The sequence below is a fragment of the Ambystoma mexicanum genome, chromosome 3p, assembly GCF_040938575.1.
Source record: "Ambystoma mexicanum isolate Mex_15411 chromosome 3p, UKY_AmexF1_1, whole genome shotgun sequence".
In the NCBI taxonomy this organism is placed as follows: domain Eukaryota; kingdom Metazoa; phylum Chordata; class Amphibia; order Caudata; family Ambystomatidae; genus Ambystoma; species Ambystoma mexicanum.
In genome coordinates this window covers 802473796-802755292 of record NC_090925.1, presented here as the reverse complement: position 1 = coordinate 802755292, position 281497 = coordinate 802473796, and the positions used below count along the sequence as shown (strand labels likewise).

General features: G+C 48.0%; 1 protein-coding gene across 1 annotated transcript; it reads right to left on the bottom strand.

The window, feature by feature from the left end:
* Positions 1-52614: 52614 nt before the first annotated feature.
* On the bottom strand, positions 52615-176329 carry LOC138580904 (zinc-binding protein A33-like). Its single transcript, XM_069651822.1, has 6 exons — positions 175816-176329; positions 169444-169539; positions 145842-146057; positions 82868-82890; positions 82666-82775; positions 52615-54592 (listed from the first exon to the last, which is right to left on the bottom strand). The coding sequence occupies exons 1-6, from the start codon at positions 176218-176220 to the stop codon at positions 54057-54059; spliced, it is 1386 nt and encodes a 461-aa protein (XP_069507923.1). The 5' UTR covers positions 176221-176329; the 3' UTR covers positions 52615-54056.
* Between the last annotated feature and the right edge of the window lie 105168 nt (positions 176330-281497).

Below are 281497 nucleotides of genomic sequence, written 5' to 3'. Positions count from 1 at the left end.
GGATGGAGTCGATGGAACCGCCGAGTCAACCTAGGTGCATGAACATGGGACTCGGGTTCCCAAGGCTCCTCAGAATGAGGATACCCCTTCCAGGCCACTAAGTATTCAAGTCGCCCTCTCAGATACCTGGAATCCAGAATACTCGAAACTTTGTACTCCTCGGGGAGAGTCGGTTGGCCCACAGAAATGGTTCCCCTCTGTTTGTAAGGAGTATCTGGATCAACAGGTTGGAGAAGGGAGGAGTGAAATACAGGGTGAATCCGATGCATGCGTTTAGGGAGTTGTAACCTAAAGGCCACAGGATTTATCTGTTTGACAATCTTGAAGGGACCCAGAAATCGGGGAGCGAGTTTGGTCGGGTGAACCGATCGAGGTAGATACTTGGTGGAAAGCCAGACTCGGTCGCCCACCTTCCAATCGGGACAGGGTAGACGTGATCGGTCAGATTGCTCCTTATACCTCCTACTAGATAAACAAACTCTGCTGAGCAGACTTGGGAGCGGAGGCTATCTCGGCTAGATGGGATTCAAGCGTAGGGATTTTGGAGAAGGATTTAAACATGGGAAGTAATCCCTGTGGGTGTTTCCCATAGGTGCAGAAGAAAGGACTGAGACCTGTAGCTGAGTGTTTAGAGTTATTATATGCAAATTCTGCAGTGGGTAGGAGGGTCACCCAATTGTCTTGCATACTGTTAATGTAGCACCTAAGATATTGCTCAAGAGAGGCATTAAGCCGCTCCGTCTGACCATTAGTCTGTGGATGAAACCCTGAAGAAAGGGCACGTTCAATCCCCAAACGCTGACACAGCGCTGCCCAAAATCGGGAGGTGTATTGACTACCCCGATCGCTGATAATTTTCTCGGGCAACCCATGTAGCCTGAAGATATCCTTTAGAAAAACCTCTGCCATTGCTGAAGCGGATGGCACTCCTGGTAGTGGGGAAAAGTGAGCAAGTTTGGTAAAGGAATCCACAGTAACCATCAGACAAGTACAGCCCTGAGAGGGAGGTAAATCTACAATAAAGTCTGTTGAAATATGGGACCATGGCTGAATAGGCGTCTCAGGTTGTTCAAGAAGGCCATAAGGTTTATGGGTCGGGTTCTTATTCCTGGCACAGGTCTGACAAGATCTACAATGTCTTGACATCCTGCGTAAGAGTGGGCCAAAAAAAAAAGAACGAGAGATGAGATCTAACGTACCTCGTACCCCTCTATGACCAGCTGTCATATGGTCGTGACCCCAACCTAGGATCTTCAATTGTAGGGTTCGAGTGGGGATGAACAATCTTGGTCCAACTAACAATACGTCAGACCATTGGACCTGGTGTTTGTTCCGAGGTAGTCTTGCTTCTGATTCGGGCGTAGTGACCATTCTGACCTCTTGGAGAAAGGAGGAAATCAAGCCCACAATACGGTTCCTAGGAAACATATACGGAGGTGCGGGTACTGTCAGCACTTCGGGGACATCACACCTAGATAAGGCATCTGCCAGACTGTTTAGGGTACCAGGAATATAGGTAATGGTGAAGTCGTATTGACTGAAGAAATGTGCCCAGCGTGCTTGTCGTGAATTAACGCATTCCATATTCCTGAGGATCTGTAGGTTCTTATGATCTGTGCGTAGGGTAAACGGATGCGAGCTTCCTTGTAGTAGGTGTCTCCATTCCTCGCAGGCGCCTTCAATGCCAGTAATTCCTTCTCTATCACAGAATAATTTCTCTGGCTGGTAGTGAGGGTCTTGGAGAGATAAGCTACTGGATGTTCCTTCCCGTTTCTGACCTGAAGAAGAACCGCTCCTAAGGCCCTAGCCAATGCATCTGCTTCTACAATGAAGGGCTTGTTTTGGTCTGGCTGGCTCAAGACCGGAGCTGTACAGAACTTCTCTTTAAGCGTTAGAAAGGCTTGGTTGGCTTGTTCCGTCCAGAGATAGGGTTTTGACTCTTTCTTGAGAAGGGCAGTAATCGGTAAGACTATTTGGGAGAACTGACCTATAAACTTCCTATAGAAGTTCGCCAACCCCAGGAAACGCTGAACCTCTTTAAGGGAAGCAGGAGCAGGCCACTCCAGGATGGCCGAAACCTTCCTTGGATCCAATGTGATGCCTTCAGAAGAAAGGATATACCCCAAATATGGAACAGATGTAGCATTAAAGAGACATTTCTCTGGTTTAACCTTCAAGTGTTGGGATTGAAGACGGTTAAGTACTGTCCTCAGGTGCTGGGCGTTTTCTTGTTGTGTGGATCAAAACACCAGAATGTCGTCAAGGTAGACTATGGTATTCAAAAAGAGTAAATCTGAAAAAAGACGGTCCATGAGGCGCTGTAATATGGCCGATGCGTTGACTAATCCAAAGGGCATAACCCTATACTCGAACAGGCCGTTCTAAATGCCGTCCTCCATTCATCCCCTTCTCTGATACGGAGGAGATGGTAAGCGCTCCGCAAATCTAATTTAGAGAAGACTGAGGCGCCTTGTACTGCCTCTAGGATGTCGGAGATGAGTGGCATAGGGTAGCGATCCCGAATAGTGACCTTATTAAGGCCTCGATAGTCAATACACGGTCTCGATTCCGAAGAATCCCGTTTGGGTATAAAAAATAATGAGGCTCCTGCTGGGGATCGTGAAGGTTGTATGAGCCCATTAGTCAGATGAGAGTCCAGATAGGCGCGGAGGACCTTCTTCTCTACCAGAGATAATGAAAACATGCGCCCAAAGGGCACCAGAGCTTCCGGTAGCAGCTCAATGGTGCAGTCTTCCGGACGGTGTGGAGGCAGATCCAGAACAGGAGTTTCCTTGAATACTTCTTGGTATTCTGACAGTTCCGGAGGAATACAACAAACTTCGCAGACATTCTTATGTTCAGAAGTAAGGATTTGTACTGATTCAACTTGTGGTTGTGTAAGACAGTTTTGTTTACAAAAATCCGATTTGAATGCCATAGTGTTGCGGGTACAGTCTATGGTTGGATTGTTCTTCCTAAACCATGTAATTCCGGGGATAATCGGGAAATGAGCAGCTCTGATAAGATCGAACTGCATCTGTTCAGAATGTTGAAGGATGGTCGCTGTAAGAATCTCTGTAGACTGGGTAATAGGTCCAGAGGAAAGTGGGGTACCATCAACTCCTTCTACCTTCTGAGCATCTTCACGTTGCAAAAGGGTGAGACCTTGTTTGTGGGCCCATACAGTGTCAATAAACACCCTGCTGCCCAACAATTAAGCAGCGCCATGGTGGTTAGTTCTGCATGTCTTGTCCTCAGCTGGATGGCCACTATCATGAGGCGTGCATCCATCGTTGCGACTTGAGACGAAACAGTCACTGTAACATAGGGACTAAGAGTTAGACCTCGGATGCCTTTCCCATTAGGTCCGAGGTCGGTCGTTTTCCGCCTGCCTAGGAGGTACATCTGGCCAGTTTCGTAGGAGATGGGAATTTGATCCGCAATACATGCACAGTCCAGAATCTCTCCTTCGTTTTCTCTCCTCAGATGTCAAAGGGAGCCGAGCGGTCCCAATCTGCATAGGTTCTTCCTTATGACTCAAGGATGGTATAGGAGGTCCCAGGGAGATGGGTGACTGGGGACTTATGCTTCCTCCTTTCAGCTTTTCGTTCTGAAAGCCGATGTTCTATCTGAAGTACTATCGACATCAGATCCGATAAGGTTGTGGGTCGAGCGATGCGAGCAAGCTCGTCCTTAAGTTCCTCCCTTAGACCTCGGCGAAAGAGGGTATACTGGACCTGTTCCGGCCACCCTGCTTCCGTAGCCAGTCGCTTGAAAGAAGAAATGTAGGATAGTAGATAGCTGGATCCTTGCTGTACCTCGAGAAGCTCTTCAGCCGCTACATGTGTGATGTCGGGTTGTTCAAAAGTCTGTTTTAGCAAAGACAGGAAGGCACCATGGTCTCAGATGACCGGGTTGTTGGAAGTCACCAAAGGCGTAGCCCAAACCAGCGCATTACCGGTCATATTAGACACCATAAATCCCACCTTAGAGTGGTCTGTGGAATAGGTCTGCGGGCGAAAGGCGAAATGGACAGAACATGCTTCCAGAAACTCCTTCAACCGTTTGAGCTCCGTCGAACTTGCCCGAGGACAAGGCCATGGGTGGCAAATCAGATTCACGAGATTCTCGGTTGGCAACCAGTTGCCTCAGGGTGGCATTCTCGGCTTTAACGTTCTGCAGTTCAACATTCATAGCCTGCACTGCGGCTACCAACTCAGGAGTAGCCATTGACGTTTCTTGGCGTTGCAAACTGTCAGGTTCAGGTGTCTCTTACCAATTCCGAGCCACACCAATCCCCCTCCTCACCTGTGAGTTCTGATTCCAAAGTTCCACCGAACCTTTTCTTCCACTGTTCTTCTTTCTTTTTTCCTTTTTTTTTTGAGGATGGGGTCTGCCCCAAAGGGAAGCCACCCTGACCCCAGAATTGAAGGTCTGGGGGGCCCCACCTCCGGTTCAGACCAAAGGGGTAAAAGCCGTAGGCACAGAAAAACCCTTTCAGATGGTATCTGGTGGTCTCCACAAATGCAGAAGGGATGATCCAGAAGTGCAGGGAAGAGATGCCGGTATGGTATGCAGCAAAGGAAGGCATTGGAGGAGTCAGGTCAAGGGTCCGGGGGCGAACCAAAAAGGCAGACAAAGAACGGCCCGTAACTAAGGACGAGAGGAGAAAGAAAGAGGAAAGGGAAGAAAAAGAGGGGAGGAGACCTAGAAATCTAGGGGGAGCCCGCCAGAGCCAGGAGAGCCAGAATAGGCAGACTAGAGAGCCCGCAGCAGGGAAGAGCAAGCCGGAACAGAGGGAGAGCGAGAGGCCGCAAGGTCCAAGAGAGAACACTTATGAGCGCTCCAACCCGAAAGCCTGACGTGAGTAGGTTGCAACGCGGAGACTTCCGGGTTGGAGCTGCTGAAAAAAAAAACCTTCCCCGGCGGTCGTCGGAAGACTAGACCGCGGCTGAGAGTGTGGGGGGAGGAGACGTGGCGGAGCGGTTAATGGCCGCTCCAGCGCCATCGGCTCCATACGCGCCGGCTACGGCGGCGTGTGACAAAACCACATAATACATTGGGCCAGATGCCTTTTCTAAATGATGGTTTACTAATGTTTTTGTGTCGTGTGATATTCTTAGTGGGTTAATGCACCCGATGGAGAGGCCTTAAATTTGTAAAATCTAAGTATCTCAGGTTTGAACCATAACGGGTAAAACAACCATACATCTGCCTGAAGTTCTTAAAATATATCCGAATAACCCCTGCAATACACTGCGGCTTGAGTCATGTAGTGCCTGTAGCAAACGTCTTGGCATTTAGTATATTCGGCACCTGCACCATAAACTCGTTTTTCCGTCTTATCAAAAAGCACAACCAGTGTTACTTTTAAAACCTTACCCTATTTCTTCATCTAAAAAGTGAAGGCATAAGCTAGGGTAGATATAGGGTGCAGTGCCAGGCGAGAGAACATAGTGATAGCAGAGAAAGAGGCAGTAGCATAAAGAAATGTGTCAGTGAGGGAAATGCAAAGGCAACAGCTGTAGCAACAGAAACAGTGTTCTAGTGACAGCTATGGGTGACAGTCATGGGTGTAGCGTCAGACATGAATAATGACTGTGTGAGGACGCAATTTAGAGACAAATAGGGAGGCTGGTTTAAGAATAAATAAAAGGGAAATCAATATGAAACTGCATTGCAGAAGATGATAATAAAAAGACACAGTCGGTACCAGAGTGCAAGACGGAGCATGTTGGGGTGCTTGTCACAGATTCGAAATAAAAGCAAGTTCAAATATTTGTCAGGCATTCTAGAGTGAATACAAAGTGGCATCCTATATCTTTGAGGCTTTTTGTCTGAGAATCTTTTGATCTTTTTTTTCCCCCAACTAGTTTTTTATGCGTACACTATCCTAAGAAAACTTTTGAGACTTTAACAGCTCCTGCTTCTTGAATGTCGACCCCTGAAGGAGATTTGTGGCTCAGAGTAAGGAGGAGGCCGATTGGCTGCAACAGAAGTGGCGAACTATAAAAAGGCCAAAAGCCTCTGTTACAAGGTTACACCTTTTGCCTTACAGGACGTGTTACTGCTGGAGGAGAACCCAGAGGAGTGGTGGGCATATCAGGAGTAACAGGAGAAAGCCAAGAAGCCCATATGCAGAATAGATCACTAGAAGTAAGACTGCTGAACTAGGAAGACACCCCACCTATGCTTTATTTTGACTGTTCCTGCTGAATACGGCAATAAACCTTAAGTTGTACCCCGATTCCCTTGTCCGTGTTATCGGTCAATCCTACAGAACACTATTAAAGAAACTGGACAATTAACATGATGCAGACAGGTCCATCAAGTAGAAGGCCATGCAGGCAATAGTGAACAAAGGAGAATGCAAAGTGACAGAGTTGGCTGCTGAGTTGCAGTCTGTGGCAGTCACTCCAAACTTTTCTCCAGAGACAGGAGTCTCTCTACTGTGTCTACTTGCATACGTGGGAGGTCCCATAAAACCCCCACCCAGCCGCGGAGCGGCCGCGGAGTTGGCTGCTGAGTTGCAGTCTGTGGCAGTCACTCCAAACTTTTCTCCAGAGACAGGAGTCTCTCTACTGTGTCTACTTGCATACGTGGGAGGACCCATAAAACCCCCACCCAGCCGCGGAGCGGCCGCGGAGTTGGCTGCTGAGTTGCAGTCTGTGGCAGTCTGTGCACGTCTGAAACAACGGAAATGGCGGCACCATCAGGAAACGCCACCTCCACAGCCATAACCACGGACCGAGACCCTAAGGACACACAGGAGGGTCGCCTGCTTCGAAGCGCGTATTCACGCCCCGCTGTAGAAAAAAACCTACAACAACACAGCGTACAATCCCATTCTATGCCGGGCCCACCTCATAAACATTCAAAAATCTTTTCAGGCTCAACCGCAATTGCCCGTTGGAAACAGGACTCCCTAGAAAAACCTGGGCCTAGCATTTCAAAACCAGAAACAACTCACCAAAAGTCAGGTTCAGGGGAGACAGAGGACCCGAACCGGCGGACATCAGAGGTTGTGCCTCCGGCGCCAGACCCGTCGAACATGGACCTTGAGGGCGACCTGTCGGCGCACCAGTGCCTGCGCCAACGAGCTCCTGCCCCGGCCACGGCGGACACTAGCGGCTGCCTACCGCGGTCTCGCCTGCGACTCCCACCCCCACAGCCCCGGGACCCGATGGCCTCCGGAGGGAGGATCAAGGATCGAGAGCGGGGGGAGGGGCCCGCTTTGGTAGGGACCGCGGGTCGTGCGCCGCGAAGCGACCTGGAGGACGAGCGAAGCTCGGCTCCCTCAGCAACGGCCTCCCCGGAAATGGCCCTAAGCGAGGCTGAGCACCCGCGGGTCTTTCTGGGGGAGGGGCCGACTTCCAGCGCCCACCCCACGGCAGGATGTGACACAGTGGGGAGGGCACGACGGCCAAAAGACCACATCCATCGCCGAAGAGGACGCCCAATCATCTTGGCCAACACGAAATGGCCTAATAGACTCCTCAGTAGAGCCTAGAAGCTCTGAAAGCCATGCAGATAAAATTAAGGAAAAACAAGTCACTAATGCATCAACACAAAAAAAACCCAAGTGTTCCCAAGCAAGTCACCGAAAACCTTACCTCACCACCCAGCAGACGAGCACAGAGACTCAGGGAATATAGGAAATGAAGGGCAGGCCCCAGCCCTGGAAGAGTCTCCGCCATCACCGCCCGCGCCCTTGGCGGGCTCGAAAAACAAAAAAAAACCACTAGGAAAGAGACGGAGTCTTCTGATATAGGAAACGTAAGATCCACCTGGAAGAAAGTTCCCCCAAAAACTACAAAAAAAACACAAAAAAGTACAACCAGATCTCATACGTTAAAAAATCAAAAAAACGGCCCAGTAACAAAAAATCACTGGGGCCTGAAACCAACAAAACCATCTGTCGCCACCCTCGTAACTGACTTCTTCCATGCTTTTGCGCCAGAGCCTCACTCTAGGCAAGCGGACCTTACCGACGAGGAAATACTGGAGGCAATAAAAACGTGCCAAGAAAAAGCGAGAAAAATATTCGTCCCGACAAACACGTGTGTTCAACATCTCAACCTCGCAAACGATATTCAACCTGCTTCTCCCTTGAAACAGGCCCTACAGGCGAAACCAGCAAAGCAAATAGACCCGACTTTACATCAAATATCGGGTACCCTATGTACACCTAAGAGGAAAGTTACGCCGAAACAAACCACAGACTTCATCCAAGCCATCGTTCACACAGAAAAGCTCGTTGGCACGACGAAATCAGCCCTACCTAAGGAAAATCCGGCTACGGCATTTAGCAAAGCCTTACAGCCAGCGAAGATCTCTTACAGTCAAATCAACCTAAACCAAACACCCTATCCGAAATTTTAGAACAGACAGGGCCTCAGCCTCCGCAAGACCCACCCTCCGAATCACGAAAGCAAACCCCCCCCGCAATCTGACCATGAGTATGAAACGCCCTCAAACAAAGCAGTAGCGACCAGCCAAACCAAGGAATGGCCGACTCGCATTAGGCAAGACGGAGTTCTCCCCGCCTTCCCCTCAAAATCACACCTACCTGGGCGACTCAGTGGTGGCCTTCCTGATCTTCCTCCATCGCCCATATTAAGACGGATCTTAAACGAGTCTAGTATACTCTCGCCTGCTCCTAAACAAGGCCCCCCACCCCAGGGTCCGCCAACGGAGCCTGCTTCGCAACAAAAGAGAGACCTTCTTCCAATAATGTCAGCTAACACCATCGCAATGAATCCGTTCACCAAATTATACGAAGGCATCAACGAAAATCTGAAAGACAACTCAGCTATCCAAGCTACAATGCTCTCGAAACTAACTTTTCTGGAAGGTTACATCAGAAACGGGCCATAAAGGCACGGCAAACCTGCCCATCCCATCTTGCGCGGGGGAAAAACTGAGTCCAAATTTCCCCAGCCCAACATTCATTTCCACCCCCCGGTACTCTCCCCAACAATCAACTGGCCGCCGGTCTTCCAATTCCTGAACCACAAGAGGTGATTGGCATCACAGAAGAAACAGTAAACGCTTTGCCCCCTTCGAATAAGACAGCGAGCGAGCCAGATCTCTCATACCCTTTGTTTACAGGCACGAGATGGGAAAAAAAAAACCAATCCCTGTGGAGGGAAACCCGAAACCCAGAATCAAACCTCAGCAACGCGATTAAACTCATGGTCAGCAAAACAGAAAGAAAAAACAAGACCCTTGGCCCGGAGTCCGGCCGCAATCCAACCAACCCAAAAAGCCTCTCCTAGATCATTAGAAGACTTCTTAGAAGATTAGGTTCTGATGAATATTTCTCAACACCTCGAAGACATTGAAGACCCACCACCTGAAAAAAATGAGAAAACGCCTAAACTACTAAAGCTGCAGTCTATTTCAACTAAAGTAGACCAAATCGCAAAAAAAGAAAACCCAAAAGAATTGTCAGAAGACGACTCTCCATACTACTTTACCACCTTGGAAGAGCGCAGGAAACTCCTCCATTGTCGGAAACCTGCTACCTCTCGCAGCCCAACGAGCTCTAGAGTGGTGTCATTCACTTATCCTCCAGTTCGCGAGGGGTTAACTCGTAAAAAGCTAGCCTCTAGCAATCAACTCAGTCCACAGGAAGCACGACAATTTCAGGACCTCTATCAAAAGTCCAAAGAAAATATACATTCAGAATCAAGAAAATCTGACAAGAGGGGGCAACATTTGCGGTCCCACTTTACTTCAAGGACTGAACAATACCGGATAAGACATGACTCCACAGGGGAGTCCCCGATCAAGCTTGAACAACATGCTGAAAACGACGACGACATCATACTGAATAGAAGAGGGATCCTCACGCTATTCAGCCTGATACCGACCCTCCGGAAGATCAAGTCCACCGATCTAAAAATCATTGACCCATACCATTCGAACGAAAGAGCGAAAGCCTATATTTACCCAACCTCGAAGCACATAAGGTCGAAAATTGTGGACGCAACAAGCGACCTGGCCGCGTTGGGCTATATAGTGCAAAGAGATCCTCAAAAGGGGCACAACAGGGAAAAAACCAACTCAGATAAAAAAAAAAAAATCGGCCCGAAAGTTCAAAATCTCTGGGAAAGAGCCAAAAGTGGAGCCACAAAGACTCTCAGGGCTAACTCGAACAGTGGTAAATTTATCCCCAAAGCTACCTGAGAGACATCGAGAACTTACACTCGCCACCCCTAGGAGCGACAAGCCGAATGAGTCCACAGAAGCGACGTCCTCGAAGCCTCAACAACCAAAAGTAGATTGACCTAACTTGACTAAGACTGTGTCTATGGCAGAAAAAAATAGGTCGAACACCAGAGCCTAAACAGAAAGTGCCTCTACAGTCTCAAAATCAACCGCAAAACTACAGGTGCTGTGGGCCTGGCTCCCTAAGGCCCTATCACAAGGGTCTAAATCCAAATAGCAATTTGCAGGCCACCCTGCAGAGCCCCAGGGAAAACGGAACGTCAACCGGCTCATATCACTAAATTTCTGCTCATGGAACACGAGAGGTCACTTACATCTCACCACAACGGGCGATGCAAACTTAGCCTCATTTGACATCATCTGTCTTCAAGAGACCTGGCTTAGAAAAAACCCAGCAATGGATGGGTACGACATAATTCTGGCCCCTGCCAACAAAGGAGCCTTAGGTCGGCCAACTTCAGGTCTTCTTCTGGCCTGCCGACAGGGAATTGGGTTGACCCTCAAGTCAACCCTTCAAGCAAATCTGTCATTCCTAGCAGTACTTTGCGAATGGTCTGAAAAACCCCTCTCCAATCCATCGCAAATAGTGGTGATTAACACCTACTGGAACCCGGCGGCAATAAACCACCAGTCTTACCTCTTAATGATGGAAAACCTGATCGATGAAATCCAAGCAACACGTCAGGTCTCCTCAATCATCATCTGTGGCGACCTGAACGCCAATTGTTCTAGAGAATTGCGAACACTGGATGCATCCTCGCAAACTACTACAGCATTGAAAAGAGGTATCCTATGGTCCTCCTTGATGTCATCTAGAAAATTCGAAAAATCTGAATTTCGCCTTCCCAAATAAAAACCGTCTGCCAACTTGGGAACAAGGCCCACTAAAAGCGACCATTGATTACATCTATGTATCCAGACCTCTTTTGAACAAAGTCCAATCCTTCGAAGTCCGACAGACTACAGCCAGCGACCATAATCAGCTGACAATGTCGTTGGTAAACCATCACAAGGCGCCCGAACAGTATAGCATGGAAGTAGAAGCAAACGCCCGTGGAAACCGATTAAACCTGACAACCCGAGCGGTTAAAACTCTGCTGGCAAATTACACCGGGGAAGATAGACCCAAGGGCGTAAAGAGTCTTGATTACGTACCTCTGCTGTTAAAACACCGAACGAACGCAAAACAGAAAATCTCTGTCCACGCACCCCCAAAGCACGCTTATGATTCCACTCTGGTGGCCAAACGAAGGGAGCTGCGAAAACTCAAAAGACAATTAGGAAACGACTTGTCAAATAAAGAAAAATTAAAAGCGGCAACCGCAACCTATAAATCATGGGTGAAAGAACATTGTTACCGTCTATACCAACAAGACGCTGAAAATATGTTAAAAGCCATCAATGGCAACAAAGCCAAAGAATTTTGGTCTTTGTTGAAATCCACAGTGCCTCCAACGAACAACACCACAATCAACGCCTTGCCGGAGCACAAATGGATCACGCATTTCTCCTCGGTCTTCCGAGCCCCAGCTCAAATCACCCGTCGGGATCCCACACCCCAGAAGCCAGCCTGGATCCAACTGAATGACCGACAAGAAATTAGCAATCATATAAAAAAACTGAAGATCTCCAGAGCTGTGGGCCCAGATGGGATCTCAAACATCGATCTGAAAAACAACTGCCAGGAATGGGCAACACTGTTAGCCTCCATCTTTCAGAAATGTGCTGAGCAGCAATCTCTGCCGCCGTCCTGGACAAAAGCTATCATCGTCCCAATCTACAAAAAGGGGGACATCTCCGACCCCCGAAACTATCGCCCTATCGCGCTGTTGGATTGCATCGGCAAAGTCTTTGGAAGCTTACTCTTGAACCGTCTTCAATCCTGGGCTGTAACAGCCCCGTGCAATGACAACTACCAATCGGGCTTCAAGAAAAATACGGGCACGATGGCGAACATCCTAGCGATCAGCACCCTAAAAAGCAAAGTCTGGGAAAAAAAATCACGAATTTTCATCGCCTTCATCGATCTAACGCAGGCGTTTGACCTCGTCGACAGACACCGCTTATGGGAAAAACTGGAGAGATGGAGTTGCCCACAAGAAATACTCCAACCAATTAAAGCTCTCCACACGGATACTTCCCTCAGGGTTCGACTTTCCCAAAGAGGTGATCTGTCAGACGAAATCCAGACCGGGCGAGGGGTAAAACAGGGATGCCCGCTAGCACCTGCCTTGTTTCTTGCATACCTCGGAGACTACGGCGACTCAGTAGATCTGGAGCATACGTTTCCACCGTCTCTCGCATCCTCAAAAATAAGCTACCTTTTGTATGCTGACGATCTAATCCTCCTGGACCAGACCCAGATAGGTCTCCAGAGACAACTAACAAATCTCCTGAGCTACACAGCCGAAAACAACTTAAAAATCAACCAAGAAAAAACAAAAATAATGATTCTGGAAGGAGGACGGAAGAAAAATAAATCCTCTGAAAAATTCAAATGGTACCTAGAGGGTAAAGAGATTGAGTCGGTCCCAGACTATAAATACCTAGGCGTCCAGATCGACTCCTCAAAAAACGAAACATCTATGCAGTTTGCTTTGGAAGTAAAGTTGGGGAAATTAGCCTCACAAGCAAAGGCAATCGATACAAAATTTGGTAAATTCTCGTGTATCCCTGTAATAGACTTTTATAAGAAAAAAGTTGTTCCTTCAATTACCTATGGAGCAGAGGCCATGCCAACAATTCCGGAAAGAACTTGGCAAAAACTGGAGAGCAAGTTCTGGAAATCAGTCCTGAGTCTACCAAAGTCTACATCTATTGCTGCAATCCGCCAGGAATTAAGTCTATTGTCACTAATAGCAATAGTAAACCTAAACTCACTTAGGCTATTCAGGAAATGCATTACGGCCGATACCGAGCAAATCTTTGGCCTATTAAACAAAGAACTACAAAACGACAAAGTCAAAATGCTAAAAACCTGGAAAAATAAAATTACGTCCATCTTAGAATCAGTGACGTGCACGGAAGCTGACCTCATCACAAACCCTCTGAGAGTTTATAAGAAACTCAAAGAACTAGACTGGATCCAGACCCAAGACCTAGTCACCAAAAACAAACTCCTTCTCCATCTTCCCCCCTTGCTCTCTAAATTAAACGAGCCGATGCAATACCTCCGAAAATTCCCAAATAGGAGAGCAAGAAACTACATGTTAAGAATCCGGCTAAATTTGCTGGAAACAAACGAGATCCTGAATATCCGAGGCCTCTCTGACTCTAACATATGCCGTCTGTGCAACATCGAAACTGAATCCATCAGGCATCTACTGACCTCATGCCCAGAAACCTTAGTCTTAAAATCAGCCTACATAAAGCACTTTAGCCCAGAAGAATACGGGTGGGATGAAGTCACCTGCTGGAATAGACTGATAGGTGGGGACCGAAACTGCTGGTTACTGGCTTCAATCAAAATACTGCAATTCACCATGCAGAGGATCGAGTGCAAACGGCCCCATCCTCCGTAAAACCAAAACCATTGGACTCTTTCTGGGCTACCCCTGTGCAAGTCACCCTTTCGCCTCTTCCCTTCTTTTCTTTTGTAAAGTTCTAAATGAACACACACAAATAAAAAAAAAAAATAAATAAAATAAAGTGACAGAAGCACAAGACAAACAGACATTACAGGCAACAGGCGCTAAGAGTGAGAATGCTATGGATGCGGCAGCAGTAGGTGCACCATGCATGACAGACACTGCCCTACAAAAGACAAAAGTGCTCAGACAGAGGACACAATTTAAAAAAAATGTATTGCGTGTAGAACTCAAATATCCACACCATATTAAGGAACCTCACAAGGGCCTGCATCTGGGAGAAAATGTACTAAGGTAACTCAAAAGTATGAGTTATTATTGGAAAAGGTGAGTTTCAAATTTTTTGCAAAACAACCAGAGGGAATCAATATTTTGAATGATTCCATAATGTTGGGCCCATTACTGAAAAGCTTCTGTCTACACTTCAGTAAGAACGAGACCGTGGGATCACCTTGTTCTCTAAACGTACAGTTCCAGTAGGACAGTAAAGCGAAATGTGGCGAACCAGGAGGACTCCGACAACAATGGGTCATGGTATATACGTGTTTATTCAAAATGAAAGGAAAATGCCTAACTGGCCCTAGTACTATGAGGGCAATTCCCTGTCTTCTAAAACAAAAACTAGGGGTGCTCATCACAATCCAAAATAAAGTCCAGAGTCTAAATTCCTAAGATACTAACTGGCCCTACCAATTTACAAAAAACTATCTAAAAAGAAAAGGAGGCTTGCAGAAAAACCTCAGCATGTGTTTCTGCCTGGGTTGGCTCTTAAAGGACCAATTATCAGTTTCAAAGTTCCATTGGAATGTCTTTATACAGTACCCATACTTGCTATCCTTTTACCCTCATGCGAGCAATGCCTGTGTGGACAACAGGTTTTCCAGGTGCAGACAACCGACTAGCAGACTGGCCTGTGGCTCAGAGAGTCCAAGTTATTTTACCCCTATCCACTATTTTAGATTTAATCCATGGATCTCTGGTGCTGCTACTACCTGTGCTTGCCGGCATCTCAGTAAATGCACAGCTGTGCAAGATTTCAGGTTGTTGACACATGCAGTACCCCAAAGAGGAAACAAGTTGACACCATGATTTATTGTGCAAGCAGTACGTGAAAACCTTTGTCATTTACTAAACCAGTCTTCCTCATATGTACAGTGTAGTTCACAGACGCCGGTGGTAATGGGTCCACACATGGCATGATATGTTATGGATCCTAGATCCTGTCATCATAGCCTTACCTAGTGCCCCCCAGGGCCAGTCGCATTCTTCCCAGCCGGCTCTGGCAACCATGCTGAGACCTAGGTATGGGTGTGCTGTGGCGTGGGGGTCCTGTACTACAGATGTCTGGGACAGACCTCCAATATTCCACTACTAGGGTGGTGTCCATGATTCCAGATTCTGGCACGCCTGGAGGCATACAGAGCCAGCCCTATCCCCAGAAGCCATGGTCTCCAGGAGCAGTCTGCAAGGCATTACTCGAGCCACCCTATCCTTACAAAACCTGACCGCAGAAGATCAGCATCTTTGTAAGCCATTGTTTTGACCAGCCTAAGTTCAAGCTGGACCTTTGGCGTTAAGATGGTCTTTTGTTCGCTTTGTATGGCCTTGCTACCAGAGATACTTATCCAGGACTGTGTAGCGGTCTGTGTGCTGGAGGATCCCAGTGTTGTGATCTCTATGGCCAATGAGGGTGAGTCGGCTCATAACCACCAACAACCGCAGACCGAAGACAGAAGACAGAAAAACCTTTCTCCCAAGAGCGCGGCCTGCAGGGTAGAAATGGTACCTGCCAACCCAGTGGCTTGAGCTTAAAGTCAGAGAGCAGCAACAGTGCTGCTGAATCAGAAGAAGATACGAAGAACCTACGTTTCTTGTGTGAAGGAGTAGCAGAAAAAGAAGAACCAGGTCCCAAGAAAGACTTGATCCATGTGCAAATGTCCCAACAACCTAACCTGAACGGCACGAGGGCACGTCTAAGAAGTCCCAACACATCCAAGTAGAGCAGAAGCCAGGTAATCCAGGTGAGCTGCTGGTGGGTGACCCAAGAGGTGAGAACAGCAGAGCGTCCAGGGGTCACAAAGGTATCTTAATGCAGCAGGTGGGTAACCAAAGTAGAATACAGCAGAGCGTCCAGCGGTTACCTAATAATGATTGTGCAGCGGTTGAATGGCCGAGGTGGAATCCAGCAGAGCGTCCAATGGTCGTAAGAAGATGGAGGGAAGTAGCAGGAAGGCACACTGCAGGTAAGTGTAAGGAGGAACTATCTGTCGGAAGCAACAGCAGTCCCTATACAGGTGCCGGGGAATATAATAGCAGTGGAAGGAGAAAACAGGACAGCGCACCAAGCGAGGAAGAAACCAAAGTACCGCGTTAGCAGGTGTGAAGAAAGTTAGTGCACAGGCGATAAGTAAGGCTGGTACTAATATTTCCGGATGCAGCGAACAAATCCAAGGGCAAGAGGAGGAGCGGCGTTGGGAGGAAATCTGGAGGTTCGATAGCCAAGGAAGTCAGCAATTGGGGAAAAGGGCACCATGCGTCAGAGACCAGATAGGGAACAGACAAAAGCAGTCCTTAAGCAAACCAAAATAAATCAGGATACCAGGAAGTCAAGAATACGGATGCGACTTAACGTGACAAGAGCAACACAGTTAAGTAGCACCTGAGGAACGTTTCTCACTGCTACTAGTAGTGTTCCCTAATGGAAGCCGGGAGGTACGTCGCTTCCGCATCACGTGACCGTGTTTAGACCGGGAATGCTGGATGATGTAGTCCTTTTGCGCTTTCAGCTGTAACAAGCGCCACAGCAACCTCCAATTGTTTTTGATCCCACAGCTATACAGGGGAATCGAACACCGGGGCATGACACCCAGTCCCCATGGAAGGGACAAACCAGAGAGCCTGTTAGAGACTGGATACCAAACTCATGCCTCCTTTTGGAGAAACAAGGTTCATGTTGAAGACCTCTCTGGCTCACACACCCCTCTGTGAATGAACAGTGATTTTACAGAAACTTTTAAAGTGCAGCACTTCTGATTGCAGGATGTTCTAAATCTAGCACAGTGAGCCTTGAATTGGGAGACAGTTGTGTGGACTGGGTAGAAGGTTTGGTGTCTAGGGGCTTGGTTTCCATTCTGTTTTGTCCCTCGTCTGGAGTTGCTATCCATGCTCTTGGGGTCCTTCCTTCAAAAGCTTTTATTCAGCACCTCTGCCCCCTCGTGCTGTAGTTCTAAGAGGGAAACCGGTAACATCCAGGTCAAGGTCTATATTTAAAATGTGCTTCTGGAGAAATCTCACAATTACATAGGTAAGCCTGGGAGGATCTTTTTCCAATTCTTACTTGGGTTTCAATGGGGAGACAACTTTGCAGCTTGCAAACGAGTTTCAGGGAAGCAGGGTTGGTTACACAAACAAGGCTATAGAAGGATTGGGAAGTGTCACACAGGTGAGTGGGTTTCAACAATATCCATAGACTAAAGTGGCAATTTATAAGGTCTCCATGCAGACAATAAAACAAGTGAAAGGGCTCAAGTCAAATAACAGGATGGCTTCCACTGAAAACAGCTAAACCAAGTCAGTTTCACGGATCAGCAGTCTCAATTTCTGGGGCTCCCATCCCTGCAGTATAGAGTGAATGATAATCACTCATAGTCTGAGGGGTTTTAAGTGCCCTCAAAACAGCTTTCTGCAAGTCTGGATAGTTGTTATACTCTTTTTCACTTGTTCTGTAGAGCCTTAGTCCAGGGTCCTGTGAGAAGCCTGAAGGTGTCTCACCCGCTAATCCCTGGGGATCTGTCATCTAGGTGGCCCGGACACGGCCATCCGTTTTGGATACAGTTCCTGGGGGTGGACCAGTGCGGGAGCATCACCTGGGTAAGGGTTCTTCAGGAAGTGGGGCACCGGATGGCACGACGCAGGATCCCCTTCCCTTGTAACACCTTTACCCCATCCTACCAAGGTAGGATATGTAGGAACTCAACCCCTCCCTCCCCTTTTCACAACACAAACACTTTCTCACGGACAACTTGCTACGATAGAAAACGGACTAACAACCGAGCCGTATACCGGACATGTCCCAATACAATGGTCGGGCAATTACTGACCATCACACACACACTTCTCCACACGGATAAAAGGCAGAACACGAAAGCATACTCTGAGCGAGGCAAAGCACACAAGGAAGCTGCAGTTCCAAGATGGCAGTTTAACACAAGGAGAAAAACGGCAAAACAGAAGTGGATCGCAAGAAGGGAAGTGCCCTTGCCCTTTTCGACGAGGAACCATTACTTCCATGAAACCTCGAGAATAGAAAGCGCAAGATCAGGAAACCAGGCTGAAGAATCCTGCATTGTTTGTCTAGGGTACCGATAATCAAGGAGGGCAGACTCGCCTGGTGCCGTGGTACTGTCCTTGGCTCCAACAACAAAGCAGCGCCAGTGAAATGAACACAGCCAGTGAGTTGGGGGAGACCAATACCAGACTGGTCTATGTTGAAGAAAAGGTTGCAAGCAGCAACATTGTATGGTGAGCGCTGAAAACAACAGTGTATGAAACGCATGTGATAACCAACGTGAGTAAAATTGAACAGATGAGTAATTGAACTTTGACACCAAGATATGATACCTTTGACAGAGTGATTCGGCACAGCGTGCATGCTCATCCGAAGGTCTCTGTAAGGTATCCAACTGAGAGTTGACAAAGGTGAAAGAGTGGCAACGAAGTGGTCCTGCAACGGGTCAAGCAAAATCCTGTGCACAATCAAAAGTCTTTGAAGTTGCCAAGAAAGTTGATGACAAAGTACATAAAGTTGGTCCAAGCATTGTGTTAAAGGGGATCTGAGGTGAATAGTGAATCACCTGAAAAATGGAGTACGTGTGAAATCCTGAGAGAAAAATAAGGTATTGTTGGTTTGTCACATCAGGCCCCCTGCAAGAAGAGACTTGGGCACGGAAGTCCCTGCTGCTAATGTTTGAACTGTAACCTTGTGTTAGGGAAGCCAGAGACTGTGCTAAGCTCAAGTGTGCCGCCTTGTACTGTGCTGAAAACGTGGGGAAGGGAGGTCAACAGCCTGAATATCTTGACATATCATTTCTTGAACACTTCCTTCTTTTACATGGACTTACTTCCCACACTATTTGTATTTAGGATTGGCAATGGGTTTTTTAGTATAGGCTCTTTTGTTTTGACAACCACCACTAGGACTGATTATTTTTTCAATACATTTTTATTAGCGATTTTCAATACAACAGGCAATGAAAATGTAGATCCAACGGAAACCCCTTCCCTCCCTTCCCAGATCCTATAGGTTTGCTGACAGCTCATCTTCAAGAAACAAATTAGATACATTATTCATGTTAATACGACCCAGCAGCCCGGGTAGAGCATTGAGCAGTGGCTCTAAACGTCAACAGCACACACGACTTCACAGGTCCGATTCATCCTGAGGGCAAACTATGCCCAATAGCTCCATAGCCTTGGGACACCAGGCGTGGTGAGCTCCCGCTTTTAAATATGACAACAGATTGGCTCAGTCCGAAATGAAGCGCATGTGAAACCCCTGGATCGAGTAAGTGAGCCACTCCTTTGCCACCAATGACCACAGTTCGCAACCCACTCGTGTTCCTGCAGAGGGTCCCTTGACTTCCACTTTCTAGCCACAACCAGTGCAGCCGACGACATTATCACATACAGTTTGCGGTCCGCTCTGGTGGGCAGGGTTGTCAGCATTCTATTAAGGCCTAGTAAGTCCCGCCCTCTAGCATGGCTCTGCTGGACCCCCCCAACACCTGGGCAACCGCCCGCTGGACTAGAGACCAAAAGGGATCGAGTTTCGGGCACTCCCACCAAATGTGAGCCCAGGAGCCCACTCCGCCGCACTCCCTCCAACAATAGCATGATACCGTGGGGTATATTCTATTTAAACATAGTGGGGTTAGGTGCCATCTCAATATCAGCTTCAGCCAGATCTCGCGGATTTGGATAGATCTTGCCAGTTTCGGGACTTGGGACCACAGATTGACCCATTCCTGTTCCTCTATGTCCGCCCCAACATCCTGCGCCCATTTGACCATATAGCTCCTGGAATGTACAGTTTCTTCCAGTTTTATAAGTTTGTAAATGGACAAAACCACCCCCTTGTCCGTGTCTAAATATTTTTCAAACTGGGTAAGGGAACGAGAAGCTGCCTGCCTTATTGAGGGATGGGAGATCCAGTGCCTGATCTGAATATACGAAAACCTCTGCTTCTTCCCCACACCGAAGTCTTTTTTACACTGCTCACATTTTTTCACCTCACCCCCTACCATCATATCCCGGAGCATCCGACAGCCCCCATGGAACCAGGGGTCAAAGTTCTGCGGATTCGTAGCCGCTGGGGAGAATTGCGGGTTACCACACAAGGGCGTGTACGGAGAAGGGAAGGAGGTGATTTGGGCTCTCATGATGGCTTGATCCCAGGCATCCCCTATTGTCGACGTTATTGCACTACAATACATTCTAGTCGGCCTATCGTGCTTCGGCATCCACAGTACCGCCTCCAGATCTTTACCCACTACCGCCCTATCCATCTGCCTCCACACCTTACCGCTATTGTTCCTTTGCCAGTCCCTAATGACTCAAATCTGTGCCGCTGTATAAGGACTGCATTATTATTATTTGATGGTCGTAGCTTACTCCCATCTTTAGATTTAGATAGGCGTTTTCCAAAACCTTTTTGCAGTTCAATAAACACCCTTGAACTGTAGTCACTTGTGTCCGTCTTACTGTTGATACCATGCCTTCCTTACAGTCCCCACCCTACCGGAATCCAAGGATAGTCAATCACTAGGAGGAGGATAAGGGTTACCAACTGTAGTCCCCAGAGTTCTCTGCCCAGTCTTTAATAGATTAGCTGCGGCTGTAGAGGGAGGGACTCCTAGCCTGATATCAAGGTTTGCCGGCTTTCCCCCCCGATTTACCCCCTTGGTTGTCCTCCTTACGCCTCAGTGATGATCCTATTCCTAGAAGTTTCTTCCTCTTTCTTCCATTGCCTTCACTTTTCACTCCTTTCTCACTCGGATCTCCATTCTCTACCTCTTCGCAGTGTCACATGCTCCAACCTCCTCCCAGCCCTACTGCTCCACCAGATGTATGCTGCATAGCTGCAGCACCTTACCTTTCATCCTGGTCTCCTTCACTATTCTCACTACTTCCTGTCCCTACATTACTGCTCCCTTTCCAGAGTACCACTACTCACACACTCTCCACCACCTCCTTTCCTCCAGCCACCTCTTTCTGGTATTAATGTAGCCCTCTTTTCTTTTCCACCTTTTTTTTACCACCTCTGTCCTTTGCCTTCCACCTCTTCACTGTCCTGTTTTCTACTTTCTTCTCTCTCCATGCCATGCTCTTGAACAGCCTCAGATTTCTGCTTGCTGTCACTTCCTGGGTGCTTCTCTATCTGCTGTCTTGGGCCTCCTTTTCTCTGCCTCCTGTGATTATCTCTTTCCCTTCTAACCTCTTGATACTCTCTCCCTAGCCTCCTACAGTTCCCTCTGCTCCCATCATCTTTATCCTGATGTGACAAACAGCCGTCACACAGGAAGACACTTCCCATTGACTGTTGATTGGCACCTTCCTGCTCCCAAACCAACCTCTCTGCTTTTCTCCAAATGATCTCCTATATGGTGAACCAGAAGAAGGACTCAGACAAGTAGAGCTCATTCTCAAGATGTTTTGTTAAAATAAAAGAATCAAAAATGCCTAACTAGCCCCATCACTATCGGGGGGGGGGGGATGTTCCCTACCTAACAAACCAATAGCTAAGGGTGTGTTTTAAAGTAAAAAATAAAGTTCTTCAGTCTGAATCATATCCAATTAACTGGCCCTACCACTTTAGAACATGAAATCCAACTAAAAGAGAAACGGGAGCCTTTGTATAATAGCCTCAACAGGGTGTCTGCCTGGCCCAATGTATAGGAGCCTTGTTCTTGGTTTTCAAAGTTCATTGTTTCACCACAGGACATGCTTCCCAGCCAGTCGTTATATCAAGTAAGGGTTCTACGTTCTCTTAACAATGAAAACAAAGACAACTTTCTCTTGTAGTGGAAATTTGCATTCCTCCAAGATTTCTAGTAAACAAACAAAAAATATCACGTCCTCCTTCGAGGCATTGGGATCTCCTTAAAGTTCGGTGATCCTCATACAGGTTATTTTCTTTTACCGAAGTTGTTTGAGATAGGGCAGTGGTCAACCCTATCCTATCAGAGTTCCTTACCTTCTATTGCTTTCTCAGCCTGCATTGAAAGTGTTCACATTTCTTTCTCAATCCCCCTTTCATGGGGTAGTTGCACACTCAGTTTCTCAGGCTCCCATAACCTCGATAGCTTTCCCAGGTGTTATTCACAATGTTCATAGTTTTCTCAATCCCCCTCCAGAGGGTATTTGAACACTCCGGTTTTCAGGATCCTGTAACGTGGGTTGCTTCATTTTTATAAAATATTATCGATCATTTATAAGACGTTTTATACAACAGAAATGTGTTTCAAAGCACCACAAGGCTAAATTGGAACAGGGGAAATATTAACGGCAAGAGACAAAAAAACTAATATATTTACAGACTTGGTCTTACAAGGTCTTGGCCGTGTAAGTGCATTGATGAAGTGCAGGGGCGGGAGATCAAAAGGGGAGCATAGAGTGGACAAGTGCTGGAGGGGGGGCCAAGAGGGAAGTGCTAAAGGGAGCCAGGATGAGCACCTCAGGCTAAATGCTAGTACAGGCGGCTCTTAAGGGTGGTATGCAGGGCAGCAGAGTGGAGGGGGCTGGTAATGACAGGGAGGAAGGGCCGGAGAGCCCGTGAGGTTCATGAGGATCAGACCACCGGTTGCAGCGGCATGGGGAGATTAGCAAGGAAGGTAAAGTGGTAGAGAAGAGCAGAGTTTTGAGCAGTTTCTTGAACTTAAGGCGGTCCATCTCAAATCTGAGAGGGGCATGGAGGCTGTTCCAAAGAGAGGCACCAGCCAAAGCGAGAGATCTGCCCCACACTCTCTGCTTAGAGAAGCGTTTGACAGTCAGGGAGTTGGAATTAGAGGAGCGTAGGGCTCGAACAGGGGAGTATTTAGGGAGGGAAAGTTGGAGATAGCGTGGTCCCAGGCCCCAGAAGGCCTTGTGGATGATGCAGAGGGTCTTGAATTTGATCCTTGCAGCCACCGGGAGCCAGTGGAGAGATTGTAAGGCTGTAGAGATACAGTCCCTGGGCTTGAGGCCAAGAATAAGTTTAGCAGCCCTAGTTTGGATTAGCGGGAGGGGTCGACGAGAGGATAGAGGCAGAATGAGAAAGAGGCTATTGCAATAGTCCATCCTGGAAAGGACCACAGATATTGAGCTTCTGGGGGGAGGTGGAGCTGGAAGTGGGACTTTTTTTTTAGTAAGGTCCATGATGTGGGAGGCGGGGTGGAAGCAGAGGGCAGAGTCAAAGATGACTCCAAGGTTTTTGGCCTCACAAGATGGCGAGGTTAGAGGATCCAGGCAGGGTGGCCAAAGGGTAGGAGGCAAAAAGAGCACAGGTGTTCCGATGAGGAGGATCTCAGTCTTACTGGCATTGAGACAGATAATTCGCTGAACACCATGCCTGAATGGGAAACAGACAGTTGGGGATGATAGAGGAAGAAGAGGAGGAAGTAGAGGGAAGTTTGAAGGAAAGCTGTGTGTCATCCGCATAACACTGGCAATGGGGATAGAAGGAGGAGATCAGATGAGCAAGAAGTGCGAGATAGATATTGAAGAGCCAAGGCAATAGGATCTGATATGGTATGGTATTTGTAACGCGCCTATACACATGTGTTTCAAGGCGCGAAAAAGGATAGAGCGCTGGGGCACAACACTGGTAGAGAGGGTTGAGGAGGAGGAGGAGGAGGAGGAGGAGGAGGAGGAGGAGGAGAAAAGGCCCAATTCCAGCTGGGAAGGGTGGTTTGTGAGGAAGGTCGTCAGCCAGTCCAGTGCCCGGACAGTGATGCCGAGGGTGTCTCAGTCGTTTTAGGAGGATGGAATGGTTGACCGTGTCAAAGGCGGAGGAGAGATCGAGGAGAATGAGAACAGCAGGAGAGTTAGAGTCAAGATTTGCTAGCAAGGTTTCACAGGTGTTACAGAGAGCAGTTTCCGTGCCTCTGGAAGCCCGGAATCCAGATTGGTGGTCACAAAGGCAGCCAACAAGACCAGTGTAGAGGGTCAGTTTCGGAAAGGACCAACTTTTCCAAAACTAAACCCACGAAGGGGGTAATAGAGATAGGGCAATAGTTAGCCAGGCAGGAGGGGTCAGGAGGTGGCTTTTTTAAGAGAGGGTGCACAAGGGTGTGCTTGAGGGGTTGAGGGAAAGAGCCAGGGGTGAAGGAGTGGTTAGAGAGGTCTACAAGGGTCGGCAGGAGAGGGCAGAAGTTGTCCTTAACAGTTTTGGAGGAGCAGGGGAGCACCTGTTTGGAGGAGGCCTTCATAGAGTGGACCACTTCAGAGACCTTGTCCAGTGTTATGGACAGGAGGGAGGCGAGAGAAGGGTGGGGGGTAGAGGGGGGCAAGGGAGGCAGGGGAGTAGGAGAGGAGGTGGAGGAGAGTGAGGACAGGATGTCCTGAATTTTGGATGTGAAGTGGGAGCTAAGGCAGTGCAGAGGGCCTGGGAAGGAAGGAGAGAGGTGGAGACTCAAAAGTGGATTGGCAAGTTCCTTGCAGATTCTGAAAAGTTCAGCCATGTTAGAGGTTCCAGTGATGCGGGCTTGGATGCAGGTCTTTTTTGGGAGCGGATCGAGAGGCGATATTGCCTTTGTAAAAGGTGGCAGAGCAGTTTGTCAGAGCATGAGCCCAAGGTCTGCCACTTGCTTTCAGCAACTCTGCACTTGCGTTTCAGAGATGCTAGATCGGAACGGTACCAGCTGTTATTCTTGGTGGCAAGTTTTAGATGGATCCTCATGGCAGGAACAAGGATGTCAAGAGTGTTGGATATGCAAAGATGCAGATTAGCAAGGGCAGAGTCAGGAAGTGTCAGGAGCGGTGGAGGCTGAATCAGCAGCCGACACTCGCTTCATCAGTCGAATGATGGTGAAAAAGGCTGGCAATGTAGGGGGTGGCTTCTATAGAGGGCCAAGGAGTCCCAGATAGGAGGAAAGGAGAAAGTGGTCAGACCAAGAGAGGGGGGTGGTGACCGGAGAGATAGGCATGTCACCAGCAATGAGGGCATCAAGCGTGTGGCATAGCAGAGTGAGTCGGGCCGGAAGGAAGAAAAGTGAGAGACAGGGAGTAATAGAGGACCAGAAACTAAGAGGTGGATGATTCAAGAGAGTCGAGCAGGGGGAGTTTGGCAGAAGAAGTTGAAAGAGATGAGGCAAGGTCAGCCCATTCAGAGAGGAGGATGCTGATAGGGCCAAAGGGTCTATACATAGTGGTGAGTGTGATAAAGAAAGTGGGGGGGGGGGAGAGACCTACAGCCTACAGATGAAGCATTCAAAAGAGGAGTAAGATTGAGCAGGAATGATGGCGGTACCCACTCAGGGAAGATCAAGGCCACTCCACCTCCAGTCCTGTTGGGTCTGGGTTTGGAGAGGATTTTCTAACCCTCAGAAAGATGTGTGTCAAGGGCACGGACAGAGCTGGCATGAACCACGTCTCAGAGCGAGGACATCTAAGTCAAGGTCTTCGAGAAGGAGACAGATGTCTGAGGAGTGTTTTTTTTTTTTAAACATGTGTTTATTGGTTTTACATAACAAAATTTTAACAGATTAATCAACTAACCCCTCCCTCCCCTCCCTGGGGCGTTAATGACCAGTTTTCCGGGGACTTATTCAAGCATTGAAGATGTCCGATACTTTAACGTTCTGGGGACACCACTGTTCCATGAAATCCGACTATAGGTAGTCCAGGGCCCCCTCCCATTCCTTTGTGAACTTGTCCCTCGTGCCTTGAAGTGTGTGGGTGATCTTTTCCATAGTTATTTGGGCCCACACTTTTTGAAGCCATGTGAAGGTAGGTGGGGTGTCCTTGTTTTTCCAATTCTGGGCGATGGTTGCCCATGCTGCTATGAGAAGCCCCATGAATCCTCTCCACTGGTTTTATTGATTTTTTTGCTGTCTGGTCTCTCAATCCGCACAGCCAAACTCCTTCTCCTAGTTCCCTCACTTCTGGAAACATCTTTCCCATCTCTCTAATTTCTTCCCAAAATGGTTTTATCCCTATACACTCCCACCATATATGCCTCCACGTTCCTACTTCTTCACAACCTCTCCAGCACTTGTTTGGAGTGTTGGGAAACATGGTGTGTAGTCTCTCTGGGGTGAAGTGCCATTGAGTCACTATTTTGGTCCACATTTCTCTGGTCTGTGCGGAGTGTGTCATTTTGGGGATTAATTTTCATAAGTCTTCCCATTGGGCTTTCGACAGTTCTTCCCCCAGTGTTTTGCCCCACTTGATCATGTATGACCATTTGATTTCCTCGTCTTGTGTGTTTATGAATGAGTACAGCGTCGTCACCCATTTCTTTGACCCAGTGTTGGAGATGACAGTTTTCAAATGGGGTAAGGTTCCTTGTAGCCGCTTTAGTAATTTTCGGTGTTCTCAGCCAGTGTTTGAGTTGTTCATATTTGTATTTATCTTGATTGGAGCTTGATGTTGTTAAAAGGCATGAGTCAAGTGATCTGATTTGATTGTCAACGAACATTTCCCCTATCTTCGTTATTCCCGCATCTTCCCATTTTTCATATGCCCCTTGTTCCATGCCTGGTGGGAATTGGGGATTTCGGCAAATAGGTGTAAAGGGGCCCAACGCCGTGGACAGTTTGCCTTTCCGTATTTGGGTGTCCCATGCTTCTAATGTGGTTTTTATTATTTCGCTTATCCCTAGATTAGGGTGTCTATGTTGTTTTTGCTTCCAAAGTAATTCCACTAAGGGGGTCCTTGCTACTGCCCTGTCTTGTTGTGCCCATATCGGTTGTGGGTTTTCCCCCATCCATTCCCTCAGTACCTTTAATTGCGCAGCTTGGTAATACTTCTTAAAATGAGGAAGCGCCACCCCCCCCTTCCCTGATTGGCGCTGTGAGGGTGGCCCTAGCTATTCTCGGGGCCTTTCCTTTCCATATAAAGGTGGAGGTAGCCTTGGAGAGCGATTTGAAGAAGGTGTGTGGGACGCCCAACGGGAGAGCCTGAAAGAAGTATAATATCTTTGGGAGAGTGGTCATCTTGACCGATTGTATCCTGCCCCACCATGATATATGCAGGGGGTTCCATCTTTCTAGATCCCTGCGTATATCTGCCAGGAGTTGCGGGTAATTTTCCCCATGTTTGTGCTCTATCTTTTGTGTTATTCTGATTCCCAGGTATTTTATGCTTTTCCCGCACACTTTTAGATCTAATAGGTTAGCTGCCCTTACTATCTTCTCCTCGTCTCCCGCCATGATCAGAATTTCTGACTTTTTCTGTTAATTTTCAGTCCTGAGATACTCCCAAATGCTTCTAATTCCTTCACCACTGCCTGTAAAGTAACCTCCGGATCTTCCATGGCTATCAGCATGTCATCTGCATATGCTATTACTTTATGCTGTGTTCCTGCCATTGCTATCCCTTTAATGTGTGCAGTCTCCCTTATTTTTATTAAGAATGGTTCCAGGAATATAGCATACAACAGTGGGGATAGTGGGCAGCCCTGTTTCGTGCCCCTAGATATTAGAATCCTATCCGTAACCTCTCCATTGATAGCTACCCTACTGGATGGGGAGTTGTAGTTCGCCCTTATCATAGCTATATATTGTTCCCCAAATCCCATGTGGGTTAGAACTCTGAATAGCATTGACCATTCTACCCGGTCAAACGCCTTCTCGGCATCTACAGCAAGTAATAAAGCTGGGGTATGTGTTATGCCTGTTTTTTCCACTAGGTGGATTAGTCTCCTGAGGTTATCATGAGTTTGTCTTCCCGGGATGAAGCCTGATTGATCTGGATTAATTAGCTTCGGGAGGAGGGGGGATAGTCTTGCTGCTAGGATCTTTGTGTATATTTTTGCGTCTATGTTTATCAGGGAGATCGGCCTATAGGACTCGGGGAGTCTCAGATCTATCCCTGGTTTATGGAAGACTAGCACCTTCGCCTCATTCATTGTGGGGGTCACACATTGGCGCTATCTTTGAATGTGTTTAGGAGCTTAGTGAGAATTGGGGATATCTGTTCCACATACTTTTTATAAAAAGGGGCTGAGAATCCGTCTGGACCCGGTGCTTTATTTACTGGGAGATCTGCTATTGCTTTTATTACTTCCTCTTCCCTGATTGGACTCTCCAGGGATTGTCTATCCTCTTTTGTGATTCGCTGGATGGGTAAGTCTTTCAAATATGTGTCTTGTGCCTCTGCATCTGGGAAGTCTGAGGAGTATAATTTCTGATAGTATTCTGTAAAAGCCCCTCCTATATCTTGCGTTCTAGTCTGTAGTTCCCCTTTGGAATTTCGTATGGCTTTAATCGTTATTTCTTTCTGCTTTGTGCAGAGTTGTCTTGCCAAGAGTCTATCTGCTTTATTAGCTTTTATATAGTATCTCTGTCTCAGGTACAATAGGTTCTTTTCTGCTCCTTTTGAGCGCAGTTGTTCCAATTGACCCTGTATGTGTTTCAGTGCTTTCTTGTTGGCCTTAGTGGGGTGGGTCAGGATTTCCTCTTGCAGCTCTGCGATGGACTTTTCCAGTTCCTTTTCCCACATATATCTTTGCTTGTCTTTCTTACTTTTCAGGGCTATGATCCTCCCTCTCAGTACTGCTTTAAACGCATCCCAGATTGTGGCCATGGAGACCTCCCCTGTGACATTTTGTGCAAAGTATTCTTCGATCATTTCTTTTATTGATTCCCCTGTTATCGGATCTTGGATTATGTCTAGGGGTAGTCTCCACCTCCAACGGCCATTCGATTTCCCTGGTAGGTTTATGTCTCGCCACAGCGGGGCATGATCCGAAAGTGCTATCACTCCGAGTTCTATCCCTTGTATCATTCCCAGTAAGCCCGTCGAGACCCAGAAATAGTCGATTCTTGACATGGAATTGTGAACATGCGAAAAGTATGTGTACCCCTTTCGTTCCCCCTTCAGTTCCCTCCACACATCCTTTAGGGCCAAGTGGTCCATCTGCTGTTTGAGGCGTTTTGATGGTGCTCCCTGGCCTTGGGCATTGCCTGCACTTCTATCTATTGAGGGATTCCATGCCATGTTGAGATCACCTCTCCCCTTGCAAATCCTTCTAGTTTTCCCAGTACTTCTCTAAGGAAGCCATCTTGCCCCTGGTTTGGAGCGTATATCGATACTAGGGTAATGCGAAAACCATTTATATCCACATTAGCCAGAATATATCTCCCTTCTTTATCTACGAGAGAATCTACCAGAGTAGCCCCTATCCCTTCCCTTATCGCAATTAGCACCCCCACTTTTTTCTCTGTTGTTGCCTGCGCCCATATTTTATACCCTCTGATGCGAGTTTTCTGCTTATCCCTTGTCCTGACATGGGTCTCCTGGAGTTGTAAAACGTCTGCCTTCTCCCTTTTTAGCTGTTTCTCCAGCTTCACCCTTTTCGTTGGATGGTTTATGCCTCTCACATTATAGCTTAAAATGCGTAGTTTCCCCATTATCTACGTGTTCATGCCAGTTTTTCTAGTCCCCTTGCGTGCCCAGAGTGGTTTATGCCCGCCCCATTTCCCCCCTCCCATCCCCATTAACTGTCCCCCCCAACAATAAACAAAAAACCAAACTTTTTGCCCCCCCGAGTTGGGCGAGGGTTCCTAATGACACTAGGGCGGTGCCCCCATCGCTCCCTGCCCATCTTAACCTCGGGGGTCCAATTCGTGGGGAATTCTAAACCCCACAATTCCATCTTCACCAGTACGATTCCAAGCCCGTAGGTCCTTCCCAGACCACCAAACCATACTGAAAGTGGCTATTCATATCATATCTCCTCGCTCACCCCCTGCGTGAGCCCAGATTTAGCTATTCCCCTTATTCTAGGTCTCAGTGTACAGTGTCATCTCTTTCACGTCCGTTATTTCCTACGATTCTCTCTTCCAGGGTTCGTTCATCTCTGCTTGACCGTTTCCCAGCCTCTCGGCTTTGAGTTTCTTCCCCCTGACGTGGCTTCCTCCGAGTCTGCCTCCTCTTCCTGCAGACCCATCATGCTAAGGCCTTCTTCCCATGTGGTAGCTCGCCTTTGCTTCCCTTCCCAGGTGAATAGCAAGCCAAAAGGGAAAGTCCACTTGTAGCGGATTTGTTTCGCTACCAACGCCTTGACAAGGGGGCCCGTAGCTCTCCTCTTTTGTAGTGTCACCAGGGCGAGGTCCTGATATAATTGCATTTCCTGCCCATTCATTCTGATGTGTTCCATTTCTCTCGCCCTCCTCAATATCTGTTCCTTCTGTGGGTATGATGAGAGAGCCGCCAGGACGTCCCTTGGTCTTTCTCCGGGAGCCCCCCAACCTCTTTGGCCCTACCCCTTCCATCACTGCGAGCTTCAGGTCCTTATCTAAAACGGTCTCCGCCATATATTTGATGCGAATATTAGATCAACAAGATCGATTTTCTAAATCTTCGCACTGGATTTCCAAGTTGTGGGTAAGTCTTACTGGGTGTTCCTGAGTTTCGCTGAGTTGTGTCGTTTCTTCCTCCACCTGTTGGACTGATCCCTCCATTATGTCCGTTCTCTCCTCTAGTTTGGCCATGTCTATTTTCAGGTCTTGCACCGCCTGCTTCATGTCATCCTTCATTGTGCTAAATTGTTCCTGCACCGTGGACATACATTTTTCTTGCAAGTCCTGGAACCATGTTCTCATGTCCTCTCTCGTGGGTGGCTGTTGTTCCCCCCCCTTTCTAGGAGTCCTCTTGTGGGTGATTTCTGTTTTGTGTCATCCCTTCTGTCGACCACATTTGTAAAATGGTTGCGTCTTGCTCGGAGGGTTGCAGCGTTTGTTGCGAGGCGTTTCCTTTCCCCTTGGCTCTTGACATAGTACCCTGCTTTTCTGGGCTTATCAGCTCTTCCCACGGGCCTGGGGAACTTGTTTACCTGTTTCACCTTCCTTTGGTCCCACTGGATTGTAACTCTTTCCTATCTCCTAAGAAGCAGGGACAGTCTTGTCTGGTCTTGCTGGAGCCGCCGTCTTGCGCATATGGTGAATTGGGTGCTCTTGATCCGCTCCTTAGTAGGATGCGTCTGCTTTCTCTGTGGGATTGGGGGGGGGGGGGGGAGCCCCTCTTTATCTCCTCCACTCGAGTGTCATATTCCCCCCTCTCGCAGTGATGGTTCTGGCCCCTTTAATGAGCCTCTCACAAGTATCCAACCTGCTTTTGGTGAGCTTTTGTTGTTGTGTTGCACCCACCGCCAGCCTTGTTTACCGTCTGGTAATGGAAGTCCTTATAAGGGTCTCACCCTCCCAGGGTGTCCCCGCAGTGTGTGGGTATGCAGAGTCTCTCCTGGGGGTTCACCTCCACCCCCTGCGTTCACCCTCCTCCTCTCATCATGGAGTCGGCACCAGAGTCCCTCCCATCCGGGCTCACCTTGTGGGCCTGTGGAGCCTTTGTATTTGCAGGACGGCCCCCGCTCTGGGATCTTAGTGGTCCGCCCCGCGTGTCGGCTTCTGGAGTCTCCCTCCTGTGCTCCCCACCTTCCGCCAAAGTCGGCCCTCCGAGGGCGCCGTCCCCCACTCCTGTGTATTCGCGCCCACCCCGCCTGCCGGCTTCGTCCAGCAGCGGCAATCCGGGGCGGTCCTGTCCTTCGTGGTGAGGGGGGGGGGGTGGGGGAAAGAGTCCGTGGGTCCCTCCGCTCCGGGTAAGATTCTCTGCGGCCTTCGGCTTCTCCAGCGCACGCCTCCGAGTTCTGCTGTGGGGGAGGGGGAGGTTGCGATGTCTCTCCCGCTTTGATTTTAAGAGCACCTCCGTTCTCGTCGGGTGCCGATTCCTCCCGGGGGCGGGGGGGGGGGATCCGATGTCGCAGGGGCGATCAGCGGGTCTGGCCACTTCAAAACGGCTTAATCCGTGCTATATTGCATGGCGGTCCGGGCGGAGTGCAGTTCACATGTGACTCCTCACCACGGCGGCCATCTTGGAATCGTCTGAGGAGCGTTTGACAGCAGAGCAAGCATTCAGAGTAGCTAAGTGATGCTGGTTACCACTTTTGAATGTTTTCCGATGGGCTGTACAGGGGCGTGGTACTCCCATTGATGGTGCTGGTGGAGAAGTGAGGGAAAGGGAAGAAGGGGTGGCAGGAGAAAGGAGGAAATGGGAGAAGGCAGGCACAGGTCAAGAGGGAGAAGAGCAGGTTGAGGACCTTGGGCCATGATGGCGCTATTGTGATAGACATTAATGCTGCACCTAGAGGATGAGAAGTAAGCAAGGAGGACTTCCCACCTAGTGCCACCATTGATGGGTGAGGAGGAGAAAGAGTGGAGACCAGATGTCGGGTCCATAGATCAGGAGAGGTGACAGTGAATAGGATGTTCCTGAAAGTGTCAGCGATGGGAAGGCCCGAATTGGAGTCCAGGAGAGCTTTTTTCAGCATTTTCCTTCCAGACATCGCGGGAGAGGGAGCATAGGTGATAGAATAGCAATTGGAATAGATAGGAGAGAAGGAGGGTCATGGGAGTAGCGGGGGGGGGGCATAGGTGAGAGAGATAGGAAAGGGAGGTGCACAGTGGACAGGAGCTCACCATACCAGTGAGGCACAGTGGAGGGGGTGTGCAGGAAGACATTCTGTGCACAGTCTGAAAAACCCTCCTAGATTTGAATTTGCCAAAGAGCACTAGTACAGCACAAAATGGAGGATGCAACAATTTAAAAAGCACACCTATATTTGAATTTGGCAAAGAGTACTAATAGAGCACAAAATGGAGGATGCAACATTTTAAAAAAGCACATTAGATTTGAACTTGTATAAGATCAATAATACAGCACAAAATGGAGGGTAAGATGTTTGAGGTGCTCTTAAGGAGGAAATAAGGGTGAGCACTACTAGGCAGCAGAAAGCAGAAATGTACAGTAGATCACATGTCAAGTGGGAGGAAGATACAGTGTGCAGTCAGGCTGAGAGACAAGGGAGGCAGGAGGCAACCAGATAGAGGGTTGTGGTTAAGGGGGCAGGTGGTCCGGTATGCTTACCGGTGCAGAGTAGATGCACATTTTTCATAGGTCTGAAAAGCAGGGGAACAGAACGTTTGATCTGAATGCAGCATGGTATGGGGCTCCCTCCAGCGCCAGACAGGGCCAGAACGGGGTCTAGTTGGTGGACCTTTGTGTCGGGTGCCAGCTTTCGCCTGCCGGCTCCCGATTGGCCTGAAGTACAGCTGGAATGCCAATCAGATCAAAGGTTGGGCAGATAGCTGAGCACTCGGTACTCTAGGAGAGACAGCGGCCATGATGGAGGTGCAAGTTCACAAAAAGCACTGCATGGCCCACTGGGCAAAAGCAAAGCCACACCAGACACTCGATCTTGGGGAGGCACAAAAGTAAGACCCACCAGGGCAAGAATAAAGAATGACTGCGCACGCCTCATCACATGCTCCAAATGCGAGAGATGAGCCCCGAATCCCTTCAGGGCTTATCTTCATGGCGGGGTGAGGATTCCTCTCCCTCTGCTGCCTGCACAATACAGCATGTCGTTTCCTCAGATGGTGGTGATTAATGTCCCAGCTCTTGTTCACAATGTTCGTATTTTTTTTTTAATCTATCCCACTTTCATAGGGTATTTGCACATCCAAGTTTTCACGCTCCCATAACCTTGATAAACTTCTACAGCCACTACTCCTATTTGTACCGTCCGGTTGCTCAGGTTCCCATAACCTCTTTAGTTTTCCCCGTGGCTACTCGTCTCTCTGTAGCTACGGTCCAACGTGTGCAGAGCTCAGGGACTCAGACACAGAGTTCAGATCGAAAAAAGGAGCCAGTTATCAGCCTACCAGCCCACCACAGCTTGTTTGTGGTTGTGCCACCAGATGAGACGCGGGTATTCCCGTCCCTGCCCCCCCACCAACCCCTAACTTCGGTCCTCAGGCATTCGGCTTGTGGCTTGTTTACCCTCCTCACTGCCACTGGTCCTGCAGCCTAGCGTTGCTCTGCCCCTCCAGAGCATCAACAATGCAGAGGCTGATGTAGCAGCTCTCTTTTCTTCGTAGGAGTTACTTCTCTTATGCACATCAGAGGAGTAAACAGAACAGTGTCTTTCTTCGCTGACCATGGGGTTTAGGCTGTGTTCAGCATTGCCTGTAGCCATTACATGAAAAGAAGGATCTTCGTGGAGGATGGTCATTGCAGAAGATATCAAGGTATTTTTCACATCCTTGTATGCAGACACAGTGGTTTGGACTTGGAGTTACGCTCTGGAATGGGAGTCCTTGTCTCCAAGAGGGCAATCACTCCCAGTGAGGTCCAGACCCCTACAGAGGGTATTGCCTAGCAGCTCACCTCCCTAGCTTCAAAGGAGATGCCCCCCCCCCCCTCTGGGGAGCGGAGAAGGTACAAACTGTCCAGATTCATCACACCTCCTTGTTAACAGCCACTTCCTCTCCTCCAGTAATCTCCAAAGAAATCTGCTCTTCGTCTCAAGAATGCTCCTCCCGTTCACCTCCTTTTTCTCTTCCTCAACTCCAAGACGATTCTGTCCAACCTGGCTTCATTTATAGCATCCCCCCCCTCTATTGCCCTCGGGTGTTTTGGATCATTAGTGGCCGTTTGTACAGGATTTGTGTCTTTTAATATGCCAGCCTTCTAGTCTTCTCTCCCTGCTTCAGCTGCTCATTGGAGCGAGACAATAGGAGGACCAGGTCTTGCCTGTTCACGTGAAGCAAGTAATCGTAGAGGAGGATGGCACACTTCATAGGGTTATCTGGTGTGAGGTAGGCATGGTGACAAGAGTGACACAGACAGAAGCTTACAATTTTCCAAACCTTTATTGAAATACTTGGGTTGGGATAAATACCCATTTTGCCCTATCTCTACTTTGTGTATTCCCTCAACTGATGTTTCTAAGGATAGGCGATGTCAGTAAGTCCCCAAACAAAATCTGTCTGTGCCAAACCTATGTTTGCCCTCACACTTTAAACAAAAGGTTGTGCAGAGATTTTCTCAAAAGAAAATAGTGTTGCAAAAAGAAACATAAGACAAGGCTGGAGTCAAGTGGCCTTATCTTCAGGTATTGCTTTGCCCATTCAATAGACGTCAATTCAAAAGGAGTGCGCTTGGCTCTTCAATACACTGCTCAAAACAAATCAGTTCACAGAAGTTTGTAGGAGTCTCTTGTGGGTCCCTTCCCCAAGCCTTTTAAATGTTACAAGTCCTTTAGGCCTCTCATAGTTCCCTCCCCCAAGCTTAAGCCTCTCTAATTTGTTTCACAAAGGTTCAGCTTTTCGGGATTCACTCTTACAAGATACAGCTTTCTTTCTTGAGTTTAAACAGTCTTTCAAAATACTTTGGGGATTTTGCTCCCACTTAATTTTCAGCATAGCTCCCCCTTTTTCCATCTTCTCTAAAGTGGTGCTGTTTGTATCTTCCTTTTAACACGGAGTCAATAGTAGAGACTTTCGAGAACAGACAGCTTTACTTTCCCCTATGTGTGACCTCTGATACTTTAGGCCCTTCTCTTTCCTTGCATTTGTGCCACTCACACATTTCAGTATCTCTCCTTTACGTTCATGCAGCTTGCACACTTTTAAATTTCCCTTTTAGCCTCACACGCGTACCGGGTTTCTTGGCATTCAGAATCTCACTGGTTGACGCAATGCTGTCAAGAAGGCTTGCCGGCTTCAGGGACTGGGGCCCTCCCAACTCCAAACACCCCATGTCCAGAGTAGGATCAGCCCTGGCACATGCTGTGGTAGGCCACCTACCACAGATTAGGTGTCCCTGTCCTCCCTTAACAGGAGGAAGCCCCTGACTATGTTGCATACGTCCACCCTTTCCTACAACCCCTCCTCTTCCCCAGGATTGCTAGATACATGAGGGATGAAAACAAAATCTCAGTATCGTTCTATTCTCCAGCCCTTTGTTCGACAGAGAAAGTATATGATTGTTAGGCTAGGACCCACCTCAGGATGTTAGGGTTTGCATCTTTGTTGCAGGCGATCCATATTATGGGTGCATGGGTAGTAATCAATTTGAACTTTGCCATTCAGATAGAGGCCTAGGCTGTGTACGTCTCATTTCACTGCCATACATTTCAGCTGTACTATAGTGTAGTTCCTTTCCCAGGGAAAAAATTCTGCTAATATAAAGGATAGGATTTGCTTCTCCTTTTTTAACTTGTGATCAGGAGACACCTAGACTTATTAAAGAAGGATCCGTCTCTGTAATTAACTCCTTAGCGAAATTTGGCATAGTACCTACTGAGATACTATACAACCAGACATTCAGACGATCAAAGGCTTTTTTGACTTCATAGTCACAACAGATAGGTATGTAGCCTTCCCTGGCTTTTTGACAAGCAATAGTGGGGGTGTTGTATGGGCTAGTGGTAGGGGGCAATTATACCTTGCTTCACGAGGGATTCAATAATAGTGGAGATTCCCTGCTCAGCTTCTGGCTTCAATGGATATTGAGGAATGAAGGGGATGCGTCTTAAAAGGGTTCAACTTTATTATAACTGGTTTGGCATTGTGTATATAGCCTACCTCATTGTCGCGAGTTGGCCATAGAGAAGCAGGTATAGAGTTACACAATCCTTTCCAATCCTCTGGCCACTTCACCTTGCTTACGGATGCCTCCTCTGGGTTGACCTGGAGGGTTACAAAAACAGTCTCTGCTTTGTTGTGGCAAAGTTCCAAACTATCCAGTTTGGGGTGCAATATATAGTCCACCTAAACTTGCATAAATCTCTATATAATAGGTAAAGTGGAGGCGTTGGGCTTAGGGGTATCTGTTATTCATCCCAACAGGATCAGCTGTTCGGTAACCAAGTGCAAAACTGGGGTATTAGATATTTGTATTCCCCTCACTGTGTCTGGCAATAAAAGCTGTCTGGCAAACAATACATTTACAAGACTGACTTCTTAGCCCAGGTGTCCACTAAACAAGTTACAGATGTCCTTCCTATGCTACACTGTACATGCAAGCCTTTCTGCTCAATCTGTACTAAATGATCCATCTGGACCCACTCTCTTCGATTTAGTGAGAACGGATCGTGATCATCCTGAGGAACGTAGTCATCCTGAGAAACAATGTGAACTGGAGTTTTCAGATTTTCATCCCGAAAAGGGGCAGAGCATCCTGCATGGGGGCTCCGGATGGCTTTCTGTGCCAATTGCTCTGAAAGAGCCAAAGCGGTCGATATGGGCCCTCACTCTTCCATTGCCCAACCTGTTTACAATAGTTGCACACTAGCACGCTTGTTTGTATTCCCTGTGGACCCCTCTGTCACAACCCTGGCATTCCCACCATTCCCTCGATATGTCTTACTTGCCCCCCCCTATCTGGCCGGGATGTGGCACTTCCCCCTTCCTCTGCCCAACCTCCCCTCTGAGCACTATTCTGCATTTGATGGGTCATCAGTTTACTCTCAAAACTATCCTTCTGTTCTTTGGCACACTACACAATGGTTCGCACAATGGTTTGCCACCGAAACTAGCTTAGTATCGGAAGGGCTTCTGCCTAAGTTCACTGCCCATGTTGCCGTCTCTCCTTTTAGCTCTAGGCACCCCATAATTACTCTCCCCATAACATGCACCCACAACTCCACTCCTATTAGGTCCTTAGAAGGGAGGGGTATTCATCACAGAGTCCTTGGAATCGTCCTGAAAGGCACGCAACCTACAAGCATCCACCTTTCCAGATTTAAATTTCACGGTTTATTAACTCCGCCAGATCCTCTTTCTTCATTTTTTTTTTTACCAATTCCCCAGCTAAAACAAAAATATCCATAACAAAACAGACCTCTTTTCAGGCACCCTAGACCAGAATCCGAATGCATTCAGACCAAACCATAGGTAGATATATTCATGAGCCCTACAGGCGTATTACCAGATCACCCTAGCAAAATTACCACTCCCAGTATTTGAGCACATCTATTTCAAGGTAGAAATAATCTGCCAAAACCACCACAATAAAACCAGCAAAAAAAAAAAAAAGTATTAGGTTGACCTACCCAGACCGGAATTTCCAACTGTTATTTGCATACCCCCTAAAGAAATTCTCCAGTTGCTGATCATTAAGATGAAACTTGCTCCCCTGAGTGGCTCATGCGTGCACTGCACTAACAGGCATCTTCCTAACAATAAAGACCTGGATTTTCTTAATTGGGACTCCTTACCATCTCTGCATGTGCACGTGGGGCCTTTGTAAGGAAGTAATCTGCAAGTGCAGTGTGCTTCTCCACTTTGCACAACAGATCTGAATCACAGCACCAACTGTTAAAATCAATTCAAACTGGTCTTAAATCTGGTGACGGCCACATGACCATTGAAAACGTACACCAGGACATTATGCACACTATTCCACCCACCCACCGACCTAGTTCTTCCACAGAGCAAGCTGTTGAAAACACCTTTCGATTTTTAGAAAATTATCTCGGCTACGCAATGTATCTTTTGCCATGTTTCCGTTTTGTGCTGGTTAATCACTGTAACCTGCAATTTGGCCACTACTAGAAACGCTCCTAATCGAGATGGATGTTGCTAAAATATGTAACGTGCCATCCCGTTGGGCAGTTGAAAACGAAGCACCGACTGGAACAGGAAAATGGCTAATTTCAGACACCCAAGATAATATTCGTTTTTCACAGCTTCTCCCAGACCTGCACGAACATACAACGCCCCCATTCCATCCCACCCTATGTCCACTCCCCAGTAAAATAAGCTTTCAAGCCCTACTTCAAGGTGCACTCTTTTCTCACACCCGGAATCCCATGTTCCACCTTGCACCCTTTTTCTCTCCACCACACAATCCTTCAAAAAAAAAATCCCCCTCTTCACCGACCCCTGCGTTTTTTCTGTCCGTTATGAAGACTGGCTTGGGCCAAAGGGAATTATCATAAATCTGCATGGCAGTCTCTAGGGCTGTGCTCCCTCGACAGGTGCAGATTTGTTTAATATGCAACGCTCGAGGCAGCACAGCCTTAGAAAGTGCCATGCAGACTTGTGAGAATTCCTTTGACCCAAGCCAGACTTCATAACGGACACCAAAAACGGAGTGGTTAGTGGTGAGGGAAAATGTGCACATATGTGGAATTTTACCCATTTGCTCACCCACATTGTTAGCGGTTTCCTTTGAGGTGGAATAATGTAGTCTACAGTGTGTTGACGGTCTTCTCAACCTCCCCCCCCCCAGGCGATACCAAACGAGAACTAGATGCAAATGGAGTACATGCAAGGAGCAGGAGGGGGCTGGGTGCGGGGGAGAGCAATCACTTTAATGCATGTAATACCAGCTATATGATAGATGCAGGCATGAACACCATCTTGGCAAGCAGCAGCTATCTTAGAAGTTAGGCCCAAGCATGGCAAACAGTATTAGCCCCCTTGGATTAGCGCAAACACCACCCCCACTCTGGCCATGTCAGAGATCCACAACCTCCTCCATTGGTCAGAAAGTTAGACCCTCACGCCCGGAAAGAATGCACCCTGCAAGGTCATGAGAAGGTAGCAGAGCGACTCTTTGCAGTACCATCCCACAGAACAGATAGCAAGGGCCTCCTTCCCCAACAATCCCCACCTCAGGAATAGAAGCGTTTGTTATTATAGCTTGTTTTTGTGTCTTTATTGTGCAGGGTGGAGGCCCAAGGAAGGGCATTGTGTACATACATAGTACTGTGTTTTGGGTGCGAGAGTGGGTGCAGGGGAGGGGAAGTAACAAGGGCTGACAGGCAGGGGTGGGAGGACGAGAAACAGATTTTTTTGGTTGTGATTTTTGCAGCGTATGCAGCACGAGTTTAGAAGCGTAGGGGCGATTTACAGTGTATAAATCGCTGCAATGGGAGGGGAAGACACCTTTAGAATACATGTACAAGACCTTGCCCTTGTACCGGGAAGATTGAGAGGTATCACAAACAGTAGGTGACAAACGCGAGAGGGGCTGAGGGGTTAAGGAGGAGGATGCCACACTCCTGCCCAGAACAAGGGACCCTTAATAAAGGAATACTGGAACACATGACTACATACATTTATAGCAGCGAAAAACAAGGGGAAACAGTTGAAGAACAGGAAGGAAATTCTAGACTTCTGGAAGAGGATTGAGGATCTGGCGGACTCCGATGAGGGAGTGGCACAGAATACCGATGAGGGGGTCAAGCAAGCAGAGGTGGGTGGGACACGGAAAGAGCACAAAGGGGTATATCAATTGGCAGCACTCCCAGCTACTGGGTACAGTAACCCGACATGTGTCCACCCAGGCAACAGTCCCACCGCCCCCACATATACCCACTCCAGCGAACGCTCCAATGCAAGAGTGCGCAGGACAGAGAATTAGAAGAGGCGCTAGAGGCAGCACAGGCAGAACTAAAATTACTGCCAACAGCACAGAGAAAGGGAGCATCCTAGACAAGTGGCGAGCGGGGACATTTTTTTTTTAGACTAGACAGCACAGCAATAAAGTATGTGCATATAGGGAAGAAAGGACGAAACTAGACCGTAGCACGGGGTACGGAACTGTAAGGTCCGGCAGAGGATTAGGTGGAGACCAGGGAGAGGATGGGTGGCGTACAGTGGATGAGTTTGAGGATGGTGAGGAGGAAGCACTACAGGAACCACCAATAAAACCTTGAGTGGAAAGTTTGTGGGACAAGAGGGCAAGGAGATTTGGGTAAATGTCAGTAGCGAGGCAAAAGGGAAGTTTTGAGAGGAAAGGGGAAAAGGGGAGCTTCCAGATGCCATGATACATAAGGGGATGGGTAGAGCACAGTATGTACCCTGGGCACAGATGGACAAGAACAATTTGATCAAAGCACTCCCGCCGTTAACGGCAGGGAAATGGATACACACATTTGAAAAACAGACCACGGGTGTACACCTTGCCATGGGTGATATGAATAATGTATTAGTGCCAATAGTGGGGGGAGCAGGCTGGAAATGTGTGGATTAAAGCAGGGTAAGAGTAAGGTTGGACAACAATGCAGATGATGGCGCTACGTTCAATAACAGAGTGCAGATGTGGGGCACGCTTTGGCACACATATCCAAACGCCCCAGACTTGCAGTCGATTATGCAAAACATTATGGGCCATGTTGAAGACCCCACGCAGTTCATTAAGGTTCAGGAGATGTAGAGACGGGGGACCAGTGGGACCGCTCAGTTCCTCTTTTCTATGTCGTTACCAAAAGAGGTGCAGAAGGCACTAGACATGGGCATTGAAGTAAAGGGATAGGTGGAAATTCAGAGTATAATAATACACCACTGCAAACGAATAAAGGAAAGGGAAACATAGGTGCTGCAGGCAAAGTTGGTGCAGAGGAAGCTAGCAAAGATAGCTGTGGAAGGGAAGGTGTCCACACCAGCATAGACAGATGTAACAAGGCGCACACAGTGGTAAGCGGATGTCCGAATAGCAGTGTTCTGGCTAGAAGGCTGACAAGGGCAGTGGGGAGGCAGACAGCAGTACCCCACACAGGAGTGGCAGCAAGGCAGTCAGCAGCGCAGGAGGGACAGATTTAAGGGGGGCTTTGGAGGTATAGGACCTAGAGGGCAGAGCATGGGGTCCTCAAACTGCTGGAACTGCAAGAAGTGGGGACATTTTTCAAGAGAATACAGACGCAGGCGAGGGCACAGGTATAACACATACAACACCTATCACCCGCCGCCCCAGAAGACACAGCAGATGCAGACACTAAGAATGACCTCCATAGCCTATGAAATACACCAAGCGTATACACAGCCCCAAGGAGCATACCCTCAGCAACCACAACAGTGCACACAGCAGCAGCCCCCAGAATGGAATTGGAAACATGCACATGCAGCGCAGTGCCCAATGGCACCATACCGAGGGGTGAGCGTGATCGGAAACAACCCTGTCACGTTCCCTGGGTCGAACAGGTACCCAGATTAGGACAGGTCACAGAGAGCACTTGCATACCCAGTCCCATCTATGACAGTTCACCCGATGAGGAACCCTTGGTGGGCCCAGAGATAGGAAACACTTCATTTTTATAGTCAACACGGGTGTTAGGAAAGATTTCGTAATTGTGGGTAATTTTCCTTCCATGTGGCAACCCCTAAACTTTTTGCTGTTGTTTTCACCATGATCTAGACTTTGCCAGAGAAGTGCAGCCTTCTGCCGCACTCCTCTGGGCTTTCGCTCCATTCTTACGGGGAAACCGACATGCCCTTAAGACAGTCAGTACCGGGAAACGCTGTTTTCCGTAGTTTATCATGTTGCGGCTTTCGTGCGACATGACACAAGAGGGCACTGTAAGCTAAGTTACTGCTCTCTTGGGTCTCTAGCCTTCTACAGGCCCTAGATACTCTTTTTGGATTGTAACTGATCGGTGCAAGTGAATCACGGACGGGAATTTTGGCAGCAATCGTTTGTGTTTTGAGCTCCTTTTGGCGTTTTAAGCGCGTTTCTCGCGCTTAGCCCAAAATGGTGGCCTGGCTCCCAAAATGGCCAGACCACGAGGCTCCTTTGTCCTGTCCGCTGACCGTCTTGCTCCCTTCACCTTCCCCAGGTCGAGCCGACCCGGGGCCTTCCTTATTTGTGCATGTACTTTCCCGCGAAACACAGATGCTTTTGTGGGCTTCTACAGGCCTTGTGTGCGCCTCCAGGATGTGGGCTGGGATGTCTGCTCCCAATACACATCCTGGGTGCCAGAGAGTCTAGGGTGGTGTGAATACCTGGGCCCACCGGAAACACCACTACCATGTCAATCTCCTGAGTTCTCACGAACAAAGGAATACAGGAGCCAAGTATCCTGCAACCACGAGGCTGAACCGAGGAATCGCTGGTGACCCGCTGAAGGACTGCTCCTCTGCACTGCTGTCGCCTTGTGAAACCCTTTTTACCTCTGATCGAACAAGAAGGCCTGTACTGGTACTTCGACCCTTGGAATAGCAGGGACAGCTATTCTCGGCATCTTCACCATCTCCTGCACGTAAGCCTTCGGAAGTCTCTGGGCCATCCAGCAGACTGACCAGCCTACCCAGGAGTCTTGCTCTGTAACCGCCGCCAGGTTGTGTTGTATTTCTAGTCCTTGTCACTCTCACACGATTCGTACACTTGGCGTTCCCAGGTCTGAAGTGAGTAGTGTACATTTGGCTGAGATACACAAGGCCACTACGTTGCCCTGCTGTGGTAAACTGTGCAGGTTCACTTCGTTTGGGACATATTTAACTCAACTCTGCTGCTGCAGAATCTACACGACGATGAGACGTCCCCTGCTCTCCTGAACCTGCCAGCACTGAATCTGCCGCGGAGAAGCCTGGGTCTGCTTGCATCGGGGACCGGTGAGTAGCATAGCTAGGAACTGGTCGCCCTCCTGCAGGAGCCCATAGCTTTTCCCCGCTGTGTCAAAACAGCACGCCTTTCCGTACTCACGCTCTGCTTCTGCCCACAGTGGAGGCTGCACTTGAGTCGCGGAACTCTGTTCTTCATTTGTGCACTAAACTGAACTGCCTGATTCCCTCGAAGAGACTCCCCTTTTTGCCCGTTGGCACTAGCGTGTGAAGGTACTTTTGAGCACAAGGCTCCACTCTTCGTAGGGCTCGGACTTCCTTTTAGTTAGGTGCCTCTCAAGGCGGACTGGGTCTAAGCATTATTTCGCACTGCCCGTTTTCCTTCCCTTCTAGGTGGACTACACATTTTGTGCATCTAACGCTTTAGACTTGTTTGTATTTGTATATATATTGTATTGATTTGGTATGTGTTGGTTTACTAGAGTTGTATTTTGATTTCTCGCTACGGTCATTGTTTTAAAAGCCTTGGAATAAATGTGTATATATTTTTAATATAACACCTGTTTGGAGTAGTTTGTAAGTGTCCTTGCTTTGTGTGCTCATTGCAGGCTTTCAGTCACCCTCACCCCTTTTGAGACCTAGTCTTGACCGCCGCGATTGCTACCCTGATTGGTCTGGCTTGTCCAGAGGTTACCCTGTTCCAAGTAATTAGGTTGGCCTTCTGAACTTCTGCGCCGCCAGGACAGAGTTCAGAAATCCGTCTTAACAACGGGTGCCACAAAATCATGCATTAGTGAGGGACACTTCCTGCTATCGGGCCACACTCTTGACACGCAGGGCTTCTCTGGGGGGCTGGTTCCATACACTGAAAATTGACATCAAAATAAGGGGAAGGTAGGTGGTGCAGGCCCCACTACTATATCTGAAAAGCTTGCCAGTTAACTTGTTGGGCAGGTATCTGCTCAGCAAGCTCAACATGACAATATCATTCACAGACAGTGGTATAGTGTGCGCAATGCCAAGGATGTGCACCATCAGAGCAATGTTGATTATTCATGCAATGGGAGGAGAGGTGGTGGTTTGTGTTATCCCCATAGGTCCAGACATTTTTGTGTATGGAATCACAGTGCTTGTAGAGGCAGTGCCTCAGATTGGCAAAGGGTTTTGGCGCGTGCACACAGACTTTATTTTCCATCCTGTTGTGTCCCCTAAAATGGCAGCATGTACAAGATTGTTATAGGGACTGACCAGCATGGGTGCAAGTGGCACACAGTACTTTGAATTGACCCAACAATACCATTGAAGGAAGTGACTGATGCAGAATTGACAGGCCAGATGATTAAGCAATTGTGCTAGCAATATGTCTACCCTGCGAGATTATGGTGCAATATAAACAACTTCAGTGTCTCAATCATGATGGCCCTTGTGGCCCCACCTCAGTTTGTTGAGGCAGATTTGGAGCAATTGCCTGATAAACTATGGACAACAAACCCCCATGATGTACGGCTCCTACAGGGAGTGACCCCAGTACACTAAAACCAGGGGCAGTACTACCCCAGAATGAAGCAATACCCACTTTCTATGGAGGCAGAGGAGGGAATTAAGGACACCATCAATGCACTACCTGACCAAGGGATAATTGTACCATTTACCTCCCTGTGCAAAACAACCATCTACTGTATAAAAAAGGCAACGGGGGTGGGGTGGCCAATTGGAGAATGATTCAGTATTTGCACCTCTTAAAGGATATTGTACAGCAAGAATTTCCTGTAGTTCCCAACTCAGCCACAATCCAGTGTAGCATCCCCAAGGAAGCTACACATTTTTCAGTGGTTGATCTCAAGAACGCCTTCTTTTCCATACCATTGCACCCAGACTCACAGTACCTCGCCGCCTTTACTCATGGGGGAAATGAGGTTCGAACATACAAGATTACCTCAGGGGTACTGTGAGAGTCCCATTATTTTTAACAGAATATGGCACACAGATCTAGGGAACATTCAAGTATCCGGTACGATAAAGCAGTACATGGACGATCTGATGGTATGCAGAGACAATGCAGACAAGACTCAATTGCACTCTTACAGATTCTGGCTCGCAAGGAGTACAAGGTTGACAAGGCTAACCTGCAATACGGCCTACAAGAGGTTTATATCCAGGGCAGTTGATTACTGCAAATGAATAATACCCAATCACGCTGATTCTGTGCACACCTCCCACAGCCCACGACAGTGAAAGAAATGCAGAAGTTCCTTAGGTTGTGTAATTAATGCAGGGCATGGATTCACGATTACGCTGCAAACACAAAGCCACCCTTACAGGGCCTCAGAGAAGCACAAAAGACTGGCAACAAAATTGCATGGATTAGAGAGAGCGAGTGAGTCAAAAGCTACCCTAACCAAAGGCGTGACATAGGGTCACCAGAATTTGCAGTGGAGCTAGGTAAATACTAGCTCAAAAAAGGACAAATAAAACCCAAGGGTACGGAGAATATCACAGAGAAGGGTTTTCTTTATTTAACATTAACAAAGAACAGAGAACATTTTAACACATTGGGCCTTGATGCTGAAAAAAATGTATTGCTGAACACAAAATAATTCTCAATATTTGTGGGTTAGTAAACATAGTGACCAAAGGTGTCAGGTTTTTGTATTGTTTTAAATTACAATATGTTCCACATAGTTTAACATGGTCTTTCACATGTATTGTTAGGAATGGCAATACATTTATCATTGTCTAGCATCGTCGACACACGAATTTTGTGTTTCTGGTTCGGTATTTAATTCCTGGAGGCAGTGGCTGTATGAGATGGGACAGCACTGCTGAGATGTTACCGAACAGTCATCAGGACAGGTGGTTAAAGTCGGGGCGATGTAGAGACGTGGGTGTCCACCTATGGGTGATAAGGGGCTGTGTTAGTTCTAAGAATGGTGTCCAGGAATAGAATTTAAAAACTGCAAAAAGGGCGACCTACCATGAGCAAGTGAGTTGGCGCCTTGGTCTTCGAAATAGTTTGTCCAGTCACTGAATTAGCTGGAGAGGCGGTCTGTGAACATCAGAGGTCGGGGGCTGCATAACTGAAATATTTCGGATATTAAAAACGGCGGCTAGAGGCCGTGGAGGTAAAGCACGAGTGTAAATATGTGCTGGTGCCAGGGTAGGGTAATGGCGGTGCCGGGTGGTATTTAAGCAAAAGGGTGTATCTACAGGGGGTAGGAAGGCAGTTGGTGGGCAAGTCCTATCGGCCAGGTGAATAGAACTCTGCATACCAATATTAGGCTGTAGTGTCAAAAATGCGAGTGAACTACAAAAACTCACTGAATGGAGATGTGCAGCAGGGTGACCCGCAAGCTTGGGGTGCAGACGCATTGCTAAATGAATTAATCTGACAGTAGGAGGACCGGACTTACCTATTCAATGCACGCGACAGGAGGACCGAAGAGAACAGCTACTCCGGTCGTGGGAGCTGTGTCACTAAGGGATTCAGCTTGCATGCGCTATAAGAGGAACGTGTGTCAAAACAGGAAGCTCATGCCCGTCAAGGAGAGAGGATGGTGCGCATGTGTGAGAGAGAGTAGTATCTCGAAGCACGTCTACATAATGAGCTTTCACCAGGCTATGCGATTTGACATGCTTGTTCCTCTATACGGACTTCTGCCTACGTGACACCGTCCCTGCAACTAATGGTTGCCTTCTGACAGGTTCATCACCTCCCCTGCTCCGCTAGTCGGGACACTATACGTTCTTTTAGCCCGACGTGCCAGTTCCGATGGAGACGCGCTTCGAGATACCTTTGCCCAACTAATTTTCTCTCTGCCTTCCCTTTGCTATCCTTCCCTTCCTCCTGTTCAGTTATGTGTCTGGCTGCTTGGTGCTCCCGCTGAGTCATAAAGGACATGTGCACCCCTCCCCCATGGCCCAGTCACAAGCACTTGCCGTTGGGCCCACCTGCACTGCACCTGGTCTTCCTTGCACTTCCAAACATCTTCTCCTTTGAGGCCCTGCCCTCCTTGCACTTAACCCAAGGAACGGTTTCACTGGGTGCACTTCTCCCCCTACCTCTCCCGTGCACTTCATCTCTGTGAACTTGCAATCTAAATGTTACGAAGCATAGTAAAATAAATTGTCTTGTTCTCCCCGATTTTCCCCTGGTTGCGCCTTAAAAAACACTTGTGTATAGGCGCATTATAAATAACCTATCAATCACCTGTGTTGGCAACCCCAGACTATACACAGGAATTTTACTTATTCTCACACCAATAGCCAGCTCATGACTGCTGCGCTGACACAGCAAAGATGGGCCACAAGCCACTAGCCTATTACAGTGGCAGTTAGATTCAGTAACGCAAGGGCAGTTCACTTGCGAACAGGCTCTTGAAGCAGCGGCGTTTGCCATTGAAAAAAGTTCCACAATTGTAATGGGCTGTTCAATCACACTCTACGTGGAACATGCTTTTTTTGCCATTTTAGAAAGGTCCAAATCAACCCTGACTACTTAGAGCATCTACTTACAAAATCATTTTGTCCTGCCCAAACATATACATTATACGATGCAAAACAGTGAACTCTGCGACATTCATTACAGAAATGTGCACTAGGCCAGAAACGACTAACATACGAGGGAGAGGAGGATGACATTCTGTAAGCAAAAGATATCCCACTAGAGGGGACGGGGAGGGGTCCTTTTAGTTGATGGGTCAGCGACAATCCACCAGGACACAAGTCTGAGGCATACTGGTGCAGCGGTGGTGCGCCTAGTGGACAGTGAATACAAGACAATCTTACAAAGACTACCTATGCATTATACACCACAGGCAGCAGAACTCATTGAAGGGCTGCAGTCAAAGGGGTGCCACGTGACCATTTGTTCAGACGCGCATAAGTCACTACAACAGTGCATGCCGGTCGATCGCAATGGAAAAGTAGGGCAGATGGGTCTACAGTACAGCATGCAGCGTTATCAGACAAGCTAATTTTCGCACTTTATAGCCTACTGTAGTGGCAGTTATTAAATGTGCCACCCATAATAACACTGGCGAGGTGTCACTCGGAAACACCACTGCAGACAGTGGCCAAAATTGCAGCATATCTTCCGGTGCCAACAGTGGTGGAAAATATTGTCACAACCCCCGCTGCGGACCAGCCACCTGTCCCATTCAATGCCCTGCCCAGAGCACAAGTCATTGAGTTACAGGGAAGGGCCCCAGAAAAAGAAAAACTGTTGTAGATAAAAATGGGATGCACGCAGTCCCCTACAGACTTATTGTGGAGGCAGGAATGTACAGGAAAAGCATTAATGCCACACAAATTGATAACAGCGTTCAATTAGCTCCACCACATCTGCAAACATCACATTGCTGCCAACATACAAGGACTGGTTCATTCCTAACATTCAGGAACATTTAACAAGCATGGTTATTAGATGCACCACGTGTCAGAGCTTCAGCACAGGCATGACATCGAGGGGAAAGTTGCCCCACCCTACTGGACCATTACACAAAATGCACATGGACTACCCCGATATGGGTGAGAGGTGCAGCGGGTCCCAGTGTCATAGTTGTCTGCCCCTTCTCATGATGGGTGGCAGCTGGTCTTTGTGCACATCCTGGTGCCAAATGGGCAGCCAAATTCCTGTTCCGCTATGTGTTCCCCAATGGGGCATCTAATGTGTTAAGGTAAGATAATGGCACACACTTTTTCAATGAGTGGTTTAAGGAGATTACTGCACTACTTGGCATTAAACACCGGATGTGTACTATTTATCACCCCCAGGCCAACATGGTTGTGGAGAGGATCAATTGACTCCTTAAAGTAAGCTGTCCAAGCTTTGCACCTCATTGAAGAAAAACTGGGTGCATTGCACGCCATTGGCACCGTTTAGTGTGAACACAGCCCAGCAAGGACCACCACTTGTCACCACATGAGATTGTAACTGACCATCGCCTGCACATACCATATCAGCTATTAGGAGAACATCAGACGTGCATAAGGCAGCAGGTGTTTGAGGAGACTAATTCAGAGGTTTAACAACACTAACATGCACATTTCAATCTATTTCCTGGTGACAGATCTGACAGATTGCACCAGCCCGACCAGAAGACGTGCCACAACTAACTCCACAACCATTTCCTCACCCACCCAGCCACTTCTGCCAGGAGAATTTGTCTGCGTGTGGTCCTTTGTCCACAGGTGGAAGGGCTCCAGATTCAGTGGACCTTTCGGGGTGATTTGTTCAACTCCCCTTGCAGTCAAAGTAAAGGGACTAGTTATTGGATTCACCTCTGATGTTCGGAAAGCACATTCGGTCGCTGTCCCAGCAGTTAACACTGGCGGTGGGCATCTACCTCATTTCCCTTTGCACTGCCAGCTGTTACCCCCGCCCCCACACCATACCCGTGCACAAGCACAGCTGTTAAAGAGCCTCTCCCTCACATTGGTCTCTCTTTTTGTGTGCATACATTTTGTCTTTCAGGTTGTCAAGAAGATGGAACCAGCGCTCTCAAATCACTTCTATGCTAGAAATCAATTGTAATTATAGTATTATGCCTAGGTTTTCATACTCCTATTTGCAATGCAATTTATGGCAGGTATATTTGCCATTTCAACGTTTGTTTTAGGGATATATTTAGAGGCGTCTTATATTAAAAGGACATAGAGGAGGACATTTCAATTTCACAGTTAACAGGTCAAATGTCTGTTCAAACAAAACTGAGCACCACTAAAAAGGAATCAAGCAGGCATGGTTTACAATGTCAAACTTAATGCATCAACACAAAAAGAATGTACCCCCCTCGCACTGGATTATTAGAATATATTGCTAGGTCCCCATAGTTTCCCCAAACATTACACTGCCTTTAACACCACAACTCCTACTGATGTAAATAATACTGATGCGATTAATGGATCTATAGGTGCACCTAAATGCACAAAGAGACAAGCACAAAGGGCAAAGTGTGATGTTTATCATGGGCTTCATCTTGACGCCATAGAAGATGTGTGTCACCCAAAAATGTCCAACAGTTTGTATACACACACATGCTCAGCGGGGAGAAATAAAGTGAATGGTAGCTGGTAAGTGTTTGTTGATACTGCATGCGTCAGGGGCACCGAAGGTCCTAGTGCCACAGGAAGTAGCAATTCTAGAGACGCAATGCCTAGTACATCTTGTGCTATGTAGGCTCAAGAGCAGTTTCCATGCAGACAACCTGAGGCTTGAACCTGTTGATCCAGATGGGAGTGCACATGACGAAAACAGCTCGGATACAAGATTAAGTGGTTTGAACTCACCTTTTCTTGGACTCCATCCTGGCTGGGAACAATTGTAAAGATGCTGGTACCCGTCATCTTTATTTTGGTCATTTTTTGCATGTGCCAAATAGGACTCCAATGTTGAGCCAAAGCAGTGCCAAGGAGCGCAATGATAATTGTCTAAATTTGGAGGGAGGGGCACCCAAAGCACTTTGCGGTACCAAAGAGAACAGTGCCCAAACAGACGACCCAAACAAACACTGCATGGTAGAGATCTACCACCCCTTAGAACCATGCGGCACAGTTACCACACCCACACCCCAAAAATTACAGAGCATTGGATAAATTCAGCAGGGGATGCGGGTTGTATTTACATGACATGTTCCCCAAAGGAATATGCCAAATTCGGGGCAAGTTTACAAGCGGTTTGCAGAGAGTGGGTTCCAAAATACAGGTCATCACCATACCTGGAAGCTGAAAGGTTGGATAGGGTGCAGGGGGCGGGGGAACATGCCATAGACACTGCAGGGGGAGTTTTTTTATTTTGGGATCAACAAAAGGAGGGAATGTTGGGAAGGAGAGAGGGTCTTCCCACCCCTCCTAGGCAATACCAAACAAGAACTAGATGCTAATAGAGCACATCCAAGGACCAGGGGGGGGGGAATGCACGTAGAGGAGAATGTGCAATCACCCTAGTGCATGCAGTCCAAGCTATATGTTAGATGCAGGTGGAAACGCCAACTTGGCAAGTGGCAGCCATCTTAGAAGGTAGGCTCGAGCGTGGCAAACAGTATTAGGCCGCTTGCATTAGAGCGAACAGCACCCCCAAACCTGGCCATGTCAGAGATCCACAACCTTCTCCATTGTTCAGAGATCCACAACCTTCTCCATTGTTCAGAAGGTTAAAGGCCCTTGTGCCTGGGAAGAATGCGCCCTGCAAGGTCGTGAGAAGGGTGCAGAGCGCCTCTTGGCAGTACCATCGCACAGATCAGGTAGCAAGGCCCTCCTGCCCCCAACAATCCCCACCTGAGAAATACAGCTTTGCCACACGTTCATTCTGTGGCACACACATGCCACGGTACCATCCAAACCATAATAACTTTTACACCCCTCGATCGATCATTAAGCTCAGAGGGCCAGGCTATCGTGCCTTAAGTAATGGGTCGCATGATTTGTGCAGCGAGGTGCAGGGTGACATCAGAATTATAGCTCAAAACTGAGGTGCAGGACCTTGGGGGTTGCTGATCTGTCTGGGAACGGGTGAAGTGCGTGAGTTAGTGTGACCTCGCTCTCCCTCGAGCCCATCCCTGTATCCGCCAGGTGCATGGTTACAATTAGAAGAATAACATTGTGTGTTAAAGTAGCTAATTGATTGTTACGTCAACTCACAGTGGAAGACAAGACCAGCTGCACCCACGTGAACAAGGATTAACAGATGAAGACGAACCAATGGCCTGGCATCCTATATGGAGCCGGCCCTACTGCTATAGGCCTCTGTCAATCCGTATTGTATAATTGCACTATATATGATGACGTTATTAGTGACACGGTTTGTGCTTATAATGTACGGCACATGCCAACAGACCTCAGAACGTTCTGTGGCAGCGAAGTTCTTTGCTGATGCATTCCTATTTTTGTAGAAATAAATGCGGCTTAACCTTGCAAGAGTGTCTTGGGCCTTATTTCCCAGTGGGCTGTATTTTTTCCTGGTGTAAGCGTGCCGGGGTGTACCTTCAAGTTAAATACGTTTTGCAATGGATGTCGAAGTTGTAGTGCTTGTGTGTGAAGATGGGCCAACCTGGGCAAAAAACTATTTTGGCTCTCAATCTTAATGCATTTTACTTTTGAACCTCGCCATGTACCAGGGCACGAAACAATTTGGACCAGCAGAAATCACAAAAGGCAGGCCTTTCAGCGATTGCACTAACTGTGCAGCTTCTTTTAGAAGGACAAGGTAAGGGGGAAAACCACTTTTCTAGGAAACCATGAACCAAAATAAATAAAAAATGGTTATTTGGCAGACATGTATAATGCAAGCAATATCCAAGTCAAAACTGAGAAGTTGCATTCCGCTCTTCACTCCCCACTGTAAATACACCCTTGTAACCACAGAAGCTAGTACTGAAATGAGAAGGTTGAAACCTGGTGACAATCAACCGTTTGATGGTGTTTGCAATTCCAGCACTTTGCATTAAATCCATGAAATAAAAAGTCTAACTTCATTTGTGCAAATAAATACTCTTTAATTAGCAAACCACTTAAATATTAAAATAAATACCACACAAGGCAGAGACAAGACATACAACAAAAATATAAACTTAAATAAATAAAATGCTAGTGTTACCCGCATTCGATCAACTTGCAGGTTGGTCAACATTCTGTCAATAGTTCGCTTAATGGTATTTTCCCTAGGAGATCCACCAAATACTAAAGAACACTGGAGGGTGGATTTACAGAGAAACTTGTTATATCCACCACTGAGGGGTGTCAAAGATCCCAGAAGCCAACAAGCTTGATGGTTCGACAGCGCCCAGAGAATATCAAGGTCAACCTGATCTAAATATTTTTAAATGTAAATGTGTTGTACAAAACTCGTGTCTTTGTTGCTGCAGCATAATTATTAAAGGAGATGGGGAGCGTCCCAAGCATGGCCAGTTTAGTTAAGGATTCACCTAGTAAGGTCACCAGAGGGGACTTTGCTTTTGAAAGAAATCCTCCTCAGATGGATATGTGCACTTTACTAAACCACAACCATCAAAAAAGAGCAAAATTGTGAGGCACTGAAATGAGTTAGCGATAAACTTTTCAGTTTTAAATATTGTCCGATTGTGTGAATTAAAATAGAAACTCCCAGGCAAATCTAACCTTCTCAAAAACATGCTTCGTGCAAGAAGCATATTCACCAAAACAAGTGAATCAAAGTTTTATTACATGCTACATAAGTGAAGGGGTCTCTCCAAGTAAATGTAATTGTACTACAGCAACAAGTGGCTTTTTTTTTTAAAACAAAAAAAAAAGGAATTTCTACGTTCTTATCTCACTGGCTGCCATTTTTATATAGCCTCGACTCCGAAAACATGGGCAGACTAAATCTAGAAAGGGACACCACACAAGCAAGCACAACCTGTCCATTGGTTAATTCATAGAAAATAATTCATAGAAAATAAATTAATTTAAATATCACGTTTGGTTTCATCATCAAGAGAATCCACACATCTTCAAAAATGTACAGCCATGCATAGGTGTTCTCCCATATGAAATGCCATTTTAAAAATATATGGTCACAAAAAGGCACCAACAGTAATCCCTCAAATCAGGGATAACTCGAAACAACGTGCAAAAGAACAGTGAGGAGTGTTTATGAAATTCGAGAAAACTGAAGTTTTCTATGACCGGATCCTTATAAAAGTACCTGCCAATTTGGCGCTTTGAGGAAGAAAAGAAAAAACAAGTTCAATTAAAAATAAATGCAGATTTCAAATTTACAGAGAAACTATTTTAGCATACACAAGTACCTTTTTCCACTCATTAAACGTGAGTAAATAAGAACAACATTTGAAGTAATCAACCTATGAAAGAACTTTGAACAGTGCAGTCATATTTTGCTCTGCCTTGGGTGTTCTCTTGTGGATACAGTACACTGCAGAAGCGGCCTTTGCAAATATTAATAGCAGATGGTGAGTATCGCAGGTTTTTCTTTAGAAGTATTAGCGCAATGGCAGAAATAAGGAAAGAGTTCCACAGAACGGAAGAAGTGAAAAGTGTGCATATGGCACATGTCATCGGCGTTGTAAAAGGAAATTTGTTTCTCCTTCGTGTCAACGTACACTCCAATCCTCTGTGGCATGGATGTTAGAGAAAGAGTCCTGGGTTTCCTTTCTAGTGCTTCATACGTGTCTCCTCCTTTGCGCTGTATGGCCCAAACCCCGTTCCAAGGTATCAGTTCTACATTGCCTTGCCTACTTATGGACTCTTCAGCCACACCAAGAACCCATGCAGACGCTTTCCCCACATCCACCTCCCAGTAGTGTCTGCCAGAGGTGAAGCCTTCGGATCCAAGGACAGCCAGAGACTTCAGAAACCGCTTGGGGTGGGGAGGCAACCGCCGGTCTACGCTACTGCACTGTACACTGGTGCGGTCTTCAGAGAGGACGAGGGCAGAGTGCGCAGTTTCAGGGTCAAGAGTCAAGCGGCAAGGTGCTGAAGGAAAAATATACACATAGAAATTTAGAAGCATAAGCAGTCTCAATTCTCATTTTAAGAAGATACCCGTTACCCAATAGCACAGAAGGCAGACAATGACACTATGGTCAAAGGCTAAAATAGAAGCTCAAGCACTGCGTCCAGAACAAGCTAGATCAATAGACAAGAAAGCAAAACGTCTCGGTAATTTCATCCGAGTAGCAGTGTTTTTGGTGGCATAGTATAGTAAAACAAGCAGTGCCAAAGCTAAATTGGGGTAGATACCATTTTGCTTTTTTACAATAAATATCCTTTTCTGATCAGTATAATCTCCCTGTACTGATCATTAAATGTCGTAAGGTTCAGACCTTTACATTAAAATTGTGAGTAACGCTTGCTCAAAAATGTGTACACAAATGCACATTTTTAAAACCCCACCTCCAATGGCTAATGTGACTTTACCATGACAAAAATATTCCATTAAGGCTAAGGTATGGCTACCCGCACATCAAACTAGTTCCTAATTAAACCCATAACCTTAACCAAAATAGGATTCATTAGAACATCTAAAAGAAAAATGAAAAGCTTAATCAGAAAATAAAAACAGATGAGCTAAATGTAAAAAAACAAAAAATAAACCTGAATAACCAGATGAGAATACAAATTACACAACATGTGAATAATGAAGACTGAAATGGTACAATACCCTTCACCACGCGTCTCCCCCAGGCCCCCCACCCAATCCACCAGTAGACCGTTCGTGCATGGACCGCATTAGTAGGCTGAAACCAGGAGCGGGCCTGGTAGGCTTCAATTAGGACTGCAGACAAAAAGCTATATGGGGGTTGGGAACAAAGACCAAAGTACTTCTGCGATACAGCTTCTATCCCCAAGAAAGCAAACATTGGCTTCTACTCCTGAATAATGGCCAAATGCACACGTGGTTTTCACAAATCTACTAGGCCAGCATCTGAGGTTTTCTGTCAAAACTATTGGTAAATGCATTGGTAAGAACTCCTTACTCTAACGTCTGCTCGGTTTTTTCATCTAATTGAAAAATATTAAGGGCAGCCGCCACCTTCTGCTAATGGAGGCCCAATGCCATTCCGTAGGACAGAGTACATCTGTATGGATATGTATGCCAACCTTCTTGCCATTTCATGACAGATTGATCCTGAATGTTTTATATGGTTGAAGACATTCTGGTCTTCCAAAGCAAACTGGAAAAGTCAAAACCTCAAACTTTTTTTAATCAGTGTCAACTTCCTGTCGCTGGGACACCAACTATACCAGTTTGTGGGAGAGAGAAACGAGACTCCTCCTGGACGCAAGAAATCAAATAAAACATTTATTGAAGAGTTACCTGTACCTAAGAGCTAGGCACTACTTGTCAAATCAGGATCTTGTCATTTTTCCTGTGACGCCAAGTCATGATTATTGGGTAACCAATCTTTCATAAAAATATCCTCTAGACCAATGTCCAACCTAGTAATATTAGATAACCCCTGCGTACCAAGAGCATCGAGTATCCCATCTGCAGCTTCATTGGGTTTCTTTGAACTTGGTGTGATGATGGACATCTCCGACCACTAGGACACCTTCAAACATCTATTCTAGTAACAATTTGCAAATTGTGAGTGCGTAGGCATCTTTCGGTTATTGAATAGAACATGGCACTTCTGTTCTTGGAAGCGAACTACATACAGAGGGAGTTGCATTCCAGACCTTGCTATCTATCAGGTGCTATTCGTGTCCTGGGAGCCGACATGCTCTTAGCGGGCTCAGCGAAGGGGGGCCGTTAGAAAAGCATAATTCAAGCCTTTAGCGGTATTATTCTAACATATTCTACCATATAACGAGACTGGCTGGCAGCTGTGAAATGATTAAATGCTCTGCGGCTCTGCTTCAAGGCTACATTAAGGAGGGAGCCGGGCATTCTTCCTGGCGCTGCCTACGTTTGTGTTTCAGCGGAACTCGTTATCCTCTCAGCCCTGTGGCCTTGTCCTCTTCATATACAGACAACAATGTTCCACAGTCGAACAGTCTAAGCGGAAAATATACTGCGAAGCAATAGGAACAGAAAGCAATGAGCAATAATTAGAAAACAAAATGGCGATTCTTGTTACATCAAAATGGCCGTTAATTGGAAAACTCAAAAACCTATATTCTGTCGTATCGTGCATGAGACGGTTGGCCCACGGCCACCAAAATGCGTTTGGGGTCTCAAATTAGATTTCTAGACTGACAAACCCTCCTTTGGCCATATGCCAAACGTCTCATCTATTTATTGAAACCTCCTCTAGTGATGATGAATCTGAAGTACTTATGTCTGAGTCTCGCATGCTATCGTAGTCATCATTGTCTTCATTAATATCTATTGCCATCAACTCTTTCATTACTCATCTCATCTGGGTCTGGGCTAGTTCGATCATGAGGTTCTTTTTTCTTTGTTATCATTTGCATGCATTCTTCCGTACATCCCTCTGTTACCTCTGCACAAACTATGGGTAAACAATGTATACAGGCAGAGATGCACTGACGCATCTGCACTCGTCTCCTCCGAAGGGCGCCGTCAGCGGGACCTGAGCCCCCCCCAGACCCTCAGGAGTGAAGTGCCGAACCTCACCGCAGCCTTCTGACGACTCGGGGCACCCGAGCGCCCCCACTCCGGTCTCCCGACGGGGAGTTTTGGCCGAGTTCTGGTCCTCTGGAGCCAGAAGGGAGAGAGTCCCACCTCCCCCAGCGCCGCGGCTCCGCAGGAAGTAACGGAGAGCCACGGCTCAGGTGGGGCCCACGGGAGCGGCCCCCCGCCACACCGAACTTCACTGCGGCAGATCACTCATCCCCTGGAACCCGAGCGGGACCACACAGCGCCTCCGGCGGTTAGCTGCTCTGTACCGGGAGTGAGAGTGAGCACCGCCTCTTCCAGCGCCGCTGCCCCGCATGAAGCACTGGCGAGCCGCGGCCTATGTGAGACCCACAACACCGCCGGACGGCGCGGAGGTGCACCCCCCCCCCCCTGGACTTCGCTGTGGGGGTTTCCGAGCCCATCTGAGCCCGGGCGAGGCCACACAGTGCTCCGGGCTGTTTTCCCCTCCTGGAGCCCTTCTGTGGCTGCGTGCCGGCGGACCGTGGAGCTCGCGCAGGAGCGCACACAGGAGGCGCGGTCTGCCCCATCAAGATCTTTGGCCCCCTTACCACCTGCGGGGCCAGTCTTCATCGGGGGCCTCCAAGAGCAGAGGCCCCCACCGGTGGAGCGAGAGAGCTGGCGCCCCCCCCCCTCGCAGAGGTGCCCACAACAGTCCCTCCACCCCCCCCTCCCAATCGGGCCTTCCCTGGATCCCACAAAGCTTAGGAGACGTGCGACAAGAGCTCTGTGGCCCCCACGGGTGAGGGTGCCCCAAATCAACAAACAGCATCATGGGCAAAGGGATCCTCCCCTGGGCTAACTGCAGCATTTATTGTCTGACCCCAACAGTGACCACAACGACCGCTTGTGCAGAGGCGACCCGATTTACAACTGGGCCTGGCGATTCGGCTGGGGCAACCCCCCGCCCTAACAGTGAGTACAACGTTGGGGCTGCATGCAGGGAAGTCCCCTCGCTGCCCTCCCTTTAGTGTTGTTTGGTGACCCGGCGGCGCTGCCCACTAGACCAGGGGCATTCAGGTGGAGATCTCGTGGAGATGGTCTGTGGGGGCCTATGAACTGGAAGGAATCCCTGCAAAGATTTCGACGCTTGCCCCCAGGCTCACCAACTCGCCCTGTGATGGCGGCCCCGACGTATCAGGAACTATCTGATACTAGCACAGTCACCAAAGGCATGGCTGCCCTCCTGGAGGAAATCAGGGGCTTCAGAGCGGACATAGCGGTACGGCTGGACACCCTGGACAAAAAGGTGGATAATATAGAGGACAGGGTCCAAACGCTCAAAAACAGGGCCTCGAATGACATTTTTGAGACGCAATTCGACATGCGCCTATCGGAGCTCGAGAGGAGGGAAGAGAAATGCTCCCTAAAGCTCGACTTAGAGAATAGGGAACGCCGCTGTAACCTGCGTTTTTTGGGCTTCCCCGAGCGTGAGGGTGAAACACAAACAGACATTATCAAAGCTGTTAATGCTGTGGTGGGATCACTTTTCGAAGACGCAAACACGACTGAACCAACTATTGACAGAGCTCATATAGCGGGTGCAGCCAACAGAGGCCCCAGATCCATTCTCGTACGATTCCACTATTTCACAGAGAAAAGCAAAATCCTTGAACTAGCATGCAAAAGGGGTCCGGTTGATTGGGAGGGGGCCCGGATCTCGGTGTATCAAGATCTGTCCGCCTTTACCCTGGCAAGACGTCGACTCTGCTCACCGCTGACGAAAATGCTCCAGGCCAAGGGGATCCAATACAGGTGGGGATACCCATTTTCACTCTCCGAGCTGGAAGGATACAAGTACGCCCTGGTCACGGAGGATGATATTCGTAGGGTGTCGGGGGAATTTATGGATGAACCAAACATGGAGGTGGGAGAGCAAGAGCGCGAGAGAGCTCCGGTTGGCCCCGGGGGGACAAAAGGCTCCACAGAAGAGGCGTAAAGTTCGAGGCCACAGGAAATTTAGAAGAGTGGCTCCGATATCCCCTGGCCAGCCTAACACTTGAGGTGCCCCAGGAAGCTTCATGACCAAGTTTGTACATGACTCCGAATGGGGAAGCACTGTAAATGTTCATTATCTGAAGGCGACAGGGGGGTCGGGGGGGGTCAGGTTGTTGTTTTTGAAGAGTTCAAGAGCCCGGAGGCGGGAGACAATGGTGGCCTGGCTCAGCGACAGGATGAAGCCGCTGGATTACCAGGCGTTCAGGGGGGAGGGTGGAGGGAAAAGTGGGGGTTTGTTCTTTGGGGATTTAGTTGCGACAAGCCAAGTTTTCTGGTTTATTCTGTAACTTTAGAATTGTTTTTTGTCTGCAGCAGGGTGCAGAAGTATTGCGGGAGCACTGTAATTTGTTGCTCCACGGAGGGAGCCATGAGCCTTTACCATCGCTATGATGGATGATCCATTCCAATTTTTGACAGTGGGGTCGTTAAACGTACGGGGGCTCAACTCTCCTACTAAGAGGTCGTTGTTGGTGAGAGAATTTAAGGCTCCGGCTCAATTTCCTATTCGTACAAGAAACACATTGGGTCCGGGGCAAAGAACCAAAGCTAAGGGATAAAAACATTGACCAGGTGTATGTAGCATCCTTTCATGCAAAGAAACGCTGAGTTTCCGGAGTCTCCCGGGGCCCATTTTGTGTTCAAAGCTCAGAGGTCTGACCCGGAACGACGATATATCATGGTCAAGGGGGAGGTGAGGGGCCGGTTGTTTACCTTGGTTTGTGTATATGCCCCAAATGAGGCGCAGGATGGCTTCTGGGAAGGGATGAAAGAGAAAATCATAGCATTTTCCGAGGGCACTCTATTGGTGGGTGGGGATTTCAACATGGTTCTCTGCCCCGAACGAGATAGGTCGGTCAATCCATGTCCTAACCTGCGACTCCATAAGAAATTGGCTGAAGTCTTCCAAGAAGTTAACGGGGAACTGGGCTTGAGCGACACTCCACTAAGCAAGGCCGTGATCCTGACTTCACCTTTTTCTCAAAGCCACATGCTACATTTTCCCGTATTGATTATATCCTGGTTGACTCCACGCTTCGGGGAGAGGTCACAGACTCGGGGGTGGAGGTTGTTCCATGGACGGACCACGACTTGGTTAGAATAAAAATGGGCATTCCCCCCCGCCCCTGTATCCGGGTCCCTGTGGAGGTGCAATGACCTCCTTCTGAACGATAAGGAAGTACGCCAATCTCTCCTAACGGCCATAGAAGAGTACTTCACCATAAATGACAATGGGGAGGTCGGTGTCATGGGAGTCTGGGAGGCATTCAAGGCAACCACCAGGGGCATTCTTATCGAGACAGGTTCGAGGAAAAAGAGGGAGAGAGGCCATGAGGAGAAAGCATTGAGGGAAAAAATAGATGCTATCCAACCAGGGGGGAAATTGAAAACGCAGATGTTCCCCGGAAAGTGGGAGGAGCTCCAAAGGCTGCACTCAAAGTTGGCAGACCTCCAGGTGGGACAAACGGAAAGGAAGCTCTCCTTCCTGAAACAAAAATACATGGAAAAAGCAGATAAGATATTGGCTTGGAAGCTTCGCGAGCTCAGAAATAGTAGGAGGGTGAATTCCATCCATTCCCCTGAAGGGGAATCGACGGTAAGAGACAGTAAAATAGCTGAACAATTCCGGCAATACTATGAGCACCTGTATTGCTCAGAATACGCAGGGGACGGAACATAGATTGACAACTTCCTGGACTCCCTCCCGATTCCCGGCCTCTCACCCGAGAAAGCAAATATACTAGAACTCCCCGTAACCCCGCAGGAGATAATAGCCACCACATGCTCTTTGAAGAGTGGAACAGCCCCAGGGGATGATGGGTATACAGTCAAGTTTTACAAGACCCATCAGTCAACACTAGCCCCGTTTATGGCCAAGATGTTCAACTCAGCACTGGAACAGGGCTCCCTCCCACCCTCAATGATGTCCGCGCTGATAGTAGTACTCCCCAAAGAGGGGAAGGATCCCTCCCAGTGTCAATCATATCGCCCTATATCCCTTCTCAACGTTGACGTTAAGATCTTGGCCAAACTTTTAGCAAATAGACTGGCGAAACTCCTCCCCTCCCTAGTACATGGAGATCAGGTAGGCTTTATTCCAGGACGCCAGGGTTCGGACAATATACGGAAGACCCTGGACCTCATGTACGAGGCTTCGAGGCAGGGGGTGGAGGGCTATTTGCTTTCGTTAGACTCTGAAAAGGCCTTTGACCGTCACCCCTCTTATATGCTTTGGCAATGGAACCCCTGGCCACAGCAATCAGGGCTGACCAAGAAATCACAGGGATAAGCTGTGACGAGTGCGACTTCAAACTTTCCCTGTTTGCAGATGATATCTTGGGCTACCTGACCAACCTCCAGGTCTCTCTACCCAGATTGTTTGATCTTATAAACTACTATGGTGCCTTTTCGGGGGTTAAAGTAAACACGTCCAAGTCTAGTATTATGCCTATGGGTCCCGGGGACCACGATATTGGGGGTAACTATGAAATACTGGGAGTAAGAATAGAGTGAGTATCCACTAAGTACCTGGGCACTTGCATTCCTAGGGACCTTTCACAGCTCTACCAGTGCAACTTCCCGGGGATTTTGGCTAAGATTAGCAGCGACCTCAAACGATGGGCGCCTCTTACACTCTCTTGGTTCGGGCGTATGGTTACGGTTAAAATGTACCCCGCCTACTGCACCTCTTTGCAGCCCTCCCCGTGGAGATCCCCGATGCTTTCTTCAAAGTTTTGCAGTCCCGAGTCCTTCAGTTTATATGGGACGGAAAAAGAGCAAGAGTCAAGTTCTCTACCCTGAACCTTCCAAAGTCTCACGGCGGATTCGGCCTCCCAGACTTTAGACTATACCACAAAGCAGCCCAACTCCGGGTGATGCTGGAGCACATGAGAGATGACATGAGGACCTACTGGACATACATTGAGGACACCCACACCTACCCGAAAAAAGTTAGAGACCTATTATGGGCCCCACCTAAAGCTCTCCCCTCCCAACTCAGAACGCACCCTACTTTAGCGGTCCTCTGGGCATCCTGGAAACCGAATAAAGATAACAAAATGCTGTCATCTTGGCCGTCCCCTTTAACATCACTGCGGGGCCCCCCGTCAACCTAGACACCAGAGGCTTCCGAGATACCCAAGCATGGTCAGACATGGGTTTGGAGAGGATTGCCCAACTCTCTCGCGAAGAGGGCTTCATAGAATACGATCAACTGACTGAGGCACTGGGCGACAATCCACCCTCAATCTTCGAATATTTGCGCTTGAAGGGATGGACTGACAACTTTAAACGTCCCCTCACCCCTTTTGAAAATGTCCTAGCCAAAAGCATCTCCCGGAAGGGCTCCCTATCTAAGTTTTATAGCACATTGATATAACGGCTAACTTGGAGGGTAGACAACCCTTTAAACGAATATGGGAAGAAAGGCTGGGTATGACGCTGGATGACCAAACATGGAGGGCAATTTTCAAATCTATATTCACGGGTTCACTGTATCCCGCTGCCATGGAACATAGCTTCAAGATACTCCATTCATGGCACCGCCCCCCGTCCACCCTGTCCAAAATGTTTGAAGAGGTATCCCCCTTCTGCCCTAGGAAGTGTCAACAAAGGGGCACATGGTTCCATATGTGGTGGGGTTGTCCGGTCATTCAGGTGTACTGGTCGGAACTGCTCAGGTGGATTAAGGATATACAAGGGTATTGCCCGTCTCAACTCCCACTGGAAATCCTCCTGGGTACTCCCATGCCGGAGACTGAACAGAACACATTCCCGAGGGTCATAGAAGGCCATGTTGAGGGCGGGGAAGTTAGCACTGGCCCAAAAGTGGAAAAGCGCTCTAGCGCCGTTCAAGGAGGAGTGGCTTTGCAAATTAAGGTAGATTTTCACCTATGAAAAGCTTACAGCAATAAAAAATGATACTGTGTCGGAATTTGCGCAAGAATGAACAGCAGTTCTCCTTCATGATGACTGCATTTCGATGAGTCTGTAAAACACAACCTATTACATATCCATTTTACTCATCCCACCACCGGCCCCAGGCACCAAGTTCGGCCTTCAGACTGCTTGGAACCAATCCGACCCCATTATGTCAACGTGTATGACAAATAACACAATGATGTTTGAACGTTCTCTCTGCAGCTTCTATAACCTGCAAAACCTTAAAACTTGTTATGTTGAAAAGTTGGGGAAGGGGTGGGGGAGGAGGGAGGAAGGAGGAGAATAAAATATAAAAATACTGACATTTATGTTTGCTTATTGTATTGTTGGCAGGGACTGCTCGTGCACCCTCCCTTATCTGTACAATGTCAATAAAAACAAAGTAAAAAAAAAAAAAAATGTATACAACAACAAACCGTTAGGAATATTCCAAAGACCACTACTAATATTGAGATCAGCTTCCATCCCCAAGATCGTAATATTCCCCAAAACCAAGATCCTATTCCCCAGCTCCCTTCTCCCGTGGGGAGTTCAGAGCTTAGAACGTGCATTTTCTTTATTGCTTCAAAGATCGTGGGGGAATAGTCGACATAAACGCAACATGCTGATCCCACTATTTTGCAAATTCCCCCACGATCAACCAGGATTACATCGAGAGCCATTCTATTTTGCAGCGTCATTAACCCGATTCCTCTTTCTTCCAACGTCATGTTAAATAATATATCTGTTGTGTTTATTGTAGCTTTTAGGATTCTGGACAGTTGCCTTATATTATAGGAGTTCACTATCTGTCCTAAAAATGGAATGAATGATTTCGCTACATGAGTTGCTATTAAAACACCTTCATCAGTCCTTTTGACTCTAGTTCTGGATAATTTGGCCATGGCTGCTGTTTCCAAGAGGAATACTCCTGGGAACAATAGCCCGAGATAACATGTACCTCCCCAGTTTCTGGGCAACCAAGGGTATGCTTTCTCTCCACATATAAAATAATCTGGATCACCTACGTATACTGGTTCTATTTCCCATTTTAGTACCACTGTATTCATACAACCAGTATATGTTCCGACTGAAAAAGATCCTTTTTGCCTAAAAAAGAAAGGGACAGTTCTTGGGCTATAATTCACAGTGTAAGATGGGGGAAATCGCATCTTTGTTCCCTTCTGTTCTTACACGAAACGTCATTACAGATGTTTTTTCTGGCGGGGACAATCTATCTCGTCTATTTTGTCGTGTTATCTTTCGTGTGCTTATCCTCGTGGGCTCTGGGGCTATTACTTGTGCTTTATGGAAAACAGAACCACCCACAGTTTTCATTATTATCTCCTCAAACTCATTCATGTTGGTTCTGTCCAATTGACCCGTATTACTCTTATTCCACTTCCCATAGAACATTTCACCTAAAGATGCACATGCAGAACTTAATTGTAATGGCTGCACATACCACCCTATTCCTTTCCCAGCATGCTGTGGTAAATGGGCACATACCCAGCAGTTTGTTTTCTTCAGGATTGCATGTGTCATGTTCATTATCAGTAGTAAGGTGTTATTCGTAAAACCTTCCCTGTGTTTTTCTTCCATTGGGGGTAGGGTATAAGTGATCACCTGAACCGGGCTTTCAGTAGTGGATATATTAATTATTGGTATAAACATTTCTAATGGGTGTATTGTTTCTACCCACCATAATATTAGGGCTGTCGATATTGGTGCTACCACGCTCATAAAGCACATTATTATCGTTAGTGTCAGCATACAATTTGTTTTACCATGCGTTTTTCTTAAACTTATAGTCTTTATAACTGACTCATTTTCAGCAGTGGTGGTGCAGTAGGAGGCTGGAACCGGTCCCGGCATGTTTCTCATCGTCCTCCTTCCTTATCACAGTTCATTGTGGATCTCTCTCTTCGTCGCGTTTGCTCTGATGTCTATAAGTTCAATGGATTTCTCACAATTCAGTTTTGCCTGTCTTTTTTTTTTAGCCTGGATTCGATTATTCGTTTTTAGGCGAGGTCACTTGTCCCTTCTTATACTGCTCAGAGGACCTTGGATCAGTTTTCGCCTCAGTATCATGTGCGCCCAGCTTGTCCGCTCTGGTTCCAGACACATGTACTTTTATGATCGCACTGAGGAGCCGCGAGTCTTGAATTGTCCAACTTGCACAATTCTCACGCTTCTCTCCTCTACACCCCTGGTTCCTTCTCCGTCCATGAGCTGAACCAGAGGTTGACAAACACCAAAAGAAAAAGAATGCGGATCACTTTGTCTTCCGAGGCCGCAGGTTGTATCGCCTTGCTCCTGGTATCGTATGATCCGTGAACAGTGCCGGTGCACTTTCAGATTCAGGCTTGAAGTCAGCCTGTGGCGCTTCTGCAAGTGCTGGTGTGCGCTGCGCCAATGATGCAGATTCGGTCTTTGGCGTGCTGGCAAGTGCTGGTGGGAGAAAAAGGGGTACACGATTTGGTTTTGCTGGTATCTGCAAAGCAGATTTCAACTCGGTCAGCAGTGATGTCGATTCTGCTGGGCAACGTTGGGGCACTCTTTGCCCTTCCCCCTTTTTGGCAATCGTCTCAGACTTTGTTTCGAGTTTCACTTCACGTTTTGGCAGATCAGGTGGCTGCACACTGGCAACAGTTTCTTTTGTTTCTGCGACCGCTGTCTTTCCGGTCATCAGTGTCAGGCAAGACTTTCAGTGCAGTTGGAATCTTTTTGGCATGGGTGGCATGGATCCACGACTTCCTTCCATCCACCCGTATTGCCGTCTGCGTCGCCAAAAGTACTTGATGGGTCCCGCGTCACCTGGGTGCTAATGATGACTTTCGAAGTTTTTTAGCAGCACCCAGTCTCCTGGCTCCAGCGCGTGCCCCGGACCGGTATACTGCACGGGTAATGCCTCCTGCACCTGATGATGAATCAAACGCAATTTCTGCATTAAAAGACCACAATAAGTACTAAGCACAGGATGTTCTATCTCACCGAGTCATTTTGGCTGAGGTGCGCACCATACATTTGCCGGCCTCCCCATTATGATCTCGTACGGGGAGAGCCCAGTTTTAGCCTGTACAAACGTACGCATGCATAATAGTGCTATTGGTAATGCATCCACCCAATTCAACTTGCTTCCCGCACAAATCTTGCTAATCTTTGATTTAAGAATCCGTTGTGCCTCTCCACAAGACCAGCAGAACTCGGATGCCTTGAACTATGGAATCTCTTATCAATCTGGAGACCTGCACATATCTGTAACACCACTGCACCCACAAAATGTGGTCCATTATCGGACCATAGGACACGGGGCAAGCCAAATCTGGAAAAATACTCCTTCAAGATTACTTTTGCCGTAGTCATCGCTGTGCAGTCTTTTAAAGGATATGCCTCCACCCACTTACTGAATGCACAGATTACCACCAAGACGTATTTTAAGTTTTGGCACCTTTCCATCTCTATGAAATCAAAATGAACTACCTCAAACGGCATGGAGGGCAGGCCAAAACTGCCTGTTGGTGTCACTGTTCCCTTTCCTACATTGTGTTGTAAACACGTGATACAGTTCTGCACCAACCTCTTTGCATTCTTTTTTATGTTTGCATTCTGCCATACTGTAGAAAGGTGCTGTATCATTTTCTTGGCACAGATGTGCGTAGGGCTGTGGGCCATTGTGACCATTGCAGTCACATATGAATTTGGCAACATCCAGTTTCTAGTTCCCTTGTCCACCCAACAACCCTCCAAATCCAACTCAGCAGCTCCCTCTGCCCATCACTGTATTTCATCGGCCGTAGCCTCGGCCTGCATTTCTTTGACAGTCGCAACTCCATCTTCTATCATACAGGGTACTTCCTCTGTCTGAACCATCATCATCTTGGTATTCAAATCAGTGGTAGGTTGTTTCGCAATCCTGTCTGCAAACGCGTTTCCCTCTCCTATTTTGCAGGTTACCTTTTTATGTGCCATGCATTTCACCATTGCTAGAATCAAAGGGCCATGTTGAATTCTGGCACCATGTGATGTCAGAAACCCTCTCTCAGCCCAAAGTCGTCCAAAGTTATGAACCACTCCAAACGTGTACTGACTATCAGTATATATATATATTCACATTCAAATTTTCAGACATCTCGCAAGCTCTGGTTACTGCTATTTTTTCTGCAGTTTGTGCTGAATTATAGGGGATTCTTTTACTTTCTACAACACTCTCTAGGGTAGTGATAGCGTATGCGGCAGTTAAAACATGAGCCGTCACAAAATAACTCTCCATCCGGCTCTTTCTGTGGAATATCACTTAAATCAACTCTCCCCTTGGTTTCTTCATCAGTGACCATTAAGCAATCGTGGGGGGGAATCATTCTTCCCAATTTCTTTTATGGTTAATGGCATTAATTCTGCAGGATTCAAAGCGCTATACCTCATAATTTGGATATGGGGAGCGAACAAGATAATTTCATATCTTGTCAATCTAGCAGAGGTGAGGTTGCGTCTGTGTCCTTAATAGAACTTCTATGGCATGTGGCACCATCAGAATTAAAGTGTGCCCCAATACCATCCCTTCCGTTTGTTTCACTGACGCCGCAGCCGCCGCGACAGTTCGCAAACATCGTGGTAGTGCACGCGCTACAGGGTCCAGCACAGAAGAAAAATAGCCGCACGGCCTATTTCTTCCACCTTGTTCCTGTGTCAAAACCGCCAATGCACATCCTTCACTTTCACACACAAATAGTCTGAAAATGTTCTTATAGTTCGGCGTACCCAAAACTGGAGCCAAGCATAATGCAGTTTTCAATCCATCAAATGCTCTGACATTCCTCATCCCACTGCAAAGGCACAACCGCATCTTTTCTAGTCAAATTCACTAATGGTTTCACAATCAACGCAAAATTACCAATCCATTGTCGGCAATATGAAGCCATGCCCATTATGGCTCTGACTCCTTTTTGTGTCTTTGGAATAGGCATACAAGAAATACTTTCTATGCGTTCTGGCGTTAGTCTTCTCCCTCCTTTCGAAAGTAGGTAGCCCAAGTAAACTACCTCCTTTCGATTATACTGAAATTTCTTCAAACTAGCTTTATGGCCATGTGCCGCTAGGTGTGACAGTAGTAATACAGTGCTTTCTTTACAAATCTCCTCTGTGTCTGCAGCTAGCAATAAATCGTCTATGTATTGCAAAAGCACACAACCCACGGGTAATTCCAGCATGTCTAGTTGTCCTTTTAATGCTCTACTGTAAATACTTGGACTTTCCGTATAACCTTGCAGAATCCGTGTAAATGTAAATGATCGTCCTCCTAATGTGAACGCGAACAAGTATCTACTGTCCTTGTCCACTGGAATACTAAAGAATGCGTTCTTTAAATCTATTACACTAAAATATTCTGCTGAAACAGGTATCATTGTCAATATTGTAGTGACATCTGGCACTAGAGGAAATTGCGGCTGTACTACTTTATTCAATGCGCGTAGATCAATTATGAAACAGTATGGTACCTCATTACCTCCTTTTTTATAAACCGGAAGGATCGGGCTGTTACATGTACTGCCTGTGATTTCCTCTATTACCCCTAATTTCACCAAATCAGTAACAATACTCTTCAATCCTTTCTCACCTTCAACAGAAATTTTGTATTGGGGTATTCGCGGTAGGGTAACACCTTCTTTTAAAATAATCTTTAAACATCCCACATCGTTGTCATGCATTGCTCATATACAGGTTGGTACTTTACTTAGTTCCCCTGGTAACGCTTCGGACTTGAATTCTGACACAGGGGCATCGTGTGGCCATATCGTTAGAAACACTCAGTCTGCCGTGCAATGTATAACAGAACCTAGTTTTTTCAACAAATTTAATCCCAACAAATTTTCTCCACAATTTTCTGTTAGAAGGAAACAGCAATGTTCGGTAAATGGTCCTATGGTAACTGGGACTGGTTTGGACACTGGGTTTATGACTGGTGTACCTGCAAACCCTACGGAAATATTCTTTTGCCCTGACAGCAGTATATTTGGAACCAAGTGATGGTCTATTGAACAATTCTGTGCTCCTGTATCTACAAGAAAGTGGTGTTCCTCATTCCCGACTCATTTCTACGTAGGGTCCTCTCCGATTCACGGGAATAGACACTGGTTCCGACCCCTGTCCTGGGCTGTCCTATTGGGGGAAAAAATCACACATCGTCCGATGTGTAATCATTACTATTACTGTAATACGTGTTTGGCTGTGTATCGAAAACATTTCCACTCTTTCCTCTATTTCCCCCACTCTGATTTCCATATTGTTGATTTTGCTGTCCCCGACTCTGGTTTGGGGCATTTTGGTTTTGGCCTTGGTTTTGATTACCTCCATTATTATGATGCTGCTGCATACTATTCCTATTTGGTCCATTCGCTCCTGGGTGTCCTCTATGCTGTCTCCTCTGACCAGACCCATGTCTATTCTGTAGATGCGGACCTTGCGCTTGCCAATGTCCTTCCTCTTTACAATATGCACACTGATTCGGCCCCACTGTTCCCCCATGCATATTCGAACTACTCCTTACTTGTGCGTTCCCTCGCCCTCTATTATGTCCTGCTTCTTGCTGCATTAATACCAGTGTTCTAATTAGACATTCCTTCAAGTCTGCCCCCACCTGTTTTAGCAACGGTAATTTGTTCATCATCTCCTTCTGCCCCGGCGATGGTAACTGCCGTCGTTTATTATGCGACCCCTTTTCCCCCCTCTCCAGGTCTCCCGATATCCCTACTCCTGTACGTAGGTGTAGTAAATATTTTGGCAGGTGCAGTAAACATTTCAACATAATCATTATCCAATTCATATCTAAACTCAAGAAGTCTATACACATGTTCTCTCACTTCTTCATCCCTCTCCCTACAGCGTGCTAATGCATTCAAATCTAAATCGCTGCAGTGGTAATTTCCCAATTAGCTGTTTCCATCTCTCTACCAAATATTCACCCATGCATTCCAACACTACCTGTCTTTCATTGCTTCTACGAAAGTCATATATCGAAGCCAATGTTGCCGTCCCATCATTCCAGTCTATGTACATCTCTGCCTGTTGCTGCAATTCCACCTTCCTTTCCTTGCTGATTGCGCTGCGGGTTACCCTCGTGCACTGCCGTTGGTGAGTCCTGCCTCTTGCCCCCGTGGTTTCAACTTCAACCCCGGGAGGAACGGACGGTACCGAGTCTGTGTCTAAGGCGGGAGGTGCGGATGGGACAATGGGAACAGCGAGTGTCTGTTGTGGGCCTGGTTGGTTAGTTAGTAGGAAGTGTTACGTGCACGGTCTGTGGCTGTGGGAGGGCTTGAGCTAACCGGAGGGGGGAGCTTGAGCTACGGGCAGGGTCTCGGCAATAGCTTCTGACATATCTGGTCTTACTTCCGATCTTGGGCCTTGTTTTGTATGGATCAATATATTTTCTATCAATTCATCTGTCATGTGTAATTCTCGTTGTGGGTATATCTTTTCTATATTCAACTGGTCATGCCTGCCTGCCTGCCTGCCCTTCTTAGACTCTCAGTCCACTCCTCTTTTTCTTCCGCTACCTCACCTTTTGATTTATGCCTGCGCGCATGCTTTGCTCTGCTTTTAAATCGGAGCATTGCTTCATTTCTCCAGTCTAATAGTTTCAAATGCTGCAGGACGCGCTCTTTCTTTCTTATCAACACCCTTTCTTAGTCATCTATCCTCACCATCTCAAAACTACCATTAAATCGGCCACTGATGGTCTTGTTGCTTTCTGGTTTGCCTATGCCAAGTCTCAGAATATTATCGCACCCACTCCATACTTCACATACATCTCATACGCCGGCGTTCCCCCAGGTGGTACAATTTGCCCATTTTCCAAAGATTGTCTACCACAGGGGAAAAACCCTGCTAAGGTGGATAATACCCCAGGCATGTTTCAACCTTCCCCTTGGTTAATCAACCTTACCTAGGGCGTTTGATTTTGCAAAGTCACCTCTCAACCAATATCAGGTTTGAATCAGGGAATGTCTCACCTGATAAATCAAGTCGTCTGTATACTGACGCACCAAAGGACGTTGTGTCTGCGTTTCTTGGCTTCCGCCTCGTTTCGGGACCCTCGCCTCCTTGTTCTATAGCCAGGCACGTCGATCAGGGATCAGATGTGTGCAGATCTGCAATTGAGTCTCATCACTTTTACAGGGCGCCCAGAACACCTCTTGATCCCGGCTCGATCGTCCGGTCCTCGCCGTTCTCTGCCTTTCTCAATTACAACGTTACGCGAAGGAACAAGTGGGGGAGGGTCCCTATTTGGGCGCCATCTTGAAAGGGGCCCCTAGGGGACCCTGACGTCTATGGAAACAAGGCGGGTCACCATACACGATAGAGACGCCAGACACGAGGTTGTATTCCCAAAGCTAGGGTTTTACTGCAAAGCAAAAGTCTCAGTTGGCCAACTCGTTCTCACGCCCCGCGACGTGCATCTCTAGACCTCGAAGGACGCAAGAGAGTGAATTACGTACATCAGTTACATCTATACAAAATGCATATCAAACAATCAGCTATGACATGTAGAACACCCCTCTTCATTGGGTTTCTTTGAACTTGGTGTGATGATGGACATCTCCGACCACTATGACACCTTCAAACATCTATTCTAGTAACAATTTGCGAGTGCGTAGGCATCTTTCGGTTATTGAATAGAACATGGCGCTTCTGTTCTTGGAAGCAAACTACATACAGAGGGAGTTGCATTCCAGACCTTGCTATCTATCAGGTGCTATTCGTGTCCTGGGAGCCGACATGTTCTTAGCGGGATCAGCAAAAGGGGCCGTTAGAAAAGCATAATTCAAGCCTTAAGTGGTATTATTCGAACATATTCTACCATATAACGAGACTGGCTGGCAGCTATGAAATGATTAAATGCCCTGCGGCTGTGCTTCAAGGCTACATTAAGGAGGGAGCCGGGCATTCTTCCTGGCGCTGCCTACGTTTGTGTTTCAGCAAAACTCTTGTTATCCTCTCGGCCCTGTGGACTTGTCATGAGCAATGGTTAGAAAACAAAATGGCGATTCTTGTTACATCAAAATGGCCGTTCATTGGAAAACTCGAAAAAACTATATTCTGTCGTATCGTGCATGAGACGGTTGGCCCACGGCCACCAAAATGCGTTTGCAGTCTCAAATTAGATTTCTAGGCTGACAGTATGGTCCCCAGACCCAGAAAACCTTCTGGATGATGGAAAGGGTCTTGAACTTATATAGGCTGCCAAGGAGATCGCATTGACTTGGCGCGTGAGGAAGAGGGAAGAGTCAAGGTACACCCCCAAAGGTTTTTATTGCCTGGAAGACAGGGATGTTAATGGTGTCGATGGGAAAGGAGGAGTAGAGCTTGCGGAGGTTGTTGTCACTATGGGCAGGCCAATGAGGAGTAACTCCGTTTGTCATCGCTGAGGAAGTTGGTGGCCATCCAAGTTTGAATGGTTCGAGTTGAATGTCTGTCTTGTCGGAAGGTGCCTGAGAGGGGGAGTAGAATATGGGTATCATTGGTTTAGTTAGCGTATGAGATCTCCATAGAGTCAGGGAGGTCGAACAGTGGTTTGATGAAGATGTAAAGTGTGAGGGGGACACAGAAACCTTGGGGACGCTGCAGGCAGTTGGTGAGGGCGAGCACTAGCATGGTCATCAAATACTTTGACTAGTCTGTCTTTCGGAAATAAGGCGAACCAGCTGGATGCTTCTGGTGAAAGGTTGGCCGAAGAGGTCAGGTGATGACCAAGTATTTTGTTGTCCACTAGGTCGAACACTGCAGAGAGGTCCAGTAGTAGCCGGAGGGCAGATTTCCCTGAGTCTTTTGATTTCTTCTTTTATGAATTCAAAAAGGGTGGATGCTGTCCCGTGCGGAACCCCGATTGACTGGTTCCTAATGTGTAATTAGACTCCAGGTAGTGCTGAATTTGGATGTAGGCTCCACTATCCAAGATCTTCAGAAGGAAGGTGACAGTTGTGATAGGTTGGTAGTTTGTAGGGCTGGGGGGGAGGGGGGGGGTCGAGAAATGGTTTATTTAGCAGAGGAAGTACCCAGGTTTCCTTCTGGCTGGTGGGGACTTGGCATGATGCAAAGGATGAGTTGATAAAAGTGGTGATGAAGTGGGTTAGGGCATCTGCACAGTCCTTAATAATGGGGGCAAGGCAAGCATCACCTTTGCATCTAGTGTGCTTCAGGCCTTTAAGTAAGGAGGGGACTTCATCCTCCAAGACGGTGTTACAACTGAGGTTGGGGCTGTCACGGGAGGCTGTTGGGATGAGGCGCAGAATGACGTGGCTATTAGGGACTTGATTCTGTAGGATTGTTGTGTAGCAGGGCAATTTTGTCCATCAGGGCATTTTGGACCTTGGTACACCAGGTCTCGTCTTTGGAAAAGTCCAGAGTAGGGGAGGCGAGTGTTTAAAGTTCTGAGAATTGTGAAAATCTCCTGTTTGACTTCACATTTGTGATTAAGTTATACGTGTGGGATTGTGCTTGTAGGATGGTTGTCCGATGGTTTATGTTGCAGTTGGGAATGTTGATTTGAGTAAGCTAGAGGGGGCATCTCCATTTGGCCTCATCCCCCCCCCGTTTCTTCGCACAGAGTGCCATGAGATCAGGCATGAGCCAGGAATTGAGATGTGTGGTAGGTTTGGATTTGCGAGGTGCAATATGTCCACTGCATGGAGCAGCGTGTTGGAGTCTAGGGTGAGCATGTCAAAGTGAGTCAGGTGTGCCAGTTGTAACTTGTTGGGTTGGGGCAGGATGCGGCCTTTGGTGAGTTTATGTGAACTGTGAGCGATGGTGGGAGGCAATGGTTTAGTGCTACGGGCAGGTGGGGTGTCAAGGGCGATGGTGAAGGAAATGATGTAGTGGTTGGTCCATGGACAAGGAAGGTTGGATAAGACAGATTTGGTAGTTTGCCAGAGTAGGGTATGACCTTTTTTGTGGGTCGGAGCTAAGACACAGTTTAAAACCTAGGGCCATAACGGTGCTCGCTACTGTGGCAGTGCTGGGGTTATTGAGGCCTAGCTTGAGTTCACCAAGGAGAATAGTTATGGAGGTGTGCTTGATATTGGTGTTCCGGATATAGAGGTTCAAGGGACCTGGGGGCAATAGAGGACATGCAATTTAATGGTACTAATGTGGGAAAAGGGTATTTTGCAGAAGAGAATGTTGCAATGTTCCATTGCTATAGAGCTAAATTGTCCAATGGACAGGGTGTCTCTTGCAATCAAAGCTACACCCCTCCCATCCCCTGCGGCGTCCGTTGTGTGAAAAATGGTGTAGTCAATAGACAAGGGCCACAGGTGGTGCTAAAACAGGTTTCAGTAACAGCTAGCAGGTTAGTGTTGTTGACCGTGATTCGGTCGAAGATGTCACATGGATGGGCTTGAATAGATCTGGCGCTAACTAATGTTGCTTCAGAGGTGGGCGATCAGTCCTAGGGACAGGGATGGTGCTACTGATACAAGGTGTAGTAATGTCCTTTGGCAGGCATGGCCGAATCAGTGTCATTCTTTGTATTATCAGGTAGCATCTGAGACTAGTGGGTAGGATGATGGGTCAGGTGTAACGTGTTAAAGGATCAGAGAGGGTACAGGTGTTGGGGTGCTATTTTCAGGGGCTCTGGCAGACCGTGAAGCCATGTGGTGCTGATGGAAGCACTTGGCTTCGGAGGAGGCAGGAGGATGGCGGTGCGACTACGGCTTGCCTTCTAGTGGGCAGTGTAAATCTTGCAATGCTTGGTATGGGGGGAGGAATTAGGCACTAGGGTGCTTTGCCAAGGAGCTTTGCAGCTGTGAGGAGTGCAGACTTGTTTCAGGTCTTATCCCACTTGGATCAGGCTTCTCCACACCTTACTGGGACATGGGAACTTTGGAGTTGTGCTTCTGAATAATAGTATGCCATGCTGCCCCAGCTGTGGTTAACAATTCAATTTGTTTCCAACTTCCTGCATGGCTTCTTTTTTCCCCATATCTTGTGTCTCTTCATCCAACTCAATACCCTGATTTACCTCCACTTCTGATATTTTTTCTCTTGGCATTTCTGGCTTGTCCCCCCTGGAACCTCCCCACCTCCATGCTCTGGCCTTGCTTTATGGTTCTTGCTCCCTTGCACTAAGGCTTTCTACGGGCCTCTCCAGTCTGCGTACCCTAGAATAGCTCTCCCTCTTTTGGAATTATGCTTCAGTTTCCTAGTACTCTAACGTGGCTCTCAAATACTTTCCTCTCTGCCACTCTAAGGCCATCTGTATCTTTGATGCCCCACCACCTACTTTAAAGGTTTCCTTCTTGCCGACTCCCCTGTCTTATTCTTACACCAACAGTCCTCCAGACCCCTTCACCATTACATGGACAACACCTGATTTCTTTTACGTTAAGCCATTGCCCAATACTGGGCTGCCATGAACAGCGAGTCCCTGCAGTCAAGGATCCCTCCACGGGTCCTGCTTTAACAATTCCATTCTCTAGTGCAGGTGCATGCAGATTTCCAGTGTTAAACAAGTGAAGCAGTAATACATGCGCTAGGGTTGCTAGTCTTGGGCATGATTAACCTTGTAACTTGTCAGCGGCCCACCTCGCCTGGGGATGGATCCAGGTTCTAGAAACAAAGATCGGGTCCGTCCCATGGAGACCCCACTTCTTTGCCTCGAAGAAACACAAGAATGACAACACTGCAGAGGAAAAACCTTGTGCGGAAAAATTCTGCTCAGTTAACAAGGTTGCTTGCTGACTGGAGCACAGAAACTGTTGTTAAGGAGAACCAGGAGCGAAGAGGAAAAACTGAATGGAAATGGAGTAGATTCCAGGAAAGGCAGATAAATGGCAGGACCAGGTAGGCTTACATAAAAAGGGTAGCGGGGAAGAGGCATCGGAGTAAGCAGACCAGTGATGGCGGCAGCTGTGCCAAGCGAGGAAATCACTAGCACTGGGCACCACAGGTAGAGCTTCACAAAGATGGAATGAACAGGAAAAATCCAACAGGCTGGGAGAAAACTTACCAGGCAGTTGCGACGCACGGAATGCTGCCTTTAGGTCCTAGAAATGGTGGCGAGTGCTTCCGGAAGACCACCATCTTAATCAGGTTGTGAGCAATGCAAGATTTACAAGATAAGCCACCTTCGGTTGGCCCAGCGGCGACTCAAGCACCATGCACCAATACAGCCAGAATGAACAGCTTGCTGGAGTGTCAGACGGGCTACTGACGCTTCTGTCCATCACGGTGAGCTTTGAAGGATGGATAGTATGGTTGTAGGGCAATTCCCCAGGGAAGGCTCAAAGTAACAGGGTAAACCAGATCTTTTCGGCCCCATGGGTTGATCTAAGGAACAGAAAGCCTGCTTACGTAAAATTCCTGGGTTAGAATCTTCTTTGGCTAGGATAATAGGTCAGTCAAGTATCGTCTAAGATTGCATGCCCGAAAGGGCTCTTCCATGGTCTTTGAGCCTAATCAGGGTTTCCCCTTTCATAGGCCTGGACTGCCCTAGGTCAGGGTTGTTGTCTTTTCTGTCTAGGCTATTCGCTATCCTGCCTCCTCAGTTTTGAGCCTTTCGGACTCAGCCTTGAAAGCCACCAATTCTTTCCCTGGCTGCTGAGGCGCCTCAGGTTTTCCACCCTTTTCCTCCTCCAGGGCCCACATCACTTAACAGGTGGTGGCACCTGGCAAACAAGGCTCCTCCAACCCCGTCATTAAACCTAAAAACATGCAACTGACACAGTATCCTGTCGGATGAGGTCTGCTAGGCTCCTTGTAGAGCTCACTCCACTGAACAGTTAAAAGTGTCTTTTTCAAATGGAACAAGTTACCAGGTTCTGAAACAATTTCCTTGCAACAATGTCTTTGAATGGCAGAGAGCCGGCAGTGTTGAGGAACTCCTCATAGCAGAAGTCTGTTCTTGGGGGCCTGAATCAAAGGAGCGTCAGATGGAGCAGCCCGGCCAAAGATGCTGTGAGCCAAGGCACTTAAGACCACTTATGAGGATCCATATCAGAACTATAGAGGAAATCCCCAGGGTTCAGCTTCCACAGGGATCATTATGCTTCAATGAACCAACTTAAATAGATGCCGAGAGGACGAATCCTCCCCACCAACGCTTTTAAAGACTGAACCCCACAGAATTAGAAGAGATGCATTTAATTAAAAAAAATAATAACTCTGCAAGCGGGATCTCATCTAGTCCAGTAAAGAGCTGAGATGTTGAATACAGACCATGCAATGCGCGCAGTGATGGAACACCTATGCACAATCCTCCACTGCTTTTTTTTTTTACAACAAATGTTTGTTCTTGCTACAAACGACATGGGAGAGTTTGCAGGCAGGAACAACAGGACAAAAAAGTATATAATATTTAACAAAGATATTCAAATATGCTGATGATACAATACAGTATATTCAGAGAAACGTACAATTAGACACACTCAATAAAAAAATAAAAAATAAATCAATATACGGGATGCCAGAAAAACGTTCCCATGAGATGTAATAAACTAGGTTAATACGCTGTCTCACTACCACCATGATTCACCCACTCCATCAAATACACTGGCTGGTCCACCTTTCACTATCCTATGGAGTTAAAAGGCCACTGGCTTTGATCCTTAATTATTATCGAGCATCTATTTTATTGCTGACCAAAGGCCCTATTGCTCTCTCTCGTATGCGGGTGGGGGGCAGTTCTTCAGCCTCCTTTGAATCTCATCCCGACAATTAGAACCTCACTGGACACACCCTACACACATACCAAAGGACACTTAACCTCCTCTTTCCTCCTCGTTAATGTCATCCATCTGTACTATTGATCCCTCATCTGACTGCCATAATTCGATCAACATTTGTGCACCCGTACCGCCCCCCTCCTCGTAAGACGTCAGAGGTCACATCCTTCCTTATGTCCATCTCCACCCCAAACTACCCATCAAACAGCCCTACTAGGACTACACCCAGGCTCGGAATGGGCCATACAAATTGGCTCAGGCACCAATAAAAAAAGTGGCCAAAGTTGCAAATAGAAATGTGTCCCTTTATTTTACTTTGCTGTGCTGAAGTTTATACAAACGTTGTACAGAATAATTACAATATTCGGTGACATTTTCCTCAACCAAAATAATAATCACATACCCTAGAATTTGCAGAGCATTAAGTCCCACTCAATTCCCAATCAATCAATTCCCTTGAAAAAGAGAAAGGAGTCTATGGCACCATGCAGTGATAAGAGAAGAGATATCACTCCTAACTGCACATAGACTAAACAGGAGATAGCTTCCAATCATGACATAAAAGCCAGGAGTATCAGTCCATCCTACCCATTCTAGCACAAGAGAAGAAAAACGCGCCCCCTGGTTGCCAGATAATCAAGTCAAAAAATGATTAACAGTTAGCTGTTCATTACTGAAGTAAAAAAAACAGGCACTTCACCTGTGCCTTGAAGATTGCACAGTCTGGCTCATCTGTGGCCACAGGCATCCTAGGCAACCAAATAGAGGCAGTGGCCTCACGTAAGGGGAATTTTTATCTTGGGCATTAATTTAGCTCTGGACCGCAGTGCTTCCCAAATATGGGACTGCAATGTGTTCTTAGATGCAACAGCTAGTTTCTGGTATGTTATGAGACAGCTGGATTTTAATCTCTCAGCAATTGGCTGGCAGACTATTGTATTCAAGATAGACCGTCTCAATTGATGCCCAGGCAGTTAACCTCAATTTCTTGAGTAGGGTCAGTTCGAGTTTGCACACTTTTTCCAAATGGCCCATATGGCCGCTCCATGAATGATGACTGAGGAGATCTTGGTCTGATATAACTGTAGGATGCTGGCTACAGAGTACCGAGTGAATGTGTTCCTTTTGGGACTATTTCAGTAGTAACCAAGGGGAGTTTGGGGTCAAAAGTGTTGAACATTGTGAGTTTTAAAGAATATCTGTCGAGTAACACTATCAAAACTACTAACTGCACAGTGAAATAACACGTGAAACTGGGTCACTTTGATGAAGAAAGTGGCCCACTTTGGCCAAAAACAACTGTCCCACACTAACATGTGGGGTTTATCATTCGGCATTGCCCTATAGTCCACTCTGATCCCAACTTCACCTGGCTCTTAGCTGTCCATTTGACCACTACTAGACCCTTGTATGGCCGCCTTCCCAACACTGAAACCTTAACACAGAAGTGAGCCTTCACTTTCACTTCCCAATGGTTCTGGGCTCTGCCAATGCCTACCAATTCACGAATCCAGCCTCCTCCCTCTGCTTTCACCCCAGCAAATTCTTGTACTCACCAAGCCATGTTGCCTAATCACCCACTAATAAGATAGGTCATTGCAGCCCCTTGAGCAGAGGGCCTACACTCGGTCCTCTACTTGTCGACTAAAATCCGTGACATAACCACCAACTCGTTTGCACTCGGTATTTAAAAGAGGAGAGGCACTGTCAAGCATATTCTTGAGGCTAGGCTGGAGCAGACTGTACTGTACCATAACATACCGGCACAAGGGTGCAGGCTTTGGGGCATTCTTAGCAGCCACTGTTCGCCCCACAGGTATGAATGGCTATCGATTTCTCCCAGGTAGGCTTACCACCCCTGGCAGCAAGCAGTTCCCATCCCTTCGACAAGTCCAGTTTACTGGTTTGGTCACATGATACGAAAGCATGTGCTTCATCTAACCACTCCTTCCTGTTTCAGCATCACTTACCATGGTGACAAAGGGGCTTTCATTAGGCTTCAGTCTTATCAGTAGGTACGAGACAACTGCATATGCTGTAGGCATGTGCAGTGAGATATTACACCAGAAGAGTGGCGTTCACAAAATGCTTCTGCATTTACTCCGTTCTCCGTTCTACTGAACAGCTGTGTCCATCTCTGGCACCAAGGACACGACTTGATATTGACGTCAGAGTTGGTGTCCCCTACCTGCTTGGAGAGTGTTTATTTTTAACAGACACAAAAGGCCCGTACGGGTAATGTGGATCGGTCATATAAAAGAAGGTGTATTTCGATATAATAAAGGGTATCCTAGCAGACAGCAAGGCTACATGGCATTCGACGTAAGATAGCATTTCCAAACTAGAATGGGTGGAAGCCCCATGAACGCAGCCTATCACCATACACCACATTAAACTCTCAATGAAGCAACTTAGGGGACATACCTCAAGCCCTGATGGATTGCAGCTGCTCTACCCACTCCGCCTCCAGACCCCTACTCCCTCCAGCAGGGCAGAGACCTGAGAGATGTTGAATCAAGAGCCAAATCTACTTTCAACAGCTGAAGCTGTCTTTCATTGTGAAAGACTGTGCCAGACCCTCCACCCTCATAACACAATGAAGGTCAAACGGGTGGACTAGAAAACACTACCTTGTTCAATGGGACACGAAATCACAAACACGTCCTTGGGCGCTGCTGACAGTCTTGCTCCTGCGAGGAGCAGATACTGAATGAACACAGGAATATCGAGGGCTGCACTGTCCTGCCCCATTCAGTGGATGACATGGGGCAGTATCGAAATTGACACTGTGCCAAAGGGTAGCGGAACACAGAAGTCTTTGGATGAGAAGTCCTCTCAAAGAGGTCAGAAATAAGTTTGGGTAGAAAATCCTAGCTCCAACCAGCAGATGCGCTTACACCAAATGTTGACAGCAAAACATGAAGATTAATCTCTAAAGGTTAGAGGGAACTAAAGGAAGACAATGGACAGGTCCTAGGTATGCTGCTAGGACAGTCAAGCTCACTTGCAAAGAATGGACTAAATTGAATGGTCCAGTGTTACAGGAGAGCCTCCTCAGTAACGCAAACTACACCATTTCCGCTGAGCGGTGCATGAGCTTGCGGTTCAGAACAGATTACACGATGGACGAGTTGGCAAACTGACACAGAACCCTTGGTTTGGAGCCTTCTCTTTGTGAACCAATTTGCTAAATAAAATGGTGAAAATAGTCAACAAACCCAGCAGAAGGAGCTCCCAGCAGCCAGGCCTACAACTCTGACCCCAAAGTAGCAGAGAATCTACCAGCTACAGGAACAAGCGCTGCGATCCAGCTAGAAATCGACAAACTGCATTTCCAGATGTCTGATCTCATAAGGATCCGCTGTGCCCGTGAATAGTGGGTAATCCTGAAAGCAAAAGTGAGGGACCTTTTAAGGAACGGCACAATTGTGTGCTTTGTTCTGCATTTCAGGTATTAATTAAACCTTCTCTTGCTAAAAAAGAAATGGGAAACTTCCAAACAACCAGAGGAGCTTCAACAAGTGGGCAAGCGTATTGCCAATTAGCAGTGCGGCACTGTGCTTGCACAAGTTGGATTTCGAGGCCTGAAATACCAGGGCTGTACATATGTCCTTAGATTCATTAATATGCGGGTTTGCTAGTCTCTTTTATGGTTTCACATTAACAGAAACAGAACTCACCAGTTCCAAGCAAGGGATCCAGGAAACTAACCTGTAATTAGGCACCACTGTGGCTTGCCGAAAGAGGTAAAGTTGGGCAACTACAAACCCTGCCAAATTGATTAGAAGTATTCTCCATTGCCATGTCCACCACAGGTTGGTCTGTTTTTATGAAGCAGTGCATTGTCACTGAAGGCCCAGTGGCCCACCTCCCATTCTTCCACCATGCACCTGCAGTGCAAAAAGGCCAGCCTACATAGTGCCAATCAGTTGAACTGGCAGGTTGACTCCAAGATAAGCCCAACAACCCTTGTACCAGCAGTGGCCGAGATGGCTAGCTCGGAGTCAAATCTTGACAAATTTGAATATTTAAGCTGCTTAAATATAGGCGCTTTTAAAAAAAAAAAACATGTTACTACTAAGCCTTGGCATTCATTTTTCTTAAACGCAAGGTGGTTGCATTTACTTGGTTTATGATTTGTAAAGGATTCAGTTGCTTCCGAAGCTAGGTCCGTGCTCAATAAATACCTTAATAAAAAAAACTCTAATTGACTTTTATTTTATGTTTTTATCTTCAACCTGTTTTACTCTGTGTGTGCAAGATGCAGTTCTATTTGAGCAGGTTTTTAAAACTGATTTTTTTTTTAATTAAAAGTCAGGGAGAAGGAAGTTTTATGAAGAAATTAAAACATAGAAAATGCATGCATATCCTTACTCGTTCACTGTACAAAACGAGTGCCTTGGAGATCACAAAGGCAAACACAAAAGGAAGCAATTGAGGAAAGTTGAGTAAACGTATTCTAGCTTTACAACGCAATTCCCAGGCAGCACAAAATCCTCACATCCACCAATGCTTTTTATAGGAGACTGAAAACCCACTGCCCTGTCCCTAACCTCCTGGTAATTAAAACACTGTTGTGGACTCATTTGGGAAAGAAATACTCTGCTCGTCCATCATGGCCTTTTATACAAATGAGGTCTTGAAAATACAGGAATCTCGGTTTGTTCCTTCACTAGTGGTTACCCAAAGACACTGCATGGAAAGTTGTGGATCATGCAAGATTTCCCTTATTTCAGTCTGACGGCCAGATGAGACTGCAGGACACCTTCCCCACAACCCAGACTGCTGTCTCCATAAAGCAGAATTCTTACTTGGGCCAATGGCACACTTCAGCTGCTTCCAAATTGTGTATTCAACTGGACCGCTGGATGTTCGCTGATGTCGATCTATGGATACCACTGGAGCAATCAGTGTAGATATCCTTGGGGGGAGCAGAGGAAAGAGCATCATGTTTTTATCAGACAATAGACCAAAAAAATGAAAGCATGAACTAAAAACTTGACTTGAACTTACTTTTTTAAACGGGAGTGGATGTCCTGCAAGAAAACAAAGGACAATGATTAAGAAGCAAGAACTAGCCTCATGAATTCATAAAATTTAGCTACTATGGAAAATTGCCAAGTAGTTTTTCAGGTCCAAGGTCTTAATCCAAGTGATCTATGCACATTGCCCCCCATAGAAAACAATGGCTACACTGTTCCAAAGAACATTGTGGATAGCCTTTGTAATGTATCAAATTCATTTGTGCAACGCCTTCAAATGATGTCAGAAATATATTGCCTACCGAAATGGCAATCGTTTAAACTTGGTAATAAAAATCTTCCCTTTCCTCTATAGTAAAAAAAAAATACTGCTTACAGTGATCAAAGTACAAGGTTTGATTTTCCACACATGAAATACAAGATGTATTGATTCTGTACATGCATCGGTATCCAGTGATGTTACCGGAAAAAAAAGAAAAAATGAACTTACCAAAAGAATACAGAAAAATAATCATAGATATGGGGTGGGGCCGAGATGTTAAGGGGGGCTTAGATATGTTGGGAAACCGGGGTTTGGGGTGGACCCCCACCCCACAATTCTTTTAAAAAAATATTAAACGATGAAGATAATTTCACAGTAAACAGAAACATGAGGGTGCCTCTTCACAATGTGCAAGATTAGCTAGCAGTACACGAGTCAACATGGCCGGTCACTTACTCACGTATATGTCCTGCCCCCTGTGATAAAGTCACATTGCACAGAGACATTGGTGGGGTCCAGAAGACTGAGGACCATGCGAACCCGGCTGCTATGCAATGCAACCCCTGGAGGAGGTATACAGAAGTTACCACAGACTCAGTGTGCCAGACAGATTGCGGGGAGAATCCTTTCCCCACAACCCCAACATCAACCCACCATATTGATTTTAATACACCCCTGCACCCAAAATACCGTTCCCGAGAACAGGGTGGCACAATATAACCCAATGGGGGTCTGGAGTCAGGATAGCCACCATAAGGCTGCAGGAAACGATCCCTCAACCACAAATTAGATATGGGAGTTATGGTCACTTTAAAACAAACCATTGGCAAAGGAGAAGTGAACTAGACCGGGTGAACGCAGGGGGAGGATGAGGTGCGGGGGGTTAACTCATGCCAACCCTCTCTATGCACAAGTAATACCTCCCCTACCCCGAATCAGAGCAGCACAGAAGATATCCTCCTCGTTCAGCAGCAGGGCTTGAACAGAAAGCAGTCCGCCTCCCCTGACCCCTCCCCCCCTTAAAGCTACGCTGGAAACAAACTCTGAAAGAATTTGGGAGCAAGGCACAGAGAGGCATGCTCCAAAAACATGCACATCTATGGCTGACTGCCCTCCAGCAGAACTGCCAACCCCCCAATTGTCTACAGCCCTAGTGTAAACTCAATCAGGTGAAGGGGCGGGGCGTGCAGGAGGTGAAGGGGCGGGCTGGTTACAAGCTTTGCACCATCATGTATGTCAGGATCCTGTGGAAGTCCAACAGCAAACCTTTGGCCATCTCCACTAGTTAAAAGCCTTTATGAACCAGATAAACACCTTTAAAGATGCTTTCAAATCTATCTAGAGAATCTCACCTCGATGTAGAACCAGAGAAGACTCCCTAGCTGAAGAACAGGCGAGAAGTGATGTACCTTCAAAATCTCTAATTAGGGAGTAGGCATCACCCAAAGTCTGTTTCCAATTTGGGAGGCATGCACACCCTATGATGCTGAAAGTCCTCCACAGTCCATTGACACAGCAGAAGCTTGAGAGGTTGGACCCAGGGCTACAGTCAGGTGTCTGCTTGAAGAGATCCAGCATGACTGCCATGAAGACCTACCATTCGATTGGGTGGAAGCAGCAATGAGACCTCCTTTCCTAAGAGTATTTTTTAAATACTGTCCTCTAAACAGACTAGAAGTTCAACTTTCTGGAAGAGGATGAGGATTCTCTACAAGAGCTGGAGCTTCTCTTTGGGGCAACCTGCCAGCTGCAGTATCACAGTGCTGGTGTAGTGTAGTCGAATGGTGCTGGGGTTCATACAGCTTTTAGGGGACTGAAGACCGTTGCAGCGCATTATTTAAACACAGGTTTCAATTTTCAGTAGTGCAGTCATCCCTTTGGGGACATGGGCCAATGCACCCGACAGCACTGGTGATGATCAGACGCTGAAATCTTCCACTTCTAGCCATGGCAAGGATTAAAACCCAGTATTTTTGCGGGTGGGTAGTGGAAGGACCAGGCAGTTTTGTTTTAGTGAGTGTGCCCGGAAAACAAAACAGAATAACTCATGAGGCTTGTGCTGCTCCATGAACGTATGAAGGACATCTACGGTGCCAAGGGGCAATGCAAAGGCAGCAAGAAGCTTTGCTGGTCCCTGGTGGGTGGGGTCGGGGGGTCGGGAAAGAGTGTCACAAACACACACAACCTCAAAAATTGAATCATGCAACCCCCTGTTCCAACGCAGAATCACTAAACAGGAGTGGTAGTAAACACTAAGCCACATCTATGCAGCCTCAAACCAGTCTTTGCCTTATTGGGCCCAATATCTATGGTGTACTTAGTTTCCTGGCACAATAAGGAGCCAAACAAAAAAGGTGATGGGTGGAAGGTTTAGAATTATTCTCAACCTTTGGCATTGTTCCGGGCAACCCTGCAGACCACGTTTGTCGCCTGCCAAACCATTACACAAGGGGAAATACCCTATGCAAATGAGGCTTGGTCCCACCCCAAAGGGGCAGTCCAGCCTGAACTGCTTGGTCACATCCCTTATGCCCGAGACCAGAAGCATCCTCAGATATGCTTTGGCCTGATTGGGCGTCATCAGTAAGGAGTGTATAGTAGTCTGCTGGTCAGAGTGCATGCTGTTAGAACTTTTGTGCAGCTAGTGGAATGTAAGGCATGGTTGGAATGTTCTGGGTGCCTGGCTCTCAGTGTTCCACTTACTGGCAGCTGAATGGAGCTGGCTGGGGGTGCTGGATGCCAGTGATCTATTGTCCTATATTGTCTTATACTGGTAATAAAAGGCACTTTCCTTACACCACACGGTACTGCTACTTTCTTGTAGCATCTTGGTTTTTCCACCAAACTGGTCTACTGTTTGGTTTGGTGTGGCCTGGAAGCTGTAAGGGGTAGCAGCAGTTGGGACTATCACTGTCCACCCCACCTCCTGCAGGAAGGTCCATCCATGCCCCTGTATGTGCAAGCGGAAGATCTGGGCCCCAAGGTAAACATTGGGGAGACGGGGGGCCACCAGTAAGAGCTCAATGGCCCCCAGGAACTTGCATGCTAGGTGTTGCAAGGGTGCCGGAACTGGTGGGAAGGAGGCGGTCAGGCAGGACGGCCTTTTGGCGCAAATCCAACACCATCACTGGGCCCTTTTGGCGGACGGGTGGCGGACCAGAGTAGGGAAGGACTATCCCTGCGGAGGGTTGCCCACCCTCAAGACAAGTAGGAGAGTTCCTGGCGACACTAGTGGCACCTTCAAGGGACTTTGTGTGTAGAGGCACCCAGTACCGGATGGTACCCACAGCAGCAGGACCGGCAGGAACTGGTGCCGGCAGATACTGTTCACAATAGGAGCGGGAGCTCCAACTCCTTTAGCCGTCATTGGAAGGCGTGTGGACACTATCCTGGTAAGCACCAGGGGGCACGCTGGGTATCCTGATGGTGGCGCGTTTGTGGCAGCATCAAGAGTACAATTCTCAGCTGCTGGAATTTTTGTGCGAGCTGAAGAGGAGGGCGCTTCAGGACGACTAAAGGTCGTCTGGTATGGATTAGGGGTAGGTGTTGTTGAGTGCTCAAACACAAATGGCAGAAATGTGGTCTCCTATTTTCAGGGGGTGGTTGAATTTTTCCTCCAGGGGTGCAGGGGGTTTAGGTTAGGTTTTGGAGGCCCCTTTTGTTGCATGTGTGGGTGTGAGTGAGGTGTTAAACGTTGTGGCCTCATGTTCAACAGAGATTCACGTTCCATTCTTTTTTTTGGGCTGTTCTTTTTGGGACACTTTGGGCCTCCATGTTCTCCTTTGAACATTCTGGTTACTTATGGATTTAAACAGCATTTATGGGGCGAGTTTTCATTTTTGGACATGTGTATATGTGGGGGGGGGGGATGAGTTATGATTGTTTTTGGGTAACCTGGGATGTTTTTATCGTCATCTTTGCCTGGGACAATGTGGTGGGGGTTACCTGTGTTTTGCTTCATTTGTTCCATGTGGTTTTGTTTTATGCACGGTATGGTGCAGTAAGGTGCTGCAGGGATTAGGGTGCAGTTAGGTGCTGGCAAAGGTTTGCAGGAGTGTGGTGCTGTGCTCTCGTCTGTGGTAGGTTTTGCAGGCAGGTGGTGCATTATTTGGGTGTTGATGGTTGTGCAGAGGTTTGGTTTTTCGGAGTAGGGTCTTGTGTAGTATGTATTGCTTTGTGTGGTATCCTGCTGGATTTGGGGACGTTTTCTTCAGTTTTGCTCATAGGACAGCATTTGGTTTGTGATCAGGAGTGGCAGGTCTGAGGCTCCGACAGTGGCAGTCTCGAGCGGAAGGCTGGGGTAGCAGCCTGGGGCAAAAGGAGTTGGTTTCTTCGTTTGCTTATTTATCTGGTGGGATAGCAGTGGCAGTTGTAGTCTTTGACCTTCGGTCAATTCGGCCGGCGCTATGCTGCCATTCTTGCTGTGTTTTGGGTAGGCTGTGCAGAAGGGAGCAGGTTGGAATTTCTGTCATTGGTGGTCTGCACATGCGTGTGCTTTTGCCTATGGAACATTGCAGTTTGCTAGGATGTGTTTTGGGTTTGGGGTCTCCTGTTCCATTCAGTGGCCATGGATGGTTCTGGAGGTGTGCCCGTTAGTAGAGGGGAATGATACCCTTTCTCCCCATGTTAAATGGGACAGGTGGGAACGGGTCTTTACCCTGGAAGACTTGCACTACCAGAAGTCCTTCCCCAAAAGTGGCATCATGCGGGTCACCCAGAAGTCCCGCCCTGCCGTATGTCCTATCCCGGATGTGACATCATATGGGTCACCTGCAAGTCGCACCCTGTAGGTTGTGGTTAAGTGCCATTGTCATTTTGACCTAGTAGTAATCTGTGTGAATATTATGCGTAAATTATCCACAGGTATGCCCCCCAAAATCCAGAAGCGCGTCATAGTATGCCAGGGCACTGGAAGATGATGCAGGCATTAACCAGTGAGGTTTTGGGGCAGGTGTGATGTAGGTAGTGCACTTTTGACCCTGAAAATGTGCCATGGTGCGCTTGGGGGGGGGGGGGCTGTGCAGATTATGTAGGTGTGGTGCAGTAATGGGAATATATATATAATTTAAAAAAAAAAACACCATTCATGAATTGTAACACTGCAAAAGAAAAGAAAAAAAATTGAATGTGTACAAAAAATTACCCAAGCACACAAAACCTTACTGATTATGGATAAAAACGGACAGTCTTTGAGCATTTTAGTGCAACACACATCTTTGTAGGTAAGCACAGATATTGCGCTCACCTGCATGACAGACAAGTTAAGAAGTCACTCATCCCTCCAGGGTGAACTTTGCGCCATATGTTCCGTGCAGACATCTCCAAAAATCTGGTACGGTTGGTGATTTTGGGGTGTAAAAGAGGCTAGTCAGTATCTAGCTGTACTAAGGTTTGTGTTTCCTTGTAATAAGTGTAATATACATACACATTTATACCATGTGTTTGTTTTTTTTAGCAGCCCTGTTTAATAATTTAAAAAGTAAGGTTTAAGCTCCTTACCTGTAACTAATGTTCCCCAGCATGGGTCTGGCATGGATTCACATGCTCATGAATATTCTTCGTTGTCATCGCCTAGGGCACCGAATTCCAACCCCCCCCCCCCCCGATATCAAGACATGGTCACCACAGACGCTTCCATGGAGCGCTGGGGAGCCCACACCGGACATCTACACGCCAGAGTCCTGTGGCTGCCGGAGAAGGATTGCCATATCAACATCCTGAAACTACAGGCAGTACCTTCCATCTCTGAAGGGCAAGGTAGTGAGGATCTTCAGGGACAATACTACCACCATGTTTGACATCAGGAAACGGGGGCACTCGATCCCTGGCGCTCTCAAAGAAAGCCCAAGATTTGTGGCACTGGGCCATCGAAAAGGGGATGTTCCTCGTCCCTCTTCACCTAGCGGGAGTCATGAACACCATCGCAGACTCCTCAGCAGGGAGCTGCACTCCTGCCATGAGTTGGAACTTCAGCAGGATCGGGTGGACTGCCTCTTCTTCAAAGTGGGGCAGGCCCCAGATCGATCGATTTACGATGGCAGTGAACTCCAAATGCCAGAAGTTTGCCAGCAGATTCCACCAACCGAGGAGCCTGGGGGACATGTTCTCCTTCCCATGGTAAGGGCTGTTTCTGTGCAAGTTTCCTCTGTTCCCTCTTCTGCTACGAGTCATCAACACACTTAGCGTCAATGCAGGATGATACAGTGTGCAGTCAAAATATTGAGAAAAAAAAAAAGTCTAATAATTTATTTTTTGGCTCTTGTATGCAAACAAAAAAAAAAAGGTAAAAACCAAAAAAAAAAAAATTTAAAAAAAAAAGGGGGTTTGGGGAAACCACCCCCATTTCGAATAAAAAATGTTATAAAAATAAATTCGACTTTTTTTTCGATATTTTGACTATGAACTGGATGATACTCATTGCCCCGGCGTGGCAGAGGCCGATTTGGTACCCAGGCCGTCTCTGCGTTGTCTCTGGTCAAGTTGCCAGTGGTTCTGGATCTTCTCACCAGAGAAGGAGGCACAATCCTGCCACAACCCAGGATCGCTGAGCCTGAGGTATTGGCTCCTGCAGCCCTAATGTTTGGAAGGTATGAGTTGCAGGGGACTGCAAGGAGATCCTCACCAAAGCCGGGGCATAATCGACTTTGAAGTGCTACGGGCACAAGAGGAAGCGTTTCGCTATGTCGTGCCGGTCACAGAAGATTACCCCTTTGAGGGTCACTGCCCCACAGATCCTGCTGTACTTGCTATCATTGGCCAAGGCCAGACTGGCACACGCCTCCATCAAGGTACATGATATGATACGTTATTTATAACGCACTTAATACCCGGAGATTTCTAGGATTTCTGTAATGTGGTGAAAATTAGCTAGGCCCGGATTCAGCTGTATGAACCCCACACATGTTCTTTCATAAGGCCTTACTCGCAGCATTGTTGCAAAGTATGGCCTTGCTGCAGTTCTATGAGCCACTTACAGCTCCTATTTATGCCAGCACAAGCTGTGTCAGGCGACCAGCTGTTATATATGGGGCTGACGTAATGCTTCAAAGTTTTAGTTGAATTATTTTTTATTTCAGACTTGCATCAGCCTGCAGCAGAAGCATCTGGTGGCCTGGCTCTGAAAAGGAAAAACCCAAATGACAGGTTGCACTGTACGTTTTCATGGTTTCTCAACTAACAAAAAATGCATTTTTATTTTTAAAAAATGTTTGTGTCTGGGACAGGTCACAAGGCTCCAGGCTATGCTTTACGCACAGCTGTCTGCATATATCTCTATGACTTACATAAATCATTGTTTTTTAAACGTATTTTAGGGTCTTGGAGTGGGCCCTCTGTGGCCCTACCAACGGACAAGCCAAAGACTGCAGGTCAAACAGACCTGCATACGGCAACCGCCACGTTATCAAGAATGCATCGGGCTCCAAACTATTCTGAAAGTAAAATAAACTGTTTCGTAACAAGCTCAGGCGGACCAAAGTGTTGCAAACTTGTACCAACACCCCGAGCGCTCAAACTGTCAAAGCCCGTGACATACAAAAACCCCACCTGTATCGTCCCTCTACACCTTTGTAAAGTAATACCGTATTAGCCCCCATGGTTGTCAGCACTAGGCCGGGTTCTCAGAGCCGTGGTAAAATTAAACTACCCATCATTTATTCAACCGATAGTTCCAGAACTTTTTTAGGCCCAGCAGTTGCCATCCCTTGGCCATGGCGATATTACACTGCCCCATGTGTTTTCACCCACGATCCCCAGCCGCGAGCGGTAGAACATTCCGAAAGTTTTAGAACACCCCTAGGAGGACATCGTTGCACCTGAAGCCCCATATTCGAGACTTCCCCTTAAAAATAAATCCCAAATAATGTGTAGATGCCACCATCATTTACGGATTGCAAAGGACCAAATGGTGTAAACAAATAGCAACGTACAACAGTAATTTCCTACTTAGACCATAATAAGCAGGCGCTTAAGCTACAGACGTCTGACCAGGGTCATTTGCCCAACGCTGGGGTAAATACACCAGTTTATAAACTGAGTGCAACAGCTAAATATGTTATTTGCAGGACACGAGCCAAAACATGAAAAATATAAATGTTTTATTAGACATAGAGGACACCTCGGCGATGGATTGTTCAGGACCGCAAAGAGTTTTAGAAGAACTGTGGCCCAACAAGGGCATCGAGTCGTCAAAGTCTTTGTGGCCTTCAGGTGGCGGGAAACCCACCAGCGGATTCTCCTCGGCGCGTTGGTCGTCCTCGACTTTCTCCGGCGGGACAAAGCGGTCAACGTTGCGGACAAGGGAGTCCTTCGATTCAAATGTACTTAGGCAAAGGAGCGGGTGGCTCCGGTCGTCGGTGACACAGCGTCAAGTGGTCCCCACGGCTGGACAACATAACTTCGACGGGCCTCCAGCGGTTACACAAACCTGCGAACCCTGGTCGACGGCAATGGACTTCGACAGCGGCAAAGTCCGGGTGCTTTGCTTCGTTCTCCTCAGTGGTCCCGTCTCGGCAGCCTTTCGAGGATCTGACTTCCAGGGAGCTTCTGCAAAGGTTAGCGGTTCTCGATGGTCCCTCGGAGCAGGGGAAGAGGGCGCATTACCAGGTCCTCTCTCGGATCAGTCCTTGACGAATTCGGCAGCTTTCAGATCAGGTCGAAGCAAATGCAACAGCAATTCTTCGTCTTCCAGCTGGGCGTCGAGGATCAGCAGTTCCAGTTACTCTTCAAGTGTAGACACAGCTTCTGAACGCTTCTGAACAATTTCCAGTGGTGAGAGGTCCCCAGATATACTATCTTGTCTCTCATCCACACTGCTGGGTCACTCAGCAGCCAATCATATAGAAGGGCATTCATACAGTCAGTCAGCCAATCAGGCACACAGTGCATTCAGGCCAACCTCCTCCCTCTCAGACACTCACAACAAGGAATGTGGATTGGGACAAGTACTCAGCCATTAAACACTACACACTGCATTCAGGCCAGTTTTGGGCAGGGCTGTCTCAGTCTGTCTCTCATACCAGAAACCAGACAGCCACAACAAGAAGTGCATATTGGTCACACACTCCATTCACCCAGGTCCCACCCACAGGAGGTACCCACAACATACAGTCACTGGGAAGGCTCCAGTCAGTCTGGACTGGACTTCACAACAACACCATATATGGAACTTCCACCTAACAGCCAGTCAGGGGGAAGGGACAGAGTCAGGGCTTCCCAGGACTTTGGGACAACAAGGTAATAGGTATAGGTAATAGAAAGCAAGAGGCCACAGGGGCCATCTTGTTTTCCATCAGGAATCAACTGATTCCAATGGCAGGGCCCAGGGATGCCCAAAAGTGGAGGATACTCAGCGCACTTGTCAAAGTCAACATGAAGCTGCCACCAGCCTATACCCTGCTCTGCGGGCCACCCACAGGTGCCCAAAAACTTACACTAGGGCACAGGGTTGTACCCACAACCACGGGTGCCGTAAGGGTATCCCACGGGTCTGTTCACCAAACCAAAAGAGAGCTGCACCGCCAGGAGTCCCACATGAACTCCTGCACGGAAAATATGACAGAACACACGATAAAAAGGCAGTAAAGGACAAGGATACGGAGGCCCCGTCCCTCCGATGCATTTCCAGCATCACACTTACCAACTAACCTTTGGACTGGATGCTCCTCCCACGTATTCCTCATCTATGATAAGAGTATCTCCAGCTTCTCTGTTTTGGAATTTTTCTTTTGGCAGAGGGCGCTATACACAAGGTCGAGGCGTCGATGTCCCTCGGAGGTCGCCGTAGGATGTCGACGTCACTCTGCATAAATAGCTCATGCCGCGTCCGTTGGCTTCAGTTCTGTTTTTTCGTTTGTTACATTGAGGAACCAGATAGGAGTGCTCCAGACGGAAAGCTCTTCTCAAAAATGCAAGTGTAAACCCATAAATAGTACTGCGGGGTAGGATGGGTGGGGTGATGAGGAATACGTGGGAGGAACATCCAGTCGAAAGAACATTACAGTTGGTAAGTAACTTGTTCTTCAAATGGATTTTGTCCTCCCACGTATTCCTCATCTATGATAGACTCCCAAAGCAGTAGGAGAATTGGAGGTGGGAGTACTATTTTAACTCCCTTCATGAACATAATGGAGTACCGCCTTTGCGAATAGACCCTCCTGGGAGGATGAAGAGTCTAAGTAGTAATGCTTAACAAATGTGTGGATCGAGGTCCAGGTTGCAGCTGAACAGATGTCAGTCACTAGGACTCCCTCCAAAGAGCCGGGGAAGTAGACATGCCCCTCGTGGAATGAGCTCGAAGCCCTTCCGGCGGATCTTTCCCCGCCAGTCTGTAACACTCCATGATGGCTAAAGTAAGACAACGGGATATAGTTTGCTTTGCGACTGCTAATCCCAAATTGGGACCTGTATAACTAACAAAAAGCAGGTCATCTTGAGGCAATTTTGAAAATTCAGAGCCCTTTTTGGATCGAGTCTGCGTAGTCTCTCCTCTTCTTTACCCAAATGAGGAGGCGGGTAGAAAGTATAATTTTCTGCGACAGGTGAAAGTCAGAAACTACTTTCGGCAAGAAAGATGGTTTAACTTTAAGTATGACTTTGTCTTTATGTAAAACAGTATGGGGCGGTTTACATGAAAGATAAAATACCCCTTTATTGTACCAACCTGCAGCCCCAGATTTGCCAGATGTAAAAGGAAAGAGCACCACAGGAGTGCCACATTGCAAAGGGTCCACATTCTTATCCTTGCACGAGTTGCTGAACTCGTGCTGAACCAGTACAAAGATTTGGTTGCTGGCCTTCTGGTCGAAAGCAAAATCTCCATTACGTCATCCGGAAGGTCCCAATCCTTATAGCACAGCCTCTCAGAAACCATGGGTGATGGTTGAGCGTTTTGACCTCTGGATGGAGACCGTGACCTTCCTCTTTCGAGAGAAGATCCTCTCTTTGTTGAAGACTTATTGGAGGGCAGATGGACATGCCCAGAAGGTCCGGGTACCACGCTCTCCTGGCCCAATCTGGAGCAATTAGGATCATTGATTTCCCAAACTTCCTCAACCTCCCGATTACATGAGGAATCATGGGGACTGGAGGAACCACGTACAGGAGAGGAAAATCCCAGTCCACTACAAAAGCATCCCCTAGAGCTCCACTCGGGGGAAATTCCCTTGAGCAATACTGTTCGCACTTCCGATTCACCTCGGTCACGAACAGATGCAGTTGGGTTCCCCAAAGGGCGAAGATCTCTTGAAGGACTTCCTGAGCTAGCTCCCACTCGTGAGAGCCTGCTCAGAGCATCCGCTGCTGTGTTCTGCTCTCCGGCTAGGTGAGCTGCCGACAGATTCCTTCTTGTATTGCCCAGAACCAGAGCTGCATTGCCTCTCTGCACAGTGGTAGTGACACTACACCACCTCTTTTGTTGATGTAGTACATGGCCACCGTGTTGTCCATCATTTTCAGGACATTCTTTTCCCATACAGAGGGCAGGAAGGCCTTCAGCGCTAGCCTGGTTGCCCTCAGCTCCAAAAGGTTGATGTGCAGTTTGGACTCCGATGGAGACCAACGCCCACCGATTGTCAGACTGTTTGTGTGGGCTCCCCACCCTGTGAATGAGGCGTCCGTCACTACGGTCAAGGTTGCCAATAAGATTCTGCTCAGAGGATATTGTCATTGCAAGCCCACCATAAAAGGTCCTGAGCAACGGTACTTGGAACTTGCAGAAGATCCGGCATATTCCCAGAGAATTGGGACCGCTGTGTCCTGAGGGCCCATTGAAGAGATCTCATTCTCAGTCGGGCCTCTGGCACCAGAAAAATGCAGGATGCCATGAGACAGAGCAACCTCAGAAAATCTTAGGCTGGCAGATGTTGGGCATTTTGGAATTTTGTTACCATCTGTAGAATGTGAAGAGCTCTCACATCGGGAGGCGAGGCTTTCCTCGAGGAAGTATCCAGGACTGCTCCGATAAATTGGGGTCTTTGGAATGGGATCATATAGGACTTCTTGAAATTGAGGGAGAAGCCCAGTCTGTGAAGGGAGTGGCAGGTGATTAAGATGTTCCTGGGCTTGCACGGGGGAAGGAGCCCTGATCAACCAATTGTTCAGGTAGGTGGTAGACGTGAATCCCCCCCCTCTCCTGAAACTTGCTGCCACCACTGCCATCCACTTGGTGAAAACGCTCGGGCAGAGGTTAGCCTAAATGGCAAAAATCGAAACGGATAGTGAGAACCGCCAACTACGAACCTCAGGCACTCTGTGCTTTAGATGGATTGGCAAATGTAAGTAAGCCAATCCTCGTCCACCTTGAGGAATCTTTCATTGTCCTTTCTGCATGGCCGGTCCTCTTCCTCTGCCAGATGAGGGATAGTATCAAAAAGAACGAACTCTCCAGGAAGATGATGGAGTAGAAGTGCGGAGGTTGCTGAATGGAGGTGCTAAGAGACTAAACCGCCGCCCTGGAGGTTTGCAGCTTCTCCAAACTTTCATCCACCTTGCTGCCCAACAACATCGAGCCGTCGAAAGGCATGTTAAGAAGTTTGGCATGCATGTCTGGTGCAAAGCCTGACTTTTAGCCACGCAAATCTGCGTAGAACCGTGCTCGCATCCATGGATCTGCTGACACCGTCAGCTGTATCCATCCCTGACCAAAGACACTCTCCCATCGCCTCCTTGCAGTACTTCACAATATTCAGAAAGCCTTCCCTTTCCTCGCCTTCTGGAATATGTTCAGCCGCCCCTTTAATGCAGTCCCACGGGGTATGCGTAAACCTGGCCAGGGTACAAGTGACGTTTGTGGACTTTAAGGCCATACTGCCAGAGGTAAAAACCTTCTGGGCCCAGGGGTCCACTCTTATCCTCCCTATCAGGGTGGATAGAGGGATACGCGACTGCCTAGACGCAGTCGCAGCTTGGATCACCAAACTTTCAGGTGTGGGGTGTTTCCTGAGGTAATCAGGATCTGAAGATGATGGTCTGTATTTTGTGGTGAGATTTCCATCCATCGCAGAACTAGATTCAGGTGTTTCCCAGTTTGCCTCTACCTTTCTCTGCAGAGCCCTGTGGAAAGGCAGAACTAGATCTTTCTGTTGTCCCTGAACCAGAATATCGGTCATATCGTCTTGTTCAAAAGTAGATGAAGACCTACTCCACCCCATAAAACTCATCACTTATGAGGTTTCTGTACCCAGAATCACATGATCCATCGGGTCAGGTTTAGAGAACTCCAACTCAGGTAATGTGTCAATACCACTGGCAGAGTGGAGGGAGTTGCAGAGATCTCTCAATTTTGATTCTGGATCAACTAATTGCTCAGGTGCATCCCTAGAGCCATACCCGACTCCTAAAGGGGAAATATCTTCTTCTGAGGCACGCTCTTCCTCAAAAATGGAGGACATGGACTAAAAGAAGTCAGTTCTCGGGATAGGTCTATATACCTTTTCTTGCTCTGCTAAAGTCGTCGGAAGAACTAGACAGAATCGTCGAATGTGTTGACGGTTTACCCGATGATGCAGTAGTCATTGAGGTCTTCGGCGTTTAAGTTATTGGCGCTAATGGAACTTTGAGGCCTTCGACGTCTTTGATGGAATCGGAGATGTACTCTATTCCAGGACAGAAATCTGCAATGCCTTTGTGTTGGGTAGATGATGTCGAGACTCTAAACGTACTACTTGCCAAAGTAGTTTGACTTGCCTGCGTCATCCATCGGAGAGACCAGGATCTTGCGAAGCTCTTTTGGGGGGCTGGGGGTGTCGAGGCCGCATTCTCAGAGATTCGCATCATTTGTGATCGAAATTCATCCCATTTTCTGGGAGAATCCGATTTGGTCGGACAACGAATCAGCGCTGTGGAGGTGTCTGAAGAAGACCTATGGCGATTCTTTTTTGATCTCTTAGAGGAGTTCGAAGAATGTTCTGAACGACTCCTCGATCAGGACCTCTTCCCGTGTATGTCGAGCGGAATCCTTTGATTCCTCTGATCTTTTCACCTTCTTCGAAGAGCCCTTCGAAGCATCCCGACCCACTGCAAGCTTACCCTTACGTTTGCAAAGAGCTTTCTCCGTCATCGACTGGCAGGAGCCGCAGTTGCCGGTCTGGTGGTCGGGACCTAGTCACCAAAGAAACTCGGTGGGGATCTGTGATGGCCATCTTTGCCCCACAGTCCTTACACTTCTTAAACCCCGATTTAGGGGTCAAATGAGTGGATGAAGATAACATTTTCTCTGGTGAAAAAAAGAAAGTGCGCTGTGTTCCTGAAGCAAAGCTCGGAAAAACAGAACTGTAGCCAGTGGGCGCGGCACAAGCTATTTATGCCGAGAGTGACGTCGACATCCTACGGCGACCTCCGAGGAACATCGACGCCTCGACCTCATGCACAGCGCCCTCTGCCGAAATTCTTTTTCCGAAGCAGCGAAGCTGGAGATAAGAATTATCAGATGAAATACGTGGGAGGACACAATCTATTCGAAGTATAGATTAAGACATACCACGGTTGAGAAGAACAAGTTACTTACCAACTAGTAACGTTCTTTCAACTGGATGTTCCTCCAACTTATTCCACATCTTTGACATGTAATGTCCACAGCTGTGCTACTTCGGAAATTTCGGCAGAGGGTGTCCTCCGGCGATGGCTTCGGGTCGACGTCCATCGAAGGCCTCTGTCGAGGGCAACGTCACTGGATGTTATAAATAGGACGCACGGCGCCCATTGCCTCAGTTTATGTTTTTTCCTCCATAACATGTGACCTGGTCATACACAATGCCTGATTGACTGCACATGCAGAAAACACATTGCATGCCCAACCATCGAAGCAATTGTCGCCCCTATCAGGAGGGATGGTAGGGTACGCCGCCTGCCTCGAGGTGGCCGTAGCTGCCTGAACCACCAAACTCTCAGGAGTGGTGCGAGTGGATAGGTAGCTGGGGTCACAACTGGAAGGGCAGTATTTTTTTAGTTAATGACTTGTTAACCGCCAGGACTCTGGGGTCTGCCAAGCAGCCACCCCCCTTTTTTGCAAAGTCAAATGAAAAGGCAACACTGGGTCAGTGGACAGACTATCAGGATGACTTGACTATAAGTCAAGTCATCCTGAACAAGTGCATCCGGAGGACTAGACCAACCAAGATACTCAGTAACCCTAGCCATCAGTCTCCTATAAGAGGACTCAGCATGGCCCCGAGGCTCAGGCCTGCCAAACTCCACCTCAGGAGAAGTGCCTAAGCCACTGGCATCATGTAGTGATTGACGCAACTCTTCCAACTGACTGTCCCCGGAAAAGACAGGAGCCACACCAGGGTCAAATTCCACATCCGACTTTTCATCCTCAGATATCATCCAGACGAAGAAAGAACTCCTGCCTAGGGACGGAAGTGGGTCTGGATTCCCAAACAGGCTTCACAGACTTGGAATTAGCCTTCCTTGGAGGATCCACAGTACCAGGGACCTCCATCGGCAAATTCCAGCCAAATGGCCCCGACGGCGTTGAGGGAGCAGACTGCTTCGGCGTCAACAATGACGCTGAGGGCTGGTGTGAAGGCAAAGGATTGACCTTCGTATCCGACGGACACGGTGCCGACCTTGAGCCCTTATCAGATTTTGGCGGTTTCGCTGGGAACGAAGACCTAGACCTGGATCTAGCACGTCTCGGGCGATCAACCTGAACCTTGTCCAAACGGGACCTCGGCGGTTCCCGATGAGTATTGCGCCTGTGAGAGGGGCCTCAACGACCGGTGGGGGGTGTCTGTACTTCTGCTCCCTATATGGTAGAGGACAGGCACAGAGGACCCCAGCCAAGATTCTCTATTACGGTAGCAATGGTCGAGCAATCAAGGCCTAGCTTCTCAGGAGGTGATGCAGGCTGGTTCTTAAGTACAGTGTAGTCCCCAAGCCCCCACAAAGGAATGTCCACACTCTGTATTGGTTAAAACAGTCTTTATATAATCAATATTGAAGGTTATGTACACTTATCATAATAACTCACTTTGTACTCCGGAAAAAACAACAATGGCAAATATATACAATTCTAAAAGGGTACCACCCTTTGTATTAGATCTCATTAAAGTGCATGAACAATACTGTAACAATGTCACACAGGCCAATAGAGTGCAACCAGCAATAGAGAGAGGAGAGAAAATAAGATGGTTGAGCAACAGGCAGAATACTGGCCCCTACCACTAGGCACAGTTCGGTGTGGAGATCCCCCCCACCTGGGCAACCTGTAAAACAAAGATGTAGCGCACGCCCAGTCCATATATTGCTCTGCAAGTCTTATTCCCTACTATAATGTTTTTACCCCCCCCCAATGTACCTGGTGGAGTCGAGTTCCTTGAAGAGGCGTCGACAAACGTCGAGGAACTCGCTGTTCGGCGACAGGGAATCGACGGCCCTTCTTGAATGCCTTCCCTTTCAAGCGGGAGGCACGGGGCGTCGAACGTCCGTCGACAAACAAGGTAGAACGGCGTCGATGAGGCGGCAGCTTCGTCCGAGCGGTGCTCGTCGGAGCGTCGGCATCCTGCAAGGCAGAGGCATGCGGGGCACCTCGGTGACAATAGTTCTGGACCGCAAAGATTGTGGAGACGGAGTCCCAGCAAGGGCGTCGAGTCGTTCGAGTCTTTGGGGTCTTCGGGTGGCGGGAAACCCACCGGCAGGTTTCTCCTCGGCGCGTTGGTCGTCCTCGACTTTCTCCGGCAGGATAAGCGGTCGACGATGCGGTCGAGAGAGTCCTTCGATTGAATGTTCTTAGGCAAAGGAGCGGACGGCTCCGGTCGTCGGCGGCACGGCGTCAAGTGGTTCCCACGGCTGGGCAACACAACTTCGACGGGCCTCCAGCGGTTACACAAACCTGCGAACCCTGGTCGACGGCAATGGACTTCGACGGTGTCGATGTCCGGGTGCTTCACTTCGATCTCCTCGGCGGTCCAGTCTCGGGTCGACAGCCTTTCGAGGGTCTGTCTTCCAGGGCGCTTCGGCGAAGATGGAGCGGTGCTCGATGGTCCCTCGGAGCACGGGAAGAGGGCGCCTTACCAGGTCCTCTCTCGGGTCAGTCTTCGACGATTTCGTCAGCCTTCGGATCGGTCGAAGCAAATGCCAAAGCAAGTCTTCTTCCAGCTGGACGTCGAGGATCAGCAGTTCCAGTTACTCTTAGAGTGGAGACTCAGCTCCAGGATGCTTCTGAACGTTCCTGAACGTTCCTGAACCTCTGGCTGCTTCTGAACCAATTACCAGTGGTGAGAGGTCCCCAGACATACTATCCTGCCTCTCATCCACACTGCTGGTACACATTCAGCAGCCAATCATACAGAAGGGCATTCATGCAGTCAGTCAGCCAATCAGGCACACAGTGCATTCAGGCCACACTCCTCCCTTTCAGACACTCACAAGGAATGTGGATTGGGACAAGTACCCAGCCATTCAACACTACACACTGCATTCAGGCCAGTTTCGGGCAGGGCTGTCTCAGTCTTTGTCTCTCATGCCAGAAACCAGACAACCACAACAAGGAGTGTATATTGGTCACACACTCCATTCACCCAGGTCCCACCCACAGGAGGTACCCACAACATACAGTCACTGGGAAGGCTCCAGTCAGTCTAGCTGGGCCTTCACAACACCACCATATATGGAACTTCAGCCCAACAGCCAGTCAGGGGGAAGGGACAGAGACAGGGCTTCCCAGGACTTTGGGAAAACAAGATAACAGGCAATAGAAAGCAAGAGGCCACAGGGGCCATCTTGTTTTCTATCAGGAATCAACTGATCCCAATGGCAGGGCCTGGGTATCCCAAAATGGAGGACACCCAGAGCACCTGTCGAATTCAGCATGGAGCTGCCACCAGCCCATACCCTGCTCTGGGGCCACCCACAGGTGCCCAAAAACATACACTAGGGGCACAGGGTTGTACCCCTACCCATGGGTGCCATAAGGGTATCCCATGGGTCTGTTCACCAAACCAAAAGAGAGCTGCACTGCCAGGAGTCCCACATGGACTCCGGGGCAGAAAACATGACAGAACACACGGTAAAAAGCAGTAAAAGGACAAGGATTCAGAGGCCCTGTCCCTCAGATGCATTTCCAGCATCACAGCGCCAAGGACACGGACCCGAAAGCATGCATCGGACCGAGACCATCCCCTGCCGTCTTTTTCCAAAATCGCGGACCTGGGATTGAAAAATCCCAGCATGTGCTCCCTGAAGGCCTCCCATTCCTCCGGAGTCGAGTACTTAGTGGGACAAGCCACTTTCCTCGCAGTGCCATCATCCGATGAGGAAGGCGACCAGTGACGCCACTTCTGGGAGTGCCTAGCCGAGGAGGACGAGTGGCAGGACCCACTCTGGGATTGAGATCCCCGGGACTCATGCCAACAAGGAGAGTCACCCCTCGAATCGTCGGTGGACATTCACTTTGCAGATTTTCGGGACATACTGGGTTTAATACCCAGACCTACCTGTAACTCCCACTTATGCTCCCGCAAGGCCTTAGCAGTCAGCGACTGGCATTTCGAACAGTCTACGGTGTCATGACACACGCCCAGACACCACAAATGCGGTGCAGGTCCATAATCGACATCTTAGACTTGCAGTCCCGGCAAGTCTTCAAAGCCAGATTGCGTAGTCGGAGGGGTAGATGAAGAAGACATTCACAAAGAATACACGAGGCGCGCCGAGTTCTCAAAGCAAACACGTTTGCAGGAAAAACTGAACTGAGGCTACAGACGCCGTGCGTCCTATTTATAGCATCCAGTGACGTCGCCCTCGACGGAGGTCTTTGAGGGACATCGACCCGACACCAGCAACGGAGGACGCCCTCTACCGAAAGATTTACGAAGTAGCACAACTGTGGACATTACATGTCAAAGATGTGGAATACGTTGGAGAACATAATCCATTCAAATTCTTTAATTGATCTGCGTAAGCGTGTTTCCAAAGCCAAACACATCCTGTACAGCATGAAACCGATCCCAAACCATCGCAAAAACAAAAAAAGCCTGCACTTAATCTGAAAAGGACACTCAGAAAAATAAAGGTCTGTTAAAAAGCCTTGTAGAAGCTACGTGTTGTTTTGCAGGACCCCCAACTTCAAGACATAGGCCAATGCTCTGGCAGCACACACAACCTACAGAGCTAAATGCCTGTCGCAAGTCCCCTTTGTCTGGGTTGGAGGATCCGATGACACAGCCTTGTCATGTTGAAGACCGCGTTTACCCATAAAAGGTTAAGCTGATGGGGGTTTAAAGTGGCTTCAGTCCAGAAGGCAAAAGAAGATGTTCTTGAAACGCTTGAAAAAAGCAAAACCTTATTAGCCAGCGTGCAAGAAAATATTTAGCACCCTGGCCCTCAAACACACCACAACCTCCGAAGACAGACACTGTTTTTCTACAGAGCATGGGAACATCTACCAAAATATTTTAAAAAGTGTCGATTACTACAACATTTTTCGCTTTGTAAATCTTGATCCGATAACCACAGGCCAAAGCCTATTAATACTAACAGAAGCATTGTAACAGTAGGCCCCAATGACTTTGTGCAGATTTGTTTAGACAGTTGTACTTAAACTGGCCTCTTTTCGCTAGGCATTCATTTCGTCAAACCTTTGATGTCTTGGAGTTCTTAGAAAATATCGAACGACTGATAGAAAGTTAGGTGCAGCTCACCGTAACAGAGTCTTTGAGGACTGTGTCCATGGTTGTGAGATCGAGAGGGTGGAATGTATATGCTGCTAAAGAAAACACTTTACAGCATGGTTGTGGCAAAGAAGAGGCGTTGGCTCTAACTATGGGCCATTAAACATCTGTATGGCTGCAAGCATTATAGATCTGTTGTTACAGACGGTTACATATAGACAAAGGCTTTGAAGCTCCACACTGTTCTGGGTATACCCACGGATATCATGGTCGATTTCAATGAGTTAAGTTTATATGAAGATTACTTCAGAGTACGGATCAAAATTCTATAGAACGAAGACCGGCTGTGGAAAAAGTTTCCGCTATGGGACACAGTGTACATTCTACATCATGATCAGCACTATTACGTTACCTTAAACCTCCAGGGTTGGCTAGGATTGTATACCCTTATTGCTGCCACATATACAGCGACCATATGGCTCACAGGTGTAACTTCCATTGTCACATGTGCCAGAGAGATGGCTGCGAGGTGCTTGTTGAGTCGATGTTTAAATGTCCAAAGTGCAAGACATTTGCCAGATCTAAAGAAGGTCTCGAAAAAAATCTCAGGAAAGCATTGCGGGGTTTAGCAGACTCATCTCAAAATGGATTGAATCTCATTTAGCCGCTTTATAAGGGCAGTTCTTGAATGTAAAGGACACATCTGCCCCTATGAGGGACTACATGTGATATATGACTCACCCAAAAGATGTGCCCAAAACAGAGAAATGCATGGTCTTTGATATGGCGTGCATGCAAGAGAGCGGCATTCACACTCCAAACTATATTTATGCCAGGCATTTAACAGGGGATAGGATCTGGGAATTTGAAGGCCCAGACTACATCGGCCTTTTTGTCAAAACCCTTGTGGCTCAGAAATTCAGGATCTATAGACTTCTGGCTCACAGCAGTCAAGGCTATGATGTTTTGTTCTAATACAGCAGTTGACTACAGAAGTAGCCATCAAGCTCATAACATAGGGTGCAAAACTGAAGCACCTAGAGTTATCCGACCTTAAAATCTGCTTTATCAACAGTTTATATTTGTTATGACTTGATGGTCGTGAAGATTATGGGGCCTCAGTCCACAAGTTCCGCTCAGAAAGATACAAATAACTTCCTGAGCAATCCTTGAGGCCACAGGTTTGAGTGCCGAAGAACGCCAGGAACACCGGTGACCCCTCGACCGCTGTAAAGCAAGCAATGGGTCAGTACAATGGCAAACAATATACTGAATAACGAAGTAACAATATCAAGGGGCTTACCAAGGGTCTGGGGACATGAAGAACAGAGATGAAAATGGAGGTGTTCCGTGGGGCTGCAGAGTGTAGCAAGCAGCAGTGGATAGGCGTAGATTGTTGTAGAATAGACACTGCAAGACCTGTATGGAAAAGGTACTCCAGCAGGTAACAGAAGAGGAAATCCGAAAACAGTCCGTTAAGAGTTCCAAGGTCAAGAGCCAGCCAAGTTCATCGTAACCAGAGGATAATCCAAAGGAGTCCAGAATACAGTTCAAAGGTCCTGAAACAGCAGAGCAAAACAATATCCAAGGGCTTGACAGAGGAATCCAAGAAGAACAGTCCGTAGTCCAGGTTCAAGATGTGGAGACAAGACGAACAGTGCCTGATTGGGTCAGCTGTGAAGCACTGAATGAGCGTTCCCTCTCGGGTTTCAAAGGGGCCTATGAATGTCACATTACCCATCACGTGACTGATGATGTAGCACGTTTCCTTGTCACATGACCCAAGTTTTCAAAACGCTGCCGGGTCTTCCTGAGGGCGGGACGAAGCAAAGGAAAAAGCTGGCATCTGTCGACTGTCTCCAAGACACCAGGGCAACTCCCAACGTTGCAATGGGTGGATATGACCATAGCGCGTTAGATGTCCTCATGTGCGCTGCTGGCGTGCTGCTTGAGGGAGTGAGGACATGAGGTCAGAAGAGGAAGGCAGATCAGAACCTGAGATGGAGGGCTTGGTGACTGCACGGGTGTTCATGTGCGTAAGGTGACCAGTGGATGGTGTAACAATATTCCTTGCCCATGTAGTTGTGAGCTGCCTAAATCTTTTGCATTCCCAGGTTAGAAAAGTTATTTTCCATATTTTTTGAACACTGAACAGAATCAAAATGACGTGGGACCTATTCCCACTGTGGAATGTTATGGTTCCGAATTCATGATGGCTGAAGAGAGGAAGAATTTCTCAAATGGTATTCAGAGGTCTGCAAGTGTGTTTTTGATTTTAAGTGGGAGGTAAAAACCCAATGCTGTGAAGGTATACATATTTTGAGAAGAGCCTGTACAATTTTTAGAGACCATCATCGAGCTGACCTGCAAGTGGCACCTATTGAACCCGGGTCCACCAGAGATGGTGAAATGATAGCCATGTAGACCCCTTCACCTTTATTACATTAGCTACCATGTTTATGAATATATACAAACCATTATTTGTAGAGCCAGAAACGCTAACCCTTACTTCCAGACCTGTACCACGGCAAACAAAAACGATTCTCCACACCTTCCATACAGCGGTTGATGTATGTGTCCAATCAGGACAATGTACCTATACAACACGCCTTGCGCGAAGGGGAGAAAGGATTTGCCCCCATTTTCTAGATGGTTATGCATCTTTAAATGGGGAGTCCCTCGCCTACGAATTTAACGGATGCTCTTTTCACGGGAGCCCAGATTGCTATAATAAAAAAGAAAACAAGGACTATAATACCCTGACGGACTGTACCAACGACCATTTACATAGAACGTTTTAACAAAGATTTTTGAGAACCGAGGTTTGCGCGTTCTCACGCTTGGGAGCAGGGGTGGACGGAGAGGTTTAAAAACTATGAGTGGTTAAACATTTCTCTCAAACAGAAAAATGTACTGGAACCACCAGAACCGTGCAAAGCGCTTTTTTTGGCATGCAGATTAATGTGGTCAAGCTCTACCACGAAACAGTGCCAGATGAAAAGGTACATTACTATGACTTGACCAGTATCTACCCCTTTGTCAACCATTCAAAACCCTAACGTCTAGGGCATCTCCGTATCATCTATGAAAATTTGAGATATTAAACAGTATTTTGGCATGATCAAATGCCAAGTTTACCAGCCTAAGAACATTTTTTTTTTCGGTGCTCCCACAGCAGGTTTCTGGAAAGTTAATGTTCCCTCTATGTATGACCTGTGCAAAGTCAAAACAAACTGGAAAAATACACACAGTAGCCAATTATCTGGGTGATTTAACAAGCAAATCAGCTCCAGGTGAACACATTGTAGAATTCGTTTCTGTAGGTCTCAAAACCTATTCGTATTGCACATCCTCAGGGGCGGTCTGCACAAAGGTAAAGGCATCACTCTGAATGTTAACATTTAAATCAATTTTGATAGCTTAAAGGAGTTGGTGCAGGAGTACACTTTTATTATTTTTTTTAAAGTACCAAGACTATTGCGGTCCAGCAGCCCTCCATAATGCATGAGAAGAAACGATGGGAGATTAGCACCTAAATGCTACATTCTACGTGTGCTGGCAACCACTGTATAATTCGTTGTCTGCTAAACTACCTCCTCTGAAATGTGTGGAGGGTTTACCAGATACCCTGAATGACAATTGTTTGCTACCCGCTGACCTTGTAAATATGTTCATCGTAGATGATTTGATGATGTAGAGTGGGCATAGTACGGAGTTGGAAAAAGCATTCACCCAGTATTTGCACCTTCATTAACCTGAGCATCTGTTACATTGTTCAAAATGTATTCTACAGGGGAAGGGGCAACCGCTCCATAACATTAAATGCCAGTTACATAGTGCTGTTTAAGAACACTAGAGATAAATAACAGCTTTCTGTCCTAGCAAGACAGATGTACCCGGGTAACAAACAATTCAGAGGACTAAAGACTATGTGCCGGTCTTTACCCACCTGATCTACATGTGGTTTACATACAAAAAGACTTCTAGAAAATCCCAGCAAATAAATAAACATTTTTTAAAAAAACACTTTCCTCATTAGTACCACCAACCAGCCAGTAGGACGGCACGTATACGTAGGAACTTTGCTCTCCTTAAAATGCTACTAACACCACCACCCAAACAACAAAAGGCCATTCTGTGCTCAGCTTCTGATCTAGCATCGGCTATAGCGGAGATGGCCTTCAACACCATAAATTGGAACGTTCCACTATCCACTCTTCACTTAGGAGCCTTAAAGAAAAAGCGCATCCTCAACAAACTAGGTAACAAGAGGGTATCCCTAAAAGCTAAAAGAAAATATTGAAAACAATCCAGGGGTTTCATAATATCAGTGCTAGGTTTTGCTTTGCCTCTGATCAGTAGACTTTTAGGGGATGCTTGATGGAGTACAGCCAGAAGATGTATTTGGTTGACAAACGCCAGCTGGATGGTTTCAGTACCCAGAACAGTGAAGAACCTGATATTTGAAAATCAGCCACCCTAAGGTTCGACTCTGAAATGCAAGAGATCCTAAGACATCATGATTTATCAAACTACAACAAGATGATCCACTATTCAACGATTCTTCAAAAATACTCTGCATACTTTAGACAGGCTGAAAATGAGAAGAATAAACTATCACTGTGCAACCCCCCTGAAGATCCTGCAAGTCTCGCCAAGCCACCCACATCGGCCCCTGCTTTAGATGCCGCTCTGGTAGATGTTCTGCATACCATTAACCCCCAATTATTGTAAAAATGCAGAACTCTTGCTGAACAAACAAGAAAGCGGAGAGGGCATGGCAAAATGGAACGATAGGGGGGAATTTGTTTATATACGAACGGTCATCGAAAGGTTCAAACGTCCATGATCTAGTTTGCAGCATTACCAATCCTCAGGCCTTTGGAAGACACAAAAAACCTAGAGGATGGAATTTGTTTGTGCAGGCAGCTGCCAATTTAAACACATCAGTCACCTTGGTGGGACATATGGGTCATTGTGAGCTGCTCCAAACCTTAAAAGACTGATGTTAAAACCCTGACTGATGTCGATTCTCTAGATAATGCATTTAACAAAAGAAAAAAGAAAACCAGCAAACAGTCTTGTTTTTTTTGTTTAAGTAAATGTTTATAGCTTAGATTTGTAATGCTTTTTTCCCTCACAAAGACAGCTATCCATTCTGTAAAAGAAAGGGCTCTGGTTGTAGTAAATACATTGATTATGTATACCTACCAAGCATTTTACGTTTAATCGTTTCAAACATGTCTAGACATGGAGGACCGTTAAAATACATATTAAATAATAAATAAGAAAAAAGGGCTTTTCTTTAAAAAACAAATCACAGAATGTTATTTGCACATGTACACAGCTCTAGGGGTTGGCTGCATTTCTGACAAGAATCAAAGTCATTTCACAGGGGGTCTGTAATATCTGTCCTGGTTCACAAAAGCATCTACCATCAGATCGTTTTGACTGCGATCAAATAAATAGGTCTGCATAACCCCTCCTCCCCAACAGGGAATGTTTCTCAGACATTTTAGATACAAAGTAGCAGGAGTGCTGCCCACACGTCGCAGCTTCAGGATGTTGTACTTGTGTTCTATTATAACGAATTGCAGGTGCAATATGATAGTTCAATATTGCGCCTCTGTATATTGGGTGGCTAGGGAAGTACACAAGGCAATCAAAAACCGTTCTTGCACTGTTGACTATAAACAAAGCTACCCAGTGGGTGCCTTCCTGATCCAGAGGGATGGCGGGGAGGGATCCGTGTTCACCATAAGGCTGAGGGGTTGCTTGCTCGGTATACCTCTTGGAAGGTAATCACATGACTACACAGCGCAGAATGTTTTCTCAGCATATTTGTCTTTACTCAGGAAAAGTTTGATCTGGTCACATCATACTGCACCTGGCATCGATTGTTGAGTTCCACGACAGTCAAATAGAGGTATAAGACGATCTTACCATAAACAAAATGGTTGCAATGACCAAAAGTTCTAAAAATGCTACCACCAAAGGTTTGAACACCAAATGTTCGAACCTTTGGTGGTAGCATTGAAAAAATAAAACTGGGGCTGCGAGGGTATCCAAAAACTTTAAAAAAGGGACCTGCAGCACAGGTTCCCGATCACAGAAGTGAAAGGGAACTGGCGTTGCAGGAACCCAGTGTGAAGATGAAGGTAAGTGGGGTTTGTTTATGTTGGGGGTGTGGGTGGGGGTGTGTTATCGGTGTGTTGTGGGAGTATGCATGTGTGTTCACATGAGAAAGGTGCAAACTTTTGGTAGTTCGCACCTTTCTCATGCAAACGTTTTGCCCGCGGTAGTTTCAGCCGCAGGCAAATCACTTGGATTACAAATAGAGCCATAATAATAAGATTCACAGCGTTTGGTAAATTTGGAGCAAAGCGTACCTCGATGCATAGATTACCATTCCTAATAAAATTAGGATTGGCTGGATGATGCATTATAGGGTCTCAAATCAAAGGCCAACAGCGCTTAAACCCGATCATATGGGTCACCCAGCATCATAAAGCCTTTATCACGTAAGGGTTTAGCACAGATGGAGACAAAATCCAAATACTTCATATTTTTGTGTTCAGAACTGGGGCTGTAGGGTTTGGACGGTACAACGACCCGGTCCCTAAAAAGAGCGGCATAGCTGATGTTGTAATGTTTAACATTAAAAAGGACTGCTAATGTAATCCGCAGAAAAAGCAGTGTTGTCCACAAAACCAATGATAATTATTTTATTTTAGGTAGCTGCCCCAAGAATAAGTTATCTTGACTGGCAACATGGCTACCAGCCCGTACACTGAAGATTTTCAATGATATCCTCTTCACAGGGTATTTTAAGTTAGATACTTGTAGAGCATCAGCGTGAGCCAATCTGACTGTGGGGGACACATTGGCCTTCTTAATGAACTTGCTGATACTATTACGAGCTTATAGGCTTCTGTGTCATTGCTGTTTCAGATCAACGCAGTTTACCATAAGTTTCTTCTCGAAGATAGTTCGAAGTGTAGCCGTCCTAGTAAATCAAAAATTCTGCTCCCTCTCGCACACATTGCTCTCTTTATAAACTTTGTGTTACACCCATCTGGAGCATTATCCTCCATATGCCCTGCTGTGGCCTTATAAAAAAAAATCCCTGCTGTGAGCCCAGTGTCAAAGGAGTCATTTCTGTAGTTCAGAATGCTTTCTATGTATGCTCTATAGATGTACATGTCACTCTGCGTAATAGGACGGTCAACTAGTGATGTCAACCTGATTAAAAAGGGTGGTCAAGGGATAGGCAATCTTGGCTACTTAAGCAGCGGCTGTAATAGCTGTCCACTCTGCTTGTGTCATTTTACATGTCAGGTAAAGTAGAGTCATTCAGATCCAGGTACGTTTCCGTTGACCGATCTGAAAAACTATATGGGCACTAGAGGAGACGGTTTTCAATGTTTGTTGGGTCTATGCCAAACGGGTCTAGTTTGACACATTGACACATTCCCAAGGCACAAAGGAAGAACGCCATCTTTTAAAATATTGATTTCCGAGCAGTTTTCATTTCTCTTGTTCAGTCTGTTCTTTCGAGTGCCTTCTCTTCTGAGCAGCTCTCAATGCTGATCTTTGTTTATGTGGCTAAGGAGGCCCCCACCTATGGGTTGCTCTCCTTTTTCCTGGAGCTTTTCCCCTGTAAATCAGGCCCAAACCCTTCTGCGTTGGTTTGTTGAAACCATTTGCAATGGCAGTTGTTCTAGTGACCACATCTTTAGTGATTTTAGTAGCTGCATTTTTCACATGCGGTTTGGCTAGTTCAAACCCTTTTCACAGGAAGGGCATAGCCCTCCGAAAGACTACTGAAAATACTCCCTAAACCCATGCCATATATAACAGGTACTCCTTGCAAGTAAGGTGGATTGCCATAACCGGCCTGCCTGCTGTAATAATCCCCACAGACGTACGGCTCCCATAGTTCTTCATGGATACCATGTTTTAGTAGTCTTCTCTCTCCTTGGGCGCACATGTAGTTTCACTGGGGCCTTTCCGTGTTTAAATGAGACCATGTCTCCCAGATCGTTCCTTATCTGTATATTGATGGTGTCAAAATGACACTTAGAAATGGGCATATAATCAGGCTTAATGTATTGTATATTAACAATATTGTTATTTTCACCTCAGACTTTGGCGGTTCTCATTAGGCGGGCCTATGGGTTAGCAACCCTTTGATATTCTACTTTATCACTGTCGATCATGAGCCTGTAGAAACCACCACTAATATCAATGCATGCTCCCAAAGCTTTACTTTTCACATGTTGAACGGTTCCCAACAACTTAGAGAGTTTCCCAGTACATATAAACTGTGTGGTAAGATCAGTTCATCCTAGAAATACTTTCCTCCAAGTATTATCCAGAAACAGCTATATATCAGAATAGCTCTCGATGTTTGCGAGTGACCCGTTTATAGCATCTAGTAGCGCTTGTATGCTGGGGTAAAACCTGTGAGGAAAACCCATGTGTAGGTTTAGACCCCTTACCTTTACTTTGAATAATCTTCTTAACCCTATAAAGATGTTGTGGATCATTTGTAACCCGGTATAGCAATTATCGCTTACAACTTGCCCAGCATAATCAACCAGTTGGTAGACATATATCCCCTCTTTCACAGGCTTCAATCACTATAAAAATTGCATCAGTAAATGATTGGTGACACCCCTTTGTAAAGACACCTTTTAACTTGTAAGCTGACGTACTCTCCCACTCACAAGGGTGTTTATTTGATCTTCTCCGATAACCTTTTCGCATACAAGTTTTTCCACAGTATTAATGAATTTTCAGGCGTTAAGACTTTGGAGTCAATTCAATAGTACAATATTTTAATACAAGATTTTAAAACTCATTTTAATACACAAGTTCAGCGGGCTGCTGGAGAGGAGCCCGAGACTGGGGACAAACCACGGAGCCGCATTAAGGTGGTCAGAGGACCAGCCGGAGAGCCATGGGGCCCTCGTCCGTGCTCCCCGCAGCTGCCAGCTGTGCTGGGAAGGTCAGAGTACCAAGGCGAAGAGTAAGCTGCAGCAGGGTGCCGAGACCCGGAGCCGCGGCATCAGGAGGCAGCTCTGTTAGATGGCAGGACTGGTGTGGGTGGACGCCGGCAGCCCCAACGCCTAAGAAACAGATTTTAACAGCTGATTCCTGCGGTGGATGCAGACTAGTAAAGGCACTGTAGATCGGCGTGAGGTTCTCTCCAAGGGGATGAACTTCGTGGACCCCACAGGATCAGCAGTGTGCTGCCCTTGGAGGGGCAGTCAGAGAGGAGACTGCACTGCAGGTGCCTGGCGCCTAATAAGGAGCTAGGAGTGTCACTGCTCTTTTGCACTGGTGAATGGCTTCCTGCACCCGGAGGATTACCTACAGGTGTGCACCCGGAGGATTACCTACAGGTGTGTGTCCTTGGAACACTTGAAACGACTACCTGTTGAGATTGTGCATTTTTGGAAAACCAGTGTGATTACGCAGAACTCCACTGCTTAATTGCAATGTGGGAGGTAACATTTGTAAAAAGTGCAGGCAATTTGTGCACTTACTGAGTAGCGTCAGAGGAGGGTGGAATGCTCAAAGTCCCCCAGAAGCTCCTATATTCCCAATCTGTGTGGCTCTTGGCAAGGCTCGGCAAAGGAGGAGTGTCAGATGTGCAGCATTCCGTTGGTGCTGCCTGGAAACCAAGCAGAAGACAAGCACTGAGAAGTGGCGACTTGCTGCGGTGAACAGGATTCAACTGACTTGGGCAATCAATCAGCAGAGTGAGCTGCCCAAAATCACAGCGGCTTTTGTGCACAGGAGTCAGAGAAACAGCTCACAATCTGGTACACAAAGTAACTCCCGAAGGGTGTGGAGTAAGAAAGCGACGTGCCCCAGCGAAGTGTCCCTGGGCAATTAAGCCATACACAGTGCATTACACGCTAATCCGGTTCCCCTGCCTAGATCACACAGCATGCATGACAACCTCCCCAGAATTCCTCAATTTTTCACTACCAGAAACCACCGACTCCAAACCCACACCAGAAGACCCACCTTTGCCATCACCAGCCTTCCTCCATCACCACCATCACCAACTATCGTCCCCAAACCCGCACCAGGAGACCCTCCAGACCCATACCCCCTCCCTCATCCACAGCTTCACTCCATCAGCCACAACTCCACTCATCATCCATACCAGAAACAAGGAACAAGTTACTTACTTGTAACTGTTCTCCAGTATGGGTCTGGCATGGATTCAGATGCTCATGAATATTCCCCATCGTCAGGCTGGGAATCCTCGGTAAAGAAAAAAAAAATCAGTTTCAGTTTTGTTTCTGAACTGTCTCTCTACTAGTAACCAATCACTGCTCTCTGGGTCATACTGCCCCTAGCCAATGACTGCCCTCTCCCCAAGCCCCTCCTCTGGCATCCATCTTAAGATTTGGTAGCACGTAAAGTGGCAGTAGGACCAAGAGAAGAGCCGCAGAGGGGTAGGAGGGAGGGTTTGCATGTGAATCCATGCCAGACCCATGCTGGAGAACAACAGTTGCAGGTAAGTAACGTGTTCCTTCACCAGCATGGGGTCTGGCATGGATTCACATGCTCATGAATACAAGAATACATAGCAGTACACACATGCCCAACCACGGGAGGTGGCAAGGCTCAACTCTGGACTCCTCCCTGGAATCCCGGTCGACGCAGTAGAATCTCGGTGTGTCGACCTCCACGTAGCAGCCCTGCAGATGTCCAGCAGGGGCACACCAGACAGGAACGCTGTGGTAGCAGCGATCACTATGGTCAAATGGGCTCTCGGATGGCCGGGCAAGGGTCGGTTTGCCAACCGGTGACAGTGCATAATGTAGCTGGATAGCCATCTGGCAATGGAAGCCTTCGAGAGGGCCTTCCCTTGATTCACAGGTCCAAAGTTCACAAACAGCTGTGATGTCTTCCGCAGGCTCTTCGTGCAGTCCACGTAGAACTTCAGCGCTCTAGCCACATCTAGCAAGTGCAAAGTCCTCTCGGCCGGCAACGAAGGAGACAGGAAGAAAACAGGTAACACCAAGGGCTCATTGAGATGGAAGTCCGACGGCACCTTGGGCATGAAGGAGGGGTGCGTCTTCAGCACCACCCTCGTCTCGTGGAATGTCAGGTATGGAGGTTTACAGGAAAGGGCCTGGATCTCTCCCACTCGTCGTGCGGAGGTGATGGCCACAAGAAACGCCGTCTTCCACGACAGGAACTTCAACAGTGCTGAATGCAGCGGCTCGAATGGCGCCCCGTGAGTCTAGTCAGCACCACGTTGAGTTCCCATGCCAGGGCCGTCACCGGCGGGAACGATCTGAACAGTCCTTTCATAAACTCCTTCACCAGGCGATGGGACCACAGAGATGATCGCCCCAGAGTTCTGGTGTAGCAGGAGATAGCCGCCAGATAGATCTTGGAGGCATGCGCCACGCCCACCTTGGCCAGTGACAGCAAGTACGGCAGCACTTGAGGGGTCGAAATCCGCAGAGGGTGAATCTTCTGTGCGCAGCACCAGACAGAGAACCTCTTCCATTTGTGTCCATAGCACTTGAGTCCAGGACGGCCTGGCCTTTGCAAGCACCTCCTTGCAGTCCGCCAGGATATCGTACCCTCCAAACTCTAATGCTGCAGGAGCCAGGCCTGCAGGTTCAGCGACCGCGGGTCGTGGGGGAGGATGGCGCCTCCTTCTCTGGCAAGAAGATCCACGTCCGTCGGCAGTTTGACTGGCATGTCTAGAAGGTCTGGGAACCAAATCTTCCTCGACCACTCTGGTGCGACGAGGATCATCCTGCATCGGGACCGTCTGAGTTGACTGATGAGTCACAGTAGCAACGGCAACAGTGGGAACACATACAGGAAAAGGCCGTCCCACGAGTATGACAAGGCATCACCTATGCTCCCCGGCTGGCAAACGTTCCGCACTTGGGTTTCATCGCTGTCGCGAATAGGTCGATCTGGGGATTGCCCAATCGTCGGAATAGGAGATCCACTTGATCCTGCCGCAGCTCCCACTCGTGGCACGAACGCAGCTCCCTGCTGAGGGAGTCGGCGATGGTGTTCTTTATTCCTGCAAGAGGGAAGGGTACCAGAAACATCCCATGGGCGATGGCCCGGTGCCACAGATCCTGCGCTTCCTTGGATATGGCTAGGGATCTGGTGCCCACCTGCTTCCAGATGTAGAATATCGTGGTGGTGTTGTCGGTGAAGACCCTCACCACCTTGTCCTTGAGGGACGGAAGGAACAACCTGGAGGTCCCAGAACACGACTCGGAGCTCCAGGACATTGATGTGTAGTGACCTCTCCTCCGGGAGCCAAAGGCCTTTTGCGTGGAGCTTTCCGGTGTGCGCTCCCCATCCCTCCAGGGAGGCGTCCGTCGTCACCGTTTCCTGATGTGCCGGAGTCTGCAAGTCCATGCCCGCCGCAAGATGCGCACGGCTACCCCACCACTGGATCGCTTGGCGGAAAGTCTCGTTGAGTTGGATCCGGTCTTCGAAACTGCCTGCCGCTTGCATCAAACGGGCGTCGAGGAACTCTTGCAGTAGTCGCATCCACAGCCTGCACAGGTGCACGAGGTAGATGCACAATGACATCATGCCGAGTAGGGACTTGATGGACCTCACTCTGGCCGCGTCCATGGTCAACAGCCGTTGTACCTTGCCCAGGATGGCCTTCGTCCTTTCCTCAGACGGTGAAGCCAATCGCACCACTGTGTCAAGTCTGGCTTCCAGGAACAGGGCATTTGCGACAGTACCAAGTGGGATTTCGCGAAGTTGATCGAGAATCCCAGATCCGTGAGCAGTTGGACGGTCTCCACTGTGTGATCGACGGCGAGTTCCCTTGACTTTGCTCGGATGAGCCAATCGTCCAGGTAGGGGTAGACGTGGATCCCCTGCAGGCGCAGCCGCACCGCCACTGGTGCCAGGCACTTGGTGAACACCCTGGGCGCTGACTTCAATCCAAAGGAAAGGGCCTTGAACTGATAGTGCCGCACCTGGACTACGAATCGTAGGAATTTGCAATGTCCCTTTAGAATGGGGATGTGGAAGTAGGCATCCTCCAAGCCCAGCGACGATAGGAAATCGCCTTCCTCCAGCTGTCCCAGAACGTGCTGGAGGGGGACCATCCGGAATTTCTGAGACTTGATGTACTGGTTTAGACAACAAAGGTCCAGGATGGGTCGCCAACCGCTGGTCTTCTTCCGGACGAGGAAGAACTGCGAGTACACTCGGAGCCACAGAGCCTTTTTGGGACGAGTTCTATGGCTCCCTTTCTTAGCATTGCTCGTACCTCCAGAAGTAGTTGTGGGACGTGTTTTTCCTTCCTGGCCACGGGTGGTATGCGGGGGCACCTTCTCTGAAATTCTAGGGTGTGCCCGCAGGCCAGGGCATCCAGCACCCAACGGTCGGTGGAGATGGACTCCCACACGCTGATGAATTTCGCCAGCCGGCCTCCCACCGGCGTGCTCGGGTGGGGGCCCGACGCCACGGCCGGGTCAGTCCTGTTTCGTCGTGGCCTTGCTGCCTTGGCGACAACGAAATCCTCCTGTCTTGCTGTGTCCTCTGTAGGCTTCCTGCGACAAGGAGCGGGCCGCTTGGCGGCACGAGGAACCGCAGCCGAATCCTTTGGAGGCCCCTTGCTTGCCTCCAGAGTTCTGAAAGGACGGCTGTCGTTGTTGAACACCACCCAAGGCCCGAGCCGTCTCGGTGTCCGCCTTGATGGCCTGCAGTCACTCGTCCACTGTCTTAGCGAACAGGTTGTTTCCATCGAAGGGCATGTCCAGAATCCTGGTCTGCATGTCCTGGCGGAAGTCGGTGGCCTTAAGACAACCGCACCGGCGAAGGCAAACGCTGTTGCCCATCTGACGAAAGCCGGTGTCAGCGATGTCCGTGTCCACCGTAATGGCGTGTCCGAAGCCACCTCGCCTTCCTGTAGGATTTCTAGGGCCTCAGCCCTCTTGTCGTCTGAGTGGAAGTCCAGCAGGGGAGCGATCTTGAACCACAGCTCTGTCGTAGTGTGCCACGATCGTGAGGGCGTTGGCCGCCTTAATAGTCGTCGCCACCGACGCATTCCATGGCGTCCAGCTTCTTCCCCTTGCCGTCCGACGGGGATGTTGAAGTCGAAGCCATCGCCCCTGCCAATTTCTTCTTGGCCGCCGCAGAGACCACTGAATCCGGGGACGGCTGTGCCCCAAGGCAAATAGGGGCGGAGTCCAGGACCCAGTACTTCTCATACCGGTCTCTTAGCAGGAGCCGTGGACGGGTTCTTCAGGAGCACCAGCCCCTCATCCCAGATGTCATCCGGAGGACAGTCTTCCTCTTGGCCTCCCACCGTTGGTAGAAGAAACCTTCCTTCTTCCTTTCTTTGGGGCAGAGCTGGAAGAGCTCAGATGCCCTGGCGATCATGTTGTGGAAAGAGCCAATCTCATCGTCTGTCCCCATCGTCGCCGTCTGTTTCTGTCTCATCTGTCGGTGGAGGGAAGGAGGTGAAGGCTGAGAAGGCTGGAAAGGAGGAGGGGGATGGATTCGCCTCTGCTTACTCAGTGGGCTTCCTGGCAGTACAGGCTCCACTGGATCGTCCGCTGAGGGTAAGGGCAACCTTGTCCTTACCTCCGTACACAAGGCCTGAATAGCCATCAAGATCGCTATCTTCGTCCGCCTCATCGGGATCCCTCCCGTAGGACCGAACCTCCTCGAACTTCTTGTCCAGGATCTTTGCGACGCCAGCCAGCTTGTCTTGAGAGGTGGTATCTGTGTCCGTAATGTCTACCATGCCCCCCCCCTCTTTCTCCACCGGGGGTTTCACAGGGGTCTTATCGATAGGCTGAAAAGAGGATTCCCTCCGTGGTGGCAGGGAAACTCTAGGCCCGGAGGTCATCTCCACAGGGATATCCTCTGCAGGCTTCACCAGGACCCCCTCGATTGAGGCCTTAGCTGGGTGAATCAGGGCCTTCGCGACTTAGGGTGTGCCTGAGGCCTTCACCTGGGGGCGGGAGGGGTAGGGTCGCTGCCTCACTCCCCATCGACTACCGCCGTCAGGATTGACTGGGACTTCTCCCCAAGCTTACCCGCGTTCTCCCACTTCCTTTCTCCCCCCGCGCCAGAGCGTTGGCTCATGGTTGATGGCATCTGTGACATCGCGCCCTGTCTGGCAGCCAAAAGAGCCTGACCCATCGGCGCTCCCGGTGCCTGCGGACTCGCAGTGCTTTGCCTTCTGTTCGGTCCCCGTCGCTGGACTGGGACTTCTTCTCACCTGCTGCTGGGCTCTTCCCCTCCAGACAGTTGGGGAGTCGAGTAAGACGATCCCTCATTGTCCGTTCGGACATATTCTTACAAAATGCACAGTCCTTTTCCGATTTGTCATCGTGAAGGCAGTAGAGGCACCGAGAGTGCTCATCTTCGTTTAAGACATTTTGTAATCTGCATCCAGGGCAGCTCCTGAAAAGCTTGGATCCGGGTGTTGCGTTTCCTTTGTCCTGGGCCATGTCCACGCAGGGTAGGCCTCAAGGATCGTCTGGAATCCTCCAAGAAGTGAAACTCTACGAAAACTCGCCCTTGAAGGGCATAGGAAAATCCAAAATGGGTCCCCGTTGATCAGAAGTAGAAACGGTGGAGCTTGAGGCTCGATTGACCGAAAAAAAATTAGAGTAAACTCCTTGAAAAAATAAATGTTTTTTTAAAAAAATGTAAAAAATAAAAAAAAATGTTTTAAAAAAAAGCAAAACACAGTAAAAGCTCGAGAGCTATAGCACAAGGGCTCCCAACACTTGAACGTGCGGTAAAAATCTGAAGATGGCTGCCAGAGGAGGGGCTTAGGTAGAGGGCAGTCATTGGCGAGGGGCAGTATGACCCATAGGCCAGTGATTGGTTACAAGTAGAAAGACTGTTCAGAAACAAAACAAACTGATTTTTTTCTTTACCGATGATTCCCAGACTGACGACTGGGAATATTCATGAGCATGTGAATCCAAGCCAGACCCCATGCTGGAGAAGTTCCTCGGTATGCGCACATGGCCAACCCTCCATAAACATAGCACATCCACAAATAAAGAAAAATGAACTCACCGCCCCTACCAATACCATTCCTCTGAAATGTGCCTTAATCAACACCAGGTCAGTCCCAGCTCATGCCCCCGAGATCCACAACCTCCTGACCTCCAACGACCCCGACATGCTTGCCATATCTGGAAAATGGCTCCATCCCGCCGCTGGCCTTGCATTATCCATTGCCATCCCTGCTGGCTATGCCATCTTACGGAACGACAAAATCCTGAACAGAGGTGGCGGAGTCACACTCCTCTTCCAAAACACCCTTGCCATCAGAACCACTAACTCGAGCCCCATCCCTAACTGCAAATCACTCGCCACCAATCTCTTCATTTCACCAACATGCACCATCAAGCCCCTTCTCATCTACCGACCCCATCGCCTCTTTCGAGGAAGATCTCTTACAAGTCATCAATCCCTAAAACCAAGCTCCAAACTCATTTTAGTGACCTGAACCTGGGCCTCAACAACCCCTCTGACATGCACACCAAAAGTGTAGCCATGTCTCTCGATCATGCGGGCTTCCTTCAGCGAATCACTGACCACACGCACATCCATGGCACAACTCTTGATTGGATTGCGGATCTCAACTGTAACATCTCCTGCCCAACCATCTCGATATGCCCATGGTCAGATCACCGCACCACCACTTTTCACATCCCGATGGGCAAACAGCCCTCTTCCTGCCACACAATGAAACCTAATGGCCTAGCCCGCTGCATCAAGAACCTAACCTACCATTCCTCTCAGATTTCAAGAACCCAACAGCACAACCAACCCTGTGGCCGGTTGTGGCCCTAGTGGATCTCTTCAACCCCACGATTGTTCAGGCAGTTGTCATAGTCACCCCGCTCAAACAGTGCAAAGCCAAACCTGCTCTAAAGAAAAATTCATGGTCCAGTCCGGAGCTCCTTGCTTTACACACTCTAACGTGCTGCAGAAACGAATTGGAGGACAACCCCTTCTTTAGCTAATTAAGTCCCATTCACTTTTCTCACCAAAGAGTACAGAAAGTCCATACACACCGCCAAAGCCAACATCTACAACAAAAGAATAGAAAGCACCATTTCCAATTCTCGTGAACTCGAGTCGCCAGTCACCCTTCCCATCGTTCACACAGTAGTCGACTGGTGCACCAAGGTGCAAGAAGCCCTTACAGGAAAAATCTGCACACCCAGAAAAGAAAAATCTGCTCCAAGCAACAAGCCATCCGAGCCAAACCGCCACCCTCCCCTCACTCTGCGGCACCACACTACCCATCCTCCACGCCTTTTGACTTCACCCAGTCTCAGACTGGAAGTAGCCAACATAATCAAAAGCCTCAAGCCACCCTGATGCAAAGGTGTCATTTGCCCGCCTCCCCCATCATCAAAGACTACAGAGTCACTCACACTATTCATCACAGCCATAATCAATGCCTCCTTCTCCACAAAAACTGTTCCAGCATCCTTGAAAGAAGCATGGATCCTCCCACTACTAAAAAAAAACCTCCCTCAACGTCTTCATCCCTACCAACTACCGTCCCATCACAACAGTGCCCTTCATCCTAAAGATCCTCGACCGTGCAGCCCATATCAAAGTACAACATTACCTTGAAGCCAACCACACCCTCAGCACCAGTCAATCAGGCTTCTGCAGAAGGCATGGTACAGAAACCGTCCTGGTTGATCTGAGAAATCAACTAAACTTCAAAGACATGGGTAAACCTGCCTTGCTCCTCATGCTGGATTCCTCAGCTGTGTTTGATCTTGTCGACCATCAGTTTCTCTGCGATCACCTGACCACCACAGCAAACTTCTCTCCTGCAGCCACTGACTGGATCAAACCCTTACTACCTGACAGATCCCCCCCAGGTCTTCATAGACGATCAAGCCTCCTCACTCACGCCAGTTACCTGCGCCATCCCCCAAGATTCTTGCCTCTCCCCAACTCTGTATAACATCAATACAAAACCACTCTTCGATCACCAGGATGTCCTCGGCATCTCGTACACAAACTACGCCAATGACACCCAAATTCTCCTCCCCCTCTCAGGCTCTTACCAAGACACTGCTACCATCAACTTGATCTACAACATCAATGGATGGCAACACACATGCTATGTCTAAACTAAGATAAAACCGAGACTTATTGTTGGCTCCCCCACCACTGTCCGCAACTTGGATCCGGTGTACAATTCCTTCAATGGCAACCTAATCCCCATCTCATCTGCTGCCAAAACTCTGGGTGTCTATCTAGACCCCTCCAGTAACGCCATCTCCTCTGCTGCCGCCTACACAGCCAAACTAATCAATGCCAATAAGCCTTTCCTCTCCATACCCAATTGCCTCCCAATTGCCAGAGCCATCACCAGGGCTAAGTTGGACTACTGAAACACCCCCCTGCTGGCAATTCACAACACAACCTGAAAAGGTTAAAAATCATCCAAAACAATGCCCTCCGAGCTGCCCTCGGACTTTCAAAAACCCCCAGGTCTCAGAAGCCAGAAAAGATGTCCATCGGCTGCTGATCCGAGAGCAGATGAACTTCAAGATCCTCTCCATTGTTCACAAGTGCCTCTCCGAAACTACACCTGCCTACCTTTCTAAGCGCGTGGAAAAATACACCTAGTCTCACCCACCAAGATCCTCCCACAACCACTTGCTCAAAGTGCCCAGCTTCAATCGCCAATCTGCAGGAGGCTCAAGCTTCCCTGTCATAGTCGCCAAACTGTGGAACAATCTCCCCTTGTTCTTCAGAATAGAACCCTCCTGTTGGCCCTTTAGGAGAAACTTGAAAACCTGGCTTTTCGCCTAACCTCCTCAGAGCCAAGACACTATATTACTGCTGAACGGCCTGAACATACGCTTCCTACTTTCCCAGTTTACCTGTACCTGTACACCCCTTCCCCTTCCCTAATGTAACTAGCGCCTAGATAATTGAGGGTCCAGCATGCTACTACAAATGCAAAAATAAATCAATTAGACCGGTGTTGGCGGTTATACACATCTATAAAAGGCTGTAGTATGTCCACATAACGATGTGCATTGCTAGCTGTGAAAAATCTCCAGAGTTTCGATTTCAAGGTTCTATAAAAGCGCGAATACCCGCCTTAACCTCATTGTGAGTTATAAAATGATGCACGCAGTGTTCCTTTACAGGATTTTGAAGGGGGTCTATTTTCTCCTTCCCAGTATCAGTTTGTAATTTTGCAGGCACCCGTCCCTTACTGAAGGCATGCTTGAAAGCAGCTGTCATTCTTGAACCAGTCTTATCCCTCAGGACCTCGGCAAAAACATATTTTGATAAAATACCTATCACAGTCAAGATGTAACGTGCACCATCGTTCTGCTTTTCAAAAGGACTGAAATCCACTAAACTGTCAGTCACGGTCAGATACCACAGGCATTCTTTTAAAACGTTTTCTAGCATTTTTATTTAAGGTATATGCCTCTTGACCAGATAGCTATTCGTTGACAACTCCATGTGCAACAGGTTGTTTGTCAAGTTGGAGCATAACCACTACAAATTCCACTTTTATCATAATAGCTTTTATGCATTCTTAAATGAGAGTGGTTATCCACTGAAGCACTTGAAATAAAAAGAGGCATAGCTGGTGAAAGACATTTATTTTTATTATGGATATTGTACATGTAGGTCTGATAGTGTTACCAATTGCGATGGTGTTTCTGCAGCATTATAAATGCTGTTATACATACCCACCCGTTCCCCCTATGTAGAACTCTGAAAGCAGAAGCATTTAAAAGTTCATAAAACTCCCGGACCTGTAGGAAGTATCCTTTAATGCTGAAGTAGTGTTCATACAGGTCATCCAGGAACTGCTGTGATGCCGCTCTCGGGTGTAGGTACAGAGAGTTCACATCGAATTCGTACAAATGCCAGTATTCCTTCAATACCGGCAGCCATGTGTTGGTACATATGTTACCTATACACATTACACTTTCACAAGAACAATTGCACTGTGGTGTAGGGACCCGTAGATATTTCAAGGTATTTGGGGCGTTTCATATATAACAGTTTTTACACACATTGTCATCTTGGCTTCAGTTTACGCTCCCAATGCATTGTTTGACCTTCTGAAGTTCTATCCTAGAAACAAATGTATACATACAAGGTGCAAGTTCATTTGATTTTTTTCTCTTCAAAACAGTTTCCCGGGTATCGTGCACTCCTGTGGGTCTTCCTAAAAATGTATAGGTCACAAAAATCTTTTTGCATTAATCAGGCTATCCGATTTCTGAAAACCACAGGGCCAGCCACCTGTAAAGATCTCATTTTTTATTATTGAATATGTGTTTTTAACAAGTGTTCACAGACACACACTATTGTTACATACCAGATTGCACAAGTCAGGACCATTCGCTTCCATCTCCATAGCATTAACAGCGTCCATAAACAGTGTGTCTTCTTCGGTACATGCTTCTAGTTCTGGGGACATGGCAGACTCTGGAAACAGCTCATCCAGAACGCCCAGGTCCTCATACAATGGCGCTTTAAGAGTCTTCGCAGACACCTCCATATCAATGTAGTCTCCATCGGTATAGTCTGCATCAGTTATAACCGCATCTACACCATCACAACATTTAGGTACAGCTTTGATAGGGGAATACAGGCGACGTCATATCACTGAGCTTCATCATAACAAGGCGTAGACACAGATCACCCTCACACTCCATAGCACTAGCATCAGGGTGTTGCAATTCCTCATCAGCTACAGGGGTTCTTTCTTGTTGTCTGACTTTTCGGGCTGTAGTAGTTTTCAAGTCATCTGTCCCTCAGGTATTCTGAAAGGAGTATCTGTAGCACTTCATGATTCAGGGTATCAAGGGCGTTGTGCAAGCAGGTTTTTTAAGTCTTCAGGAGCGTTATATATACCCCTCTCCCGCCCTATAATATATATATATATATCTACATAGCTATATTCATCCTTTACTCCTCCCCTAGGGGCTGCACCGTGCCAGCATCTCCAAAGCACCCTGGCGGACCATGGCATATTTACAGGGGCAAAAGTGCACTATGTGCATCGCACCTACCCCGAAACATCGCAGGTTAATGTGTGTATCATCTCCCCAGTCCCCTGGAGCACTATAACCCCTATGACACGCTTCCGGATCTTTGGGAGGGGGGGGGGGGGGGGTCATACCTGTGGGGAGGATGGGGGGGGTCAATAACATGTATATAATTTCCATATTTTATTATCACCCCACAAATCAGTGCAAGGGGTACACAAAAGGGCTTTAAGAGATTACTAACCGGCAAATGGCACACACTTTGCAGGGTGTGACTTTCACGTGACCAACATGTCACATCTAGGATAGGACATCCAGTATGGCAGGACTTCCGAGTGACCCACATGATGCCACTTCCGGGGTGGGTCTTCGGGTTAAAGGGGCATTCCCATCAGTCAAATTTAATATGGGGGCAAAAGGGATCATTTCCCTCTACTTACGTTGGTCCTATGCATTTGGCATTTTTGGAAATAAACAAAGGGAGAGGTGTAGCAGTCTGCTTGTCACAGTGCATGCTGTTAGAATGTATGGTGCAGCTTGAGGAATGTAATGCATGGGTGGAATGTTCTGTGTACCTGGCTCTGGGTGTTTCACTTACTGGCAGTTGGAAGGAGCTCGCTGGGGTGGGGTGCAGGATGCCAGTGATCTATTGCCCTATACCTGCATTTATCCTGTACACTGGTAATAAAAAGGCACTTACCTTACTGTAGACTGTCCTGGTACTCGTCCCATTCGTGGTGACAATAGCAAAACAAAAGAGGTGATGGCTGGAAGGTTTAGAATATCTCTCTGGCATTGCTCTGGCTAACTGGCCAGACCATCGTTCTTTGCCGGCCAAGCCATTAGAAAAGGGGAAAGGCCATATGCAAAGCAGGCTTGGTCCCAAACGCAAGACTGGTGCATTAAATGGTCTCCGGCACCAGCAAAAGTGGCCCACGGTCACAAATGGCAGTTTACTCCTTTAGTGACAGGCTGTTCAAGTAGTACAAATGGGAGAGTTTAATTAAAAAAAAGTGTTGCAAGTTGTGCATTTAAAAAAACATTTGTTCAGCAACACTGGACAAAACAACTAGCGGCACAGTAGGGTAACTCAAACTGGCCCGCTTTGATAAAATAAATGTGCATGTTGGGCCTGCCATTCGGGGCCAATCTGAGCCTGCACACCTTACAGATCTTAATGTGGATCTTTATTTCTGACAAATCCACATTTGCTATGCTGGCATTTCTCCTATTCCTCTATCCCAGAAAGTGTGTGAGGAACAGAATAAGAGCACATTTTTCAGATGTAACAAACAGTATGTAGGTGCAGTTGGCATGGAGTGTGCCTGATCCATCGATTTTAAGATTTAACATTGGTTTTCTCTGGGGAAGCTCTCCCATGGGCGATATATAAACATGGCTCTCAGACAACAAGAGTACAAAAGAAAATGTTTTCAAATGTTGAGCAAACTAAATGTTTGGGGAGCAGTTCTGGATTTTTTCAATCTGGTGATCGCATGACACTTTTAGCCACCAATGCCGTGGTTTATGCCAAGGTATTCCTTGTTGGCATTTTTTTCCTTGGCTATTCAACTTACTTTAATATACAAACTCAAGGAGCAGCGGCTGCAGCATGTGTGACAAACGCAAGCGAATATCCTGCCTGGAGTGCGTTGCCCCTTTAACTGGGGGCGCGTTTGTTCATGGCCGGAAACGAGTCATGACCTCGTCATATATGTTAATGAAAGTGACCCCAGCCTGTGTTGCAGCCCCGGCCTGTGGGTCTACAGAGCCGAGGCAGAGGTCTGCTGGTTGCCCTCAGCACGAACATGCAGACTGGCGAACCAGCCTCTGCACAGTTGCCCCCCATGGTCCGGTCTGCTGCGTGCTCGCAGTTGGACCCTGGAACTGGCGATCTGGATAACTGTGTCCCGCTCCGGTGACACAGGAGAGAGACATCACACTGGCAACGAGGTTGTCGGGGGGGCCCCCGTGCCTGTGTGTGTACGGGCTGCCGGAGGCGGCTTGGTACCTAGTGGTGAGGCGGCGTTGGCCGTGATTCAGGTGGCCGTGGCACAAGAACGATTAGGCCCACAGCGGTGAAAGCGTGGAGCGCTGCGGCCCGACTGGCTCCCCAGAGTGAGGGACAATGGGCCGCGTGGAAAGGAGCAAGAAGGGGACGCGTGTCCTCACACCCGCGCCATCAGCAAGGTGAGGAGTGGCTGTGTGGGTGCGCGTTGGAATCAGCAGCCCCGGAGTTTGGGACAGAGACTCCCACGTGTGCGTGCCCCGTCCCACTGAGGGACGTGCAAAGGAGCCGCACTGCCCAGTGCCCCCATCACATCAGGGCAGTGGGCAAGGGCACCTCCCAACCCCCCAAAGCGAACGGGCATATTGAAGCTGGTGCAGGTGTGGCCAGCAGTCCCCGGAGAGAAGATAAAAAACCTGTTGGTGCACACGGTGCAGGGCCTTTGTTTGGACGCATTCAGGCAGCGCATCAAGCCCTGCCGTGATCAGTTGATGTGCAAGGGACCCTGCACAGTCTTTCAGCTACTTCCCACCACCCAAGTGGAGTTACTAGGAGAAAGACATACCGTGGTAGCGGATCGGAGTCACTGGTGGGGAAACCAAGGGACCTGGAAGGTTAGCGGCTCCGCAAGGGGTGCTTGTGCGCCCTTCCTGGTCGACAAGCCAAGCCACAAGAGGCATGGTACCCCTCACTAGCTGGTTAAAAGAGCAAGCAAACGTAAGGAACTAAGGAGATCTTGTGCGGGCGCCATTTCTGTTCGACTACTCAAGCAGCGCCAGGTGCCTGCCTGTGGTGAGGACAGACTGTGCTACGTTAAGGGCCCAGCATGGGCGACAAGGACAATGACACCCAAGGGGCATACCGGCAGAATGGCCAGCTGGCACCCCTGCATATCTTGTGGTGGGAGCACCTGCCAGTTTAGGACCTTGTTGTATGGCGTGGGTAGAGAACCTTGAGCTGTACTTTGAGGTGGTGGAGATAAAAGGAAAGGGTAAAACGGCCAACCCTCCTGATTCGGCCGTCCATCCTTCCAGAGGCTGTTCAAGAATTTGCGGCCTAGAGACCAGACATATGCCGCTGCCATTGCCGCACTGATTGAGTACTTTATGCCCATGAACAGTCAGGACCATGAACGGTTCAGGATGCAGTGCAAGAGGCAAGAGAAAGGGGAGAGCCTGGACACGTTTCATGGCAAGCTTCGCAACATCCGACTGCCCTGTGCTCTGGGCTATTTCGAGGAAGACTAGGTCAGAACCCAGATAATATATGGCTGTAGTTCTACCAAGCTGCACAAGCAGGTTCTTAGGGAGCCATGGCTAAGTCTGGACAGAATCCTAGAACTGGGCCATGCCCAGGCACTGGCGGAAGTGTGAGCGTCGGTCATGGACAGCTCTATGCAGTACCTCAAGCTGGAAGAGCCCTTACAACGGGTGAAGCTGGAGGAAGTGTGTGCTGTGGCCAAATGGAAAGGAAGTAGACCAGCCAGAAGAGGGGAAGGGCCATAGAAAGACTGGCACCATGTGTCTTCAGTGCGGAGGGGACTCGCTGCACCCAAATTAGTGCCCAGCCAAAGGGCACACATGCGGGAGGTACGGAAAAGAGGGTCATTTCGCAAGGGTATGCCAAGCCCTGGGGTCGGCCAACACAGTGAGGGCAGCATACAAGGAGGAAGGGAGACAAACTATGGGGAGGAAACTGTCCGGAGCATGACCAGCAGCGGCAGTATGAGCATGCGGAGGATGAGAGAGGATGTATTCCTCCTGTCCTGTGGCAGTACAAGTGGCCAGGGGCGGCCCCAGCGAAGGATGGACGAACAGAACGCGACCTCCCAGGCTGGACAGTTTGACCCAGGAATATAGAACACGGCTGCTGGACCTCGAGCAGGCGCTCAGCCTGGGAAGTACTCATGTTTGCTGTGCCAAAAGTGTGTTTTGGGTTGCTGTGGTTTAGTACGGGTGCGTGGACTGGAATGCACCCAAGTTGCAGGCTCGGTCACAGGGCCATTGTTAATGTTTTTTTTGGTTTTATTATAATAAAAGAAGCGTAGTGTGTTGCCCCTTTAACTGGGGGTGTGTTTGTTCATGGACGGAAACGAGTCAGGACTGCGTCACACATGTTAATAAAAGGGGCCACTGCAGGCACGTGAGGCGTGAGGGCACTGCAGTGGAGACCCAGTTAGCGACAACTCCTGTCTCTGAGTCCTTCTTGTGTGAATGTTTGCCGTGTGACCACGGCCTGTGTTGCAGCCCCCGGCCTGTGGGTCAGAGCCGAGGCGGAGGTCTGCTGGGTGCTCCCAGCACAAACATGCAGTCTGGTGAGCCAGCCTCTGTTTCCTGCCCCCCCCCCGACCTCACATGGTCCGGGGTCTGCTGCATGCTCGCAGTTGGACACTGGGAACTGGTGATCCAGATAACTGTCCCGCTTCGGTGACCCGGGAGCGGGACATCACACTGCCCACTCATTAGTGAGTATTTGATTCCATAAACCCAACGTTTTTTTGGGTGCCTAAACACCCAGACCCTCTAATACCAAGTACAGGATTGGGGAAGAGGGGAGGGACATGTATTAACTAGCAAGTGCCTCAGAACGAAAGGGGTAACCGAATAAATGTACTCTACCTCGAATCAGTGCAGATGGGATGGCTACTGTGCAAACCTCATCAATGGGGACGCTTGCAGGGTAAAAAGTAGAGGGAGTCCTTGGTGCAAAACTGGTGATGAAATGGGCAATGTAGAAACAATGCAAAATAGCATTAGCGCCTTGGACAGGGGTGCTAGCCAATCCGGGAGCTAGTACCGCGGGTTGTATTCTCCGCTATAAACCCGTGTTCCGAACTCCCCGACGGCCATGCGCCCCTCACCCTGTGCCTCACTGGTTTCCCGTGCTTCCCCCCCATACGGCCTCTAGCGCCCATGATTAACCACACGCAGGTGCTGAAGGCCAAGACATTTTTAAAAAAAAGAGAAAAAAAATAACTGAAGTGAGTGACATGGTCTCTCAACAGGCGTATGCTTTACATGTGGATTACGTCATCATAATTAACACTGTAAACAGACGCCTGTTGCAGACGCAGCGGCGGGGACAGACAGGAATAAGGCACGTTTTTCCTTCTTTTTTTTTTTTTACATGATCCATTAGCACGTGCACGGTCACTCACAGATGCCAGTGGGCGATGTACACTGGTCAACCATGCAAGTAATGGCACTGCTGCCTGTGTTAAAGGACCCTTGAGTCGCTCAGCCCTTTAATTTGGGCAGCAGGCCGTTTTTGGCAGGGCTGGCCCATGGCTGTTGTATCCTCACCCCGGAGGGTCGGGTGAGGGACCCGCACTCACTCATGCATGCAAGCACGCACACCTGACACACATGCAAGGACGACGCAGGACGCGTTGTTGCCTGGTCCGCATCCCGGCGGGAACTGCCGCACGGGCGCCGTTTATTCCTCCACGCATGCGCGGCCGGGAAAGAGACTCGTGCATGCGCTGCACACTATGGGGTCGTCACATCCCTTCTTTTTTTTGTAACAACAAACAGCAGTGTAGTACGAACAAATTGTACTCACGTGATCAAACGTAACAGTAATACAAACATTGCACACCAAGTGTAGGCTCCGGGACTACCTCGGTCAATCACCCGAGTCCATAACATAGTCTTTGAAATGAGCCGGAAGTCTCCTTCCCCCTCGAACTGGATATCTTGGCACAACCGTGGGCACGAGACAGTCAGCGCCACAGGTAGGGTCCGGATCTCTCGACGGCTCGCTCTCCTGGATCTCTGGGCTTGATGCCCGCATTGAGGACTCCCCTGAGGTCCGAGCTTCAGGCACAACGTCCACTTTCTTGAACGATCGATTGCGGGTGACGGTGCCGCGTTCACTGGCTGCAGTCACCATAGTGCCTTTCACATGGGTCACCTTCCAGGGGCGTGGTTCAAATGGCAAGGACAGTTTCCCTTCCGGGTGCCGATTCTTGACGAGCACGGAGTCTTCGACTTGTACCTCCTTTTCTTGCAAACCTCTCCGTTCGCTCTCCTTTTCGTTGCGTTCCGCCCGTTCCTCTCGGACTTTCTAGTCGTCTATAACTCCGGGTCTTCGGTTATCCACTTCCGGTATCATCCCTCTCGGGCAGCGCCCCGAAGAGTGCCTCGGCTGGGGCAACCCCAGTGGACTGGTGAGGGGTTGTGCGGTACACTCGAAGGAACTCCACAATTCTCTTTTTGAGGGGTTCTCCCTTGCTGGCTGAGATTCGCATCACCTTATTGAGCGTACGCATCATTCTTTCGGCCTCACCATTTTCCCGCGGCCATAGCGGGGACACTCTCCGATGTTTAATACCCCTCTCACTCAGATACTGGGCAAATTGGCGACCGGTAAAAGGTGGTCTGTTGTCTGAGCACACGATGTCGGGAAACCCATGCGTTGCGAACTTTCTGTCCAACGCCGCCGTGGTGTACTCAGTAGCCGTCGACTCGACCACCTCCACCTCCGGGTACCTCGACCATTGATCCACTGCCACCAGAAAATACATTCCCCGCCCCGTCGCACCAAAGTCCATGTGTACCGTACTCCACGGCTTTGTGCTGCGCTCCATCGAGCTGATTGGTGGTGCTTTGTCCCCTAGCGTGGCAGCTTGGCAGACCAGACATCTCTTTACAAAGCGCTCCACCCTTTCTTCCAGGCCTGGAAACCATACTTTTGGCCTCAACCTCGCCTTTATCTTCACGACCCCCTGGTGACCAATGTGCGCCAGCTCCAGTATCCTCAGCCTGAGCTCTCGCGGGATGACGATCTGTCGGCCCCTGAGTAACAGCCCATCATCGGAGATCGATAACTCATCTCTCACCCTCCAGAGTGCCTGTAGATCTTTCTGGGCCTCCTCCTGGCGTCGCGAATTATTGCGCAGGACTTCCCTCCAATCTCCACTTCTCACCGCAGCCTTGATGATGTCGAAGACCTCATCTTTGGATGACTCCGTGGTGATCGCCAGTCTCGACAGTGCCTTGGGGAGCGCACCTTCCACTATCTGGCAGAGTAGACCGTTGCATTCCATTTCACTGCCGTCTCCTTCTGCACTTGCTTTGTTGGGATGCCTCGACAAATAGTCAGCGGGATTATTGGTCCCGGGTCGGTATACCAGCTTCACCCCGTACTCCATTAAGGCCAGCATCCATCTCTCAATGCGGGGTGGGGGTTTTGATGATGCACCCGCGAGTATTGGTAGCAGCAGCTTGTGGTCGGTGACCACCACTACAGGTTTGCCCAATATGTATAGGCGAAAATGGCGACATCCCCATAGGATGGCCAGGGTTTCCCTTTCTATCTGGGAGTATCTCATCTCTGTGCTGGATAGTGCTTTGCTTGCGTAGGCAATCGGTCTCATATCTCCACGCTCATCGGGTTGTAACAGCACTGCCCCGACACCGACTGGGCTCGCATCCACCACTACCTCCGACTCCACCGCTGGGTTAAAATATGCCATAGTGTCACCATCCGACAAGGCGTTCTTTAGGGCCTGGAATGTTTCTTGTTCTCGTGTCTCCCATTTCCACACAACCTCATTTTTTGTTAGTGCCCTGAGAGGTTCCGCCATCGACGCCAGTCCTTTTATAAAACGCCCACAGTACGTCACCATCCCTAAGAAGCTCCTCACTTCCGTAGGGGACTGTGGTGCCGCTGCTTCCCTAATGTCTCTGACTTTTTCCGGATCTGGCGATATTCCTGCGGCCTGGAAGATGAAGCTGAAAAACCCAATCCAGTCCTTGAAGAACTCGCACTTTTGGCGGTGTAACGTGAGTTCCAGGTCTTTCAATCTCTTCAGAGTACTTTCTAGACGTTTTAGGTGCTCTGCAAATACCAAAATGTCATCACTCATATTTAGGACACCTGTCAGCCCCGCCAATGCTCCTCTAATTGTGTTCTGGAACACCTCAGCCGCAGATGATATCCCGAAACTCAAACGTTTGAATTGGTACAGGCCCTCGTGTGTTGTGAAGGTTGTAATGAATCTTGAGTCGGGGTGGAGCTCCAGTTGGTGGTATCCCGCTCGTAGGTCCAGCTTGGAGAACACACGTGCCCCTTGAAGCTCACCTACAATGTCGTCGAGGGTTGGTGTTATATGTCTCTCCCTCTTAATCGCCGCATTGGGGAGGCGCATGTCTACGCAGATCCTCACTGCTCCCGGCTGCTTAGGTTTGGGGGCGACTACTATCGGTGAAACCCAGGGTGTGGGCGCTTCCACCCTCTCAATGATATCCATATTAACAAGCGATTGCAGCTCTTCTACTTTTTCCCTGAGATGGAACGGAATTCGTCTGTTTCAGAGCGGTCGGTCTGATGGTGTCGTCGATGTGCAGCCTTATCGGGGCGCCTTCAGTTTCCCTACTCCTTTGAAAATGCCAGCATATTTGTCCAGCAGGCACTCGACGTCCATTTGATGCACTTCCAGTGCGAAATGCACCAATCCAAGAGCCTGAGATGCTGCACAGCTGAGTAATGAATGAAGACTCACGTCTCTGACAAAAAAGCGTGCTTTGATTGCTTTGTCACCCTTGGTGACCGGCGTGACGAACACACCCTTGATGGGTATCGGGGTGTCGCCTCCAAACGTGAATATTTTCACCGCGGAGCTGTCTAGCGCGGGAGGTCCCGGAAGTTTTTGGTATTGTTCTTCGGCCAATACACATACAGAGGCTCCAGTGTCAATTAAAACCTGTGTCGGCACCCCTTGTATGTCCACCATGCATTTGGGTTGCCTCTTCTTCCTGGTTCCTGACGCTAAGTTAGATATGAAGAACACTTCTTCATCTTCCTCCTCCTCTACCTCAGCTAGCTGCAGCCTTTGTATTTCCTGTTCGAGAGCGGCAATGCATCGTAGTCTTCTGGATCCGCCGCCGCAACTTCTTGCTGGGCCTCTCTGTTCAGATACGGGGGCTGGGGCACGGCACATACGGGCATAGTGCCCTGGTTTATCGCACCGCCACACGATCTTGAGTTGGCCGGGCATTCCTCTGAATGTGGCAGGTCATAGCCGCAGTATTGACATATGGACTCCGACCCTGGAGGATTGCGAGTTTCTAGCCTGTTCTGGCCCCACTTTTCTTGTGTCCCCACGTCTGCTAATGGCATACGCCTCGTCCGCCATACCTGGGCGCCTGGCTGCGTCCATCTTTGCGCCTCTCGACTCCGCCAGTTCAAACGTCCTGCCACTGTCCAGTATTTGTGCCAGCGTCCATCCCGGTTCTCGCAATACTTGTCTCCTTAGCTTACTCGAGCTACAGCCCCTGTATTACCTGGTCCGGATCATAGACTCATCATTGTCCCTGCGGCATGCCGTGGCCATCATTCTCAACCTGGCGCAAAACTGATCAAGAGGTTCTTCATCTTTTTGCTTCTCCCCACAGAACAGGAATCTCTCATATTCCATATTCGACTGAGGTATGAAGTGGTTTTCCAAAGCCGTCTTGACCGTAGCATATGTGACTACCTGCAGATTGCATGCCTCAAAAATGCGAATGACGTCCAGCCCTGCCGAATACAGCAAAGTTGCCCTTTTCGCGGCATCCTCGGTGATGCCGGTCGCTGCAAAGTACATTTCAAGTCTTTTAATCCAGAGCAACCATCTTGGCCCCAGTTTGGATGGGGGTCCCGACACGTCAAACTCCTGCATCGGTAACAGAGACCCTTGTTGTGGCCCCGTTGTGCCACGTGCAGTCTCCGCTTCCCCATCGCTGTCTGCCATTGTTGCAGGTCGCACAGGCACCTCTAGGTGTCACAGAGGCCGCAAACCTGATATGTGGGGCCCCAACGCCGTGTCTTGGCCACTCCTTTCTGTGTCAAAGTAGAGGGTCGTACCCAGGTGGGTGGGAATGTCCAGGGTTCCAAAAATTGCCGCGTGGCGGAAGCGCAACAGCGCACAAGCACCTGTGCAGGCCGCTACTGTTGCTTAATCGTGGCGTTCGTGCCGGGTCCGTGTCATGCCACGATACGCAGCACCGCTGATCCGACGTTCGTTGTACGTCGGGGCGAGCGTAATCGTGGCGCTCCCCCTCGTCGCCAGTTGTTGTATCCTCACCCCAGAGGGTCGGGTGAGGGACCCGCACTCACTCATGCATGCAAGCACGCACACCTGACACACATGCAAGGACGCGGGACGCGTTGTTGCCTGGTCCGCATCCCGGCGGGAACTGCCGCACAGGTGCAGTTTATTCCTCCGCGCATGCGCGGCCGGGAACGAGGCTCGCGCATGCGCTGCACACTACGGGGACGTCACAATGGCCATGTATGTGTATCACCTTAGCAGCAAATTAAACACCTCCACAATGAAGCAGGATAATGGGACACTGCCCAAGAATGACTGCCGATCTAACGTAATGATTACTAACACCAGGGAAGCCAGTCAAAACTTGTTTTACTAAAACAATTTGGCAGAATGATAAGCAAGGTAAATGCAAATGATATAGAGCAAGGCAGAATAATACAATAGCAGCTTACTCCGACACGCACAGAGGGCATTAAAGTAGTGGATGTCAAGTTGGTTGAGGCACTTTGTGCTGAACACCAAACCAACTTAATTAAAATGTACAACAAGAAGCTTGGTGAGCAGGTTGGCCTTTGTAAAATTGACAGAAGGAAACCCTGAAAGATGGTTGGCTGCAGCTGTGTCGTTGTCAAAGTAAGCACCTATATTTATGACAAACTATTGTGGATATGAATTTGGTCAGTAATATTAATCCTAAAAAAAAAAGAAAAAAAAAAATTAAAAAAAAATAAAAACACCTTCTGTTGTGCCCTTCTTTATAATCAAAGGAAAGTGTATTCTGAGCTAAGTAAGCAGCATTGTGTGTGCATTTCCTTCTTGATGCATGCCCTTTTGCCATCCCTTGGAAACAGTTGCCTTGGTGTTGGCGACAGCTCAAGTTTCTAGTCTACCCCAGGACCATTTCAAAAGGTGCAAATAGGGCAGTATCATAACAACGTGAAGCATGTCAGACCATATCAGATTTAATCCAATAATAGCACAGAATCGAATAAGAGGCCAAGCAACCAAAAAACAATTTGGCTCTGAACGGGCAGCCCTAGAGAGTCAACTGGTTACAAAGGCAGATCCATTACTAGGTCCTTTTCTTGAGCAACAAAGGGACCTCAGATTGGGGAGGTAAATTGTTCCACAGACTCGCGAAGAATACGACCCCCATTTCCCCATCTGGGATTTCCTACAGCTTCACACCTCGCAAATGTGATATCTCCCCCCCCCCCCCCCCCCCATCACCTGCAACAATCTTCACCGCCGCATGGTGAACTGCATGGCTCAAATGTGAAGGGGCAAGTTTGGAATTAATGCACAGCAAATGCTAGCAATTTTAGAAAAAGTCACATGCTGTCAACTTCTGACTCCTGTCAGTCACATGTAGAACGGCATTAAGGAGAGCAAGAGTGGAGGGAAGCAGATAACCAACCCCAGGTATTACCTTACCAATAGTGTGCCTGTACACTGGAGTGCAGACCCCCTCCCGCTACCCCGCCTGTAATATGGGCTTAATTGGCCTATGGAAGTTGAAGGCCATAACAATCATATTCACTTGGGCGTACTGGGAGTTGCCCCACAGAAACCCTAGACACTTTGCCGAAGAGCAGAAATTGTACTACCAGCAAAAAAGTGGTTGAGAGACCTACTAATGTACTGCCAAGAGCAGGATGGAAGGTATGCAACACAATGACTGCCAACCAGCAGTCCAAAAGATATATGGGCTAGCCAGAGAACCGGTCTAGCTGCAGTCGCATCTTTGAGGGGAGGCGTTACATGAAGTAACCCCGCTGCCAGTTCATTAGTGAAATTATTTTAGAGCAGAGAGCCCCTGGAACCCCGCAATTTGGTGAGAAATATAACTTGATATGGCAATCGGAGAAAAGGAACTGTTGCCTATATTTCTGTGGTGTTAAAAGCAAAGGAGTGCATTGGACTGTTGCTATGCTAACCTATTGGTTTGGATGCTCCGTTTGCAATGTTATTGCTATATTTTTTGAAAAAATAATAATTTTAAAAGCATGAATTAAAGTAACATCCTCACCTGACCACAGCAACCGGCTGAAATGGAACGCTTTCAGTGCTATAACCCAATTCCCACTATGGTCTCCGATGAGTGTGCTTGGGAATGCACACTTTTAATGAACTTCCTGTGATTTCTGGCATGCAACCACACATTTGTGGATGTTTCTGCAGCTTGGTTAATCCCTAGGTTCAATCCATCAATAGTACACCTTTAATCTAACTCACTTTTTTTCTAACTTTATTTAGTCCAGAGCCCTTTGTTAAAAGGCCCAGCATTCATGTAACCCCATATCAGCTAGGAGAGTGTATTTTTGTCCAGAAATATCTTTTTTAAAAAGGGATGGTCCATAGCCCATCAACATTGGCAATCCGGGCCCTAGACAAATTCTGATCGAGGATATAAACTCAGGCTTCATGGTCTAATCTGCTCAGAGAACTGCATCAGGCCTTTCTACGCATGAAAATCTTGTAAATACGACAGCAAGTTCAGAGCAGAGCAAAGGTCAGGTTACTTGACAGAAACCAGAACTCTTCTTTTGATTTGCATCTACATGGATGTAATGCAAGCCAAGGAAAAAAGCCTCTGAAACAATGTATTTCTCTGTAACCTTTCAAAAAAGAAACTGCACACTATGTTAATGTTAAAGGTTATTTGTACCACTCCTATCACCACGGGAGTGGTCCCCTGGCGCTCCTGAAAGAAAGGAGGGGTGGGGAGGGAGTTAGTGGGGATGAGCTGGAGAAGTGCAAGAGAGCAGTGATGTGCTGTTGGCGGCCTCAGCCTGGAATTCCGTTGCCTGGGCTAGGATGTTATGCTGTCGGAAGACGTTGTGTGCCATTGTGCGGGTATGTGTGTGCTTTGTTTTGTTGTTGCAGTATAGTGAAGTTTGTGCGGACAGTTGTGTTGCAAGGTTGTGGTTGTGTTTGGTTAGAATTTGAGAGGTGCATGGAGAGGGTGAAGTTGTTAGTGGATTGGTTAGTTAGCATAATTTGTGTGGCAAGTGCTAATGTTCACCCAACTTTATACAGGTATGATCTATAGTAGCATTTATTGAGAGGGTGAGAGTTGTTTGCTGGGAGTTGGCTATGGATGCTTTTTTACTATGATAAAAGTAATCATTTTTCCATTCAGCTTCTGCTGTGTGGTTTGTTTCGATGCTTGTGGAGCAAACAGAAGCACTGTGCATATTTATTTTCCTAGCATTTTAGGATTGTATAATGAATACAATGGTAAACTAAGTTGCAATTGAGAATTCATCTTTTGTAACAAATTATGCTTTTTTTCCTCCAGTGAAAGCAAACCAGTATTGCACAATCCTATTTTTCACAGTTCCTGTGCATAATCATGCAGAGGCAGATCCTTTTTACACCTATTTAATTTACACTACAATGCACAGTCTAGTTTACATCCATTCAACCTTGCAGTCAATGAAGTACATTACAATAAATGGTCAGTGGCAGCAGAGTCTTTGCTCAAGGGCGAGTGATCGTCATTACACCAATCACAGTTGTAGCCTCTCAAATCTTCAAGCCTACAATTGAACTTGCAAAGCCTCACTCTCCAGGAGTGCAAGTGCTTTTCAAAAACAAACAAATGAAAGTTACACTTGTAATTTAAATAGAAATTCAGCAAAATCTGCCCCAATGATAATCCAGATCAGTATTTAACTTTATGTAGCGCTTCATACATGGTTCGTCCAACATCTAGGCACTGATTATTATACCTCAGTCGATACTCAGTTTACCGACCTCTGAAGGATGTCGAACAATAAGATAGTTCGGCCGGTTGAGTGCTCGTTGCTGTGATCAGTGCACAATATGTAGGTTGCAGGTTCTAATCCCGGCAAGGCCAATTTAGCCTTTCATCCTTTTGCGATCGATACTTATCACCAAACCGAAGTTTGTACTCTGTGATAAATGTGTTCCATGTACAGCGCTTTGCCAAAAGCGCTATATAAATAACCATTTGACCATGAGATTAGATCTAGAATTTAGCAAGGAGTCCTTGCCTCTGCACTTTTGGATCATAACATTGGCATACCATTCGGTAGTAATAGCTACAAGAAATTAGGCCTTTCATTAAACATCAAAAGACAATTCTGCTATCGAACCTCAAACACACAATACTAGTTTGTTTTACTATGTGATGGTCTATGTTTTTGTGTTATGAACATTTAAATATATACAGGAGAGATCAAATGGCCAGATCTTAGAAATAATGAGAGGTGTATTCTGTCAGTGCAGAAAGCTTCTGCATGGTAATGATTTCCATACAGTTTTTGCACACAATGGGCCTCATCACGAGTTGGGCTGTAGCCCTTAAATGCAGTGGTAACGGTATTACAGCCGCATTTAAGGGCTGGCCCTATCACGAGTTGGGCGCTAAATGGGCTGTTTTACCTCCAGCCTTTCTCTGGAGGTGAAAATCCCCTGTTTTCAGCTGTATTACCGCCGGCTGCATTAGCCCACATAATTAGCGCTGAAAATACCCCATTGAATCCAATGGACCCAATGGGGGATGGGGATTTAAAGTTAACACCCAACTCGTGATCCGGCGGTAATACAGCCGGACCGGTCGGTGCTAGGGCTATTACAGTCGGCGGTATTACAGCTGGGAATACAGCCCAACTCATGATGAGGCCCAATGGCTGGATATCACATACATTTTACTCTTGCAAAGAAGAAAATTATTTTACGCTCTTGAAATCACATTTAATCTCAAAGTTTAACAGTAAGGAGTAAAATATACCCCCCTCAAAATCATCTCGAGCACTGGTCAACTAGTTTGAATAGATGAAATCTGAAAACCGCCCCTCCCCCCAGCTATGGTGAAACTCCCATCTAATCATCTGATCTTCCGGAAAGCCTTAAAGACTTTTCCGTTTTCATTCAGCTCTGTGTGGCCTTCTCTGTGCCTGGCTCTATGGACTCCTCTCCTCATGCCGCCTTCGGGCGACCGTGCGCTGTACAAAATTCCATAATATAACATACTTCCACACATCTAGTGAGCTTTTGTCACCACACATCTAGTGAGCTTTTGTCACCAGAAGCGCTTTGTTTTCTTGGACTCCTCATTGGCAATTTCCCTTTTCCAGTGTGTAATTGTACAGCCTGCTTAAATCTGGAAACCGTATAGTTGGCTCTTGCTTGGGTAGGCTTCTTTAACCAAAAGCCCACAAAAGTCTTTTGAAATGGCCATTGAATAAGCCATTGACCCAGCTGCAAAGCATATGTGGAAAAACAGTATTGCATGCAAGGGTAGCGTGTCTAAGACCTTCTGGCATGAATGCTGCTCCTGTTTATTGGCGCTCCTGATTTCTAACATGACTAAGCAGAAAGTGTCATGCAGAACACTAGATATGCTTTTATACTACTCCCAATCTCCCTAGGAATATTGGAGCGCCTCGACGTGGCTGTGGAGCGGTGTATTGTGCCTCAAAAATGAGCATGAGGGGGGGGAAGATCATCAAGAAATTAATGCGATGAACACTTGTAGGGAGGAGTGCGGTGTAGGAAGAATGTTTTTGTAAAAGCATGGGTCATGTCAGTCCTGTTTGCAAACTATTGTTTTTACAAAAAGGGAGTGGGCAGATATTACCTAAAGCAGCATTAGATAATTGGGTCGTTTCCGAGGGAGAAGCTGACCTTCGAGAAACCCACCCAATAGCCATCACTGGAAGGTAATTTTGGTTGAGCATGGTCACAAACTGAAATGTCCGGTTTTGCATGGACGTGTACCCATTGAAGGCATAGCCATCGCATGCACTTTAGAGTTCTCGTTAGCCATGCAGGCCTTCGTGAAGCTGCTAAAAAGCGGGTTTTTCTTTTAACCAAGCACCAGAATGTAAACCTAAAGATGCCCACTATGTTTTTGACCTAAGGTAGCCAGTCATACGAACATAGTACAAATACGTGCTTGCAATTCATCAGCAAAGAGCTATTGGAGAACAAACGAATTTGGGGCGAGCCGCACAAAATGTAATGGTAGCAACACCACAAAATGTGCTCCCCTATACATGTAGCCTAATGGATATTCTCCCGTCTTCCTACTAAGTGCTCTAAAACCTTCCACTTAAACACAGCAACCACATGCCCCCGGTTAAAACAGCAACATTAATCAAATTCTAACAAAGCTCACTCACACAACCCGACAATACCACTTATATGTGCAGCACAGTAATCTGCTCTGGAGCTCTCCCAAACAAACAAACCCATGCCCAAATGTCATGGTTGTACCCGTAGAACCAGATCAGCACTCGTGGTTTGGAGGCTTCTAACTTCCACTCAACAATGCCCCAGGTTTCACAACTGCTAATGTTATCCTGTTAACCACCCTTCCCTTCCCTCCTCTCCTCTCACCAGGCCACTAGAGCGATCTACAAGACCCACTCATCTGTACGTTATCACTCCAATTTGCAAACAAAAACTTTTTGAAGGTGTTTTGCATTTAAAAGTGAAAATTTGAATTTTCTGTAGCCAATTCCTAAATGTTGCACTGACTTATTTCGTTTTCAATGTTGTTTTGAATGAAAACTTAAAAACAAGTATCAAGGTCTTCAGAAAACTATGCAGACACACAGGTTTTCAAAAGTATTTAACATCAATTGATCTTTCATGTATTTATTGTGTTCAAGCTTGCTTTAACTCCCTTAGTCTGCATCCTTTTGGGGTTAGGCAATTGGTCCTCCAGGTATGAAAGCAGTACATGCAAGGCCCTAGATGACAAGAGGATTCCAGTCGACCTTACCTTCTCCCTCTACGGCCTTGTATGCCCATTTCCCCATGGGTTGCTGGTGGAAAAGCAGAGCTTTGGCTTTCCGGTTACCCCATAGTTGAGGGGGGGGTGTTGCCATTCTGGTCAGATTTTCTTCTCCCAAGTTTCAGCGGCTCTCCTAGGTTTGCCTAGTTTAATACCTTTAGTACTCTCCCCTTGTATCAACTAGTTAGGTGGTTTTCCTCAGGGTAAAAGACACTGATGAGCAGTCCCCAGCCTCTTTTATACTCGCAATACGTTCTTGCCCAGGCTACTGTTCTCCCCTTGGATTGGTTCTCCTCATCTTCTCTTATTAGTCACCCAAACACTTGATTATGTCCTTCAGACTTCATGCTGGGCTGCGAGGTGCCTATGGCTTCTTTGGTGTGCAGTGGGGGTTTGGCAATCCCTCACTGCTTCCCGGCAGCATCTGTATACTACCTTACATGCGTTCCAGCTAGCAGGTGGTGTCTGCCGCCGGGTATAGCTTCGCCCACGGTCTGAACGCAGGAGCCTCACTGCATATTTCTCCATCCTGGTCCACTCCCTTGTGTATTCTGGGAAAATTGAACCGCTTGGTGCGAGCCTGCACATGGTGGTTCTTGCGGCAAAGCTACCATGTCTGACTCAATGGGTACACAATCCTGTGTCCTATGCTCTAGGTCAGCAAAACAACATTTCCCCCCACCCCCCAGTCAGGGCTCTTGCTGGCCAATGTAGTTAACGGCAGTGCTGGCTGCCCGAATTAGCACTGTGGACTCCAGAAACATACAGAGCCATGTAATGGGGGGGGGGGGGAGACTAGTGAGACTCTGCAAACATATGTTTATAGAGTGTCCAGTTTCTCTAGATTTGTGCTCTGCATTAGTTGGTTTAGGGAGCCAATAGTAGCTCCTGGTAGCTGTCTGTGTCAAGCTAACTAGTCTCTTCTAGGCTACAGGCAGGAGCTAAATGACTCCCACTACCCCTCCATTTCGAACACTACCTTCCTCTTTGAGAGACTTCAACAGGTTGGTATGACCCATGAAGTGCTCTCTGGGTACAGGCAAAGTTTCGGGCAGTGAGCTGGAAAGGAGTGCATGCAACAGTTGCTGCCCCAAATGCAGATCTGGTAACAACTCTGGCCTTGTAAAAGTAGAGGGTTCAAGACTCAACACTGGTTTGTCCCACGAGTCCAGAGGAGCAAGGCCCCCTGATTGAGGACTTCCTTTGATTTGAAGGCAGAAGTGTAATATGCTTTGGTTTCTTGGCCAGTTCTGGTCGCAGCAGTAGTCATTCGACAGTCCAAGTACTTGGGTAAATTTGTCCACTGTCATGAATGACTACGAGGTGCTCCCTTTTATCTAGAATGATAGGGGCTGAATCCTTTAAATGGCGGGGTTGGGGGTGGGAGGACGGAGGGCTGTCTAATCTGGAAAAGGGCACTCTGCCCAGCAACCGGACAAGTTGTGGCTGAAGTGTGGATTGGGACCAGACCTTTCCAAGGCCCAGTTGTCAGTCAGTTTGCTCCAACCACTCACTGCGGGTCCTTTCTAATAGGACCACAATTGTCCATGACCTTAAATAGCAATTTTTGATCTGAAGAGAATGCAATACTGGAAACAAGAGGGCATATAGAACAGAGGTTGTACCAAAATAATCAAAGTCAAATAGATGGTACCGTGTGGGGGAACTGCCACCAGCCTGTTCACACCACTACTTTTGGAGAAGTTGGTGGCAGTGCTCCTTTAGAACCACACTGAAGCGGACTTGTGCTACACTGTAAAATGGGTCAAAGCACATTTCCTGCACTGGTATAGGAATGGACTGAAAAGTGCATCCCAAATGAAATCGACTGGGGTGTAATGGCCTCCTTCACTGTAGAAATCTGCTGCGATCCTAGCTAAACCGATTTAAGCAGCACCTCGAAAGCAATGTTTCACAGCTGCATGTAGGCTTCGATTCTGTGGCCACATGTTTGTGATTGAAGCGTATTTATCGCGTTGGTTGTTTCTCATGACTGAATAAAGGCTCAGTCCAACTTAGACCAACTGTTGCAAAGATATGGGCAATGGAGTTTAGATTTACAATTCTTTTTAGATAGAATTGTGAAGATTAGCCATGCATCACTTTGAGATAGAATGTTGAACATAGGCTTGCCGACACTTAGATAGAATTGTAAAGATTACACACCTTGAAGAACCTCGAGTACCCAATGTACTAACCACCCCACTCCTAGTCTCCAACAACACACCTCCCAAGTACTATAAGTAGCCACGGAGCCAGACAACTACACACATTCCAAACATGCCCGAACTTTGCCCTTACGGATACAACAAGCCAGTGCCCACCCACAACCTTAAATACCTGCCTGTATACACATAAAATACACCAACACACACCCAATATAATAAACCATCATGCAAGTGACCCAGGCTCTGGGGCCTCATCCTTACGGATACAAGCCATTGCACACATTGAACCCACCTGCAAGCCAACACACAGACGCTAGTTTCTCCTGGTTTTGGACCGATTATATCACTCTACCCTCCACCATGCCCTCTTTCTTGCAGAGCCACGTGAGCGCCTGGAGACTGCCTCTGCGGTGGTAGCGGTGCGTGGTATAAATCAACATAACATACGAGTAAATTAAATCATGTTTAATATTTCACGGTTAGAATAAACTCAGGTAGTTCAAAATATGCAAACCATATTCTGTTTGCCAAGGTAAACTGTTCAAATGAAATGCTGGACACCAATAAAACGCTGACAATTAGTTATGGTCAAGCCTCAAGAGGAGTGTCAATTTTATACACCAGATAATTATTAGAGAAGCACACTTTCTCCAAAATGGTCACTAGGTGTCACCGTTAACTAGAACTGCTTCATAGATTTCACACAAAATACAGCGTACAAATATATGTACTAAACTAGCTATGCTGGGATCGGATTAACTCCATACAATTGTAAAACAAGCAGGGAACAAGTAAACCTCGCCCTCCCACCCCATCAAATAACCTCCTATTCACCTAAAAACTGAACATTGTTGCTCAGCATGTGGGTTTACTTTGAATAACTTTTTTTTTTACACTGTTTTAGAGACATAAGGAAATTATCCAAACAGTACTTCAGGGGTGGCCAGGTGAAGGGGTATATATTTACACAAAAAGAAGGTATACTAACAGATGTCTAAACCCAAACAGTACAATGGCAGTGGGTATATCCAGTACCCGGAATTCACACATGAAAGTTAAAACTGTTTTTATTAAACATGTAGATATTGATACTCATAAAATGATCACATTACATAAAACTCCATAAAGACAATATAAAACATATTTCACGAAACACAAGAAGTACAAACAATGTTGGTTGGTTTTTCCAATAACTAGTTCAACCCCATGTGAAATTACACATTGGAGTTGTAACTCCAGAGTGCTGTTATTGTACACTAAACCCGTATACTAAACTCAATACAGATTGGGTCAAGGGCTCAGGTGCTCTGGGCAAGTCTGACTGTGGGTTAACTCCTCGGTGTACAACAGGCAGGAGCTAAGCTTTGCCACATTTCATCCCTGGGTTTACTAGACCCTCAGCGGTCAGGAAACCCTTTCCCTTCTCCTCTGGTCTTCGACACTGCACCAACCTTCTCCTTACAGTTACTGGGGCAAGAGCGCTCCGCTTCACAGGTCAGGCAGCAGTAGTGTCAGTGTTACGAATGTTGTCCCTCACTCCACTCCGATTCTTGGGCTTTGGGTTTGGAGCAGTTCTGAGCCCAAGGGGGGCAGCATTTCTTCAGGGTACACAGCTATATCAGCAGAATCCCCACAACAGCAATCAAGTCTGGGTGTGGTAGAGGACAGGACACTGGGCAAACCCCCCCTGCTCCCCGCCCTCCCACCCCCCCCCCCCCCCAAGACCAACAGGGTAGGACCTAGTTCAGGGCACAAGTGGATGCAGGAACAAGCTCCACTTAAGAGGTTCTGGATAGCACAGCGCGACACAGTAACAGGTGCCTTATGAATGGGGCAAGATAGGCATGCCAAACCAGGCATCTCTCAGGTTTACGGGTTTGGGGACATACCAAGCCCAAGTATAAGGAGGTGGGTAGGGGGTTCAGAAAGGATGTACTTAGTTCTAACGATTAGATACGGGTGAATAACAATATTGACACAAAGTATGTGACTGGAAAGCTACTGAAAAAGAGAGAACAGAATTAAAATATAAATTCGAACATGGGCAACAGTTGCACAACGTTTGACTTCAAACATCCAGGTGCACCTCCAGGACAGCATCCGATGACAGATCACAGGAAGTTTGCACAACAACTCGATGTGAGGTATAGGTTAATAACAGCAACTCAATGTGAAGTAAAGGGTAATAACCGGTGGCAGAAGAATGGATAGCAACATGAGGCTGCCATCAGAAGTTACACGCACAGGGCAAAGAAATCTTGGTGTTCCCAATGGGTTTCAGAATTCTGACCTGAGGAGCGTTCAAGCTCACGAGTCACTGAACACAGAGCAATGTACATTTAAAAAGTACACTTTCTCCTTCTTCCTATGTGAAAAAAAACAGCTATTACGGCCCAAACAAATGCTTCCGTTGTCAACGGCCCTTGAGGCAGGTCTTCCTTGTCTGCAGTTCCAGGCGGTCTATTGACACTCTCCGGTATAACAAGCCTGTTCGGTTCTGAGGCTCTCCAGAGAGCCACTGTTGTAGACTACTGTTCGTACATCTATTTCGCGGGGGGCTGCATATGTGCAATCTGTTATACAAAAAGGGGACCACCAGTTGTAAAAGTGCAGCCTTCGCTGGGGTGCTTGGAGAAAACAAAATGTCCCTCCCCCACTGCTAGTTAATGGAAAGAAACAGCCAATTTGTAGCAAACAAAGAAACATGTGACTGTCTATGTATTATCCTGCCGTGAGGCGTGGCATCAGCAGGTAAAAAACAGGTAGGACTCCACCGGATACAAAAACACATTCTACATTACACGGCCAGCCTTCCGCTAGCCCGTAGCATATATGCCACGCACAGCTCAATACATCAGTGCCTGAAATGACCAATTAAAATAATGAATAAAAAATGTTTTACTAAAGCCAATTGGTAACCAATTTTATAGTACAAAAACACAATAGTTTAGGGGATTAAATTCCTCTTTGTCCTGTACCCAAAAGCCTATGCAGTGCCCCAACAGAAGCGATGGTTAGTTCTGCTCACTGGTTGACATCTACCCGAACGAAAAAGAGTATTTGAACGAGGCAGAGATCACCCAACACTTACCTGTAGGAAGTCCAGGGGGTCCTGCTCCTGAAGCAGTGTATTCAGAATCAGTTGACAGTCTTCACGTTGCCTGGTGAGACGTTCGCTTGCCTCCCTCCGTGCCTTCTCCTCTTGAGCCAGCACTTCCTTCACCATCTCCATCTCCTGGGCCTTTAAGGTCTGGTGGAGCCTCTCAAACAAGGAGGAGATGCTGCTCTTGGCGTCCAACGTCTCCCACTGAAACAAATCGGTAGTTGGGCGTCAGTTTAAATCTTCACACCTCTACTCCCCCATTTGGTATGAAAGGTGTGGTGTGGTTACTGCATGTTGCATGCCAAGTGCTCAAAAAGGGAAAAAGCCCAGCAACCTCTTGGTAGCCCCAATCACTCGCTTAGAAGCGTTGGCTTCAGCAGCCCAGATACTAGGACTTATCAGCCTTAACCTATTCACAACCCACGTTCCTTCATACGCACGCAAGGCCATGCCATTATATCGGACACAATCCTGTGCATTCATAGCAATACTACGCAGCCTGGATTTGTTTGGAACCTTTGCCAATAGAGCCCGACTTACAATACAGTAGTAGGTTCAGAGGTTACCACCACTGTGCATGGTGTATGCCCAATAACCGGTCGCAAAATAGACTCATTGTGGAGCAATTCAGATCACACGTGTGGCCATTGATGGCAATTGTTGGAATTCATGACAATGTCGGACACCAATAGTTTTGATTTTGTGGATGAATTTCAAATGCATATCGGCAATTTATAAAGCTGAGAGTTCATGAGAGAACTAGAAGACATTACAAGGCATTTTTGGGGGAAATAACTTTAATGCCAAGTAATTTAATGGGCCGGAGACATGTATTGGAGGGATTGTGAGTGAGGTGAAGGAGCAACTCACTAGACCCTTCATACTACTTTGTAAGCAAGCTTTGATAAAACTGATAACTTTAGGTTTTTAATGTAAAAATAACTAGCCATAAAGAATTAGTGTCCATTTTTCAATACTTCCACTTGAAGAGGGGTCAAATGTAGAGTCAAAATATGGCAGTGAGGGTTGACAGGTCGCTGGAAAACTGTAGCTGCATTAGAAAATGCGGTCAAAAAGTGTGAAAATACCCCAAAGTACTGGAAATGAGTCTCGCCCCCAGCTAGCCCAGGTCAGCTGAAATTGCAGCTGCCAAGTAGAACTGGTATTTGAATGCATGCTTTCCTTATAGACTGAAGCTGCCCAAGAGAGCTTGGCTCTAGTTTTGTTGCACCAAGCTTAAATCCACCATTGGTTTCAGCCTAGACTCGACAGAATGCCACCTTAGCTGCTCAGAGACAGCATCAATGACGCAGAGGGCAAGAGTAGCCATGACCTTGTGTATCCAGGACTCCGTGTATGGACAAGCAGAAAACGAAAAACCTGTATAAGTGAGCACTTTAAAACCTAAGTAGGAAGGTGAAGCATCACAGCCAATATGTACAAAATAAGCAAGATCACGAGTGTGCAGGTTTACTGCAGTCACAAACTCCAACACAGTTGTCCACCATAGCTTTTTTTTTATATCCACCTAACCAACATTTCCCCTCCCCCAGTTTGCAAATACTAGTTTGCCAACCTGCTTAATGCTAAAACATCTTTGCTCAGGTAGTGCCCCACTTTCCATCTGTGGGAAGCAGCATCTAGCTCCCACCCTTTCATGGCTCCTACAGCCATCAATTGCCTGCAACCCCCACTTGTTCTTCCAATTTGTCCTAGAAGAGCCATGAAAAAAGAAAAATAATTTTTTTATAAATAAATATAAAAAACGTTTACACATTTTTTCTCAAAAACTTGCTGGTTGGATCTGGATTTGTCAAATGATATTGTATTGCTCGGTCATATCGTGATCACTCCACCACATATTACTACTTTGTAGGTAAAGCCGCTGCAACCCAAAAGGTGAACCAGACCGAATGGGAGAATTCTTTTGTAAAGGTTAGCTGCAACCTTTGCGGGCTAGAAGGTCCCACCATTTTCTACAGTTAAGAGAAATGCCTTGACGCTTGGCAGCCAGAAGTAAGCATTGTCTGGAAGACCGGAACAGACAAACTTGAGGGTTTGAAAAAGAGGAACTAAAATCAAGCAGAGGGTGTCAACTAAATCGGTCACTTCTAGGCGAACAAGCCTTTTCTGACGCCAAAGCCAACTAGTGCCATACAACCAAACTTCCGTGACATTAACAATGTTTGGTAATGCCTATAAAAAGGAGCTTTGCGACACATCCAGAAGTTTAATGAAACATCGGTCACAGAATGGTCAAGGTGAAACTAAGACATTAACCCTGCTTGGATTGAAGTATCCTCCATGGGTCGGCCTCAACTCAGTACTTTCACCACGCCAGATCCTAAATGATCCTGCCAGCCAGGCCCGGCCTTGTTGGGAGGGGGGGGACGGGGACGAGCTGGGCGACCGCCCAGGGCGCCGCACCCCTAAGGTCGCCATTAGCCCCCGCCACGCCAGTTGGGTGAGTCTTTCAAGGACTCCCCCGAGCTGGCATAGTGGCGGCAGGGACCTCATTGCTAGTCAATGCGCCCGCGGCAACAGAGCACAGTTAGGAACAAAAGGGTGCTGATGATGCACCCTATTCATAGAATTACCTCCTCACCCGAGCGAGGAGGTTTAAAAAAAAAGAAAAAAGAAAAAAATGTAAAAAAACCCAAAAAAAAATAAGTCTCGGGCGCGAGGGAAGGTGTGCCAAAATCGCCCAGGGCACTACTGCCAGCAATTAGTGCACATCAGGTCAGCCCTATCGATGAAGCAGGTTAAAAAGGCAAAACACATTGCAGTATGTCCAGGACTAAGAGGCCCAGAGAGCTGGGGGAAAGGCCCTCAGAAAGAACAGCACCAAATACAAACGGGAACATTAGTACAAGGACAGGAAAAGGTAGCCCACTAGCTCGAAATCCTCAGGCTCGACTTCTAAAGCCGAAACCTCCACAACTCAAGTGGTCACCATTTCATCTCAGTCCCCAGATTGAATGCGCCCAATGATCCAAATAACGACCGGGCAGATCAGGATATCCTGGTTTGGATTGGGCAGGGGTTGAATTAGCATACCAGATCAGGGGCCAGAAGAGGGGGAGTTACTATAGCCCAAGTAAAACCCCTGCACAAGATGCTAAAGCAATAACGGCGGAGGCTGGGCCAAGGCCCACATAGTATGAATTGGTAAAAGCAGTTCTACGCGATCTTGGAAGTGCTCCTGTATAGTACAAAGACAGTGCATAAGGTCTTGAACACCACTGAATGTGGCACCAGACGGATTGGGGCAAACGAAGTGGAAACACACCAACTACTGGATTTTCCATGTAAAACACCTTTGGGCACCGTTTTCCGGAATTGCGCAAGCTGCAATGGATTCCGCTTTGGCAGGCGTCTATAAGATGATATGATAGGTTATTTATAAGCGCTTAATACCCAGAGGTTTCTAAGCACGAAATCAAACCTGTGTTGCTTCTTGTCGTCTTGCTTCCAAGGCGATCATGTTGCACCTGAGCTATCCTCCAGAGACCGTAACTGCTGGCCTTCGAGCTATCCAGGCAGACACCAAACAGTGGCGCCGAAAGAACCAGAGGTTTCAGTTCTAGCAGAGAAGCTATAAAGAGGAGCAAGCATCAAACCCTTTTGCTTCGGAGGAGCTACAATCACAATCTAACAGAAGCGCCACACAAGGTATCCTCAGTGCTGTTCTATGATTTTACATATTTATGTCGAATCGCATTTAAACTCACAATGAATTAGATTCCATCACGTTTTCACCGCATAACCTACACAAGCGCTCCGATCGGACTAGTCCCGTTCTTGTGCCCTTCATCTCAGGGACATTACAAACATGAAACTTTAGCATCAAGTATTGTCGAATGATTCGGCTATCTGGGTAGCGGATAATATATTCGGGGATAAATCTACACGACATTCTATGTTGAACAAAAGGACAACTATTTAGGTTTGTGCTTGATATAACGAGAGGGCCTGTGCCTTCAGACACTCCGGCCCCACTTGCCCCCACCCTCTTCTGTCCCTCGCCTCCACCAGTCTCGCCTTGCTCTTTCTGACCTTTAGTCCATCCCTCAGGTTACCCTCAGTACTACCTACCTCCACCGATCTTACTCCTCACTACTCCCACAGTCTACCACTATCACTCCACCCAAAGCGTCGCTCGCATTCCCTCCATCTTCCACTAACCCCCATCACCTTTTTTGTTCACTCCCTACTCCCCCTCTAATAATCTCACTCACTTATCTTGTGCGTGCACACAAACTCAAGTACCACTCTCTCTCACCAACCAATCCTTAATCTTGCAGAGTTTCAGCAATTCCGCCTTCATTTTGCTTAACATAGCACTGAAAATCATTCATTCAATGCTATGGTAAGCAAAATGAAGGCGGTGCCGCAGCAGAAATAATCCTGCTTTCAATCGAAGACACGATTGAAAGCAGCATTATTTCAGCTGCGGCGCCGACTTCATTTTGCTTACCATAGCATTGAATGAATGATTTTCAGTGCTGCTATGCAGTGGCAGATTTAAGGCAAAGGGCCCCGTGGGCAGCACCTGACACAGGGCCCTAGGTGGGCGGGTCATGGAGGCGGAGCTTTGGGTGGGCAGAGTTAATTGTGGTAACAAGTGCACAATGGCAAACTTTAGGGACAAAAGCTATTTTTTATGAAGTGGTCTTTATTACAGTTACCTAGGGGTCAGTTACGCTCCAGTCGAGCTTTACCTTTCAGAACTTTGATTCTCTCTCGGACCCCTCCTGAAGCTCAAATTAAATGACTTTCAACTTTGACCACAGACAGTAACATTTGAAAAAAGACAAAAGCAGATTTCTCTTTAGTTTATCAGTGTCCCGATTATGCTTCATTGGGGGGGTGAGGGGTTGACAAGCAGCAACCCAGGGTAGCAACTGCTGCACCATGCGCATGAGGCCCTTGTACACCCATTGAATCTCAACAACAAGTTAGGGTGGCGAGTCACGTGTTTGATCCCTAAATAGTCACGTTTCACAGAGGCCCATCTAGCCCCACAAGTCCACCCTTTCAGACACGGGTGTTGCTAGATTTGGAAAAGATCTGGGCTATGCTAATGTCGGGACTGTCTGGACTCGAGGCTAGCTAGCCTTTTGGTTGTAGCCTCTGAGCTTCTAGCTCTTTGCAACAGATATATACGTGACATGTGTTCTAGTTATCTCAGGTATGGCATTGCTTGTTTTGTGCCAATCATTTCAAACCAGATTGGTGCAAGATCCATGGGGGAAGAAAGGGGAGGGGGCTGTGGAGTGAGGAGTGAAAGAGAGCAAGCTAGGTGGAAAGAAAAAGAAAAACAAAGGGGGACAAAGTGCTCTTGAGGCGGATGTGAGGGGGGGACGAGGGGAATACGATGAAAGTCGAGAGAGGTAATGCTGGGTGCTAGAGAAGGGCGATGAGAAAGAGGAACAAGAGGGGTAAGTGAGAAGTGGGATGGAGGGATGAGAACGAAGCAGAAAGGAATAAGGAAAAACACAGAGTCTAGGAGAGGGAGTGAGAAAGATTATATAAAGTGAGTTAGGAGAAAGAAAGACAGAACATAGGATGGAAGAGGAAGTCGTGGGTAAAAGGGAAGGGCTATGGGGTGAGATAAGAATGCAGGTGAGAGGATTGCAGAGAAACAGATGAACGAGATGGAGGAGAAGGCGGACAGGACGAGAAAGAAAGACAGAGAAACAAACACAGATAGAGAGACACAGAGGCAACGAGGTGGGCCCCTGGTGGCATCGCACTACTGCAGTCCATGAACTCCCCCTCTGAGCTGGGCCCAGAGCCTCTGACTCACTGTGCCAGGGATGGTCCCTGTGCCTTTGAATCAGGGCCGCAATAACCATAAGACAACTCTATGGAGTACTCTTCCCCAGCCAATGCCGGGCCACGCAGCATATCAAACGGGCAGCCGTCACTACATCCAGCCCAGGGTACGCATTACAAATTAGACAACTAGAGTTCACCACACCAGGGGAGAGGCACCGAGAGGCCAAGCAGCGAATGGGTGGGAGGCCCTATGGCCAAGCACTGAGTGAGCAGAGAGGATAGACGTCTCCCAGCGCCCTCAGAGAAGAAAGAACAATCACTTGATGGGCACTGACTGCACTGCTTTTAACACCTGGGCAAGCCCCATAGCTAAGCATCACCCACTGAAATCCGCTAATTCCGAAATTCCCCCACACAAAGAGGCCAAGTACGGAATGCGCGCGGTGGCTGCAGCTGCACACTTCCGTCAATAAAGAGGCCAACCACCTACGTGTCCCATCTGATCCCCCCAGCAGTAGCTATGTCGAGGCCCAGCAAAGACAAACAGTCAAGGAGGCGGCCAGTTCAGGACACATCAGCCTAAACTCTACAATGAATTTAAAACGAAACGAAAACACAGTTACACAAAACCCTTAGTTTCGGAAGCACTGACGGCATAAAAAAATAGTAATTCTGCCATATCTCTCCTCCCTCTCAACCTGTCTCCCCTTCCACTCCTCACCCCTCCCTCCAGCGCCATGAAGTGGCTTACAGTGGCATAGCGCGGATTACACACCCCCTTTAAATAAATACATCCATTTCCACGCAAAGACCTGCAGACAAATGCTTAGAACTTTATACTGGAAATAAAAAAACACTAGAAATAAAAAAAAAACACCACCCAGCCCCCAACCCCACAATAGCCAAGCTTATCTGTTTTAGAAGGACAGCAGCAGCAGACCGCAAACACTGCTGGACGACAGCCTCCCTCGACTCGAGCAGCAGCACCTTCTCTTCTGCAGCTAGGCCCGGGCAATGGCGACTGGCGACTCCTTCCTCGTGGCACCACCACAGCGGCACACAACACGGAGTCACCTGGCAGAGGCGGATATAACCGTCTCCTTTCTTTCTCCCTTCCAATCCTGGGCCAGTGTAGGGACGTCACGAGACGTGTCTACGTCACGGTCATCTCTCAGGTACCACTACCTACACTGGCCCAGGATTGGAAGGGAGAAAGAAAGGAGATTGGACTCTGGAGTGACGTCCAAGACGTCCAACAGAGAGGGCCCTGTGCTGCAAAGGGCCCTGTGCTGCGTGAAAGGGGTGGGGCCTGGCACAGGGGCCCGGTCGCCAGGCAAACCAATGGCGACCGTTAGATCCGCCTCTGCTGCTATGGTAAGCAAAATGAACATGGCACCGCCGCCGTAATAATAGTGCTTTCAATCCAATGATATGGATTGAAGGCACTATTATTATAGTGGTGCAGGCAGTGGGCACGAACATTTTGCGCCGTTTCCGGTCCCGTCATATTCTCCACCTGATTGGCTGCCGCCAGTAGCCAATCAGGTGGAGAATATGACGGGACCTGGAAAGCATCTCAAAATTCCTGAGATTCTAGGAACTTTTCCGGAGACCCGGAGAAATGCTTGAAATTCCAGAGTCTCTGGAAAAATTCCAGAGGTTAGGCAGGTATGGTGAGACAGGGCACGGGTCGCAGGCTAATGCGCCTCGCTGTCTGAGCGAGCGGACCCGATTGAGTGCTCTTCTCTCCGACTCGCTGTTATCTTCCAGCTGATGAAGATCGCATAAGGCTTGTTTCGTCCCAGTACACACTACCACTTTAACGCTGAGCCTCGAGACTCTGGCGGTCTCATTAAGGCTGCCTATATTGGAGATCCAACAAGACAAAGATAGAATAAAGCTTTACGTGGGGTCAGAAACAGAGGGTTGGGGGGCTCATTTGGGGGCGTGGCTTCCATTGGCGCACATGGCCTGAAAAGTGTACAAAACACAGTAAGGTGCACAAACAAATATATAAAATGTATGGAAGAATGTGCGTATCTTACTATGATTTGTACTTTATAAAAGATGGCTTGAAAGGTACACAATTCAAGCCATCTGTTGTAACGGGCATGTGTGTGGGTGCAAAAGGGTGTGTTGTCACATGGAGCCTGGAGTGTTGGTGTGACTGGGTTCTTAAAGTGACAGGGTTGCTGTGCTGGCTGGGATGGATGTTCCAGTACTCTGCCCATGTATCCTACCTGTGCTCACAGTCAGGGAATAAACGTACCCAACAACTTACCTCCTGATACCAGCATGATGTGCGAGCCCAAGAACCCCATTACTTCATTGGCGACAAGGTGGTCTTGGCTGCTGAGGAGGGGGCAGCAGGGGTACGAGATGCTGCCCTCCTGAAGAGACATCCATCCAGGAATTTGCCAGCTGCCCCTTGGGACCAGAAGGACCGGATGGTGCAGGAGCTCAGGTGGCTGCGGTGAATCCAGCCCCTGGAAGGCGGTAGGGAGCTACAGTTCCAGGGCGTATTGCGGGCCTGTCACTAGTGCTTAGGATGGGCACTGTCTGCAGGCCTGGTTGTGAGGAGAATGTTTAGTGCCGGGGAAGGTGCCAGCTGCCCTTGGGAACACAAGAAGCTAGTCCTGTGCAATCCTGCAGTCCCTGTGGTGCAGGCGGTGTAGGTGCTGCAGTGGATCCTGTTCCAGGAGGAAGGTCTGGGTCCAGGGTCCAGTGCAGGCCGGTGTGTAAAGGCCTAGGGCGGACGCAGTGTCAGCAGGCCTGCAAGGGGTTGAGGTGCTGGGCGTCGGAGTCGGTCCATCGGTGCTGTCCGGGCAGACAACAGCAGAAGTTGACAGGACCGGTCATGCAGCTGGAGGTGATCCAGGTCGTAGAGCAGACGCAGTGCCTGCTGTAGGTCCAGGCCAAGTGGTGCAGTTTTGCCTAGTGTAGCGGTCTCTTCGCTGGTGACACTGGTTGGAGGAGGCTGTGGTTGGTAACTATGGCAAATTGCTACCTTTGGTGGAGGCTAGGAACTCTGCTCACGGCCGCAGGCTGCAACCGAGTGATGACATCAGCGCTAAGGAGCGTCGGCGTGGCAGCGTGCACCTCACGTGAGCAACAGGAGTGCGTTGGGGACATGAAAACAGCGTGCTGCCATGGAGACCTGCCGTATGTCGGCCCCACAGACGGGTGCGCAGCATGTCTGAACGTTTCGGAGGACCAGCTCCATGTGGAGCAGTTTCACAGAAAAGCAGCTCTCTGTTGAATGCTACGGCGCGCAGTGGGAGTCATTGCGTTCTGAGCCAGGAGGCTGGTAGGAACTGTTAAGATGGATTTCTGAACTCTGACCTGGTAGGACGAGGTTCAGAAGGCAAGCCTAGTTTCTTGGAACAGGGTAACCTTCTGGACAAGCCAGATCAACCAAGGTAGCATTGGTGGTGGTCAAGACCAGGTCTTAGGAGGGGTGAGGGTGACTGAAAGACCTCAACGAGCACACAGAGTAAAGGACACTTACAAATCACTCCCAGTCAGGTGTATATATATATTAAAAATACAAATACATTTATTCAAGGCCTTTGAGTTTCAACACAGTAATAATCAACAGTAATACTTCCAACACAACCAATATATAAATAATCAACTACAAAACACAAACTTATAAAAATACATATACAATTCCAATTGGCTTAACGGGTTAAATGCACAGAATGGGTCCACAACCTACAAGTCAAGGAAGCAAGCAGTGGGAAATATCTTTAGGCAGTTCTGCAATGTTCAATACCTTGACTTTTACTTTAATAAATGTATATAGCGCGGCCACTGACCCAGAGACTTATGGGCGCTAGACATCGAGGACAAAATACAGATACCCAGGGGCCATATAAAACACATGATAGGAGTGGAATTAACAACCAAAGAAGTGTTTAATTAAACAAAACGGTTTTTAATCCTTTTCTGAAGAACATGGTGGAGAACATTTCTCAAAGGTTGTGGGGCAGACCGTTCCTGGATGCTGGCGCTACAGCATAGAAGGCTCCAGTTTTCACCTGTGATACCCTGCAAGCAGGAACTTTAAGTAGTGAGCGATTGTTAGATCTTATTTTGTAACTACAGAAAGGCAGACCAGTCCCTACGTTGTGGGGAGCCTAGTGCTCAAATGTACTTTCAGGTGCTGGTGCACGCGATAGTGCGGAAGGGCGAAACCGGGATCTCTTGTAGGGTCTGTAGCAGCTCAGGAAGGCGGGTGAGGTGATGCAGAATAAGTTCCCACTATTCGTGGAGGGTCTCCCCAAAAGGGCAGAACAGGTTCCAGGAGTTGAGAATGGTTCCATAGCTCAGGTTATCTGTGGAAAGGAGAGTAGCCCTCAGAGGACACTACTGTGTAAAAGTAGGTGGATGCGCACGGGGCCACCGCTAAGGATTGCAAGTACTCACTGCCCCCCTTTGCGCACTCTAGACCAAACTTGGTCAGTCAAGTCCACTTCGGTTGCAGATTCAAATGAGGCAGTTGTGCGGCTCTGTGGCTTTTATTTTGGGGAAATAGCAGCAAGGCACTTGCAAAGTTAGTCACCACAGCTGTGCGACACGGTGTCAGAGCAAAAAGGTCCTGCGCAAGCTGATCAGCCCAGGGACACTTCCCGAGAAAGCTTACTTTCAGGGTTTGATGAAGGTGCCGAGAATAGTCGGTCCCACTATTCTAATGGGTCGAAGCGTCTTTGCAGACCTTCTAGTTCGATCAGATGCAGAGGGGTCCAGCGGGCTCATTGTGACAAACCTTCTAGCGGGTCACCAGCGGTTCCTCAACTCTGCTCCTTAATTTCAGGATGCTTGGATCCTATACTAGGTTCAGTGAGAACTCAAGAGATAGACATGGGAGCCTTCTCTTCTCCAGTATCTCCTTCGTGATAAAATGAAGAGGACCCAACGGAGATCTGGTCACATACAGGCACACCATACGTGTACCAATCACGGACCACAGTGGTCCCAATCATCCACAGCACACCAGACTCTCCGGCACCCAGGATGTGGATTGCAAATAGATAGTCCAGCCCACATCTTGGGGGGCACACACACAGAAGGCATGCAGAAGCCCACGAAAGCTTGGCATTTTGCAGGCGAATGCATACCCAAATAATGACCGATTCGGGTCGGCTTGACCTGGGGAAGGTGAAGGGGCAAGATGGCGAAAGGACAGGACAGAGAACCTTGTGGCATGGCCATTTTGGAGCCAGGCCACCTTTCTGTGCCAAACGCGGTTTGCATGGCAGGAAAGGGTTAAAACTATATGACAAGATAAGCTGCCACCGGCCCCATCCAAGGCACATCAAAACTTCTACTAAAAAAACCTTTGAGGGTGTCTAGGGCCTTTGGAAATTACAGGAAGACCCAAGTGCACTGTACGGTACATTGTGCACTTGCAACATGTTGCAGAAAATGTGTAACATTGGAAAGGACTAAGGGAAACAAAGTCTCCCAGTACTGACTTGTTTTAAGGGCATGTCAGTTTCCCCATAATGAAGTAAGCGAAAAGACAAGGGGAGTGCAGCTGAAGGCTGGCAAAGTCAGACTAAGGTGTAAAAACAGCAGCAAAAAGTTAGGGGGTAAACAACTGGGGGGAAAACTTCACATGAATGGGAATCTTCCCTAACAGGAACTAACACTGTGGTTCTGATGTGGCAGGGTCAACTTCCTCCAGCGGCGTTATGGATGAGGTGCAGCGTTTTGGGGTGCATGGACACCAAGGTTGGCATTTCTGTTTCAGCCAGGAGAAGCGAGAACTTTTGCCGAGGTGGATGGGATCCAAAGAGTGCTACTGTTCGGATGGGCATGTTGACATTTTTCAAGTGTGTGTTGTCTACGAAGCTTGCGGGGGCGGGGAGACAGGGAGGGGTTATAAATACCCATCATGCAAGAGATTTGACTGTGGACCCAACTTCTGGGATTTTATTACATGAGTATTAAGGATCTCAGCATTTAAGAGGAGGAGACAGTGTTGGGGGGCCTGTGCTTTGTTGCCGTTTCTGATATATGTTGTGGCCTCAGGGTAGTGGTGTTTTATAGTGGCGTTGGTCACGGATAAATGTGTTCTGGGGCCTGCTGGACAAAGTGGTGACTGTTTATGTTGTGGCCACTGGGTAGCCCGTTGGTAAATGTGCCTATTGCATTATGATCAACTGTTCTTTGCAGGCGGGCAGAGTGGACATGTGGGAGCGGGGGTGTTTCTTTACTTCCGATTATTTAATTGACACTTTCTGCTGCAGTCGTTTTTGGTTTTATGGGGGGGATTGGACATGCCATGGACAAGTGGGTGCAGGGAACCGATTATGGTTAGCTGCATTACATGAAGTATTGTTTTATCATTCTTTTTCTTTCAGCTCTTGGTATATGCTGGTTTTTTGCTCACAATTGTGTGTTTTGTCCACGTGTTTGCATGTGTGTATGGAGTGTTTTGGGTGGCATACAGAATGGCGGGTGGTTTCTGTAGGTTTGCAGTGGCTGTTTAACATAGCCATGTGTAAGAGTTCCACTGTCGATTACAGTGCATGGTATTACAGGATGTTCGGTGGTCCTGTACGGTGTGTGGTTCGTTTTTCTGACCCTGTTGGTTACTGTGCGCAGTATTGCAGGATGCCAGGTGGGTTACGGTGGTGTTGGTATTTTGTGACTGTTCGTTAAAGTGTTTGGTTATTTGGCGTAGCCATTGGTACCCAGTTGTGGCCATGTTCACAGAATGGCTGGGTGGATTCTGTGCATGGCGATTGTGTGTGTGGTAATGCCAGATGGGATCTATGGGTTTTGTTGGTTGCTGTAGGTCGTGATGGTTGTCGTTTACAGTTGTTGGTGCCACTGTTGGTTACAGTGTGCGGTGACCTACTTTTGGTGTGGTACGTGCTCTGGTGTTCGCTGCATGTAGTTCCAACTAGGTGTTGTGGTGTAAGGAGGGAGTGGAGCTGGTGTTGAGTTCCAGCTGGTGTTGGAATTCCAATAGGTTGGAGCTGGAGTTTGGGTTTCATTTGCCGTTGGACTTTTCCATTGGAATTGGCGTTTTAATATTTAGACATAGCAGTTTCAGTTTTCCATTTTCTATGGAGCTTGTGCGTTTCAGGTTTGCTTCGCCATTCGGGTTAACAGGTTTTGCAGTTGTTGTCATCAAGGCATGTTCCAGTTTTTCCTTTGCAGGAACGTGTGCACTTTAAAAGGCAGTCACAGTATGCAATGCTTTTCATAAGGTCATATCAACGCGTGTGAGACTCTACAGTGTGTTGGTGTTGTGGTGGTGCTCTCCAGTATGGCTCTGCTGTATTTCTGTTGCTTGGCATGCATATTTCAGGGAGTTTTGTTGGTGGTCTTAATTGGTCTGTGTGCTGTCCACCCAGGTATTGTGTGAGAATGGATTGGTAGCCTTGTGGATTTCCCCCTTTTTGTCGACTTTTCAGGGTGTGGGGGGAGGGAGGGGAGTTTTGTAATGGGCGTGTGGGTGCAGAAGGGTGTGATGTCACATGGAGCCTGGAGTGTTGGTGTGACTGGGTTCTATGGGTTTTTAGTGACTGTTAGAGTTGCTGTGCTGGCTGGGATGGATGTTCCAATATTCTGTCCATGTATCTTAACTTACCCAACAACGTACCGCCTGACTCCAGCATGGTGTATGATCCCGAGAACCCCATTACTTAATCTTTTATAAAGCTTTGACAGACAAAACCCGAGGTGTCTTTGTCCGTCCACAAAGCTTTATGAAAGATGGCTTGAAACATACACAATTCAAGCCATCTTTTACAAAGCTTTGCCAACGGAAAAAGACGCCTCAGGCTCAGTGATCTGTGCTCTGCAGAGCAGATAGATCCCTGAGCCATCACAGAGTCCGAAGGGTCTTTGACCCTTGGCGAACCTTGGGGCTCTGTGATCTAATCTGGGGGAACCACAGAGTTTCAGTGACCTGGGGAGGGGAAACAAAGGGACCATAACTTCCTCTTGTGACCCCCTCACACAAGGAAGTTACACTGACGGACAGAAGTACCAGCCAGCCACAGCAATGCTGGAACTGCAGCCTCAAGCACCAACATTCACTGAGCACTCACTTGCCTATAATGAACCCAAAAAAGTCTTAAAAAAGGCCACCATCCCTCAAATGTAAAAAACAGTCTTCTGCGCACCCAAATGTGCCAGCATCAAGAAGATCTTTATTGATCAAAAACTGGAGAAATTAGCCAAGCAAGTACTTCGGTTATACAGTGAATCCAGAAGTCCACTAGATGTAGATCTGGTATCTGACTCCAACAGCACCAAAAAACCTTGGCATTGCATGAAGAAAGTATTTAATCAACATTGGACGATACAATTAAATGTGTTTGGATGAATCTGTAGGTTTAGAAGTCACAAAAGTAGAACCTAGGAACAATGCGCAGCAACCCATGGTTGACCTCGGACATTGGAGGCAAACTACTGACCAGTTTGTCGCCTTCCTCTGTATTACTAAGCTTCCAAAAGTTCATTCTTTGATCGCATCACTGTGAACCTTGTGGCAAATGGACTCATTGCCCCTCCCTCCAATTTGTGTTCTGTAGCAAACATCCCTCATAGACGAAGCACTCACGTCTACAAGCCCCCCCTCAAAGGTTCACCTTAGAATTGTTTGTATACCTGCATTTATCTTTGCTGCTTTTGAAACATTTGATCATCCTGCTCTACTTCAGACTCCCATCTTGATTTTCAGGTTAGAGAAGACACAAGCCAGGTAGGGCCACCCAACAGAAGAGTATTTCCTGGTACACTGGGACTGCCGGCAACAACCATAGTAGGGATCAGGAAGGGTTGGTCCTTGATCGCTCTGCCCCACCTCTTCACAGAGCATACCTCCTTCCTCAGCAAGCTCACCTCCTACTTGGCTAGTCAGAGAATATACTTGCTGATATGCCAAGATGTCCCACCTGCATCCCTCACTATAGTCCCGTCCCTAGACAGAGTTGTGCATCGGGTAACAGCATGCAAACAAAAGTGATTTTTCTCCCATCCTTCAGAACCACGCCACTTCAACCGTCTTGCATCCTTTCCCGGAGTCTCCGCCTTATCCCTATTGATATCCAGTGAAGGACGGGATACCCCCCCACAACTGCCTGAACATAGTCAGCTGCATTGCTATAGCTGCCAGACAATCTCTTCACCATCCTTTCCTCCATCAAGCCTTCCACTATACCAAACAACCACCACCAACCTGGTGCAGAACAGAGTGGATTTATGCTCCATGGACTTCACCTCTAGTACTTTTCTACTTTAGCCACGTAACTTCACTTTACTATCCAGACCCTCTACCGCCTCCCACAAGCTACGGCTATAGTATGGGAGTAGCCATCTATGCACAATTGGGCCCCATTAAAATTCCTTATTGTGTCTAAATCCATGCATAGGCTAGCCCGGTCACACCCACCTGGCTGAATCCATCTTGCCAGTCACCCCTGTGCACTCCACGCTCCCTCAAACTGCCTGTCCCTGGTCCACCTGTTGCTGCCGACAGCCTTCTGGCTCCCCATCACAGAAACTCCCTACACCCTATGAAATGAAGGAGATTCCAACAGTGGGCGCTTCAAGATGGCCCGAAGGTGCATCATTTTCAAGAGAGCTTTCCACTGCTCCTTTCACCCAGCCAGCCGCCAAATATACCAAACCACAATACCTGCTGCATTGCAGATCTGTAAACACCTATTTCAGGAGACAACAGTCTTGTGCTGGCCAAATTTACTGATTCCAGCTTCTTCCCCAACTAGCATACTCTATTAACTGCCATATCTTGGATTTGCAAAGCACAGATGTCCAACAGGAGGGAAGACAAACTTCCATACGATGGGGTTAAGAAGCAGAGGGGGCGACAAGGAGAGTGCACTTCCACTTTCCACATGGTCACAGAGTGGGTGGATGACAGACCGACAAGGAGAGAGGCCAAACTCAGAATGGAAAATTCCCATGCAGTAAAGTACTGAGCGTGCAAGACAGAAGGAACAAATGAAAACGGTAGGGTGCGCATCAGTCTATGGCTCTGGTTCCAACTCAGTGCAGGAAATGGGCCGGAACAAGACTGAGCAGCCTTCTGACAATAAATGTCTTGCCAGAGCCCTGCTCCATCCACCAGACCGGGGGGGGGGGGGGTGTCCAGATGTGCGGGGTGGGGGGAGTGGGAGTCCCAGACACGATTGCTGCAGATCCTGTACCTCATTGAGCAGACCACTTTCAGAAGACTCTGCGTTCGTACTGAGTCGTCTGAAGGCAGTCGGCTCCAACTGCACAACCCATTCTTCAACGAGAGTGGAAAACACGCAGTACTGGAACCTGCATACAGAAACTGCTGAAGCCTCACATTCTGTTTTGCAGCTATTCCAACTGGTATTTAGGTCTTGCATTTTACAGTCATCTCTTTATTAGGGCGACTATTGTGACCAATCAAAACAGAAGAGTCCACTATTCGCTTAAAAGGTTTACTTAATGAATCACTAAAACTAGTTAAAGTTTAAAATTGTGGACATTATGTTGCTCCCATAATGTGGTTTGCTTTTATGCAAATGGCCAGGGTTAGGTTCTATATAGATGCTGTGTTGCGCAACCTGGCCTGGGGGCCACGCCCCTTGGCCCGACAACCCCCCCCCCCCAAGAAGTGACGGTTCCCCCAATAAAGGTTTTCCATTTCAAGCACTGCTCCAATTGACAATCCTGTTAAGAATTAGGAACATCTATGGGGAACAAAGGGGACTATGGAGTAGGAGTACAGTAGTCTATCACCCTTTCTTCCTACACGGAGACTGAACCCCAAAGTTGGTTTGGGGTTGCTCAAATTGCAAAACCTTATGAATCAAAGAAATTCAGTTAGAAAGGTGGAGCAGTACAGGCTTAAGCCACCAAATATCTCCAAAACATTGCTACAAGAAGAAAGGGGTTCCAAGAAGCAGTCTGTGGTTGCCATGACAACTGGAAATGCAGAGGCATACAATTACCAATGCACAAAGTATTCATTAATGTTGTACTACTCGGATGCGTTACCAGGGGAATCCAGACGTGGACCCCTTGCTCACTGTACTCAGAGGTACAGCTCCACCTCACTGGTGATGCCCAACAAGGCTGAAACACGTGTCTGGGGTTGCTGTTGGTACTCTTGTTTAGAGAGGATTTGCCTAGCATTTCGGTGCTGGACTGCCCCTGGGCAGGACAAGGACTGATATGCTGGGATATTTCTCCTTTGTTTATTTATTTAGCATTTTTAAAGCGCTCACACAGCCCGCGGGCATCGAGGCGCTGTTACAGGAATGGTTTGTTTTTTTAGTTGCATAATTGTTTTTGTTAATCTTAGTTGCGTATTTATAACGCACTTAAACACCCAGAGGTTTCTAAGCACGGACCCAGGGATAGAACCTGTGTTGCTTCGTGTCGTCTTGCTTCCAAGGCACGCACGTTGCCATTAAGCTATCCTGCCGAAAGGGACAGTGAGCTAAAGATTTGGTTGAGACTCTCCCAGGGCACATTCACCCGAGAACAGGTCAATGGGCTGCGTTTGTGCTGGTAGGGAGACACCCAGACCCCCCCTTTGTTGTGCATATTAAGTAACTTTGGGTCTCACCCTAAGTTAGCAGGGGAATCCAGACGTGGACCCCTTGCTCACGGTTCTTAGAGCGGCACAGCTCCACCTCACTGATGAGGCCCGACTAGGCCCCCCTTTGTTTTGTGTAATCCAATAGTGGCTTGTTAATGTATTTTCTCCCAATCAGGAGTACTGTCACATGCCACGTGTCTGACTTTCCACCGCAGAGGGATCTTTTCTAAATGCATGCCTCCCTTATCGGGACTGGGGTGGGCAGACACCTTGTTTGTGGAGTGGAGCTGCACAGTGTAGTCCTGGAAGCAGTGACTGGTGAGGACTGTTGATTGTGTCAGGTTTCTCCAATTTACCCGACCTGGTCCGATTAGCTTTATGGAGACCAGTGTTTGAAGCTTCGTGAGGGGAGGCAGAGTCTTGCCTGAGAGCAGGGAATATGACAATTTATCTTGGCAAAAAAAAGTCCCCCATCAGCGTTTTCCGCATCATGTGCAGCGCAATGGCCACACACAAGCAGACCATTTATTTCTCCGCACAGCTCACAGCCCCCTGGGAGCAGCATATTGACATGCAACAAATATTTGCAGTCGCTTTACAGAAGGACCACTAGAAGATGAAAACAAAATAGTCTTTGGACAGCATTTTTTCACTTGTACTTGTGTGGGGACATTAACTTCTTTAATCATTCTAAAGAGATTCTTCTGGTAAAGCTTTAACATTACTTTAAAAGCAGTTAACTGTCCCCTTCACATTTGAATTCAGAACGGGATTCCTAATCACTTAGTGGTTTTCTTTTACTACTAAAGGGGCACGGAATTCAAAACCCCAAGCAATGATCCGGTCCTCTGCTCCTTACACATGACATGCTAATTTAGAAGTTTGCTTTGCCAAGTCCATTAGAACCAGCCAGAGAAGCCAAACAAAAGCGGCCATTGTTTTGGGCGGATTTATTAGTGCAAGTGCGGTTTGAATGAAAGTGTGGGACAGTGGCTCGGTGCTGGAGTAAAGCATGCCCACTCCCCTGCCTCAGAGTATTCATTCTGGGTCTTTCAAAACGGTGGGTGCAATAGGTTTCCGGAAAAGCAGAAACCATAGGGGTGACTGTTCAATATATTAAGACCCCATTACTCGATCCCAGAGGATTAAAAACGTGTTTCCACTTTGCAGGTAGTGGAGTTCACAAAGAGGTATGGTTAAACACTGGTGTTGGTCCTCTTCCTACCCTCTTACAGAAGACACAGGAGCCAGGTTCTCACGTCCAACTTCCTTTATTATCTACAACGTACTAACTCCCTTTTCCCTCTGTCCCTCCCCTTCCTCCCGCTCTGTATTCCGTACTCCTTAAAGGGGCTCGGTCCCTTTTCCCAGCCACAACACCTCCCTCTTGCTCATCGGGGGAGTTTGTCATTACATCTGCTCGTAGAGGTGTACTGGATTCCGCGTGGCTCTCTGGGACCGTCCTACGATTCGCCGGTCTTTTGTTGTGTTAGTTTGGGTTTGTTTGGTTGGTAGTCGGTTTTGTCCTTGTGGTTGCCTTAGTGTTCGTCTTGTGTTATTGTCTAATATGCAAAGAAAATCTGTTGCTGAGGCGACTATGTACATGTAGGAAAAATGTCTTGACTGAAGTAATATACAATTAATATGGTTGAATTACGGTTAAGTATGGTTGCCTATGTAGTAATGCACAATGAAAAGTATATATTATCCAAAGAGTTGACTGCTGTAATGTCAATACTTCTTTGATTTGAAGACATTAAAGAAAGCGGATTAAAAAAATAAATATTACTTAACGCTGCTATAAAGACTGACGGTTTGGCAGCCGTTAGAAATCAGTCTGCGTTTCTCACTTTCCAATGATTTAGGTTCTTTGTGACAATCTCCAGGCTTTCCCATGCCTTTTCACAGATACAGGTTTGTAGGGAGCCTCTGCAGTCACTAATATTCTTCCAGGCTGGGTTCAGCAGCCAGTGTCTAAATGGGCATGCAATGTGGCTGTGCTCCATGTAAACCAAACCGTAACAAAGATCTCAATCTTGAGGGGTGAGAAGTTTAGTCTTTTCCTTAACCTTTGGATCCAAAGAACTTGCAAATATCTTTGTGAAATCAAAGATGGCAGTTACGCCAGAATGTCATGAATCCAATACCATCATATCTGAGTCATAGGATACAGGACGAACCCATTTTTCATCGTCCTAAAGTCAATGAAGAACCTCCAGATGGCATCCAGGTTGAGGTGGTTTGCAGTGGGCCACTCACTGTCAACTGCTCCCAATTTCAATAGCAGACCGACTTCCTCTTTAGTAATTATTCTACAAGCATGGTGTAGTTGGTACTGCTTCTGTCCAATTTTCTTGGGTGGAGTTTTTACATGAGGACTAGCAGGTTTTATTGAAAAGGATGGATCACTTTCTAGAAATCTTAATTCTTTGGGTGTGTACCCTTTCCCTGGTGCTCCCACAATGCTCAATAGTCTTCTTGATCAGTAATAAAGGAATGCATATATAAACTTCATTCTCTTTCAACTTCATTCTCTTTCCATTACTTTAACCAATTAACAGGATACACTTGCCTTTTACCCATCAGGTTGCCTAAAACTGTAGCTTCCCAATCCCTCCATGATCATGCAAGGACCATGTCACTGGGCCAGAAGTGTCACTTGTTGGATTGGGACCAGGACCCAAGACAACAGTTAGGTTATACTATGTCATCTCTTGAAACTTATATATTTTCCTATGACAAATGCAACCTCATTCTGTTTAGGTATTTTTAACAAGACAGATTTTGGTCTTGTGTTTCTTGTTTTTCAGGTCATCCTTGTGCATATCTAGTGTGCTCCTTGCATCAAACAAATCAAGTGAAACACCTGGCAGATGGTGGAGGGGTTTGCATGACATTATACAAAACCCAAGGGAAACTTCTAAATGTTGCGATCTACAAACACTACTTTCCCCAATAGTCCTGTTAGGTTTTTATTAAAGAACCTCCCAATGGTTTGTGGAAGCAACACCGGTGTGTAGAAGTTTGATCTGTGAAAATGTAGGTTAAGGGGACAGAAACGACAGTATCAATATTGGTTAAAGGGATATAATTGATGCAAAGGGACACAGAAATTATGTTAGTGGTGGTAGCATCAAAGCGCTCATCAGATTTGGAAGATGGCGCAACTCAATAGCTTCAAACTAATCCGGTCTCTGGGGAGGCGTGGGTTGAATATTTTACTAACGCATTCAGGCAAATCCACACGAAACAAGGTCAAGGCGAACTTGGTAGAGACCGGCTGGCACTTGATGCTTGATAAGAGGATATTATAGAATTGATTGCAAAATGTAGTAGTTCATAAGTACCTGGCACAGACAGCCTTTACAGTGATATCTTGAAAACAGTTCCCAAATCAGTGGGCTACAGGCCATTACACATTGTTTATGCAAGCTGAGAGAAACAAATTCCTAACACATGGAAGTCGGCAATAGTTGTGCCAATATTCATGAAGGGTGATCGGACCAGTCCTAAAAACATTCATCCTAGCGCCCTTCTTGATGCCCCAGTCAAACTATTTGCAACACTGGTTTTCAATTAATTTAAAGAATGAATAGGTAAATGCCGCAGATTTGATGTGAATCAAGCTGATTTGTAAAGGGGAACTGGTATGTGTTGAATGGATTCATTTTAAAATTTAAAGAAAAGAGCACAGACTACAAGAAACTGTTTTTAGCAGGTTTACACTTTGAGGAGCGTTTGACAGTTTAGACTGACAGCTGTTATGGGACAAATTGCACTTCTGGGGATGTGCACTCGGTTTATTGGACATTATAATTCAACTTTACAGCGATACTTCGTTTAAGGGGGGGATTAATCTGCAGGGGTCTTTACTTGCCCCAAATCATATTTAATCTATTTATCTCCGATTTGAAGGAGACGCTAATTAAGGCACAGGCCTACCCACCGCATATAAAAAGGACAAGCGGTACAATAGCCGCTATATGTAGACGACTTGGTCCCATTGGACCAAACATCAATAGATATACAAAGATCGTTGGATGCTCTCCACTGATACGCCATGCTTGATAATCTGAATGTGAAAATGTCTTAATCGAATATAATGGTGGTGAAGTCAAATAGAACTAAAAAGGAATAGTCACTTAATATGGAGCCTGGCTGACACCCCCCTTAGGACAATGAATACCTACCATTACCTAGGGTTTAACATGAGCAATGATGTTAAAGATGTTAATACTTGTGAATTTAGAAGGAAGGCCGAGATGTTAGCAACCCATGGTATAATGCTTTTAACAGTGTTATGATAGGATTTCACTGCTACCGGAAATCCAATTGAACAAAATGAAGGTAGTGCCTTGTATATTATATATGGGGCAGAAACAGCGTTATGTAGTACAGTCTCAGTATGGAATGTGCGAGAGGGCATATATTAGAAAAAAGTGTTGAAACTGCCTAAAAGCACACCTATTCAAATCATAAACTTTAGTTATGTTTTCTATATAGCATAATCCAATGACAATATTGTACTTTCCTTCCTGTACGGCGAGGCGCTGGCACACAAAAAAGATAACCTTGTGTCGTGGGAAAAATGCTAGATTCTAATGGATAAAGCAGGCATTACGAAAGCTCTTTTACGGTGTAACCCTGAGGCAGAAAAGGTTGGGACTGGATCTGCGCGCAGGATCAATGCTTTTATTTACACACTTTTAGCTTGAGCCGAAAGCTTTAAAATTAACTTTGTAGCTCTTTACTCAAGTTCCCCAACGCTAATTTTAGATATGTTTTTATGATTGAGTTTTAATTTATTTACCACTAACGATGTTTTACAAGACAGGTGAAGTTCATAAGGAATTATGTGGTTGTAGCTTCTCTCAAATGCCCAGGGAACTAGAGATAAGGCATGTATAAGTGCAATGTAAAAACCTAGAAGATAAAAGAAGAGTTATTTGGTAAATTCATACAACCATACAGGGTACTTAAAAGGGAAGATTGGTGGGCGATGTTTAGTGGGAATACTACAAGTTTATCCTTGGTAGTTATTGCATTGTTTTTATAATTAAAAAAGTTGAATTGAATTTTAATACACAAGAAGCAGATTAACAGATGTGCAAATGTATGAAATTGAACCATTGTAAGGTTTTAGGGAGAGTTTAACATAAAATGATTGTGTAAAGTGCTTTGATATAATTTGTTATTTATGTAGAAGGGGCGTTTTATATTTATACGGTTACTGTGTAAAATGTTATATTAACTAATAGAAGTGTAACTTGTTCAAATGCATGTTTGAGAACAGGATATTTTCCAATTTGCAAATGAAAGCCTGGAGATAATCTTTTCTTGGTCTTCCGCCTTGAGGTCTCTTTAAAAAGGGGGACGCCAGCATGAAGCCCCATTTAAAGCCAGAAATTAGATTGCAAAAACCAATTGTCGGTGGGACTAGCCGACAGGTCCTGCCAATGCTGCTCCAGAAAGCAACATTTGAAAACACAGAGTGAAGAGACAGGTCACAGAAATATCATTTAACTCTAAAGATGCAAAAATGCATCAATCATTGGAAAGCAGTGTTTCTCAATCGCTTTTTCTATATGCATTGAAGTTCCCAGTAAGACTGGCCCAAAGTTCTCCAGCCGATTTTCAGGAAAGTTATTCTTAGTCAGACATTGCCTCCAGACTTGTCCAGCCTGGTTTTAGTTTCGGGGTTGTAAGGCAGTCTTTGTAATCTCAACGACCTCTGCATATACTTCTGAAACTGAAAACTCCCTTTCTTACGGGTCTTCCACAGGTTAGTGTTGCCTCCCCCTTTCTAGGCCTCTCCTCATTCGGCACTGTAGTTCCCTTTGGGCCTCAATAGTGGCGTTTGCACTGGTGGTTACTGATTTTGCGGTACAAAAAAAAAAAAACCAAAGGCTCTACATTTGTACCTATATGTTCTACAGGGGCTCCCACTTTGGCGCACTGTAGAAACTGTAAGATTACCCCCCCACCCACAATGAGCTTAGCTTACATAGTTTATCAATTTGATGGCTTTGCAACTGATAGAAATACAACAATTTATACATTTATCAGACTCAACAATTGTTTTTAGTGAATGGCTATGGTCTTCATATATTGCATGTGTAACTGGTCACACCACCTCGCAAATGTGAGCTCAGATAATATATACATATATAGCTCCAGCTCCACATACCTACAATAAAAAAAGATTAGTGATGCTTAATTCATTGACAGTGGCTTCAGCCTACTCGCCTTGATATATCTTATCGCCTTCGCTTGGTCCTTCTGTTTTTCTTGGAATCGCTTCAGCCTGGAGTTCACTTGATCCAAGGACGCAGTCAATCGATTCTGAAATGCAAAAGCTAGTAAGTGTCACGAGTCTAAATGAACGTGCTTTCTGCAAAACCGGGGAAAATCATGGAGAGCGGCACCGGTGGGCAGTCATAATTTCGACAGTAAAAATGTCGACAGTAAAAATTTCGAAAAAAATAATGTCGACAAACAATAATGTCGACAAACAATAATGTCGACATTTTTTCGAAATTTTCTATTTATTGTATAAATATATATAACTAAGATGTGTTGAGTATGAGGGTTGAGAGGGTGGTGAGGGGTCTGGGGGAGTGGCAGGGGGTGTTGGGTGAGGGGAGTTGGGGGGGACACCCCCATAGTAAATGATACTCTTTATTTATTTAATTATTAAATAAATAAATAAATATATAATTACTATGTGTTGAGAATGAAGGTGAGAGGGTGGTTGGGGGAGTGGGGGGGTGGCAGGGGGGTGTTGGGTGAGGGGGGTTGGGGGACCCCCCCCATAGTAAATGATACTCTTTTTGTTTATTTATTGAAAAAATATTTATTGAAAAAATAAATAAATATATAATTAGAATGTGTTGAGTAAGAGGGGTGAGAGGGTGGTGGTGGGGGGTCTGGGGGGTGGCAGGGGGGTGTTGATAGTTCTAATTGACATTTTTTTGTCGACATTTTTTTTTCTAAAAAAATGACTTTTTACATTATATGTATAGGATGTCGACATTATTGTTTGACATTTTTTTCCGACATTTTTGTTTGTCGACATTTTTTTTTCCGACATTAGGACTATAAACCAGCGGCACCATCACGTAAATGGATACGAGACCAATTCTGAAGATCAACTAAAGGGGACGTCTGATGGGAGCATGTACAGAAGCAGAGGTGTCAGAAAATCGCTGCAGATGAAACAAATAGGAGGTGGGGGAAGCAGAGACTGAATTGCGCGTCTGCCCCTTAGGCAGAGGAGACCAAGAAATTAGGAGTCAAAAAAATCTGGTTTGACCTCAGAAGTAGAACAAACAAAAAAACTAAGTGCAAGGAGGGAGAGCCATGAACATCAAGGACAGAGTTAGAGACAGCGACTTGCTTGAAGTGCATTTCGTGCTCAGCATCTTAAGGAACATCAAATGCTTACAATCAACATCTCAGCTGCACCAAAGTGAATAGGCCCAAAGGGTAACTGATTTATTTGCCAAAGTCCGCAGTTCCAGGTAGTGCTCAGATCCAGAATAAGAGTCCAGCTTAACTCCTACTCGCACAGATTTCCAGGACACAGGATTTCTTCTTTTCACGATGCGAGATTTAGAAATACAAAGTCTTGCTTGTCCTTTTCCTTGGCTGCCCACTCGGAAACAATGTATCTAAATAGTTTCGACTGGTTACTTCCATCTTTGACCCATCTATGCCAGAATCTCTTAACTGTGCCAACTATAATATAAAAGTGTGTTAAACACTACTGCACACCCCCTTATACTGCAGCACCACCTTTCTAGTTTCATAAGATCTTAAGAAAAAGGTCTCAAAAATTTAAAAAGTGGCATTCTTCTGAAATGCTTTAAGCTTTTGCTGCTGGAAATCACACATATCCACCTCGAATTCTTCAACCCACCTTAGAATGATGGTGTTGGAAACTGGAGGGGAGAATGTCCTGCCTTGTTCACTACTTTTAATATGAGCTCAGAATCAGGCCCTTAACGTCTGAATCATCTTCACTCACATCAGAATACAGAAATACAAGAAATGCTACGATAGCGGGGCTTCTATACACAGTTATGGAAGTACAATGCATTGCAAAGAAGTCCAGTGAGTGGAGAGAAAGGAGGACAGCCCAAAATGGACATTAATGTTGTCCATTTTAGGAACTTCTAATTTCCGCTATACTTTAAGCCACAATGAACCGCAATCACCATGTTCCCCAAAATCAAAGCCAGTGGTTCTAGCACATCTTCTAACAAACTGGCCTGTCGCCTGCTCTAAAGGCAATACAGACTCTCCACCCGCTCCAAGAAAAAGGCCCATATCCTAGCCTGCATCACTCGGGCCACAAACACAGCTAACTTATCAAAATCTGTAAGGAACTTGCCAATCCTACTGCAGTCTCTACTTTTCTTCCTTTGCAGGCCCTCTGCATGGCACTTGCCTCCCATTTCACTGCCAAAACTCAGAACATCCCGCCCTCGCTCTCTCTCCTCCTCCTTCTCCTTCTCACTCATAGCACCGGATGAGGTCACCAAGACAGCCTGCTCTATGAAACTTGCCTACAAGCAGGCGTTTCCCTGCTACTCTAAAACATTCCCTCACTACCTCCTTGGCCGAGTTCGGTTACCACTCTTTTCCCACTGCCCCCTACCCATCACCCCTCAAGCACTCCCATGTGCAACCCCTCCCAATCAAAGCTGTCTGAGGACCCTTCCTGCCCAGCTAACTACAGCCATATCTCCACTACCCCCTTCTTGGACAAACTCTTCGAGAAGTCGGTCATCTCCCAACCAATCCATCACACTGAATCTGTTGGCTGCCTCCACGACCACCAATCTGGCTTAAGAGCAGCCAGAGGCACGGAAACTACTCTCCTGAACACCAGTGAAGACTTGCTCTCAAACCTCGATTCAAACTCTCGCTTCTGTCCTCATCCTCCTCGATCTGTCCTCTGCCTTTGACACGGTCAATCACTCCAGCAACATAAATCAGCTCTTTGACACCTTGGACATCAGGGACTGGGCACTGGATTGGTTGGCCTGTCCTTTTGAATCAGCCCTCCCAGTACAACTGGGACCTTTTCTCTCCTCTACCTCACTCTCGACTTGTGGCATCCCTGAGGGCCCTATCCTCTCGCCCTGGCTTTTCAACCTTTACCTTGCATCTCTTGCTCACTTGATCTCCACAGTCTCTCATTTCCAGTTCTATGCTGACACACAGCTCTCCTTTAAGCTACAATCTTCTTCCTCATCTCCTCCCTCTCTCATTCCTGACTGAAAGACTCCTCATGGTGTGCTGCTAATGATCTCCGTCTTAATGCCAGTAAGACAGATTCTTCTCCTTGGCACTCCTACCCCCTACTTCACTCTGGCCGCCCTTATTGGGCCCCCTCCCTCCACCCTCTTGTGAGGCAAAAACCCTTTGTGTCCTCTTCGACTCCTCTCTCACACCTCAGATCGCTGACCTTGCCAAGGCGGCCCACTTTCAGATTCACCTCAGGGGCATTCTCCCTTTTCTCAACTTCCCCCAGAAACTCAATGTCTCCAGAACTTTGGTTTTCTCCAGGCTGCATTGCTGTCACAGCCTCTTCCTCAATCTGCCTCTTTCCTCCCACCGCCCCCTTCAACTAATCCAGAATATGACTGCCCAGGGATTGCATCTCTCCAGCCCTAAAATATCTCCACTGGCTCCCAGTGGTTGCAAGGATCAGATTCAAGACCCTCTGCATCATCTACAAGGCTTTCTGGGGCCAGGGACATTTCTACAGCCAACTCTCTACCCTGCAAATATCTCCCTGCTAGAATCCTTCGGTCCTCTAGCTCCAACTCTATGCAGGTCAGGCATTTCTCCAAGCAGGAGGGGTGGGGGGGGTTGGTAGATCTCTCTTAAGCAGGAGCCTCCCTCTGAAACGGCCTCCCTGTCCCTCTTTGACACGAGCTGATCTCCTTATGTCCCGAAAGCTCCTCAAAACCTTACCTTTCTCCACCTTCCCTTTCCCCCACTAGTCTCCCCCTGCAACTGGTTGCCTGTTCCCTTACGAGTCTCTTGGATTCAGGCCGCCCCCGACCAGTCTTCCCCTGCACCCCTTTTATCAGCACTTGCCCTCCGTCACCCTTCCCTGACTAGCCTACTGGAGGGTGGTTCACCCCCATTTCCTTGCACTAGCTGACCCCTACCCGTTGCCCCCTGCGCCTGCCCTCCTGGGCGCCCCTCTACACTTGCCCAGCCCCTGGGGCCCTCTCCTTCTTGCACTTCTCCATCCCCTTCCATCGTCCTGATCGCCCTTCTGCCTTGCACTTCTTGACACTGCACTTGAATGATCCAAATTTCACAAGGCCTAGTAGGACCGTTATTGCAATTTTTCCCCCTCCGTCCCCTCTCCTTTTTGTCTTGTTGCACCTGGAAACACTTTTTGCTGTGTAGGCGCCATACAAATGTTAAATAAATCCCATTTGAAACAAGTAAAGCAGGAAGCGAAAGGAGGTGACCTAAAATAAACTCCACCAATGAACATTTTAGGACAGATCCTTCCACCTTTGCACACTTACATAATTCTTCCCACTCCAGTCTTCATTCATATTCATAAAGTCTCACGCCTGATTGAGGACGAGTGACACATTAAGCAGAAGTCTGTTGCTAATGATAAATTGGTATTGTAAACTGGATGCTGTAGTCCAAGCTTTATGAACACTTTTTTTAAATTACAAAAAATTCTACTGCATAAAGTACCATCAGCTAACATGTCCCCACAACCAGAACTACATGCAATTAAGCTTTCGTTTTGGTAATTATCTCTTCACACAAGTCCACTGGGCACCAATTAAAGTACACAGTGCTTTCCCACCCTCAAGTTGGCGTTCAATACCTCATGCTCTTGTGGTGCACAGAAAGAGTACCAAGAACTAACAATTTGGTTTCGGATAAAAATGGTTAAACAGTGCAAAAAATGAAAAGCCCAATAGACCCCATTTGCTATATAGCAAGGAAATAGCCATCCTGAATAGGTGTCTCAATTCCCTAGGTCAGGCTCCAAATTGTCCACTCGCCACTGGCTACAGATAGACCCCTGGCGAGTGAGAAATTGTGTGCTCTGTGTATTTGCTGTACAGAAAGACCGAGTGACTATGCATGGCAAGGGGTATTACCAATGAAATTGGAGGCAAAGTCCAAGGGAGCATACTTTTCCTGTAACTATTTTCCTCTGAATTTGTTACCGTTTTGTCCCTATGCACTTGCTTGCATCTGAAAGCAACTCACTTCAGTGTGCAATGCTTCACTAGGCTGGCTATTTTCACTTGTACCACTCCGGGAACCACCATTAGACTTTTCACTGGAGCCTTGCAGCAAAGAAATCTGAAGGCAGGCCGGCCCACTGCCTTTTTTCCAGCCGGAAACAAATGATTTTAATGCTATCCTACACCAGGATTGGTTGAAAAACCCGCCACACCAATGTCTTGGCCAGCCTGGGTCCATGACCATTTCGCTCAAAGATATCCTACACACAGACAAAATGCGTTTGTCAAATTTAAAACCTCCAGAAATATTGAAAAACTAGTCCTGCCACTGGACACCCAGTATACTGAAATGGCCATCTTGTACTGGCAACCCATGTCCTCTTTGCAACAGACTGTACCCACATCACTCAATAGTTTTTCTCGCAAAACTCAGAATACAGTGAAAGACTGATCCCCACGTGCTAGTCCTTCCACACCTGAGAACCATTCCCTGAAAATACCTCAAATCGAGGGGACTAGTAGATGGACCGTCTAGAGAAAGAGGACAACGAACGCCAGTACAAGACGCACACTGGCAGAGGTATTCAAACTTTTTTTATACTGAGCCCCCCTGGAGTTAGAACATTGCGGCCGAGCACCCCCCCTTGAGTAAAAGAATTGTTGCCGTCTCCCTCAATGCATATCTGCTATATTTTCTATTATAAGCAGTCACCATAATCCATTTTTGAAGAGCCTCTGGCCCCCATGGGCGGCAGCTACCAGAGTTTGAAGAACACTACACTATGCGGAATAACTTGTGCTACGTCACATCACAAAGTAAAACTGAAGAGCAATGCGGTAGACTGTTTGAATACATCTTAACCACCAAGTTCGCTGTGGCCAACCCTACAAACCATCATTCAACCTTCAATGCCATTATGGAGCAGGAGGAGGGGAAAGCCATAAGCAAATGAGACCTGGTCCAACCCTAAAAGGCAGGTCCATGCCCCTGGAGCCCACATACAACCACAGACATGGTTCCTCCTAGTTTGACTTCAGTGAGTTGAAGCCTGCATCTCTAGGCACAGCAAGTTCAGGACCCATGTCTGGCCCACTTCCCACTTAAAATAACCCAATAAATAATACAAAACAGAAACCGGATGGTTTATTACACCGAAAAAAATTAATTCAAAAAAACACAACAACCCTTATTTCTGTGAAAAGGTACCGTCTGGAAGTAATCTTTTAAAAAAGGAAGACGTTCCCTTTTTTGGTTAATTTTTTGAAAGACATGGGAGTTACAAAATACCAGTTGACAATATCAGGGAATGGACCCCATAGAAGCCAATGAGATCACTGAAAATATATTGCCAGCCAGAAAGAAAAGAAAGCTCACCTTGTACATACTAGCCGCATCTTGGACGGGCAGGAAGCAGTGGCCAGAGTGCTTGAGCGCATCTTGGCAGATGATGCAGGCTGGGCTCTCACATTCCTTGCAGTACAACGTCAGCTCCTCCTGGTGGTCCTCGCACTGCTGCGCGGTGCTGGGCACAGGCTGGTGCTTGACCCTTTCAACCAGGCTAGCTAATGCCATGATTGCGGTGTGCCTGCCACGAAGGAACTCCACCCTGCAGACAGGACAGGAGCCGCATACCTTGCCACCGCACACGCGATCGATGCAGATCCTGCAGAAGCTGTGGCCACACTGCACGAGCACCGGGTCTTGGAAGAGCTCCAGGCAGATGGCGCACTTCAGTTCTTCCGTGAAAGCCGACGTGATACGAGCCACATTTGGCTTCATTTCTGTGGAAAATGGGATATAACCAACAATGGCGAATAAAACGCAGCAAAACAACAAACCGACTTGTGGGTATCCTGACTAGGGTGACCAGGTGTGTTTTTTTTTTGTTTTTTTTTTCAAACCGGACAGCTCATTTAAATAGAAGTAGGACTACAGTAAAACGTTAGTCCTACTTCTATGTCGCTGGCCTGTTGCGGAGAGCGGGGAAGGGGTGCTCACAGGCACCCTCCTCTCATTGGAGGAGAGCGCCTGGGAGGGGAAAGGGGAGGAAATGTGCCCCATTCGCGCAGGAAGAGTTGCGCCGAGACCCCGGCAAAAACCCGGACTTTAGCCACTAATTCCAATTCTCCTGCATGGAAAAGGCCAGAAAAAAACATCCATGTGAACAAGTGAATGCAAGCAAGGGGTAAAATGCTACACCAGCTTCTTCGCAGTAAACAAAGTATCCGTTATATAGTGAAGCGGAATCTATCAGACATTAGAAGAAAAAGAAGGCATAGGAACTAATGCTTATACTTGGAGATTAGTGCATCGACGTTTGCCAATGCTGGTATTTAACACAACTTCAGTGAAGGGCATGCACACTGCTTAGAAATCAAGTGGCAAAATGCATACCTGCATAAGACATTTTCACACTAGAGGCACGTTTGTTTACAGCAACAATTAAACCGTTAGCCCACAGAAGACTTATTTGAACAAACCCTGGCCGGCACTTCGAGTGCAAAGTTTGATGGTAAGGCTGGCTTGATAAAGCCAGCTTAAAAAGATTCCAGGAGGTTGCGTTTTGGGTGGGAATGGCCATAGGTATTAGAATGGCCAATCAATGTGTGGGTAAATAGCCAAACACTTACAAGCTTTGTGCCCCTCACATGCCATCTCCCTAGCTAATGAATCAGCATCGGCTTCAAGAAGGGGAACATTAAAACACGTATAATCTGCACCGGTTTTTGCCTTTATGCTGCTTCCCCTTTCCAGCTGGAGCTACTTAATGTGTACCTTTGTCAATGGTTGATCACCTCTGCACATATATCATATTTTATCATGTTCCTAGCTCACTGAAGATGTGCGCCTATTTTAAATAAAGTGGGTATTGGCTGGAGCTTCTATATCACCAATGCACAGGAGAAGACGGGCACACCACATAACAGAGTAGCCAGCTGTTTACAGAGGGCAAAGCTAACTATTTGATGCCAATCGCTTGCACTGAAGTGTGATAATGGACTGCTAGCTCGTAAGAAAGGGTGTGCTGTGTGTATGTGGATTGAGGCAGCTACTGCATGCCAATGTTTACCCTTGTGATTGCAATGCAGTTCAATGGCGTATGTGGCCACGGGAAAAAGAGGAATAAAGGGAAACCAATGACAGCCTATAGTTGTAGGGTGATATTTTATGGAGTACCAAAGCAGGCAACGCCAGTATATTGCAATGTTGTACAGTACCTCAGCATTTAATGGAGATTAATGGCAAAGATAAGTATTTGGACTGAATGGCAATAACATACAAAAAGGTGTGATGTGATAGCAAGGCTCGCCAAATACTTATATGGTGCATGTAAAGGCCCAACCTATTGCATTTGCCAATGCTTGGGTTGACAAAATACAGTGTAAAAGAGTGCTTCCTGGGTCACGGTTAAAGAATTAAATTTGTTGACAAACGACATGTATGTGCATTGAATACTCATAATGCATGCTCGGTTTCTGCCTGTAAGCACGTGCTGATGGGGCTCATACACAGGAGAGCAAGCCCTGGTGTCTTGTGTGCCAAGTCAAAGCATTAGTAGAACAGAGTCGAAATAAAGATGCGATCATGAGCAAGAGCTACAAGCTAAGACACCACCTCTAGGAACGTTCAATATGCAGCTCCTAGGGGTCGGGTATTACTGCAGGAGCTACTTCATGGAACGAGAGCTAGCGTGCAGCTTGGCAACAAGAGCGACAAGCTAAGAAATCAACTCCAGGAACTTGTGATAAATATGCAACTCCTGGACATCAGGTATCACAGCAAGAGATGGCTCCGGGGAACGAAGAGCTAGTGCACAGCTTCGTGCAAATATAATTGCCATATGAGAGGCAAACTATTACTCTTTGCCCCTTACCTTTGCCTCACAGTGCAAGTCAGTTGGATTATTCCTTCAAAGACCCATAATAAACATTTCCAAATATGCCATGTTTAACTCAGAGCGGGTGACGGCATCAAGACTCTTAATGCCGCCACCTGCTCCGAGTTTGTGTTAGTAACTTTAAAGAAACAAACTGCACTGCAACAAAAAAAGTGTAATAATGCTGGAAGAAAATGCCTGGGGAAAACAAATGCAGACTGGAGATCACATCATACGGACATGACTAATTTAGATTTTCAACACATTCATTCAGAAAGTCATAATTCTATTAAAGACACAGAGGCGAATGATTATGCTTCTCTTTCATTTTACTAACTCAGCAGCAAATGTACAAACCAATAAAACACTAAACAAAAACTCATAAAACTACAGTAACCATTGTTTTGAGTCTTTTTGTAGTTCTGTTCTTATTGGTCCTCTAAACTGACCACATGATACTAACATCCAATCAGCATAGTCCATAACCCTAAACCATACTGTTCCTCAACTTCTCTTGCTCTTTCTTTGCCCAGTCAAGGATGCGTCCAGTGAACTTTGCAATCCCGTCCATTCCATGCCGGTATGATCTCAATTTCCGGATTGTTTGTTGTCCACCACCGTACTTAGTAGAAAACATAAAGCAACTGGTGACTATGAATCAGAAGAGGGTGGGACAATCGTAAAATAAACTAAATTTCTATTTATTATCCTTTGTGCATTAAACAAATTGTACCACTTCAGATGAATACAATGTATTCATCTGAAACCGTTTCAATACTTGCAGTAAAAAACATGTAAAATATTCCAGTACTTTTACATTCCAGTACATATATTAAGATTGATAGGGTGGGATAATCCTTTGCCTCTGTGTCTTTAATAGAATTATGACTTTCTGGAACAAATGTGTTGAAAATCTGAATTCTATGTCAAGACCGGAGGCTCGGATTATGCTTGTTCAAAGCTTACTCACCACTAACGATGCCGCACTTTCCATTGGTTTAAAATAAAAAGTTTTAAAAGTCGATACATTCGACGAATCTGCCGAACTCATAATGTCCTCCACTCTGGCTACTATGTTGAATGCCTTGGTAGCCATCGATCCTCTTGCCGAGTGAGCCCCATATTTTACTACGTCAATGCCTGCCTGTTCCATCACCAATCTAAGCCATCTGGCTATGGTAGCCGGTGTTATGGCCTTAAAAGGTTTACAAATAGCGATTAGTAACTGAGATACTCCTGGAGGTCTCACTTCCCTTGTCATTTTTTTAAAAAAACTTTATTTTTGGATTTTCAACAAATACAAACAAAAAACAACTTGCATCGGTAAATGCATGTACCAATCTATGTCCTTAATACATGTAGCATTCCATACAGTTTCCTTATCAGATATCATAACTAACATAAGCATCAGCGCTTGGGGTAGTTTCCTGATCAACTCGTCTTGGGTGAGGAAATGGGAAGTAATTTCTGGGTGATGTGCCAATCTAGGGGCCTATGGATGGGAACTCGTGGTGTCGGTAGAGGACAGGAGATAAGTAATGTAGGGTCCCCAGATATCTGGTGGGCGTGCATGTAGAGGGAGGGTCCTTATGAACTCAGTTTCCATATCCTGACAATATAGAATGTCTTTTTTCCATGCTTCTAGTGTAGGAAGTGGTCCACGACCCCACGTCGATGCTACTCTTCTGCGCGCGAGGACAAGGAGCAGCGCCGCTAGTTTCCTCACCGGAGCTTGTAGCAGTCTGGTCAAACCCAGGAGTGCGACCATTGGGCAGGGAGTTAAAGTCTCCCCAATCACATCACCTGTGTGTTGCAAAACCACGGACCAAAATCGGGCTATTCCGGGACAGTTCCACGCAAGGTGAATGAAGTCTGCCGGGGAGGCATTACATCTTTCACATTGGTCGGAGGCTTCAGGGCGATGTCGTCGTTTTAATTGTGGGGTATAGTACGTTTGATGCACGAAATTAAAATGGATCTGCTTAAAGCGTGTGTTTAAAGCAACTTTTTGGGTTTGCCAGAGGACGTATGTCCAATCCTCTACTGAGATTGAGGAGTGGATGGCTGTCTCCCATTGGTGCTTTGCTCTGAGGGCAGGAGCAACTGTGTCGGTTATCAGTGATCTGTATATTATAGAAACCAATCTTCCCTCCCCCTTAGCTTGAATTACGTTGTGGAGAAGGACCCATATCGGTGGTTGTTTGGGGAATGTTGGGAGGAGTGTCTGTAGGGTGTGTCACAATCTGAAGTAAATAAAAATATCGAGTGATGTGCCGCCGCCCCTTTCCCTTACCATTTGTGGGGTGAGGAACGAACCGTCTGGGAAAAGGTCGCCAATGGAAAGAATGTTAATTTTATCCAGCCAAATCAGGAACACTTTTTCGTTAGTGAGGGGTATGCCAGGGATGAATTTGATGGGCAAGAGCGGGGAGTATCTTGTGTGCATCTCATATTTATGGGCAATTTTCTTCCAGATGGCATAGGATGATAGCACCGTGTTTAGTGTATTGTAGGGTACGGGCAAATTGCTGAGAATGACGGCTGTGAGAAAGTTAGGCGAGGCCAAAGCGCATTCAACCTGTACATGTGGACGGACGTAGTCAGAGGCGTACAAGTGACTTAGAAATTGCGCCTGTGTGGACCAATAGTACTTCTCTACATCGGGAAGAGCAAGGCCACCCTGTGCCACTGGAAGAGTTAGCGTAGTGTAGGCGACTCTCGCTGGTTTACCAGCCCATATGAGTTCTAAGATAAGGCTTCTAATTTTTTGGAGGAATGAGCGTGGTAGTATTAGGGGTATATTTGAAAATAAGTATAAGAGTTTGGGCAGGATCATCATTTTAGTCAGCGAGACTCTCCCCCAAAGCGTTAGTGGGAGCGACTTCCACCTCTGGATACGTTCACAAAGAGACTGGAGTACTTTCCCCTAGTTATCTCTGAATATTCCTTCATGGTTAAGTGACATGAGGATTCCCAGATAACGAACTTTAGTGCTTTCCCATTTAAATCCATGATCATCATGGAACTTAGGGGTAGCCGCTGTCAGTGGGAAAATTACTGATTTGGAGTGATTCATTTTCAACCCGGAGATCCCACTAAAGAGGATTGTTGATGAACAACAGTACATTGTCCGCATATAGGGAGACTATCAGCTTGTGAGGGCCCAGAGTAAGGCCTCGATTAATTCGGTGAACTCTTAATCTGGAGGCGAGAGGTTCCATAATTAGGGCGAATATAAGAGCTGACAAAGGGCAGCCCTGATGGGTGCCGCGCTCTAATTGGACTCCGGGGGATTTAGTGTTGCCCAGGGTGATGTAGGATCGGGGGTCCTTATATAGAAGTGAAACCATTTTAATGAAGAGTCTCCCTAGGCCCATTTGTGTGAGTGTCGCAAAGAGATATGGCCATTCGACAGAGTCGAATGCCTTCTCGGCGTCTAATAGGACCGCAATAGCCTGTTGTGCGGGGTCAAGTGCCGCAATGACTCCAAACAGACGACGAATGCCGTATGTTGTGTTACGCCCTGGGATGAAGCCGGCTTGGTCGCCCAGCACCAGCGCAGGCATAAGGGGGAGGAGCCGTGTCGCTAGAATCTTGGCAAAGATTTTATTATCAAGATTAATTAGGGAAATCAGCCTGTAGGAGGAGCAGTCATCTCGGGGCTTGCCTGGCTTGTGGATAAGAACCACGCTCGCTTCGCGAAGGGTAGGTGGGAGGGTATCTCGCTCCAGGGCCTCTTCATAGACCCAAAGGAGTAATGGGGCTATCGTGAATGCATGTGCTTTATAAAATTCTCATGTGAGTCCATCGGGGCCTGGCGCTTTAGTGTTCGGAAGGGATTTTATTGCCTCAATAATTTCCTCCTGTGATATTGGAGCGCTCAGTGGTTCTCGCAACTCTTGGATCACCCAATACAGTTCAGTGTCATTGAGAAAGCTCTGGATGGCCTCTGGAGACGTTGCGCATTGAGAGCTATATAGGTTCTGGAAGAATCCGTGGAATGTGTTGACAATTTCTTCCTCAGTATAGACCAGCTTTCCATGCGTATCGCGGACACATTCCACACGAGGGAGGGTCTGATCAAGCTTCAGGAGGCGGGCTAGGAGTGCCCCAGGTTTCTGCCCCTCGCCATACTGCATGATTCTGTGCCGACAGCCCAAGAACCTCGACTCACGCTCCGCAGTCTCACAAAATTTGCCTAGTTCTGTTTTGAGGTCGGCTCGGATCTGTGGGTCTGAGGAAGTGGATTGTTTAATTTCAAGATCTTTCAGGCGCTGCTCGCTGTCTGATAGCTCGCGCCGAATCAATTTTAGGATACCATTTTCTTTAGCCATGCACACCCCACGTACATAACATTTTAGAGTTTCCCACAAGGTGCCGGCTGAGGCCTCCGACTCCTGGTTGACTTCAAGGAAGGTGGTAATCTCCTGCAGGAGCTCGGACGCAAAAATCGGGTCAAGGAGCGCGCCCGATTTAAATCTCCAGTTGGGTATGGTTTTTCGGGTGTCGGGCAGTGTGCACTCGAGAACGACTATGGAGTGATCCGAGAGGGACCGAGGCCGGATTTGGCAATTAGTCCAGTGGAAGGGGCTGTGAGTCGTGGCTAGTATATAATCAATGCGGGAACTGGTGTTGTGGACCGCCGAATAAAATGTGTATTCTTTCAAATTCGGGTGGGTGTGTCTCCAGATGTCGGATAGCTCGAAGGTCTGGCAGATTTCAGTAATCTGGCCACTGGCTTTGGGGATCCTGTTGTTTACGCTGTGGGATTTGTCCATTAGGGGATCCAGGTGGGTATTGAGGTCCGCACCCCAAATAATCGTCGCTGGGGTATATGGTGCTAGATGAGACATGACCCAGTTGAAATTATTCGGGCCGTCGGTGTTAGGGGCGTAAGTGTTCACCAATATTATTTCTTTCCCAGCCAACAGTCCTCTCACCAAAAGTGACCTGCCCTCCTCGTCTTTCTTAAAATCAATCAGGCTAAAATTGTCTCTCCTGTCGATCAGAATTGCAACACCTCTCGCATATGAAGAGTGTGAAGAAAAGTAGCGATGGCAGCCCCATGAGTTGGCCCAGAGGCTGTAACACTCACCTGGCTCCCACGGAGGCGCTGGTCTGGTCTGGGTTGCTGTGGCCTCTTCAAGCGTGATGCGCAGAATTCGGACCACCGATTGAACTGGACCCCCAAATCTTGCTTGTCGGGCCCGTAGGATTATCCTTCTGCAGATGAGAAAGGGGAGTAACTGTCTGCCGAATAGTGTGCTTGCTCCCCCCTTCCCCCCTTCGTTCTTCTCTGATTCCTCCAAAACCTCCGGTTTAAACTCACCTTATGGTTTGGAAGGATGAACTCTCCATCCTGCTTCTGGTGCAGGGGCGCGTGTTCGTCCAGTTACTTCACTGGTTTTCAGAATGGCGCTGGCACATCCACTTGACTTTTCTGAGCGATACGCCGTAAGTATGAAGATGCAAAAGTTCAAGTGTGAGCCTCCTTTTATGTTGTCTTTTCTGTCCTTTATTTCAGGTGCAGAACAAAGGCGATGCGTTGAGGGGTTAAATTGCCGGTGGTAAAATCAGGTGAGTTAGTGATGAGGGCGACCCCTCTAAATGTCTTTATAATTCCCCACTAATGTCTTTTGTCCTTTCCCCATAGGGGCCGGGATGCGGTACCTGCCAAAGATGTGGCGCCGACCCGAGATGTGGAATGGTTCACCAAGAAAAGCCGGTAAGTAATATGGCTGAAAATGTCCTTTCCCCATAGGGGCCGGGGTGCGGTACCTGCCAAAGATGCGGCGCCGACCCGAGATGTGGAATGGTTCACCAAGAAAAGCCGGTAAGTAATATGGCTGAAAATTCGGCTATCCTCTTGTGTTCCCTTGCTCACCTTTTGCTCTTCTTCTCTCCTCTAGGTGCTGAGATGTGGCGACCGGTGCTGAGAGCCACGATGGAGCCGGGCGGCGTCTCGGGAACAGGTGAGTGAAGCGCGGCGCAGCAGCGAGCAACGCAGTGCTTTTAAATGGAAGTCTTCCTTCAGGAATGCTGGCGTGAAGATCCCGGATGCAGGTAAGAAGGTTGAATAAGTTCTTGGTTTTCACCTTTCTCTTCTCTTATTCCCTTACAGGTGTTCCAGGTTCGAGGCGGGCGTGGCTGGAGTCCAGGTGCAGGAGCAGACACGGTGAGCGTTCAGCTGCTGGGATGCAGAACAACGCAAAGCACGTGTGGCTGTCAGGGCGTGGCTTAAATAGCTTTGGAAGAAGTTCCAGGTGAGTATTCTTCCACAGCCCCACCCAAGCAACAAAATAGTTCCTTCAGAAAAATAGTCCCTCCTAAACCTCATTTGGCTTGGTTCCTCATGCAGCATGGTCTGCATCAGGTGAGTGTGCAGCATGGTCTGCTTCAGGTAAGTGCACCAAACACTTCCCCTTATGAGCCTGGCGCCTATGGCGCCAGGACTGATGTCCAACATGAGCCTGGCGCCAACGGCGCCAGGACAGAGTCCAAAGAGCCCCTATAAAGGGCCGCTGGGCTTTTACCTGGGGGCGTTATGCCTGCTCTCGGGGGTGCTGGGCCTGGCCTGGTGCTCCGGGGGTAGGCATCATGACAGCGGCGTTCTGCAGCTGGTAAGAGGTGGGTTTCCTGCAACATGGCAATATTGACCCTGTGCCTGCACAGGTACTGGAGGACCTTCCTGAGTTTAGCGGGTTGATTGCCACCCCTGATGTTCCAAGTAGCGATTTTAATAGTACCCAGTCTGAGGAGGTAGCAAGAGGGGGACGAAAGCCATCCCGTCTGTTCGGATCAGATAGTTCGTATGCGTGTAAAAGGTGCTGTTGGAGACTGCAGGTTGCGACAAAGGATTCTGTGGTATCTGCATGCAAGAACATAACAAAGCTAGTTGAGGTAACTGAGTAACTTTTACAACCCTCCCTTGCATGGGCAACCCCCAACCTGCCCACGATGTACCCACCCTTAACAGTTGAACTACAGAGAGTGCTGTGCTTGGGGCATTAGACACCGTGCAGGAGGCAATGTGGCTCAGAGACATTTAGTTGTGAGGTTCTGTGGTGAATGGTGGATGTCGATGACATCTGAGGGGTCTATTTCGCTGCGCCTTGTCGAGTTTGGAAGCTTATGGTGGGTCCCTCCGCATACGCTCTTCGCGTCGTGGGTTCAGGTTGTTTGAGGCAGATCTACAGCCAGCCCGATCTAGATATTCGGCAGCCTCCTCTGGTGTGGAGAAGAAGTGGGCTTTCCCGACATGCTGGATACGGAGTTTGGTGGGAAACGGCATGGAGTAGAGTATATGATTGTCTTGTAGCCTCTGTTTGATTGACGTGAAGGCGCGTGTCAGGAACTGGAGATTGTGGAAGCGCTGGAGGCTATGATCAGCGCGCGCTCCAGTCCTCACCCAAGATGGCCGCCGTACCTTTAAGAGGCTGGCTCCTCCCACAAGCCGATGCGTTGTATCTGTTAGTCAATGCTCGGTTCGTGTGGTAGAGTTTCTTCTGTGGATCCTTCCGTGCCTACAGTGAACTTACTGACCACCTTGAATCCTACCTTAGTCTCCCTCCCCCTTCCTGCCCGTGCCTCTTTTGTCTGTTTGTTCCGTTTTGCTCTCCGCCTTATCTTCTTTTTCCTTCTACTCACGGTGTCTCGGCGCCGCCTGGTTCTGTGCCTTTGCCCTTAGTTTGTCTTTCTTATCTCCCGTTCCATTCGCTACTCTGCCTTTCCTTTAATATTTCATTTTGAATTGTAGGCGTCGGTATTCCATACTTCCACCGGCGCTGCCTTTGCCTTTCACTTGTTGGGTCCCTGTTGCTCAGACTACACCCTGGGAACCTTTTTCTCTTGCATTATTGGACTATATCCGTATACATTTCTATTTCCTTTCAGTCCGTCTTTCACAACCTGCTCAGGATATTCTTTTCGTCCTAATCCCATTTATTTCCATCTTCTGTTACTTATCACGTGGTGTTGCCTTTTCTCCTTATAATCCTTTACTCATCTCAGCATTCTATTTGGAGAACTTCTGGTGTTCTCTTCCATTTATACTCCCTACAGTCTGGACAATTGTGGAATCAGAAATCTATTCAACCAGCATTCCTTTTTGTTGTGGAGCAAACAACGCCTTCATTGTCGATTGAGAGGAACCGACTGTCCCCCATCTGAGCCCATTCGGAAACAGGGTTTTTTCTGCATTCGCTCTTTTTCCCTGGAAATGAGGACTGGCCCTCTGGGGATCCCCGAGGTCAGGGTTACATCTCTGCCAAGGTGGCCTCCGGAGGGGACAGACCCTACCTACACGATAAGAAGGTCCGAACTCCAAAGGACAAAACTCCCTCAAGGAGAAGGGATTGTCACCCCCCTGCGTTCCATGAACACATCTCACAATACAGCTCCCACTATCTCCACCAAAATACATGCCAAAACACACTCTCCCCTGCAGGCCTGCCGGCAAGGAATGGGACAAGGTCAGCGACGCCGGTTCTTGCCATCTCAGCGTTGGTTTCCATTCCGGCGTTGGCAGTTGCCATGGAGACGCGCCACGGGCATTCTACAACGTCTCCGTTGCTGGCACCTGAGAGCTCCTCCTTCAGCACGTTCGATCATGTGACGGATGATGAAAGTCATGTGATCATTAGTCAGCGTTCAAAAGGGACGCGGTGACTGCCCTTCAGCGCTTCACAGCTGATCCTGTTGGGCGCATTACGGACTACGGATTCAGACTACTACCACTGACCTCGGATTGATCTTGGACTCTGATTTTTGCTTCTTCCTTCACGGTACCGTTGTTTGGAACTATTTTCTACTGGATTCGACCACATTTCCGTCCCTGGATTGCTATTTGGATTGCCCTTTTGTTATGAACTATGTTCTTGGATTACGCACTTTTCAACTGATTGACTTACGTTTTCTGGCTTCTACGTAAGGTGGTGATTTCATTCATACTAAGTGCTTTACCAACCTGTCATCTGGTCATCACCCTTGCTGGCTGCCTCCGACAAACATCTTTACACCATTATTAAGTCCCGACCAACTCCTAAGGGCAAGCCTTATTCTAGACTTATTACACATTCATATACAAGCCTGGGGTTCTGTGTTTGTGACCTAACTTCGTGTTTGCCTTACAGTGGTCATAGGGGGCACCTTCCGGCATCTTCAGGCATTCCTGGTTTCGGCTGACGAAGATCACCACCTGTGGCCTCAAGGACTGCTCGGGCAGTAATTTCTTGTTTGCTCGAGTGGTACTTGGGGGCGGAGGTTTCATCGGCTACACGACCATCAAGTCTTGACAGACTGTGAAGCCATTTTTTTTGGTCGTCCAGACGATGGAACCTGCTGCCGGGGACCCTGTGGCTGCTCTAATGCAAGCTGTTGCATCCCTTAGAACCGAAGTAGCGGCTGCCACAACCGCGATACATCATCGCTTAGATAATATCCAAAGTACCCGCAACCCTTTACCGGCAGATGCTGAATTTGGCGATCAGGCAACACCACCACCGGGTCCCTCTGTACCTCCTACACCACCTACTCCCGTGGTGTTACCTACTCAGTTTCCATTGGCACCTCCTGAGAAGTTTCAGGGTGATCCTAGAAAATATCGCACTTTTATTAATCAGTGTAAACTTCATTTTCTTTGCCGACCCCTGGTGTTCCATGATTCCACCACAAAAGCTGCTTTTTTGTTATCCCATTTGACCGGGGTTGCAGCTACCTGGGCTAATCCTTTTCTTGAGAACAACCGCCAAGCCCTTTACGATTTCGATCTTCTGGTGAGCGAGTTGGCCAAAGTATTCGATACCAGGTACAAAGCCCAGTCTCGGGATCTGGAGCTCCTAGAACTATCCCAAGGCAGACAAACCTTAATAGAATACATCACACGCTTTAACCAATTGTCAGCTGAGACTTCATGGCCTGAAAACAAGAAAGCTGTGGTATTTTACAAAGGTCTGTGTAACGCTATGAAGGACGCCCTTTCTGTCATTCCTTCCCTTCCTGATGCATATCCCGAACTAGTAGACCTAACTCTTCAGGTAGACGCTCGGAAGACCGAACGTCGGGCAGAATCTGGTTTTTCAGGCAAACCCTTGCCCTCTCCACCGGATGGTACAAGTGAACCCATGCAAATAGGTGGTCTACGAAGTCCCATCACTCAGACCAAAAGGGAGCATCGGAGAACCGACAATGCATGCTTCTACTGTGGGCTCAGTGGTCATTTCGTCAAAGAGTGCCCAAGACGCCCGAAGAACAAGTCTTCGGGTTTTCAGAAAGCTCGTCCTTGAGTATGGGGGACAAGACGAGCTTGATTCACAACCCCAGGGTTCCTACTTTCGGCCCAGTAAGACCAGTGGTCGTTCAGGCAGTGCTTCATCCTGATAGGGAGTGTTCACACACAGTACATATAGTTATTGATTCAGGGGCTACTGGTTGCTTTATTAATATACCCCTGGCCAAAGCATTGAACCTTCCACTAGTGACCAAGACACATCTCGAACCAGTCCAAACTGTGGACGGGTCCTCTCTCATTTCTGGTCCGATTAAACAACAGACCGCTCAGATGGACGTGATTATTCAGGGTAACCATAAAGAACAGTTGTCCTTTGATTTGATATCCACACCACAGTTTGGAATAATCCTAGGCCTTCCCTGGTTGAAGAAGCATAACCCACTCATCGACTGGGGCGCCGGGCAGGTTTCTTTTGAATCAGACATTTGCCAACACTTTTGTTTACTGGAAGATGATTTCAACAACCCTGCGAGGGCACTTGGGGCCCTACACTTAGCCCCTGTAGGGGAGAAAGACCCACCCGAAACAACCCACACGGTGGGAGCCACTTTGTCAGGAGTAACCCCAGAATACCATGATTTCCATTCGGTTTTTGATAAAACATCTGCCGAGATACTGCCTCCTCACAGACCGTATGATTGTTCTATTGACCTAATCGATGCGGCATCGCTTCCCAAAGAACGCATTTATTCACTATCACCAACTGAAGAAACGTCCCTTAAAGAATACATCCGCCACGCCCTACAGTTAGGACATATCAGGCCTTCTTCATCACCCGTGGCCAGCCCCATTTTTTTTGTCCCGAAAAAAGAAGGCGATCTCTGCCCCTGTGTAGATTACAGATGCCTGAATGCGATTACCATAAAAAATCGTTACCCTATTCCACTCATCTCTACCCTGTTAGACAAGGTGACCAATGCCTCCATCTATACCAAACTAGATCTCCGGGGGGCATACAATTTAGTCCGCATGCGACCTGGGGATGAGTGGAAGACTGCTTTCTGTTCTCGCCAAGGATTGTATGAATACATGGTGATGCCTTTTGGCCTCTGTAATGCCCCCGCCATTTTCCAACGATTGGTAAACGATATATTTAGTGATATTCTGGATGTTTATGTCGTGGCGTACCTGGACGACATACTGATATTCTCCCAAACATTGGCCGAACACGTCATTCATGTCAGAGAGGTACTCACAAGACTCAGGAAGAACTCACTATACGCTAAACCTGAGAAATGTCTGTTTCATACAACTGAAGTTGAATTCCTGGGTTTCCATATTTCACCTGGGGGGCTAACAATGAACCGATCCAAAGTCCAGGCTATCACAAATTGGCCAGTACCTGTTACATTGAAACAATTGCAATCCTTTCTAGGGTTCGCAAATTTTTACCGGAGGTTCATTGCAAATTTTTCCTCCATTGTGGCACCATTAACCGCATTGACCAGTCCTGCAGTACCATTTATCTGGACCGATGCACATCAAGCAGCCTTCGACTCCCTTAAAACCTCGTTCACCACGGCCCCAGTCCTGCAGCATCCTGACCCAGAGCTTCCGTATATCGTAGAAGCAGATGCTTCTTCCTTTGCCTTAGGGGCCGTCCTATCTCAGCCTTGTCCTACCACCGGAGCACTACAACCGGTGGCTTACCATTCCAGGAAATTCACACCGACCGAAACTCACTACACCGTCACTGAAAAAGAGCTCCTGGCCATCAGAGACGCACTGTTGGTCTGGAGACACCATCTTCTGGGGGCAAGACATCAGACTATCGTCTACACAGACCATAAAAACTTACAGGACCTAGCGTCTCTGAAATGCGCCAATAGTAGACAAGTTCGTTGGCACCTCTTTTTTGCTGCATACGACTTCCTTGTCAAACACAGACCGGGTTTGCCACATGGTAAAGCGGATGCTCTGTCCCGTTCACCTGGGGGAATACCTCTCCCTTCATATCCCGAAACTCTCTTAGGTAAAGGCCATGTTGTTTGTACCTGTACACCATCTCCTCCTATGATAACGGCTATACGCCAATGGGTTATACAACATCCCCAAGTATTGGATGATTGGGATACCGTTATGCAGGATGCGTTGCCTTTTGTTCAAGGAAAACTGTTCCTCCCCACCAGTGACTCTCGCAACCAGGCCTTAGAATGGTCCCACAATGCTCCTATCAATGGCCACCCAGGTCAGCGACGTACTCTAGAGTTGTTGAAACGCTGGTGCTGGTGGCCATCGATGCGGCGAGACGTGAAGACATATGTTAACACCTGCTCTATATGCGCACAATGCAAGACTCGGAAGGGTCGTCCACTAGGACTGCTACAACCATTGCCCATACCCCCGAAACCATGGCATACGGTATCCATGGACCTGATAACTGATCTACCACGAATACAAGGCTATGACACGATTTGGGTGGTAGTAGACTCATACACAAAAATGGCCCGTTTTTTACCATGTAAAGGCATTCCTACTGCTCCCTCATTGGCTCATAGGTTTTTTGAATCTGTTTTCTGTCTGTTCGGTTTGCCGAGTGTCGTGTCAGACAGGGGGTCTCAGTTCACCTCACGTTTCTGGTTGGCTCTTACCAAACTACTAGGTATAGATGCCCGTTTTTCTTCATCTTACCATCCAGAAAGCGACGGCCAAACTGAGAGAGTAAACCAGGTCTTGGAACAGTACTTGAGGTGCTTAACTTTGCAATTCCAGAATACCTGGCTTGAGTCTCTACGTTTTGCGGAATTTGCATATAACAACGCCCTGCACTCGTCCACTGGGTTTTCTCTGTTTTTTTCGCTCTATGGCCAACATCCACGTACTTTACCCTTTTCTGATTCGAATCCTGCCAATGCCCCTGTATTGAGTACCAGTACCCCTGCGGCAAATGACTGTGTCAGAGATCTTGCATCCGTCCATGCTCAAACCCTTGTCCATCTCCAGGAGGCCCAGGTGTCTATGAGTACTGCCGCTAACAAGAAAAGGAAAGAGGCCCCGTCATATAAGCAAGGCGACCGGGTATGGTTGTCTACACGGCATCTCCATATACCGGGTTGTCGTAAACTGCTGCCCCGTTTTGTCGGCCCGTATAGGGTTTCCAAGGTCCTGAACCCGGTGGTCTATAGACTCGCCGTCCCCGCCTCATGGAAATTACACCCTGTTTTTCACACATCTCTTCTCAAGCCCTGTCCTGTTGATACACGCATTGCTCCCGCTCCTGGTCCTATCCCTGTGATTTCCCAGGATGATTATGAAGTTAGCGCTATTCTGGGATCCCGGGTTGTTAGAGGGAGGTTACAATACTTGGTGGACTGGTTGGGTTATGGTCCTGAGGAGAGGTCTTGGGTCCCATCGTCTGATGTTCGTGCCCCGTTATTAGTGTCCAGGTTCCATCGGGAGAACCCTTCTAGCCCACGGGGTCGTGGGCCTTTGAGGGGGGGCTCTGTCACGCCCCTACGTTCCATGAACACATCTCACAATACAGCTCCCACTATCTCCACCAAAATACATGCCAAAACACACTCTCCCCTGCAGGCCTGCCGGCAAGGAATGGGACAAGGTCAGCGACGCCGGTTCTTGCCATCTCAGCGTTGGTTTCCATTCCGGCGTTGGCAGTTGCCATGGAGACGCGCCAGGGGCATTCTACAACGTCTCCGTTGCCGGCACCTGAGAGCTCCTCCTTCAGCACGTTCGATCACGTGACGGATGATGAAAGTCATGTGATCATTAGTCAGCGTTCAAAAGGGACGCGCTGACTGCCCTTCAGCACTTCACAGCTGATCCTGTTGGGCGCTTTACGGACTACGGATTCAGACTACTACCACTGACCTCGGATTGATCTTGGACTCTGATTTTGGCTTCTTCCTTCGCGGTACCGTTGTTTGGAACTATTTTCTACTGGATTCGACCACATTTCCGTCCCTGGATTGCTATTTGGATTGCCCTTTTGTTATGAACTATGTTCTTGGATTACGCACTTTTCAACTGATTGACTTACGTTTTCTGGCTTCTACGTAAGGTGGTGATTTCATTCATACTAAGTGCTTTACCAACCTGTCATCTGGTCGTCACCCTTGCCGGCTGCCTCCGACAAACATCTTTACACCATTATTAAGTCCCGACCAACTTCTAAGGGTAAGCCTTATTCTAGACTTATTACACATTCATATACAAGCCTGGGGTTCTGTGTTTGTGACCTAACTTCGTGTTTGCCTTACAGTGGTCATAGGGGGCACCTTCCGGCATCTTCAGGCATTCCTGGTTTCCGCTGACGAAGATCACCACCTGTGGCCTCAAGGACTGCTCGGGCAGTAATTTCTTGTTTGCTCGAGTGGTACTTGGGGATGGAGGTTTCATCGGCTACACGACCATCAAGTCTTGACAGGGATCAGAAGAAGCCAGAGGCCAACCCTAAAGAATCCTACCCAGAAGAATCAGGTGAGGAGTTGGGGGAGGAAGCCTCGGTTCTTGACAGCATACAACGCCCAATAACCATCATGGCCTCACTAGAGCAGTATCAGGAGTTGGTGTAGCTGCTTTACAGAACCTTACTTTGAAGGTGCAGGCTTTAGGGACAGAGAACGTAGCCCTCCGACAGCAGGTAGTGTTACATCGGGATGATCGTGGAGACCTGCCTACTATGCCCCTTTCCTTTGGCAAATATGATGGTCACCCGGGAGGTCTGAAGGAATTTCTGGATGCCTGCAGGGTGTATTTCGCCTTCTGACCTCACGCCGATGAGACTGCCAGATCTAAGGTGGGGTTCATCATAGCCAATCTGATCGGAAACCCCCTCGCATGGGCCACACCCTTGATTACCAGAGACGATCCCGTTTTGAGCGACTATGATCGTTTTACAGAAGTTTTTGGTGAAAGATTTGATAGACCAGAAGTATTCTATTCTTCTCTGGAAGCAATACTTGATGGCCAACAGGGAAACACGGACATACAGACCTATCTCTCCCGTTTCCAGAGGCTGGCAGCCAAGGCAGATTGGCCTGATTCCGCTCAGCAAACAATCTACAGACAGGGTCTTCGTGAAGAAATCAAGGACGAGCTAGCCAGAGTGGCTCGTCCGGCGTCCTTTCAGGAATTGGTGACTATATCACTTCAGATTGAGTTCCGTCTCCAAGAAAGAAGATCCGAAAGAAGAAGAACAAGAGGCTTCCCGCAACAGTCCAGTCAACCATCCCCTGCTCCTCCACCTCGAGCTAACCCTGGTACGGATGAACCTATGCAGATTGGGGCGGCTCGCGGTCCCTTGACGCAAGAAGAAAGAAGAAGGAGAGAGGCAGGATTATGTATGTACTGCGGCTCCTCGAAGCATTTATTGAGAGACTCTCCTGAAGTCCCACCTCGACGACAGGGAAACTACCACCCCCGATCCGTTGCAAGGGAGGTTTCGGGGGAAGTAACAAGCACCCTTGCTACTACACAAGAGCAGTGAGCACCCCAGAAGATAATAGCCTAATGGTGTTTCGGGTCAACCTGTGGTTGACTGAGGATTCCCCCACATAGGTGTTCGCCATGCTAGATTGCGGAGCTGCTGGAAATTTCATTGACTCTAAGTGGGCGACAGAGCATCTAATCTCCACTATACCCAAGGCCTCCCCGATTCCAGTAGAGGGGGTCGATGGTAGGCCCCTGTCGCCCGGACCCATAACGCTGGAGACCATTCCATTAAGGATGAGGCTAGGCCAACTTGAAGAGTTTTTGGTGTTTGACCAGATCTGTGCTGCTCATTTTCCGTTGGTTATAGGGATTCCTTGGTTAAGGAGACACAACCCTCACATCGATTGGACTGCCAACAGGGTCTCTTTCAATTCGACCTTCCGTGAGTCCCACTGTATGAACCTGTCTGCGGCTCCTAACACCCTAGAAAACAGCCGGCGTGGGGTTCAGGAACCTGTCACTATGGCCTCAGTTCCCGTACATTATCAAGACTTCTCAGAGGTGTTTATGGACACCATTCCCAGACAACTACCGCCCCATAGACCTGAGGATTGCTGTATTGACTTAATCCTGGAGGCGGTAGTACCCTTTGGAAGAATGTACCCCTTGTCGCTACCAGAGAGGAAGGCTTTAAGAGAGTACCTCAACGCTAATTTACAGAACGGCTTAATCCAAGAGTCCAAGTCTGCCTGTGGGGCTTCCTTATTCTTCATTCCAAAGAAGGACTCGACAGAGCTTCGCCCTTGTATCGACTACAGGGGTCTAAACAAGATTACCATCCGGGATAGATATCCCATGCCCCTTATCCGGGATATCTTGGAGGCAGTACAGGGGGCGGTGTACTTTACTAAGCTTGACCTAAGAGGTGCCTATCACCTCTTGAGAATCAGGCAAGGTGACGAGTGGAAGACGGCGTTCCGCACCCCCTTCGGACTCTTTGAATACTGTGTGATGCCCTTCGGTCTCGTAAACGCACCAGCCATCTTCCAGAGGTACATGGACAAGGTATTCGCCGACATGTTGTTTTTGTCGGTTGTAGTGTACCTGGACGACATCCTAATATTTTCCAAGTCTTTATCTGAGCACCGATCATTGGTCAGACTAGTTCTACAGCGTCTGCAGTCCCATCATTTACTGGTATAGCCAGAGAAGTGTTCATTTGAATCCACAACTGTGTCCTACTTGGGTTTCATACTGTCCAAGGATGGTATTGAGATGGATGCTAATAAGGTAAAGGCCATTAGGGATTGGAAGGAACCTACCAATGTCAAGGAACTGCAAGGTTTTCTAGGATTGGCTAACTTTTACAGGAGGTTTATTCCCAACTTCTCCAAGAAGGTACTCCCTCTGACCTCCTTATTGAAGAAGGGTGTGAGGTTCATATTCGGAGATGAACCCCAAAAAGCTTTCAGTTTCCTAAAGGAATGTTTTTCTACGGTACCCATCCTGGTCCAACCGGATCAGGCCAAGCCTTTCATTCTGGAAACGGATGCTTCTGCAGGGGCTGTAGGGGCAGTCTTACTCCAAAGGACTGAAGATGGCTATGAACATCCGGTTGCTTACTACTCCAAGACACTGACTAGTAGTGAGTGCAACTACTCTGTAATCAAAAAGGAACTGTTGGCCATAAAATTGGCCTGCCAAGAATGGAGACATCTCCTACAGGGAGCCACACATCAATTCACCATTAGAACAGACCACTGTAACCTTCGGGTTTTGCAACAGTTAGAATTTTCTAACGCCAGACACGCCAGATGGGCGTATTTTTTCTTACAATACGACTTTATGATTACTTACATACCTGGCACAGAAAACAGGAAGGCGGACGCCTTATCCAGAAGCCTAGGAGAGTCATCTAGTTCCTATAAGGAACACAGACTGGTTTTTCCGCATCTCACAGTCCTAGCTTCTACAGTTTCGTTCCTTCAAGACCTAATCCCACAGTATCAGAGGTGTTCCGAACTTCCGTTATCTGTTAACCAGGATAAGGAAGGATTGTTCTATCATGAAGGAGCTCTCTACATTCCTACTAAGGAGTTGCAAAGGCTGATACTTTCTTGGTGTCATGACACCCCCCTATGCGGACATTCCGGTATTAGGAAGACCTTTGATCTTATCCAGAGAGGATTCTGGCGGCCTACCTTAAGAAGAGATGTAGACCACTATGTGTCTGCTTGTTCGGTATGCGCTTCCAACAAGAACCGAACAGGAAGGCCGCTGGGGTTGTTGCAACAACACTCCCTTCCAGACCGCCCTTGGGAACATATATCCACAGATTTTATCGTGGATCTCCCTCCGTCATATGGTATGACCACAATCATGGTGACCATCGACTCCTTTAGCAAGCTAGCGCATTTCTCTGCCTTCAAGCAAATCCCTTCAGCCTCTGAGATGGCCGCAACTTTTCTCCAGGACATTGTTCGTCTTCATGGTTTACCTAAGACCATTGTTTCTGACAGGGGACCCCAATTCAACTCGAAGGTTTGGTACTCCCTTTGCCAAGCTCTCGGGATTCACAAGGCTCTTTCCTCAGGATATCATCCACAGAGCAACAGCCAAACGGAAAGACTTAATGCCAACTTAGAACAATATCTTAGGTGTTTTTGCAGTCCACAACAGGAAGAGTGGTATCGCTTCCTCCCACAAGCGGAATTCGCTTACAACAATTCCCTTCATACCTCGATCCAGATGAGCCCGTTCTATTGTACGTACGGATACCATCCTCAACACCTACCCTGGCTCAGTCCTCCTTCTACCAAGATCCCGGCTCTAGATTCGATTCTAGAAGACCTACAGAAGGTGCACAAGCTCGCTAAGGAAGCACACCAAGCGAGTCAACTAGCGCAGAAGAGGAGGGCTGACCAGGGTCGTCGCGCCCATCCCAGCTGGAAGGTCGGACAATTGGTCTGGTTATCCACCAGGTTTCTACCTAGATGGGTTAATAGGGGGAAGTTCTCCTCTCGTTTTCTTGGACCTTTTTCCATTTTGCAACAAATCAATCCGGTTGCATATAAGCTCCAGCTACCAGACTATCTTAGGAAGGTGCATCCGGTCTTTCACGTATCCCTTCTCAAAGAATATAAGGAGGATCCCTTCAAGAGACCTATGAACCGCTCACGTGCCCGAGTGACCCCGACACCCGAAGAATATGAAGTGTCTCATTTGGTGGATTCCCGTTACCGCTAGGGGCGGTTATACTACTTGGTTCATTGGAAGAACTATCCAGTAGAAGAGAGGACATGGGAACCTGTGAGCCATATACATGCCCCATGTCTGGTGCAGAGGTTCCATCCACTTCATCCGGGCAAACCTGGGGGTGCCCCGAGAACGAAGGGGTATACTGTCAGGAACTGGAGATTGTGGAAGCGCTGGAGGCTATGATCAGCGCGCGCTCCAGTCCTCACCCAAGATGGCCGCCGTACCTTTAAGAGGCTGGCTCCTCCCACAAGCCGATGCGTTCTATCTGTTAGTCAACGCTCGGTTCGTGTGGTGGAGTTTCTTCTGTGGATCCTTCCGTGCCTACAGTGAACTTACTGACCACCTTGAATCCTTCCTTAGTCTCCCTCCTCCTTCCTGCCCGTGCCTCTTTTGTCTGTTTGTTCTGTTTTGCTCTCCGCCTTATCTTCTTTTTCCTTCTACTCACGGTGTCTCGGCGCCGCCTGGTTCTGTGCCTTTGCCCTTAGTTTGTCTTTCTTATCTCCCGTTCCATTCGCTACTCTGCCTTTCCTTTAATATTTCATTTTGAATTGTAGGCGTCGGTATTCCATACTTCCACCGGCGCTGCCTTTGCCTTTCACTTGTTGGGTCCCTGTTGCTCAGACTACACCCTGGGAACCTTTTTCTCTTGCATTATTGGACTATATCCGTATACATTTCTATTTCCTTTCAGTCCGTCTTTCACAACCTGCTCAGGATATTCTTTTCGTCCTAATCCCATTTATTTCCATCTTCTGTTACTTATCACGTGGTGTTGCCTTTTCTCCTTATAATCCTTTACTCATCTCAGCATTCTATTTGGAGAACTTCTGGTGTTCTCTTCCATTTATACTCCCTACAGTCTGGACAATTGTGGAATCAGAAATCTATTCAACCAGCATTCCTTTTTGTTGTGGAGCAAACAACGCCTTCATTGTCGATTGAGAGGAACCGACTGTCCCCCATCTGAGCCCATTCGGAAACAGGGTTTTTTCTGCATTCGTGCTTTTTCTCTGGAAATTAGGACTGGCCCTCTGGGGATCCCTGAGGTCAGGGTTACATCTCTGCCAAGGTGGCCTCCAGAGGGGCCAGACCCTACCTACACGATAAGAAGGTCCGAACTCCAAAGGACAAAACTCCCTCAAGGAGAAGGGATCAGAAGAAGCCAGAGGCCAACCCTAAAGAATCCTTCCCAGAAGAATCAGGTGAGGAGTTGGGGGAGCAAGCCTCGGTTCTTGACAGCGCGCCTCTGTGCTTGAACTGAAGGTGAAAAATCGGGGAAGAACTGGATGGGGTCGCCGTCAAATTGGAGTTTCCTTTTCTCTCTGGCCGCTTTGAGTATTGCGTCTCGGTCTTTGTAATTGAGTATTCTGGCTATGATTGGACGTGGATTCGCTCCTGGGATAGGTCTAGTTGTGGGGATTCTGTGCGCTCTTTCCACAATGAATAGTTGTGAGAGAACTTCCGGTCTGAACAGTTCAGAACAGATACGTTCAACATGGTCCTCCATCTTACTCTGGAGTTGTTGCTCCCTGACTCCGATAATTCTAATGTTGTTTCTGCGGGAACGGCCCTCCAAATCTTCGTTTTTAGCAGCAATGATTTTCACATGGGATTCCAGCGCAGAGACCCTAGTGGTTAGGGATGCCGTACCATCATCGAGATCGGATTCACGTTGCTCCACATTGTCCAGCCTCTCAGCGTGTTGATCAAGGCGGTGTTGAATACGATCCACTTTGGACGACAAGTTGTCCAGTTTACTTCCTAGGTCACCTATTCCAGCTTTTAGGTCCAGAAGGATTTCTTTGATATCGAGACGAGGGGTCCGGCTATCGGTAGGTTCACCGTCCGTAGCCAGGGACACGGGCCTGCTCGTAGTATTTGTTGGCCTGTCGGAGGAGCTGGCCTCAAAATTTATTTTTTTCTGTGTCTTGTCGTTCTTCCCCATGACTCGTGACTGTCCAGGGCACCTGCTACTGACAGTGAGCGTGGTTGGCGCACTACTATGTTGAGTCAGGGTCCACGTACCGAGGTTGTTGGTAGTGCTTGGAATGTGGTTGGTAGTTGCTGGTCTCGCTGCAGTGTGGCAGGAAGTGTCTTAACTTCAGCGGGTGTGGAGGTTCTTTGCAACTGGAGTGGCTGGACGCGACTGGACGAGGGGTGTCTCGGGAAATAGCGAGGTTGCCTGTAACTAGTTGGACTGCGCTGGGGGAATATATCAGCAGGACTCCAGGAGAGTGACACCGCTACTGCCGGCCGGGGCCTCCCTGCCCGTTCCTTGGTGTAGGGTTGTTGTGTAACAATCAATTTGTGACCACTCACAATGACTGAGCTCTGCTAAATGGTGCCGGTCCCTTTAGGCAGGGGATTGGAATGCAGGACTGTAACGTGGTTTATCGCGGCCCATCCCCCAGTCAAGAAGGTCCATTTGGGCACAGTGTGATTTCGGGGTGCGGGTGTGTCCTGGTGGGCACCCTGTCAAATGCTCCGCAGACGGAGTGCTTTAGGCAACGTTCCTTATGTGCAGATTTCCCGGAATGGGTAGCCTTGACCATGCATGTATGCTGTGCTTTATTACACCGTCTGGCGGTCAGGGTGATCTGCGTATTGCTATTCTGGGGGCCGCGCCGGGGTGGGCCTTGAAGAGGGCGCTTCAAGAATGAAGGGTTGGTGCGCAGCTCCGCAGCTTGTCTAGCTCGAGGCATTGTCGGATTTATCACCGGGTTTGGAGATTGGCGCTGGCTCCCGCAATGTTCTCAGTATGGGCACGGGTTACAGGGCGCAAATATAGCGACATAAGTGCCCGGCAGGGCTCCTACCTTCTCCGCGGGGACGGAGACCGCTGTGTCTCTTCGCGCACAGAGGCTGCGCACGTCAACCCGCCTCCTCCGGGAGCTTCTTCCTGGTAGGGGGTGCGGCTGCAGCCCGTGCCGATGATATTCCGGCGTATGGTGATGGTTGCCAGCAGCATTAGAGGCCTAGCATGGGAGCAACCAAGCCTATGCTGCGTGCGCCGTGTCTTTATGAGGCTGCCGCCTTTATAACTATTGCCGCAGGCTCTGTCCAGTTCGCTTTATGGGCAGCTCTGCCGGAGTTCGCCGGGTCCCCGCGGCCATTCATGCCTCCCAGCTGCACCCCGGGCGGGCACTGTCCGCCGCCAGGGGCGAGTCAGCCGTGAGGTCCGGGCAGGCCCAGGGCAGTGCCACAGCCCCGCGTCTCACCGTTCTCTCCTCCCGCAGCCCGCTCATTCAGCGTCGGCTCGCCGTCGTCCCCCGGCGCGCACTGCAGCCGGTGACCGCGACCACAGCCCCACGCAGAGGGGGCGGCAGCGACACTCCACTCCCAGCGCGGCAGGACCCACGATCTCCCCCCCTCGATGGGAGATTACTCTTCGGGTCACAGGCTGGGCGGGGGTTCCTCCGACTCTTCTGGCCCTCTCTATACCCGGCGCCAAGCCAGAAGCGCGGGCGCCCGGAACCCCGCTGGGCCACTTCACGGGTCCCGGGCCTCACTTATGGGAGCGGGATTCTGGGGTTCCAGAACTCCGATTTCCACCAGAAGTTTGCCAATCAGCAGGGAAATCAGACACGTTGCAGGATTTGTGTTTGGTCAGGGCGGGTAGGGAGCCAAGACTGCCAGGGTTCTGCAGGATTCATTCCGGGTACGCGGAACTCACGTAGAAGCGGCCATCTGTGATCCCACTGCCCGCGTTCCTATCTGCCTCGCGGGTGTCAGTTCACTCCGATCTGCGGGCTGCAGAAAGACGCCTGTATCTCAGGCAATATTAGGAGTTTCAAGCTCAGGATAGTATCGGAGCGTGCAGCTCGGCTTCGGGAGTCAGATCAGCGATGAAATTGGCACCACAGAAGGATGGATGAAGCAGGATTAATTCTGAGCCACACAGAGCTCCCTAAGAAGCCGCCATCTTGCTCGGCTTGCTAGCGCCCCCTTCCTCACTTCCCTTGTCATATCCTCATATGCCACCAAGCATCTGACCGGGCATAGTTTTGGTTGTCCCGGAAAAAATTAGTAAGATATGGATCTCAAACCTGTCTTAGTCCTCCTCGTTATGAAGAAGGTCACTCCGTTAGGTGACACACTCTTCCGGTTAATATCTAGTGCTCTGACGTCTGATGACCTTTTACAAGCCAATAGGCATAGTAACATGGCTAACTTGCCTGAAATAGCCTTTCTGTATAGCTCCTGATTATCTGGCCATGATAAAAAATAATTTCAAAACTTTGTCGATAACCCACAATTGAGTGTATTTTTCCCCAGGGGGTCTAGTTATCTTTACTCCCCTTACTAGTCTACAGATCAGGAGATGTTCACCTATCGCTATCCATTCGATCCTAGGGTGACCTGCCGATACCGCTGACCTGGCCGTATTGATTGTTCTGTATGGCTTCCCTTGGGCTGCCAACTGTGCTAAACAATTTGCTACATGTACTACATCCATTCCATCAGGATAAATGTTCCTCTCTAAACACCAGCTACTCCATCTAGCCCATGTAGATTTGTAGGACTTGTGTGTCCCTGGTGCCCAGGATTCGTTAATGATGCATTCAGCCTCATTTGATAGTCCTGGCCTAACCCGAGATCTCATGAAATCGCCCATGCGATTAGGTTGAGTCTGCCTGACCTCACTAGTGGATGGCTGAGGTCCCTGGGGTCTCGCACAATGAATTTGTGGCTGGGTAGTGCCACTGGGCTGTGGTGTGATAATTCCAGTAGACTGGGGAACCTCACTTGACTCCTCCACTTTTTGTTGATGTAGGTTGCGAATAGATCCACTTGAGGGGTTCCCCAAAGGGCGAAGATCTCTTGAAGGACTTCCTGAGCTAGTTCCCGCCGTGGTGTTCTTCTCTCCAGCTAGGTGAACACTGACATAGAGATCCCTTCTTGTATTGCCCAGAACAAGAGGTGCATTTCCTCTCTGCACAGTGGTAGTGAGCCTACGCCTCCTCTTTTGTTGAGGTAGTACATGGCCACTGTGTTGTCCATCATTATCAGGAAATGTTTTCCTCGTATAGGGGGCAGAAAGGCTTTCAGCGCTAGTCTGATTGCCCTTAGCTCTAAAAGGTTGCTATGTAGTCTGGACTCTCATGGAGACCAATGACCGCTGATGGTCAAGTCATTGGTGTGGGCCCCCCACCCTGTGAGTGAGGCATCCGTCACTACCGTTATCTCCGGCCATGGTTGCCAAAAAAGTTCTCCTTTTAAGATGTTTTCCCGACAGGCCCACCACTGAAGATCCAATGAGACTCTGATTGGGATTTGTAGAAGATCTGACATCCTTCCTGAGAATTGTGACCACTGGGTCCTGAGAGCCCATTGAAGAGATCTCATTCTCAAGCGAGCCTGTGGCACCGGAAAAATGCAGGATGCCATCAGGCCGGGTAACCTCAGGAAGTCGAAGGCGATAAGATATTGGGCATTTTGAAATGTATCACAATCTGTAGAATGTCTTGAGCCTCTGGTGGCAAGGCTTTCTCCAGGGATGTGTCCAGGACTGCTCCAATAAACTGGAGATTTTGAGATGGTATCAAAAGTTGAGGGAGAAGCTCAGCCTGTGGAGGGAGTGGCAAACATGGTCTAGATGATCCCAAGCTTGTTCCGGGGAACTTGCTCTGATAAACCAATCGTCCAGGTATGGGTAGACGGGTATCCCCCCTCTCCTGAGACTTGCTGCCACAATCACCATTAGCTTGGTGAAAACCCTCGGGGCGGAGGTTAGCCCAAATGGCAAAACCCTTTCTGCTTTTGATGGATTGGCACATGAAAGTAAGCATCCTGAAGCTCCAGAGATACCAACCAATCCTGAAGCTGGAAGGCTTGAAGGATCTGAGAAAAGGTAACCATCTTGAACTTGTCCTTCCTGAGGAATTTGTTCAATTCTCGTAAATCGAAGATGGGTCTCATTCCTCCGTCCCTTTTCAGAATTAGAAAATAAGGGCAGTACCAACCCTTGTTCCTCTCCGCTACAGGTACCGGTTCTATGGCACCTTTCTCTAGCAGGTCTAGAATCTCCTGCATAAGGAGCGGGTCTGGAAACTTCAAAGAGTTGTTCCTCGGCGGATGACTCTGAGGTGTGCTTAGAAAAGGCAGGCAGTAACCCTGGGCAATTGTCTCCAGTGCCCAGGCATCTGAAGTAATAGCCTGCCATTCTGTCAGATGTTGAGTTAACCTGCCTCCTACTCCTGTCTTGTGATATAAAACCTCAGAGAGGTTTTGAGGCAGCTGACGCAGAGGCTGAGGGTAAGATATCCCCTCCCAAAGGGTGTGGCTAAATCTTGCCAGTGTGCATGTGGCATTAGCAGACTTTAGGGCCATGCTGCACGCCAAGAAAACTTTCTTGGCCATGGCATCAAACCTTTTATCATCAAGATCCTGTGGGATTGTTGGTTATGCAGTTTGTTTACCTGATGAAGTTGCAGCTTCAACAACTAAGCTTTCTGGGGTCAGGTGTTTTCACAAGTATAGGGGATCTGCACTTGATGCCCTATATTTTGCTGTTAGTTTCTTGCTGACTGCAGGGATCGCCTCTGGCGTTTCCCAGTTTGTAGACACCTTTGTTTGTAAGGCCTTGTGAAATGGTACGATAGGATCTTCTTGTGGGCCCTGATCAAGTATGTCCGTGATGTCATCTTGTTCAGATGTAGGTGTGGGCCTAGACCACCCCAGGTATTCCATCACCCTGTTCATTAATGACCTGTAATTACTTTCTGCAAGGTCCCCTGGTTGAGGTTTACTAAAATCTACCTCTGGGGAGGTATCAATTCCACTTGCTTCCTGCAAAGATTCTTGCAGGTCTTTCAATCTGACCTCTTCTGGGTTCAGTTATTCTGGTATGGGAGGCCTCAGACACTCTAGACCAAAGGGTCTTTCTGTATCGGAATCAATCCTGCCTCCTCATGAATTGAGGATAAGGCTCTAAAGTAATCTGAGCGTGGTAGAGGTGTGTAACCTTTTTCTAGTGAAGAGGGAGCATTAGCAGTCACTACAGGTCGAGATATACTTGTGACTGTTGATGTAGATGTTATTAGCCTCAATGGCATCAAGATTGGCCTCAAGGTTGTCGATGGAGTTGAAATTGGCCTCTAGGTCGTCGATGGAATCGAGATTGGACTTGAGGTCGTCGATAGAATCGATTGTGGCTTTGACGTCTTTCGAAGGAGTCGTCGAGGGAATTGAACTGATTGGTGTCGAGGGTGTCGACGTGAGAGGCGTTGATAACCTCTCCTTTGACGGAGTCACTGATGACATTGATGACGCAGCTGTCAGCTTCGACTTTTGAGTTTCCTCATATGATCCCTTTGGGAGCCGTGACCGGGGGAGTCTTCGCGGGAGCCCAGCATGTGAGAGATATTGCAGCCTGCGCCGCTTCGCGGGCTTGTGTATGTCCCTCAGCCGATTCTACTCCCCTTGCCTCTGCCACCAAAGGCGGCACTCCGGGGGCTTTCACTCACCACCGGGTGGCAGCCACATGTCCTTCCTCAGCTCCTAGCTTCCTCACGGCCGGTGTCGGGTGATGTGGAGGGGAAGGCCAGGCCGAGGCCAGTCGGGTGTACCAACCCATGCAGTCCCGACCAGGCTCCAGAATCCACGTGTATGAACCGATCAGACGGTTCCTTTGAGCGTTTTCTTTTGCTCTTTTCACAGCATGATGAGGGGGTCTTCACCTCTCAGCGAGTCACATCAGGGCCTGAGCTGGGGGGTGTGGAAAAGAGGGGGCGACTTGATTTTCTCTGGCCCGGATCGGGAGAGCACTCTAATGCGGACTGTACATCGGCGCGCCCCCTGGTGGCCTCCCCTTAATGTCTTTTTAAACAGTTCCAGTGAACATCCCTCGGCCGTGTTCACTCTTGACAACACACTGTTCCTTGGGACTTCAGACTTGCCCCCTCTTCATTCATCAGCATCCCTCTGTCTGGTTCACTCTTGTTAACTTCACATTCACTTTAGTTTCAAGTGTTGGGGGATTCATGTCTCTTACTTTCTCTCAATGCAGGATTCACTTCCCTTGCGTGCTTTCTCTCAATAGGGGATTCACTTCCCTTTCTTTCACACAGTTTGTAGATCAAAGTCTTTCGATTGAATGGGAATTTTACTAGACCTACTGTATGCCCACTTTGACCTCTTTTGGTGGCTCTCCTATGGCCTTTTGGTACTTGTAGTTTCGCTCAGATGGGGATGGGCCAGAGTCTCTTGAGTTAACACCCACGTGGTGCCAGTTTCCCTCTGCTGATGGTCTCCCCTTAACACCTTTTACAGTTCTTTCAAGGTTAATTGAAACTTGGTTCAAACTTGCTGTGATGCTGGAAATGCATCGGAGGGATAGGGCCTCCGTATCCTTGTCCTTTACTGCTTTTTATCGTGTGTTCTGTCGTGTTTTCCGCGCAGGAGTTCATGTGGGACTCCTGGCGGTGCAGCTCTCTCTTTTGGTTTTGGTGAACAGACCCATGGGATACCCTTATGGCACCCATGGGTGGGGGTACAACCCTGTGCCCCTAATGTATGTTTTTGGGCATCTGTGTGTGACCCACAGAGCAGGGTACGGGCTGGTGGCAGCTCCGTGCTGAATTGACTGGTGCCCTGAGCGTCCTCCATTTTGGGATGCCCCGGCCCTGTCATTGGAATCGGTAGATTCCTGATGCAGACAAGATGGCCCCCGTGGCCTCTTGCCCTCCATCGCCTGTTACCTTGATCTTCTCGAAGTCTGGGGAAGCCCTGACCTTGTACCTTCCCCCTGACTGGCTGATGGGTGGAAGTTCCATATATGGTAGTGTGGGGAAGTGCCGACCAGACTGGCTGGAGCCTTCCCAACGACTGTATGTTGTGGGTACACCATGTGGGTGGGACCTGGGTGAATGGAGTGTGTGACGAATACGCATTCTGTGTTGTGGATGTCTAGTATCTGGTGTTTGACATAATGACTGAGACTGCCATGCCCGAAAATGATATGAATGCACTGTGGAGTGTTGAATGGCTGGGTACTTGTCCCAATACACATAACTTGTTGTGAGTGTCTGGAGAGAAGTGAATGGCCTGAATGCACTATGTACCTGATTGGCTGCCTGACTGCATGAATGCCCTTCGCAGTGATTGGATGCTTGAGTGTGACCCAGCAGAATGAATGGGAGATCAACAGTATATCTGGGGACCTCTCATTGCTAGGAATTGTGTTTAGAAGCTGAAGTCCACTAGGACGAGTAACTGGAGTAAACCTCAAGCTTAACCTTGAAGCCCTGCTGCAAGAGAAGAATTGCCGTTGCTCTTCCTCATCAATCTGAAAGCTGTTGTGTCTCCAAGGACTGACCCAGAGAGGACCTGGTAAGGCGCCCTCTTCCCGAGCTACGAGGGACCATCGTGCACCAGCTGATCTTTGCCAAAGCTCCCTGGTAGACAGACCTACGACAGGCTGCCGACCGGAGATGGGGACTGCCGCAGAATCCCAAAGAGAAGCGGCCGGACTGTTGTCCGCCACTGTCGATGACCGCCATCACCGACGGGAGCCGCAGTGCTCCCGTTGCCTAAGAACTTTCGGTTCACGGACGCGCTCGTCCGCACCACCACCCGCCTTATCCCGCTGGAGAAGGCCAGGCCGTTGATGCGCCGATGAGCATCTGCCGGTGGGTTTCCTGCCACCCAAAGACCACAGAGACGCAGACGACTCGACGGCCTTGCTGGGCCACAGTTCATCAAACTCTTTGCAGTCCTGAACTATCGACACAAGGTGCCCCATACGCCTCTTCCTTGCAGGACGTTTATGCTTCCCCGTCGACGAGCACTGCTAGGAAAGAAGCTGCCACTTCACCATCGTAGCTCACCCTGTTGTCCATCAGACGTTCGACGACCCGTGACTCCTGCCTTAAAGGGAGGGCACTCAAGAAGGGCAGTCGATTCCCCGACGAGGAACGCTACAACGCCAGGTACTTTGGGGTTGCAGAACTATTGGAAAGTCTCTTGTGGACAATATATGGACTGGGCTTGTGATATATCTTTATTGTACAGGTTGCCCAGGTGGGGGGATCTCCACACAGAACTGTGTCTAGGTATCGGGGCCAGTATTCTGCCAATTGTTCTAACCAACTGCTTTCCTCTTATATCTATTGTTGGTTTCCGTTAAGACCTGATTTGTGTGCCATTTAAGCATACAGTTGATGCACTTTAAAGAGATCTAATAATAATAGTGGTACCACGTAGAACTGTATATTTGCCATAATAGATAACCGAGTACAAAGTGAGTTATCGTGATATCGTATATAACCTTGAATACTAATTATATAAAGACTGTGTTTTAACTAATAGAGTGTGCAGACGTTCCTTTGTGGGTGCTTGGGGACTACACTGTACTTAAGAACCAGCCTGCATCACCTACTGAGAAGCTAGTCCTTGATTGCTCGACCACATACCAATAATAGAGAATCTTGGCTGGTGTCATGAACCGACGATTGCGTCCATTCTGGACATCGTGGTCCCTGACTCCTAGAGGACTGAATTCCGTGGTCCTTCCAACATGGCTGTCTGGTGCGGAATGCAGCTTACCAGCCTTTATGCGCTACGTTCAACTTCCTACAAAACAGTCACGCCCCCGCGGCTCTGCGCATCTCAACGCTACCGCTCAGCGTACTCAGACATGTGTTGCCGGAGTTTGCTCAGGGTTTTCTTCCGAGTCCTGTTTCCCGAATCCTTGAATCCTTTTCCTTTTCTAATTCCCTTCCTTAAACTTACCCTACCATGCCTATTTCCTGGATCTTCTTCTGTGCTCGGGTCACGGCGTTCCGTGTCCCCGAGTTCGGATACAATTGCTTCCTGGTTCCCGGTCCTGGAACCCTGAACACTGCTTGGTGTAGGATTGCAACCTTACGCTGGAATCCGAAGACCTGCACACGGGCCTTTACAAATCCCGGACCGTGCGAAAGAAAGCATCCAAGAAAGTCGCAAGCAAGGAGAAACAGGTGAGAAGGGGAGGGACTTGCGACAGATTGAGACGCCTTAAAACCAATACAAATAGAGAGATGGAAGCTGCGGTTCGAGACCTCATGCGAGGTATGCAGGAATTGACCACTGAAGTCCAGAACCTTAAGGCAGAGAACGCTGCATTAAAGCAGCTAGTCTTGTCTCGTGACTCTGCAGCTAAAGAAAGTGTCTTGTTGGTGTGACGCTCACCTGGCTCCCACGGAGGCGCTGGTCTGGTCTGGGTTGCTGTGGCCTCTTCAAGCGTGATGCGCAGAATTCGGACCACCGATTGAACTGGACCCCCAAATCTTGCTTGTCTGGCCGGTAGGAATATCCTTCTGCAGATGAGAAAGGGGATTAACTGTCTGCTGAATAATGTGCTTGCTCCCCCCTTTACCTCTTCGTTCTCCTCTGACTTCCTCCAAAACCCCCGGTTTAAGCTCACCTTATGGTTTGGAAGGATGAACTCTCCATCCTGCTTCTGGTGCAGGGGCGCACGTTCGTCCAGTTACTTCACTGGTTTTAGAATGGCGTTGGTAAATCCACTTGACTTTACTGAGCGATACGCCGTAAGTATGAAGATGCAAAAGTTCAAGTGTGAGCCTCCTTTTATGTTGTCTTTTTCTGTCCTTTATTTCAGGTGCAGAACAAAGGCGATGCGTTGAGGGGTTAAATTGCCGGGGTAAATCAGGTGAGTCAGTGATGAGGGCGACCCCTCTAAATGTCTTTATAATTCCCAGAAATGTCTTTTGTCCTTTCCCCATAGGGGCCGGGGTGCTGTACCAGCCAGAGATGTGGCGCCGACCCGAGATGTGGAATGGTTCACCAAGAATAGCCGGTAAGTAATATGGCTGAAAATCCGGCTTTCCTCTTGTGTTCCCTTGCTCACCTTTTGTTTCTTCTTCTCTCCCTTAGGTGCGGTGCAGGGATGTGGCGACCGGCACTGAGAGCCGCGATGGAGCCGGGCGGCGTCTCGGGAACAGGTGAGTGAAGCGCGGCGCTGCAGCGAGCAACGCGGTGCTTTTAAATGGAAGTCTTCTTTCAGGAATGCTGGCGTGAAGATTCCGGATGCAGGTAAGAAGGTTGAAATAGTTCTTGGTTTTCACCTTTATCTTCTCTTATTCCCTTACAGGTGTTCCAGGTTCGAGGCGGGCGTGGCTGGCGTCCAGGTGCAGGAGCAGACACAGTGAGCGTTCAGCTGCTGGGATGCAGAACAACGCGAAGCACGTGTGGCTGTCCAGGTGTGGCTTAAATAGCCTTGGAAGAAGTTCCAGGTGAGTATTCTTCCACAGCCCCACCCAAGTAACAAAATAGTTCCTTCAGAAAAATAGTCCCTCCTAAGCCTCATTTGGCTTGGTTCTTCATGCAGCATGATCTGCATCAGGTGAGTGTGCAGCATGGTCTGCTTCAGGTAAGTGCACCAAACACTTCCCTTTATGAGCCTGGCGCCTATGGCGCCAGGACTGATGTCCAACATGAGCCTGGCGGCGCCAGGACAGAGTCCGAAGAGCCCCTATAAAGGGCCGCTGGGCTTTTACCCGGGGGCGTGATGCCTGCTCCCGGGGATGCTGGGCCTGGCCTGGTGCTCCGGGGGTAGGCATCATGACAGCACTCCCCCCCAAGGCCCCTCCCAAGGCCTTTTCCCCAGGAGGTTTCGGTTTGTTCGGGAAATTCCGATGGAACCTTTTTACTAGCCGAGGTGCATGTACGTGGTCGCTGGGTTCCCAAGATCTTTCCTGAGGCCAGTACCCCTTCCAATCAATTAGATAGAAAAGTTTTGATTTTGAGATCTTAGAGTCCAAAATGTTCTTCACCTCGAATTCAGGCTCCCCATCTATCTGGATTGGTTCTGGTGGCTTTATTAATCTGGTTCCTGGTTGCACTGGTTTCAAAAGCGACACATGAAAGACGGGATGAATCCGCATGTTAGCTGGTAGATCTAGCTTGACTGCCACTGGGTTAATTATAGCTTTGATCGAATAAGGGCCTAAATACCTAGGATTAAAAGTCCGAGGTCCCTTGAGTGATAAGTGTTTGGTAGCCAACCATACATGATCCCCTATTTGGTATGGAGGCACCTCCTTGCGATGCAGATCTGCATTCTTTTTGTATTTCTCTTTCGCATGTTGTAAGTGTGCAGTAGCATCCCTGAAGGCTTGAGTAATCGTAGAATGCAAATGGTCGACTGCAGGCATTTCGAGGCTCAAAGGTGAGTCCAGGTCTGAAGTACGAGGGTGATGTCCATATAGGGTATAAAAGGGGCTCTGACCAGTTCCAGAGTGTATCGAGTTATTGTATGCATATTCAGCCACCCATAAAATGTCCTTCCAATTACCCTCCGATTGGTGCAACATACATCGTAGATATTGTTCAAGGGTCTGGTTCGTTCTCTCCGTCTGACCATCGGTCTGTGGGTGGTGACTGGTTGAGAGTCTTACGTCGATTTGTGCCAGTTGACAACACTTTTTCCAAAAACGAGAAATCAACTGGCTTCCCCGATCGGAGATTAGTATGGATGGGAATCCATGCAGACGGATGACATTTTCAAGGAATTCCTTGGCAAGAACAAAAGCTGAAGGTAATCGTTTCAACGGAATAAAATGGGCCATCTTGGAAAATAAATCCACCACAACCAGAATAGTATCGTATCCATTACAAGGGGGCAGGTCCGTGATAAAATCTAGTGACAAGGTGTGCCAAGGTGCTGGTGGAATGTCTAAGGGTTGAAGAAGACCGGCGGATTTTGTTTTTTGACCTTTGTTTTGGGTGCAAACTCCACAGGACATCACGAAAGATTTAATATCCTTTCGCCAGGACGGCCACCAGAATTGTCGTTTAATTGTTTCCTCTGTTTTGGCAATGCCAGGATGTCCTTCCATCAGAGTATCGTGATGACAGGAAATAACCAGTTCTTGCAATTTCTTTTCTGGCAAAAATAAACGTCTTTGGAAGTAAGGTAAGCCATCGTTGATTGAAAAGGCAGACCCCCTTTTGATCCAATTCTGCAAGGCTGAAGAGTCCAGGAATAGTTTTACCCGTGCTTGAATGTCTTCAAGGGTTTGTAAAGTGGTTATCCCCAAGATTCTTTGTTCGGGAATTATCAGCACAGGTTCTGAGTTTGTGTCCATTTCTCCCATTCCAATTCGAGATAGCGCGTCCACTTTGCCATTCTTACAGCCAGGACGGTAGGTGATTACAAAATCGAACTCAGCAGCGAATAAAGCCCATCGGAGCTGTCGTGAAGACTGAGCCTTGGCAGTTTTTAAATATTGTAAATTTCGGTGATCAGTGATCACGGTGATGATATGTCTGGCGCAAAGAAGATAATGCCGCTAAGCCTTAAAGGCGGACTTAATGGCTAATAATTCCTTATCAGTGATTGCATAATTTATCTCCGGCTGCGAGAACTTTCTGGACCAAAATGCTACGGGGTGCAGTTGGTTGGTTTCGGGGTCTCTCTGAGACAGGACAGCTCCCATGGCTAAGCTGGATGCATCGGTTTCGACTATATATGGGAGATCAGGACGTGGATGTTTCAAAATAGGTGCGGACATAAATTTAGCTTTTAATTCCTGAAAGGCCTGTTCAGCTTCCTCGGTCCATTCAAAACGTTTATTCTTCCGCAAGAGTGCAGTGATGGGTTGCACCACCCGTGAAAATTCTGGGATAAACCTGCGATAAAAATTGGCAAAACCAAGCATGCTTTGGACACCTTTCACCGAACTAGGTGATGGCCATTTGAGGATGGCATCCTCTTTCCGTGAGTCCATTCGGACCCCTTTAGGTGTCAGGATAAATCCAAGAAATTCAACCTCGGTGGTATGGAAAACGCATTTTTCCAGCTTTGCAAACAGTTTGTGCTGGCGCAATTTCTCAAGGACGGCCCTGACATGTTTTCTGTGATCAGATTCCGAAGAGGAGTACACCAGAATGTCATCGATATACACGACAACACAGACGTCGATGAGTTCCCGAAGGACATCGTTCATGAAGAATTGGAAGGCAGCAGGCGCGTTGCACAACCCGAAAGGCATCACCTGGTATTCGAATAGTCCATATTTTGAACGGAAGGCCGTTTTCCATTCGTTGCCTTCTTTAACTCGTACCAGATGATAAGCCCCCCGGAGATCTAACTTGGTGTATATGCAAGCGTCCTTCACCTGGTCAAGGAGTTCAGGGATCAAAGGCAGAGGGTAATGATTTTTAACAGTTATCTGGTTCAATGCGTGGTAATCGATACAAGTTCTAAGGTCGCCTTCTTTTTTTGGCACGAAGAACAAAGCCAAGGATGCCGGAGATTTTGACGGGCGAATGAAACCATTGGCTGGGTATTGATCTAAATATTGTCTCAAATGCAGATTCTCCGGGTCAGTAAGGGCATAAATCCTGCTACAAGGGGGTTGTGCACCGGGCACCAGATCGATTTGGCAATCGTACGATCTGTGAGGAGGTAACGTGTTGGCCTGTTCCTTTTGGAAGACATCATGGAAGTCTTGGTATTCCGGAGGTAGTTGCATGGAGACAGAGGTTACTGATGCTAGACTGACCTTCAGATTTTCTAGGTAGCAGGTTCGTGCACACTCCGGAAAGGTTATTCTCTTCGCTCGCCAATCAATTCGAGGATTATGTGTCTCTAACCAAGGGATTCCGAGTATAACCTGAAACTGTGCAGCCTTGATTACATCAAACACAACTGCCTCCCGATGGCCGTCCGGACCTACAAGTGTTACCTCAGCTGTGGAATGTGTTACCGGTCCCGAGGCAATTTCGGTTCCATCGACTGTGGTGATGACATCTTTGCTGGTTTTAGGACGCAGGGGGAGTTTAATCCTGGAGGGAGACCAAATCACGATCCACGTAGTTTCCTAAAGCCCCACTATCGATGTATGCTTTTATTGCATGCAACCGCTTAGGCTATTCCGGATCTACGAGGACCATTGGCACAGTGAAATGCGAGGTCTGAGAGTTTGTTTTCAAGCTCGGCAAGCGGACCCCTATGCTTGTCGGGCGGTGTCGTTTCCCGATACAGAGGTTTCATGGATTTTTTCAGCGGCTCCTACCACCTTCCTGGGCGGCCTTGCCGGGCAATCTCGTAGAAAGTGTCCAGAGGATCCACAATAAAGACATAAGTGCATCTGCCGTCTTCTTTCACGTTCCTTTTGCGTTAAAGGTCCTTTAACTCCTCCGATTTGCATTGGCTCTGAGGCTTCAGCCCCCTTGAGGTTAGCGTGGGTCTTGACTAACACCCGGGTCTCAAACTTGGACCGATCTGCTTTTCTGTTTTGCAGTCTGTGATCCAATTGGACCACTAAGTCTATATATTCAGAGCACTCTTGGGGCGGATTTACAACTTGGGCCAGGACATCTTTAAGTTCTCCGCGTGGACCTCGATAAAATAACGTGATTCTTTTATCCTCTGGCCACCCAGTTTCCACAATTAGTCTATTAAAGGTTGCAATGTAGGAAAGGAGGTCTTGATTGCCCTGTCGCAGGGATAGAAGTTCGTCATCTAGAGCCTGCCCCTGGGATTGATGAGCAAATAACCTTTCCATGCTTGCTTGAAATCTTTGAAAATCACGAAGAATCGGATCATCTTGAGTTACCAGTGGAACTGACTAATCGGCAGCACTGCCGCTGAGATATGACAATACAAAGGCTACCTTGGTCTGGTCATTAGGGAAGGCCCCAGGTCTGCACAGGAAATGCAAATGACACTGATTCATGAATACGCGAATTGTTTGGGGTCCCCAGCAAAGCGTTCGGGTGGGGCCAGCGGCATGTTTCCAGGTAGATTCATCTGCACCGGGTTACTGGAAAGCACAGGAGCGGGGTTCCCTCCGGAACCGGGTAAAGGAGTTTGTCCAGCTTGACCTTGCAAAAGCTGTCTAGCCAGGTCATCAGCTCTTTCCTTTGTTACAATCACTTCCCTCTTGAGAGCATTAGTTTCTTGATGAGCGGCGTGTACTTCGGCCCGTAATTCCCCCAGTAGTTGGGCCAACTGGTCAGTCTCGGAAGTTTCCATAGCGCCTGGGTGGGAATTTGTAGGAAGGCTTCGCGTTCTGTAACGCTCACCTGGCTCCCACGGAGGCGCTGGTCTGGTCTGGGTTGCTGTGGCCTCTTCAAGCGTGATGCGCAGAATTCGGACCACCGATTGAACTGGACCCCCAAATCTTGCTTGTCTGGCCGGTAGGAATATCCTTCTGCAGATGAGAAAGGGGATTAACTGTCTGCTGAATAATGTGCTTGCTCCCCCCTTTACCTCTTCGTTCTCCTCTGACTTCCTCCAAAACCCCCGGTTTAAGCTCACCTTATGGTTTGGAAGGATGAACTCTCCATCCTGCTTCTGGTGCAGGGGCGCACGTTCGTCCAGTTACTTCACTGGTTTTAGAATGGCGTTGGTAAATCCACTTGACTTTACTGAGCGATACGCCGTAAGTATGAAGATGCAAAAGTTCAAGTGTGAGCCTCCTTTTATGTTGTCTTTTTCTGTCCTTTATTTCAGGTGCAGAACAAAGGCGATGCGTTGAGGGGTTAAATTGCCGGGGTAAATCAGGTGAGTCAGTGATGAGGGCGACCCCTCTAAATGTCTTTATAATTCCCAGAAATGTCTTTTGTCCTTTCCCCATAGGGGCCGGGGTGCGGTACCAGCCAGAGATGTGGCGCCGACCCGAGATGTGGAATGGTTCACCAAGAATAGCCGGTAAGTAATATGGCTGAAAATCCGGCTTTCCTCTTGTGTTCCCTTGCTCACCTTTTGTTTCTTCTTCTCTCCCTTAGGTGCGGTGCAGGGATGTGGCGACCGGCACTGAGAGCCGCGATGGAGCCGGGCGGCGTCTCGGGAACAGGTGAGTGAAGCGCGGCGCTGCAGCGAGCAACGCGGTGCTTTTAAATGGAAGTCTTCTTTCAGGAATGCTGGCGTGAAGATTCCGGATGCAGGTAAGAAGGTTGAAATAGTTCTTGGTTTTCACCTTTCTCTTCTCTTATTCCCTTACAGGTGTTCCAGGTTCGAGGCGGGCGTGGCTGGCGTCCAGGTGCAGGAGCAGACACAGTGAGCGTTCAGCTGCTGGGATGCAGAACAACGCGAAGCACGTGTGGCTGTCCGGGTGTGGCTTAAATAGCCTTGGAAGAAGTTCCAGGTGAGTATTCTTCCACAGCCCCACCCAAGTAACAAAATAGTTCCTTCAGAAAAATAGTCCCTCCTAAGCCTCATTTGGCTTGGTTCTTCATGCAGCATGATCTGCATCAGGTGAGTGTGCAGCATGGTCTGCTTCAGGTAAGTGCACCAAACACTTCCCTTTATGAGCCTGGCGCCTATGGCGCCAGGACTGATGTCCAACATGAGCCTGGCGCCAACGGCGCCAGGACAGAGTCCGAAGAGCCCCTATAAAGGGCCGCTGGGCTTTTACCCGGGGGCGTGATGCCTGCTCCCGGGGATGCTGGGCCTGGCCTGGTGCTCCGGGGGTAGGCATCATGACAGCACTCCCCCCCAAGGCCCCTCCCAAGGCCTTTTCCCCAGGAGGTTTCGGTTTGTTCGGGAAATTCCGATGGAACCTTTTTACTAGCCGAGGTGCATGTACGTGGTCGCTGGGTTCCCAAGATCTTTCCTGAGGCCAGTACCCCTTCCAATCAATTAGATAGAAAAGTTTTGATTTTGAGATCTTAGAGTCCAAAATGTTCTTCACCTCGAATTCAGGCTCCCCATCTATCTGGATTGGTTCTGGTGGCTTTATTAATCTGGTTCCTGGTTGCACTGGTTTCAAAAGCGACACATGAAAGACGGGATGAATCCGCATGTTAGCTGGTAGATCTAGCTTGACTGCCACTGGGTTAATTATAGCTTTGATCGAATAAGGGCCTAAATACCTAGGATTAAAAGTCCGAGGTCCCTTGAGTGATAAGTGTTTGGTAGCCAACCATACATGATCCCCTATTTGGTATTTGGTATGGAGGCACCTCCTTGCGATGCAGATCTGCATTCTTTTTGTATTTCTCTTTCGCATGTTGTAAGTGTGCAGTAGCATCCCTGAAGGCTTGAGTAATCGTAGAATGCAAATGGTCGACTGCAGGCATTTCGAGGCTCAAAGGTGAGTCCAGGTCTGAAGTACGAGGGTGATGTCCATATAGGGTATAAAAGGGGCTCTGACCAGTTCCAGAGTGTATCGAGTTATTGTATGCATATTCAGCCACCCATAAAATGTCCTTCCAATTACCCTCCGATTGGTGCAACATGCATCGTAGATATTGTTCAAGGGTCTGGTTCGTTCTCTCCGTCTGACCATCGGTCTGTGGGTGGTGACTGGTTGAGAGTCTTACGTCGATTTGTGCCAGTTGACAACACTTTTTCCAAAAACGAGAAATGAACTGGCTTCCCCGATCGGAGATTAGTATGGACGGGAATCCATGCAGACGGATGACATTTTCAAGGAATTCCTTGGCAAGAACAAAAGCTGAAGGTAATCCTTTCAACGGAATGAAATGGGCCATCTTGGAAAATAAATCCACCACAACCAGAATAGTATCGTATTCATTACAAGAGGGCAGGTCCGTGATAAAATCTAGTGACAAGGTGTGCCAAGGTGCTGGTGGAATGTCTAAGGGTTGAAGAAGACTGGCGGATTTTGTTTTTTGACCTTTGTTTTGGGTGCAAACTCCACAGGACATCACGAAAGATTTAATATCCTTTCGCCAGGACGGCCACCAGAATTGTCGTTTAATTTTTTCCTCTGTTTTGGCAATGCCAGGATGTCCTTCCATCAGAGTATCGTGATGACGGGAAATAACCAGTTCTTGCAATTCCTTTTCTGGCAAAAATAAACGTCCTTGGAAGTAAGGTAAGCCATCGTTGATTGAAAAGGCAGACCCCCTTTTGATCCAATCCTGCAAGGCTGAAGAGTCCAGGAATAGTTTTACCCGTGCTTGAATGTCTTCAAGGGTTTGTAAAGTGGTTATCCCCAAGATTCTTTGTTCGGGAATTATCGGCACAGGTTTTGAGTTTGTGTCCATTTCTCCCATTCCAATTCGAGATAGCGGGTGCGCTTTGCCATTCTTACAGCCAGGACGGTAGGTGATTACAAAATCGAACTCAGCAACGAATAAAGCCCATCGGAGCTGTCGTGAAGACTGAGCCTTGCCAGTTTTTAAATATTGTAAATTTCGGTGATCAGTGATCACGGTGATGGTATGTCTAGCGTCAAGAAGATAATGCCGCCAAGCCTTAAAGGCGGACTTAATGGCTAATAATTCCTTATCGGTGATTGCATAATTTATCTCCGGCAGCGAGAACTTTCTGGACCAAAATGCTCCGGGGTGCAGTTGGTTGGTTTCGGGGTCTCTCTGAGAGAGGACAGCTCCCATGGCTAAGCTGGATGCATCGGTTTCGACTATATATGGGAGATCAGGACGCGGATGTTTCAAAATAGGTGCGGACGTAAATTTAGCTTTTAATTCCTGAAAGGCCTGTTCAGCTTCCTCGGTCCATTCAAAACGTTTATTCTTCCGCAAGAGTGCAGTGATGGGTTGCACCACCAGTGAAAATTCTGGGATAAACCTGCGATAAAAATTGGCAAAACCAAGCATGCTTTGGACACCTTTCACCGAACTAGGTGATGGCCATTTGAGGATGGCATCCACTTTCTGTGAGTCCATTCGGACCCCTTTAGGTGTCAGGATAAATCCAAGAAATTCAACCTCGGTGGTATGGAAAACGCATTTTTCCAGCTTTGCAAACAGTTTGTGCTGGCGCAATTTCTCAAGGACGGCCCTGACATGTTTTCTGTGATCAGATTCCGAAGAGGAGTACACCAGAATGTCATCGATATACACGACAACACAGACGTCGATGAGTTCCCGAAGGACATGGTTCATGAAGAATTGGAAGGCAGCAGGCGCGTTGCACAACCCGAAAGGCATCACCTGGTATTCGAATAGTCCATATTTTGTAGTGAAGGCCGTTTTCCATTCGTCGCCTTCTTTAACTCGTACCAGATGGTAAGCCCCCCAGAGATCTAACTTGGTGTATATGCAAGCGTCCTTCACCTGGTCAAGGAGTTCAGGGATCAAAGGCTGAGGGTAGCGATTTTTAACAGTTATCTGGTTCAATGCGCGGTAATCGATACAAGTTCTAAGGTCGCCTTCTTTTTTTGGCACGAAGAACAAAGCCGAGGATGCCAGAGATTTTGACGGGCGAATGAAACAATTGGCTAGGTATTGATCTAAATATTGTCTCAAATGCAGATTCTCCGGCTCAGTAAGGGCATAAATCCTGCTACAAGGGGGTTGTGCACCGGGCACCAGATCGATTTGGCAATCGTACGATCTGTGAGGAGGTAACATGTTGGCCTGTTCCTTTTGGAAGACATCCTGGAAGTCTTGGTATTCCGGAGGTAGTTGATGCTAGACTGACTTTCAGATTTTCTGGGTAGCAGGTTCGTGCACACTCCGGAAAGGTTATTCTCTTCGCTCGCCAATCAATTCGAGGATTATGTGTTTCTAACCAAGGGATTCCGAGTATAACCTGAAACTGTGGAGCCTTGATTACATCAAACACAACTGCCTCCCGATGGCCGTCCGGACAGACAAGTGTTACCTCAGCTGTGGAATGTGTTACCGGTCCCGAGGCAATTTCGGTTCCATCGACTGTGGTGATGACATCTTTGCTGGTTTTAGGACGCAGGGGGAGGTTAATCCTGGAGACCAAATCACGATCCACGTAGTTTCCTATAGCCCCACTATCGATGTATGCCCTTATTGCATGCAACCGCTTAGGCTGTTCCGGATCTACGAGGACCATTAGCACAGTGAAATGCGAGGTCTGAGAGTTCGTTTTCAAGCTCGGCAAGCGGACCCCTACGCTTGTCGGGCGGGGTCGTTTCCCGATACAGAGGTTTCATGGATTTTTTCAGCGGCTCCTACCACCTTCCTGGGCGGCCTTGCTGGGCAATCTCGTAGAAAGTGTCCAGAGGATCCACAATAAAGACATAAGTGCCTCTGCCGTCTTCTTTCACGTTCCTTTTGCGTTAAAGGTCCTTTAACTCCTCCGATTTGCATTGGCTCTGAGGCTTCAGCCCCCTTGAGGTTAGCGTGGGTCTTGACTAACACCCGGGTCTCAAACTTGGACCGATCTGCTTTTCTGTTTTGCAGTCTGTGATCCAATTGGACCACTAAGTCTATATATTCAGAGCACTCTTGGGGCGGATTTACAACTTGGGCCAGGACATCTTTAAGTTCTCCGCGTAGACCTCGATAAAATAACGTGATTCTTTTATCCTCTGGCCACCCAGTTTCCACAATTAGTCTATTAAAGGTTGCAATGTAGGAAAGGAGGTCTTGATTGCTCTGTCGCAGAGATAGAAGTTTGTCATCTAGAGCCTGTCCCTGGGAGTGATGAGCAAATAACCTTTCCATGCTTGCTTGAAATCTTTGAAAATCACGAAGAATCGGGTCATCTTGAGTTACCAGTGGAACTGACCAATCGGCAGCACTGCCGCTGAGATATGACAATATAAAGGCTACCTTGGTCTGGTCATTAGGGAAGGCCCCAGGTCTGCACAGGAAATGCAAACGACACTGATTCATGAATACGGCGAATTGTTTGGGGTCCCCAGCAAAGCGTTCGGGTGGGGCCAGCGGCATGTTTCCAGGTAGATTAATCTGCACCGGGTTACTGGAAAGCACAGGAGCGGGGTTCCCTCCGGAACCGGGTAAAGTAGTTTGCCCAGCTTGACCTTGCAAAAGCTGTCTAGCCAGGTCATCAGCTCTTTCCTTTGTTACAATCACTTCCCTCCTGAGAGCATTAGTCTCTTGACGAGCGGCGTGTACTTCGGCCTATAATTCCCCCAGTAGTTGGGCCAACTGGTCAGTCTCGGAAGTTTCCATAGCGCCTGGGTGGGAATTTGTAGGAAGGCTTCGTGTTCTGTAACGCTCACCTGGCTCCCACGGAGGCGCTGGTCTGGTCTGGGTTGCTGTGGCCTCTTCAAGCGTGATGCGCAGAATTCGGACCACCGATTGAACTGGACCCCCAAATCTTGCTTGTCTGGCCTGTAGGAATATCCTTCTGCAGATGAGAAAGGGGATTAACTGTCTGCTGAATAATGTGCTTGCTCCCCCCTTTCCCTCTTCGTTCTCCTCTGACTTCTTCCAAAACCCCCGGTTTAAGCTCACCTTATGGTTTGGAAGGATGAACTCTCCATCCTGCTTCTGGTGCAGGGGCGCGCGTTCGTCCAGTTACTTCACTGGTTTTAGAATGGCATTGGTAAATCCACTTGACTTTACTGAGCGATACGCCATAAGTATGAAGATGCAAAAGTTCAAGTGTGAGCCTCCTTTTATATTGTCTTTTTCTGTCCTTTATTTCAGGTGCAGAACAAAGGCGATGCGTTGAGGGGTTAAATTGCCGGGGTAAATCAGGTGAGTCAGTGATGAGGGCGACCCCTCTAAATGTCTTTATAATTCCCCAGTAATGTCTTCTGTCCTTTCCCCGTAGGGGCCGGGGTGCGGTACCAGCCAGAGATGTGGCGCCGACCCGAGATGTGGAATGGTTCACCAAGAATAGCCGGTAAGTAATATGGCTGAAAATCCGGCTTTCCTCTTGTGTTCCCTTGCTCACCTTTTGTTTCTTCTTCTCTCCCTTAGGTGCGGTGCAGGGATGTGGCGACCGGCACTGAGAGCCGCGATGGAGCCGGGCGGCGTCTCGGGAACAGGTGAGTGAAGAGCGGCGCTGCAGCGAGCAACGCAGTGCTTTTAAATGGAAGTCTTCTTTCAGGAATGCTGGCGTGAAGATTCCGGATGCAGGTAAGAAGGTTGAAATAGTTCTTGGTTTTCACCTTTCCCTTCTCTTATTCCCTTACAGGTGTTCCAGGTTCGAGGCGGGCGTGGCTGGCGTCCAGGTGCAGGAGCAGACACAGTGAGCGTTCAGCTGCTGGGATGCAGAACAACGCGAAGCACGTGTGGCTGTCCGGGTGTGGCTTAAATAGCCTTGGAAGAAGTTCCAGGTGCGTATTCTTCCACAGCCCCACCCAAGTAACAAAATAGTTCCTTCAGAAAATAGTCCCTCCTAAGCCTCATTTGGCTTGGTTCTTCATGCAGCATGATCTGCATCAGGTGAGTGTGCAGCATGGTCTGGTTCAGGTAAGTGCACCAAACACTTCCCTTTATGAGCCTGGTGCCTATGGTGCCAGGACTGATGTCCAACATGAGCCTGGCGCCAACGGCGCCAGGACAGAGTCCAAAGAGCCCCTATAAAGGGCCGCTGGGCTTTTACCCGGGGGCGTGATGCGTGCTCCCAGGGATGCTGGGCCTGGCCTGGTGCTCCGGGGGTAGGCATCATGACAGCACTCCCCCCCCAAGGCCCCTCCCAAGGCCTTTTCCCCAGGAGGTTTCGGTTTGTTTGGGAAATTCCGATGGAACCTTTTTACTAGCCGAGGTGCATGTACGTGGTCGCTGGGTTCCCAAGATCTTTCCTGAGGCCCGTACCCCTTCCAATCAATTAGATAGAAAAGTTTTGATTTTGAGAACTTAGAGTCCAAAATGTTCTTCACCTCGAATTCAGGCTCCCCATCTATCTGGATTGGTTCTGGTGGCTTTATTAATCTGGTTCCTGGTTGCACTGGTTTCAAAAGCGACACATGCAAGACGGGATGAATCCGCATGTTTGTTAGGACACTCACCCGGGATCGGCCGTGTCCTCGTGGGCGGGGTGATGCCTGGCGGCTGTACCCGCGGTTTCGCCTTGGTCACGGGCGAGTTGGGGTACATGCGTGCATACGCGGAAGCGGCAGGGAACGGGCTTGTGGTTCAAGCCTCGTTCCCGCGAATACCGTGATTCCGCGCATGCGCCGATTCGGATTGCGGGTCAAGCCTCGCTTCTGTGCCGAATCACTATAAAGGGGCTTCCGGATCTGAACTCGCCGCGTCTCAACGCGGTTTGGTCCTGACCTCCCGCTCGCTTCTGGAAATTCTTGTGCTTCCTTGCTCCCCTCGCTTGCCTCCCTTGTTTCCTTCCAGTTTGACCAGCCTTCCCTTACCCTGGTGGTTAGGTTCCTTGGTTGGGGGTCTGCTCTCTTGGGTTGGGTATTGTCCGGTCCTGGCCTAGTTCTCCCGGTCCCTTCATCATTCCTCCTTACCTCCCTTCCCTCTCCTGCCTGACCACCTTCCTTGCCTGTATACTCCTCTGCCTTGTGCTGGGTGCCAGTGCCTCGGTGCCTTTGTTCGGTCCTACTTGCCGTCTGCCTTTTCTGCCATACTACAGCCCCGGCCGGCTCCTCTCAACATCTTCAAGAAGGATTCTGCAGAATCACAGCAACGCACTCAAGCCTCGCAGTCTTCATCTACCGGCCTTCCCTGTTCAGTGCTTGCACTGTTCTGGCGCCACGTAAATCCAGGGAAGTGTTCACCCGTGGCGTCAGGAATCGGACCCATTTTCAATCCTGCAATCAGGACGGGACCTGGGCCGGTTCCTGGCGTTACCCTCTCATCTTTCGTTCTACAAGCAACGTCCTGGCGACCCCGGCACGCAAGCCTACAGGAAACACAGGTACGCAGCGCCCTAGGGACGCACATCTTGACAGATTGAGACGCCTAACCTCCGATTCTGACCCAGAGATGGAGGAAACCTCTGATCTGAGGGACGAAATCAGGTCTTTAAGGGCTGAAATGACAGCACTTCGTCTAGAAAACGAGACTCTACGTCAGATGGTGGTGCATAGGACTAGCACCACAACCCAGGCTGATTCTGCCATGGCCTAGACGACACCCATGAAGTTCGACGGGGATTCTAGAAGAGTGGCCGAATTTTGTAACCATTGCAAGATCCATTTTTTGTTCCGGGCTTCCCATTTCACCGACGAGAAGGTTAATTGGGTAACCCGTACATTGACCTTTAATTCGGATCGTTGTTTGCTGGAATGTTCCTCCGCAACGTTATCAGTTGGGATATCTACAATTGCCACGCAGACAGAGGTGAATGGAACATCTAGCGTATGCCTGTTGTCTACCATACCTTCTGAAAATGCGGAATATTCCTCTGTGTTTTCGGAACCCAGGGACATACCCCTGCCTCCTCATAGAAGTTTTGATTGTGCCATAGATCTGTTACCAGAATCCGTGATTCCACATGGACGAGTGTATTCCTTATCCCCGCAAGAAAGAAAGTCTTACAAGAATATCTCAACGACTGCCTTCAGAAACAGTATATCACCCCTTCCAAGTCTCCTGCGGGATTTCCGCTGTTTTTCGTCAAGAAAAAGGAGGGTACGTTACGTCCTTGTGTGGACTATCGGCAGTTAAACGAATTTACTCGGAAGGATAGATATCCATTGCCTCTAATACGTGATATCCTGGAATCCTTGCACTCTGCCTGTATATTTACTAAGTTGGACTTAAGAGGGGCTTATCATCTGGTACGAATCAAGACTGGTGACGAGTGGAAGACGGCTTTTAAGACACCCTTAGGGCACTATGAATATCGTGTAATGCCTTTCGGACTATGCAATGCCCCAGCCGTTTTTCAGCGTTTAATGGATGACATATTTTCGGATTTATTCGGAATATCAGTATGGGTATACCTAGATGATATACTGATTTTCTCAAAGAATGAGAAGGAACACATCATACATGCCAAAGAAGTTCTCAACCGTTTACGTCAGAACCACTTGTACGCCAAGATTGAGAAATGTCTCTTCAATCAAGACAAGATCGAGTTCCTTGGGTACGTGATTTGCCGTTCTGGCATACAGATGGACCCAACTAAGTCACGGGCTATTCAAGAATGGAAACGACCTAACGATGTGAAGGCCCTTCAGCGATTCCTTGGATTCGCCAATTTCTATAGGCGCTTTATACCAGGTTTTTCCAATCTCACAGCACCTTTAACCAGTTTAACCAGCAGTAAGACGTTGTTTGTGTGGAATGAGGAAGCCACCAATGCGTTCGAACGTCTCAAAGACGCCTTCAGCACCTCTCCCATCCTACATCATCCCGACCAAAGTAGACCATTCATTGTGGAAGCAGATGCGTCGAATTTCGCCGTTGGATCAGTTCTGCTACAGAAGGACCTGCAGTCGGATGTTGAATTCCCAGTGGCTTATTTTTCCCGAAAACTAACGTCGAGCGAACGGAATTATGCCGTGATCGAAAAGGAACTTTTAGCCATCAAATTGGCTTTTGAAGAATGGCGCCATCATCTTTTGGGAGGCCAATTTCCTGTTGAGGTCCGTACCGACCATAGAAATCTACAGTATCTACGATCTCTTCAATGTCGCAATTCCCGCCAGGCCCGTTGGGCGTTTTTCTTTTCTCATTATGATTTCACGATCACTTACATACCAAATGCTCAGAATCTGAAAGCAGACGCATTGTCTCGCTCCTTGGAAGACATCAAGCAAGACAGTCAGAACCAGTTATTGCTAGCCCCAGAACATTTCTTGTTTTCAGTGTCTCATTGCCTGGATACGTTCTTACAGGAAACATTGGCAGACCCTTACAGAACGGAACTTTTGAAATTGCCCCAAGTTTGTGAGAACGAGGGATTGCTCTACTTCAGTGGGAGATTGTATGCACCCACCGACTCTCTTCGGAATGCCATTTTGCATGCTTTTCACGATTCGAAGATCGGGGGTCATCGGGGCATACGTGCTACACAAGAACTTGTCGCCAGACAGTTTTGGTGCCCAGGATTGGCCAAACAAGTTAAACAATACGTGGAATGCTGTCCAGTATGTGCACAAGTAAAGATACCCAGAAGGAAACCTCTCGGTCTACTCCAACCCATCGAGACACCGCCCTATCCTTGGCACACCATAGCTACTGATTTCATAGTGGAACTACCACCTTCCGAGGGCTTCACATGCATTATGGTAGTAGTTGACTGTTTTTCCAAGATGGCTCATTTTATCCCTTTTGTTAAAGTTCCCTCTGCGAGTTCCATGGCCCGAGCATTTCTGCACAACATTTACCGGTTGCATGGACTACCTGATAAGATCATCTCGGACCGCGGTTCCCAGTTCATATCATCCTTTTGGAAACAACTGTGTCATCACCTGGGCATACATCGAGCACTTAGTTCTGGCTATCATCCACAGTCCAACGGACAGACGGAGAGGACCAATCAGACGTTGGAACAATATCTGCGCTGTTTCTCCAACGCCTCTCAGACCAACTGGGCATTGCAACTGGACTTTGCTGAGGTAGCTTACAACAACTCGATTCATTCTGCAACAGCTGTAAGCCCCTTTCTTTGTACCTATGGACTCAGTCCTAGACTTTTTCCGTTTGTTCCTGTACGACCAAGCGCGGTTCCTTCTGCTGATCAGCTGATTCAAGAGATCCGAAGACTGCATGCCCAGGCGACTGGTACCCTGGTTAAGGCACGTGAGGACATGAAGGTACAGGCAGATAGGAGGCGTACCCCGGAACCTATATTCAAGGTTGGTGGGAAGGTGTGGCTTTCTTCCAAGAACTTACCTGTTCCCAACTTACCTACGAAATTTGCTCCCCGTTTCCTAGGACCCTTCCGGATTACTAGACAGATTTCCCCAGTGGCATTCAAACTGGATTTACCCCCATCCTGGCGGGTGCATCCTGTGTTTCATGTCTCCTTGTTTAAGCCTCACCTGGAGGACCCCTATGGGCGCTCGGGCTCTCGTCCTGCGGCCTTTGAGGTGCAGGGTGTTCCTGAATATGAGGTCCGAGAAATCTGTGATTCTCGTTTCCATCGGGGTCAATTGCAGTTCCTGGTGGATTGGGAGGGGTATTCGGCTTGTGACCGCACTTGGGAACCTGTTGGGAATGTCCATGCTCCCCGTTTGGTGCGTGAGTTCTATTTACGCCATCCTTGTAGACCGGGGGCCCCGGGTCTTTCTGGGAGGGGGCATGGTGTTAGGACACTCACCCGGGATCGGGATCGGCCGTGTCCTCGTGGGCGGGGTGATGCCTGGCGGCTGTACCCGCGGTTTCGCCTTGGTCACGGGCGAGTTGGGGTACATGCGTGCATACGCGAAAGCGGCAGGGAACGGGCTTGTGGTTCAAGCCTCGTTCCCGCGAATACCGTGACTCCGCGCATGCGCCGATTCGGATTGCGGGTCAAGCCTCGCTTCCGTGCCGAATCACTATAAAGGGGCTTCCGGATCTGAACTCGCCGCGTCTCAACGCGGTTTGGTCCTGACCTCCCGCTCGCTTCTGGAAATTCTTGTGCTTCCTTGGTCCCCTCGCTTGCCTCCCTTGTTTCCTTCCAGTTTGACCAGCCTTCCCTTACCCTGGTGGTTAGGTTCCTTGGTTGGGGGTCTGCTCTCTTGGGTTGGGTATTGTCCGGTCCTGGCCTAGTTCTCCCGGTCCCTTCATCATTCCTCCTTACCTCCCTTCCCTCTCCTGCCTGACCACCTTCCTTGCCTGTATACTCCTCTGCCTTGTGCTGGGTGCCAGTGCCTCGGTGCCTTTGTTCGGTCCTACTTGCCGTCTGCCTTTTCTGCCATACTACAGCCCCGGCCGGCTCCTCTCAACATCTTCAAGAAGGATTCTGCAGAATCACAGCAACGCACTCAAGCCTCGCAGTCTTCATCTACCGGCCTTCCCTGTTCAGTGCTTGCACTGTTCTGGCGCCACGTAAATCCAGGGAAGTGTTCACCCGTGGCGTCAGGAATCGGACCCATTTTCAATCCTGCAATCAGGACGGGACCTGGGCCGGTTCCTGGCGTTACCCTCTCATCTTTCGTTCTACAAGCAACGTCCTGGCGACCCCGGCACGCAAGCCTACAGGAAACACAGGTACGCAGCGCCTTAGGGACGCACATCTTGACAATGTTAGCTGGTAGATCTAGCTTGACTGCCACTGGGTTAATTATAGCTTTGATCGAGTAAGGGCCTAAATACCTAGGATTAAAAGTCCGAGGTCCCTTGAGTGATAAGTGTTTGGTAGCCAACCATACTTGATCCCCTATTTGGTATGGAGGCGCCTCCTTGCGATGCAGATCCGCATTCTTTTTGTATTTCTCTTTCGCATGTTGTAAGTGCGCAGTAGCATCCTTGAAGGCTTGAGTAATCGTAGAATGCAAATGGTCGACTGCAGGCATTTCGAGGCTCAAAGGTGAGTCCAGGTCTGAAGTACGAGGGTGATGTCCATATAGGGTATAAAAGGGGCTCTGACCAGTTCCAGAGTGTATCGAGTTATTGTATGCATATTCAGCCACCCATAAAATGTCCTTTCAATTACCCTCCGATTGGTGCAACATACATCGTAGATATTGTTCAAGGGTCTGGTTCGTTCTCTCCGTCTGACCATCGGTCTGTGGGTGGTGACTGGTTGAGAGTCTTACGTCGATTTGTGCCAGTTGACAACATTTTTTCCAAAAACGAGAAATGAACTGGCTTCCCCGATCGGAGATTTGTATGGACGGGAATCCATGCAGACGGATGACATTTTCAAGGAATTCCTTGGCAAGAACAAAAGCTGAAGGTAATCCTTTCAACGGAATGAAATGGGCCATCTTGGAAAATAAATCCACCACAACCAGAATAGTATCGTATCCATTGCAAGAGGGCAGGTCCGTGATAAAATCTAGTGACAAGGTGTTCCAAGGTGCTGGTGGAATGTCTAAGGGTTGAAGAAGACCGGCGGATTTTGTTTTGTGACCTTTGTTTTGGGTGCAAACTCCACAGGACATCACAAAAGATTTAATATCCTTTCGCCAGGACGGCCACCAGAATTGTCGTTTAATTTTTTTCCTCTGTTTTGGCAATGCCAGGATGTCCTTCCATCAGAGTATCGTGATGACGGGAAATAACCAGTTCTTGCAATTCCTTTTCTGGCAAAAATAAACGTCCTTGGAAGTAAGGTAAGCCATCGTTGATTGAAAAGGCAGACCCCCTTTTGATCCAATCCTGCAAGGCTGAAGAGTCCAGGAATAGTTTTACCCGTGCTTGAATGTCTTCAAGGGTTTGTAAAGTGGTTATCCCCAAGATTCTTTGTTCGGGAATTATCGGCACAGGTTCTGAGTTTGTGTCCATTTCTCCCATTCCAATTCGAGATAGCGCGTCTGCTTTGCCATTTTTACAGCCAGCACGGTAGGTGATTACAAAATCGAACCCAGCAACGAATAAAGCCCATCAGAGCTGCCGTGAAGACTGAGCCTTGGCAGTTTTTAAATATTGTAAATTTCGGTGATCAGTGATCACGGTGATGGTATGTCTGGCGCCAAGAAGATAATGCCGCCAAGCCTTAAAGGCGGACTTAATGGCTAATAATTCCTTGTCGGTGATTGCATAATTTATCTCCGGCGTCGAGAACTTTCTGGACCAAAATGCTACGGGGTGCAGTTGGTTGGTTTCGGGGTCTCTTGAGACAGGACAGCTCCCATGGCTAAGCTGGATGCATCGGTTTCGACTACATATGGGAGATCAGGACGCGGATGTTTCAAAATAGGTGCGGACGTAAATTTAGCTTTTAATTCCTGAAAGGCCTGTTCAGCTTCCTCGGTCCATTCAAAACATTTATTCTTCCGCAAGAGTGCAGTGATGGGTTGCACCACCCGTGAAAATTCTGGGATAAACCTGCGATAAAAATTGGCAAAACCAAGCATGCTTTGGACACCTTTCACAGAACTAGGTGATGGCCATTTGAGGATGGCATCCACTTTCCGTGAGTCCATTCGGACCCCTTTAGGTGTCAGGATAAATCCAAGAAATTCAACCTCGGTGGTATGGAAAACGCATTTTTCCAGCTTTGCAAACAGTTTGTGCTGGCGCAATTTCTCAAGGACGGCCCTGACATGTTTTCTGTGATCAGATTCCGAAGAGGAGTACACCAGAATGTCATCGATATATACAACAACACAGACGTCGATGAGTTCCCGAAGGACATGGTTCATGAAGAATTGGAAGGCAGCAGGCGCGTTGCACAACCCGAAAGGCATCACCTGGTATTCGAATAGTCCATATTTTGTACGGAAGGCCGTTTTCCATTCGTCACCTTCTTTAACTCGTACCAGATGATAAGCCCCCCAGAGATCTAACTTGGTGTATATGCAAGCGTCCTTCACCTGGTCAAGGAGTTCAGGGATCAAAGGCTGAGGGTAACGATGTTTAACAGTTATCTGGTTCAATGCGCGGTAATCGATACAAGTTCCAAGGTCGCCTTCTTTTTTTGGCACGAAGAACAAAGCCGAGGATGCCGGAGATTTTGATGGGCGAATGAAACCATTGGCTAGGTATTGATCTAAATATTGTCTCAAATGCAGATTCTCCGGCTCAGAAAGGGCATAAATCCTGCTACAAGGTGGTTGTGCACCGGGCACCAGATCGATTTGGCAATCGTACGATCTGAGAGGAGGTAACGTGTTGGCCTGTTCCTTTTGGAAGACATCCTGGAGGTCTTGGTATTCCGGAGGTAGTTGCATGGAGACAGAGGTTACTGATGCTAGACTGACCTTCAGATTTTCTGGGTAGCAGGTTCGTGCACACTCCGGAAAGGTTATTATCTTCGCTCGACAATCAATTCGAGGATTATGTGTCTCTAACCAAGGGATTCCGAGTATAACCTGAAACTGTGGAGCCTTGATTACATCAAACACAACTGCCTCCCGATGGCCGTCCGGACCTACAAGTGTTACCTCAGCTGTGGAATGTGTTACCGGTCCCGAGGCAATTTCGGTTCCATCGACTGTGGTGATGACATCTTTGCTGGTTTTAGGACGCAGGGGGAGGTTAATCCTGGAGACCAAATCACGATCCACGTAGTTTCCTATAGCCCCACTATCGATGTATGCCCTTATTGCATGCAACCGCTTAGGCTGTTCCGGATCTACGAGGACCATTGGCACAGTGAAATGCGAGGTATGAGAGTTTGTTTTCAAGCTCGGCAAGTGGACCCCTACGCTTGTCGGGCGGGGTCGTTTCCCGATACAGAGGTTTCATGGATTTTTTCAGCAGCTCCTACCACCTTCCTGGGCGGCCTTGCCGGGCAATCTCGTAGAAAGTGTCCAGAGGATCCACAATAAAGACATAAGTGCATCTGCCGTCTTCTTTCACGTTCCTTTTGCGTTAAAGGTCCTTTAACTCCTCCGATTTGCATTGGCTCTGAGGCTTCAGCCCCCTTGAGGTTAGCGTGGGTCTTGACTAACACCCGGGTCTCAAACTTGGACCGATCTGCTTTTCTGTTTTGCAGTCTGTGATCCAATTGGACCACTAAGTCTATATATTCAGAGCACTCTTGGGGCGGATTTACAACTTGTGCCAGGACATCTTTAAGTTCTCCGCGTAGACCTCGGTAAAATAACGTGATTCTTTTATCCTCTGGCCACCCAGTTTCCACAATTAGTCTATTAAAGGTTGCAATGTAGGAAAGGAGGTCTTGATTGCCCTGTCGCGGAGATAGAAGTTCGTCATCTAGAGCCTGCCCCTGGGAGTGATGAGCAAATAACCTTTCCATGCTTGCTTGAAATCTTTGAAAATCACGAAGAATCGGGTCATCTTGAGTTACCAGTGGAACTGACCAATCGGCAGCACTGCCGCTGAGATATGACAATATAAAGGCTACCTTGGTCTGGTCATTAGGGAAGGCCCCAGGTCTGCACAGGAAATGCAAACGACACTGATTCATGAATACGGCGAATTGTTTGGGGTCCCCAGCAAAGCGTTCGGATGGGGCCAGCGGCATGTTTCCAGGTAGATTAATCTGCACTGGGTTACTGGAAAGCACAGGAGCGGGGTTCCCTCCGGAACCGGGTAAAGTAGTTTGTCCAGCTTGACCTTGCAAAAGCTGTCTAGCCAGGTCATCAGCTCTTTCCTTTGTTACAATCACTTCCCTCCTGAGAGCAGTAGACTCTTGACGAGCGGCGTGTACTTCGGCCCATAATTCCCCCAGTAGTTGGGCCAACTGGTCAGTCTCGGAAGTTTCCATAGCGCCTGGGTGGGAATTTGTAGGAAGGCTTCGCGTTCTGTAACGCTCACCTGGCTCCCACGGAGGCGCTGGTCTGGTCTGGGTTGCTGTGGCCTCTTCAAGCGTGATGCGCAGAATTCGGACCACCGATTGAACTGTACCCCCAAATCTTGCTTGTCTGGCCCGTAGGAATATCCTTCTGCAGATGAGAAAGGGGATTAACTGTCTGCTGAATATTGTGCTTGCTCCCCCCTTCCCCTCTTCGTTCTCCTCTGACTTCCTCCAAAACCCCCGGTTTAAGCTCACCTTATGGTTTGGAAGGATGAACTCTCCATCCTGCTTCTGGTGCATGGGCGCGCGTTTGTCCAGTTACTTCACTGGTTTTAGAATGGCGTTGGTAAATCCACTTGACTTTACTGAGCGATACGCCGTAAGTATGAAGATGCAAAAGTTCAAGTGTGAGCCTCCTTTTATGTTGTCTTTTTCTGTCCTTTATTTCAGGTGCAGAACAAAGGCGATGCGTAGAGGGGTTAAATTGCCGGGGTAAATCAGGTGAGTCAGTGATGAGGGCGACCCCTCTAAATGTCTTTATAATTCCCCAGTAATGTCTTTTGTCCTTTCCCCATAGGGGCCGGGGTGCGGTACCAGCCAGAGATGTGGCGCCGACCCGAGATGTGGAATGGTTCACCAAGAATAGCCGGTAAGTAATATGGCTGAAAATCCGGCTTTCCTCTTGTGTTCCCTTGCTCACCTTTTGTTTCTTCTTCTCTCCCTTAGGTGCGGTGCAGGGATGTGGCGACCGGCACTGAGAGCCGCGATGGAGCCGGGCGGCGTCTCGGGAACAGGTGAGTGAAGCGCGGCGCTGCAGCGAGCAATGCGGTGCTTTTAAATGGAAGTCTTCCTTCAGGAATGCTGGCGTGAAGATTCCGGATGCAGGTAAGAAGGTTGAAATAGTTCTTGGTTTTCACCTTTCTTTTCTCTTATTCCCTTACAGGTGTTCCAGGTTCGAGGCGGGCGTGGCTGGAGTCCAGGTGCAGGAGCAGACACAGTGAGCGTTCAGCTGCTGGGATGCAGAACAACGCGAAGCATGTGTCGCTGTCCGGGTGTGGCTTTAATAGCCTTGGAAGAAGTTCCAGGTGAGTATTCTTCCACAGCCCCACCCAAGTAACAAAATAGTTCCTTCAGAAAAATAGTCCCTCCTAAGCCTCATTTGGCTTGGTTCTTCATGCAGCATGATCTGCATCAGGTGAGTGTGCAGCATGGTCTGCTTCAGGTAAGTGCAGCAAACACTTCCCTTTACGAGCCTGGAGCCTATGGCGCCAGGATTGATGTCCAACATGAGCCTGGCGCCAATGGCGCCAGGACAGAGTCCAAAGAGCCCCTATAAAGGGCCGCTGGGCTTTTACCCGGCGGTGTGATGCCTGCTCCCGGGGGTGCTGGGCCTGGCCTGGTGCTCAGGGGGTAGGCATCATGACAGTTGGGTGGAGTAGTAGACAAATACGATGGCTCTTCAAAGACCCTCATTGCCTTCCTTGATTCATGTTTGGTGCATTTTACCTTCAAGCCACACTATTTTTCCACCCCAAGAGCAAAGGTGGGATTCATGATCTCACATCTCACTGGTAACGCCCTGACCTGGGCAACCCCCCTTGTCAATTCGGGTGATACCCTCCTGGATGATTATGACGGGTTTGTGGAAGCCTTAAAAGCCATGTTTGATCGCTCTGAGCTAGTTTACAGCGCTCAAGAAAGACTACTTGAATTTCAACAAGGGTCTCAGGATATGCTTACTTATGTGACCTGCTTTAAGCAACTAGTAAAAGAGGCTGATTGGTCCCAAGAAGCCAGTTTCACCCTCTTTTGAAGGGGCCTAAATGAAGAAATAAAGGACGAGTTAACCAGGGTAGCTCGCCAAAGCTCCTTCCAATCCCTCATGGACCTCTCCCTACAAATCGATTTTCGGATTCCATGAAAGAAAGGCAGAGAAATGAAAGTCAAAGTCAACACCCCAAAAGGCTGCCACAGACCACCCATACAAACAAGAACCCGTTACATCTCCAACCTCACACTCTGAACCCATGCAACTAGGGGCCTTTTGTGGACCCATTACCCCACAAGAAAGGATGTGTCGGATTCATACTGGACTGTGCATGTACTGTGCCTCCGATAAACACCTTGTGAGATAGTGCCCTATCACTCCACCTCGGCGTTTGGGAAATGCCAGCTCCTGATCCTAAGTGGGGCACAGTTTCGGGAGAAAGAAGTCTGCTCCTCATCAATTACATCATTGAACTCTCCTGGACAAAACAATCTTGTGATTCTACAGGCATTCCTATCGCCTTCTAAGAAATAATCCTACCCCATCCTGGCATTAGTGGACTACAGAGCCATGGGCATATTCATAGATCATGATTGGGTCACTAGTCATAATATTCCCCACGAAACATGAAAGACTATGCAACCAGTGGAAGCCATTAATGGTAGACCCTTATCTTCAGGACCCATAACCCTTCAAACCAAATAGATTCTTCTTTCAATAAACCACCACCAAGAAAGGATTACATTTGATATCATAAGATCTGCCCATTACCCTATGGCTCTAGGCATGCCCTGGTTACAGAAGCAAAACCCCTATATCAATTGGGCAGCAGGCTCCTTGTTTCTTGGTTCAGAACACTGTATGTCTCATTGTTTGTCACTTACCACCTTACCAAATTCCTTCGATGACTCCCCGGAAACCCAACAATGACCAGTTACGGTCTCTAACGTCATCCGGATTCCCCAGGCCTACCAGGCATACTCAGATGTGTTTTCAACTGCTATTGTTCAAGCTCTACCACCCCACATATATGAGGATTTTGCCATTGACACTGAGCCATCAGCAGTGATACCCTTTGGAAGAATGTTTATTCTATCCGAACCTGAAAAAAGGGCCCTCCAGGAATACCTAGACACCAATTTGGAAAATGGAACTATTTGACCATCCAAGTCCCCAGCGGGAGCTTCCCTCTTCTTCGTTCCTAAGACGGATTCCTAGGAACTTAGGCCACGTTTGGATTATCGTGGCCTTAATCAATGCACTCTCAAGGACCATTATCCATTGCCTCTCATCTCGGACATCCTGGAAGCAGTGAGAGGTGCAGTCATCTTCACAAAACTAGATCTCAGGGGTGCCTACCATCTTATTTGTACAAAAGAAGGTGATGAATGGAAGACAGCGTTTAGAACACCCTTTGGCCATTTTGAATACTTGGTCATGCCCTTCGGAGTTGCAAATGCCCCTGCAATTTTCCAACGCTTTATGGATAGAGTCCTTTCTGACATGTTGTTCCTCTTTGTCATTGTATATCTAGATGATATACTGATTTACTCCAAGGACCATCGAAAACATGAAGAGCACGTCAAGACGGTTTTCCAACGCTTACGAGAACATAAGCTCCTGGCCAAACCTGAGAAATGTCTTTTCCATGTACCAACTGTTCATTGTCTCGGGTTCGTCCTTAGCCCAAAGGGGATTGGAATGGATTCTTCCAAGGTTGACTCCATTTTATCATGGCCTGTTCCAACCACTGTAAATCAAATTCAATCCTTCCTAGGGCTGGCTAACTTCTACAGGAAATTCATACCTGCATTCTCTGAGATTGTACACCCCATTGTCACACTATTAAAGAAAGATACCCCCTTTCACTGGACTTTCAAGATTCAGCGTTTCAAAGATTGAAATCGGAGTTTACACAAGCACCCATCCTAGCTCAACCTGACACTAACCGCCCCTTCCTTGTTGAGACTGATGCATCCAATTACGCCATCGGAGCAGTCCTGAAACAGGAACTTGATGACAAGTTAGAACACCCCATTGCCTATCTATCCCGTACCTTGACTCCCAGTGAAACCCACTATTCCGTCCTGGAGAAGGAATTGTTAGCCATTCGTCAAGCCTTCACTGATTGGCGTCATCTCCTTCTTGGAGCCAAACACCCAGTACAAGTCCGTACGGACCATCGGAATCTTCAAGTCCTACAATCCCTGGAGTGCAGAAACAGCTGTCAAACCCGTTGGGCCTTCTTTTTTGCCCAATACCAATTTCAAATCCATCACTTTCCCAGAGCACATAACATCATAGCCAATGCCTTATCCAGGTGTCCTGATTATGAACCCCTTGAGGACCGAACCTGTCCTAAGATCTTTCCCAACACAATATTCGTTGCTCAAGCAGTTACTCTCCTGGAGGATATTCGCGCCCAAACTCAGTCCTCCGAACTCTGGAAGGAGTTCAAGAGAGAAAATCGGTGTAATCTTAAAACAAAGGACGGATACCTATTCAAGGATACTCGGCTGCTTATTCCCACTCCTGGGCTGCAACAAAGAATCACAAACATATGCCATGATACTCTCCATTCAGGACACCGTGGCATCACCAATACCTTCCGTCTCATACAAAGACAATTCTGGTGGCCAAGGATGAAGGATGACATAAAGACCTATGTCCAGACTTGTGCAGTCTGTAATCAAAACAAACATGACAATAAAAAACCAACAGGTCTCCTACACCACCCAGCACTACCAACGAGACCCTGGGAAATCATTGCTAAAGATTTTATCATGAACTACCGTCTTCCAGAGGCTACACAACTATAATGGTTACCATTGATTTGTTCACACACATGGCTCATTTTACACCTCTATACAAACTACCACCCTCATATGAACTTGCTGGGGTATTTATAGAACACATATTCCGGCTTCATGGACTACCTTCCAAAGTCATTTCTGACAGAGGACTCCAGTACATATCCCAGTTTTGGAAACAGTTATGTCGGATATTTGGGATTCAACGTGCCTTGTCTTCGGGCTATCATCCACAGACCAATGGAGCTACTGAACGAGTAAACCAAACCCTGGAACAGTATCTTTGCTGCTTCACCACCAAGGTTCAGAATGATTGGTCACTCTTGATCCCTGTGGCCGAATTCGCTTACAACAATTCGGATCATTCTGCTATCAAGACCAGTCCCTTCTTTTGTAGCCAATGATTTCATCCTTCAGTCCTACCCTCTGTTCTCCCACATCCTACCCCAGTTCCTACAGTTGATTCCTGGATTGAAACACTGATCACTGTACACAAAGGGGCAAAGAAACACCTTGAAAAGGCCCGAATAAACGTTAAACAATATGCTGAATCCAAAAGAAGGCCTGGTCCTTCCTATTCAATAGGCGATAAGGTCTGGTTATCCTCAAAACTCCTTCCTCGTCACCTACGACCAAATAAATTGACTCCCAGGTATTTTGGACCTTTTTCTATAAAGGAAATTGTCAATCCAGTGGCCTTTCGACTCCAACTACCAGAATCATGGAAAAAGATTCATCCAGTCTTCCACACTTCTTTGTTAAAATCATATGTACAGCCCTCTCGAAGTGCTCCAAGATCTACCCCAGTGATTGTCGATAACCAACTCGAATATGAGGTCTCTAGAATTTGTGACTCTAGGTACCGTCGTGGGCAACTGCAGTATTTAGTTGAGTGGAAACGGTATCCTCCTAGTGAGCGCACTTGGGAACCCGTCACAAACATGAATGCCCCTCGGCTAATACGAAAATTTCATCTCATCCACCCAGGCAAACCCGGAGGTGCCGGGCTTCAGAGGAGGCATACTGTCATGAACCGCCGATTGCATCCATTCTGGACATCCTGGTCCCTGACTCGTAGAGGACTGAATTCAGTGGTCCTTCCAACCTGGCCGTCTGGTGCGGAACGCAATTTACCAGCCTTCATGCGCTGCGTTCAACTTCCTACAAAACAGTCACGCCTCCGCGGATCTGCGCATCTCAACGCTACCGCTCAGCGTACTCAGAAGTGTGTTGCCGGAGTTCGCTAAGGGTTTTCTTCCGAGTCCTTTTTCCCGAATCCTTGTGTCAGGGGAATATTGCCCTCGTAGTGTAGCCGAAGAATTCTTCTGACTATTATACCCCGCTGGCTGAAAGTGAACAACCAGTGCGATCTAGTAGCCAAAAGATAGGATGCCAAACGAAGACCAGGATGGCTGCAGTACTCAGGATAAGGTGCGCCGACACAGGAGTATAGGTAGACTGGAAGCAACTGTAAGGAAAGTGACGTAAGTTATCCACAATCCGTAACAGTAATACAGTGTGAACAAAGAATAACGGAACACTGACCTTTGAGTTAAACACTGTCAAACCCAAATAAATGAACCAGCCAATCTACCAGTTTACCCCTGTGGATAAGAAAATGAAACAATAAATGCTAGCTACTGGAATTGACAGGCTAATGATTACAAAAAGGGAAACTCAAAAGACACCCTTACCGTGAAGGAAGCTGTACTGGAGCAGTTGAGGCAATGATGATTCGAGGGTCCGTAGAGGAATGCAGAGAATCCAAACAGAAACTACCCCGACATAATGAGGACGCCTAAGCAGGACTCACTGGCAGTCTTAAATTCAAAGTACACACAAAGTTTCAAATCCAAAAGGAAGATCCAGAACCAAAATCCAAAGTATCCGTAAACCAAGGCAGTTCAAAGGCAGTCCGTAGCAATCCAGAAGGCAAACAAACGTAGGCTAGTTCGAAATCCGTGGACGTTCCGAGGTCAGAGCAGTACAATGAATAGATCAAACAAAGTTCAAACACCAAGGAGGCAGAAGACAGGCAATATCCAGGGACAGTCCGAAATCCGATACACGGGAAGGCAGTTCCAAGATGAGTGGGGAAAGGGAGGGAAGGTACACAAGATTCAATGATACAAAGTAATGCCACTGGAAACCAGGAAGTTCAGAAGCACCGAGTGATTCCTGGCGGCGCTATTTAAACAATCACGTGAGCGCATAGTGATCACGTGAACACGCTAGCAGCACGCCGGAGGCGGGGCAATGAAGAAATGACAGGACGCCAGCGTTGCCAAGCCAACTTCCATGCGCCTGGTAATCCTTGTCTTAATGGGCCAGAACCTGTCGGAGCACGGCTTCTCTTGCGAACAACAAAGGGGGCCACAAATCTTCTTGAGCCTGAAGCTTTATTCATGACACCTTGAATCCTTTTCCTTTTCTAATTCCCTTCCTTGAACTTACCCTACCGTGCCTATTTCCTGGATCTTCTTCTGTGCTCGGGTCACAACGTTCCATGTCCCCGAGTTCGGATACAATTGCTTCCTGCTTCCCGGTCCTGGAAATCTGAACGCTGCTTGGCATAGGATTGCATCCTCACGCTGGAATCCGAAGACCTGCACACGGGCCTTTACAAATCCCGGACTGTGCGAAAGAAAGCATCCAAGAAAGTCGCAAGCAAGGAGAAACAGGTGAGAAGGTGTCATGTTTCCCTGCCGTCCTGGTACGGTAGTATGGAAAGTGCGGGCAGTAGCGAAATACAAGTGTAGACACGCCCGTAATCGCATGCTTTTTCACAAGGATGCGGGCCGCATGAATAAAACTTTCTGCTTACCTGGAACGCAGCCTGGCGCCTGGAAGGTCGCTTGGCAACGCTGGCGTCCTCTACACCGCAGGTTGGCCCGCCCTGCGCTGACGGCAGCACGCAATGCAGTCACATGATTCATCCTTCTTAAGCCCTTCCCACTGAAGTTGCCGGCGCTTCTGAACAACCTTCGGTGGCGTTACGGACCTTGCTTTTTGTGTCTTTGTAAACTTTCCTTCTTGCCTTCCTCGCTATGACCACAGACCGCTAATAGTTTTGCAAATCTGGATTCTGATTCTGCTTTTGTTGCCTGCACCCTGCCTGACCACGGACCGCTGCTGTTTTGCCTTTGGACTTCGACTCAACTCTTCGTTGCCTTCCTCCTGCCTGATCACGGACCGACTTTCGGTTTATCTTTGGACACGTTTGAGTACCTTGCCGCCTGCACGTTGCCTGACCTGGAAAAACTCATAGGATTGTCTTTGGATTTTGTCTTCTTTACCTTGCTCACCTTGCTTCACGGAACTTTGCACAGTGCCTGGAAATAACTTTGTAATTGGGGACTAAGTACACGGACTAGAGACTTCTGGGTGTACATTTTTGCCATCAAAGGAACTTACCACGCATGTCAGTTGCTCTGGAACTTCGTTTTGTCCGTCGGACAGGAGTCCAATACGCTGGGGGTGTGTACTTCAGCCTACCTTGTGTCCAGTTCTACCACGCCAGTGGTGTGTACTCCTGCCTACCTTGTGTCCAGTTCTACGACGCCGGTGTCATCGGTCTCCTGTCTTTCCATTAATAGACCATTCTGGTTGTGAATTCTAACAATCAGACAGGTACATTATTTGGAAGACTTCTTCGTCTACACTACGAGGCAACTCGCTCCATCTCAAGTATTCAGTTGCTCTGACAGAAGGGGAGCGACTTGTGACAGCTGGGGTCCTCTGTGCCTCTCCTCTACCATATAGAGTGTAGAATTACAGACACCCACCTCCGGTCTTTACACTGGTGGCAGCGGTGGGATGCTTATGGTTTTAAGAATCAGTGTATAACCGTGCCACTTACAAAATATCGGCACTTTGTTAAATTGAGGTTTAGTTGTGTACAAGATAACTGCATTACAAGCAATGGAATCTATTGCGAATGGTAAATTGACTTGGATGAGCTTAGAGGCTCTCCAGGATGCTTGTGAAGCCAGGGAGTTAGACTTTGTGGATAAGTCTAGGGCTGAGCTGAAAGCTGCCATGGTGGACTACCAGACTGATGGTGAAACTCTTGAAGGGGGGGATACAACCAATGAGAACTCTGCCCCGAGGGTTGTCGCTGAATCTGTTTCTGGGAATGCCACCATTCCTGCTGCCTCTGTTCCAAACCCCAGCAATTCCTTGGAGCTTGAGTTATTAAGGATGAAATTGGCCTTTGAATACCGCAAGTTGGAAATAGATGCTGAGCTTAAGAAAGAGGAGTTGGCACAATGAGTCGAGCTTAAGAATAGGGATCTTGAACTCAAAGACAAGGACACTGAATGTCAGTGAATCCAGTTAGAGAAAGCTTGAGTGGAGACTTCCGCTAAACCAGTTGAGAGTGTCAGGTCCCCAGCAACCAAGTTTATGAAAGATTTGGTTGGTGTGTATGCAGAGGGTTCGGATATCCTCCAATGGATTGAAGCGTTTGAGATGGCTTGTGCAATTCATGATGTTGATAAAAGAGATTGGGCTAAGTGTTTGTTATGCAGAGTGCCTGAGACTGGATATGACTGTATTCTGAAACTGAGTGTGGAAGAAAGGGGTCAGTATGAGTGCATGAAGTTTGCTTTGATTGTCAAGTTTGGCAAGACACCTACCCAATACCTTTAAAGGTTCAGGGATTTTAAGAAACGAGAAATGTGTCTTGGGTTGAATGGGTGAGTGTTGCGCACATGAACATGATGGGGTGGATTGATGGTTACAAAGTGAAAATGTTTGTGGAATTGTCCCACCTTTTGTTTTTTGAGCATTTTTTGGAAGCCTGTTCACCAGAGCTGCGTCAGTATGTTGCTGACCAGAACATTTTGGACCCCTTTAAGCTGGCTAGGTTGGCTGACAAGTGGGTCTCCCACCGGGTGTCCCCTAAGGACTCCAGTGGGAAGGACAAGGACAAAGAAAAGGGGACCTCTCAGAAAGCTGAGGAGTTCCAGAAGCAATTACAGTCGGATAAACCAAAACCTTCCTCTCCTAAGACCCAAAAACCTAGTGGGGATAAGTGTGTTGTGGGTGGGAGTAAAAGTAGTGGTCTGCCTGCTGCAAAGCAGGGTCCCAGTGGTTCCAGTACCATACCCGTACTGTACCGTATGGTACCATACCTGTACCAGTACCGTACCCCGCACTCCCGGCACTGTGGGTCTCTGGATCACTGAAGGGGTGACCCGAAGTGTAAGGGTAAGGCAATTGGAGTCCAGGCTGTCAGCCTGACCTACCCCTATTCTGTACCTGAGGTAGAGGCCACCGTCCTCCCTATCTCTACTGGGATCACCTTCAGTGCTCCCGCCCATAAAGATTTCCTTAGTGTCCCTTGGGGCCTGGGACCAGTACGCAGAAGTACTGGCAACTATCCCACAGAACACTCGTAGGTTTTTGAGAAGTGTCCTCTTGAATGGCCAGCCTTCTACTGGTTTGAGAGACACTGAGACAAGCATGACAGTGGTGCACAGGACCCTGCTGAAGCCAGAGGACTATGTAGGTGCTCCTCTTGGAACCACCAGGTTAGCTGGTGGGCCTCCCAAATTAACGCCTGTAGCCTTAGTCAACATTACGATTGGAGACAAGACAGTGAAGTTTCCGGTCCTGGTTCAGGACAATGTGCCTGTGAACATATTGTTAAGAAACGATTTGGTCGAGTTGGGGATGATCACGGATGGTCTACCCATGACTGCTGTGGCGGTCACCCGATCGCAGGTCACACAGGATCCGGCTGCGAGCCTGGTATCCTCGCTGATGGGGAAACCCAAGGCACAAAGGAAACGGAAGAGTAAGAATGCCACATCTGTGGAGGGAGCCCCTGCTCTTCCTGCTGTTCCAACAGCACCCATTGGGATCCATGCTCTGGACGGGGTGGGTCCAGTGGTGAACACTGTCTCAACTCCTCTGGGAGAAGTGACAGAAGACTTTCCTGTGAGAGAGCTACTCAACCCAGAGGACCACCCCGACCTTCAATGCTTGTTAGCTGAAGGTGGATCCTCTCGGGCGGACCTCTGTAAGGGTCCGAGAGAGTGCCACTCTCTCGAGGGTCTCAGGAAACAGGCCCTGTCCCAGGCACAAGGAGACCTGCCTAGGATATTCTGGATCTATTGGGAGGGTGAGCTCCTTGTTAGTGAGCCCACTAAGCTTAAACCTGGTGCCCTCAAGAGGTTGGTGGTACCCCAGGTTTACAGGCCCTTCCTGCTGCAGTTGGCGCATGAGGTGCCCTTAGCTGGTCATCTTGGTACCAAGAAGATTAAGTGTCACGACCCTCGCCCAAAACCCCCTCTGGCAAACCCATTGGCCAGGTGGAGTCAGGACTCGGGCCTCTAGAGCCTGGCATCCTCTTCAAAAGCCCTCAAGGGGCCAGTCCTGGAGCCTATGGCGCCAGGCTCATACATCATGAAAAACAATGTGCTTGGGAACTACTTTATTGTATTGTCAGGCAATATGGAGGCATCCACATAGCTTGGTTCCTAAGAACCAAGCTATGCGGCCTAGTGTTTTGGGTGTGGTAGTCTAGGGACTACTTTACCTGGACTATTTTGTTGGGGCTATTTAAACCACACCCGAGCAAGACAACACGCTTCGCGTTACTTTGCAGCTTGCAACGTGATGCTCACCGTGTCCAGCTAGTCCCTTGAACCTCGGAGAAGCAGAACCTGCAAGGAGACAAAAGGAACATCATTAGCAGCAGCATCTTACATGCAGTCTTCATCTTTAAACACTTGCAGCTACTGAGAACAGCTTCCTCGAATCTGCATGCCTCCCAGACAGAACGACCTGAAAGAGCAAGATAGAGGCAACATTAAAGAAAGCAGTAGAGACATTTACAAATTACGAACTGCTCAAAAGTTTTACCTGGCTGGTCGCCTCTCGGCTGGCACCACTCCGGACATTCCACTCGCGCTGAAGAACACCGTGACCTATGAAGAAGGAAAACACAGGTTAGCAAAGGCAAGTGTTCGCAGCGCTGCACCTAGCGCTTACTTACCTCATCATAGCGCTCTTAATGCGCCAGCATTTACCAGCGGGGCTCAACCAAGCCAGTTCGCCGCGCTGAAGCTCCGCATACCTAAGGGAGAAAAAAGAGACATTTTAAACAAAGAAAGGCATGCAGGATAGCAACTAAACTAAAGAACAGCAATAAGACCTACCTGAACAATATCAAACGGGCCGGCGTCAGTGAAGTAACTAGACCGCACTTGACCATGAAAGACGATGTGCCCCTGCAAAGAAGGCAGGACAGAGAGCACACCTAATTCTACCACAAGGTGAGGAGAGGGCGCCAGAGGGACTGAAATCATACGGGTGTGGAGGGAGGATACTTACCCCAGTCGGTCAGTCTTGAACACAGTCCTCCTGTATTTTCAGGCAGAACCTTCCCTGCAGACCACATCAGGGCAAAGCTGAGAAGCATACCAGCGAGTAACCCGGCTGGGTGGTGTCCCTGTGGATACCAGGTGAGCGTAACACTAAGCGAGGCTCTCTGCCCATTTCTACTGGCCTCGGATGGGAGTAGAAGTGGAGTCCCACTGCAGGATCTGCCCAACTTGTCAGTTGTCAGGCAAGACTGGAGGCAGTGTCATTGCCGCACTGCAGCCATTGCCAGTGGTTGGCACACCGTTTGAGGGGGTGGGCATCGACATTGTCGGTCCCCTTGCCCCTCCCACTTCAGGTGGACATCGGTTCATCCTGGTCTTGGTTGATCATGAAGAGGTGGACGAGAGAGGAGTCAATGCAGTCACCAAAACTGACGCGCACCCATTGCCCCGGGCTGATGAGCTCATGGACACCATAGGTGTTGCCAAATTTGTGAGCACCTTTGACCTTACTTCAGGTTATTAGGAAATAGCTCTGACGGACCATGCCAAGGAAAAGACGGGATTCTCAACACCTAAGGGACTCTACCAGTTTAGGGTCATGCCTTTTGGGAAGTTTTGGGTCCGTACATTTGATGCACTTTAAAGAGATCTAATAGTAATAGTGGTACCAAGTAGAACTGTATATTTGCCATTATAGATAACCAAGTACAAAGTGAGTTATCGTGATATTGTACATAACCTTGAATATTAATTATATAAAGACTGTGTTTTAACTAATGCAGTGTGCGGACATTCCTTTGTGGGTGCTTGCGGACTACACTGTACTTAAGAACCAGCCTGCATCACCTCCTGAGAAGTTAGGCCTTGATTGCTCGACCACGTACCAATAATAGAGAATCTTGGCTGGGGTCCTCTGTGCCTCTCCTCTACCATATAGAGAGTAGAAGTACAGACAAGCCCCTCCGGTCTTTACCCTTGCCACTTTGTGATTCTCACTCAACACAGCCCGGTTCTTATCGGTTCTGCTCTTGACTCACAGGCTGTGATGAACCGCTTGGCTTTCGGCTTTACCAGAGTCAAGGCCGGTACCACGGTCACAGGAGCTTCCCTCGCTCCTGCTTATCGACGTAGGCATGCCCTGTGTTATGTTATGTTATTTTGTTTGTATCGCGCCAAAGCCCGTAGGCATCCAGGCGCCGAGAGACAGGAGTATGAGGCTCAGGCTACTAAAAGAATCGATCATGCTCGTTGAAAAGCACTGTTTTTAGCTGCTTTCTAAATTCAAGATTATTTTCGGTTTTTCTTTCAAATAGTGGCAAATCATTCCAGGCTCTTGCCCCCTGAACGTGAAAGGCCCGACCAAGGCCCCTGGCATGTTTAACCTGGTGCTGTTTCAAGAAGAAGCTCTCAGCAGATCCCAAGTTTCTTTGGGGATGATATATGCTTACTCAAGCTTTCAGGTACACTGGAGCATTCCCAAAAATACATTTATGGCAAATCGTTAACAGTTTAAATTGAATACGAGCTGCCACTGGTAGCCAGTGTAGTCTTTTCCTTGCTGCAGTAGTTGGTTCAGACCGTTTCATCTGAAAGATGATGCGTGTAGGAGAGTTCTGAATTTTTTGCAGCTCTTGAACATCAGAACTGTTTGCACCTCCCAATAAGGCGTTAAAGTAATCCACATGCGGGAGGAACACTGCCCTCACCAGTTTGGTTCGAATTTCTATTGAAATCAGAGGCGCAACCTGTCTAAGCACCTTGAGGTGATAGTCTGTGTTTTTTGTGATGGCAGCTACATGGGAATTAAATTCTAAACTTTCCTCCATGTGCAGAGAGTCTTAACTTTAGGCACAACCTTTATTTGACTGCCATTATTAATAAAATTGGAGTACTTCTGACTAAAATCGACTCTTGTGAGTCTTGGGCCAAACAACATAAGCTCTGTCTTGGCCGCGTTCAAACACAGCCAATTGGTTGACATCCATCCTTTGATGGTCAAGTAGGTTGTACCCAGCAACAACTGATCCTTTTCGTAGTCCCTAGTGACTTCCAGAACCAGTTGGAAATCATCTGCATAGTTGCAGAAGAAAATATCTATTAATTCCAAATCATTACACAATGGTAGGATGTAAATGTTGAATAACAAGGGGGAGAGGCAGGCCCCCTGTGGCACTCCCCATGTGATGGCTTCTACCTCAGAACCATTGTCACCCCAATAAACTCGCGAGGGGCGGCCCTCCAAGAAGGATTTGAGCCATCTAATTGCCTCTATCGAGGGTCCTCCAACCATAGCCATACGTTCAAGCAGAATTTTATGGTCTAGCAAGTCAAAGGCTGCTGATAGATCTAATAACATCAGCAGCCCCGACTTGTCATGTTCAGTTATGAGAGCATTTGTGTCTGGAGGTCGAAAAGAGCGCTCTCCGTGCCGTGGAAGCTCGTAAACCCAGAGAGTTTTTCGTGTAGAATGCCAGCAGTATAGAGATGGGATTGGAGCTGCACCGTGGCCACTTTATCAATGAGTTTAAGGAAAAATAAAGTGTTAGTAATAGGTCTGAGATTGGCGCCATCTAAATGGTCCAATCCTGCTTTATTTAATAGTGGTGTCACTGCTACATTCTTAATAGATTGGGGGATAAAACCTGTTCGGAAAGAGGAGTTCAAGTGCCTACACAGGAAAGGAACAAATAGTTCTTTATGTTCCAGTATGATTATGGATGGAAGCAGTTCTCCAAGACAGTTGGTAGGATGCATGGTTTTAAGTATGCCATGCATCTCTGCCATACTCAGTTCTTTGAACCTAAAACCAATACCTTGATCTTGCTGGGGATGGATTTCAGATACTGAATTAGACAAGACCAGGCAGGAATTTGTGCTAACCTCCTTAGTAGTGCTCTGATTATGGGAGGGGGTAATTTTTGGAGGAGAATGTTCCTCTGTTATTTTATGTTGCGCTTTCCGCAGTTTATCCGCAGTCATCACTGGTTGGTTTAATGGGTAGAATGGAAACAACAGGTTTTTCCCAGTCATGTGTACCATTGACATCTGCTGCAAGACACTTGTGCTATTGTTTGCGGTTTTAGGCTCCCTTCCACGAAAGCTCAGCGGGCCTGGGACGAAAAGGGCAAGGTCACTTCTCTCCTCGCCACCCTCTCGATTCCTGCTGCCTTTCTCCTTCTCTTGAACTGCCACGCCTGATTTGCCGTCTCGTCATGCTGTTTGCCATGCTCGTACTGTGCTCTCTTGCTCCACCTTGTGTGATTATGATCAATCGCCTGACTTTGCCTGACCCTTCTATTGGGACTTGTCAGGTAAACGGCTCTGGTGTTAGTCCGTTCTCTAGTTTGTCGTGTGAAAGTGTTTGTGTCGGAAAGGGGGCGGGGAATGGTTTTGAATCTCCTGTGTGGTAGAATGGGGAAAAGGTGTTCAAGGAAGGGGGATACCGTGTCTCACACATCAGTGTCCCACTCCCACTACCAGAGGACCCCTCCCCCATCCAGGTGATCCTCCCTCACTAGTCCACCCCCAGGAACTGGATCCAATAGCGATGGCCGTGTCCTGGCCACTTGGATGACAGATCCCCAGGGACTAGCTAAGGAGACACCTTCAGGCTTCTCACAGTGCATACTGTACTAAATGAATAGTTTGTTCTAACAGATTTATGTACATGTATGTATTACAGTTATGTGTACTGTGACAAATCCTTGGATGTTGTTACTTCTCCCAAAAGGGGCCCCCTCCAATGAGGCCAGGGTGCTGCCTGATAGTCCCCCTGGGGGACAAGGATGACCATCCAAGGGAAATGTGGTATGTCCACCCTTCATCACCACCACTCACTGCCTACACATCATCATATCCCTTCACTCAACCCTCTGTACAACACACTTCTATTTATTTCTGTAGCCTTAAACCTGGAAGATACTGGGATGAGGAAGAATAGGAAGAAAAGGGTTGACTTTAGAAAGATCTCCCTAGAAGATACTGGGATGAGGAATTGCAGGGATGACTATAGAGGGTTATATGTGATCTTACCGACCACAATTACAGAGTGGTAAATTTAATCATTGAAAAAATACCGAAAAACACTCCATTTCTTTTGGTGTTTTAACCCTTATAGTCCAACCCGACCCATTTTAACCCCTTTACCCCACTATCCTTTATTTAGTCAATTAATAGTTGCAGTGTTTTTTTCGGTGTTTGTGTCCACTCTGAAATTTACCACTCTGTTATATTTCAGATATTTTGAGAAGGTACTGGGACGAGGAGGACATGCAGAGCACTGACGAGTCCTCAAGAGAAAATACACATGCGTTCTAGTCATTTTGATAATTTTAACATAAAAAACAAAGAAGGACTTAATTTTGTGAGAAGCTGAGAAGCCCTCCCTGGAGAAACCACAAGCGAGGAAAGCGGTTTGGTGGAGCAACGGGAAGAAGCCAGTGAGTCCGGCAGGAAAAAGGGAACCGAGACATCCCTCTTCTCTACACCGAAGATGAACAGGACAGAAGCCTGGCCAGGAGAAGATCCAGGCTTGAGAAGAAGCTGGTTGGTGTCCACAAGTCACAACGTGCACGCAGAAGGATGAGGCCTGCCCACTGTGGGAACACTGCGCCCTGCCGGAGAGCCAGAGAAGCCAGGAGAAAACCGAAGCCGAAGCTCGGAGAGTCTCAGACCAATCGGAGGATGCCAGCAAGAACCCTAAAGGTATCTGGGTTGTTGGGAAGGTTGGCAATGTAGCTGTGGAACACTCCACGAAAACCGAGCTGGGCTGAGGAGCGAAACCCTGGGAAAGAAACCCAAATATGTTCTGGATCCTGCACCTAAAAATCAAGAAGATGCATCTACGTCATCTTCTTTGTGGCACTACCTGGCAGGAGAGTGAACCAGGTGTACCAAAACCCAGAGGACTTTTACCAGTCATCATCTTCGTGGCAGCACCTGGCAGGAGAGTGAACCAGGTCTGCCAAAAAACAGAAAAACTTGTCAGACATCTTCTTTGTGGCAGTACCTGGCAGGAAAGTAAACCAGGTCTGCCAAAGCCTGAGAAAGGCCAGGGGAAGGGAGGCATTCCCCCAGGAGTTGTGAACTGTAATAAGAAGACTGAGAAAGGCCAGGGAATGGGAGACATTCCCCATATGATTGTGAACTGTAACAAGAAACCTAAGAACGGCCAGGGGAAGGGAGTGATTCCCTCTGGCATTGTAAACTGTCAAAGTAAGATCCAAGAAAGTCTGAGAACAGAGCTAAGGAAGGCCAGTGGAAGGGAGTCATTCCCCCGACATTGTAAAAACGTGAGCCAAACTAATATTCTTGCCTCATCAAAGAGTCATGGGACAGGGAGAAGTTTCTCCAAACAAATGTTTGATACTCAGATGGCAATGCCCCCTCCCTTTTCAAGAAAAATAACCCCCCACCCAGTGCAGAGTCGTATACCCTCCAATCTACCCCCAAGCGTTCCTCAATCCCAAGCATTTTAAGTCCATAGTTAAAGATCCTCAACGGCCTGCTACCCACTGCTTTGTGATGATTGGGATCCATATCGATCTAGAAAGGGAAGCCATTCTGCCTAGTAATGTTTTTGAGTGTCCAAAGGGAGGGCTGAAATATTTTCCATTTAATCAATTTCCCTCAGCTTTCTTACCAGCTCCTGCCGTGAGGGGATTTGGGGTTACTTCCACTGTATGACCATACACATGCTTGAAGCAAAGAACAAGTTGAGCACCATATGCAGCAGAGGGTTCACAGAACTCTCTTCCTCCAGAATACCAAAGAGTATCAATATTGGGGACAAACTTCTCACAAAGCCTTCTAGGGCTTTGGTCCATGTTAGCACTTCCTTCCAATAAGTTTGTACAAAAGGACACTCGCACCCCATGTGACAGCAGGTACTCAGCGGCCCACATCCCATCCATCAGTGCAGGTAAATATTAGGAAACATTTTAGGCAGTTTTGGCTGACGGTTTTACCGCCCGCGCAACAGTTTCAAGTTGTGCTGCTTGTACTGCATTGTAATAGAATATTTCCACACCCTTTGACAAATGTAGGACCATAGCCTAGTGGGAAGTTCTTTGGCTAAATTCTCCCGATTGTTTGCTTTGATTTTTTTTTGTATAGTCTAGAGATCAACCCTGTTGTTCCGGTCTGTTTATACAGGACCTGTTCAAAGGATGTCAATTCGCTGTTAGTTTGTTCTCCCATTTAGGGTCTGTAAACACACCTTTCATCTGCAGGTACAAAAATTCAGAGAGACTTTCCTCTCAGTGCTTCTCCCAGTCTTACAACCCCAATAAACCTACTCCTTTCCCACATATGCCCTGCCCTGATGATTCCTGCCTCATACCAGCTTTGACATTTTAGCAGTTCTTGGATTATAATCCCTGACCGTTGGGCCCATATACAGCTAAGGGGGAGGGCCAGGTAGGGACCCAGCCATTATTTCTCTTTTGTTTCCATAAATGCCAGAGGATCTTGAGGACTGGGTGGAGGCTCACATTCCTTGGTAACGTGTTACCTGGCACCCAGGGCCATTCTCTCAGATTCTACCCTATAATGGGTGCTCTCACCTTTTGGTGTTTCCTGAGAGGCGGTAGAATCTTCAGAAGACTTTCTTCCCGACTTCTTCTTCTTCTTTGATAATTACTTTCCTTGATGAGGAATGGACAATTCCTCCCAGTAGCCACAGTGCCTACTTGTTAGAGCAAGCCAGGTACATGGACCACTGAGAGGTAAGTCCAGTATTTGGGGGAAAAAGCAGAAGCAGAATAAAATGGAATTAGTTAGTTTGGTATCCAATGACTCATGGTAGAAGGGTATGCTCAATCCGGGTGCAGAATGGAACAGGAGTCCAGGAAGGAGTTCAAAATGGAGGTATCCAGATACTGAGACAGGTAAGGTATGAATGAATCAACCAGGAAAAGGCAAATAAAGCCAGCACAATGGGGAGAGCAGCACAGAATAACTGATCCACAACAGCAGAGATAAGGCAGCCAAAAGTAGAAAAGCAGGGCAACAAGGAATAGTGGATCCACAGCAGCAGAGAGGAGGCAGCCAAAGGAAGGAAGGTGAGGGGACAGAAGCGGTCGCTGAAAAGAGTGATTAAGGTCAAAATAGAGCAAAGCAAAAGGAAGGGAGTGCACAGGAACCAAAGGAGGGAAGGGCACACAGGTAAAATACCTTGAGAGAAAACGAGCGTCTTACCCAAAGAAGACCACCAGGTTGCAAAGCTCTGTGTGTGGTAGGTTTGGCAGTGAAATAGAATAGCGGGCGCCATCTTGCCAGAAGACTAGCCCGGCACTGCAATGTTGTGAAAACAACGCAATGGAAACAGTGCGTGCGACATTTCCATCGTCTCCACATCGAATAGTGCCGTGCTAGGACATTATGTCCCTTTTACTCTCCGGAGTGTTGGACCAGGTTTCCTCGGAAATCATAAATGGTATTGTTAGAGTAATCTTGGAGCGGAGATATGAGAAGATGGTTCCCAAGAATGTTCAGGAACAGAGTATACCCTTCCAATTAATAAGGTATTGCAATGCACCATGATTGTAACGAGAGTCACATATTTTGGAGACTTCATATTCCTCAGGATTGGTAGGTGTTGGAGGAGATTGTGAACATCTACCTCTTGAGAAAGGATCTGATATGTAAAGTTTGAGTACAGATGAATGGAAGCGTTTAATTGTAATCTGAAAGCAACGGGATTTACAACATCCTTGATAACAAACAGTCCCATATAACAGGGGGAAAGTTTAGAGGGAAAAATCACCCTTGGTAGGAATTTAGTGGACAGCCAGATCTTGTCCCCTGCCACCCACTCTGGGTCTTGTTTTCTGTGCTGGTCTGTGTACTGCTTATTGGTTTTCTTACTTGTTTCCAGATTTTCATATGCCAGTCTATGATTCTTTGCAATAGAATTTAGAAGACTGCCGATTGAAGGAACAGTCGTGAAGTGAAGGACGGTGGTAACAAACGTTGATGCATTCCAGTAAGACAGAAGAAAGGACTCATTTCGGTAGCGGAGTGCATAGTGTAGTTGTAGACGTACTCTGCCTTGGGAAGCAGGTTAACCCAATTCTTGAATGAAAGAGGTGAAACATAGTAGGTATTCCTCCAAACTATGGTTGGGCCTCTCTGTCTGTCCATTTGTTGGAGGGTGGTAGCCCGAAAAAAATGCTTGTTCAATGCCAAGTTGCTTGCATAGTATTGCCTAGAAACGGGAGGTGTATTGTGACCCCCGGTCAGACAATATGCTATCAGGGAGTCCATGAAGCCGGAAGATCTCGGTCAAAAAGACGGTAACCATTTGGAGTGCAGAAGTAATGGCAGAGAGAGAGGAAAAGTGTGCCATTTGGCTGAAAGAATCGATGGTGATCATAATCGCTGTACAATTTCTGGAAGGAGGCAGATCAACAATTAAGTCTGTGGATATGTGTAACCATTGAACCTTTGCGGTAGGGACTTGTTGGAGGTTTACTCGCGGAATATTTCCCTTGATTACATATGAGCGAACATCCTCTTAAGAGTAGGCCACCAGTAATTGCACGAGAGTAGCTCAGTTGTGGCTGTAATGCCCTTATGAACTGCCGTCTTAGTATCATGTAACCAAGACATAATCCTTTGGCGCAAGACGGGATCCGGAATAATGATTCTTTTCTCTAGGAAGAAATGCCCATCAGCTTCTTGCACCATAATGTTGCCACCCATAATGTCATTCATTTGGTAGCCAATAGAGGCTTTCTTTACGTCTTCAAAAATGTATTTATATTGAAGAGGAATTGTTTATCCAGAAGGATATTTTCATCCCTCCTTGATTCTTCAATCTTATCGAGGATCCTCCGAGAGAAATAGTCAGCTAACACATTTTGCTTACCTGGCAGGTAGGTGATGTAGAAATCATATTGGGAAATACAATAGGCCAAAGGGGCTTGTCGACTTTTGTAGCAGTCCATCTGTTGAAGGACCTTAAGGTTCCTTGGTCAATGCGCACTTCAAAGGGTTCACTGGCTCCTAGTAACAGACGATGCCACTCGGTACAAGCCTGGCGAATAGCAAGGAGCTCCTTCTCGAGTACTGAGTAGTTAATGTCACTGGTGCTCAATGTCCTGTATGCCACTCAATGTCCCTCAATGTATGCCACAGGGTATTCTTGTCCATCAGTTCCCTTCTGCTTTAGGACTGCCCCGAGGCGTTAAGGGAAGCATCTGTGTCTACTATGAATGGCAACAGTTGGTTCAGCTATATTAGGATAGGGGCCGAACAAAACAGATTTAAGAGCATAAAAAGGCCTGTTTGGCCTTGGGTCCCCATACAAAACATGTATTTTTTTATAGATGAGCTGTAATAGGTAACACTACTTTTCTGAAATTTGGGATGAAGCGCCAATAAAAATTGGTTAGACCCAGGAATCTCTGCACCCCCTTAACAGATGTTGGGGAGGGCCATTCAGTATTGTTGTCTTCTTCCGTGGATCGATTCGATTCCCTCAGCAGATAGAATAAACCCAAGGTAGCCAACTGAAGACACCTCAAAAGAGCACTTCTCCAGTTTAACCAAGAGACTATTGGTTCGTAACCAATGCAATACTTATATATAACGTCAAGGTAGACTGTGACAGTATGATATATGAGGTTTGGGAAAATACGATTTATGAACCTTTGAAAGATAGATGGGGGTTCACAAAACCGATCAGCTTCACCCGGTACTCAATGTCCGAAAGGTGTTCTGAATGCCGTCTTCAATTTATCACACTTTCGTACCCTCAATAAATGATGGCTCTGCAAATTTCCAATTTGGAAAAGATCTTGGCTCCTTGGACTGCTTCATATCCTTAATCAAAGGCATAGGGTATCTATCACGGATTGTAATCTTGTTCAGACTCCGGAAGTCTATGCAGGGTCTCAGTTCCTTGAAACAGTGAGTAACACAGTACTTAGAAAGGAAGCGGACGATGTGAAGACTCCAATCTATTTGCGAATTATGACTACAAAGCCATGGTATCCCCAAAATTATGGGAAAATGTGCTGCGCGTATTAGATCAAATTACAGGTTTTCTGCATGTTGGTTGATCTCGACTGATAATGGAATGGTACAGCGGTCTATAGGTCCTGAACACAAGGGCCTTCCATCAACACCCTCAACCGGTTGTGACTCATATTTAATGACACATGGTATTCTCTGTTTATCGGCCCAAAAGGTGTCGATGAAATTTCCAGCACCTCCACAGTCCAGTAGAGCCAATATAGCCATGGGAGATTTGCAGGAAGGATCACATGAACACGAAGCACTATCTATCTGGACACCACGGTGGGACTGTGAATGATACCCCAATTCCTTGTCCCTTCTAGGAACAGGGTCTGTCATTTCCCTGTCGACGGGGAGGAACCTCAGGGCAATCCCTCAGTAAGTGGCCTTTTGCCCCACAGTAGCGACATAATCCCTGGTCTTTTTTCCTTTGTCTTTCTGTAGCGGAAAGTGGTCCCAAGTAGTTCCAAACTGCATTGGTTCTTCTGTGGCATGTGTATCAAGAGTCAGGCGCTTGAGTCATGTTTCTACTTCCAGAGACGGAACCTCTAGACCGTCTTCTTTCTTGTCTTCGCTCTAGCATCCGATACTGAATCTGGAGTACCAGTGATAAGAGCTCGGAAAAAGAAGTTGCACAGGAAACCCTTGTCAAATCGTCCTTGATTTCATCGTTCAAGCCCCTGCAAAAAATGGTTTACTGGGCGGTCTCTGGCCATCCAGCTTCAGCTGCCACTTTTTTGAAGATCAGGATATAGACCAAAACATCTGAAGAACCCTGTCGGTCAGGAGTGACTCCTAGGCAGTAAACACAATTTCTGGTCTCTCAAACATTTCTTTGAGTGCCTGTATGAATGCTGCATGATTAGTCAATAAGGGACTAGAGGAAGTCATAATAGGAGTGGCCCAGGCCAAGGCATTACCAGTCATATTAGCTACCATAAAGCCCACCATGGCTCTATCAGAAGCATAGGCAGTTGTACGGAAGGTGAAATGCAAAGTGCAGGCATCTATAAACTCGTTGACATGCTTAGTGGAGCCATTAGATTTTCAGGTTATCAAACCCAAAAGTGGCTAATCCGTAGGCTGGGCATTCCTGACGTCATCATTTGCCCAAGTGTGGCATTCTCTGCTTTAAGGTGTTTAACCTCCATTGTTAATCCTTGTACTACTTATGCAAGCTCTTGTATCTGCTCCATGTTGCGGTTTTTAGGGAGTTGCAAGCGCTCAGATTCTACCTTATAATGGGTGCTCTCACCTTTTGGTGTTTCCTGAGACGGTAGAATCTTCAGCAGACTTTCTTCCTGACTTCTTCTTCTTTGAGAACAGACTTTCCTTGATGTTGAATGGACAGTCCCTCCTCGTAGCCACAGTGCCTTCTTGTTAGAGCAAGCACGGCACAGGTACCATTGAGAGGTAAGACCGGTATTTGGGGAAAGGCTGAAGCAGAAATAACCCCAAGATGTAATGGAATTAGTTGGTTTGGTATCCAATGACTGATGGTAGCAGGGTATGTCAATCCGGGAGCAGAATGTACCAGGAGTCGAGGAAGAAGTTAAAAGTGGTGGTATCCAGATATTAAGGGCCTCATTACGAGAATGGAGGTAATGAAAATAGGAAGGCGGAATGGTATTACCGGCATCGTTAACGGGTCCGGGCCATTACAACCCGACAACCCGCCAATACCGTCACCGCCCGTACCGTGCCCTTTCGTACTGCCTCATGCGGGTACACACGCCCCTTCGCGGAGTAAATACCGGGATGCCGGTAATTGGAGGACATCACAACTCACGCGGGCATGCAATTACCGGCATCCCGAAGGCGGTAATTAAGGCCTGCACAATGGCAGCCATACAGGCATCGCAGACCACCCGTAAACAGCAACCTGCAGTCAAGGCAACTGCCACAGGTGCACACAATCAACACAGGTGGAGTCAATGGAGCCTGTCACAGCATTAAAGGAATACACCCACACACCACACCCCTTCCCACACCAAAATGATACCACTAGTTGTTGTAATCATGGGTCTGGAGGACATGCCTATATTGCTACAACTACAGCAACAACTACAACAACTACCACAGCCACAGCCACAGGCAGCACAGAGGAGACGCAGGAGGAGAAGGAGGGTGAGAAAAGGCACAGCAATTTCCACAGTGCAGCCAGTACCTCGTAGGCAGCCACCAATCCCTCGCATCAGAGCCAGTCCATTCAATCTAACCCCTGAGCAGATCCACACCCTGTACCGGTTGGACCAGGACACCATCACCACCATTGTGGACATGATACATGACAACATCGTCAGCCTCATAGAAATATGCACTACCATCCCCCGCTACTAAAGGTGGTGTCTGGGCTCCACTTCCTGGCCACAGGCACCTACCAGCATACAGTGGGCCAGCTGCATGGCATTTCACAACCACTTTTTTCACGCATGCTGACCCAAGTGCTGGATGCCCTCCTGAAGCACGCTAGCACCCACATATCCCTACCACGGACTGCCCAGGAGATTGCCGACACCAAAGTAGGCTCCCATGCACTGGCAGGAATGCCCAATTGCATCAGTGCCCTCGACTGCACCCATGTCGAATTGGTAGTCCCTCATGCCATAGAGGCGGTGTACCACAATCGCAAGCAATACCACTCCATCAATGTGCAGATGGTATGTGATTCCAGCAAGATCATCACACATTGTTGCGCCCGATATCCCGGATCTACACATGATGCCATGGTGCTGCGTAACTCCACGCTACCCCGTCACATGGAGCGACATGCTGGACGACGTGCCTGGCTGCTTGGTGAGTTGCCTGACTGGGCCATGGCAGTGCATCGGGGTCGTGAGGTGGTGGGATGCATACTCCACCAGGGTTGGAATGGGCGGTGAGTGGAGATTGCATGCAGAGCTATACACTCCTGACCTGAACCTCCCAACCCGAACATGACACATCGCTGCCGCACATTGGACCAATGCCGTATATCAATGTCAACATGTAAGACGCACACCCTGGCCACCATGGGTAAGTCAAGCAATGCATGACCAAACATGATTGCAACTGTGCCAATGTGGCTAGTGTGATTATGCACAGAGTAGCATACACAGCAATCATGGGAGGCAAGACTTTGTCCTGCATCCACAGTACATCCGCATCAGCATGCAAGTAATAACCCTGCATCATCCATTCAATGACATCCAGGCTAGCACACCATATTGCAGTATACAATGCATCTAAATAATAGTTGTGCATACGTACAGGGACATGTGCATGTCAACAGCAAATTGCTGCGGCCATTGCTGTGAATCCTGAAGGTGCCAGCTCAGAGTGACTCACACAGACCTCTTTGTATTTGCATGCAGGTGATGGAGGATATCTCCTGAAGCTGTGGCTACTTACCCCTGTGCGGAACCCGCAGAACAGCCATGATGAGGAGTACAATTGGGTTCATACCCGTACCCGTGTCGTGATTGAGCAGACATTTGGCCTGTTGAAGGCGTGGTTCCACTGCCTAAGCAGGTCTGGTGGAGCACTCCTTTACAGGCCTGAGAAGGTGGCAAAGATCACCATGGCCTGTGTCATGCTGCACAACATGTGCGTCCTGAGAAATGTACCACTGCCACCTGACATTGACATGCATGCACCGGGTGAGGATGATGAGGATGAGGATGGAGGAGAAGCAGCACCCCTGCCAGTACGTGATGCACAAAATGGCCGTGCTGTATGCCAATCACTGATTGACGAATACTTCTGAAACACAGGGACGTTGATGGATATGTGTCAGTGCTACACTGAGCACTGGGTCCATGTGGACATGCACACAGGGTATGTGGGGAGTTTGGCACTGCACACTGTCATGAGTGAAATGGATACACACGAAAAGAACAACGTCCAGGCATTAAATGATTTTTTACACAACGGGTGTATCAATGTGAACTACAGAAGAGTGCTACCCCTCTACCCCCCACTACACCAAAACTTCCCATACCCCCCAATGAACTCCCCATACCCCAATGAACTCCCCATACCCCCAATGAACACCCCCTTATACACCTATACACCAACGACACCATCTAACCCACTGCTGGCCAGGATGTTGCGTACCCTAAGGCGGAGGTCATCCCACCTTTTCTTACAGTCTTTGACTGTCCGTGTGGTGGTGTCGACTGCAGATACCTTGCGGGGTACCTCCTCCCAAATCTCCTTTTTCCTCTACTGTGGCTCCCTCTTGAGGTTATGGGTATTTATGTCCTCAGCATGGGCAGCAAGGGTGTCCGCTAACATGTTTAGTTCTTCATCAGAAAAACGCTTCTTGCGCAGGCGGAGGTTAGATTTTCTGCTTGCCTTGGACATGTTGATTTGGAAGGCCCTGGTCTCTCCTGTAAAAAACTGGTGGTTTGGGAGGATTGCAATGGATTGTGTTTTTAAAGATGGCTGCCGGCGCATTTCCCGTTCTGACGCGATGACGTTATTTCCAGGTCTGGTATTACGAGCCCGGTATTAGCATGATGTTATTACCAGGTCGGTATTAAGGGGTGCCTCCTAGGCAGAGGTGGTATCGGCGGGTCCCGTGATGGTGCTATTGGGGGGTTGGAGGACCTTTAGCGGCATGGCGGTATGGCCATTACTGGCATGGGGGTTCGCGCGTGCTCGCGCACTCGTAATCAGCCGCTATTAGTGGCGTCAAACAAGCACGGACCCGCTAGTTCCTCCATGCCGGTAATGACCCCGTTTTTAGCGCACTTCTCATAATGAGGCTGTAAGACATAAATGAATGAACCAGGAAAAAGCAAATAAAGCCAGCACAATGGGGAGAGCAGCGCAGAATAGCGGATCCACAACAACAGAGATGAGGCAGCCAAAAGTAGAAAAGCAGAGCAACACGGAATAGTTTATCCACGTAGCGGAGATGAGGCAGCCAAAAGAAGAAAATAAAGGGGACAGAAGCGGTCACTGGAAAGAGCGATCGTGGTCAAAACAGAGCAAAGCAAAAGGAAACAAAGGCATGGGAACCAAAAGGAGGGAAGAGCACAGAGGTTAAAGACCTCGAGAGAAAACAAGTGTCTTACCCAATGCTCTGCATTGTAAGTTTGGAAATGAAATAGAATGGCGGGCGCCATCTTTCCAGAAGACTAGACAGGTATTCCAACATTGTGAAAACGTTATTACTCAGGTTACCGACCATAACATAAGTTAGGTCACTCTGTAATATTGTTTTAAGTGCAGTAGACCTGCATCTCCCCACCCCCCACTCTTGGTCACCTGAGTGACTTATACGCAATACTAGGCTTCTTCTTGTTCCAAAGGAAGATCATTGTGGCTCTTTATGCATTTCTGAAGAATGGCACTGGTATTGAATTTGTAACATTTGAAACAAAAAGCAGTCAGGGAAGGTGTGACAGGGCAGCCCGTCAAAAATAACCACGCTGACTCTTATGAAAAGTCCAAGGGTGTTTATTTGAAAACGTAATGGTCAGAATGGCTGCTTCTGTTCTTCATTCTTTTGGGTCTAAGGGACTGGGCATGACTGGCGTAAGGGACGTCCCTTTCCTCTCTCAACTTCCCGGGCCTGGGACCCACCTCCAAGCCCCAGACATCCCACCCAGGCTGTTAGTCACTACTGATCGGTAACACCCATCTGTCTTCCTTCGTCAATACACTTTAGGTGTTTGCCCTAAAACGATGGCTACTTGACTCCCTAGGGAACTTCTAGTTTTCCCTCTTCTATCATTGGTTAGTCTCCGGAAATAGTGTCTTCTTTCACCCAGCGTCACGCACACTCCTTTCACAACCTCTCACACTTGACCCTTTCCTGTACTGATCCCTTTATGTATTCTCCTTCCACCACGTTACTGTCCCTCCAATCTCTCACTCCGCCTTTCCACCTCCACCTCCACCCTTGGATCTTACTTCCTTTCCCACTCTTATTCTTTACTGCCGCTTGTACTTCCAACTATCCCTCTACCTCGGTTCCTTTTCCCTTCTTCCTCCCACTCTAATTCCCCACCTCTTGCTATTCCCCTCATTATAATTTCTATCTCACTTAATGCCAATATCCCCTTCACTTTCCCACTCCCTCGCTCTTCCCTGTTTACTACTGTTCCTATTTCCTTACTACCACTACCTCTCTACTACCTTTACTGCTCAGGGATTGTAAAGCTTACCTGGACTCCTATGAAGCGTAATGCCTTCACACCTTGTGGACCCGGTGCTCGACACTTTTTGGATTCTCTTTCTGTTTAAACAACAACAATAAAAGAACACTATAACATAGACTAAGATACTACTGTATGAGATGTGTACTCTTTTAATCCCTACCTTCTCACCTGTGTTTATTTTGTGTGGAGCTCTCCATCCCGCTTTTCTAGAGGGGCACGTTGAGATGAAGAAACCATGGTAACTTGGGTAGCTGAAGTATTTTATAGTCTCTTGTCACAAAATGTCTTTACTTTCTTTTTCTCTTAAAAATGCGTCTTGGATTAAGTAGTTGGTGAAAATACTGTAATCTATTAGGGCTTGGATTAATTCCTATGTTGGAGAGATCTCTCTTTCTAATAACTTGCTCTTTTTTTTCAATTCTTTTGCAGGTTCTCTGAATTTAGGAAAAGAAATTATGGCTGCAGAGGGCTGCGGAGTTACTCAGGATGAAAAAACGTTTTTAAACGTAAGTTCGCCTATACGGAGTAACTGCAGCCTTCAGGGAAGCGGGCGGAAACAACTGTGAGGTGAAAACTTAAAGAGAACCTTTAGGTACGTAAAATGCTTTGTAAACGTCTTCTTTCTTTAACTATTGAATTCATTTATTGTTCATTTAAATACCTTTTGTCTTGTCTGCAGGTTTTCAGAAAGCTGAGGAAAAATACCTTCGGAAGATGCAGTGGCTGAGGAAGAAGGTTTTGACTAAAGATGCTGCTACTAAGAACGAAAACTGTTGACTGAAGTTACTGCGGCAGCGAGTAAAACATCTGATGGAAGATGCTATGACTACGAGCAAAGACTGCTGACTGAAGATACTGCGGCGGTGAGTGTGAGTAAAACCTCTGACGGATGATAATTGCTTCGGAGATAATAGAATAGACGTACCTGTCTAAGGCTAACTACTCTGTAGTTTGCTGTAAAACTAATGTCTCTATTATCTCCTTTTACAGGATCTGTGAGGAGAAACGCTGGTAGCGTTACCCGCTGTCAGCGGAGCAGACGCGAAGCGCGTGTTCAACTGGAGGCAGGGCTTAAATAGCTCCCTCTGCAATATGAATAGTACGTGCTGAAACTTATGAATGGACCTTGCTGCAGCCATTACTGTAAATCATCACAAAAGTCTATGGAAATATTGCTGAGACTGATGTAAATGCCATGTCTGCCAGGCTAATACCCACCTTTGACCTGCTGTTGTACATAATGTTCTCTGCCTAGCTTGAATGAGGGCTATGCCCACTGACTGGGATCATGACAGGTATATGGTGGCCTGTACATCGCTCTCACTGTTACATAACCTGGGGATCTGGGATCCCGCTCTCCTCAACTAGCCCGTTTGACCCTCTGGGACTCTCAGAATATTGTGCCCTGTACACCCTTCTCGCTGCTACAAAAGTCAGGGATATTGTGCCCTGTTCACCCCTGTACTACCGACTACCACTCTACCACTTGTATTCTTCCCTTGCTACTCCCACTACCTACTTACATTTACTCCCAGCTGCTACTGCTACCTCTATTCCTATTACTATCCCACCCAGACAGCACTCATATTCTACCTCTAATACTCACACTCTCCTCTCTCTCACATAAACACTCCACAGACCTCCTCCTTAACAGTAGCTTCCACCCTCCAGTCGCTCTCGCCTCCTCTGGTCTCTTGGACGTCCTCCTTGTCTCCTGTCCTCATCCAACTAACCCACACCTACACACTCACACACACCTCCTTAAATACCCCAAGCCCTCCCAGGATTGGCCACTCACCCCGTCCAATCACTTATCTGGCTTAAGGGGGAGTGTTTACAGAGGCTTCAGAAAGGACGTCTAAGCTCCACCCCTTTTTTGGAAGCATCTCTGCCAAGGAAAGTGGAAGGTTTCTGAGGAACTGGAGTCCCTGTTACATAAGGCCTTCTAATAGGCCTTTACAATCTTTATATCTCTGGTGAACTGGTGGGAGCCTTATTAATAAGGCTTATTTTCCTGAATGGTGTGTAGCTTTCTGGAGACTTTGCTACACTGCTTTCTCGCGTGGCCAGTGTTAGGCTGCTTGCTGTGTGCTGCGAAGAAGTGCGAGATGCTGCTGCATGGTGGCTTCCGAGTGCTGCCTCCTGCTGCAGTTTTCCTCCGTCAGTGTTGGCCATCATCATAGGTAAGGTGGGGATGGGAGAGGGTCTGTACACACTTGCACAAGCACCTGGGAATGTTTGGGATGGACTCCCTCCCTTCCCTGACACAGCCTGTAAGGAGGCCTTGTCACCTCCACAATTGCTTTGCAGTTGATCTCTGGGTCATGCTGCCCCTGTTCTTGTTCTAGCTTGCTAGATTTCAGATTTTGAAGTCAGGTCTTGGAGCTGGTGTCTGGGGATTGGATCTTCTCTTTTTGGATCCCTGGTTTCCCTCATGCACTGTGCCTTGTCTGGATTTCTCGGTAGCACAGGTTAAACAGGGGAAAGTCAGTTCCTCAAATGAAATCCTCCGGCCGATCAGTTACTACCAGCATGGGAACAATGCGATGCTACCCCAACACTTTAATATCCACTTTTGCACGTGGATATAGGGTAGCACCTCTGCTTCAACGTCTCTCCGGTACAGATCTCTAGGTGTTACCAGATCTGGGTCCATGGCTGACACACTGCTCCCCAGGACTAGCAAGGCGTTGGTAGCGATGCCTTGGACTACCACTTCAAGCATGTTTCTCCGGTCCCCGTTTCCATTGCTTGTCTTCAAATCTTGGAGAGTAACAGGAGTTTCCTTGACCGTTGCCAATGGCTCCACTGGAGTAATTTTCTCTTTTGGTAGTATGAGGGCAGGACCTCAAGGAAACCTCCTAATGCGCATTCAGGTCATTCTGCTTTTAGGTTGTTGGGTGAACCTGGGATCTCTTCTTGCACCTTAACGTTCTCGATTTGCCCCAGCACGGGATTCGTGACCATCTCAGGCTGCCATCCTGACTTGACTATGTTTCTTCGGGGTCGGGCCCCACATGACCTACTGTCTGGGTATCATCTCCCTCCCCGTCTTCAGATTCTGAAGTTAAGATGTCCTCATACTCTGAGGATGTCGACCCAAGATCTGGTTCCAGAGTTGGTGGTTTGTTCTCACGCTCATTCCAATCATCAGTTTCTTTGGCTTCTTGAGGTCTCAAGGCATTTGGTAGCTCATAACTGGATTCAGCAACAAGGACTGAACCCCTGGCTTCAGTATTCGGACCATGTTCTATCTTCACTCAGGGAGCTTAGCCCTCATTGGCAGTTGAACCAAAACTTTTATGGTTGTCCGTACCGTTAACCTCCACTGGCTGGCTGGGCATTTGGGACCAACAGTCACTTGTCGAAATACGGGTGGAATGCTCCACAGTCTGGATTGAAACTTTGGTTATTTTTAGAAGAGGTCTTCTCTGAAGATTTCATTCTGGGTCCACCATGGTTAGCTTCTTTCCGTCTTCTTGACAGTTCTGAAAACATTGATTTCTCTGGGTCGGGTCTGCCCAATTCCAGGTGCGATAGGAGTTCGGTGAAAACCTTAACCTCTTCAACTCTTGGGAACAGGGCACTTTCACATGCTAGGTGGGAGATGACTTGTCCTGCTCGAATGCCGTGAGATTTCCCAGATTGAAGAGAGGGACATTGACTTCACTGATGTAAATTCTCTCTATAATCCTGATTCCTACATCCAAAGAATGCTGGTGCACTAAACCGGATCTCAGTGTAATCCTCCCATAGATTCCTTCAGGGAAGGCCTGGTTTGACTATCACGTCCTCATCACTGTATCAGTCATAACGGGCAGCTAACAATGATGTTCTGCTGGGTAGCCTCGCAGTTCGGGTAAGGCGTGTTACCTTCAGCATCTTCACAGCAGTGATCGTTCCTCTTCGATAGGCATAGGCGATCTCTGTTTCGGGACCTGTCTACCTCACGATGACATCATATGTGATGGGGCGTCCCATCAAAAATAACCACGCTGACTCTAATGAAAAATACAAGTTTGTTTATTTAAAAACTTAATAGTCAGAATGGCTGCTTCTGTAATTGATTATTTGGGGTCTAAGGGACTGGGGAGGATTGACACTAGGGCCGTCACTTTCATCCCTCAACTAGCCCGGGCCTAGGACCCACCTCTCAGCCCCAGACATCCCTACCGGGCTGTTAGTCACTACCAATCAGTAACACCTATCTGTCTATCTTCTTCTCTACACTTTAGGTGTAGGCCCTAAAACAATGACTACCTGACTCCCTAGGGAATTTCTAGCTTTCCCTCTGCGATCGGTGGTTAGTCTCCGGCAATAGGGAATGGTGCCTTCTTTCACCCAGCGTCACGCACACTCCTTTCACAACCTCCCATGCTTGACCCTTTCCTGTACCGATCTCTTAATATATTCACCTCTCACCATGTTACTGTCCCTCCAATCCCTCACTCAGCCTTTGAACCTCCACCCTTCAACCTTACTTCCTTTCCCACTCCTAGTCTTTACTGCCACTTGTACTTCCAACTATCCCTCTACCTTGGTTCCTTTTCACTCCTTCCTCTCACTCTACTTCCCCCCTCGTGCTATTCCCCTCATAATTTCTATCTCATTTAATGCCAATATCCCCTCCTACTCTCCCACTCAATCGCTCTTCCCGCTCTACTACTGTTCCTATTTCCCTACCATCACTACCTCTCTACTACATTTACTGCACCAAGGCACTCAGGGATATAGTTCCCTATACACAGCTCTCACTGTTCCAGAACCCAGGGATCTGGGGTTCCGTTCCCCTCTACTAGCCCCTGTTCGACACTCAGGGGTATTATGCCCTGTACACCCTTCTCCCTGCTACAGAACCCAGGGATATGGTGCCCTGCTCACCCCTGTACTACTGACTACCACTCTACGCACTTATATTCTTACCTTGCTGCCCCCACCACCTACTACCTTTTCTCCCAACAACTACTACTGCTACCTCTACTGCTACTACTAACCCACCCCACCACTCCTATTCTACCTCTAATACTCACACTCTCCTCTCTCTCACACAAACACTCCACAGACCTCCTTAACAATAGCCTCCGCACTCCAGTCGCTCTCACCTACTCTGGTCTCTTGGATGTCCTTCTCCATCTCCTGTCCTCACCCAAGTAACACACACATACACACTTACACACACCTCCTTAAATACCCCACCTCCTCCCAGGATTGGCCAATCACCCTGTCCATTCACTTACCTGGCTCAAGGGTGAATGGCAGTGGGGTGTTTAGGGAGGCTTCAAAAGGGGCTTGTAAGAACCGGCTCTTTTTCTAGAGGCATCTCTGGCAAGGAAAGTGGAAGTTTTCTGAGGAACTGGAGTTCATGTTCGATAAGGCTTTCTAATGGGCCTTTCCAATCTCAATATCTCTGGTAAACTGGTGGGAGCCTCATTAATGCTTTTTTCCTGAATGGTGTGTACATTTCTGGAGACTTTGCAACACCACTTTCTCGCATGGCCGGTGTTAACCTTCTAGCTGTGTGCTGCAAAGAAGTGCCAGTTACTGCTGCATGGTGGCTTCCCTCTGCTGCCTCCTGCTGCGTTTTTCCCCCGTCATTGTTCGCCATCATCATGGTAAGGTGGGGATGTTGCGCGAGCACCAGGGAATGTATGGGGTGGACTCCCTCCCTTCCCTGACACAGCCTGTAAGCAGGCCTTGTCACAGTAGGACATTCATTTTGATAGTGTTTAGTCTCGCTGTGCAAGGCAGCACCAGCTTGGATTATCTGTTCAAGTCTTCCTTAATCTGTTCCCATAATTTAGGGTAGTAAGCTTCATAAAGATCATCTAACTGCTTGGAGATATGGACCCACAGTAGTGTATACTCACAGTTGCTAACTAAATATGAGACTGATTCAACATCTCTCCACCACGCTATTATTGTTGTAAAGAGGCATAGTCACAGATTTATCTGGAAGACTCCAAAATCATGAATTACCGTGAGAAATGTGGGTATTGTGAGGCTCTAGGAGTAAGAGACAGACACAAAGATGGCATGTTGATTGGCAGAGACTTTTTATCAATAACAAAAATGGTGGCTTGGAGGAAATACCAACTAGCCCCCTCGCTAAGAGGAGGTTCCCTGCCTTAACAAAGCGAGCTAATGAAACTGTCCGTGTCAGAATGTCCAAAGTAAAGTTTGCCGCCTACGTCCAAATCCTAACCTGTCCCTCACACTCTAAGCTAACAAAAGGTAAAAAGGGAAATGTCTCTTACTGTCGGATTGTGGCCCATCTTCAGCTTTGCAGTTCACAAAACTGTATTAGGGGTCCACTAGGGCTTGCAATAGATAAGTTACCAGTACTAGTACAAAAAGGAGCACACACCAGGCAAGAAGTAATACTGTTTATTAGAGCTGGGCAAGCACACATCAAACAGCACTGTGGAAAAGAACTGGTTGATGAGAGCTGACAAACTGGCTCACAGCAGACAGTACTTTTATATCGCTAATTCAATGTATATAAAACTAAAAACAGTTTCACTTCGAACTTCACGTATTCTCGGTTCTCACGAAGCAGACTGGTTAGACTACGTCATACCCCCATGGTTAGACATACGTTAGTTCGACATGATTGGAGCAAACAGTCCTGCCCTCTTTGGCTGGTCTCATCCCCTCCCTGTGTGGTGCCAAATTGCTTCCCGCTCTACCCTGCTAACAGTTTGCATTTAGTAATACCATAATTGTGCTGACCTCCAGGTCGTTATTCATCTGCCATTGGTCAGCACCAGAAAGAAAGGAACACAAGACAACCTAAACTAGTGGGAAGGGAGACATTCACATAGCACCTGCTGGATGTTAACCTTTGCAAACACTATTGTGGACACTCTGTGGGCTTGTTACTTTCCAGGGACACCAAAATTTACCGTCTGATTGGCTCTTCTTGATGCACCCCTCCATTTTGCATCCTTGTTCCCATACCCACTGGTCAAGGGGTGATTTGAAACTGCCTTGGTGTGATGCAAGACCCTCTCTGTAGTTGATAAGTTTCCCCAGCTTCGATGAGTAGTCGTGGGACTGGCTCGCCGACCTTGATTACATCACCCGGTTCTTATCGACTGCGGTCTGCTTGGAGACAAGCAGCCTCAATACTGCTTCCCCACTCCCTCAGCCATGGCGCATAGGCTGTGTGTTCAAGTCTGGACCATTAGGTGAGGCCCACCTTTGGTGCCCCCATAAAGTGTGCTTACTTGCAGTTTCACCACCCTTGCCTTTATGTGGCTGGTTCCCTTGTGTCCATATTGTGTTATATACAAAGTGTCCCCTCTTGTTTCCCCCCAAGGGCGGTGTCCCGACACATCCCCCTTATTCCCACAGTTGATAGGTGCGTCCCCCTGTCTGGCGCTGAATCAGCACCTTCATTACATTCCCCCCTTCGACTGATCTTTCGATCAACATCTTCTTCCCCATCAGATCCCTACTTCGTTCCTTGGGCATCCATAGTCATCTTACCCTGTTCATGTGCCCTCCTCCTTCCTCGTACCCTTCCAGTGTGTGCCCAATTATTAGACAATCGGGTCCATCTGGGGAGCATGCCACCCAAGCATCATAGTTTTCTGCATTTGTTGGGTGTGCTGAAAAAGCCACATGCACTCCGTCCACCCCCTCATTCACTCTGTACGGCTGTCTCTCTAATCCGCTATCCTCTTCACCAAATTTTATTAGCAGACATTATATACCATACTTTTCCTGTCCAACATTTGCACTGTTTGATGATCCACTGTCCGACACAGAAGGCAACAAGCATCATGACGAGCACAGGGACAGTTACTTTGAACATGGCCGCTAGCCACTCTGGCACCCAAGCAAATAGTGAGTCCAGTCAACTGTCTGAGGTGGTACCATGTGTTTCTTTTAAAAAATGTTCATGTAATGGACGTATCTCCTCGACAACCTCTGTGAGAGTTCCAATGGCAGCATCGTTGGTGGGTATTGCTGTTCCACAGCGACTCCCAATTTTGTGGCAGTCCCCCTCTCCATCGCAATCATTAAATCAAGAATGAATCAAGAACAAATCTATTCTGTAGGGCCACCTGCATTCCGTCCTTTTTCAGTTGCATGCCAACTGTAGACCTTGTAGTGAGTAATCTGCAGCCATTTGGCGTTGGAAGCTGCTTGCACCCCAGGAAGTAATAGAGAGGTGAAGAAAACTGATGCTTTGATAAAAAAGTCTTAAATGCTGTGGGATTGTATCTAAACTCTGGGCTGATTCGGCAGATAGTTGCTGCTTCTTTTCTTTCTTGCTCTTGCTCGTTTCTCCCCTCCTTCTGCTCTTTTTCCTTGTTCCACTGCCATGATGTAGAAAGTTAATTGAAAGGTAACAGGCCCGCCCCGGGCTGACCAATGCAGGTGTGTTGAGGGTCACAAGTGTGCATACCCCTCCCCAGTCTGGAGGCAGCTAGGCATAGGCTTTCGATCTGCATGCCAACCCGCCATCCATCAACACTGCTGTCCTTTCTGCAATGCCAGGATGCTCATCATCCTCTTGCAGCCATTGTTCATCCCCAGTACAGTTGTCTTTGTCACTCTGAAACAAAATGAATGTTGTGCAAGTGGCTGGATGGTATTTCTCATCCATCCATGTGAAGGCATGCCGATTCATATTCCGTATTCCCCTGCATTCGTTATTTATTTTCTTCACCAGCCTATCTTCATATCCCACTAGCCCTTCTGCGCGGCACTGCATCATTCCCCATTTCTACCTCCCATTGTGAAACGTTAAGCCCCCTATTCGCATTAGGGGTCTGGTGTGGCACAATGGGATATCATGTCCTGTTGAGGTTTTGAAATATATTCTCCTATTAGCAGTAGCAAATTGTCCCCCCCCCCTTTGCGCCCGATCTACATAATACTCCAGAATTACTCTTCCCTGGTCATGCTTTCAAGTTGTATGTAATTATCTGCATTTACCTCCTCCCCTTTGTCTATCCATTGCACTTCTACTGTGTGCCCCTGAAACAACCCCCAAGTTTTAGAGAAGGACAATTGTACCAGGCATCCCCCATCTCTGCTGCTACTTCCTGTGGCAGGAATTGTTTTGGGGTCTCTGTAACGTGCGGAATGAGCGAGCACACATAGCAACTGCCATTAGTGCTCTCTCGCTGCACCCTTTTTGTTTTGTCATATCACACATTTCCAGATGCTTTGTATCACCCCTTCTCTGTGCTAAATATGCTTCTCTTGGTGCGTGTCTCCTTTCCATTGTCAGTGGGCACACCTCTACACAATAGAAACCAGAAGAGGAGCAAGAAAGAAACAAGAAAGAGACAAAGCAATCCTAGCCCTATATTTTTCACATCATGTTTGTACTTTCTTCCATTCCTCCCATTTGTGTCCTGCCCACCTCCTTCCTCTCATGTGGGCTTTCTGTAAACTCTGATAGCAGTAAAGAATGTGAATGATAATTGCGTTATACTTCCAATCAAGTTGCATTTCTCTAGCTTCCGTTGTGCTGCTGTTGACTTTGTGGACATCAGAGATGTGTGTCCATACCCTCCTTTCTTTCACTTTCACAACCGTGGTTGTCACATACACAACTTTGAAAGGGCCAGTGTACCTTGGCTCCTGCCACCTTCGTACAACATTATGGATAAGTACTTTATGCCCCGGGCAGAGGAGCTGTGCGTGTTGGAATCCTTCCTCTCTGTGTACTCTTGTCTGATCTTCAGTGTTGGTCAGACGATTTGTTATGACACAATATGATAGGTTATTTATAACGTGCTTAAAACCCAGAGGTTTCTAAGCGCGGGCCCGTGGATCGAACCTGGGTTGCTCCATGTTGTCTTGCTTCCAAGGCGAGCACTTTGCCCCTGAACCTGGCGGGAAATGTATTTGAGGGCAGTTGTCATTTCAGTTAAGCACGTATGTCGCTGTTAGCTTTGCTAAGCATTCTTTAAGCAAGTCGTTTCATTTCTCAATAATCCTGTTTGTCTGTGGCCGGTACAGGCTGCATAGCCTGGGTTTTATTCCCAGGAGGTGTGTTATTTCCTTGGAAAGGTCATTGGCACAATGTTGCCCATTATGAGACATTGGGCCTCATTACGAGTCACCCGGTAAGGAAATAACGGTGGCGGTAAACCCGCTGCCACTGTTTTTTCCATACCGGGTGATCTTGAGTCCTGCAGGCGGAGGTGTCATTCCCTCCAGGTCAGACCTGACGGGTTTAACACCACCCGCCTTCAGGCGGACGTGGAAACACTGGCACCATCACGAGATGGTGCCGGTGTTTCCACTTCCCCATTCCCATTGAGTCCTATAGGACTCAATGGGAATGGGGATTTACCGAATTCCGCCTTCGGAATTCCCGGGTCACCGGGGTCGTAATGCCCCGGTAATTCCGGGAATCACGGAGGCAGAATGCGCCGGACTCGTAATGAGGCCCATTATGTCTTCACATACCCTCACCTTGAAAATAGCTCCCATACTAGGAACTTTGCAGCCGACTTTGTACCGTTTTTAGCACAGGGCCCGCCTCAATCCAACAGGAAAATGGACAGACAACCACAAGCAAGTATCTATTTTTTTTTTTTTCAAAGTATTTTATTGGTTTTGTGATAAAAGTGAGACAATACAAACTTATGGATTAAAGCAAACAAAGAGAAAAGCAACTTAAACAACAATAGTCTTCGTGTGATGTAACATGTAGGGTTCGAGATGGTGGTTCAGTCCAGGTTATGACTTCTCAGGAAGTGGAGGGGAACAGTTTCAGGGGACATCTGCATTGTGTTAATGCAAGGAACCTGTTACTACAAAACACTACAGGTGCTCAGGGGGGCTTATGGTCTGCGTCGAAGTGCATATCCATCAAAAGAGCCCTCCAGGCGACCAGGGTGCCGCTTGTGGTGTCCCCACTGGATGTAGTTCCTTCCTGCCAGGCTCTGGTTTCTGCAGCGGTCCATCTCGCCATTTCGTTTAACCAACGTTCGTGCCTGGGGCCTGCGGGTGTCTTCCAGGCCATCGCTATGGTCCTTTTAATGAGTATACATGAAATGTCCATTAGCTTCACAAGGTGTTTGAATTTGCTTGGTCTGGGGTATGTACCCAGTAGGCATTCTCCGGGTGACCATTCGTATCTCTCCATTCCGGCGTCTCTGCAGGACTGCTTGGCTTTCGACCAGAGTGTCATCGCTTTAGTGCAGGTACAGAACATGTGAATCATGTCTGCCCTGTCGTTCCCGCACCATGGGCACACCGGTAGGACCTTCGCGTTGAACGAGGCAACTCTGTGGGGAGTCATGTAGGTTCGGTAAAGGACGTTCAGCTGTATTTGGCCAAATCTGGACTTTCTTGACACTTTCTTGGGGAATATTAATGCTCTTTCCCATTCCTTATCAGTGAGTGGGGCAACGAGATCTGCTTCCCATTTTGCCCTCAGCGCCGCTCCTTTAGGGTTAGGTTTGTCGATGAGCTTGTTGTACAACCTGGAGACCGGTCTCCATCCATCGGAGAGGTCATACATTTCCTGTAGTAGAGGGTCAGGGGTGGGTTCCTCTGGCCAGGTGTGCCACTGCTTCTTGGCGGTTTGCTTGAGCCTATGGTACCAGAGAAACTGGCCTTTGGATAGTCCTTCGATAACTTGTATCGACTCAAAGTCCCTGAGCACTCCACCTTCAAACAAGTCTCCCCATGTATATATAGCAGCTTCCTCCCACCTCCTTGCTATGGGAAGGTCTGCCTCCGTTTTGCACACGTCTACCATTATGGGATGGTCTGGAGAGTACGGGTGTTGCACCTTCCTAATGTAGCAAGTCCTGGCCCATATCTGTCTGCCAAGCTCCACAACTAAGGGGATTTCTGGGGAGCGGCAAGGGGGGTTCCATGGGGTTTCTTTAGGAATTAGGTTGGTGTGAGGTTGCTTCAGTAGCCCCAGTTCAGCTGAAGGTTCGTCTGACAGCCACTTCGTGATGTGACTGAGCTGGGCAGCCAGGTAATAGAGCTGGAGATCTGGAAGTTTTATTCCACCTTCTTTATGCGGCAGGGTTAACGTAGCTAGTGACAGTTTGTGCCTGTGGGGCCCCCACAAAAAGTCCTTAATGATGGCCTCCAATTTCTTGAAGAAGGGAGGCCGTACATAGAGGCAAATGTTCACAAAGAAATACAAGAAACGGGGGAGGATTATCATCTTGACAATCGCCGCTCTCCCCACCATTGCCAGCGGGAGTTTGGACCAGAATTTTATAGATCGCCGGAGGTTGGTGATAGCGACTTCTGTGTTGTGCTCATGTGTGAGCTGTGGGGTGTGGCTGACATCAATCCCCAAATACCTGAACTTCTCGGGTTGCCATTTTATCCCTATATTTGGGAGGTCTTCTGCTAAAACGTCTCTCAATCCGGCTAGGGGGAATGCTGAGGATTTGTGTCTGCTAAATTGGATTCCAGAGTATCTCGCGTAGTTGTCGAGTACCTCCAGTGTTGTCGGTGCGTTGATCTCAGGGTCTTTTAAATACAGGAGAACGTCATCTGCGTACAATGATATTATGTTATAAATGTTGCCCACCTTAATGCCGGCGTCGAAGAGCTGTTGACGGAAGTATATGGCAATCGGTTCCAGTCCCAGTATGTACAGCATGGGCAAAAGTGGGCATCCTTGTCTCGTGCCTCTCTGTATTTCCCAAGGTTCCGAGACTATTCCGCCTGTCTTGACCCTGGCCACTGGAGAGTTGTAGAGAACCTGGACCCATCTGATGAAGCCACTTCCGAAGCCAAAAGCCCGCAAGGCCTCCACCAGCCACTCCCAGTAGATGGAGTCGAAGGCCTTGATGGCATCATGCGACAATATCGCTAGGTCTTCCACAGAATCGTGAGTTTCGGCCATGATGTGTTGAAGCCTCCTCAAATTAGCTGTGGTGTTGCGCCCTGGAACAAATCCGTTCTGATCTTCGTGAATTATAGACCCTACCACTCTAGCAAGTCTGCCGGCCAGTATTGAGGTGAGGATCTTGCTATCGTAGTTGAGCATGGCCAGGGGTCGGTATGAGTCACAATCAGTGGGCGGTTTGTGGGGCTTAAGCATGGGGATGATTATAGTTTCTCTCATGGTGTTGGGGAGGATCCCGTTTTCGTAAGCTTCCTGGTAGACTTCGTGTAGGATGGGGGTGAGGATGGGCTCGTATGCTTTATAAAATTCCGGCGTAAGTCCGTCGCTGCCAGGGGTCTTGTTGGTAGCAAGCGACCTGATGGCCCATCTTACGTCGTCGAGAGTGATTTCCATGTCCAGTTCAGTTCTCTGTTCGCTGGATATTTGGGGTAGACCAATCTCTTCCAGGGTATCTATTATTTCTGTGGTGGGGATCTGGGCTTCATGAGCGTATAGTTTTGAGTAGAACTTAGCAAATGCTTTGTTGATCCCCATCTGTGTCCTGTGGGATACACCTTCTGTGTCTATTATTTCCGTTGGTAGGTGTTTAGGGTGCTCTCTTCTGCACAACCAGGCCAACAGCCTACCTGGTTTGTCTGATTCCCTGTGGGATCGGGCGATGTACGTGGCAAAGTCGAATTTTTCCAGCCTGTCCCAGGAGAGCTGACATTTTTCTCGGGCTGCTTTCAGTTTCATTTCGACCTCTGGGGAGGCGTCAGAAGTGGACCCCAGACGAGTGATCTCTGATTCTTGGGCCTCAAGTAACATCTTTAGTTGCCTGCGGGTGCCACCAGCTCTTGATATGATTTCTCCTCTGGTAACCACCTTCATGGCTTCCCACAGTGTGCTCCAGGTGGACACGGATCCTTTGTTGATTTCGACGTACTCCTCTAGTCTCTCGGCAAGGTCTTCTCTGAACTGTGAGTCCTCTAATGTCGCGGAAGGCATTCTCCACATGGGGATCGGGGGTCTGGGTCCCCTCTGCCGCCATTGCATGGTTAACGGAGAGTGGTCGGAGATAGATCTCCCCAGGTACTCTGTGGCTATCGCCAGCGGGACCTGGTCCCGATCGATGAACAAATAATCTATTCTTGTGTAGACGCTGTGTGGGGCTGAGTAATGTGAGTAGATCCTGTCAGCTGGGTGTTGTATCCTCCAGATGTCCACTAGATTGAGTTGGTCTAGTGTCTCCGCCATAGTGCGGGTTGCGGGATTGCTCGGTTGGGGGGGAGGGAGTGATCTGTCCATAGCTGTATCCATGACACAATTAAAGTCTCCTCCCCATATGAAGGTTTGGCCTCGGTGGTGTGCCAGCTTGGGGCTCAGTGTACTGAGGTAAGACGGGATTCCATGTTGTGGGAAGTATGTGTTAGCCAAGCAGATCGGGGTCTGTTCTATAGTTCCCCACATTATTACGTATCTTCCGTCCTTATCAGATTCACATCCGTGTAACTGGAAAGGCACATTCGGGTTTACCCATATTAGCACACCCCTCGCGTATTTGGAGTATGGGGATCCTCTCACAGTTCCATCCCATCGGTCTGCCAATTTGGACAGAGCGTCCTCGGTGAGGTGCGTCTCCTGTAGCATCGCAATCGAGACTTTCTTCCTCCTAAAATAAGACTGTATGCGGTTCCTCCTGAGGTACGAGCCCATTCCCCTTACGTTCCATGTCATCACGTTGAGTTGTGATGCCATTGATTCAGTGTTCTGGGTTTGGCGTGAGGCAAAAATCACGATGGCCTGGTGCGGCATCAAGGCGTGGTTGGTGGGCTGCAGGCGATGGACCTCTGATTCGTCAATTCCTGGAGCGTATCTTGTGACCATCTCGATTTTTTCAAGCATCAATGGGGCGAAGACTGTAAAACTAACTAAACTAATAACATAACTCAAACTGGTGCGCCCAGCGACTACAACACTGTCGCGGTGCTCAGGCGCTCCCGCCCCGTCTAAGCCCATCCGGGAATCGGGCGCGAGTTGGGTCGGGCAAAAAAGACCGAACTAGCCCGGTTGGATTTTTCGCTGGGGGCGGGCTGCTGTGAGGCGTCGAGGCTGAACGAGGGTCGTTTCCATACGATATACTGTTAATTCGATTACCTTCTTGGGTCCGGCTGTTTATGCTTCATGTGTGGGTGGTGCGGAGGGTCCTTGGGGTCCAGTTTTCCTCCCCGGGGGTTCAGTCTTCCTCCCCTAGGTTATCCCCACCGTCTGCGAGGTTATTGTCCTCTAGCCACATGTTGGCTGCTTCCGGGTTTTCGAGAAATATTGCTCGCCCTTTGTGGATGACTTTCAGGCGGGACGGGTACAGCAACCTATATTTAAGGTTCAGTTGGCGAAGCCTTGCTTTAATCGGAACAAACGAGTTCCTCTCCCTCTGCACTTTCTGGGTATAGTCAGGGTATATGGAAATCTTAGAGTCGCCCTGTACGATAGGGCCCGTTTCCCTGGAGTATCTTAATATAGTTTCTCTGTCTTGGAAATTTAGTATCTTGGCTATTATTGGCCGTGGATGCGAGCCGGGGGGAGGTCGTTTCTGGAGGGACCTGTGGGCCCTCTCCACCGCAAATCCCTGAGTCAACTTGCCGGCCCCAATCTCCTGTAGCAGCAGGGTTTCGACATAGGACGTAGTATTCAGGCCTTCATTTCCCTCCGGGATACCCAGGATCCTGATGTTCCCCCGTCTAGCCCGACCTTCGGCTTCCTCTGCCCTTTCTTCTAGGAATGCGACCTTCCTTTTCAGGTTCGAGACTTCGGATTGTAGGGCTGCTGTGGCCCCGGACTTTTCCTCTGTAAATTTCTCCATGGCCGTCACCCTCTCCGTTAAGTTGCGGGCATCTTGGCGAATGAGTTGTATGTCTATTTTGAACTCGTCTATCTTGGAGTCTATATGAGTCTTTAATGAGGCAATAGCGTCCATTATCTGGGAGTGATTATCATTGGGGTCCGTCTCATGCGAGCGAATGATTTCAGTGGAGCCAGCCCTGGCTTGGGTGGGAGTCTTTGCCCGGGCTGAGACGAAGGAGTCCATGGTGGCAGCTCTGGTTTTGTTTTTAGCGGCCATGTTAGAGGCGCAATAGCGGTTGCCCTGGAGCTCTGAAACTGGTGGGGTGGGAGTCAGGGCCACTCGCTTATGTGGCCTGGAATGGAGTTCCAGAGTGGGCTTTGCCCCAAAAGTATAATATTGTCAGTGGTTAGGAGCTGTATTCCACTGTGCGTTCGGATGCTTTACCCGCTACCTTGGCGCCTATGACGATGCCCCTGGACTCAGGGGTGTTAGTGTTGGAGCGCTCAGGGCTCAGCCGTGTGCCGCAACCAGAGGGCAGGAGTTGTCACCCCTTGGTGTGTGAGTCTTATTGGGTGGCCCAGCCGCAGAGTTAATGCAGGCTGTAGCTGGGGGGAGCAACAGGGGCCGCACTCAGTTGTTCCGTGGCTTGATGCACCTCGTCTCCCAGGGCTCCGCCGTCGCAGCTTTCCGAGTCGTTTCTGGTTTCTGAGCCGGAATCCGATCCTTTGGATAAGGCGGCGGATCGCAGTGACCCAGCGGCTGTTGCTCCTCCGGCTCTGCTTCCCGGCGGCGGCCTCGTTGCAGTTGGATGTGGGCCCGGGGGGCAGAGGCTGGTGGTGCCTCCGCGTGATCCCGTCCTCGGGATGTGTGCCGTGCTTTTTTGTAGGTCGCCGGCGGAGGGGAGGAAGAACGAGAGTCTGGTGTGGGCTGTGGTCGGATGTTACGTGGAGACCCTCTCCGCCGTCTCCGGGATGTGTGTTGTGTCGCAGTGGAGCTCCGGGGATACAACGGCTCTCGCAGTGCGAGGTTCCGGCACGTAGTGTCGACCGGAGCCGTCCGGCGTGGTGAGGGGGGAGAAGGGCGAGGGTCTGGTGCCGACCACAGTCGGATGTTGCGAGGAGGCCAGCACCGCTGTGATACTCCTCCTCAGTGTTCCCAGCCGAGTGTGCTGGTGGGGGTACTCCGCACGGAGGCCCCGCTAAGCTGTGTGGGGCGCCATCTTGGGTCCAGGCACGGCAGGGGGAGGGAGCGCGTTCCAGGACCTGTGCTGCCGTCCAGGGGGCCGGGGATTCCGACCCCTCGAGCAGGTTTTATGCGGGATCGCCTCTCGCACCGCTGCGTGCTTCTCAGCGGGCTGCTGTCCCAGTTAAGCGGAGAAAAAAGATTCGGAAACGGCGACTCGGCCGGAGCTCGGCGAATCAGCCTCTGCACGCCATCGGCTCCAGGCCACACCCCAGCAAGTATCTATAAGAGGTACATTTGTCTTGCAGGTCAACATAGTCGATATGCAAGTGCCGGAAGGGCCCTTCCATTCACAGCAAAGTTCCCTTCATTGCCTTTAATGTATAGCCAGACAAAAACTGCTGACGCATCATACAATGCCCCTTAAACTCTGCCACTTGCTCATGTAAATTTGGAATGTACCACCCTTCGCTTATCTCTGCCGCTATGTGTTCTTTGGACACATGGGCAGGGAAGTGCAGCTGCTCTAGTGCTACACTTAACCTTTTTGGCATCATCAGTTTCTCTGTGTTGTTCTGCCTCCATATCAAGTCGTTGGGTGAGAGGCAACAACCTCTTTGTATCCACAAATCCTTTTCTTCCTGTGGGGCCTCTCCTTGCAGCTCTATTATCTGTACAATCGGTATTGTGTTAAAGCTCTCCCCCTTTTCTTGCTCCTGACCCATGTTCTCTACCGCCATTGTTTGCATTCTCCCTTTTACACCACGTTATTATCTTGTTGTCCCTCAGGTAAATAGGCTGGCTCTTTTGCTGCTGTGTCAGCTATTTCGTTCCCTAAAGATATCAGGTCCTGCTCTCCTGAATAGGCAGCACATTTTATTATGGCCACCTCCACTCGTAGCTTCAATGCCTCAATCAGTCGCCTGAGCAACTCGGCATGTTGTACCGGAGATCCATCACTTCTCCAAAACCCCTTTCACTCCCACTGTGCTAATCCTGAATGCATTGTGGATGTCACGGAAGGTGAATCAGAAAATATGTTAGCTTCATGCCCTTCTGCCATGTTCAGTGCACTTATCATGGCCACTAACTCTGCTGCCTGTGCTGATTAATGTGATATAACCTCTGCTGGGATGCTATTACATACTCCCCATTCTTGTAGCACACTATTGCAGCCCCAGTAAGTCTCCCTCTCATATCGGAGTCCATTCTTGAAGACCGGTCAATGAAGACCATGTCTGCCCCTTCTATTTCTTCTTCCTTGACCTGTATGCTCCCTTCCATTCTGTCTATATGTGCTGCACAGTTGTGCATGTGATCTCCTTCCTCTGTGTGTTCTGCTATGAATGTTGCCGGTTTTACAACGCAACACCTCACTACCTCGATGGCTGAGTTTGTCAGTATTATTTTATACCCCGAGGCCCTCTGTGTTATTAGTGAACTTTTTGATTTTTCTAAAATGGCAAATAGTGAATGATCCACGTACAGTACCACTGGGTAACCCATGGTAATCGTTGCTGCCTTTTCTATAGCAAATGCTGCAGCCGCCAGCGCCTGTTCGCAGGGGAAATTTCCCTGCATAACTGGGTCTAGACCACCACTATAATAATCCAATGCTTTTGTCAGGAAACGGTCCGGTCATCGGTCCACTCCCCAAAAGCCACGCAAGAATATGGCTCAGTTCTGGATTAAGTCTCCTACCCATGGTTTCCGATCTGTTTTGCAACCATCTTGTGCTACACCAAAAACTTTTGCCCCAAAAACTTTTGCCCTTAAGAAAAGCCGCCGTGTAGCATATAAACGGCGTTGGACATTACCTTGGAGACGCACTCCTTCCGCGTTCCTGCAGTCACGTGTATTCACACATTAAGCCTTGTCCACTGTATCACATGATTTCGTCTCCTATTTATGCTCCGCCTTTTCGTGTGTACCCTGCTTCTGAATGTGTGTTCTACAGCCCATTGCTACCTTATTTTTGAACTACTTTCTTGAATATTGACCCGGCCACATCCCACGGAATTCTCTTGCCTTGCATTTACCTGTTGTTTAGAAAACCAGTTGCTGACTTCGGACCGAATACAACCCGCTCCTCCTGCTGAATTGTACTTCTGCTGCCCGCAAGGTAACCGACCCGGAACTCCCGACCATTCTACTCATCGAGCATTTAACTATTTCTTCGGTCATACATATCCGCTGCTCTCCTGAACCACTCTACGTGCACCACGCACATTTCATCCCCACAAACGTACCTGCTGTCTCTAACTCCCCTGGTGTCCGGACTCACTTGAGGAACTGTTAGGCGTCCACGTGCCGGCGGGTGCCAGGTGGATACTGGAACTTGGATTCTTCCTTGGAACAATACTAGGCGTCCTCGTGCCGGCAGGTGTCAGGTGGATCATTGCTTCGCCGGACTGGGACTCATCCTGGGAACATTTCTAGGCATCCTCGTTCCGGCGGGTGTCAGGTGGATTATTGCTTCACGGGAACTCGGACCTTTATACTGGGTACATTTCATCAACTCATCAGTACCCTCATTAGGTACGTCATTCTCTCCAACATTTCATCTCTCTTTCATTTCATCCTGCATTCCCTTCCTTGGTCCTATGGTAAGAACTGTGTTTGTTTTTCTCTCATTGTGACATACTACTGTTTTCTTGGTTTACTCAATCCATCTACCATTATCCGTTTCATAGGATACGTCTATACTCAGCTCAGGAACATTGACCTTGTATTGGAGTCTTGCTTACTAATCAAGGTATTTATCCTGTGATTCCTGTGGTTAGCTATTCATGTGCTTACGTTGGCACTAATCTTGGCCTTCCTTTACAGGTCAGCGGTGTCCTGTGAAGTCCATCCATCTTTGGGTCAGTTAACTCCTCAGGTGATTATTTTACTTCCCTGAGGGGTACATTGGCAGAAAGGACTCGTCGGCTACACAACGGGTTCAACTTCTGGAACAAAACTCCTACCAGGAATCCCACAGAGTTCTGACAGCTTTCTGTCCCTGTGGCTTCTTTTGCTTGAGGACTGTCATCATCAATGGGTGTGAGAACAAGTAACATTTCGCCTTGTAGTTAGGGGTGGCCAACACTGGAACATGGGCCAATGCTTTTTTCAATTCTGTGAAATTCTCATCCGTTTCTGCTGTCCACTGTATTTCCCTTTTCTCCTTCTGTGCCTCTTTAAGAGCCTGCAATAAGGGTTTTGTAAATGTAGAGTAGTCGAAAATCTATTCCCTGCAATAATTACATAACCCCAGGAACTTCTGCATCTCCGGTGCGTGGGCGTGCAGTCAGGCAAATTGCCTCTACCCTGTCCTGTGTTATCCTGCGTCATTCAACGGAAATGTTTGCCCCAAGTACACAACCCCTTCTGGCAGTATTGTATTGAATGCTTTTTCACTGTGTACCCCTTGTCTGCTAGTAGTGTTAAGAGATGCACCAAATTGGCCCTACACTGCTCCTCAGTCACGCTGCATACTAACTATCGTCAAGATATTGTATCATTGTGCTAGACATTTGTAAGTTGCTCAACTATTTGTCTCACTCTGTTGAAATGCTATGTGGTTCCCTGATACTTTAATGCTGTCAGATATCTAGAATCAGGGTTTAGTGGGATGGAGAAGAAGGCATTCTTAAGGTCAATGACCATGAAGTACTTTGCCTTCGCTAGAATGTTGAACAATATTGTAGTAGGGTTTGGTACCAGGGGAAATTCTGCTTCAACTACTTCATTAAGTGGGCGCAAATCTTGTATGAATCTCCACGACCCATCTTTTGATTTTTTGATTGAGTATATAACTGTGTTGCATGGCAAAGTGGATGTCTGTATTATGCCCTGCTGCCACAGTGCATGTAGGGTGGAGGAGAACCCCTCATCTGCTTCTCTGGACAATGGGTATTGTTTTGCTTTGGGCAGCAGCACCCCTTCTTTTAATTTTATCTTCACTGTCCCTACTCCTTTTAATATTCCTACATCATGGGGCCATTTGATCCATAATCTCTCTGTAACCTTTTTGAGATACTAGTCTGTGTGTCTGCTCCCCCTTTTCACCAGTTGCATGAGCATCGGCACCAGCTTTTCTACTACTTTCACTGGGCAGGGTATTTGTAGCTGGAATACCATCTCTCCCTCTCTTCCCCATCGGAGAACAGCTATTCACCCATTACTACTGTTACCGTCAGTGTTGGGTCGATGCCGTTCCATGTTATCTTTATACATCCCACATAGGAGCACCATGTCTTTGTGCATCATTACATCTTCAAGCTGTAGCACTATTGTGGTGCCTTTTGTGTCTTCCTTCTGGCACTTTGGTCTGAATAGGAAGAACACCTTCCCTCGTATTCCCTGGATCCATTCCAGTAGTATTTCAACCCCATACAAAAACATGCTAAGGTACATGGGTTTGCCTCGCAGATGTTCTGAAAATGGGCTGCTAGAAGGAGCGCAAACACTCGTCTGTAGTAGATGCCTGGCGTTCAGCACACCATCCCCTTTTCATTGAATGACGTAGTAGCGTTCAGTTTGCTGAGCAAGTCTCTTTTGCACCAATTTTTTTTTCTGACTTTACAGTATTTTCTGCCACCTGCGTCTCGTTCTCCCGCTTCCTTTTACAGTAGCGTACTGTCGTTGCCTGTATCTCTGGCCATCCCTTTGATTCTATTCGCACAATCTTGTCTAAGGATGTCTCATCCAACACACCAGCCTTCTCATCAAGCCCAGCCACTCATTCCAGGTTAGTAAGTCAACGACCTTCTCAACAGGCTCACCTTCCCTAAGGTTAGTAAAGATAGGCGCCAAACCACCTCCAATCATCCTGTTCATGCCCACCGCTACAATGCCAAGAGCATTTTTAAACACCAGGTACCTGTCTATGATGACCCTTCCACCTTGACCAACGCCACAAAAGCAATATGAACAACAATTACTACCATCCCTACGTCCTTCTCTGTTACTTCAAGCTACTTCTTCATCAACCAGGCAATATAAAGACACTGTCTCCCCTAAATGATGGAACTATACAATTGCTGGTGCTACGGGCAACTCCTGTCTTACGGGGTTCGCCTCTTACTACGCACCCATCCTGCTCTAGCACAGAGATACCCACCCACACACACATCCACTCCCTATGGGGTGGCGTACACTAAAATCTACGACTACTACAGCCGACCGTCCTTCTACCCTTAGGATGCATACAATTCCTCCCCCTCTGTGGGCATGCAACCATGAGACAGCGCTTTTTTGTACAGTTACACTCACGTGTTCTAGAAATCCTTGAGCACTCTTGGCACGGAGCCTCCCGTGCCGGCTCACTCTTCCCTCTGAGCACGGGTGGCACTCGGGACTTGGCAGACCTTTGTGAATTTTGCGTCTGCAGGGCCTCCTCAGTTTTATGCGTAGAACAGGTCTGCGGTCGCTGGACCGACGC

Excerpts from the sequence above, each read along its gene's own strand:
- LOC138580904 (XM_069651822.1), bottom strand. The coding sequence starts at position 176,220 with ATGAAGCCAAATGTGGCTCGTATCACGTCGGCTTTCACGGAAGAACTG. Across the intron at positions 82,891-145,841 it reads ACCCCCTGGACTTCCTACAG|GACATCCACTCCCGTTTAAA; the intron begins GTAAGTGTTGGG and ends GTTTTCTTGCAG. Across the intron at positions 54,593-82,665 it reads GAAGTGTGCCATTGGCCCAA|CACCTTGCCGCTTGACTCTT; the intron begins GTAAGAATTCTG and ends TTTTTCCTTCAG.